Source organism: Hermetia illucens, chromosome 1 (assembly GCF_905115235.1).
Source record: "Hermetia illucens chromosome 1, iHerIll2.2.curated.20191125, whole genome shotgun sequence".
NCBI classification, from domain to species: domain Eukaryota; kingdom Metazoa; phylum Arthropoda; class Insecta; order Diptera; family Stratiomyidae; genus Hermetia; species Hermetia illucens.
Genome location: NC_051849.1, coordinates 162,387,729 through 162,591,674, shown reverse-complemented (window position 1 = coordinate 162,591,674; position 203,946 = coordinate 162,387,729). Strand labels below are relative to the sequence as shown.

Sequence of the window (203,946 nt, the reverse complement as noted above, 5' to 3'; positions counted from 1 at the left end):
TGAAATGTGCGCATTGGTATTGACAGCATTGTACGCTGCAAATATCTTCACTGTTAACTTTATGCATATGCACCGCTCGCGAATTTAAACTCCCAACATTCCTTGTGGGAGTGGTTTGAAAATCTAACCTGAATAAAAAGGTGAAATTACTCATAAGAAATACTTTCTGGAACTCAATGTACTAACGCTGATCCATCATTGCAGCGACTAAATAAGCCCGTAATATTTTGATAAAATACCACCCTAAAGTAATATCAAGAGTAGATGCTTAACTGCTCTCCCGGTTCTCTCTTCCAAGTGACGTAGACTGAGCCTCAGATTTAAAAAGTTCCCTTTTATTATTGAACTTACTTTCGCACCACTACAGGTGGCTTAAAGATTTTTTTTTTAAATTTCAAGTCCTAGAAGGGGCAAAAAGTTCGGATGGGTACCTATTAAGAGGCTCAATTCTATTATCCAAAATGACATTCATAATAGATGATACAAGGTACGCTTACCTTTTGAATATCCAACGTAAGCAATATAGAATATTAGCTAGTACGAAACCGTACCGTAGATAATCGTTCGTTATTCGGTTTATCTATATTGCAGCGATGTCTGCATTCCAAAATGGGTGGAGCACCGATGTTGCTTCTTATAGTCACCTGTGTACTCTTATTTGTCTTATTAACCGATGAATTTGTAGATTTTCTACCTTTAGGGGAATCGTCAACACATTTATAGGGAATTTCATTGGTAAAATAACGGAAAAACATCGTCCAAAACCCCGCCACACAACCCTGCGCTTAGAGTTCGGACAACAAATCACGGCGCACAAAAAGACCAGTGTAAACTTCTAAAAAAAATCCAAAATTTGAGTAAGAAGCAGGTTTTTCCATTGTAAAATCATTTCTACTTATTGACGTGATCTTCCGAGAGATGCACTATTTTTTCTTAAAAAGGAAACGTTTAATGTTAGTTCGGCAATGGCTTGGAAAGAGTTTAGCATTATGGTGCAGCCTCAGTAGTAAATTGTGTCATCTGATGTTTTAGATGTTTTAGTCCTCTGAAAGAGTCTGACGCCTTACGTTCGTTATTTTCCTAGAATTTACATTCGAAGAAGATAATGCTCTGTGATACGGGTCTCTGACTTGTTCAACGAATCGATTGTCATGTCCCGTTTGTTCCTCAGGTATAAACTTAATGGAGGACCTTTAGATAATCATCGTTCGCTGTATTTGCAACAATTAGCAGTATCATAACTTCAGTCAGCTTAAAACAGTACTCGTAGTGTGGAATACTACTGATACCTAAATTATACCAAATCTCGTTGGCAGTGAAGGGAACGATATTTACAAATTTATTTATCCTTGCAAAAAGTTCGCGGATTATTAGTAGTTATGGGATGGATAAATTTGTCGTTACTGAAACTGATCCTAGAGCCATGGAATGATCAAATTTCCGGTATTTACCATTTTCTTGGTATTTCATCAATAAGTTTCATATAACACACTTCAAGGCCCTGATCCAATATGGATTGTTGCGCCAACGATTATTATTATTATTAAATCGCAGCAAAAGGTTAAACCAACCATATCAGAAAAGGTTCTATGGTTATGTAAGTCATTATGCATTGGGTCTAATATATGGCCTGAATGTGAACTGTGCTTTTTTCCTGGGACAGTTTTTCAAAATTCGAACGAAGATTAACGGAAAATGAGCGAATGTTTTCATATTCTAAATATACACTATCGTATCGAAAAATTAATGCACATCCAGCGTTTGCTAGAAATTTCACTGGAAATATTTGGTCTACTTTAAATCGCAAAGATTTTAATCACTATAGAATTTAATCACCACTTTCTCCATATATATCTTAAATTTTCTATGATCGTCAAAGCAGCATTTATACAATTGCTTCTCTGAGAGCTTTCAATCGTTATTATCTTTATCATATTTTTGTGTCGTTACAGGGGTCTATAGTTTTTCTTCAAATCTGTTGTTCAGTGCGTAGATCCTTTTCCAATAAAGACGGCAGTCTAGAAATTGATTCATTGTCTAGTTTCCTTTTTTCTAGTGCATTTTATTCTCGAATGCGCATGAAATTTCAGTGGAATGGGTTTTGTAAGAATTGCAATATAAAGGTGCCAGCCTCTGTGTGATTACTTGATGTAACCTTTTGCTAGCTTGGAATCTAATCAACCATTGGTCCGTGCGACTATAAATTTCATGGATGGATGTCGTAAAGAATCAATTGAGCAAGTACTACCCATCTTGTTTCCGACGAAACACATTTTTTAAAGAAGAACCAGAAGATTTGGTTTGATTCTTATATGTTATAAGGAAAATGTATAGATGCCTATCGGCCAAAAAGGCAGACCACCAACAGGAATGCATACATTTATACATTTTCGGCATATATTCATACATCCACACTAATCGTTACTATTGTCCCAACAATAAAGTCTTCATGCCATTATTACGGTTGACCTCTTTCATATATGAATCGCATACTGTGTGAATTTATCGTTCTTCCCTCAGCATTGTCATATATTGGAATCAGCCCTAACGAAAATTGGATGGAAAGGGAGGTATTTCCCCCGGGTCTGGTGCTTTCTCGGGGGCCCGGAATAGAAATTTTAAAAAAAGGATTATAGGGGGCCCGAATAATTTTTACTACTGACCCAGGTCCCATTTTTACGCATAATTGTCACCCCGGGGCCGGATTTTCTCTCTACATTCCTGATTGGAATATTTAGAAACAAGGATGCAAAGAATTAAAACACTAAACAAGTCATTCCTAGTTTTGCAATTCATTACAAATGAATTAGATGCATCCGAATTCCTCTATTTCTGATTTTTACTTTTAAATACGATGATGATTTGTAGCAATTAGCCGAAAAACCAAATTCTGACGGCTCGAGATTAAATATTTTGCCTCGGAATAGTTGTTGCTTCTCGTACCATAAAGGCGTGCTGTTCGTGGTTGCACTTTTCAAAAACTCGTCGATCGCGTTCTTTATCTCGCAAATACCATTTGTGGTCTGCGTTCGAATAATTATTTTATCTCTCAACACACACAGTTTGGATACTGCAAGTTTGTAAGATTTTCTGGAATTTTTAAATGATGAAACCAATTCAAGGTATTTTTTTCTCGTTTTAAATGTTGGACTGTAAATGGGAGAAATAATCTGTGACAGCAAGATGAAAGTCTCAAAGGACCAATTCCTAACCGCCGTCATTTTCATTACTCATCTGAGCTAATTTCGTGGCCATGATTTGCGAGATATTTGAAGAATTCACACTCCTCTTATTTGCATTAATGCTTAGAACATGGAAAGAGTTAACTATTTGTATATTTAGGTGGCATTATTCTGACGACGGTGGAATCGAATTTGGTGGCGGTCAATTTATTAACGGCGCCAACTCCCTCCTCTTTGTTTCGTCCAAAATCTGGAAATTAAACTATTTCAAAACAACATCAAGTTGAGACTCTGTGTTGCTATATTCGAGTAGTACATGAAAAATTACCTCCACAATTTGTCTGCATCACATAATCGGGATATTCTGGTCTGAGACAATAATAAATGAAGAACTTCGTCGGGGAACATGTCAGATGTCCGTGGACGTGTAGATTAGAAAGCGGAGATGGCAGTGAATAGGTCATATATTCATAAATTGCGAGTTATGCTATGCAATGGAACTCATTATCCCAAGATGGTCAGCGAGTAGGTAATCCTAGAACTATGTGGCGTAGAGCTCCTTGGAAATTAGCCCGACTTGGCGTATAGTTCAACTACAGCTATGCTTCACATAGGGGTTTATGGCAACTATATATGTATTTACAACCGTTTTGACTCATCATAGCACCTACTTGATTGAAGTAGGTAGTTTGCTTCTTTAATCCATTGCGTTCACTTGGCGTACGTTACATGGATCATAAAATATTTCTAAATTCACTCCTTTCTTCATTATCTAAACAGGAGACGGTAACAAGATGGGTTTATGGCGTAGTTCCAAAACAATATAAGTAGAGAAATAGAATTATCTCACCTAACCAGTAATTTCAGGTGAAGGTAATTATTGTCATGATCGCAATTAAGTACTGAATCAAAAGTACATTGTACAAAATGGTACACTGACAATTGCAGACCATTGGATAATATACCATCTTTTTGCATTTTAAAGAAATGAACAATAAAAGTCCACTTTGGAATGATGTCTTTAGGCTAATAGTTGCCCTAAAATCAGCCTCGTTTATTTGAACCGGAACTAACAAGAAAGTATACAAATTCTTTTGAGTGGGGTCAAATATCGGTTTAAAGATAATAGTTTATCGAATTCCTCCTTGTAAATACAAAATTGTCATCGGATATTAGAAAGTCCAAATTGAAACATAAAAAGATTTTGGATTGACACTTCTCCATTGAAAGGTCTCTACTTCGTTGCAATCTTATAGAGAAAATTGATTTTTACTCGTTTGCGAAGTTTGCCTTTTTATTTTCTATGGTGAACATTTTAATTGTTGCACGTGTCAATGGACGCTGCGATATGTTATAAAAGAAAGCTTAAGAAGGAAAGCGGGGGTTCAGCATGGTGTCCTGTTCGACCGCATGCAGAAATCAATCTGATTTCAAGTTTGGGTTGTATCGACACCTACTAATTTAAGAAAAGATAAGGGTCGGACCCTAAAATCATTTCCCTATACATACACGCAATCAATCTTAGTCTAAAACAACGGAAAATTCCATGCCGTTTCTATAATTTCCATATATTCAAATAAGTCAAATAATAGCTTTTAAGCTAGTAAACAATTGGTGTTTTTGTAGATGAAACAATTAAATACCATGAAACAAAGAAAACAAGAAAAACTAAAAGTGAGCAAAACTCTATATATTGAAAAAAAAAAATAAAATATCTAAACGCAATGTAATTTATAGTTAAACAAAAAGAGAATATGAAAACGATAATAAAAAATAAACAAAAAAGTAGTAAACAATAATTTGTAAAATACAAAACCTATTATGAATAACATAAACAATATTTTAAAAATTATGAAGAAAGACAAAAACATTGAACAGAGAATGTGACTTGATAAAAGAAGTGATTTCATTAGAATAGTGTTGGATTGCGCTAAAAATTAAACTGCAAAAAAGAAAACATTTCAAAAATGGCGATTGACTTATTAATAAGGTTAATAAAACGCAAGAAATGCAAAAAAGAAAAACAATAAAAAAAGACAGCTGACAATTTTTCAAACAATAATATTCATCGGAACATTTTGGACTGCTTGATTTTGATTGCCTTCTGGTTGTTTCTTTTGGTAACACGCAATCTATTACCACTACTTAGTTCATTACATAAAAATGTTTTATGAGGATTGAACTTGACTTTTTTAGGAGCCATTGTTTAAAAATCAAAGTGAACAATCATGAATAAATGAGAAAAAATGTTAAAGATGGTCTTTTGTTGCCTTATTGTAAGGTTGGAAGAGCTCTTTATTTTCATATACAGGGGAACGGACGCATGTTCACTTGGTATCGATGGGTCTTGTCTGATGGCCTTTTTAAGTCTTTTTAATGAGAATGACTAAAGTGAACATAAGAGTTGATTATTGTGTACCACGAGGGCGAAACTTATCCATAAGTTGTTATTTTTCAAAAGTAGTGATTTATGACATTTTTAAATCCACGTGTGGATGCAAAACGGGGTAATGCGTGGGCTGGAAAGTGATAATTTCTTCCACAGACCCTTTCTCAAACACTACCCAAACCAAAAATCTGAAAAAAAACTAATGCAATTATATAGGCTATAATGTTGAGCACCATACTGCGATGGAAAAACTGTTGGAATATGGTCATCAGTTGCACCATTTTTTCATCGACTTCAAAGCCGCTTATGACAGCATAGCCAGGGTAAAACTGTACACGGCCATAAGAGAATTCAATATCCCAACGAAATTGATAAGACTGACTATTCTGACCCTGACCAATGTGCGAGGCCAAACAAAAGCAGCACATCACTCTTGAGACCATTTAATACTAACAACGGTCTAAGACAAGAAGATGCCCTATCATGCATCCTGTTTAACCTGACCCTGGAGAAAGTGATTCGCGATCCCGGTGTAAATGCGACAGGCACCATCCTCTTCAAGTTCACCCAACTACTGGCCTACACAGACGATATTGACATCATGAGAAGAACAACCCGAGATGTACAGTTTACCATCATCCAGATCGAGTAGGCGGCGCGAGCTCTCGGGCTGCACATTAATGAAGGCAAGATGAAGTACATGGTTGTAACGTCAGCCCCAAAACCGAAAGAGAGAACAACATCGAATCGCACTGGCCAAACGAAAACAATGAAGATAGGAGACTACAACTACAAGGGTCGAAAATCACAACCGATAACAGCTATGACGATGAAATCCGCGCACGGTTGTTGGCTGCTAACAGAGCCTTTTTCAGCTTACAAAAACTGTTTCGTTCGAAACGTCTCACCATAAGGTCAAACCTCTTACTGTACAAGACTATGATCTTGCTAGTTCTTATGTATTCCTCAGAGACTTGGGTTCTTAGCAAACAAAACTGCGAACTCTTAGACGCGTTCGAGAGAAGAATCCTCCGAAGAATTTTTGGCCCCCTATATGAGGATGAACTATTCCATAGCCTCCATAACGACGAAATCTACCACGACCGTCTGGTTGTGGATAAAATCCAGCTCAACAGGTTGCGATGGACGGGTTACTTAATCCGTATGGATGAGGATGATCCAGCCCGGAAAGTCTATAAGGGCCATATCTATGGTAGAAAAAGAAGACGCAGACGTAAGTCAGGACGCCAGACAGCTTTTAGGGATATCGAATTGTTGTATCTCGGCGCAAAACCGGAGTGTCTAGAGTTTCTTACTAAGGGAGGCCTAGACCGGATACCGATTGTTGCGCTGTTGATGATGATGATGATACTGCCAGGTTTAATGATAATAATATAATAGGTCCAAATTTTCGTTTTTTTTTTTGCAAATCTACTACAATCTAATATTTTGAATGATAGATCACACTAAGCTGAGTAGTCTGACATACTGAATACATAAACATTGCGATCTAGATACAAATGGCACAATATCCACTCAAACACATAAGAAATCCACAAAACCTTTCATACTTGTTTTATTTAAAGTAAAATGGTTAGCCACTATAACATGCAGATACAGATATCTCCTCCAAAAAAAAAGTGGAATCATCTCAACTGTCAATGCACTCAAACGGAGCAAGGACTGTGAGATTGTTCTTCACGCGGAACTGTTCATCGTAGCTTCTGCTGTCTCTGCCGAGCTGCTTCTCCCATTTATTTGTAACTCTGAAATCTTCTCTAGTGAGTGGAAAAGGGTATTTTCGTGAAGATGCCGTCTGATTCTGGTTTTCGACTTGTTTACAATTAAAGGTTATCCTTGCGATTCGGAGAGGGCTGTGTTGATTTTGCCTCCATAAGGGTAAAAAACTTACTTTCTCTGAGTTTCTTAAAAATCTACGGCTTTTAATGGTTTGTGTAAACATTCCCGTCATAAAATCGATTCCCTGTATGTCTGTTGGTTTGTCACATCCAGTTTGCTCGGAAACGGTTGAAGTTATTATTATGAAATTTGATAGGAATGTGCAATCTATGAAAGCACATGAAGCGAGTAGAGCCATTTTTTGAGTTCAAATTCCTCATGCCTATGGAAGTGGAGGACATTTTTTTTCAGAGAATATAGTTATGTGGGAAATCAAATGAAAGGGTGCAATTAATTCGCAAATAGAAGTGGAATAATCCTTGTCATGGATACACTCAAACGGAGTAAAGCCGCTGCTCCTGCTGATTCTGCAGAAATGCGATTTCAACTTATACGGAAAACGTACCGAAACCTATCTCAGAGAGTGGAAGAAGGGAGGTTCTTGGGGTTCCGAAAAAGGGACAGCTGGAAGAGTATTTGCATGCACCCTCTCCTGCCGTTGCAGAGATAACGACTAAAATAATCCTGGGACCCATTAAGTAACATCTCGAAAGTTGGATCGACAGAGAGCAACATGCGTCATCATTTTAGAGTAGGGTGCGGATCAGATCCCCACTTCACCTGCTCTTCATCGATTTCGAGAAGGCTTTCGACGTGTCAACAAAAAGTGTATATGGAGTGCTCTATCTGAGAAAGGAATTCCGAAGAAATTTATATCTGTTAGCATGGAGGAAAAGTTTCCGAGGAATTTCCAAAGTGGTGTCTGCCAGGTTGGCAGCCTGTCACCGATATTATTTCTTTCTGTCATCGGTAACGTTCTTCATACTGCCTTGTCTGGAGGACGTAGAGGGCTTCAATTGACCATGACGTTTTTCCCCAAACATCCTGATCTACTGGCTCTCTCGTCGAGATATGGAGCACGACCATAGATTTTCGTCGGTCTGAATATAAACACCATCAAAAGATCCTCAGGCTAACCGGTCATCGCACTCTTCTAGGCCTGACGAGAAGGAGGAGGAAAGGGGGTGATCCCTCCCCTCCCCCCCCCCCCTCTTCCAGCTCGGAATTTTTCGGGGGACTTGAATATAGACTTATATTTATATATCAAGTTATGTATTCCCAGATCAAGAAAGGAACCTTACAGGAATCTGCGAGAATCATGCATTAAACTGGTGGAGCTGTAATGTGCACGTTCGGTGGGCAATCCATCTCAGATTGCAAGACAGAACTATTAGCTATGTTAGGCTTATATGTGTATAGCTATAGGTTCCTCTAGGTTTTATTTTGACAGAATTCAAAGGATGCTTCGCCTGTCTGTTTTTCCATACCCTTAGTTATTGATGATCAGTAACACCCAAGGAAGAGCAGCTCATTTTTAAGTTTTGCGCAGTTGGCCATGGTGCTAGGCTGCGAAAGTGATATGTATACGTATCTGGTTCAGTTGTGGGAATGGCACTCGTGAGCGTTATGCAGATGCATAATATGTGCCAGGATATTACATTATCTAAATCGCGGTCAACAGGGAGTTTTGTTTAGCTAGAGAGAGAAATCTCACAGAGTACCTGCATGCTCAAAAATCTGAAGAGGCTGTCAAACTGGCTAGCGAAAGCGATGATTTAATAAACTTTTTTATAGGTAACAGAAAAAAAGTGAGTTAATGTTAAGGTGATGCACATCACCCACCAGAGAACTTAACATCTGGTTGAATAATCATTGCCTAATTTTCGCTCGGATCATCGTCGAACAACTGCTCAGGTCACGGTAGGTAAAACTGGTTAAGAACTGGTCTATAAAGGAGCATAAAGGAACTTCAAGTTGCAATACTTGTTTAGTGAAGCAAAGGAGAAGATTCTACCCACAGGCGAGTAAAAGTTGTTGGGGGTCTCTAGGGAATTGTGATAGCGTCATTCAAAGCCATAAAAGGGAACATATGAGCTCATTTCATCAGCATTTAAGGATAATCACCTCAACAAAGGAGAAATCGTGACTCGCATAGTAGACTTGGGAGATAATATTAATACCCGGAAATTTGCAATAGGATAGGATATGAGGAATCAAAGCTTTAAGAAAAGCTAATGAAGGCTTTAAGCTCGTCGTAAAAGGAAAACCGGACACGTTTGGAAAATTGTGCGGAGTACGCATAGCAGAGAATTTCCTAGAATTATGGGAGCGAAAGAAACCTAGAGCTCCATCCAGGTTATCGCAATTTTCATTATTTTAATGCATACGTGATCTTTATCCAACGCTCTTTAAACTCAGCAACTAGGCCATGCACATTAATAATAATAATAATCGTTGGCGCAATAATCCAATTGGATCAAGGACTTGAAGTGTCTTAGAGCACTTCGTTCAAGATCGTAACGGTACACTACAGGATAGCCTATAGGAGGCAATGTGGTTAGCATTACGCTTGCCGAGATTATTACCCCAATTTGACTCAGGTACCCATTCGTAGCTGAGCCGATTAGTATCCGACATCAAATCACGATACAAATACCACTGCCACCAGTGAGATTTGAACCGCGACTTTCCGTACGACAGCCTTAAGCTCTAACCACTCAGCTATCCGGGCCGGAGGTCATGCACATTGAACCTTTATCATTCCATAATTGCACTTTGAGTGTATAAATAGGTGTAAGGTTCTAACTGTAAACATACTTATTGCAATTAGCAGAAAAGGAAAATTTTGGGTCATATTCAGGACGATTCTGCTCTTTCGCGTCGAGCCAGGATTTAAGCATTTCTCACAAATCTCGCGTTTTGAGTTATTTCTATTAAAATGATTTTATTTTATATTTTCTGGCATACAGCACGTGTCCGGCAAGGACAACATAGTTGCTGACGGTTTGTCACGTGTCTCCGAGGTAAACATCCTCGCCTCACTCGACTTCTCGGCTATTACCAAGGCGCAGGAGGGTGACGCAGTGCTTCAAATCCAACCCCAAATACAAATTTCGGGAGTTGCCTATCTTCGGCTCGAATCTCTCTCTCTGCTGCGAATACTCGGAAAAGGGAGTCCGGCCACTTTTTGCAAGGAAGTGTTCCACGCAGTTCATGACTTAGCGCATCCAGGCATTAGGGCGACAAATCGGTTAGTCACCGAAAAATACTTCTGGTCCTCCGTAAATAAGGACGTAAGGAGATTGCATCGCATGCCAGAAGTGTAGCGTCACCAGGCATGTAAGAAAAGAAGTGAGCTCATTCCCACGCACTACCAACCAATTCCACACAATACACCTCGACATCGTAGGCCCTTTGCGAGACTCGCACGGTTTCAAATATTGCCTCACAATCATCATTTGAGTCCACCCTTTTTTCGGAGTTAGACAAACTCCTGAGATTCAAACGCCAGCGGACTACTTCACACCAACTGCAATCCAATGGGATGCTAGAGCGTTGTCACCGGGCGCTGAAATCCGCCATTATGGCTCGCGACGATTCGTCCTGGACTCAGGTAATGCCTCTCGTCCTACTTGGCCTTCGAACAACCCGCCGAGAGGAATTTGCTGCCAGCCCCCAAAGCTCCCAAGTGACCCGGTCTTCGACAAGAGATAGGGTTTCACAGATTTTGGATTGCTGCGTCTGCTGAGAGACAACGTCCACCTTCCACCCGACATCCCATCCGCACCTGCCTGCGTCCCCAAGGAACTGGACTCGTGCATGCATGTCCTGGTCAGGACGGATGCTGTCCGGAAACCGCTGCAGCCTCCATACGAAGGCCCGTACCGTGTTCCCGAGCGGGGAAAACATTTCTTCCAGCTCGAGATCAGGAGACACAAAAAGGCTGTCTCCTTGTCCAGGTTGAAGCCCGTTTACGCCCCAAATCAACGTCGCGTTATTTTTGTTGCTTGATAGGTCTCTTCGCCACGTTTAAAAACCAACAAAGACGACAAAACAACAGAGAAAATGTTCCGGTGGATTCATACCTAATGGCCAACCAAGACGTTCTGATACCCCACATGGCCACATTCTGTGAAAAAGAATGCCCTCTCCATACACATGTATGGAAAGCCCGCCTTAAAATTAACACAAAATGGTGTGTTATTGTGTGCAAAGGGAACAACAGACCACATGTTCTCACCAATTTTCGTAACGATCGGTTGAACCATTTCCGAATAAATCGGGTGTTACAGACAGACAGAAGGACAGACATTGACTCGATTCTCATAAGGTTTGGTTTTACACAAAACCTTTAAAAAGGAGAAAAAGTCATCATATCACTCGCTGCAACTCTATATAACTCTTTAAGGCAAAGCTTATCGAGTATAGTCCGGTGTTTTCTTTGTAAGAAAATTTCAGGTGCAAACCCATTATTTTTTTAAATTTTTCATTCGTATTTTTTCGACCCCACGATATGAAACGCTGAAGCTTAGTGAACATTACAAAATTCAGCGTGTAAAGTCTGGCAAAACAGAATCCTACAGTAGTCGTCGATGAGAAGACATTAACAGGCAGGAGCTGTTTCGCATATGAATTATTATTCCGAAGTAAGTTAACCGAAATTGTTATTCTTACCAAAAAATTAATTGGAGGATTACTCATCTATTTAAAGGGAAAACTGTATCTACCTATACATACATTTTGTGAATTAATTTACCATACATATGGATATGGGCTATTCCATCACAATGAATTTAGCATCGTTTCTCCCAAATGTGATATATTTTCGGAAAGTAGACAATGGACAGACAACACTCAACGTCTTGGTGCCATTTCGTAAGCAAGTCCTGACGCAGACTTTCGTTGCGGTTAATTTTCAAGTAAACCGCAGGCGCATGAGAAAAAACATACAATTTTGAAAAGGCAATACGACGCAGAAAAATTCTTTGCATGATTGAAATAAAACAGTTTTTTTTTCGATGGCCGTGAAAAAATTAAAATATTTATTGCAAAAATCGGGGCAAAGGAAACTTATTCGAATTTATCGCATATAAAAAATCATTAATTAATATCTTATGATTAAAAATTGGTTTGACTAAACAACTTGAAACATTTATATGTATTCCTTTACATTGTACGACGCAGACGAAAGAAACAGAAGAAATTACCCCTACTCCGTCGGTATAAGCTTATTATCAAAACCGTCAAAATACGGGTGTTCCAGCGCCTGTTTCGCTGAGATGCGGTGAACGGGGTCGTAAGTAAGCATCTTTTGTAGCAGATCTAAACCGGCTTCATTCAAATTCTCAACTTGATTGTGCAGCTGGTTTTGTGTCCAACAAGGGAAGGTTGCTTTATAGTCTTGTAACGATGTGACACCGGGCCAAATTTCTTCTGTAGGTGTTCTTAATATTCTGTAGGAAGACGTTATTTTATTTAAAATATTAGCCAATGTAATACCAGAGTGAAGTAGAGGCTTTAGAAGGTGTTATTAAAACAAGGTGCCGTGCAAACAAAGGATTATCGTAATAATAAATTGTTGTCGTAAACGTCACCTTTACACATCTAAAATAAAGTACATAATAATATTTTATACGCACCTGAACATCCTGAAGAGTTGATCGATTTCTGAATCACCTTGGAACAGTGGTTTCCTTGTTGCCATTTCAGCAAATATACATCCAATTGACCAAATATCGACAGGACATGAATACCGTTGTGTACCCAAAAGAACCTCTGGAGCTCGATACCAAAGTGTCACGATTTCATGTGTATACATGCGAACTGGAATACCGAATGAACGTCCTAGACCGAAATCTGCTACCTTTATAACACCTTCCTTATTGATAAGTAAATTCTGTGGTTTCAAATCACGATGTAAAACACGGCGTCGGTGGCAAAATAAAATAGCATTGGTGATTTGATATAAATAACTACGAACTAATTCAGGATCCATGACTTTCTCCGATGGCAGGGAATCCATGTACTTTTTGAGATCCATTGATAAAAATTCGAAAATCAAATAAAGTCTATTTTCTTCCATAAGAACGTCCTCGAGGCAAACGATATTCGGATGGCGTAGCTCTCTCAGTAATGAAATTTCTCTGCAATTTGAATATTATATAAAAACTGATAATATTAGGTGTACAAATAAGTTTTCGCGGTTTGTCAAAAGATTGCCCCACCAGAAGGTTATGGAGAAATTGTCAGATGTAAAACGTAATATCCCAAGTTTCGTCATCCGGCAACACCATAACCTTAAAGTACTAGTGATTCCGTATCAGCATCACGTAATTTTTTTCGTGCAAAAATGTCAAATTTTGTGCCGAATAAGCATCATTTGCGGGAACTTTTGATTTACTTCTTTAATTTGAAAAAATCTGCAGCTGAGGCGCATCGATTGCTTCTAGAAGCATATGGTGAAGCTGCTTTAAGTGAGAGAAGTTGTCAGGAATGGTTTCAAAAGTTTAAGAACGGTGAGTTTTACGTGAAGGACAAAGAACGCAGTGGAAGGCCGAAAGTGTACGAAGACATGGAATTAGAAGTACTATTGGAGGAAGATTCGTCCCAAACGCAAAAAGAACTTGCACTTACATTACAAGTGACTCAACAAGCAATTTCACATCGTTTAAAATCGTTAGGAATGATTCAAAAACAAGGAAATTGGGTTCCATATGAACTAAAGCCGAGAGACGTTGAACGCCGATTATGCATGAGTGAAATGCTGCTTGCCAGGAATAAAAAAAAGAGTTTTTTGCATCGTATAGTCACTGGTGACGAAAAATGGATTCACTACGATAATCCAAAGAAGAGAAAGTCATGGGTTAAGCCCGGCGAACCATCAACATCGACAGCTAAGCCGAATATTCATGGAAAAAAACTTATGCTGTGTATTTGGTGGGATCAGCTTGGTGTCGTGTATTATGAATTGCTGAAACCAAGCGAAACCATTACTGGAGCTCTCTACCGAACACAATTGATGAGATTGAGTCGGGCACTTAAGGAAAAACGCGCCCATTACTACTCCAGACACGACAAAATTATTCTTTTACACGATAATGCTCGTCCACATGTTGCGGCGCCGGTAAAAACATACTTGGAAACACTCAACTGGGAAGTTTTACCCCACCCGCCGTATTCACCAGACTTAGCCCCTTCCGATTATCACCTGTTCCGGTCGATGGCACATGGTCTGTCTGAGCAGCGCTTCACATCATATGAAGACACCAAAAATTGGGTAGATTTGTGGATAGCGTCAAAAGATGAAGAGTTTTTTCGACGGGGTATCCGAATGTTGCCAGAAAGATGGGGAAAAGTAGTGGCAAATGATGGAAAATACTTTAAATAAAACGTAATGTACTGTTCCTTCACAATAAATTCCTAATTTTTTATAAAAAACCGCGGAAACTTATTTGTACACCTAATAGTATTAAGACTTGCGTTGAAACTCCAATGGCTCAGAAGACGACGGAAGTCGGGGAAACTGCCGTTTCAAGTGCTGATTAAAGTTGATTTGCAAGCAGTTTGGGGAAGATGATAATTTGGATGTGTAGATATGTAACTACAAACAATGTAGGCACGTGTCTCAAACCCCGTTGGCGATAGAAGGATTTGTACCGTAGACCGAATGTCGGACATTAGTCGATTCTTTTGTGAATGAGTAGCACTTGAGTCAAATCTGGGCAATAATCCGGAACGAGTGCAATGCTCTATTGTCTGACTCCTAGTGTACCATCACGTGTAGAAGTGAAGTGATGTGCACTTCAAGACTTGGAGATTCCAATTTGACTGTTCCTCAAAACATTATTATAAAGAAAGAAATTCGAAATAAGGTGTGAACGACAGCAGAAGTTGGATCACCCGGTCAATTCAAATAGCACCCTGTATGCTTTTAATATGACTGACGTGGTAGTAGAGGATAAAATACAATAAGATGCAAACTATTGTCGCCTGGAAAACAGCATAGCACCTATCATTTTTTGCACCAATGTTGTCTTTGTACTGCTCTATGACAGCAGAAACTGAAAAATGATTGTTACTATCCTTCGAAAGCTTCATTAGAACATTATAGACATTTAAAAACTTATATGAAGTTACATGAGCTAGATATTCAGAAAGGGTACAACGCTATTATTGATTATGGCGGCGAGGAGGGTGCCAGTATTTCAGTAGTATCAACAATTGAATTATTCCGTAGTTAATAAGGGCAGAGCAATCAAAGAGTATAAACCTCCTGCGAAATTGGGGAGAAAGTGTATTTACATTGTCAGAAGTCGGTGATACAGATTTCGATAGCTATTTTTACTGACTAAATGATCAGAATACAGAAGGGACGACTCTTAATTATGTAGGTATTTGTGTTTTTGATAACAAAACATTCAATATCAAAAAGTAGCTACGGCGCTAAAATACATGGTTGTGATAAACTCTATTCTTGGCAATGTGCTTCAGCTCCTCCCAAAATTATTTAAGAAGCATACACTCTCCCTTCACTTTGCTCTAAAGCAAGTTTCAATCTGTGACCTATCAACAGTCAGTTGATATTAGTGCTGAGACAGCTGCATTTCCAGATTTTAGACAAAAGAACGAACGAGTTCGTTGGCAGAAACGCTTCCTAGATATACAAATTGATCAACGCCTTTGATGTTTTACCAATTAATGTGATGACCCGGCAGACTGATATGCAGTCATTTAAGATCCAGAGCCATTTGATCAAGGACTCTGACCCGGTGAGAGAGTAAACAGATGTCATCAGCGCAGTCGAGGTGTTTAAGTAAAGATTACATGGTTCATTGAACCCCATGTACTCCAGTGAAGGTAGCACAAAGGACATCATCGGTAACGGGGAAAAAGTATCTGTGACGAAATGCAACTCTGGCCGACTCCGCCTTAGACTTCAAATTCCTCTAAGGTTTTATCTCGGTGTAGTTTGTGACATTTTACGCCGACACATGCCGCTCCGATAATAGGTATTATTTTCTCTGGAATGCCCCTCCTATGCAGAGCATTCCAGATATACTCCCGATACTCCAGACCGTTTCTTCCGTTTGGATACGTTCATGGTAGTGATATGAAGAAGCAATCCGTATTCGCATGTTACGGTGGCCTGCCGTATCATGCACACGAAGTGGCACTTCTTTAACGGATATTGTACAATTTAGAGTTGTGGTGAAGTGCTTCTTCCTCCTCCTCAGCTGCTTATCATTGATGATAAGCAGTCTTCTCTTAACATCCCTAACGAGACCTTCGAAAGGCTGACGACCCTGATCAACCTTTCCGAAATGATATATATAATCAAGAGGAAAATTTTCGTGCATGTTCACAATTAATAGCTAATGGAATAAATCCTACAGGGAAATTCAAACTTGTTCGGATAATATTGAGCGGGAGAAGCTAGTTAAAGACGAGTTAGACTCACTCATGAAAAAAAAACAAGAGAGCTCGTACCTTACCACCAAAAGTAAAGCCTTTGAGCACTCTGACCCCTAATGGCCCTTTGTATTCGATTCTCTATCTAACGGAATATCCCGGATTGGTTTATTTATCGCAGGACTTCCGTTAGTGGATGTGATTCTAGCCGCCGCAGCTGGAGAACATAAGCACCAAACATCTGTCTGATGCGGCCCTAGAGAGGGGTACTCATATAGAAAATGTTCGCGGTTCCAGCTTCCTTGTTACAGGATTGTATCATATTGCAGAATCCCTATTCCAGCTAGTGAATTATTGTCAACCAGAATGCCCACAATACTAATTACCCTCTGCCTACCCGACAATGACCAGGTACCCAAAGCAATTCCACCGTACTGAATGCAATCGGTTTCTACATTCCTGAACGATTTTTGAAGTGATCAAAGGACTGACCCGCATTACAGCCTAAAAAACCCACTTCTGGTTTTCATTTGAAAGGTACACTCCTGAACCAGAACCCCGTTCTGTTTTCAAGCCATCGATGTAGAAGACCTCAATATATTCTACCACGCATTTCTGGTTCGTCCCAGTTTTCTCAACGTTTCAACATAACTTCACATCTTCTACCAAACAGATCGATGGGAATCATAGAAGCAGAAACTGGATTCAGTTTTGTCAATAGTTCTTCCAAAGCTTTGTGCCTCCACGTCCATTGTTTCCCTATAGATCTAATCGAATTAATCTATGAGCTGCTCCGGATGTCGTGTTTATGGCACCGATAATACCCAGGTAGACTGTTCTTTGCAGCGCGGCTAGTTTAAAGCATAGCTGCTCCCACTTTTTCATTGATAACCACCACTTTCGCAGTATCCTAATTTCCCTTGCAACACTTTCCCACTTCTGTCAGCTGCTCCAGAATGGTGAGAGTGTTTACAGACTCAACTCTGGAGTTCGTAAAAGTTCTATCCGGTTTTCTTGGCCGACTTATCCCCTTTAAGGGCTCTGCACAGGCTTTAAGTCTCTCTCTTTTACTTTGCGCTGCGAAAGTTTTATCAGTTTCTTATATTCATGCTATTAATTCCGGAATTTTAACCAGTCCTTATTCTTATTGCTTTGACAAGTACAATTTAGAAGTCATCTGGTTGATTTCCTGAGTCACTTCCGTGGTATTGGTTCCACCAGGGCACGGTTTTACCGCTTTGGCCTCCGGTAATAGGACAATCACCTTCAAAGCACTCTAAAAGTGTGTGATTCAGAGTTTCCTATTGATCTTTCATCTCCAAAAGAGTCATTAGTGGCCTAGGGAACTGCACTTTGTAGCCAGTAGTCAAACCAATCCGGCCCATTTTCCTAGAATTCCTTCTTTGTATTACATTCTGTTCACTTGCAATAGTCGGGCTAAATTCTAAGTAACGGTGGTCAGACAGTCAGACTTCGTAGCACCCCTCAGTCTCTAATCAACTCTAACAAGTTTGGAGTACAAATTGTTAGTCAATTGCTTCACTTCTTCTTGGTCACACGAGCATAGGGGCGCACCCTTTATTCGCGATCATCAAAGCAGCTGAAGTGATAAAATCAAACAGCTTTTATCCTCTAGGATTGCATTTCCTACTCCTCTAACAAATATGCTGAGCGTTCGCATCGTAGCCTTTTAAGAGTTCGAGGCAACTTCATTTTGCATACAGATCCCTTATTCTTTGCGTCGCGGAGGATACAAAGAACTATGACAACTAAACTGGTATAGTAAATTGACCGCAACTAGGCCTCTTAACAATTTTGACATGGGATGCAGGCTCTCCGTCTCGAAGAAGATTCTAGTCCCTTTCACTGACCTAATATCACCAACTTTGTTAAAGCGAACCCATGGGTCTTCCACCACAAATATGTAAGGGCAGTCCTGTAACTTTGCCAGCCTTGATGCAAGTAGATAGGAAAAGGCTTTAGCTTCCTGCAGGTTAATTCGGCTAGCCTTTGTGTTGCAGATCGATGCCAATATCGCCTTTCTAAATGGTTTTTTCCTTAAAGAATTTGTTGCCCATGAAAAATAAATTTAAAGATCAAACCGAGCATTGAATAGCTAGGTGCAGGTTTAAGCGTTTTGGTGCGAATATTTAAACACAATTGATCCGTGACTTCATCTGTAGACCTCAGCTTAGATAATCTGAACAAAACAGAGTTTTTGACAATGGACCCTAATGGAGCAGATACTATTACTGTTAGTGACAGCGACCTGGCGAGAACTGAGCTAGTCAAGCTTTAGGGGGTCCTTTGGAAATTGCTGTCCCTCTTCATATTTGCTAATAATATTAAACTCCGAGTGTAAAGCGTATGACGTCGACTAGTACTTTCCATCAAATTAAATAGGGAAACACAAAGCCTTTTATATCTGAAGCGTCGGACTTCGAGCTTCCCAACTTGTTTTTTAAGGCTAAAGCGATCCTAACGAAATTTGGTGGACATAGTGGAACTATGAAATCCCACACATACAGTGAATCACATAAATTTGGGTACAGTTTAAAATCCGAAAAAAAATCAGAGTGGTGAGCTTAGATGAAATTTAAGCCTCAAAATATGTCCCATTCCGATATCTGCTCACATAAACTTACTAATAGTATATTACCATCTTTTAGAAATTGACTGAAAAACTCCCTTTAATTTCAGTTTGTGTAAACACAAAACCTTATTAAAATTGGTTTACTGTCTGTCTGTCTCTCCGTCACACGATTTAATTTGGTGTAAAGGTGGGAACTGTGAACGCTCACGCATACAGTGAGTTACATCATTTTACTGAATTTAAGGGGGGAGGGGGGGTCCCCATTCATGCAAAAGGGGGGAATACCCTCCGTACCGATACCTGTTCAAATAAAGTTAATAATAGTACATTATTATAATTTTTAGTAATTGGCAGGAAAACGCCCCTTAAGTTCACACTAGAATAACGAAATTTTGAAACAATGTAGGTCCCAGGCTCTATGCATCTCCAGCAACTCCGGGAATTCTATCTTAAATTAATGATGAGATTGCATCTCGACTGTGTGCTGATCACAATCACTTGTGTATTGTGGTGCAATTGCGGCTAGCAAATTGCACGGTCAGAAGATTCGCTTTCGTGTTATTGGTTTGAGTGACCAGAGAGATCCACCATGGAAAATTCGTCTGGAACGTCGGCGGGACTCACTAAGGCAGGACATTGCTAGACTAATTCAGATCAGCACTGGCAATGCCAGCAGACGGGTGAGAAATAAAGTGCAGAGGATTTACCGGAACTAAGCCATCCCCAGTGAGACACCCGTAGTTGAAATTCTGGACACACTAAAGCAGAAACTTTCTGTCATATGCAGTCGGTTACAACGGTATGGCGAAAGTTATTCCAGACGTATCCTGAATGCAACATACGCGAGGAAACAGCGGACCTTTTTCAGATCTCTCAATGAAACCCAACAGAGCGTCCAGACAGTACAGTTTTCGGTGACGGAAGCGAAGAGCAAGTTCGACGAGCCATAAATAGCTCGAAGAACTGGAGGCGCCCAGGTCTGGATCGGGTGCAGAATTTCTGGTATAAGAAATTTACCAGCGTACACAGTCGGTTGGCACGCAGTATAAATGAGGTCATGAGTCGCCTGGAGGAATTTTCACCCTTCCTCACTGCGGGGATTACCTACCTTATCCTCCGAGGAGCAAAAGGGCTACCGAGTTGGGTCAATGGGTTGCAAAGAACAACTCATTATTCACTCGGTAGTTGTAGGACAAGCAACTAGAGGTCAGGGAAACCTCCTTAGTTGCTATATCGATTATGCCAAGGCTTTTGATAGCGTTCCGCACACCTGGCTAATCGATATCCTACATCCGTATCGTATTGATCCGAAACTAATAAAGCTTTTGGCGACAGTCATGAAAGGGTGGCATATCACCTTATCAGTGCGTACATCTGAGAGTGCTAATATCTCAGAGCCCATTCGTATATGGAGGGGTATCTTCCAGGGGGATCCATTGAGTCCCCTTTGGTTTTGTATGGCATTGAACCCCTTATCATGGCTACTGAATGATGTTAGAGGGCATGATTTTGCAATAAAGTATGGCCTATGTGCTAAGTGCAAACTGACACACTTGATGTACTTAGATAACATCAAGCTGTATGTTGGGTCGGACGACCATCTTAGAAGTCTGTTCCGAATGTTCAGCCGTGATATTCGGATGGAGTTTGGATTAGACAAGTGTCGAATTCAAGCCATCCGCAAAGGTCATCACGAGCCGCATGCTGGACATAGCATTGGCGACCTCCACATCGAAGCTATGACTGAGACAGACTTCTACAAGTACCTAGGAATTCTGCAAGGAACCCATGCTCGAGTTGGTGATCTGAAGGATGCTCTGCTGTCCGAATTCCTGCGACGTGTAAAGCTGGTGCTGAAATCGCATCTCTCGGAGAAGAATAAAATAAACGCGTTGAATGGCTTATGCATTCGGAATATTGCCGCGGACGAAGGCCGATCTGGAAAACGTCCAGCGGCGGATACGGACAACTATGTCCAAATTCCGAATGCATCATCCAAAGTCTGCCATGGGGTGGATGAACCTGCCTCGAGACATCGGAGGTAGGGGCGTGGTTGACGTGGCGGCACATCATCGCCAAGTCAACTCTCTGCGCGCTTATTTTTACAGCAAAGAGCAGGCGAGTCCCTTGCATGCGGCTGTCTGTAAGGTAGACTGTGGACTGACTCCACTTAACTTGAATCCTCTGAGGGGGTGAAGTCGGCCCAAGAGCGGATCGATGAATGGAAGTCGAAGGCAATGCACGGTAAACACGTCAATTGTCTTTGCCAGCCATTTGTCGATTTGCATTTGTCGAACAGATGGCTGTGTGCTGGGAAGCTTTTATGTGTGCCATTTAGGACGGCGTGGTCGCCACCCGAGCTTATAAAAAGGCTCATCATGAAAGAATGGGTGGAGAACAACCAGTGCAGAATGTCGGGTTCGGCGTTAGAGACGTTGGACCATCTCATTTCTGGCTGTGCTGTTATGGCACCGATGCAGTACATCACCAGGCATAATGCAGTATGTATGGTTATCCATAAAAACCTGTCCAGTTTACCGATATGAGCCACAAGCAGTATTTGATATTTCTGCTTGCAGCATGTATTGGGACCGGCAAGTTCTGACTGATCGCCATACTCCACACAACAAGCTTGACGTACTGTTGGTACGTCTCGAGCGGGTGGTTGTAGTTCCCATAATATTGTCAGCGACAGGTATTGTACCTAAATCCCTCACGGCTTCCCTTGATGTCTTGGGACTTTCGCACAGTCTGGTTCAAACCATGCAGAAGTACACCATTCTGCATACGTGCTCGATGTTGCTGGGAGTACTCGACGGATTCTTCTACTGACCTACCACCGACCACTACCACCAGCGCCTCTTTAGTTTTTAAGTTAGTAGGATCGTTCGAGCCTAAATGCTTGGCTCTTAGTGCTAGTATTAGGTAAAATTTGGCATCTGCCGAGATTGTGATAACTCGGGAAAAAATAATATTAAAACTTGGAGTGTGAAGCGTATGAGGTTGACTATTGTCAATACAGGGCTTTCCATCAAATGATTTATTTAAACCGCTTTCTAAAAAATAGAAGGCAATGGAATTTTTAACTATGTGACACATAACTGTTATGCACTCATCGCCCCCCCACATCTTTTTCTTTTTCTTCAGCCTTTCTCCCGTTCACAAGCAGGGCCGGTTCGTCGTGATCGGTTTCGCCATTTTATTTTATGAAATGCCTCATCTGGATGTAATCACGAGGCTTTTAAATCCTCATTCAGCGTATCAAGCCACCGTTGTTTCGACTGGCCTTTTAGTCGCTTGCCATTGGCTTCGATGTTCAGACCAATCTTGATAAGTGAATTCTCGTGAGCGTGAATTACGTGACCATAAGATCGAAGACGACTCTCTCGCATTTTTTCCACGATCGGTGCAACCTCATATCGATCGCGGATATCCTCATTTCGGATGTGATCAAAACGTATTACGCCACTAGTCCAACGCAACATCTTCGTCTCCATTACCGCAAGAGGCCGTTTATTGTCTTTTAGTCTTCCAATACTAGGAACTATAGAGAGCGACAGGACGAACGGCTTTGCGCTAACTTTTAGATTTGAGCCGATCGATACGTCGATCACAAAGAACACCAGTTGTGGAATGCCTCTTCATCCAGGTTGTGTTAATGCGTGAGGCAATTTCATTACGCATTTCTCCATTGACTGATAGCTTAGCCCAATTCGCTCAGTTCTGGGCAGGTTACTGAAGCTGACAGCACTGAGTGATTTAAATATCTCGAGTTAATGCTGTCAACCAATGGAGAACTATGTTATGATCCTCACATAGGGAAACACAAAACCTTTCATACCTGAAGCGTCAAGCTTCCGGTTTCCCGATTTGTTTTTTTTATGTTTTTGGGTGGTCGTCTTCAACCACTCCAGATGGTCGTTTGATCATCGCAACCCATTTTAGCTAGAGCAAATCCCTTCTAAATTTTTATAGGATTCACTCCCGCCTTGGCTAAAAATTTAGTAGTTTTTCGTTACACGAACACCGGTACATCATTCTCGCTCATGATTTCTTTCGATCCTAAGAGGTTCCGGGTGGTACCGGCTACCTGAACATCAATCTTTCCCAGGTGTTCTCTTCGGAATTTTAAAAATATCAATTTAATACACCCTCCTATCCGCATTAATGCATTTCAATATTCTCCCAAAAACGCTATCGGCATGCAATGATACGACGAAATGTGGCTAAACAGCACTATTCGTATTTTAACGTCCATCGTAGAAAGATATTTGTTGAATAGCCACCAATCGCGAACCACATGAACGAAGTACAGACCCCCATTCGACATGTCCGCCCCTGTGGGAAGGGAACCCTGACCTCGAGTTAAATCCAGCCTTGTCGAAGGCAGGTTAGTTATACTTGAGCGGCTTTGGCGATTGATAATCCCCGAATAATTATAGTTGGAAAACACGCATCGTCTTACTATGATGGTACATTACTGCGAATTTGGTCCTTAATTGTCTTTGTAGAGCACGTTAAGACCAAACCTAAGCAAGCAACGTCATTCCTTGGTTCGCATTAACCTTCCACAAGGTACTACCAAGATAGTACTCGTCAAAATGACGACTTGTTCATCTAAATCTGAATACAAAATATTCCCCAAAAGACTCGTAACCGCCCAAAAGGATTCACGTTCAACACTATCCACACTCACCTGATTGCTGTCGACGGAATGCCCTCATCTTCCGATTCTAATCGAATCTTCTTCATAGCAACTATTTGTCCTGTCTTTTTGTTTAGGCCCTTGTAAACAACGCCGTACGTGCCCTCGCCAATTTTCTCGATCTTCTGGAAGTCCTCCATTTTCGCCGCTCCTGCAAAGGACAGGTGTGGAAGGTTAGAAAGCTACAAATGTATTTGCACCTGCAGACCAAAAGCATGAAAGGAGTACATGATTCTTCAGATTTTCTGATAGTGTACACTCGACGTTATCCCTACACAATACTACTTACAGTTATTCACTGATAAATCGTGGTAAATTCGAAAAGCGATTTCGCGCGAAGGCCGTTAATCTTCGTTGCTGTTTATGAAAGTTTGCGCTTGCGCTATTTGTCAAGTGTACAACTGTCGTTTTAATACGGGGAACGAACGAGTGATGGCGCAAAATAACGAAAGAAATTTTTGCATGGAATTTTTATCTAAATTTGTGAGGCTCGGCTGTATATATTTATTATATTTTTCTAATTGATTAATCTTACATATTAAAAAGGCGTCGTGAATATTCATAAGCGTAAGTTCCTAAACTAGTAAGCTAAATTTAGATCAATGGGGCATAGGACCAACAAGAGGTTTTTGCCTCCGCTATAAATTTCCCACGATACAGATTACAACTTTCACCGCAATGGACAATACTGCCGTTAGTTAGGATATCACCCGGAAGTTCGTTTGTTCTGACAGTTACAAAATTAAAGTCATTCGTTACGGTTTTATGCAATCACGAACTATTGCTACAATTTACTCGTTTCAAGATGAAATGAATAGTTAACAGTTTGTAGTAAATTGTTCTTATATTTTGTATTATATTTCCCTTCTTTGTATAAAAAAACATATTCAGAAAAATGATTATGTCGAAATTATTTTCTCCTCTATCGAAACATTTGTTCTTTTCAACAATTCCCAGGATAAGTTTGCGTCGAGAATTTCGTTTTCGTGCTTTTGTTAGACGTTTCTGCGAGAAAAAGAATGAAACAGAGCGAACATATGCAGAGGCACAAAAGCAATCGTTAAAGGAAAGGGCAATGGGTCCTCCTGGACCAAATGGTAAATAGTTTCAAGTCTGCCTACATTAAACACGAAATTTAGAGTGCGTTACCGAAAATTGCAGCCTATGCCATGGGAAAAGGAGCTATGGCAGGTGGTGCTATCATAGGGCTTTTGGCGCTCTGCTATTATGGGATAGGTATGGGCCAGGAGAAAGGAAATGTCATGAACAAATCCAAGTAAGTGCAAAGTCTTCTTTGGTGTCTACGAAATCTGTTCACAAAATCAAAATTTTTACCGGAAAATGGTAGCTTAATAGCAGTTTAAATAACTATTCGCAACAATGAAGTTTTCATACTTTTGATAAAATGTGGATTTCGAGAGTAGAGCACATTTCTGGAATTCTGGGAACCACACAATATTTTTGGTAACATAATAAAAGGGAAGTGTTTCTAAATCAGCTTATCTGAAAAAACTATGTTGAAAGGATGCCGCAAATTGAGGTTCGGTAATCATATTCTTCTAACTTTTTTACAATTATATTTGATTTAATGGAGGGGGAGGGGTATGTCTAGGTTTTGGGAACGTTGTTCCATACTGTAGCATGTTTACAAAGTTTGTTTATATGACATGCCACGTCTTAGTCGATAAGCTGAAGAGATAATTCACATTTCGATCGCGATCATCACCACCAACGGCACAATAACCGGTATCCGGTCTGGGCCTGCCTTAATAAGGAACTCCAGACATCCCGGTTTAGTCCCGAGGTTCGCCAATTGGATATCCCTAAAAGCTGTCTCGCGTTCTGGCCTATGCTATCGCTCACCTCAGGCAGGGTCTGTTTCGTCTTCTTTTTCTACCATGGATATCACCCTGATGGACTTTCCGGATTGGATCATTCTCATCCATACGAATTAGGTGACCCACCCACCATCATGTAAGGGACCTAAAATTCTTCAGAGGATTCTTCTCTTGAACCCAACCAAGAGTTCCCCATTTTTTTTTTGTTAAAGAGCCAAGTTTCCGCGGAATACATGAGGACTGGCAAGCAACATAGGCCAATAGTTGGGTGGATTTAAAGAGGATGGTGCCACTCGCATTTACGTCAGCATTTTCAGATTTGGCAAGACAGAGGAGAACGACAAGGATGCTCCTCAATCGTGCTCTGAAGGGTGATTCAGGTGCTAGCTGGAATCTTATAAAGAGGCACAGAAGGCTCTAAAGAAGAGCATAAGATCGGCCAAACGATCATCATGGAGACGCTTTTACGAAGAAACTGACTCTCTTGAGGCAACCTCAAAGCTGAAGTGGATTCAGGGCAAAGAATGTAGCCAGAAACTGGGTTTTTTTCGTTTACAGAACGGGAGGTACACAAAAAGCGATGAAAAAACGGCAAACCATTTGCTTGAAGTGCACTTCCCAGGCAGCATCCAAAATCTAATCTCAGAGCCAACAGGTGCATACAACCCTCAACCGAGAGACTGGAATCTGGCATGCAAAGTAGTACCACTGGAGCGAGTAAAATGGGTATTTAACTCGTTCTATAGATACAAGTCTGCAGGTCCGGATGGCATCATTCCTGTGCTAGTAATAGAGGGAATGGATGCCCTGGGTCTATATATTCGGCATATATATCGCGCATGCCTAGCACACGCTTGTATTTCAATTAAATGGCGTGATGTGGAGGTGTTATACATTCTCAAATCAGAAAAACCCACCTACACAAACGCAAAAAGCTTTCGACCGATCAGTCTAACGTCCTTTCTGCTAAAAGGACTACACACATTCCTAAGTGGTCACTTCACCATAGGCAACACGCTTACCAGAAAGGCAAACGGAGACAGCACTCCATGAACTTACGGCATACGTTGTTCGAAAAAGAATACGCCTTAGGCACATTCATGGACATCGAAGGTGCCTTCAATTATGCCATGAGGCAGTCGCGAATGATCGCGACAATTTGTGATGCGGCAAGACAGCATGGAATCAAACCGCTGCTAATCAGTTGGATCCTTCACATGCTAGAGTGGAGAAAAATCCACATATCGGTCGGCCAGAAGTATATTGAAGCAGGATGTCCAGGTGCTGCTCACAGGGAAGGGTTCTCTCTCCACTGTTATGGCTCTTGGTAATGGATACCCTGCTGTCCTCCTCCTGGAGGACAAAAAAGTCTTCGCGCAAGCATTTGCGGACGACATGGCCGTAATAATTACTGGCAAGTTTGCGGACACAGTATGTGACCGCTTGAATGCAACTCTGCATGAAATCCACAGCTGGGTTCTCCGCCATGGACTCACGGTGAACGCTAGGAAGACTGGACTAGTTATGTTCACTAGGAACGTCAGGTGGGCAGCTATGCGCTACCCATCTTAGTAGGGGCGGAAATCTAGCTGGCACAAACAGTCAAGTACTTAGTATAATAGTACATTTCGACTCCAAGTTAACATGGAAGCATCATATCCAGGAACAATATCAGAAATGTTGCAGATTGCTCTGGTGCTATAGGAATGCGATAGGTAAGACCTGGGGACTTTTACCCAAACGGATATACTGGATGTATACATCCATAATAAAACCCATTTTGATATATACATGCATCGTCTGGTGGTCAAGACTTAACTTTACTAACAGCAGGAAGCTGCTAACGCAGATTCAGAGACTTTGTTGCCTAAGTATTACTGGGGCAATGAGTACTACGCCGACTGCGGCACTGGAAACTATTCTAAATTTACCCCCCATTCACTTGGAGGGGAAACGGAAAGCAGCCAAAGACGCATATAGGCTCGATACCATTGGGGCATGGAAAGGCGGCCAATCACACGGTCATGCGTCTATCTGGAAATTCCTTGAAAAACATCCGGTAGCCCTGACGCCGACCGATCATATGGTTTCCAGATTCGTCGTTGAAAAGACATACACTGTCGTAATCACCGAAAGAGAAGAATAGTCGATAAATGGCCATGCGTCTTTTCAGATTACAGACCTAATAATCTCGGATCAGGTGCAGGGGTGTTCTCAGAGAATCTGATTATAGAAATGGCCCGACCCTTCGGAAAAATGACAACCATATTCCAGGCGGAGATATATGCCATTTTATTGGCAGCAGAAGAATGTCTGCGACAAAAGTGGAGGGAGGGGTCGCACCATTCGAATCTGTTCCGACAGTCGGGCGGCATTATCAGCACTAAATGGCAACGACATATCAAGCCAGTTAGTGTGGAGTTGTCATCAGGTGCTGCTGAAACTTGGCCGACTGAACGAAACATTCCTGATGTGGGTGCCGGGGCACTCTAACATCGCCTGTAATGAGGAGGCTGACAGACTGGCTCGCCGAGGGTCTGGATCCACAATGGTGGGGCCAGAACCAGCTCTTGGAATCCGACCGTCTACTGTCAAGTCTATTCTGAAGGGTGAAATTGCAAGGATTCACGCAACTGAGTGGAGAAATGTGGACTCTTGATAGCAGGCGAAAATCCTTGTGAAAGAGCCTGGGACCACTAGAACGGCATTTTTGTTGTCCCTTAAGAAGTGGAACATGAAAACCCTAGTAGAGCTTTTAACGGGACACTGCTCCTTAAACTACCATATGGAAAAGATTGGAGTAGTGGTTTCGGCTATGTGCAGGCAATGTGAGGAGAAGGACGAGACGGCCCTGCACTTTTTATGCAGCTGCCCGGCATCCTCAGATCTCAGACGAAGACACCAAGGTTTTTTTCAATGAACAATCTGCACACTTTCTGCCTCTGGAGAATTTTCTCAGATTCACTAAAGTCTGCGAACACCGTAGGCGGGAAGCCATTGAGTAGGCAATTTACGGGGATAGTATAATGGGTCTACCAATGGCCTGAGTGCTCGGAGCTGCGGTTCCCCCCAGTAAACTAAACTACTTCAACATCACGGATCACGTTTTCCAGGGCCAGGTTGAAGAGGACGCATGATAGGGCATCCCCTTGTCTCAGACTGTTGTTCATGTCGAATTTTCTCGAGAGTGATCCTGTTGCTTTTATCTGGCCTCGTACAATGGTTAGGGTCAGTCTAGTCAGTTTTATCAATTTCGTCGGGATACCGAGTGTTCTCATGGCCGTATACAGTTTTACCCTGGTTATACTGTCATAGGCGGTCTTAAAGACGATGAAAAGATGGTGCATCTGATGGCCATATTCCAATAGTTTTTCCATCGCTTGCCGCGCAGAGAAAATCTGATCTGTTGTTGATTTGCTTGGAGTGAAGTCTCTATAATGGCTGCACTATGTGATATTACCCTTTCTATGTTTAGGACAGATAATGCCTCGTTGCCATTATTGATTTGGTGTCCTACACCTTGAGGATTAGTTGATGCTTGGTGTAGATGGTCCTCTATATTTAACCAATCTCATCTCTTTCGTGTTGAAAGGAGCGAGAGTGAGAGAGGGCCCGTCATTAAGGACGATCACGGAGGGAACAATCTTCTCACAATTCCAGCACGCCTACATCAAAGGCAAATCAACGGAAATCGCTCTTTACGAGGTAATTACCACGGTTGAGCGGTCGCTATACTACAGACAACATACTCTAGCTACTTTCCTGGATATAGATGAAGCATTCAATAAAGTTAGTACCAAAGCCATCAAGTAGGCCCTAACCAGAATAGGATTCAAGGTGTGTCTTATGCATTGGATAGCATCCGTGATAAGAAGCATCTGGAAGTGGTTTACGCCAGCAAGAGGACTTTTGCACAGAAATAGATGTACACAGCTGTAGTTCACCTCATCCTAACGTATGGTTCCATTATGTGATGGTCGGCGTCGAACAAGAAATACAAAAGAATCAAGCTTAATAAGATTCAAAGAACCACGTGTGCTGGTGTTACTGGGGCTCTGCGATCCTGCACCTCCTCCCTCTGGACCTCCGTATTAAATATACTATAGTGTGCGGCGGTTTTCTTGAATACGCACAATGCAACTGAGTCGTGCGGCCTTGATTTGCTTGTGTATTTCAAGCGGAGGTACTTGCGGTATTGAAAACTTGTCGATGGCTGGAACATGTTCCAAAACGTAAAATAGTCATTTTGATCGACAGCTTGCCGGCCATTATGGCTTTGTACTCAGTGACGATATCGTTAGGGTTTTTGGGGCAGTGCGCTGAACAGACGGGGCAGTGCGATTAAAGTCACCTTTCGCTGGGTTTTTGGTTATGGGAGTAAGAGGGGAATGTGCTAGCTGAATTATTCAAGCTGGAATCTACTCTTAACAGTTCCTCGGCGGGCGCAGTAAGCATCGCCTCCCGACTGTGAACTCGCACTACTTAATATTCGCTGACTTGAAAGAACACTACCTATAATATAATATATAATAATTTATATTATATTATATATTATTAATTTAGCCCCCCTATAGCAGAACCCGATTAAGAGGTCTTTTGGGCCAAACGCGCATAAACGCGTACAGGATTACGGTTGTTTGCAGGAGGCGCTGGCCAATAGGAAACCATTCGGCCAAACTTTGCATACCCTACAATTCGCACTGTCGAATTTGCAGAAGTGAGAAGAGGCTCTTACGCATTTGCTTTGCGATTATCCAGCTCTAGCCAGGGCCAGACGGCGAAAACTACGTCGATAAATAATGGTTTGGCGATCTCAAGTTGGTGTTGAAACAGTGCACCACAGCGCTAATAAATAAAAAAATAAATAAATAAATCTGATGCTGTTAGTCGGTATGCCGAATTCACCCTCCTGTCTGCAGCAATTCCGTTTGCTTCTCTGTTTAGCTTTCTTCAAAATCGAGAAAGATGGCTTGTTATCACTGTGCGTCTATCTAATGGTGATTGAACCTAACACTATCTTGCATGGTCGATGCACATGTAAAGTTTTCCTTGCATAACCCACATAGTGGGTTTCCACTGAACCGCTTATAAAGGTGACTTTCTTTCCCGTACATTCTGGACCTTCTTGACCTGTTGTGTTGGTTAGCGCATTTTGGTGCACAGTGACATTTGGACATTGGACATGGTGGACATTCGGAATATGTTTTAGGGATACTTGTTCCCTGAGTCTGCAAATGACCAGCTTTCTTTACTTTGTCCGCAGGATCTCCGCTAGTGGATGTGATGATATTCTCTGCAATTAGAATACATCAGGACTAAGAATTTGATACCTGATGCGACCATAGGTAGAACATTTGCGTAGGAAGTGCTCCGTGGATTCCGCTGCCTCATTACAGCACACGCTTAATCTTGTACTACTTCTATTCTGAACATATATCTAGCTAGAGAGTCATGGTGCCCGACTGCTTTTTGGCAGGATAAACTTTGCAGTGTGTTTAATTGACTCTGATAGGAAAAACTCGGCGTATCTAGCGGCATTAAGGCTCTGCCACTTGTCCTTATCGGAAGTATGTTCCTAGGTTGTAGTGCTGGCTCCGGTCTCGACGTGGGAAAAATTGAACCCTCTTTTGCTAAGGCTCAAACCCTCTAAGTTCATTGATATTAATATTAAAATATATTTTCAGATTATGGCCTAAGTATGTCCATGAGAGAATACGCAGTACCTATGCGTATTTGGGGGGATCAGTAATGATTTCAGCTATAAGTTCATTCCTTGTGTTCAACACACCTCCCCTTCTTTTTTTGGTTACCAGAACTGGAATATTGGTAAGTTCCTGTTTTCATTAATATAACAACGTTTTCATTAGTAGTTTTTTAACAGTCCGTTTTGGCGACAACTGCGGCAATAATTGCTAGTGGCTACGTGGCTCAAACCCTGCCCTATGAAGAAGGGCTCGGTTTGAAGCAGTTGGCTTGGATGGGACATTGTGTTATCATGGGCGCCGCCATCGCCCCAATGTGCTTTCTTGGAGGACCTGTAATGATACGTGCCGCTATGTATACTGGAGGAATTGTTGGTGGATTGTCTGCTGTTGCAATTTGCGCTCCCAGTGACAAATTCCTTTACATGGGCGGACCATTAGCTATTGGTTTAGGGCTTTTGATCGCAGCATCATTAGCTTCATTGTGGCTTCCACCAACGACAGCGATTGGGGCAGGTAAGTTAATTTGTGTGTTGAGTGGGTTTTTTGATGTAATTGAAATTTTAGTTTAGTTCTATTTTATGTTTATATAAGGAGGTGATAGATGGTTGAGTTCAGTTCAGATCTCCAGATTCCTTTCGGAAATCGATTTCGTCTTGGCAGGTTATATAAGCTGTGAAGTGAGCGGAGAAAAGTGGTAGAATTCTTATTACGGGTCTAAAAACTCGCCTTTCTATGCTTTACGGGTGCCATGGAGAGCAAACCCACACTTGCTAAGAAGGTCTTTTTGTAACCCCCTCCTTTTGCACCTCATAATAAAGAGAGAGGCGAGACTTGCAGCGTACAAACTTCAATTATTTGATGATGATACATGGGGAATAACAAATTCTGACTATAGGCTTGAACAGCTAAATCTAGATCCTGACGTTGCACAACTAGTCTGCAAGTATCCCATTCATACACTACCATAGTCAGGTCTAAGAACATGCAATGCATTTCGAAATTTTTTGAAGAATATTGAATGCGTCAAACTAAACCACGCAAATTATTTTGCATGCAGGGTTGTTCTTGCTTCTTTCATCGTCCACCTATCTAATCTTATCGTATTCTCGAGAAACTCAACCGAGCAGACAGGAACATCGATTTCACCGAGGAGATCGAAAAGGAAAGGGAGATTTTGAATTCGACATATACAGCAAGCCGACCCAGATACAACGAACCATCATATACACTTCAAACCACGGTGGTCACAACCCCGCTCAACGAGGAAAGAAGAAATAAAGAAATGAACTACATCCGGGAAATAGCCGAGAAAAACGGATACACCAGGGACCTCATTGAAAACCAGATCAAAATAACGCCGGGCCTCAAGACAGCAACTTTCAATACTCCTCCAGGAGGCTTATCGGTGTCTCATTGATTTCATGCCCTTCTGTGGGTTAGATGCATTAAAGACTGGTCTTCCTCTAAAAAGCCCTTTATTGCAAAAAGTTTTCCTCCATTGAGGAAGTTAGATGACGCCGACTAGTTTTGGATTTTCTATCTAATGCACCCAGATATGGAAAAGGGGGTTCATTCCATAATTGGGCTCGTAAAGAAGGTCTCAGCTGTTACTCTTGCAAAAAAAAAACAATACAACACAAACCATTTGCCTGCCCATTCCTTTAGCATCGAGTATCGACTGAATCAGATTTAAATTAGTAGCAGGTTTGGTGATGGAGCAAGAAGACCTTGACTAAATTCGTGGGAAAACAGCCGAGTCTTCTGAGTATTCCATTCCAGTGTGTACCACAAAGGCATTATTGGCGTCGACTGTTGGCATTGAACCTTTCTGAATGTTTCATGAGGGTTTAAAACTGTACTTTAACTGTTCTGCACAAAACCTACCTACCTAACTAGAATGGTAAGGGTACTTGTTAAGGATGAACTTTTCGGAAACGAATTTGTAAGCTATGCGCTTAAGATATGAAAGGTTTCGCATGTGGGTTCACAGATAGAGTTGGATCGAATTTTTCCTAGAAAGGCGATCATACTGCGTCTCAGACAATCGGTCGAAAATTTTCCTGCCAACCTGGCCAACGCTACAACTCTATATCAGTATGATAACCGTTGGATATGCAGATGATGATGATGGTGTTGGAAAACAAAGCAAATTGCAGGAAATCAGGAATGGAGCATCATCTAACTGCACTCCAGACGTACATCGAACAATATCAGGAAGCAGCCTACATTATTAACAGGAATGCTCTCTACACACATCCTGTGCCTAAAGGCAACGTTTCTACGACCAAATGTATGGTCACTACGATTCACCATTTTGCTGAAAGTGACCTAAGGGGGTGAAGAATGTGGGTTTCATTACCCCAGGGTTTACATCGTACCGAACTACGAACATAGAAGGGTAATTCATCCTGGAAACAAAGAACACTTGGTATCAGCAGGAGACAAGAGGAATTGCAACAAGTTCCAGTTATGGACTGGTTTCAAGATGCAATGCTTATGAGCAAGCTAGAGATAGAAGGAGATGCTTTTAGTAAGTAAGAGTTTCACATAACCATGCGTCAGGATTCAATGATAGGTGCGCCTTTCCACCTCCCAATGATGAAAAATGACAGGCAGGCAGACAGTAAACCTATTTTGAGACGACTTTGTTTTACATAAAACCATAAAAACGACAACACTTTCATATTAACCACAAGGGTATGAAGGCTGCCACAATAGTAGCTTCGATTGAGCTATTTTTAACCTGCCGAAAGTAGGTAATATTAATGAATTTCTCGAAATATCAGAAACAACTTGAAATTTGAATTGTTTAGGTGATTTATGTAAGTCGGGAAATTTTTTCTACTTAGGTTTCAAAACTCTTAGTTTTCCAATTTTTTGATGCGTTAACCTTCACCACCACATTATCAGAATATGGTATACCATATCTTTTTCAACTATACAATTCATTTCCAGGCATCTCATCGTTTACTTTATATGGCGGTTTATTAATATTCAGTGGATTCCTACTCTACGATACGCAACGTATCATCTATACAGCAGAGAACCATCCAATTGTATCGAACCATAAATTCGACCCCATTTCTGCGTAAGTATTTTTTAAGATTAAAAGGAACATGGGAAGTGCAGGCTAAGTTGAAAAAAGGCAGAATGCCAGTTTAGACTGCAAATTAGTAGGTGATGTAGGTAATATTATAAAAGTGATATCACCTTAAAGTATGATTCTACATTACCATCACTGAGTGGAATATTTAGACATTACAACATCACCTAACATCATCGCATCACCCAACATTACCACTTTACCAAGCATCATTGCATTACAAAAGTGATGCTCTAATATAACATCATCTAACATTAGCGCTCTTCATTGTACAAGTCGCGACGGCAGTTGCCGATGCTAATGGCTTCGGGCTGGCTTTTGGATTGGTTTCGGGTTGGGTTTCGGCTTGCTGTAGGTTGGCTTTTGGACTGGCTCTGGGCTGGCTTTGCGCGGACTTCGGGCTAGCTTTTGCATTGGTTTCGGTCTTGCTTTAGGTTGCTTCGAGCTGGCTTTGGACTAGCTTCGGGTTGATTTTTGGACTGGTTTCGGGTCTGCTTTAGGTTGACTTCGGGGTGGATTTTGGCTGACTTTGGGCTTGTTTTAGGTTGATTTCAGGCTGGCCTATGGACTAGTTTCGGGCAGGATTTGGGCTGGAAAATGATTTCGGGTGCATTTGAATATGGGAATGCAGATTAATAATAATAATCGTTGGCACAACTATCCATATTGGATCAGGGCCTTGAAGTGTGTTAGAGCACTACATTCAAGACCGTTACGGTACACTAGAGTAAATTGTAGGAGGCAATGTGGTCAGCATTGCGCTCGCCCCAGATTATTACCCTGATTTGACTCTGATATGAAAAGGTAATTTCGATTTTGGGTGTGATAGGTAAATTTTAATTATGCCAAGGAAAGATAATATCTAAGTAATGCTCGTTCGCAAAAATAATGACTCCCTGTTCTTTGCATGTGAAAATATTTTACTATCTGTTATCTTATATTTATGGGATCTTTAGTTTTTTTCTTCCCTTCCATGAAAGGTTCATTCCTTCTTCATTGTTACTTATTTAGCACTGTCGTATACTTTATGTTTTGAATTTAATAAATGCATGCCAAATTATTGTAGTAATAAGTAATATTTGGTTCTATGGGCTGCCGAACGTTAATACTCATGGAGAAACACCGTTAGAAACATCGCCCTCTTTACATTGCATTTCTGGATCTAGAGAAAGCTTTTGACAGTGTACCACACGAACTCATCTGTTATACTTTACGACAACACTTAGTGCCAGAAGAACTGGTGCGCTGGGTTCAATTGCTCTACCACGATCCGAAAAGTAAAGTTCGAAGTATGGCGGTTGTATCAAAACCGTTTCGTGTCTCTGTTGGTGTTCATCAAGGAAGCGCCCTCTCACCACTCCTCTTTGTTCTTGTTATGGGCACCGTCACACGGGATATCCAACGTCCAGCGCCCTATACACTGCGTTATGCAGATGATGTTTTTCTAGCATCTGATACCAAAAATGATCTCGAGTAACTTGTCCAAAAATGGAATGATCGCCTCATGCAACACGGTGTCAGATTGAAACTTAACAAAGTTGAATTTTTGACGACCGATTCCCATGAAACAGGCACAATCACTGTTATCGGCACAACTGCGTTATGAAATAGCTTCGCGCATTAACGCAACCTGGATGAAGTGGCGTTCCACAACTGATGTTCTAAGTGTTGGCCAACTATAAAAGACAATGAACGGCGTCTTGCGGTAATGGAGACGAAGGTGTTGCGTTGGACTAGTGGCGTGACACGTTTTGATCACATCCGAAATGAGGATATCCGCGATCATTATGGGGTTGCACCGATCGTGGAGAAATTGCGAGCGAGGCGTCTTCGATGCTATGGTCTCGCAATTCATGCTAACGAGAATTCACTGGCCAAGGTTAGTCTGAACATCGAAGTCGTTGGTAAACGACCAAAAGGCAGTCCGAAACAACGGTGGCTTGATGGGGATTTAAAAGCTTCGAGATTGCCTCGAGATCAGGCATTCGATAGAGCCAAATGGCGAAGCCGATCATGATAATGAAAGGTGATGTTGGTGATACTACTTTGTAAAATGTAATATACTTTGTAATATCACCTTTTCCAAAAGGTGATATGATATCACATTACCTACTAAGGTAATATTTTGTGCACCTCTAGTTTCAATTCCTTTTATAGATATCTGATTAGAATTGCAGTTATTACATTAAAAATATTTATTTTCAGAGCGATCTCTGTTTATATGGACATATTGAATATATTCATCCGAATGGCTGTAATTCTGTCTGGTGATCAAGGAAAACGTCGTTGAAATTTCTCATATGATGATTGGTTTATGTTAATTATTTTCCCAGAAAATTTAGTGTTTTCTCTTAATGAAAAATATCTAAATTCACTGGAATTTTGTTGTATTTGATTTGTTGGAACTCAAAAAGCCAAGATGATGGAAAAATTCTTGACAAGCGCTTAGTAAAAAGTTAAAAGCGAAATAGTCCCTCGCTTTAAGGAATAGATCACCAAACAAATTTCCTCCCGTCGTATTTAGATATTTAATTTATAAATTGATAAGAAAATTTTCAGAGAGGAGATGATGGATTGGATTGGGTCGGAGATGCAAGATTGGATTTATTGCCTTGAAAAAAAAGTAAAACATTTCTGGTCAATAAGTTGCATTTGGGAATGTTCCTGTATATAGGAGGCTCGTTGGGTTAACAACATAGGAGAAGTTCTTACTGACTGTAAGTTTCTGACCCATGTTGAGCAGCATCACAATTGCACAGTATTATGCACTAACGAAAATTTCCGATATAGTGTAGAAGGATGCTTTCAATAAGCATGCATTCAAGGGGAGGCTTATTAAAAGTGATATTGTGATCGTCATAAGTGATATGGATGCCAAGGTGGGTTCTAACACAACCTTGTTCAGACGTGTGATGGGGAAACACGCTCTTCGTAACCGTAACGATAATGGTGGGAGGTTTGTGAATTTTTGGAATTTCCACCACCTCGCCATTGATGCACGTTGTCAGTTGGGTTTCAACTGACCGACACTGAATTACGATTAACGATTAACTACCTTGCGATCAGCAGAAGATTTGGAAGCTGTCTCCTGGATCTGCGTAATAAGAGATGCCTTCACGTTGGCCTCGAAGGGGATCACCATTTGATGGTTGCTTACGTTCGCTTGCGTGTTGCGTCATTTTTTACAGGATTGGAAAGCCTTAACCCTCAAGTTCAACATCCAGCACTGGTTCGGCATTGGGATAGCTATCTTCCTGATCGAAAGGCAGAGGCACTGAGTAACCCGGTTGAGAATATTGACGAGGTCGAAGGGGCGGTATAAAATGGAATCTTGGAAGCGGATTAATCAATGGAATTATTCATCGCAGAACCGGCAGTTTATGCTGATCTACCTGTACGAAAATTTTGACAGTGAGTTGGAAAAGGGGGATTATCGTTAAGATTCCAAAGAAGGACACGCATTTGGAGTGTAAAAATTATGGTTCTAGAACCATCAAAGAACATCTCGAAAGCTTGATCGACAGAGAGCAAACTGGCTTCTGCGTCCGGTCCTCCTGTATTGACCACATCAACACTCTAAGAATCATTTTAGTACAATGCGCGAAGTTCAGAACTTTGCTTAATCAATTTCGAGAGGGATTTCGATAGTGTGAACAGGGAGTATATCTGGCGTGGTCAACACTGTCACTCGAAAGCTACAAGGCTTCGTCAATACCTGCCTGTAATGTATCATCGGAGTACGCCGCTTTGATACTGTTTCTAATGAAGAACTTGGTGGGCGCACTGGCCTGGCACGCGCGGTGTGACAAAAAATGGGAAGTGGCAATGGATAGGTTACACATTATGGAAGGGCGACAATTGCATTGGTGGCTATGCTGTGCAGTGAAATCCACTCCCCTAAGATGGTCGACGGGTGGGTTGCTCCAAAAATACTTGGTGCAGAACAGTAGAAAAAAAATGCGGGCATATCGGGAAGTCCTGCAGGGAGTTGAAGCGCATTACAGGTAATCACGAACGATGGCGCGTGGGTTTAATAGAGGGAGTATACCCCATGAACGGATATCAAGAAGTTTCGTACTACATCAAAAGGTTGATTTGGTGCGGATAAAGTAATTACTCTAGATTTTCTTTTACCTTCTTCTGATATGGACCTAATAAAAAATTTGTAGACCATATGGTTTAGGAGATATATGATGATTGCCACCATTTTGGTAACGATGAAAAACTCATAAAATCGAGGATGCTTGGGACAAAGTTGTCAATCTTGTTTCCAATATTGTTGACTTGATTATCAAGAGCTTTGGGAACACAATTCAATATTGAAATTATTTTTGTTGATTTTTTTGCATTTAGTGTTCAATAAGAATTGGCAAAGTTTAGTGGTTCAATCATTTGTGAAAGGTTGGAATGAGGGGACTCTTGATCTCAAAGGTGGGACTATGGGTTCTGGCAACGATGCGTCGACTCAAGCGAAGCTGAAATGTCAGAATCCAGGATGGTGCGGCTCTTGGTTCAAAGTTTCTACACAACCTGCCGAGGAGCAAAAAAGTTTCAGAGGTGAATTAACAATACCTGGGAAAATTACAGGGAGCCTCTTTCTGAAGATTATCGCGATACTAGAAAAGTGCTCTAAAAAAAGCTGACAAAAAAGACTGTGGAAAGGGTTTATATCTAAAGTGTAGAGATCTAAACCCTTCACTGGCTCTCAGTTAATGAGTAGTTGCTTGCACAAAGGAGTATTGTTTATATCCTCTGGAAATCAATGGGCTAAAGATGAGTTACAAGCCACGATTCCGCTCATGACCCTTTGTTACGATACCATTCTGTGGGTTGGTACGTACAAAGAGATGGTTAAAAAAAGGTGGGGGTAATAATAGACATTTTAGTTATTGACGGTCAAATAAAAACTGTTCGTTAAATTGAAGAATCAGAATATGGGTATCAGGTATGACAATGGTGTAATCCTTGTTCTACAAACCGGTGACGAAATTATGAAGACGCTTAAAGTAAGTAGTCAAAAGTTTGCCTTCGCATATTTTAATTAACCTTCAGAAACATAAGCAAGTAGTCAATAAATGCTCAAGGTAATCCAAGTAAACCTCCAACATAGTAAAGCTGCTCAACGACAGTCATCCGGCTAATCAAAGCTGAGAGTTTTATTCAGGAACCCTATCTAGTGAATGAGAGGATAGTGGGACTCGGAAACGAAGCATGTAACTTGATATAGGACATTCTCAATGGCAAGCGCAGGACATGTATATTCACCAAACCGGAAAGATGGTGAGTTGCCACTCATCTTGGGTACGTTGCTGTTCTTCACGAGCAACCACCCCTCTTGGGTCTTCTCCCACGCGCCTGTATATGACTTTATGCTTCTTAGCAAGAAGGGCAAGGGGGATCACTCTCGCGATCACCATCACGGCCGGTTCAAAGACAGTGCGGTATGCAGTCGCCACCCGCAAAGTCTCCGTACTTGCGCGGGACGCTGACAATATACCTACTTGCCAAGCGCGCCAGCCTCTGCACCATAGAGCAGAACAGACTGCGTTGAACTCATTAGGAGACGTAGGACCCCCAATATTTGCCATTAATATACTTAACTCCGAAACTCTAGCTGCAGCCTTGTTTGCTGTTGTTTTGATTTGCTCAAAAAAGCTCATCTTTGTATCAAGAGTTAGTCCAAGATATTTTACCGTTTGTTTTGATCCGATTATCGACTCGATATGGGATGCAGGGTCGGAATTCTCTTTTTAGACATCATCTGCATAACCGACCAGGTGCGACTCTTCCGGCGTGTCGAGTTTAAGCAGACTATAATAGGTAGCGTTCCAGAGGTCCGGCTCTACTCCCGACGTGACTTCCACCCTCCTCTGACTCTCTAGTGTTTCATAGATGGTCCCTCACTATCCGTGAGAGATAGTTCGGCACGTGGAGAGTATTGGCTAGTTTGCCTAGAATGTCTTTTCATCTTACGGAATTAAAGGCGTTTCTGACGTCAAGTGTTACGAGGAGCACCACCCGAACGACATCCACGACTTGCAGCCTCGCAGCCTAAGCGCCGAAACGTTGGGGTGGATCTGGTGTTTAAAACTACCTGTCCTGTTCTCGCCGCCATTTCGAGAATTCGTTTCCCTCTGGAGTCTGGGTGGAGCATGCCCCATTCAAGTGCCCTGGCATTGAAGTCACCCCTGATCAGGATCCGCCCATCCGTGCCCAAGATAGCGTCCTCCAAAGCATCAAGCCTGCGTCGAAAGTCTGGCAGCGTCTCATTCGGTGTTAGACAGACACTGAAAAACGTTACCTCTAAACACTGAATCTAGACAAAGTTGTTCCCTCGGCCTTGGGCAAGAACTCTAAGGTGTGTGCCGCCTCAAACCAAGATGGTAGCGGTACCTGTCATATCAGGATGCTATGAAGCTGGTTCCTTATTTCGGTACTGCTCACCGATGAGCACTAAATTAGCTTTGGTCCCCGCAGTGAACTACGCTAGCAACTCGTGCATATTGATTTGTAGGATGTCAATCATGTTGACCGCGGCCTATCTCTTTTCAATTTTGCTCTGTAGATTGGACGCCGCCCCGTGCCCGCAATATTCTCATCGGACGCACCACGGCCCCTGAATATGACGCAACTCTCCTTTTTGTTGCCGATATCCGCTTTATGGCCTGACCCCATTTGCGGCATATTTATGTCTTCTGTCAGGTTCTCGAAAGGTTGCAGAGGGGTGCCCAAATATCTGTAGCGTTTGGTTGGGGCCGCCCGGATTCGTATCCTGCACAGGAGCTCCCCCAGCTTCTTCAGCGCGTTTTTCACCAGTTTGCTAACGTTCTTCTGGAGGAACGTCGCAGATCGCATGCGCTTCACAATTGCCGCGCATTTCTTGATAAGCCTTTTCTGTTCAACTTTCGTCAGAGTAGTTGATAGCGCTCCCACTTGGCTTTTGTTTGAAACTATCTAGTTAGTTTGAGCAGTTGCCCTATGCCTCTTTTCGGAATATAGGACTCCGTGGTACTGTCTGGGTTTCCGTCTCCGTTACAGGTGCCGCATCACTTGGCGAGTTTTCTTTTTTGTTTGCGTATCCCGATGTCTCGTCGGGTATTTCGTTTTGCATTTTTGTTCTGCGTATAAACGCAGCCAATTCATTCTCCATTCCCACTATCTCCTCTTTCGTATTGTTTGTATCGCCATTTAAATTTTTACCAGAACATCTTGCGCAAGGGAATGGGCCACAATAGTCAGGAAAGAGGAAAACCCTCGGAGACGAAGCCCCTACCCCTCTCTGGGGCCTGGCCTACGATTAGATTATCCCGGAACTCACGGATGGATCAGCGCTCGATCGGGGCAACGCGGTCTACTAATACCGGTTCAATGCACACTACTGGGTTGGCTCCTGATACACGCCACAACTACCACCTTGGCAGAGCTAGGCTCACATCACCCCATCGGGGACTCCTAGTGTGTCCCGGCGTATACTGGTCATTAGCAGTTCGCTATTTACCGAGAAACTTTCTCGAAGCAAGTATTATGCCAGCTAGGGGTCAGAACTACTTGCTCGGGCACGTTACTCCCAGCATCGTAAGCGACCTGTTAAGGATCGTTGACGACAGCTGAGGGTATCCTATGGTTATTAACAAAGTTAAGGCAGGTCAAAATGGTCTGCTTCCTGTAAATTCACTATAACCCAGAACATGAAATGTTTATATCAGACTAAAGTGAATAGTGCGACAAACTGAATTCATACATATTACGGGCTATGTATTAATTGAACTTTAATTTTAAGTTGAATTTAAATTGATGGAATAGCTAAGAAAAAGAAAAGATTTAGTTTCCGAAAAAACAGCAGTAATAAAACGATTTTTCGATCACAACTAAAGTGACGTCAACAGAACCGGAAACAAAAATTTATCCAATCAGCTGTGCAGCGCCGCCATCTACGTCTCAGATTAAGACATGTTCGCCATTTGTTTAGTTCCTCCGTATTCCCGGCGTTCATCCCCTTTTGAACGATTGATTTGTTGGTTGTTCCTTTGTGGGGTACTCGACACTTTATATCGGTAGACCGAGCCGGCCTGTCAAATTTAATCCTCGTCATTCCTATACAACTTTGTGTAAGACCGGACAGGGAAGGAAAACAAGAGGGACACCGCAAATAAAGGTTGTAGGAAAATTTTATAAAGAATTCAGCAGTGATAGTTATTAATTGGGACTGTGTATTTTACCTACTGAATGTTGTGCCTGCGGATATGCTTGTAAATTGGAGGATGGACGTCACGGTTAGAAGGCGGTTTCGATGTTGACGGGAGAAGTTATTGTAAGTTCAATATATAATCCATATCATTGAGACGCCGGGGTTTGGTAATATGAAATATCTGCCTTCTCGGTGGTGGTTAAGTCAGAACTCATCTATTCTTAGAATGTCTACAAATCTGCCTAATAAAATAGTTGAACTGGTCCTCAATGCGGCAATGCACTTTTCAGAAAAGAAAACCTTTGTAATTTGTATTAAACCCACCCCTTTTGTTTTCAAGTTCACCAGGAATGCAGCCTTATTCATCGAGAAGGCAGTTATAAATACTATCATCGCTTGTTTACATATTCAAAAATTTGAAGCTAGAGAAGTCCTACTCCATAGGGGAGTACGGTTCGAAATGAAATAAGAAAGACTGCTCCTCTTGCAATTCCTCCCTATTTGAATTATAAGGAGGACAGATAGAGACAGCTTCCTAAATATTATATTGGCATCATATTTTATTACCTTTTTCATTTGTACATTTCCAGTCCATATAGTATTGCATTTTGTAATATATAACTAAATTTTTTATTTCTGGCTTGTAAGCTTCATTTGAAAAACCTTGTGTAAGAAGTTCAGGGTATATAGCAAGCTCAATTCCGAAACTGAACAATAATATAATAGAGCAATATAGATTCAGATTGATGTGCTATACCAACTAACATAATGTCTGGCTTGTTATAGTTATCCTGTTCTTCCGTTTAAATCGCTAATTCCAAAGCATGAAGCCTGTAAAATTATTATATATCATCTCCTTGCCATGACTGATGAAGTAGTGCATTACCATCATCGTGGTACAATAATTAATAAGATGGTCCAACAGTGACATTACAGAACCATACATTCATTATTATCCAGCTGATATCATTGGCAATCCCCAATCGTTAATCCCTTGTCTACGCGATTTTACTTTAAAGTGGACGCAGTGAATGACTACTTGATTGAAGCAACTAGATCTTTCACTTTGACTTTTGATTTTATTCTTTTTGCTTGACTGGATCGGTTAAGGGATGAGCCTAATCCATACACTACAACAAATTAATCAAACAAAAGTCGTGGTACCAACCGTTAGAATAAATGAATAAACTTTCAAATTGAAGAGAATCAGTTCTTCCAGTTGCTTCTTGTTGCAAAAGTAAGTACCAAGTAGTCGACTTGTCTGGGTTTTTTTCGAAAAATCAAATATTTTAAACATGGTTCAAAGTCAAGATTAAAATTGGATTGCTGAGTCGTCGGTTATTGCTGCTTAATGGCAGTGATGGGATAGAGTTTGCGCTGGGTACACATATTTCATTCTATAAGTAGTTCCAAATGTTTACTTACTAGCTTTCTTACTGAGAAAGGACAATGCCACCATTTTATTTATTAGGGTCCTATTTACGCCCTCTAAAGACATTGGCCAGGTTAGACGGATGTTGCAAATTGGGCGTAATCAATATACACACCAAATTTTTTTTTGTTCCTTATCTTTTCCCAGGAGCTGTAGTCCTGGAGTGATTTCTAGTTTTTCTAGGTATGTGTAGATCCTTTCACTAATAGTGGATGTTTTAGAAGCTAAGTCATCGGATTTATGTTTGGATTTCTACATCGTATCTCCTTTAGGTAGAGAATGAGTGAGTTCTGTACTGCGGATGTTTATGTTACACATCCATCGATGGTGTGCGCAAGTAAACTTCTTTTATCATTAATTCTGCACCAAGGTTTTTCCCATTCTTTTCTACGCCAAGAAGACTAAACACAAGAGATTCATCTCCCAGCGAATTGTTCGAAACTGTGTGGTGGGAAAAAATCATTGCGTATGTACAAACTTCTCCGGTAAATGCGGCATCAGCACACCGATGCACCGATACATGAACTACAAGGGAGAGGATCCCTACCGCATGAATACGCAATGATATTCCGTGCCCTCTATACACTCGATTTGCTCCTGCTCTATTTAGTATTCTTGCCCCGATCCTCCACTTATCTTGCTGCTAAAAAAGGCAAGGCGATAGGAAGGAAATAAAATTAAAAAAAAAAAACCAAGTCCCAGGTCAGAGATGAAGTCTGTTCCTCACATAGAAACAAACTGAAGGAAGTCATCTTTAGAACCCCACCACTAAGTTTTGAAATCAGTTGACTTATTCATCATGAACATTTTTGCAGTGTGTCAGCCAGAAAAAGGGAATACCTTTTTTTCAATTAAACAACATTGACGAGCTGGCCAAATTCTAACTTCATACTTGGGATGACCAAAAAATGGGCACGATTTGCCAAACTTATCGTTTTGTTTCAATTTATTGTTATGTAAGACATGTGACTTCTTCTTTCCCTGAAAAATCCTTTGCCTTTATTTTTACTCTTAGATTATCTATCTGGGGCCTTGTGTAGTAACTGGTAATACATTAACGGTATCGTGACCTTTCTTTGTGTGATGTGTTGAAACCATAATTTTTTCTAGTTAATTTAGATGGGTGAATGTTGGAGCCCACTGTACGAAGCCTACATCAGAGACACGTTAAGAGTTAGCCATATAACTTTGATATCCGCGGAAATGTTAATTTAAAGCATTGAAGGTTAAAATGCTTCCGTTTAGGAATTTAAATATTTATATACAAATATTTCGTAAGTGGCAATTGCTTATATGCAAGTACTGTGTGAGTCAATTGCCCAACCACTTGTTTGCTTCAAACACAGACATCTGTCTGCCTGTTGTCTCATGTCTGAAGCAAATTCAGACATTTGCCTCATATAGAAACAGACTTTGTCGAAATAGACATTTAGCTCAGGCAGACATTAGTCTGTCTAATGTCTGAGGCAAACTCAGACATTTGTCTGATACAGAAGCAGACTTTGTCTTAAGTAGACATCTATCTGAAACAAACATTTGTCTGCTGATGTATGATGTCCGACACAGAGATTTTCCTGACATAAGCGCAGAAATGAAGAAGTGCTACTTCTTTTTTTCCAGCCTTTGTCCTGTTCACCAGCGGGGTCGGCTCGTCGTTATTGGTTCTATCAAATGCCTGTATGCAGTCGCGTGGCTTTTAAATTCTCATCCAGTGTACCAAGCCACCGTTGTTTTGGCCGGCCTTTTGGTCGGTTACCATCGATTTCGATGTTTGATTCTCGTGAATTCTCGTTAGCGCGAATTGCCATACCTCTCGCAATTTTTGCATGATCGGTGAAACTCTACAAAACAATTCTTCAGCCTTGGAAATCTCTTTCGAGTTTATATGTGCATACTTTTTTGTCTACACGTGTCCGGATAACTGAGTAGTTAGAATACAAGACTATCGTATGGAAGGTCGCGATTCAAATCTCACTAGGGGCAACGGAATTTGTGTCGTGATTTAACGTAGAATACCAGTCGACTCAGCTGTGAATGAGTACCTGAGTCTAAATAAGGTAATAATCTCGGGCGAGCGCAATAGTGACCACATTTTCTTCTACAGTATATTGTAGGGTACCATTACGGTCTTGAATGAAGTGCACTAACACACTTCAAGGCCCTGATCCAATTAGATTATTGCGCCACCATTATTATTATTTTTTTCTACACCTGCAACGCCTTTTAAGTTACTTACTGTATATGAAGTCCGACTCCTCCATACCTGATCAAATCATTAAGGTGCTAATATTCGTTATTCAGGCGAATATTAACATTTCAACTCAAAAAAATCGTATTCGCACTTGGAAATATTAATCCGTATTCATATTTATGAATACAAATATGACCAACACTGATGGCAACCCCACTTGATTATGCCACGTGGCTCATCGTCCTGGGTTCATTGCATAACATAGTTACAATGGAGTTGCCTCTCTTTCCCAATGTATCCCCAATCCACTGTCATCTCCGCCTTCTTATTAACATGTCGAAATAGTTCTGCTAGCTGTTAACGAAGGTTTGGAGGTTTCGAGTAAGATTGGCGGTCACACTTTATGTGCTACTCCTATATATAGATATGTATGCAGTGGCACAGGGAGAATATTTGCGCGGTGTTAGTCTTGAAGTAGTTACATTTTCATTTTGGACAAAATAACGAAAATGTACTTAGCGACTTAATACCTTGAGCGATATCAAGTTCGATGTATCCGGATGGCTTAGGCGACGGAAGGTCGCCGTTCAAATCTCACTGATGGCAGAGGGCATTGTATCGTGACTGAATATCGGATACTAGTTGAGTTTGTTGTGGATGAAAATCTGAGTCAAATCAGGGTAATAATCCCGGACAAGCGCATTGCTAACTATATTGCATTCTTGTACTACAGTGCTCTAATACGTTTCAAGGTCTAGATCCAAAATAGTATTGTTTTTTCATGCAAAAATTCGGCACTAATAATGCTACCAACAAGTACAAATTTATCGAGAGTTCTAATGATCTGCCCATAATGCAGATCGGAAGAAGATCTTGGTTTTGTTGGTGTTTGTCTTCAGTTCAACCTTCATTATATCCAGTGCGATAGATCACTCTGGTAGTAGTTAGTACTGCAGATACAGCCCCTGTTGATACAACCATAAACTTTCTAAACTTCGAACACTGCTCCATAATAATTCGAAAGGTGTTGTTAATGGGAATGGTGTAGGGGGATTCAGAGCGGCAATCAGCCTGATTACTGTCGATCAAACTTTGTGTTGTTTCATACGGTCCAGGATAATTTCACCTATTGCCTTTACAACGACAGGGAGTATCTAAATAATCTTCCAATTGTTGTACTCAAGACGGGTGCTCTTCTTCAGAATCTTTACGATTATCCCTTTCTTCTACTCTTTGGGAAAGATTTCAGATTCATAGGATTAACTAATGAATGAAAGTAGAAACTCTGCAGAAATCCCAGGGGTAGTAAGGAACAGTTCCGCGAAGAGACTTTATTGATCGCAAAGGGGATTTTGCTTCTATTTGGAGGAGCAGTCCGGATTTGAATATTACTGTAGGTTGCAATATCATCCTCGAAAGGTGCAAAGAACGCATGGAATGGAAAATATTGTATGCAGTGTTGTTGAAAGAAAGGAACGTATTTTTAAAATTAAATTTTGGGTCGGCTATGATACATTTCAAGCATAGCGATTGAGCAAGCATTTAGATTGAGCGAAATTTCACATGGATTGAAAGAGGAGGATGGTAAAGCTTCTAAAGCAGTGCGTGCTTGCTGTATTAGATGAGACACATCAGAAGAAAAATATAACTCCCATTTACCTCCCATTACCCCATGGAGTAATGTGTAACTTATACTATTATTAGATTATAGAATAGTCCGCTAAAGTTCAAAGTATATAATGACAATTCCAGATATTGTACCGATGGAAAACTTCACCGGAAGCGAAGGTGAAATCTACCAGTGCTGTGATATTATCTACATTATTTGCTGTCGTGATCTATGATTCATTTCATTTTAATTTATTGATAACATGTATAACATCCTTGGTGGCATCGATATCAATGAGGTTTGGGTTAAAATAACGCTGAATTTTATTGATTGGTATTCTAAGCATTCTTCTAATTTGTGAAGCAGCATTCAATTAGAGTAGTTTTCGTCTATACCAAGGGGTCTTTCAAGGTGTGGATTATAGACTGCCATACTACTGTCAATAAAATGTTTTAATTCCCGGAGGTGTTTTTCACCTACCTGGATATCATGGTGGGTGAAAAATACCTCTGGGAATTTATTCGCTTATATAATCCGCAATGATAAGTATCCGTTAATTATAAAAGTCGAGTGCATACCATCTTTTGTGTAAATGAGGCCATAGTAACTCCACCTGGGGTAAATCCTGATACGTTTCTCTGGATATTGGATTCATTACGATGGCGTATGGATGAAGCTGATTCGCTATGCACTTTCAAAAAGCTCAGAATCCAACTTCAAGTCAATTATTATTGGTATTGTAGCGCAGTTGTTATTGCGATTTTTTGGAGTAACTTTCACGTTTAAAAATTAAATAAAGGATGGTAAGGGGATAATTTCAAGAGGGATTTTTTTTTTATATAGAGAAGGAAAGCACATTAAATGTTTTTTTCAGGTACAATGTAGGTGAAAATAATGAAAATTATCTCTTATCACCTCCTGGGCATTCGAGTCTAAGCCTAAATCCGATAATCGCTCGGTTCTACATTCGTAAAATCTAAAGCAATGTGAATTTCGCCTTGCAAATTTTGCTGCGCATTCTGGGATAGCTAAGCCAACGATCTATCCATAGATTCTGAAAATCTAATCTAATATGGTTTACCCCCTTAACATGATTTTCCATTTGGAGCTGGTGCATAGTCCGTGCAATTCATCGGCTTAAAAATTATAAGTCGCCAGGAGCCGATGGAATTACAGCCGAATTGGTTTAATATTGAGGCGACCAATTACACCAAGTGGTTAAATATTGAGGCGACCAATTACACCAAGTGGTTCATTAACTTGTGCTCAAGGTGTGGGACAGTGAATCAATGCCTGAAGACTGGCGAAGAGGCATTATTTGCCTCATACATAAAAAGGGAGATATCACACAGTGCAGCAATTATAGAGATATCGCGTTGCTGAGTACCATCTATAAGATATTCTCCGATATTTTGCTAGGCCGGATAGCCCCATAGGCCCAGAATATCATTGGCCCATACCAAAAAGGCTTCACTCCAGGCAAATCAATAACAGATCAGATTTTCTCGGTGTGGCAGCGATGGAAAAACTGTTGGAATATGGGCATCAGTTGCACCATCTTTTCATCGACTTCAAAGCCGCCTATGATAGCGTAGCCAGGGTAAAACTGTACGCAGCCATGAGAGAATTCGGTATCGCGACGAAATTGATAAGACTGACTAGGTTGATTCTGACCAATGTGCGAGGCCAGATAAAAGCAGCAGGGTGACCCTCAAGACCATTTAACCTGGTCCTGGAGAAAGTGATCCATGATGCTGAAGTAAATGCGAGGGGTGCGATCCTCTTTAATTCCAGCAGACTACTGGCCTATGCTGACGATGTCGACATCATAGGAAGAACGACCCGAGACGTACAAACTGCCTTTATCCAAATCGAGCAGGCGGCGCGAGATCTTGGGTTTGCAATCAATGAGGGGAAGACAAAATATATGGTGGCAACTTCAGCACCAAAAGCCAACCAATCAACAACATCAAACCGCACTGATCAAACGGGAAGAATAAAGATAGGAGACTACAATTTTGAGACCGTTGATAATATCTCCTATCTAGGTTCGAAAATCGCAACCGATAACAGCTACGACGATAAAATCCGTGCATAGTTGTTGGCAACTAACAGAGCCTATTTCAGCTTACAAAAACTGTTCCGCTCGAAACGTCTTACCATAGGGTCAAAGCTCTTACTGTACAAGACAATGATCTTGCTAGTCCTTATGTATTCCTGGGAGACTCGGGTTCTTAGCAAGAAAAGTTGGCAACTTTTGGTTGCGTTCAAGAGAAGAATCCTCTGGCTCACTTAATCCGTATGGATGAGGATGATCCAGCCCGGAAAGTCTGTAAGGGCAATATCTATGGTAGAAAAAGAAGACGAGGCAAAGCTTGCCTGAGATGGATTGATGGCGTAGGTCAGGATGCTAGACAGCTTTTAGGGATATCGAATTGGTGGATCTCGGCGCAAAACCGGGATGTCTGGAGTTCCTTATTAAGGCAGTATAGGCCTAGACCGGATACCGGTTGTTGCATTGTTGTTGATGGTGATTTGCATTTGAAGCTGACTTTTTCGAAAACTCAAAAAGCTAAGTACAAATGATTTGAATTAAACACTTGAATTTCTATGAAATTTCATTTTATTAACCTATTGAATTTTTCATACTTATTCTCATACATGGATCTCCTCAGCAAATATCTTTGGTAATAACGAAACGCCTAAATCTAATCAAACAACTTGCTCGGTAATAATTACAAAGAACAAAAGCATAATTTAACTTAACATAAAACAAACGAAACAAAACATTTAGGTTTACAATAAAGATTAGTTCATAGTATCGACCGTTTGTTTTCTATGTACTTTTTTCGTTTTTGTTGCTGTTTTCTTTTAATTTTTTTTTTTGGCAAACATTTTGGTTATTCGTCATTATCATGGAATCTGTACGTATAGTGATTTATTGACGACTTCACTAAGTCTTATTTATATATTTGTTTTTACATCAGAACAGGTTTATTGTTAGACAACTTAAAATCGACTACACAGAGAAATTATTAAAAATCAAAGGAAATCACGATAGTTGTGAAATATGTAAATTATATCACATAGAAACAATTATTCAACTTCCGTTTTCTTATCATTAAATAATTGCTGCCTTGTTCAGGGAATTCATATTTTTTTTGACTATTTTTTTTTTATTTTTTGTTTCGCTATATAAATTTCGACTAGAGTTCTTTTAATAATAATTTTATATATATTTTTTTTCATTTAATTTTTCATTAATATATTATCACTGTCAAAGGGTTTATCTCATTTCAAATTAGTTTTTAAGTTAAAATATTCACAATTTTACAAATTAGATCCTTATTCAGTATTTCATTTTTTTAAATATTTTTGTTTCTTTTTACTAAATATTTATGAATGTGTATATTTAATTTGTGTTGTCAATTTATTATTACGATTGAGTTTTTATTTACTTTCTTAAAATAGAAAATTATATTGAGTATCGAAAAGAAAACAAAGAAAGTACTGACGGTTTTTACTCCATTAGTTTTTTTAATTTGGATTTAATACTTGTTTGTTTTCTTATTGTTTTACCTAAAAATCGGAAGAATTCCATGAATTTATTAAACCCTGCACATAATTTACGTGTTAGAGTAGTGTGTTGTAAATGGTTCTCATAATGCTATTATTAAATTCCAATAACACTATTTGCGTGTGTATTTCTTTTCATTGATGGTCAGATATTTTTCGATTGAAGATCTTCGAGGTATTCAAAATGTGTACGTTGGTATATGCATTTATATAGCGTATCCACATGCATATATTTTGGTATAAATTGACTTGAAGCAAATATTCGTAATTTTTTAAAGGAATCAAATGTCAAATAGATAAATCATTGAAAATAACAAGCGATTATCGTAAATTGAAAGTTAGGAGAAACTAATTTTCAGGTGATTGGTCCAGATATAAAGCATTTTAGATGAAGAAAAAGAAAGAGTTTGAATTCGAACGAAATATTTGACCTCCAAAGTCGTCAACATATACCCTAACAATATAATTTTCTTGTTTTGAGCAATTGCGATTATTAAGTTTTTATTTAACAACACATCATTGTTTGATGTCTCTTCACATGCGTATGTATGTATATCAGAGGAATTGCATTATTGTGTTATTGATCTAGTATTTAAATCATTTCAATTTCGTATAACGTTTTCTTCTTGAAACCGAACCTTGTCAGGGAATTGAATGAAGAGAAATTTTGATAACAAAAATTTGATTTTACGTCATTTCTTCATTCCTTATTTTATTGAAATTTCTAATATTGCACAATACCGGCCCAATTTTGTGGTATCCATTCAAATGAATTTGATTAAAATTCAACGATTGAATTTTTTAGAGTAGTTACGTGCTCTGGAGACCGCTTTAGGGTTTCGTAGAAGCGGCAAAAACGTCTTTGAAAACTCGTCGCCGATGGCTTCCTCGCCCTATCATCTTTTCATTTGTTTTCTTATTTTTTTTTTTCTTTTGAATAACCATTCAATCTTAGCATCTAATATTTTCATATTCTTTTATACATATACATTAAGTTTTCATCCACTTTTTTAAATACTTTGTAGAAATGCTTTTATGGTAGACTCTGATTTTTAAATATATAATTCATTTCAAACATTATTTTCAATAATTTGTATAGGAAAAACAAATCCCTGTAAGTGTGTGTTGCATTTTGTTAAATGAATCAAATGAATCAAATTTAGTTAAGTTCTGAAACAAATGAAAACTGAAATGATGATCCAGTTCTTCTGCAACATTCGGTGTGGGTTTTATAAAATATTTGAAGACATGCTTAGTGTTTTTGTTTCCTTCTGGATTTCAAATGATAGGTATTCCAGGTCTTTATATAAACAAATAAAAGCTTGACTGTGTATATAACGTCTACTACCTTATGCCACAAGTATCTTCCGGATCACTTTGTTGTAGGGAAATTGATCTGAAATTATTCTCGGGGCTCCAATTGTATTAACATTGCACTCAATACAAAATCGTTTTACGTCTTAATCAATAAACATGCTTTAATTTTAGTTATAATTAGTAGTAAAAATGTAATCTACGGAATAATGATGTATATCCTCATAGGACGTTCCGTTAATTTCATTAGAAATATGAAGAATATATATAGAATTACTTGGAGGGTTCAAGTTAAATTTGCTTCAACGCTTTCGTTCATTCCATTGAAACAAATTCTCATAAATAAATAACTATTTAAAGTGTGATTGTATCACAAAAATACTGCTTGCTTGTGTAAAATTGAACATTTTTAAAGATAATTCTCTAAATTTTCGATGCAGAAAAATTGGGAAAACCTTCGGTGATGGAACATCTATGTATAAGTTCGGTTTCTTCAATCAAATGTAGATTTTTTTTTTAAATAATAAAGGTGAAAATATTTCACGTTGTATAGGCAAAACAGAAATCAGGGCTCTTGTGGCTCTCTTTTTTTGGCACATCTAAAATTTAGTTTGTTAAAATACGGTTTTTTCCCTCCCCCTAAGATTTAAATTGGACCAACATATTCGGGGGTTCTGAAAATTCCTGGTTTCCTACTTGAGTTTTGTCTAAACCACAACGCCGAGAATATAAACAATTCGTTTCCTGTTTCATTTTATCAACACGCTCCAAACGCGGTTCTCGTTTTGAAATTTGATAATGAAGAAAATTCATTCAATTCAGTCAGATTTGTTCCAGCCATGAACTGCCCAATGCATCTTTCTCTGCTTGCTTAAGAGTCGACTACTGAAGTTGGTTTTGCGGGTTTCCAACCCGGCTGGCGGGATTTAGATAGCCTTTGGTTCAAACATTAATATTGGATCACTTTGCATTTTTCATAAACTAATTCTTGTGGACAATGAGTCAATAGGTGAAAAATAGGAAAATGGGTAGCAAAAATCAAGCAACATAAAGTTGTGTCGGGTGTCGTTACCAGAAACAAATATCCGAAGAAAACATAGTATTTCACCCATACAAACTATGGTCCATAGAGTAAGGAATCGGATATAATACACATCTCAGAGTTCATGGAACAAAAGAACCCTTTGCGCCAAATGAAGCAGAATTACCTACTGAAGCGATGCATTTGTCCAATTTGCATATAAGGTCATTTTGATAAGCTTTTTCTTTCAAATTCCAGAACATGAATTGGATTCAAAGTGAGTCAAATAACGGACTGAATTCAGAATTTTTCGGGGATTCCGAAAAATTTTTTGATAGTTACCTAACATTACTAAGGTAAATTTTTAATTTTTAGGAGATACGGGGTCTATCAGGTCTATTCCAAAAATAATGATTTTCGGGTGCGCAAAGTAACACACGCTACTTAGTGTAGGCAGTGCACCTTCGAGCTATCGTGAGTAATACACCAGGAGAAGATTTTTATTTGAAGATAAGTAAAAAGATTGTGAAGCTAAAGTGAATCACTACCACCATCACTAGGGGCAGGGATATCCCTGTGACCTTTGAAGGAAGCATGTATATCTTATGCTTGAGTTGTTACAAGAAACTGCGAGTCTAAAAATATTTTTGGAATGACCTATGACCTGCTATGACGTAGCAATATTTATTCGTGTATTCGAAATCAGGGGGAGGGGGTTACTTTAATTAGCGAGGCTTTTATGATAAATGATTACATATATACGACTCGCTTTCGTTGTTTATAATATTGACTTCGAAAATATTTATTTTCTTGACATAATTGCCCGCGTTTGTTGACTTTACACCACCATCATATCTTACCAATCCCACAAAGTGTTTCATGTTTGATTATCAAAAACAAACAGTATTTTTATGATGTTCACTTCAAATATTCTTAATGAATGTAATGCGTAGTTTTTAAATTATGGACAATATTCGTATGTCATCTAATTTTCAAACTAGAGAAGAGGCAGCTTTTCAACTAATCTAACCTTTTCTTTAAAAGTTTCCGAAACAGTGAGTTAATCGAAAAATTCTACTCGCTCATGTATCAATCATATTCTACTTTACCCTAAACGCTTTTAAAAACTTCCCTTTGAAATCACATTTTATATTCTTTTATTAAATTTTATTTAATGAACATCATGAATATCTTGATTTTTCCAAACAACTTCTTTGTTGTAATCTCATTTACGTCCTTTGTTTTCGTTACATTTTCTTCTTCAAATACAATCTACATTCACGCTTCTATAACAGCTAAAAATAATATCATTTATGTATAATTTGGTTATTAGGTTTTCATCAATATTCCATCGTTTCAGTTTTCATCTCATTTGTATATTTTTTTGTTGCTTTTTTTTAACTTTGTTTCTTGTGGTTAGATTCAATAATTTATTTTTTAATAGTAATATTTGTCTTTTTCGCTTTTATTTTTTTGGTTTTCAATTTTTAAGATTAGTTTACGCTTTAGTTTATAACAAATACACAATTGGTTTCTTTAAAATGGTTACCGTATTAATTGAGCCGAATATTTATTCCTACTTCTGTACGGCGTATTCCCAATTTTTTTTGCTTTTAAGGATAAACAAAAAAAAGAATATCAATTTTGGGAATATGATTGGGATTTACAAAACAGAAACGAAAGTCATGCACCACATGTGGTTTGAGGATTTTATCTGATTTTTTTTTCTCAATGAGAAATGAGTTCTATATTACATTTAAAATTATAACAACTAAATCAAAAACAATATCATATTGCAAATTATTTACCATTTTTCGTGTTCATTTACAAAATATATTTCTTTATATTAATTTACCGTTTGGAATATAATTTTTTAAACAACACTGGTGAGTTCTTGCAGGGTAGTTTGATGTTGATATTTTTGTTGATGGCCTGCTATAGATAGTTTAACGACGACTTCGCGTGGATGTTTACGTCAAGCAGCTCCGCACGATACTGTATTCGAGGGCGTATTATTATTTGTGCTCATGCCGCAAGCTTTCAATTCAGTAAAAACTTCTGTGAAGAAGCCTGGCTCGGCATTTATTCGTAACATATTACCGCTAAGTCGATTAACAATTAATAGACACCTGAAATAAAAAGATAAATATATATAACACGTTTGTTTATCCATATCAGATATCTTCTGTTATTATCCTATCGATTTTATTTATTATTCTGTACTTGCTAGCATGAAAGTCACAAAAGATGATTCATTGTACTCACCTATCCCAAAATTTTTCTTTTGAGTCTTCAACGAGAAAAGGTTTTAGAGGATAACTGATTTCGTTGCCCATGTATGAGTAAGATAAATAAAGACACGTTAAAACGGCGGCTTGTAATTCTGATTCCTTTGTTTCATCACCATCGACTAGTTCACGAACAAGCATATAAACGAATACAACATTGGCTGGATTAATAAACGCTACATCCTGAAAGAGAAGTTTTAATTTTGATTAGTTGGGATATCGATTTTTGTTTATTGAAGCTAAGGGCCCTTCGTATTTAATGAATAAAAATATAAAATTTTTCATCGATAATTCGTAAAATTTGAAAAATTCTATATAATGTGACTTGCCTTCAATTTTGCTTTACGTAACTATGATAAAATTAGCTACAGGTTGCTTTCAGTAGCCTTAGATTCGTTCTAAGATCGAACGCATTAAGTTTGGCGTGCATATATTCGCAGCGATACATCTGAGGTTTCAAATACTAGAAATAATTTTTCCAGATTATTGTTCTGTTAAGAATGAGCCATCCAAAGACACTCCTTTTTGTCTCCCTTATTTCTTTTATTTTTTATATTGAAAAATATAAAAGTAAGACAAAGCAATAACACTCGGAAACATTTATGGCTTAGATCGAAAGAAACGGTCTGTGTTTGTTCATGATCAACAGGCTTACTTACATTATGTAACAACTTTCGATTAGCTTTTATTTAATTTACTTCGTGCCGAGCATCCAAACGTGCTATTCAAGCGACAATAAAAAGTAGGCTCCAAATATTAAAAAACAAACTGAACACCGCCTGATCTTTACAATTAACTAATTAATATAAATTGTTCGTTTAAATTTCTAGCACAACCATATTGTAGAATAACTGCTTCAGATGCAGGCGGATAATCCTCAGAATGTCAATGGAAATATACGCTGATAGGTGTGCCTATTATAGCCTCCAATGGGACTATAGGAGGGAGAACAGTGCCGCAGCCAGGTAGCTATAAATGCACTCAGATCCCACCATGTGAACTCCCAAATTCATATGGAATCCACTAAGAGAACTATACTGGTGGAAGTTGCCAAGAATGGTACAGTCCAGGGTGTTTATGGGGAAATATGAATCAAAGCGTTCGCAGGATTGTTTAAAGCTTACAAAGAAGAGCTTTACGATTATAATGTAAATATCGGTAGGTCCTGCGGAAGTCGGATATTTGTGAACGGTGTTTGCAGATTCTGTGGGAAGAACAATGAAATCTTCGCACATATTCTGGTATAGGAATAAAAACACACATCCTGAAGAATACCTAATATCTGATGCAAGGCTAAAACACGTATTAGGAAAAATTTCGCAACATGGAACCTCTTTGTAGGTTGTGGTATTTCTGTATGGTTCCAACCAAATTGTCCGAGTCTCAAAACGTCAAGGGAAACCGTGGATTATTTAGGTCCAATACCTGTACTGATAATATTATGGAAATTGCAACCACTCTCTCGAAACCATTTTTATTATTATTATTAATTGCGCCAAAAGGATGCGACAGTTTTATGTGTACACCTTCTATTTATGTGGTGAAGTAAGTAAGGCAAATTACGAAATTCTTTACGCTTCACAGAATGCTCTTTGTCTATATACTTGTTGAAAATGTAAATATGTTTGCCAAATGAGTAGCAGACAAAACTGTGATGCATACTATGCGTACACTTCAACGTAATTTGAAACTATTATAGAACAATTTCGATTCTCCCAGGGTGTTTGCACACTTAGAACTCATCTCATCATATACTTCTTCCCTCAACGCTTCCAACGATGTGGCGTCTACTTCTGTTTGAAAGAGCCAGACATAGATGGTGCTGGTGATCTAAGCAGCATTGTTATCTAACCTCGACTTGACAAGCACTGTCAAATTTTAGTTTTGTATATGTGGTTTGTTTACGACCGGTGTTAGGAACAACACTGGATCTCACTAAGTTTTGGGATGCTATAACGTTTCAGTTGTGGTCTATAAAGGTGAGATATTTCTTAGATATATTCATGGAAGCATCTCTCATTAGTAGTTAACACTAGGAATCCGCTGCTTTGCATCTTCTCATTAAGAGACGGATCCACTAAACGGTGTTTAGGGAAGAAATGTCCTTGGTCCTTTAAGGTACGTTCTACTAGGTTTTTAAATATTTTCTGAATTATTATATTTACTTTTCTTTGATTGGCGTTTCAGATTGCGTTTGAACTCGATTAAACTCTAGAAAGCGACACAGAACTTTTAGCATACTTAATTCTTTTATTTAATCTATATTTTGTGAGTTAAACTTTCTGAGTGTCCTTGTTGCATTCGTTGTAGCATGTTTTTATAAACGTCGTTTATATCCATTAGACTCTCATGTGAGTAAAGACTTCCGGTCCTTAATTAGTTAATATTGTATGTAATTATAATCCGTCCACATCACAGGCTTTCTCAGTTGCCAATTTTATAGGTTTGTATTTGTCAAAAACAGGATAAACCTTTCGAATAGCGACTTTTCAAAATCTGTCAAAATCGATGTACCTTAGTTAAAAAGTATATAGTTAGCCAGAGAAGTTGATTTCATTTGAAACTTCCTTTCTAATGAATAACGAAGTGACGGATCATGATAAGCTGATAGTACTTACCTTTTGGTAAAGTTACGGATACCATTCAATATCATTCAAGTAGAACCTTTTAATTTGAACCTAAGTTCGCATTATAGCATTTGTTGCCGCTACATCAAATAGAACCCAAAGGGGGATGAACATTATAATTGATTGCTCGTCGTCATATTCTTGATTCTATGAAAGGATAGTGGTCGGACAATTGTACAATTTTTGCAAGGAATGTAGAGGTAAAGGTTCGAGATGAGATCATACGGGTATATTAGGTTTCGAGTTTTTGATGAGCATGAGGTTTATTAATAATCCTGAAGACTCTCACAAGGACCAGGACTCGCTAATAATTGGCTTATTGTGGATTGAGTTGTCAAAGATGCATACAACATCCATTTTCATTAAAGACTTGCTCAGTTCACATTTATTATTTTATATGTCTTGTTCGAAAGATGATGTATTTTGTTGCAGAGCCTATCTGTGAGTACTGTAGATAAGACAACTGCTCTTGAAAATTGCATAAATTAACATTTAGCCATTTCTAATTGCTTAAAATACCCAACAAAAATACTCAGATTATAGCCTTAACGTTTCCAGTCATAGCTCGGGCTTAAGGAATGTTAGATCCTCAGTGAATGTTGTTTTTGATCTCTCGGCCCTACAATTCATTTCTACTTTTCTGGAGTTCACAACAGCTTTTCTTCTATTAAGAACAATACACTTTTGCATTTAATAAATAGCAAAAACTCAAGTGTTATTGCATCACAAGAACATATAATATATAAATATGCTGACCGAATTACAAAAAAAAAAACGCAACGAACGGTTCCCCTGCTGAAGAGTTCAACTCCTAAACTATTTGTTCAAGTTAATTTTTGAGGTCCAAAGAGGTGAGAATAGAGTATTTCCACGTCCTTTCGCTTGCAAAAAATATCACATTCATATTTTATTGCTTGGAGTTCAGAGTTTATTTGGTTTAAGGCCCTTTCAAATGAATGCCCTTTTTCCTTCTCCTTGATTTTCCTTCTATATGCATACTTATGTACATATTCTTTGCTTACGTCAATGTAATTCTGTCTTTATTGGTATTTTGTTTTCCAGGTAAAATTTCAAAGCTTAGTAAGTTTCGAGTGATAATACATTCGAGTGATATAATAGTAAAACAAAATGGAGCCTGATTTCAAGCAACGGACTTTGGAAGATTTGAAAGGAACGCTTTACTCCTTGAAATGTGATAGTTGTGATGATACATTTGATAATCTGAAGCGCTTTTATTTGCATCGGAAACTGCACAAAACGAACATAATAGGACCCTTTCGGACATATGAACACTGTCCGTTTGTACTTGATCCTGTAACACAACTTGAATTGCGTCGACTAGAAAGATGTAGTTTCTCTATGCGGATCTTCAGACGTGACCCGAAAAAGGGTGCCATAAACAATTTCCCCAAATTTCAATGTATGAAGTGTGATAAATCGTTTGCAATGAAAACCACCCTGAAAAATCATCTCATCTCAAAACATCAAGACATAAAAGTGTTCTCCTGTGAACTTTGTCCACGTAAATTTGCGCTTGCAACATATTTGAAATCGCACATGGCAGTTCATAAGAGGCAACGTATGAAAGCGTTCAAATGTGACCAATGCCCAAAGTCGTTCGTAACTCGTAATGCTGCTAAACATCATATGTTGGTTCATGTGCAGGACCCCAACGTATTTTTCCAGTGTGATCACTGCAGTAAAAAGTTTAGGTTCAAGCGTGGATTAAACCTTCATCTTCATCGAGCGCATGTTCCTAAGAATCCGCACATATGCCCTGTTTGCAAGAAAAGTTACAATGACAAAAAATATCTACAAGTTCATCTTAGAACTCATACTCAACCAGGCGGAGATTACACTTGCAATTATTGTGGAAAGCAGTATTTCAATTCTACGTATTTTCGGATACATGTCAGCGGTCATGAGATGAAGGAAAAATTCAAGTGTGATAAATGCCCGAAGGTGTATAAATATAAAAATGGACTGCTTACTCATAGAAAAGTAGCTCATGAAGAGAGAGAGAAACTATTATGCACCAAGTGTCCCAGAACTTTCAACAGTAAGCATAATCTAGCACGGCATCTTCAATCTCACGAGAATGATCGTCCTTGCCCGTATGAGAATTGTGGTTTGGAACTCAGAACAAAAGCTCTTTTAAGGGAGCATATTAATAGCCATGGGAAGGCGTTTAAGTGCCGCCAATGTGGCAAGCTGTTTGGTAATGAAGAAAATTTGAAAGCGCATTATTCAACGCATCCATACTTGGTTGTGTAAATTGAGCGGTTATTCTGCGCAACATTCCTCCATCGCTTCTACAAAGTATAGGAAAATTATTTTAAATTGTATTGAGCTCGTCCTAATGAATTTTATTTGATAATATTCAATTTAAGTGTTTGTAATTTACGACTTTGATTAAGACGAAATAAATGTTACCTTCATGCAAAAAAAATTCTATTTATTAATCGTCATTGTCAACAGCGCAACAACCGATATCCGGTCTAGGCCTGCCTTAATAAGGAACTCCAGACATCCCGGTTTTGCCCCGAGGTCCACCAATTCGATATCCCTAAAAGCTGTCTGGTGTCCTGGCCTACGCCATCGCTCCATCTTAGGCAGGGTCTGCCTCGTCTTCTTTTTCTACCGTAGATATTGCCCTTATAGACTTTCCGGGCTGTATCATCCTCATCCATACGGATTAAGTGACCCGCCCACCGTAACCTATTGAGTCGGATTTTATCCACAACCGGACGGTCATGGTATCGGTCATAGATTTCGTCATTATGTAGGCTACGGAATCGTCCATCCTCATGTAGGGGGCCAAAAATTCTTCGGAGGATTCTTCTCTCGAACGCGTTCTTCCCATGATGTCGATATCATCAGCATATGCCAATAGTTGGGTGGACTTAAAGAGGATCATACTTCTCGCATTTACCTCAGCATCACGGATCTCTTTCTCCAGGGCCAGGTTAAAGAGGACGCATGATAGAGCATTCCCTTGTCGTAGACCGTCGTTGATGTCGAATGGTTTTGAGAATGATCCTGCTGCTTTTATGGCCTCGTACATTAGTCAAGGTCGGCCTAGTCAGTCTTATCAATTTCGTTGTCGTCGAGTTCTCTCATGGCCGTGTACAGTTTTACCCTTTATAATAATAATAATCATTGGCGCAACAATCCATATTGGATCAGGGCCTTGAAGTGTGTTAGAGCACTTCATTCAAGACCGTAACGGTACACTAGGAGGCAATGTGGTCAGCATTGCGCTCGCCCGAGATTATTACCCCGATTTGACTCAGGTACTCATTCACAGCTGAGTCGACTGGTATCCGACGTCAAATCACGATGCAAATTCCACTGCCACCAGTGAGATTTGAACCGTGACCTTCCGTATGACAGCCTAGTGCTCTAACCACTGAGCTATCCGGACTTTTACCCTTTACCCGGCTTTAAAGTCGCCAAAAAGATGGTGCAACTGATGTTCATATTCCAACAGTTTTTCCATCGCTTGCCACAGAGAAAATCTGATCTGTTACTGATTTGCCTGGAGTGAAGCCTCTATGGTATGGACCAATGATGTTCTGAGCGAATGGGGCTATCCGTCCTAGCAAAATAGCGGAGAATATCTTATAAATGGTACTCAGTAACGTGATACCTTTATAATTACTGCACTGTGTGATATCTCCCTTTTTATGGATGAGACAGATAACGCCTCTTTGCCAGTCGCCAGGCATTAGGCATTAATTCGCTGCCCCACATCTTGAGCACAAGTTGATGAACCACTTGGTGTAATTGGTCGCCTCCATATTTAACCAATTCGGCTGTAATTCCATCGGCTCCTGGCGACTTATTATTTTTAAGCCGATGAATTGCACGGACTGTTTCTTTCCAACTCACTAATGTTCTAGTTGTTCAGTAGTTCATCAAAGTACTCAACCCATCGCCCCAATATGCCCATTCTGTCGGAAATCAGATTTCTCTCTTTGTTTCGGCTGGATGAACATCGAGGTGCGTAAGGCTTCATCCTGCTGACTTGCTGGTAAAACTTGCACGCCTGGTGCGGTTACTCCTTGTACTTTTCTAGTTCACAGACTTCTTGGTTCTGCCAGGGTTCCTTTTTCCGTCTGTGAATTCACTTCTCCGCTCACCGGAGTTCCTGATAAGTCTCCGCGTGTGCCCGCGTCCTTTGGGTATGCAGCATTCTTCAGTTCCGTAGTTAGCTAACATTCATCGTCAAACCAGCCGTTCCGACTCTTTTTGCGGCTGGGGCCAAGTATGTTTGTGGCCGTATTTATGGTAACGTTCTTTAATAAATTGTTTAAATATGCGAATATGGGCGCTGTATCTTTAGATGGTGAATACACCAAAGAAATTTGGACAAAGGCTTACTGTAGAACAAATGGAATTTTTTTTTGACCCAAGATTATGATGGGTGATATTTTGCACCTTGGTTTTCCTAATAGTATTGCCAGATTGGTGTTATATTTTTCCCAATTGGAAACGTAGCACATGCTGATAGAAATGCATGAAATTGTGTTACTTTTCTCCAAAAGTTTGAAAAACTTTGAAGTAAAACTATTTGAAAGATTTAAACATTTACTGTTTGTCATTGTTCAAATCCGAAAAGTCATAATATATCTCAAGTTTCTCGGACTCTAGGTCGTGCCATGATTTGTGTGTTATTTTTGCCATGTGGTCTTTGATGATACGCAAATGGAATGTTTGCACTACCAGGAATTAAATAGTCGCTTTCTACCACATATGAACACCTTCTATGTACATTGCATTCATGTAAGATGGGGGCTTTCAACGTGATGCAAAGCCGAAAAAATGGCTGCAAGCCTAAAACTGAACATATGGCTTGCAAGTTTACGGTACCTTAACCTCATTGTCGGCAGCAACCTGGGGTAATTGACGAGCGATTGATGGAGAGGCAGCGATAGTAAACCTGCATTAAGGGCATTTAAAAGTCCTTTGGTCACCTCAATCATTCAGGAATGAGACAAAAAACGATTGAACTCTATTTCTAGATTCAATATGGTGGAACTATTCTGAGCATCGTGTCATTGTGGCGTAGGGGAAAATGGAATCTTGGATGCCTTAGCAAAAGCAGGTTTAGAACAGGAACCAGCATGATAACTGTGAACAATCTAACAATGTTCCCATAAGGGCAAGTGCTAGGGCTTAAACGACGATTGACACACCAAACGTTTCCACCAAACCCAACAACATACTGCAAAGGCAGGAAGACTTGTAGAAGTATTGTGGGTATTCTGATTACCCGTAAGTTATAGCTGTACATATGTTCAGAATAGGAGCAATCGATGATAATTCCTGTACATTGTATAATGAAGCATCGGAACATTCTCTTTGTGAATACCTTGTCTATTGTTGCTGCTGTACTCCAGTTGCAGTGGGTAGCATTACATTTACTGACGAAATTTCGTAGCTCGTCCGCCAATGTGGGCTGTCACCTAGAGTATCCAGATCTTATTAAGGCAGCTGAGCATTTTCAGTTTGTCAAGGCATTCTCATATCAGTATGGAATAGACATGGTTGGATCTAAGTGCCTTAATGACCGCTTGGCTGTTTGCTATAATAGCAATGTTCTATCTCATATAGTTTTTTTTCGAGGTTGAAGGAGGTACATCTTTGTATGGTGTATATTTCTGACTGAAATATGCTAGTGTGCTTACCTATTGGTACAAAGCATGTTTTCCTTGTGCGGTTTGCCCTATTACTCGAGTAAGTTTCAAACTTTTTGTCTAAATGAAACCCCGTTGTTATACTATCTCTTGGTATCATTAGCTCGAGATACCGCCTAGAAAGATTATCAGTCTCCTTTTTTCACTCATACTCCCAGACGTTCTGAAGATCGCGTTCGTTGCCCGCGCGGGAGGTATGTGCACCCTTAGTGGCATTTAATTGTATTGATTTTCATAACATAAGATATGCAGGCAGGTCGATTGTCCCATGTTGCACATGCAACGCAAATAGTGCCTTCCGCACTTCTCAAAACGAATTCATTCAAATTAAATACATTCAACAATAACTGTCGAAAACGAAAAGCGCCGCCATATTGCAAATGACGTGTCAACAAACTATTATTTGTCGCGCATCGGAAAAGTTCAATTTTCCGTATAATGAACTTCATTTGTACACAGTCTTTGAAAAAGAGGGACTAACGGTTTCATCCAGGGCACAGGCAACTCATTAGATGCTGCCTCACATCTGCTCTGGGAGCAGGCTGATTGAAGGTGGAAAACGCTCCTTTTAATATATTCCCAAAAACAGGACTTGCGTGTGAATTATATCCAATTTAAACCATCAATAGTTTGTGCCTAAGCTAGGCTAACGCTAGATTAGCCTTTGAAGTTTATGTAACTCCTTGGCTGTTTTGTTGAGTTCAGTTCAGCCTGCCCAGATTGCCGCCCCAAAGGTAATCATTAACCTTAGTTTTGCAGTGTATATTGTAGTGTGTAGCATCATTGGGATGCACCCCTAGTTTTTCCTTGCTATGGTAATCAAAGCCCTTGTAGCTTTCTGACATTTATTACCACATGTGCCTTTCAGAGTAGTTTTTGGTCTTGTGTGATTTCTAAATATAGTATTTGACCTCTGCCACCCGTTTCATCACCATGCCATGTAATCTAATGTCTCGCAGCTGATCAAGCGTGGGCTTCTTAGTAAATGGTACTATATTGACCTTGGCTGGACTGATGCCTATTTCTGCATCAAGTACTAATGATTTGTAGAACAGTTTGGATTCTGTCACATAATGTATCTTATTTGTCCCTACAGGTTAAAGAAAAACAATATCCTCAGCGGACCTACATTCCAGTTTTTTGTTTCACACAAAACCTTGTTAGAATCGATTCGATGTCTGTCTGTCCGTCTGTCTGTTTGTCTGTCTGTCACACCCGATTTATTCAGAAACGGCTGGACCGATTGTCACGAAAATTTGTGAGAGCATATGCTCGGATGTTCCCTTTACATATAGCGCCGTTTTGTGTTAAGTTTAAGGGGGGGGGGGGGGGGTCTCCTCATACATGTGGGGTATCAAATGAAAGGGCTCAATTAGTAGTACTAGAAACACATATCGGGTGAAACGTAGGGGAGTGAGGTGTAACAGGTCTCGTTCTCAGAACCTATCCAACCGAAAAATCTGAAAAAATCACAAAGTTAATAATAGTATATTGGCATATTTTAGAAATTTAGCCGGAAGCCCCCTTAAGTTCATGCTAGAACTATACAAATTTTGTATTTGTATAAAGGACAACATAAGGCACAATTTGGTCAAGTTTGCAGAAAATCCAACAATTTTGAATTTCGCGATTCTAGAACGTGTATGACGTTATCATTCCATATCAATTCATCAATACCACAACAAAGTGAGCTCACATGAATGGGGGGTCACAAAGAAACATTTTATTTTAAGTTTTTGGGTCATTGATTGGATTGATATACAATATTAACTACGCCAGACAGACATATGTGTGTATGTAAATATATACACGTGCTAATGAAGTTTGCGGGTAGCTAATCCAGATAGATATATTGGTACAATAAACCTGCGCTATTCAATATACGTACTATATATGTACATATGTATACTTTTGTGCATGAAGTAAATCGGAAATATAAGTACGATCAATTTATATATGCATGGATATGTACACTATTCGGTAATAGGCAGTTTGTTTAGGGTTGAAATAATATCCAGTCTGTAATATATCTTGTAGTTTGGAAAAATATGAGGGAATATTTTAGATTTGTAAATTGAAGTAATAAAAACTTGTTGTTTCTTTTTCGTTGGTGTGTGTGGTGCTAACAAGCACTGATGAAAGGAACAAGTGGTTCCCGAAATATCGGTATTTGCAAGAATAAATACCCACACCAACGAAAAAGAAACAACAAGTTTTTATTACTTCATTTAATTAATCGTTGGAAACACCGCATAATTTCACTCTGATTAGATTTGTAGCTATATACGGATGGAAAAATGCCCATAGAAGCTTCTCCCATAAGATGAACACAAAACCGCGAGCTTCCGGTATTCCGACTTGTTTTATGTCTCCTATGAGTTTGTAAAGTACAATACTTCACATTAGCGTAAATTGTCCCCCTCCTGTGGACAACCTTCAGTAGTGTTCATGACAATGGACTTTGTTCCTGTTATCACTTCTCATATCGAGAAGGTCAGGGTGATTTTCATTTCCTTCCGGATTAGGGTATCTCGCATTATTATTAAATACGTAGTATATCCTTCAGCTGATACAAGGCAGTTTCGGTTGACCTTTCTGCCCAGTAGCCATGTTGACATGGATGTACTTTAATTCTAATATAATTTTCTATGACCTTCTCCGCCGTTTTGTATACAAATTATGTCAGGCAAATTGGTTAGAAAAATATAGAGTGAAAAGGATCCTTTTTACTCGCTTTCGGAATAAAGACCATGCCTTTGCTATATTTATATCTATATTTACTATATTTATATGCCTTTACCAAACTACTATTCTCTTAAAGAATATGAGAAGTGAAAACGGTAGGGTATTGAAGTGAAACAGGACTTATTTTTATATTTACTTTATTCTTATTTTATCCTAACAGTACGGACTCTCGCAACAATTCAAGCTATAGGATCCATTGCTAGAAAGTATGGTACAAATTCTACAGTTGTTTATAAAGTTGGAACAATAGAACTTACGTTTTACCACAAAATATGGTACTCACTAAAAAAATTAATCTAACATACTAAAGTCCTGTGTATGTTGGGACAGCATTCTTGCTAGCTGTGATCTAGTCAATCACTATAGAACGTCGCTAAATTCGATAAAAAAATGAATTTTAAAGAAAAGAAGTGGTTTTCGTCTCCCAAGGGTTCTTACATAAACAAATCACAAAACCTTTCATGCCTAAACCGCCAAGCTTTCGATATGCAATTTGCTTTCTGTTGATTTATTTAAATTGTGTAGTTCCATCGAAAGCGTTACGGTTCATTTTCTAGTTACATAATTTTTAATGCCAAGTATGAGAATCTTTTGCCCTGAAATATGTGATAGTCACATGGTGGATCCGGGCTTCAAGGAGGATTTTTGAGTGGTGTTTTGTAGTTTTTAATGAGTTGGTAGGACGTTGTCTCATCTTTCATGTTGTTCCAGATAAAATTCATTTCACAGATCAGAACGTTTTGTCCTTTTTGATGGCAATAATAGTCAGATTTAATGGTGAAGAAAGCCAATGAATAACGCATCTTTGGATCTTTAAAAAAAGATTATGAAGAGACCCATATGGATGAGAAGTTTCATTATTATTCTTAGCGTAACGAAGCATACTATTTTCCTGTCAGACATTATGTTAATGATCGAAAAGGTAGTTACGGGGAAGTATCTTCATTCATTTCTAGAAGGGCACATTTGCTGAGTGAGCTTTTTTAGGGCAAAATTCCCGTTTATATTTAATCCGTCTTTGTGATTATCTCTAAACATCCAGGCTTATCATTTCTTTCCATTTGAAAGATCCAATATAAGATCTTATTAGAACGTTGGTTTCTTTCATCTTTTTACACTTTATCTTGGTATAAATTTCAAATTTGAACTCTTCATCCTTTTCTCCAAAGCTACATTTCATCGTCTTCCTTCCAGTTCAAACTAAATACCCATTTTTAGGCAAAACACAATTTCTGCGGACTTGCTTGGTTTATCAATTTCCCAAAAAGGTATTCAGTAAATTAATTTTTTATCTGAGCGCATACAAAAAGAGAAACAACTACTCCTCCAACGAAGCAGACAAGATAACATCAGGTGCTACTAACAATTAATTTTCATGTTGATTAATATAATATTTCTGACAGGGCCTTGCCTTTCCTAAACACACATATTGTGGTGCTCCCAGTGAATTTGGGTAGCCGGAACCCGAAAAAGGACCAATAGAATGGAAGCAGAAATATAATTCATTCTAGCCATGGCTGCGAACACTTGAATTGCGAAGAAACAACAAACTAAAAGGGATTAAAGCTGCTGCTGGGTTTCGCAGGGCAAGATCATAAATAAACGGGACATTAGGATATGGGCTAAAAATATCCTTAGGGCATTTCCTAAATAATTATGCTTCCCGGACAAGTCATGCGTGTTGAAGGTAAATTAGTGCGTGACGTGCGATGAGAATAGTTTCATTTCTATTTTGTTTTTAGAAAAGTTTCAGAGGAAATGTAGGGACATTAATGAATGGTTGGAGGCTATACTTTGTGAGGTATATTAAAAAGTGGACAAGTATACTCCGAATGTTATGTGTGGGAGTGGTTGTATAATAGATGTGTTTATTGATGTTTGGGATAAGAGTAAATTGGATTGTATGAATGAATACTAAATGCCATTCTGGAATCAATAAACTTTGATTAAGTCGGAAAGGCAACGTAACTATAGCAAACTTTGTAATGCTTTTTTTAATTAGTTTATAAATTATTTCATTGAGTGCTATTTTTTCAATGAACATATGCATCGACTAATGAACTTTTGGAAGGAATGTAGTTGAAAATGCGCGACAATTATTATATGATACCAGTATCAAGTTCACAAATGTGCTTTTTATTTATTCGTTTGTAGTTCATAATTTAATAATAATAACCGTTGGCGCGACAATCCATTGGTTTAGGGCCTTGAAGTGTTTTGGAGCACTTTATTCAAGACCATAACGGCACACTACAAGATTACAGTACCCTGTAGGAGGCAATGTGGTCAGCATTACCCTCGCCCGTGGTTATTACCCTGATTTGACCCAGGTACTCATTCACAACTGAGTCGACTGGTATCCACTGTCAAGTTACGATACAAATCCCACTTCCACCAGTCAGATTTGAACCGCAACTTTCCGTACGACAGCCTTGTGCTCTTACTACTTAGCTATCCTGACAAGTTTTTATTACGTATTCATATATCATTTGAAACACCAGCTGTGAATTCAAGTCTTTCCAATATGATCTAATCAGGTATATGTTCTTTTTCGGGGCAATAAGGATGAAGCTTGGAGGATGAAACATGAAGAAGCAGCCTTAGCACATGATTTGTTTTAATTCTACATTTTTTATGTTTCATGATTTGCTCTTTTTCTTTTCGGAGCACTTTTAATGACGCTAGCGTAGGACTATTATTTGAACGGACTAGACGCGTTCAAATTTTTGGAGCAAAAAACGGTTTTGTCAGAAATTTATCGTTCAGTTTGTAAGCGAGCAACTTTGTTATTCTCATTTGAATCCCCTCATCATCATCAATTGGGCAACAACCGGTATCCGGTCCAGACTTGCCTTAATAAGGAACTCCAGACATCCCTGCCACCATATATTTTGTCTTGCCTTCATTGATGTGCAGTTCAAGATCTCGCGCCGCCTGCTGGATCTGGATGAAGGCAGTTTGTATGTCTCGGGTCGTTCTTACGATGATGTTGATATCGCCAGTATAAGCCAGTAGTTGGGTGGACTTAAAGAGGATCGTACCCCTCGCATTTACCTCAGCATCACGGATCACTTTCTCCAAGGCCAGGTTAAAGGGGAAGCATGATAGGGTACCCCATTGTCGTAGACCGTTGTTGATGTCGAATGGTCTTGAGAGTGATCCTGCTGCTTTTATCTGGCCTCGCACATTGGTTAGGTTCAGCCTAGTCAGTCTTACCAATTTGATCGGGATACCGAATTCTCTCATGGCCGTGTACAGTGGTGGTGAAAAGTAGAAAAAATGATCCGTGACCTTGATTTAGTTGTGATGTGACCTGACTCGAAGAATTTCATTGAAAGTATATTTTACTTATATACATATATTTATAAACTCCAATGGTTTGTTAATAAATCGTGAAACGATGCTGGGAAAAAGGTTACGAAAATTATTGGAAGGGTGAGGATTATATTTATGAAAATATTATCAATTATGTGTAGCTGGAAACCCCTTTCTCATAATTTTTTCCGTGCTTACTTTCTATCTGTTTCTTTAAAATTGACGATACGGCTAAACCGATCTGGCCAAAAGTTTTTTTTATTTTTATTTTGGTGCTACTTTTAGATGTAAAATTTTCTGTCAATGCCAACATTTGTTATATAGATACGCTTGTGTTTTTAATCGGCTAAAAGTAATTTTGGCTATTTTGACAATGCCGGATTTTGTCGAGCAAAGAAGTGTCGTTAAATTTTGTTGCGGAATCGTCCAGAATGTTGTTGGTTATTATTCAATGACGCGACAGGTGAAATCGGCCCTTGGCCTCTAGCATAGACTTCTTTCAACCATCTCGATCCTTCTATTGTGTTTTCCAGTTGGAAAATTTCAGCAGCTTTTTACTGGCCTCCTAGGTATACAAATGCGCTCTCCCAATAATTTTATTTTTCAGTTAACATTTTAAATATAGATTAAGTTAAGCGTTTGGGGAAGCCGGAGCGCCAAACTCCACTCAGGTCTTCCATTAGGCCTATTATTGTCTGCTGGGATTTTCAGGTCCTACTAGTGGATGGTCTAACACAAAATTCTGTCTTTGGTCTAACAATTGTGAAGTCGGACCCTTTGCGAGCCAATCCGCCAGCTTCCTCTTACATTACTAGGAGCCATAATAAAGGAGAGAGAAAACCTTCCTGCGGGTAACCCCTAAGACATAGCCCCCTATGGATCCTCCTATACTCGAGTGTACGAAAAATATTGGATCGATTTCGATTTGTCTTGAGACATCACAAATCGTCGCGAGGGGGATCTAGTTGAAGGCACCCTCGACCTCCGTAGAAGCGCCCAAGACATATCCTTTTCGGATATCAATTTTTACCGTAAGTTCCTGAAATGCTGTCCCAGTAGATTCGGCAGCATGTTGCCCACAGAGAAGCGACCACCATTGAACTTATTTAGTAGTCTTTCCAATCCTTTTAGTAAAAAGGAAGTAAGGCTGATCGGTTAGGTGTATCTGCGCCCATGTAGGTGGGTTTCCCTGATTTGGGAATAAATATCATCTTTATATTATGCCAAGTAATTCGAAAATAAGTATGTGCCAAGTAGGCGCGTTATGCATATTTCCGAATATGTCTATGTTTATTTCGAATATGTGGACCCGGGGTATTCCTTCCCTCTGTTAGTAGGGTATGCCCGATGTTATCTGGACCCGAAAATTTGTATCTATGAAGGGTAACTCCCTGGTCATTTAAATGAAACTATTTCCCATGCAAAAGTTCAGTCTCTTCATCGCTTTCCTTTCTGTAAGCGTGTGTTATTCAGCTGCTGGCTACGCTTTTTGACAAGCCTTGCTTCAATTTCGAGGTAGTTAGTCTTTTCGCAGTATCTCCATGACAATCGTTTAGTCGACCTTAAGCTTTTCTTGGAGGATTTCTAGGCCTATTCCAAGGATCGTAATTTGAGCGCATAATCTAGTTCCAGCGGATTTCAAAGTGTATCGTTTAAGGATGGATTCATGTTTATTGTAAAATTAGTGTGTCTGTGGTCTAGGAGCGTGATATCATTCTAGCCGCCATGCCTGGGTATGCCGCGTAGACTACTCTGATTTTTTAGAGTGATAAGTTTGATTTGTAAGATAGTGTCAGTGGAGGTGTTGAGCAAGTGCAGTTTGACTAGTATTTGTGTGGAATGTTTCTGATGGAGGCAAGTGATGCATTGACTTTGAGTTTAGAGCTTTGGTCATGATTAGCGAAAGAAATTTATTTTTTGAACGGACAGGTACATATATCATTACGATTGGTATCTTTGCCAAGCTGTAGATGTAAGGAGTATCTAGGGCATACACCCGGCACTGAAAAGGGAACAAGTTGTTCCCGAAATATCGATATATGCTGAATAAAAATTACTTCTAGCGACGGAGATGGTGCTGAGTATCCATTTCTAAAAACTAGAAATATCGCGAGCACCCTATATTTAGGGTATCTTCTCAGGGATTGCAATACCGAGATCGTCCATATTATTCTTTAGGAAGGATGAACATTCTGGTCGATGGTATTGTTTGATACTCTTGGGTTTTATGATGGTACGGGTTGGGATGGCATATACAGGGTGCGGCAGCATAACTTCCTTTTTTCAAAACTCAATAAAAACTATTGTATGCATCGGAAAATATTTATTTATTTTTTATAATGTAGGTACATGTCTAAAGTTTTTATTTACATTGTTTTGAAGATCAAATCTGTTAGGTGACCTCCCCCATTCTCCATACATTGCGTAAACCGATTTCTGGCGTTTGTCATGACTCTTGTTAGCATAGCAGGTGTTATGTTGGCAATTTCTTCTTGGATGTTGGTCTTCAAATCTTGTAGGGTTCTTGGACTGTTCACATAAACACGGGATTTCAAAAAACTGCATAGAAAAAAATCACAAGGGGACAGATCGGGAGAGCGTGCCGGCCATTCCAAATCGCCTCTAATTGAGATAAGGCGCCCTGGAAAGTGTTCCCTCAAAACAGCCATCGATGCTCTTGAAGTGTGTGCTGTTGCACCGTCTTGTTGGAACCAAGTGTCCCCCAAATCCAAATTTTCTAGCCGTGGGAAAAAAAAAATTCTGTAGCATGTTTACATACCGGTTCGAATTCACTGTCACTGTAACCTCATTTTCCTCAAAAAACCAGGGACCAATAATTCCAGCTGAGGAAATTGCACACCACACTGTGACTTTGGGTGAATGTAGTGACCCATGTAACAATTGATTTGCGGTCTGGGACGGGAGCCAACGGGGCTAAATTAAAGCGATTCCGAAATGCACGCTGTGTTGCAATAACCGAACATCCGCTTGAAAAGTAAACCTCAACGGCAAAGGCACGCTCCTCACTATTCCAACGCATGATGGCGATTGAACCGTGTCGGGACAAAACTTTACAGTATCCCCTCTTGAACGAGACCACTAGCGCTCCGCTATGACATCAACTAACTGAGTGGCGCGCATTTTAAAAAAGGAAGTTATGCTGCCGCACCCTGTATTTAGGGAATTGGTTTATAAGTCACCAGCGGTCGTTGATAAAAAGCTGTTAGAAGTGGTTTTTGGATGGTTCGATCAAAGAATCGTGTGTCTAGGATGATGATATGGTGGTTAGTGACCCTCAAAATTATTCCAAAAAATGGAAAGACGTTTGAATTGGGCCTTACGTTAATTCTGCTGCTTGTGAGGAAACGGTGGAGTAATGAGTGGCTGTTACTTACATTGAAAGTAGCGGTCGTCGAGCTAACATGAGAAGAGGTTCGCGTGTCGGGATATATCAGCCAGCATTATAATTATTGACTGTTATTGTAGACGTGTTTGGCGTTTACGTTGCCTCTAAGAACTACGATTTACCATCTGGCAATGCTACAACAATTCGTCAGATTGTTTGTGCAATGATTTAGAGTGTGATTGTGTATCATATTACGTTTTTATTGGAGAGTTTCAGAAGGTTACCCATTTTACTTAGTTATTATTAATTATTCCTTGCGACCTACAACTAGTTACGGTTTATAGTAAATCTGATTGTATTTGGTCCATACTCAGGAAAGGCTGTTATAATCTTTTAATGGTTTTTCTGCTGACCCAAAAAGTATATCTATCATTATTATCCAAGGATTCGCAATTGGCAGCGGTATCAAGGCTGATATCATGACAAATTTCTAGTATCATCCTTCAGTACTCGTTTAGAATCTTTGAAATATTCCTTAATACGAATTTTCCATTCAGCCAGGTGTTTTGCTGGAAAGTTTAAATATTCAAATCGTAACTTTAAATCTATTTTATGGAATCCTAAGAACTGTCCACTTTCAATATAGCTGCTTTTTGGGTGCAAGAATGCTTTGAAAAACTTAGAACTGTCCGTTGTACGTGGGAGTACGTAATCCTGTAAAAGCCGAATTTTATTCTTGCTGTCTTCTTGATTCTCCCCAAATCCGTAAAAGAGAAATGTTTGTTCGTTTCTATTTTTATCACAAATTGGATGTTTTTGTAAATTTGATTGAGTTTTTTAGTAGAAATCCAATTTCCTATTGACGGATAATAAGTATATCGTCTACACATACCACCCAGAAGGGTATTGTTATAAAGTTCACGTGTATTTTTTTCGGGCTTCATAATGAAAATATTGTTTAGTAAAGTCTATGGGGACATTCTCATTGTACGCTTGAAATTTCTTCATTTGAAATTGACGTTACTTTCTATTACAGCTGCCTCTGTGTATACTCGTGTTTATTTCCCTCTTTGGAGTGAATCGTCTTCTCCTTTCTTCAGGAGTTTTTCTTTCAGATGGTTTGACGCTTTTTAAAAAGATGCGTGAGAAAATATTTTAAGGTTCATCACGATTGGGTAGTTTGTGGATATAACGATATTTTCAACTTTATATTTGACATTCAAGTAATTCGCTTTTGTTCATAAAATAGTAGCTTCTGTGTGGAGATGACCGATAGTATAATAGCCCAATTTGAATCTATGCTGTGGGGCCATAACTAACACTTTATTTCAATACCTTAACAGCATGTTAGAAGGTAACGTGGTCAACATTTCTCTATTCCGGGAATATTATCCTGATATACTTTGATTTCATTCAGGTACTTATTTATAGTGTCTCCAACCTTCCGTTGCGAAAACTGAATGTTCTAATCACTAAGCATGCGTCTCCCCGAGACTTTCTAGTCGTTTTATCTTGAAATTATACATTTTTATTTTATTTTTGATTCTCGTCGCTAGAAGAGAAACCCGAAACGAAGCGCTGGCCGCTACGTTGAAAAGAAAAACCCTGAGAATGGATTTGGGTAAGTCTGCTCCTTCCTTTTCTTCGAAACGGCATGATAAGGAGTACAACTGCTCGGCTATTTGAAGGAGCATTTTCCCGAATATTCGCTCTGTAACGTATGGTTAGGTTATATAATTTGAGTTAAAAATCGAAGGGGGTGATTGTTGGAAGGGTAATTGCTCTAGTAGGATTTCACTTCCTTTACAACTAGTGTCAAAACTAAAAACTGCGTCATAAAGTAATAATCAAGACGTCTCATTTGATATTGCATGTTGCATTCGTTTACACATGCCTTTTGCAGCTCAATTTAACATAACATAAAAAGCTGTCATTCGTGCATATATTGCGGTTACTACTTTTACACTGAATCTTGTTTCGATAGGTACAATTGTTTTCGAATAAAGTGTGTGTGACCGACATCCCTAAGGGTGTGTTCTGTCTTGACGACCGTGTCAGGTAATGCAGCTTTGGCCCTTTCGGGAATCGTGTCGTTCGACATCCTGACAGATGAGCTGGCGAATATACATATATAATGTGAAATCTATGTTTCCTTTATCGTAAACGAAGGAGGAGGGAGATCAATAAATAGATGAGAATATCGCCAGTACCTCCACAGGTTTAAAATTAGATATTCCTTCTGATTGTATAGACCGTGGAGGAGCCCTCGAAATTAATTTTTGGATTACGACTTTATTCGGTGCAAACCAGGCGAGCTAAGCACGTAATACTACTTCACAAGGAGTTCAAAAACTAAATGTTGAAATTTAATTTTCAATTGACAAGGTAGCCTCATCTTTTCATTTGGGCTATAATGTCAAATAGATTTTTGTTTACTCTTAACATCTGGGAAGAAATTCATCCTATGATACCTAGAGTCGGCGGAACTACATGTTATATGAACAACATTACGCAAGTATTTGCGAGGTGCCGGGTTCGGCTTAAATTCATCGATATTAGCGTAATGGTTAGAACGTTGCTTGGGTTTATGGTGGAGTTAAGTAAGAAGAAATTTGCTATATTCTGTAAAGTGATTACGACAAAGGATTGTTGAGTGGTTAAAACTTGCTGGCATAGGAGATGAAAGGAGATGTATAGTGCTTTCCACTACACTTATACGTAGCTGAAGTTGCTTTAATATCAGCAACTAATTTTTTTTAACTAACAAATGCTCTGATATGAGAAACTTCCTAGACTTCTAGTAAGATCCCTATATAGATAGAGCCTAGAGAAATAATGTCAGGTATCCCAAGGTTTTACTTAGTTTAGTCTCAGAGCGATATGAATAGTGTGGTTTCGTATTTCGTCCTCCATGTAGTGCGTATTGGTCGGGTCTTTGTGTGTGATTGAATAGTCATTTTCTTAATGAATATTTTGAATGTTCTCCCATGAATGCATCTGTTATTTCGGGTACTTTTCGCCACATTTCCTTTATCCTGCTGGTTACGAAAAGCAACCTCAACTCACCCGTCTTGATAAAAATGCGTGTGGCAGACAGACAGACAGCCGAACAGACAGAGAGTAAACCGATTCTAATAACGTTTGTTTTACACAAAACTTTAAAATATCTAACAAAGTCAAAAATCAACATTATGATACCCTGGAAAGACTACGACGCATTGCCTTCGAATAACGTGGATTCACAAAAGGACATGAGTGTCCCCATATGGGATAAGCTTCAACCAGATAGACCATGTTCTCATCACCAAAAGATAGTTTTCCATTATCCTCAACGTGATCATATCTAGGAGCAAACTGAGACTTCGACCACTACATGGTAAAAAGCATTTATAGGTGCCAAATCTCAAAGTGGGCAATCATTGGCGTCTAAAGTGAAACCCGTAAAAGATGGTCTTCTTTTTTCATAGAACAACCCAACCTCTCGAATAAAACTCAATCACCAGAACCTACAAGAATAATGCTCGATCACAATGAGATAATTGGACCGCCATCAGACAATTGCAGAGTTTGAAAAGAGTACACATATCAAGCAAGTACGGCGTTGCTTTAGGGAGGGGAGATTGAGGGTGCGGAGTCGTGACGGATAATCAACCCGTGGCAGGTTCTTTTTGTAAAAGAGGGTCCGGGTGAATTTGCGTTGAACAACTTCAAGAGCGCGGCAGTCACGAATGCGGAAAGAGTATACAAATCGACAATAATTCCTGTACTAAGGATGGAAAATATGGACCTTAATACAAAAAACTTCCGAAAAAAAATGGTCAATACCTCTGAGAGGAGAGTCCTGAGGAGAATAACAGGAGCTAAACGAGAGGACGACTAATGGCAAATCAGGTTACAACCATGAGTTGCATCAAATATCTGACAACTCCACGAATGATGTCGTAAGATAGAGAGATGGGAAGGTGGTAACTGCAACGCTTTAGGTGAAATATAAGGAGGGGTCTCCATACATGTAAAAAGGGAGTGTACCTTTTTTTCACTGAGTATAATCATGTGGTGTATCAAATGAAAGGTGTCGATTAGTACTTTTCAGTTTTGACATTTAGTCCAAAAGGGTGGAGGATGAGGACTGGAAAGTGGTCACTTTCACGGGTCTATTCTCAGAACTTACTCAATGGAAAAATCTGAAAAAAAAATCACGAAACTGCCACTAGGCTCCGAAATACCCTTCATACCGATATCTATTCAAATAAAGTTGATAATAGTATATTACTATAAGTTTGAATAATTGATTGAAAGACTCCCCTTTAGTTCATCTGACAACCATGCAGTGTTATAAGTATAATATAAAGCATAATCCCACTAAGTTTGGTGGAAATCGTGCCATTACTAACATAGTTATAATAGGTCAAAATTGTCGCTCCAGTTCAAATTCTTTGAATGTTTGAATGCCAGTAGCCTACGAAGGTGAATATTCTGGCAATAATGCAATACATTACGTGCTACGTACTAATGTCTACTCAAATGTTTTTATATAGGAAATATATAAAACCGTCCAACTTCCGGTTTACCGACTTGTTTTTGCTTGCTATATGTTCACACATCAAATATTAAACAAGTGGGGAAACTGGAAGTTAAACGCTTCAGGTAGGAAAGGTTTTGTGTATTGCCTATATGAGCATATTTAAGTGGGCATTTCTCGACTTTGTACGTAGCTCGTAATTTTTATGCTTTTAGATTGTCAAACCACTATGACACTGACATTCAAAGTCTTAGGATGCAAGAAATTTAATTAATCTTAAACGTGCATATAATGGGATTCATAGGCCCCACTTCCCCAAATTTCGTTTCAATAGGAGTAACCTTTCTGAGATATAAGGTTTGGCTGACGGACAAACAGACATACAGTACACTGATTTTAATAAACAAAAGATTTAAAAATTTTGTTTGATGTAAACTGCGTAAAATCTTTCAAATATAGGTTTGAAGTCGACAGTACTTGCTTTAAAGTTCCTATCCAGCGACTTAAAAACTGAGGTTTGCCTGACATCTTCCCACTTTTGAAGATTGTGTGCGATCTCATGTGAGTTATATCGCAACCATTCCAGTTCGTTCCATGGACTGCTAGAACCTTGAGTTTGTATTTGGTAGCCTGCTGCTGATTTGTTTAGTGATCTAACATTCCAGATTTCAAGAGCGTAACTGTTCATTCGTCTGCGTAGTCATAATAGTATATTATCTAAAGAACGGAATTCAATTCAAACATATTTTGAAAGCCCATGCGCGGCCATTATTTGATTGATCAACACTTTTGGGATTCGCTTACATGCTGTGAAAGCTTGTCACGATGGCGCAAGCAGTAGGTATTTGATTTGAAGGTATCTGGTCAATTATCCTAACACTCTTTTGGCGATTAACTGACGGCCGCCAAACACCGCATTGTCTGTCCCCTTTTTCTGGGTCTCCTAACAGCTGCTATCATCTTTTACAGACGATAGAGCAAAGTCCTCCCCCATTATTCAGTAGTTTGCGCGGTCGTATGGCGTGGCACGCTTTTTGAGACCAATTTCATAAAATCAATGACACTAACGAAACAATTGTTTGGAACCAGATGAACTTTGGCGGTTTGAGAATCCAAGCGTTCGAATACAAACTTAGATGAAGCTTTTTGTTTGGGGTTTAATTGAAGACTTTTAACAATTTCTAGATGTTCTTAGGCCACTAGAGCTAAATAAGAGGTTGATGACGAATTAGATACAATAAAGAGTTAAACTACCTGTATATTTATATATGCTTGCCATAAATCCCTTTGTGGTGTATAGCGCGTCATCACACCTACACGCCATTGTTGTCGGTTCCTACATTTCTCCCTCTATGATTTTTCGAGAAGCTTCCACTCCTCCTCCACTGTTTTAAGACACGTACCATAAGGGCGCCCTTTTGCAGGCCACAAAAAGAGAAGTTTCTCAACGCCGAATCTATAATTGCACATTGAATGTGTACGATCAGCAAACTGATCACGGTGGTCTAGATTGATGTAAAAGATGCACGAAGAAAGTCCTTGATCTTAATCATATATTGTGGAATCTACTAAACGTAGGTCATAGCTGCCCGCCTAATTTATGTGTATAAAACTACTGGAAATTTTCTCCACTTGCAAAAAAGTGCATTCTGAAATTAGGATAACTTTGGTAACATTCATTCACTTAAGTGACTTTGGTTGCAAGAAAATGTTAACTTTTACGAAAAACGACAGCTAGGTTCGTTAGACTAGAGTAAGTGTACTGTGCACTTTCGCCTTTATTCCGTTGCGTACTCAATGTCTCGCCGGAAGTAGGTGGCAAGATGTAGTTTATTTTCAAAGAATTCTTGCCTTCATTAATGTTGGAACTTAATGATTGCTGAGTTTCACAGAAGGCTACCATACTATGGGAGATTTATCAAAGCTTTGAAAGCATAGTTGTGGATATTTACTTTACCCGGGAAATGCGGTCGCTCTCAAAGAAAGTTCCGTGATTCTTACTAAAAGGGTTTTCGTATTATGGCGGAGAAAATTGTGCATTGTTTTAATAAATTGACCTCATAATGCATGCATCCACAATGAAAAGTCCTAGCAAGAGTGGTAATTGCATCTTGCAAAAAATGCGGAAGGACTTCAACTCTGCTTTGTGTTAGAAGTTGTTGTTTATACTTGGCTGCAGCAGGTAAAAGTCCAGGTATTAGTTAGGGAATAAGAAACATTCACACTCTTCTACTAAAAATTTTTATTATGTGTGGATCTACTCCACAAAACACGTGCATGGTGAGTCATTCCTGAAGGCTCTCACCCCCACCGTAACGCATACGTAATTGTAAATGTCTTAAATTGTAAAATAAGTGCCACTTGTACCACTTGTAATCACATGTGATACGAAGTTAGTAGGAAAGAGGGTGAAACACCATCAAGACTGCCACCACCACCTAAAAATAGATGCTTTTGTTTATCGATTGCCATGTCTTTAATAGGCTCCGTGCTTTCAATATGGTAGTCGCCAATGGGCACATCTATCAATATAGAAAATTACTTACACGAGTGGATATTTTACACGTGGGAAATAACCCTTGTAAGTACTTACACAGTCATACACACACACGAGGCCGAAGAACAATGGAATTAAATCTTCGTTGAGCACACCCTCTGGGGAATGCTTTCGACGGTCTTTAAGGACAGACGAGAAATTCATTGTCTAATGACTCCTGCATAGCTTTAGATGGCGGAAAATACTTTTTCTGGATTTGTATTGATTTACTCTTTTAATTGAAATTTTATGTCATACATTTCAATATGGCAGGGAGTGGGAATAAATGTTCAGGGATACAGAAAACGAAATTCGATAAAAGGGGAAAGGTATACGAATCCTTTTTCAATTATTCTCTCCAAGGTGTTTGGTAAAATTATTTAAATGTATAATAATTTCAGAGGAAGGTAGAGTGGTGGCAGTGGCCTTTGGGAATCATTAGAAGTCACCACCCCTTCCCAAAATGAGCTAGATTTATTAGGTAAGACGGAAGACCGTCCCGTCTAAATTGTCTGGTTTTAGCTGCTAAAGAAATGTAGGAGGGTACCCATAAAGCGGAAGTGCGGGTTACATTACTAGTTTTCCATGTTTTCACCTACTCTTTATTGATTTCGAGAAGTTTTTCGACAGCATTAGCGGGAGTGGAGTGCTTTGTGTCGAGGGGGAATTCTGATAGTTATTATCAGAGCAGCATGTGACGGTGCAAAATACGAGATGTGGCATGGAGGCAAAGTCCCAGAGGAATTTGAAGCCCCAAATACCTTGACTACGTTGACGACATGACATCTGCTTGCTCTCTCATTGGGGAGGCAAGAAGCGTCGGGCTGAAGATAAACGCCAACAAAACCAAGGATCCCAATTTGGTTGGTTATCGCATTCTTCCTATCTATAATACATCAATGAACAGATCATTGAAGGCGTCGACCAACTTGTATTCCTCGTCCGTTGTATGCTTCTGTCCAATGTAGCACCCAAGTCAGTGCCACTCGACGAAGTCCTGGAGGGAGCTGAAGCACATTCTATGAAACCGAAAACTATGGCCCGCATTATACCCCGTTTAGGGAATTATTATCATTATCAAAGGCGCAACTGCCGATGTTCGCTCTAGGCCTGTCTTGAAAATGATCTCTCAATATCTCAGTTCTTTGTTAAGGTCTATCCATCCGATATTCCCAGTAGTTGCCTGGCGTTCTGGCATGCTCCATTACTTCAGTTAAGGCAGATTCTTCCGCATCTTTTTTCATCATTTCCACACATATGGATTGGATGACCTGCTCACCATAGCCTATACAGCCGGAATTTCTTCACAAACAAACGGTCGAGACATTGGTCATAGATTTATTGGCGCCCAAACGCTGCTACGAGCTCACAAGTTTGTTCCTAAGGACCCAATCTTCCGACGAGTACATGAAAGCTGGCAAGATGGGACAGTAAGAACTTTGTAAGTTAAAAGAGGCTCTGTTAGTTTCCAACAATCATGTGCTTATTTCGTCATCGCAATTGCTATCAGTTGCAATTTTCGACCCAAGGTATGAAAAATGTTAAAAGCCTTCAAAGTTGGACTCTTCATTTTTATTGTTTTCAAATGACCAGTGTTTCTTTTTCAGTTTTTGACATTTCGTCTTGCGTTCATTAATGGAAAGCGAAGATGATACAATTCTGCTCGGTTGTACAGCTCGAAATGTCTATCTCATCCTGTCAATATCGTCAGCATAGGTCAGCCGGAGGTGGATTTGAGAAGATAATGCCTTCAATAGGGACCTCAGAAACGAGCACTTTTTCTAGGTCGAATTGTGAAAAATGTATGATAGAGCATCCCCCTGTCTTACACCTTGAAAGATCTTTAGTATGATCCTATAGCCTTTATTTGACCTTACACAATTATAGGGTTAGCCTAGTCAGTCTTATTAACGTTGTTAGGGCTCCGAATTTTCTCATAGGTGCGAAGTTTTTCTTGGCTATACTATCACCGGCAGCTTTAAAGTCGATGTATGTATGATGTATGGTACAATAGAAGCCCATATTCCAACAGTTTTTCCATAAACTGCCTTGGAGAGAAAATCTGACCCATTCTTAAATTGCCTGAAGTGAAGACTCTTTCACTCTAGGCCTAGTAAGAAAGCGGATAATATCTTACAGATGGTACTCAGTAGCTCTATAATTACTGCACTAAGTGATGGTTCTCCAGGGGTTGCATCTTCGGATAGGGGATAGAGGCATGGCGCACCGGATAACCGGTAGGGAACATTTCTCGCAAACCATAATCTGGTTGACGGGAAATGGTTGTGGTCGCTCATATCAACTTATCCGGTAATCAGGAATATTGCAATTGATGAATTGAGCAAAGGGCAATAAACCTGGTAATGAAAAGTGGACTATGTCGTTAGAACTTGGATTATGCGATCTTTGCATAGATCTTGGAACTTTTTGAAGGAGCCTCTTAATGTAAAATTATTTCATCAAAACAAGAAATGAAGCGGTTAAGAATCAAAATCAATGATTATGCGTCGGTCGTATCATATACCAGATACATAACAATAGAGAACTTCGAATATTTTGGAAGGAGGACACTAAACCTCTATATATAATAAACGATGCTTTGTGGCTGACGGTACTCTTATGGAGTTTCAGAAAGCAAATAAAAGAGTTCTCTGCTTCGAATTCACTCAATAATTTGTAGATTTTGGATCGATGATCACGAAATCATTTATTTAATATTCAAGAAACAAGTAAATTTCGTTTCTGTTGTCAGAACTTCACAGGATTTTCTTAGTAGCGCCTGCCCTGAAAAGTTCTGACGAAAATTTGCTAAATGCATTTATGCTGACAATCATACACGGTAGCAAGGTATATGTGTTTTGTCACTAACAACATATTTTCGGCTGAGAAAATAACAGAATATTTAATTTGACAGTGAGGTGATTGAGTTAGTTGATTGTCAGCTTCTCGATCTGGTTGCCTTGAGTTCGAGTTCTGGTCATCAAGGATGTTTTTGTTTGTTTTTTGGGTTTGTCTCGCTGCTGTAAGCTTCTACTGCATCGCTCAAGTTTCGTGATCATGAACTGGAGCATATTCTCATTGAAAATAAAATCGGGGGACGAAGTATTATACGTAGGAAGAAGTTGCTTGTATGCCCTGTACTTTTCAATGGAGTAAAAATAAAATAAAGGAAAAGTACTGGCACAACAATCTTGATGTGCGTTAGCGTTTCCTAAGTGGGCAAGCAAATTCTCTTTGATTTGTGTCAAAAACCGACACTCGATCGGATTGCTGCAAGCGCTTATATGGTAAATCTACACAAACTAAACTACACTCTCCATTTGCAAAGGTTTGTTGAGGTTGAAAAAAGTAGATTATATAAGACCATGGAAGTGCAGAGCGCACACTGATGTAGGGAACAATTAGCCTAGAAATAATAGTATATGGTCATTTTCAATAATGCAGTTTTGGCAAAGGAAGGAAATACTTTTCAACTTGCTTGTTTTGAGGAGCTTGATTTTGTTGGTATTTATTTTCAATCCGGTTGTGCCTGTCATCTTCTCCAAATTCAGAGCCATCTGGTCAACCTCGTTGACTCAGTGAAAAAGCAAGCAGCTGTCATTAACGTCATCTCATCAGTGTTTGAGGAAAGATGACATCATCTATTGAATTCCTCCACGTCCTCTAATTAAGGCAGCATGAAGGACTTCATCGTTAACTAGAAGAAAAGGGATTTGATAATAAAATGCAACCCTAACAGACTCCACTCCGGACTCAAATTTTTTTATAAATTTTATCAAAATCATATGTGGTCTGTGTCCGGATAGCTGAGTGGTTAGAGCACAAGGCGTACGGAAGGTTGCGGTTCCAATCTCACTGGTGGCAGTGGGATTTGTATCGTGATTAATAATCTCGGACGACCCCAATACTGACCATAATGCCTTCTACAGGGTACTATACTCCTGTAGTGTATCGTTATGGTCTTGAATGAAGTGATCTAATACACTTCAAGGCCTTCATGCAATTGGATTGTTACGCTAACGATTATTATTATTATGTGGTCTGATAATAGCTAGTACCCTCCTGCATAGAGCACCATAGATATATGACGCGAGGATCGTAACTTCGGGCACTGTTTTAGAGTTATCCACAATGTGTTGACACGGTTGGTAGAGGAGAATCCAGAACGGAAGCCATCCAGCTCTCCACTTTCTAAGCTTTCGAACTGTATTTTAATGCGTTGCAGAATTGTTTTAGCTGCCACCTTTGGGACGCCATGGAGCAAGTAAATTGTCGCGTTCAAGAGGGGTGCTTTTCTTCGGAATCTTAATGGCCATCCCCTTCTTTCATTCACTCGAAAAGAACTCAAATTCTTAGAATTTACAAATGAGTGGAAATAGCAACTTTGCAGAGACTGCAGGGGTTATAAGGAACAGTGCCGCGTCGATCCCGTTAAGGCCGGTGGCTTCATTCAAAGACTACCATTAGCGATCCTCATAGTCACCAAAACCATGCGTTATTATCACATCCCTGAGCATGGTGCTTTGAGAGCCCATGTTGGTACTCGAAGCACTTATCAGGATCACAATTTCACCCTTAGGAAACCTGCTCTGAACTGCGTGTAGTCGCTTACAGAGGGATCCCTTCTTCTCTAGATCGGAAGCTTCCATGAACGCATAGCACTGCACCATTGTGATGCTCCTTGATCCGGACCGAAACTTCGCAATCAAGCTTCTTACAGAAAGCACCTATTGATAAGACCGTGCCTTGGGCATAGTCGTCCAACATCAGATTCACGTCTACTATCAGATTCACTTTCTAGAGTAAAGATGCACGGTGGCGCAAGAAGGAGAGGAGTACTTCTCGGAATCCCACCACTTAATTTTCCTTTTCGCAGAATATCCAGCTTACATTACCGGAATTGTCGCTCAAATCGGAGAATGTATAGATCGAAATTAAAGTTATCCTGTTTCCTATAGTCTACAGCAGCCATCTTTCGAGGTTTGCTGAAATGGACTTCAAATCCCCCCAGGGCCTCCCGAGATGTCCGCACTCCTCGTTTACTGCTCTGCGCTAAATGCTCTTGGAGCAACCCTCTCGTGGGCCATCTTGGAGGAGTGGGTTTCGCCGCATTTCATAGCCAGTTATGGAATTGACGCCCTTCATTAATGTGTGACCTATCCATTGTCATTTCCGTCTTCAGATCATATGACGTACGGTTATCAGACCTGTGCACCGACCAGGTTCTTCGTTTGAAATATTTTCAGGACAGCGTACTCCAATGATACGTCACAGACAATAAACGTAGCATATAATAAAGAATAATATTGGCGTGCTTTCTTTCTGTTTCTTGTTGTTCGACTCGCCTTTAATTTTACAACAACTCAAATTATGTTCCAGAATCTCCATCTTAGTTTGTTACTCTGTATTTTTGGGAGTTTTGGTTTGCTATTTCACTTTTTTAATTTTTTAATCTTTCATCTGTCAATGTATGAAGCTAAAGACCACGTATTTCTCCTAGAGGATTGCTTAGGGATGAATTTTGGAGTTGGAGTTTGTTGGGATCTCATAGGCTACATATACAAGCAATATTTCGTGATTTCTAAGTATCGCAATAGCGATATCCTTATCAGTTGCGTATTTTGGGTATTCAAAGAGTATCTAATTAAATAAATAAAGAAAATGTCATAATTTCTATTGCGAATTCCATCATCATCAACAAGAAAAAAAGATGAAATAAAAAAAATAGAAACCGGGATTTCCTTGCGCACTAATCATGAGAGCTTCACTTTCCCCTAAATAAAATAAGCACTGCAGATTAAACCAATAATGATTTTAATTCGTCATTAATCCTGAGGTACTAATCTTACTTGAGCAAGACCGGATTCATTATCTACCCGGGCCTCTAAGGATTTTCGTTACAGGGTACATCGAATTATGCAATATCAAGTGTTTACATTCTCTCCATTCATTAGATTTGAACGTAATGAGGAGAGTTTCATGTTGCCAACTGATTAGATAAAACAGTCTCATTTCAACTTTTAATTAAAAAAGTCTGAATTCCCAAATGGAAAACATTTAATTTTCCCCCAGTGCAAATTAGGTTACGGAAAAATTGATTGCTGAGATTTGTCATCCTGAACACTACTTTCACTTTACACCCTTGCCATCTCAGCTCCTTTTTCTTCTATGGATGCTTTCTGACCTCATCGACATAGATTAATGCGGCGGGCTTTAGAGCCTGAAGGGATAACACAATTTTCGTTTTTTATGCTGAAATCTTTCGTTCCAAGGACGTAGAAGGTGTCTGATGTTCGATGCTCCATATACATATTATTTTTCCAGTTCTTGTGCGCTTTGCCAAGAAATGGTAGCGGGGACATTCACACCCTTCATGGGAATGCGAAGGAATAAATAAGATGGACATACATATTTTGCCAGGAGAAAGGGTTGAAAATCAATTCCTTGCAAAAAAGTTATGGTGGAAATTTTTCCATGTTGGCGTTGGAGGCGTCTGCAGTTATGTTCAAGGATTCCATTTTAATGTATTTAAGTAGATGCTGCAAAAAGTCCTGTTTACTTCAATCGAGAGTCTACCAAATTGCCATCATGATTCGATATATTACAGGACATAACCAAACGGGTAAGTGTGTAGCAATCCAATAAAAAAAGATCCACAAGTCCGATAAATTTTTGATGAGGCTGCCTTCGTTGATTCGAGGCAATAGCGATTGCTATTTCCACCAGTGAAGATTTTTCAATGTAGTTTTTATCAGTTCTTATAAAGTGAGGAGGCCTTGTGAATGTGAATTTTTTGCTCATATGTAGTCTTGGGCTAGTTTTTTGGGTTACTTTTGTGCCACAATATAAAAAAGTTATTCTAGGATTGATGGCCTGGGTACAAACTAAAGTCAATAACCTTGAAAGAAGTAGAACTAACTTGCTAGATAAAAAGAGTTATAAATCGAAAGTATTGCAATAAAAATGGAAATGAACACAACTTTTGCTTTGTTGCCGTCCCTTAAGTTACTGCGATTAAAGAAATTTTATTTAGAAGCTATTTGATATGCTCCACTAGGTTGATTACATTCTCATATTAGTGGGTTCATTTATACTTGAAACTTCATAACTCCACTTCCAAATTACCCTTCATTAGGCATTGCATCTAGTATTTTTAGGATGGAAAAGTTCAAGGAACTATTAATAGTTCCGAGAGAAAAGGGCTCTTACCCGTATTGGACAAATGTAACGAATTGGAATTTTCTCCGTTTGTTGTCCGTTAATTAAATAAATAAATAAATAGATTAAAAAAATATCAATGAAATTATTGGTTGACCAGAATATGTTCCGTATTTCATGATAGCAAATATAATTATCAAAAAGGCACTTACATCGAAATCCAAAGGTCACAAACTAATCTAAACAAATCGAATAAAGAAACGTTGAAGTGATGACAGTCGAGGTTTAGATAGCATTCTAGCTAGTGTGAGGAGGCTGATTCTTTGAGTTTCGCGTACATTTTAGAGGCATTAGCGCCCGCTACACTACATACAAATGAGGGGGTTCTTCAGCAAATAGGGAATAAAGTCTTTGTTGTCGGAAGACTAGAAAGGAAAAAACGCACAACTTAACAGCCAACAATCGTTTAGGCATATTATAAGCTTGAATCAAAAAATTAACTTGAAATACGGATTTTTATTTTTCGGTTTGGGATGACTGGTTTTGTCTGTTGTGAAGGAAAAGAAAACTAACTTAATTTTGGGATGCTTCCTAATTCTAGATCAGAATATGTATGGAGGTTTTATCCAGCTCCCTACAGAACCTGCAAACATTGAACGCAGATATCGCTAGCTTCCTTAAGTGGTGATTTAGTCTACGGTGACTCGTCAGTATTCTCACTGTGATCCTAAGGCTCTCCTTGGTGAAGTATAAACAATCCTGCGAAATCTTGGGTTTGTATCCCTCCATTAGCAGCCTGGACTGTTCCATTTCTGCTAAGTTCGCCCGTGAATAAGAATAGAAACTTTAATCCTGGCAGCCGCTAGTATTGAATCTAATAAGCGTCCCTTAATCGAAATGAAGCATTTTGCAGAGTGATTTAAATTTACCTGAACTGCCGTCGCTTACATGGTATTGCATGCACTGTATGAGGGTAGTGTTCATTCAAGAGCCTTGGAGAGATATATAAAGGGTAATTAACTGATTACCACATTCTTATCAGCATACAGACGAGAGAGGATAAGAAGAAGGCATCTATAATGCCAAGGCGAATTCCGCATGTTTTCCTAGAACTTTAACGAAGTAAAGTAACCTAACTATGGTGTATATTGAAGACGAGTACCGCTGATAATAACCTCAGTATGTATAACTTGATAAACCTACTCCTTCGTAAAGTAAAAGCAAACCTGGTGGTGGATGGAGGAGCGCTCTTCAAAATCTGTGGAATAGTAAAGGCGACAGCGAAAGTAGTGGGTCTGCTATACTTTGAATTTAATACTAATTTCAAATTCGCAAATCGCGAGAGTAGAGTTACACACAAGGGTAGCAACAACAAGTCGAGAAATCGGAAGCTGGGCGCTTCAGGTATAAAAGGTTTTCTTCCGTGAGTATATTTGAGTGTAGAACCATCCCATTTGTAGGTAGCCCGTTATGTATATGCACCCACTTTAGTGTGATATTGATATTTAGTAAATTTACACGGTAAAGTCAACTTTGAGCTACTGTAACTTTGTTACTAATGGTATGATTTTCATCAAACCTGGAGATATAATGCTTCATACTATATTTTATACTACTACCAACTTGGATAAACTTAAGGGGGGTTTTACTCAATTTCCCCAAAAATATGGAAATATACTATTGCTAACTTAATTTGAGCAGATATCGATATGGAGACTATTTTGAGGTCTGCGCACAATATAGAGGCAACTTCATGAATTTTTTCAGATTTTTCGGGTGGGTAGTTTCTGAGAATGGGTCCGTTAAAGAAATCATCACTTTCCACCCCTCCTACACCCCGCCTTTCTAACAAATCTCAAAACTAAGACCGGCCTCGAAAAGCACTAATCATTTGATACCCCACATGGCAATATTCGGTGAAAAAATTTTTTGTAACCCCCTTTTATATGTATGGGGACCCCCCCTAAATCTCAACGTAGAAGGATATCACTCACTGCATGTCTGGACGTTCACAATTCCCACCTTCTCACTAAATTCCGTGTCAATCGGTGTAGCCGTTTCTGAGAAAAGTGCGTGTGACAGACAGACAAAGGACGTATATTACTCGAAGCTCTTTCTCATCCGAATCTTGAAGTTGCTAACACTGGATGCGTGAACACTTTCCGAAAGAGAGAAATAGGGTCCGTGATAGATGTCACTTTTGTTAGTGATGTTTTAGCGAAAGATCTCCAGTGGGATGTCAGTGAAGAATATACGCATAGCGACCACCAGGCCAACATTTTTGAAATCATTCATGGTACACGAATGAAATAGTCTCGGGAAAGAGCTGAAAGATGGGCAGCTAATAAGTTTGACGAGGAGATTTTCGAAGGAAGCGCAGAGGATAAAGCTTTGCAGATCGGCGGAAAGTTGCGGCGAGCATGTGACGCTTCCATACCAGGGTATGTTGTTTTCCAAAAGTGAGTTCCGAACTTTTGGCGGAACTCTAAAATCGGAGAATGTCGCAAGGCCTGCCTCAAGGCCAGAAGGTGCAGTCAGCGAAGTAGAAACCGATCTGGATACGAGCAGTTACATGGAGAGTACAAAAACGGAAGAAATTACATGTGGCCATAATAAAAAGTAAAAGCGAACATTTTAAGCGACTGTGTAAGGAAGCTGACACGAACCCTGGGGTGGCGCTTATAAAACAGTAATATCGAAAGTCAAAGGCAAACACTCCCCACCGATTTTTTGCCCTGCTCTGCTTAATGAAATAGTAACGGATCTTTTCCCACAGAATGTGAGTACCGATGTTCACATGGTAAGTGAAAAGGAGGTCCTTTCAGCTGCAGATAAAATTGTTGGAAATAAAGCCCATGACTTGGATAACATCCCCAATAAAGCTCTCAAGGCAGCAGTAAAAATAGCTCCAAATATGTTTGCCGAGGCGTTCACAACATGCCTTAAAGAAGGAGCATTTCCTACACAATGGAGGAAACAGAAATTAATACTAATCCCCAAGCCAAACAAACCTTTGGGGGAAGATTCGTCCTACAGGCCGATATGCCTTCTAAATAATAGTGGCAAACTATTCGAACGAGTAATCTATAACAGATTACTTCCAATTGCCGAAAAGGATAGCGATCTCTCCGAAAATCATTTCGGTTTTCGAAAGAGGAGGTCTACAACGGATGCAGTTGCCCTAGTAGCTAACACAGCTAAGACCGCGCTTGACGAGAGCAAATGTCGTGCAGTGATTACACTTAATGTGAAGAACGCCTTCAATTACGCAAGATGGAGCAAGATATTTGAGTTCCTAATCAACTTAGGCGTGGCGAAGTACCTGGTGCATATGGTTGCCGACTTCCTGGTCGATAGGATTTTGTGCTGCGAATCAGGTGAAGGAATGAAATCATACCAAACGACATGCGGAATTCCACAAGGGTCTGTCCTAGGGCCACTCTTGGGGATTATTATGTATAACGGAGTACTGACGCTAGACTTTCCTACGGGTGTGGCCTCCATTAGTTTCGCGGACGATATTGGTGTGACGGTTGTTGCACGCTTTCTCGAAGAAGTTGAGCTTTATGCAAATTAAGTAGTCTATGAAATTAAATCCTGGTTAGAGAATGCTGGTCTACAACTCGCAGAGCATAAGACGGAAGTAGTACTAATTACTAAGCCGAGAAAGTGCACTTCCATGAAGATCAAAGTTGGAACGCAAACAATTCATTGCAGGCCTGCGCTTAAGTACTTAGGCGTAATGATTGAGCAGGAGTTAAACTTCAGATTGCATGTGGAGGGTGTAGCAACGAAGGCATATAACATCGGAGCATTGGTTGAGAGAATGCTACCAAATATAGTTGGCCCAAGGCCGAGCCGTCGATTCCTTATTTCGAAGGTGGTCAGTTCGATCCTACTGTATGCAGCCCCAGTTTGGGCAGATGCACTGAAAAATATAGCAAATAAGAGAAAGATTGGAGCTGCGTATCGCATAAGTGTACCCCGAACATGTTGCGCTTACAGAATAATATCTAATAAAGCAGTTTGCATGATAGCAAGAATGGTCTCGATTGAAATTCTGGCGAAAGAAATACAACGACTTTACGATTGAGCGTATCTCCCCAGAGGATCCCCTGCCCGTCGGCGACAGTTCGCACGAATTGAAACTGTCGCGGAATGGCAAGAGAAGTGGGACGTATCAGAAAAAGGTTGCTGGACTCACAAAATCATATGGGATATCCGGAAATGGATCGACCGACCCCGCGGTGAAGTAGATTTCGACCTAACTCAATTCTTCAGCGGACACCTCCGTGTCCGCTGAGCATATCTGTATCGATTTGGGCGTGATGATTCACCATATTGCCCAAAGTGCCCAAATAGGAGGACGCAGAACACGTCTTTTTTCATTGCCCTAGATTCGATGCTTAATGGGCTACATTAGAAGCTACAACCGGGGAGCACATTACACCCGAAAATATAATGGAACTTATGGTGAAAGCAGAGGGGATATGGACGGAAGTCGAAAAGGTGATTGCAGCCATCAAAAAAAAGCTTAGGCAGGAAGAAGTTATCCGAATAAATGAACGCGAGAGAATCACGAATATTAACATGAGTGCAGAATAAATTTGGATCCAGCCCCGCGACGCAATCCTAAATGGGAGTCCCGTGGGGAGAATGAAAAGTAAGTGGTTTTAGTGGGTAAGAGTCCCACATAACCGTGTGGCAGGAGCGTGTGGTAGCTTTTGAAGCTTTCCACCTTCCATCGCCAAAAAAAAGACTTTTTGCAAACAAAACCTTAAAAATGTACTGGATATAATCCTGCTTTCAAACGATGAAAATTTTAAATTCGTCGTGGAGTTCATTGAAGGAGGCCCCGTCAGGGTTCAGTTATGTGTGATGGCCATAAACCCCTACGTGGATGTCGTTTTCTGGCAATGTACTTTTTCTCATCCTACATATTTCCCAGAAGTTTCCACATTTCTTTATTTCCTATTAAATAACATAATTCATAATGAAGTTGCCGCCCTTTCAATGTATCACCTATCCACTGCCATCGCCACATCTGGATCAGGATGTCCATGGACATCTGACTTGTAGGCCGACGAAGGTTTTAATTTATTTGCGTTTTAAGTCAGGGTAACTTGATAATAGGATGTGGACATGTGTTAAGGAAAAATTAGGGCTTTCGAGCAAAAATAAGGGCTATCAGTAGTTTTTCGTGAGTTGCCCCAATATGCCAGTAGTACCGAGACAAGGGGCGGAATAGCCGCAATTTCATGCTGATATTAACGTAACAGTAGTTGCAGTTTTTAAGCAAAAGAACGAAAATTTAACGGTATCAACATCTGTTCAGTGCCGCTGTGGTGAGAAACAGCGGTTCTTAGATATACAAAAAGTTCGATTCTCTCAATGTTCTGCCCATTAATGTAAATAGAAAAAGTGGGATGGTCAATCAGAGGAGGTTATTTGTTAGCAAGTTGAGGAGAGTATTACCTTTTATTGGCTAAAATTGTATTGTTGTGCTCTCTCTCTCTCTCATTCACATCAAAATGACCAGACTAGAATCACTAAAAACAAAAAAACAAGACGGGAAACCGGAAGCTAGACGTAGGTATAAAAGGTTCTGTGTTTCCCTATGTGAGAAATGATAACAACATGAAGGTTCCGTGTGATCATAGTTAAAAATGTTATTTGTGTTCTATTTTTTAGAAAGTCATTTACACAAATAATTTGATCTGGAAAGCACTGTATTGATAGTAATCAGCCTCATACGCGGAGTTCAACATTATTAACAAATGTGAAGATGAAGAACACAACCTACAACAAATACAAACAAGTCGGGATACCGGAAGCTCGCGCTTCGGGTATAAAGGTTTTGTGTTCATCTTATGTAAGAGACGCACATTTCTCTGTCCGTATATAACTACAAATCCAACATAATCCTTCATATTTTTCCAAACTACGAGACATACGTACATATTAGAGCCATAGATATCACGCTCACCCTAAACAAACAAACTGCATATTACCTGCTGTACACATATATGCACGTATCTAAATTTATCGTACCCAAAACAACAATTTTTTTTTTTTCGAGAAACAACAATTTTTATTCTAACCTATAAACATAAGTACTACCTTAACAGCCTAGCTTAATCTAAGGTAAAATCTATGGCTTAAACTAACTTATCGTTAAAGAATAATTGAAAAATATTTGAAAAGTTGTTTGGAGGAAAAGTCGAAAAAAACCTCCATTAGTTGACTTTTTTATAAAAGCGGGCGGGCGGGGAAGGAATTAGGATGTGGGTTGGGATGGGGGGCATGCGGGAGGGGTTTAGGAAAGGGAGCTAGGAGTGGCGCTAAGGATGGGTAGGTTTTATAAACTGGGATGAGGAGTAGCTACCGTTGTAGAAGATTACTCTACCGCCGGGGTCAAAAAGAAGGTTACGGGCTTGGAGAGATATGAGGATTTGTGGGAACAGATGAGTTCGTAGAAGATTCTCTTCGACGATCTCGATCTGCATGGCCTGGGAGATGAGTGGATTTGGGTGGGATCTGGACTTTTCCAGGAATTTGAGGGCATGACGGGCTAGGACGGCGTCAATGCGGGGTGTTTGAGAGGAGTCGTAGAGGATCTGGTTGGAGATGTATTTGGAGCGGTCTTCGTTCTTATAGATGTTTGTACAATGGCGGAGGATTCTGCGCTCTTTGAGGCGGATTCGTTCCATTTGGTGAGGGGAAGTGTCGGACCAGAAGATGAAGCCGAAAACGAGGAGGGGACGGATAAGCTGTTTATAGCAAAACAGCTTGACTTTCTGAGGAGTTGGACTGGTGTATTTTAAGATTGGGTAGAGGGATTTGAAGGCACCTGTTGCACGGTTCAGTGCCTTCGTGATATGTGGGATGTGGGATAGGCGGGAGTTAATTGTCACCCCAAGGTAGGTGACTTCCTTGACGGTTGGGATGGTGTCGTTGTGGATCTTCAGGGATAGGGTTGAGATGTCGTTCCTCATTTTCGGCGTCATTTTAGCGGTACCATGGAATACGATGGATTCGCATTTTTGCGGGTTCAGGGATAGTTTCCATCGGGTGAAGTACCGGTAGAGCTCGTCCAAATAGGAATTCAGGCGTGCTTCACCGGCAGGGATGTTTCTGGTGGAGGTGTAGAGGATGAGATCATCCGCGTATTGAAGGATTCGGATTGGATTTGGGTGTGGAGTTGGTTTGGGAAGGTCTGCGGTAAACAGGGAAAAGAGGGTGGCGGAGAGGACTGACCCCTGGGGGATGCCAGCCGGGCTAGAATATGGGGAGGAGAGGTGTTCTCGGAGTTGGACTTGGGATTTCCGCCCATCAAGAAAGCTAAGAATTAGCTTACAGAGGTGCGGATGGAACTGGAGGATTTCAGAAAGCTTGTATGCGAGACCGTATTGCCATACGGAGTCGAAAGCCTTCTTTATGTCGAGGAGACAGGCTATGGTCGGAGCGTTCCGGTTGAGACCGAGAAGGACGTCCGATTTGAGTACGAGCAGCGCATGCTCGACTGAATGTTTGGGACGGTTTGCGAATTGGAATTGTGGGATAGAATGATTGGAGTCACAGTGCTCGTCGATAGAGTCTTTGATGATCCGCTCGAAAATCTTGGCGGAGGAAGAGAGGATTGAGATAGGCCTGTAGCTATCGGGATTTAGTGGGTTTTGGTTTTTCTTTGGGATAGGAACAATTCGAGCACTCTTCCAATCTGTTGGGAAGTGGGCATTCATAAGGCAGTGATTGATGATGGAGGACATAATGGGGGCGATGCTTGGGGCACATTTCTTAAGGACGATGGAGGGGATTTTGTCAAGCCCGACTGACTTCTTGTTTTTGGAGGCGGCGATGGCCGCCTTGACCGAGTCTGGGCTGACAAAGTGCATGGGGAGGATATTCTCTCGCTGACCTGGGTCGGCGAGAGCATGGTTGAAGGGGTTTTGTGTGGGTTGGGGAATGAGGTAGGAAGGGTTGGTTAGGAGTTGCGAGATCTTTCCGTTTACCTCGTTGTCGAAACTTGGTTCACGGAAGTGGAGGGTGCAGTGGTGGGCTTGGAGGAAGTGGTCAGCAAGGACTTTGACTTTTTCTGTGGGTGGGATGTTTTGGGGAAGGATCGCGCTTTGTTGGACAGATTTGCCCAAACGCGGGCAGGTTTTTCTGAGTTCCCTGTATGTGCCAGGGTTTAGCTCAGTGTTGGAGAGGTGGTTGTGGAGATATTGGGTGTATAGGGTGAGGATTCGTTCGCGAATGGACTTGTCCAATTCGCGGATTTCGGTGAGGAGGTGAGAGGATTGCGGAGAGTATCTATTCCTAAATAATCTCCGCCTGAGGGTCTTTTTGTACTTGATGTCGGATAGGATATCGTCGGGAAGGGTGATTAGGTTGCGGTAATTTAAGGGACGTGAAGGGATCAGTTCGTCGCATACTTGCCGAACTGCTTCGGTGTATTGACGAACTGTCAGGTCAATGGATTCGTTAGGGACTGTACAGTTGGATGGGAGTAGGAGAGGTTGAAGTTTGGACTTGAGGGCAAGGTTGATGTGTTTCCAGTTTGCACGCTGGAAGTCGGGAACTGAAGATGGGGTGGACCGAATGACTCTGTCCGGGAGTTTTATGCTGAGGATTACGGCATCGTGATCGCTGATGCCGGGGACCGTTTCGAGGAAGGGGAAGGTGTTCGGGTTGGGAATGACCGTCAGGTTACTGCTGATCAGGAAGTGGTCTAGGTAAGAATGGTAGTGTGATTTGTTGAAGGTCGGGAGTGCCGGACTGAAATGGGCAAGGTTGATGTTTGGATTAGAGGTTGTGAGGAACAGGTGGAGCTGATCCCCGTTGTGGTTCGACCGTGCATCGAACCAGGACGGGTGTCTGGCGTTGAGGTCTCCACCTATGATAATGGCAAATTGTTTACCGGGAGAGCGGTGTAGGGACGCGCAGAAGGATTTGATGCGGAGAAAGTCTTGGGTGTCGAGGGATTGGTTGGGGCAGTACACAGAGGCAACGAAGACCGAGGTTGATTGGGATTCGAAGGAGACCAGAGAGATTTCCATGGATCTGAAGGTGTTGGGAGGTGGGTGAATTTGGGTGACGAGGAATTTGTCGGAAATGAGGACGGCCGTTCCGCCACAGGTGTCCCGGCCTTGAGGATTGGACTGAGGTCGGTCAGTCCGGAAGAGGTTGAAGTTGGGAAAGGAAGGATTGTATCTATAGTTCAACCTAGTTTCACATAGGAGAACTATATCGGGTTTGTGCTCGCCAAGGAACAGCTCGAACTCATGTCTGCGGGCACGGCCGATGATTGAGTTGATGTTCAACTCAATTATCTTAACGTCCATTAATGGATGTCAAGATACCGACCATTGAGTTGAACATTTGTAGGAATTCTTGCGATTTCCTGGCGAACTCGAGGAAGTCAGGGTTGGATATGGTGGTGGGTTGGACTACGTGGTTGGGAGTCCGGGGAGAGGTTCCGCTCCGTGCGGCGTCGGCGAAGGACACGGACGGACGGGTGAAGGCAGGGTTCGTGATAGGACGACCAGCGGGGCGGGAGGTAGTTGGGGGGAGAGGGCGGGAGGGAGGGGCACGTTTTTGTGCGTTCCTCCTTGCCACCACCTGGATGAACCGTGGGCACTTGCGGTAGTTGGCGGGGTGGTCGTTGCCCCCGCAGTTGACACACTTCGGTGCCTGCTCCACTGTTTTGGCGCATTCGCCAGGGCCGTGTAGTTGGTCACACTTGACACACCTGTAGGTGAGGTGGCAGTTGGTTGCCGCGTGCCCGATACGCTGGCAGTTCTTGCACTGCAGCACTTGCTTATTTTGAATTTGTTCGAATCGAACAATCATGTGCTGTACGGCTTTCACCTCGCGCAGCTGCTCCTCGTTGAAGGTTGCATCAAACGTGACCAACCACAAGTCGAGGTTCACGTTATTTGTCTTGGCCCAGGTGGTGGCAAAGGGTTTCGCGCTCAGGGTGCTTGATACTCCCTGAGCTTTTAATTCATCGACGATCTCCTGAGGGGAGAACGTCGAATCGAGGCCTCGTAGGATGAGGCTGGTCGTCTTATCCGATGGGAGGGTGTACGTGAAGAACTTATTGTTGTTCTCCACGAGCACCTTCTTGGCGGTAGCGTAATCCTCAGGTGTTTTCGTGAGGATCTGGTGAGAACCACCTGATTTCTTTATCAGGTAGTTGTTGGGGAGGGCGCGGGATATATTGGTTTTAATATTTTTAAAAGTAGCCGCGTCTTCGACTACTACTAATGGAGGAATCTTTCGACTTACCTCCTTTTTTCCGGGGGCTGCAGTGGCTGGCCTCGGTTGTTGTTGTTGCTGCGGTTTCGACGCTGGCGGGCTGCCGCTTCCTCGTTTCGCCGAGGGACGGGAACGCTGCCGGGCTTGACCCGGATGGTAGGGCGAGTGGTGCCGGTGCTGGTTCTTCGGTGGTGGTGTCCATCACCTCGGAAGTCGCTGTTGGCGCGGCAGGCGCTGTTGGCGCGGCAGGCGCGGGAGGGGCGCCGGAAGTCCCGAAGGTTCGGGCGATTGTGGCCTCCAGCGACTTGATGACGGTCGCCAGATGCCGGTTCTCAGCGCGAGCCTCTTTAAGCTGCTTCAGTAGCAGCTTGTTCTGCTTGCGCAGACCGACCGACTCGCGGATCTCAGTGACGGATACGGCACTTCGGACCGTCTCGTCTGAGCTAGCCTGCGAGTCGGACTCGCAGTCGCTCGATAGCGTAGTTTCCGACGCGTTCTCCGTTCCGTCGTCGGAGTCTGGTGGTTGGGTGTTAGTCGGGCTGTCCGTACCCTTTCTTCGCTTCTTCCGGGTCACCTTCGTGAACCCGGCCGCGTCAGTCTCACTCATTCAGTGTCTTTTCACTCTTTATAGTAGCTGAAGTTTTGCACTTTAATCGTCAGTTAAGATTGCTACACTTGAAACGTTCAAAAATTTTTACACTCGGAAAGTCGCGCACACTTATCGAAAAGTCGCGCACACTTGTCGCGGGTTTGCGTCCACTGACAAAATTCAGAATAAAATTCAGTACACTGGCGACACGACCGTCCCGGTCGAGTGATGGAACTGAACTGTCTTGTCTTGGCGGTCTTGAATTTATCGTACCCATATTTCCGATTTACGTCTTATATCTATCTGAATTAGGCACTAGCCGCAAAGTTCATTAGCACGCATATATTATATACCTACATACACACATGTCTGGTTGACAAATAACTAAAAAACAAACAAAATAATTGTCTGCGACCCAATTCATAAGAATTCATTTCGTTGTGGTATTGACGAATTGATATGTGATGATGACGTCATGCGGGTTGTAGAGTGCACGAAATTCACAAAAAATTGTAAAGTTTCACCCCCAATAACTTTGTTAATAATAATTGGATTTTCTTCAAACTTGACCAAACTGTGCATTATATTCTTCGTTACACTCATGCCAAATTTTGTATTTCTGGGATGAACATAGGGGGGGTGCCGGCAAAATTTTTAAAATGTGGAAATATACTATTATTAACTTTATTTGTGCAGATATCGGAACCGGATATATTTTGAGGCCTAGATTTCGTAGAGATGCACCACTGTGATTTTTTCCAGATTTTTCGGTTGGATAGGTTCTGAGAACGAGACCTGTTACACTTTTTGTGGGTCATATTTTCAACCCTTACTCCCCTATGTTTCATCTAATATCAAATATTGAACCAGATTCGAAAAGTACTAATTGAGACCTTTCATTTGATACCCTACTTGGCTATATTCTGTGAAAAAAAAATTTGCACCCTCCATTCACATGTACGGAGAGCCCCCCCTTAAACTTAACGCAAGATGGCGCCACTTACTGCATGTAAAGGGATCACCAGATTACATACTCTCACCAATTTTCGTGACAATCGGTCTAGCCGTTTCCGAATAAATCGGGTGTGACAGACAGACAGACAGACAGACAGACAGACAGACAGACAGACAGACAGACAGACGGACAGACGGACAGACAGACACCGTCACCATTCTAATAAGGTTTTGTTTCATACAAAACCTTAAAAATTGCTGGGAAGAAGTGGATTCTTCATGAATGGAATTTTAATATTTCACTCGAATGTCAATTATTCTCGTTAATTACGACGTCAGCATCTTATTCGCATGGCTTAGGGTGCAATGAATGCATACGAAATTGATAATTGTTATAACTTTGACGCGGTGCGAAATTTAGTGCTCCTAGGATGAAATTAAGGGCGGGGTTTTCAGTCAATTTCTAAAAGTTCATTATATACTATTAGTAAGTTTATTTGAACAGATAAGGGAGTGGGGCATATTTTGAAGCGTAAGTTCCACCTGGTTTTTTTCAGATTTTTGGGTTGGGTAGTTTTTGAAAATGAGTCCTGTCTCACTTTAAGTGTGCACATTTTGCTACTTTACGCATTTTGAAGTCTACGTCAAAACTATTATAATATCAGTTTCGGAAAGAATTAATCGAGGCCTTTTATTTATTTATTACATCCCTCCTTTGCTTGTAATGGGAGCTCCCTTTAAACTCATTATATGCGTGGAATATCATAGGCCCCATTTGTTCACCAAGTTTCGTTTGGGTCGCTGTAGCCGTTTTGGAAAAAAGTGCGTATGACAGACAGACAGTCAATCGGTTTTGTTTTACACAAAACTTTAAAAACAGGTCACCCTTCTAGAAGTACTTGGACAATGGAAAAGTTTAAAGGAGGATGATTGTAGTGGAATTACATCTCACATGCTAGTAGTGGGTCAATGCTTTCTCTCTTATAAAAAAATCTGGCAGATTTAATAGTTTTGGTGCGGAAAGTATATTGCGGGAATCTGTATCTGTTTCTAGGTCCTTTAATTTGTTGAATGCCATTGAATTATGCTTTAGTTCCTTAGTCAATTGAATTTGAATGCATGAAGACCTAACTAAGTTTTTGAGAATGAAATAAAAGTTCTAAAAGATAATTTGCGACTGAGTCCATTATCAGTAGTGAAACTCTCCTTGCAAGTCTACAAATGGGCTGAATGTCGGTGAACTGTTTATCTGATTCTGCACACTGCCTATAGCTGTACGGTTCGTTTCATGTTTTTTTATTCTCCCATCTTTTTCGTTTCCCACTACTTAAAATTTTATCCTTGCTCAAATTTTCCTTTTTAGTTTTGATTGCTTTATAACGAACGCCACACTTTCCTTCCGGTTTATAATTCACTTAAGTTCTCATTTAGTCTTTCGAAATGCCTCGAGTGTTTGCCCTATTTTGAAGATTACTTACCTGCCATCCTTGCAGGAGCAGACTTCTATCTACAGCTCTGAGCCACATAACAGCATCTCCAGCTTGGAAATCTCTTAGTTTTCGGCAACGATCGTGTAAAAACATTCCCAGGCACTTAAGTAATTCCGACGTTGATGCCTAAAAAAGATGAAAATGTCCTTGTTAGATGCCTCCTAAGCATTTAAAATCAAATATTTTTATTAGGCTTCGTATACTATGATATTATTCATCTACCAACCTATGCTCGCATACCCATATGTGTGCGTTGCTTCCAAAACAAAAACGCCCCCTCCTGGCATTGAATATTTCACAACTACAGACTGCAATAAAGCTCCAAAAATCTAATATTATGCAAATTTCCTAGAGTCATAAATTGTAAGGGAGAATTCGTTGGGGGTATAAAAGGGATAATAATAAACACAAGGGTCTGATGCATATGTATACGTAGTCAAAACAATGTAAAGTCATTTCAAGGGAAAGGTTGTAAGAGAAGGCTTTCACAGAATAGTGAAGCAATCCGGAAGCTTGTTGCCTCGTGGTATTGTTGAAAAATGTGCACCATTTTGTTATAAATTTGCATAAAAGATGCTCCTGCTAAATTTACAGTATGTACAAGAATTTTTCATGAAAAAAAACGTCTAGGGAGCGGAGAACGGAAAATTGAAATAAATAACTTAATTCAATTAGTAAATAGCCATTTTTTTCTGGAATTTTAGGCAAGATGTACTAAGAAGGAAGGATTTATGTGAATATGTGCTGATAGATGTAGGTTGAGAATGCCTCTTTATCGCGAATATAACTCAGACCAGACAAGACCATGATCTTAAGGGTGGTAGGAGGTCGAAAAGCTTGTTAGACGTGCTTGTGAATTTCGCTAGGATTTGATTGACTGAATTAAAGATTTACACGATTAAAATAGATTCCCGCTTGCAGCTCGGCCCATTTGCATCATAGACTGTAATAATGCATTTGAAATAGTTCAACCCCTACACGAAATGCCATGTAACATAAAAGCAAAGTCTAAAGCTCGTCAAGGTTAGTTCAGCGTATAAAAGGAGCAATTAACTTTCTGCTGACAGGGACACTAACTTGGCACCCCGTACCTTCTTCCTCTTTTACTTTCGTCCATTATGGGTACAATGAATGGGGTGGTTGTGTGGCGTAGCCGGTCGTTGATAATTTAAAAGGGTTTCACACACAGGATGCCTTGGCAAGTATATGAGCAAATAACACTCGATCCTGTCTGGCAGACCTCTTCAAACTGTTAGCAAACTGTTCAGATGGTTTGGATTAAAATGTGTATAACCTTCATAATAGAGAAATGCATTCTGGACGCCTGAGGCAGTGAATCAGAAGCACAACCACCACTCCTGCTAGACAGAATTCGTTCCAAAATAAAGAGGAAAAAGTCAAATAATATGGTAACAAAGACTAGCTGGTTTCTTTAAATATAGAATGCTCTTTAATTTCGACTGGCTTAGTGAGGCGGAAAGGGGTCTGTTTTGCAATTTTTTCCGTGCTGAAAGTTTAATTAAATGGAAGTCTGGAATGGAAAATAACTACAAAGAGTGTATGAAATTGGAACGGGTGCTATTTTTAAGAAAAATTAATTATTACGTAGGAGTCGCGCCTGGTAGCTGAGTAAAGAAATTGTAGCGGAATGGAATTGCTTTTTATTTATTCACGACCTTTTGAGTAGTCGTGAGGAGCAGGAGGGATCAATTGATATGAGTTCGGGTGAAAAATACCTTAAAAGTGGGGTATTTATTTCAGTGTGCTAGGGAAGCAAGAAGAACATAGTTCAATATCTTGACAACTTGGAGGAAGGGAACACATGAAATTATTAGGTTGTTGCATATGAAATGACCGTTTTAGCAATCAAGTGAAGTTAGTTGCGATTTTGGTGTACCAAAACTATACTCCTACATTTAATCAAGGAGTCATTTCAGTTTTGGCCATTTGGGATAACAGGGAATAGAAAGGAAAAAAAGTATGGAAAAGAGCCAAGAACCTATACTTTTTCTGTAAGAGTTCAAACTCGGTCATAAAACGGCGGAGGCGACCAAGAACATTAACAGCGCATTTGGAGCTGATACGGTAGCCGAACGAACCACACGGTGGTGGTTCGAAAAATTCGGATCAGGCGACGTAAACCTTCAAAGTGAGCCACGTGGACATCCAGGACCATCGACTGACGAGCTGCGTTTGCTAGTCGAATCCGACACACGTCAGTCTGTGAGGGACATTGCAGAGAAACTGGGCGTAGAATATTCGACAATTTCCCGGCACTTGCAACAGCTTGGAAAGGTGAAAAGTCTCGACAAATGGGTTCCGAGTGCTCTTACGGAGCAAATCATGGCGCTTTGAATGGAAATTTACAGTTCTCTACTCACCCGCAACGGAACCGATCCCTTTTTGCACAGAATAGTGACATATGATAAAAGGTGGATATTATACGACAATCGTCCCCAATCAGCACAATGGCTAGATGCTGATGAGCCACCGAAGCGCATGCCGAAACCGAGCCTCCATCCGAAGAAAGTAATGATGACTGTCTGGTGGTCTACAGTTGGAGTTATCCACTATTCTTTGTTGGCACCTGGAGAAACGATAAATAGACAGAAATACTGTGCCAAACTCGAGGAAATACACCAAAAATTGAGTATTCAGCGGCCGAGATTGGTCAACAGAGATGGTGTGATACTCCTTCACGACAATGCACGACCTCATGTATCCAGAACAACGGTTCAAAAGTTGAACGAATTGCAGTATGAGACTCTGCCTCATCCACCATATTCACGGGATCCTTCACTAATTGACTACCACTTTCTTAAGCATTTGGATCATTTTTTGGCGGAAAAACAACTTAGAAGAGGCTGTCAAAATTGCCTTCGACGAATTTATCAACACCCGACAGTTGGACTTCTACGAAACTGGCATACATGCTCTTGAATCTCGCTGGGAGAAGTGTTTTGAATGGACTGGCACCTATTTTCATTAAATAAATAAATTTTTGTAAGCTTTACAATCGCTTAAAATTTTAGTACAAAAACGGCGATTTCATTTGCAACAACCTAATAAATGTAAGATAAGCTTTTTTAATAGTTCTACTACAGTACAATTAAGTCGGTCCACTTTAATTAGGAGAAACTCAGAGCAGTTCAGAAAAATAAACATGCATACTATTTGAAAATCGGTCATAGTATCCACATAGCATCCAACCCAGTTAGTTTGATATCACTGCACTTAACAACTTAATGAGTTACAACCATAATCTATCTAATAGGCAGTTTTGTTTAAGGATTTGAACGAGTCTGGGCTAGCAATCAAATTTTCATAACAGTAGATACTTTTTGATTTCGTTCAGGGGGAGGCAACTCAGCAGACGCTGCTTCACCTCTACCTTAGCAGCGGCGTGACTGAAGTGGTTACTTGGTGTTGCTTGCCCAGTTTCCAAATTTCACTGTAGCTCAAAAGCTAATTGCGACTGGAGAAAGCTTATCTTACGAGGTTAGCACAGTTAGTAAATTCAAACAAGTCGGGAAACCGGAAGCCAGACGCTTCAGGTATGAAAGGTTTTGTTTGTTTCTTATGTAAGTATATTTGGATGCAGAACTGTCCCATTTGTACGTAGCGCGTAATGTATAAATATATTTAGCATTTCGAACTACTCACTTTAATGCCATATTGATATTTAGTATTTTGAGTTGCAGATATTATGTTTGACACTATAGTCTATATTACTGCAAACTGTAAGCGGATAAACTTCAGGGAGTTTTTTAGTAAATTTTCGCAAAAGCTCTGGACACCGCACTGAGGCAGCTTCATGATTTTTTCAGATTTTTCGGTTGGGTAGTTTTTAAGAATTGGTCCGTTAAAGAAACCGTCACTTTCGACCCCCCGCACTCCCAGCTTTTCCAACAAATGTCAAATGTCCTGTACTAATCGGAACCTTTCATTTGATGCCCAACACGACTATATTCGGTGAAAACAAAATGTTGTTAAACTCAACGTAGAAAGAGGTAACTGCATGAGTGGGCGTTCACAGTTTGCATATTGTTAGCAAATTTCGTATCAATTGATGTAGCCGTTTTAGAGAAAAGTGTGTATGACAGACAGATATTGGACCAATTTTAATACTACGTACTACCTTAGAAAGAAAATTTCGAACCTTGGCTTCCTTGCTGGCTATCCCTCAGAAGCAAAGAAGACCGCCAGAATAATTGTGATTCTTAACGGAAAATAAGAAATTTGGAAGGTTTCCTTTCTGATTTTGTAACTGGGAATGAAAAGCGGGTTCCTTACAAAATATATGTGGATATTCCTGAAACTATTCACTGGGGGCTGTTACTACACAACTAAACCCTAACAGTGGAAATATGTATATTGTACTCAACCAGAGCGTCGCAAGGCGGTGTTGATGGGAAAAGTTTATCCATCCCTGGTGAATGGAGGTAGCATAATATTTCATCAAGGCAACGTTAGGCGTTACACTGCTGTACTGACTCAGGGAGAAATTGCGGAGTTAGATTGGTAGCAGTTTCTGCAAACTCAGGTCGTGCCCCTTAGATTTTTACTTGTTTAGGTCTTTGGACAATCATTTGAATCGAAAGGGTTTTTTTTTAACAATAGATTCATTGTGACGTTTACGGTTAATAAGGCGAAATTTCCTACCTATTAATAATCGAATAACTAGGAGGTGAAATTTGACAACGAGAAAAGAGTTTGTTGAAAGCCCGTATTAACAATATGGTTGTAAAAGTTTTCAAAAGGATGGGAAGGCTTGCTTAAGAAGGTGGTTCGATTTTTAGCGGTAGTTATTTTCCTGCACATCAATGAAGGCAAAACAAAGTATATGGTGGCAACGTCAGCACCGGAAACCAACCAACCAACAACCTCAAACCGCACTGATCGAACGGGAAGAATAAAGATAGGAGACTACAACTTTGAGACCGTTGACAATTTCTCCTTATCTAAGGTCGAAAATCACAACCGATAACAACTACGATGATGAAATCCGCGCACGGTTGTTGTCAGCCAACAGAGCCTACTTCAGCTTACAAAGACTGTTCCGCTCGAAACGTCTCACCATAGGGTCAAAGCTCTTACTGTACAAGACTATGATCTTGCCAGTCCTCATGTATTCCTCGGAAACTTGGGTTCTTAGCAAGAAAAATTGCGAACTCTTGGCCGCGTTCGAGAGAAGAATCCTCCGAAGAATTTTTGGCCCCCTACATGAGGATGGACGATTCCGTAGCCTACACAATGACGAAATCTATGAGCGATACCATGACCGTCCGGTTGTGGATAAAATCCGGCTCAATAGGTTACGGTGGGCAGGTCACTTAATCCGTATGGATGAAGATGATCCCACCCGGAAAGAATATAAGGGCAATATCTATGGTAGGAAAAGAAGACGAGGCAGACCCTGCCTAAGATGGAGCGATGGCGTGGGCCAGGACGCCAGACAGCTTTTAGGGATATCGAATTGGTGGACCTCGGCGCAAAACCGGGATGTCTGGAGTTCCTTATTAAGGCAGGCCTAGACCGGATACCGGTTGTTGCGCCGTTGATGATGATGATGATGATGAGTTATTTTCCAACCAGCCTGCCTATGATATCAAAAAGTAATTTATTTGTACGGATTCGTCTGCAGTATTATCAACGTTTTATTTTTCGAAAATTATCTGATTTTCTAAAAGATATTTCCATTTAACTGGACTTCTGTTACTTCCAGAGGCAACTACTCAGGTTCTACCTTACCCTGTGGTCAACGTTATCCTAAGCGTTGGTATCTTCCTTTTTGCCGTTTCGCATCATGGCTTTGAAAATTGTTTGTAGGCTTGATTCGGGCCTAAGGGAGCAACAAAGACGTAACTATGTTTAACAAGTTGCCTCTGCTCTGGCCGAAACGTAGTCAATGTTTAAAAAGCTTGGACACTTTTTTTAAAGTAGTTCGTCTATGCACCAAAAATTAGTTGTGTTCCCATATTAATTGGATATGGGCATATAAATCCCTCTGTCATCATGGGGGAAGGTATTAAATCGTTTTTATATATTTGAGTTTGTTGGGTTGCTATGCTGGAAAGCAGAAGGCTGACTCCCGGGTAGTAGGTAGATCGGAATTTAAAGCGCTGGACATATTCTCAAGATAAGAAGTGGCATTTCAATTAGGTTGGTAACATAGATAATGGAATTGATACGTAATCATTTGCCGTCGAATAAAAGTGTTTTGACACTAGAATTCATAGCATTGCCATAATCGCAGTTGCAGAGATAAGGATTATCAAGACACTGGATAAAGAGAGAAAGCTCGTCAAGGTTGGAAATGATTTCGGAAACCAGTTTCGATTATGAACTTGCATTTTGGTGTTTGTCTGCCTCTCTGTCCTGCTTCCATTGACTTTTCACAGAAGCTGGGAAAACCTCTTTCTACTTCACCTTACCCTTCATCAAGAGGATTCGGACTAAGAAACCCCCGAATCCTAAAGAAAATGTTGTCAGTTTAGGCCAGAACAAGGCAGTTTTTGACTTGAACATAATTCGCACTACGAAATAAATTAGAGAACAAATAACGAGTCGAAACCGAGAAGAAATATTGCAGGTATGGATAGATCGAAGGTCATTAGGAATAGGTTTTTTTTCTATTATTTCTTTTTAATGAAGCGACCCTTCAGTTTGTTTATCACAGGATTAAAAGGGATACCTCCTTTGAAATTAGGTGCCGCTATCATTTTGCTGATGCTCATTCAGGAGTTATTATTTTACTAGGTATGGGGGAGGGGTGTCAAAAACTTGGCAGAATGGGAGGAATGTTGATTGATGAGCTCGCTTTTTTTTACTTGTACTAATGAGTCAGTCCCATTAAGAGTATAATTACGAAGTTATATTCAAATTGAACATTTTTTCAGCGAATGATCTGAATGTCTGATCGACGACAAGTCAATCCGGTGGAAAATCAAGTTCTTTACCAAATAATGAAAATTTGTTGAAAGCCTGCTTACGAGCATTTCTGCCCAGGGAAAATCATGGTTTACAAACGGCAGAGTCTTTCCAATCCAGGCAGATATTTGATCAAAGACAATCCTAATGGGACTATCCCGTGGAAGCTGCCAGTCCAGCAAATATTGGAAAAGCTGAAAACGTAATATTGGAAGATACCCTTTTGAAAAAAAGCAAGCTTACAGAAATTATTAGAATATCAACTACATTTATTTTGAAAAGCCTGCTTGACAATCTTGGCATGCCTGGCGTTTGCACACGATGGGTATTAGAAATGCTTGCACCGCATTAGAAACAGCGGCCAGTGTGTAGCGAGAAAAGAGAAGTTATTTTGGTCCGGTTGGTTACTGCAGGTGAAACTTGGGTTCATCATTATGAATCTGAATCTAAATAAAAAAAGTTCAATGTGTCCCAGCTAGCTGAAAAACTCATTGCTTCGGGCTTTGCAAGGAATTACATATATTGATCGACTACAAATAGCGAAAGGTTTAAATAACCACGAACTACTTTGTTGGGCTGCTCGACAAATCAAATTATGCTAATTATGATTGTGTGATACTTTGGTATAATAACGCGCTTGTGCATATGACGCATTTGCGATAGCTTTCATTGAAAAACCACGGTTTGGAATACTGGTTAACCCTCCATAGAATTCAGATTTAGCTCAGAGTGATTATTGTTTGCCCTCGAAAATGAAGAAAGAGCTTTAGGGCGCGGAGTTTTCAAATGATGAGGAGCGTCGGACGTAGGAGAGAGAACGAAAGGTGGTTTGGATTAGGGAATTAAAGAGGATACATCCCTTCCTCATCTGCTGTTTGCGATTATTCAGAATTTATTGTTTTAAAAGTAAGGAATGTGAAATTGGATGTGAGGGCTAACTAACACTTCCGCCGTAACTAAGTGGCAACCCCACGTTTGTGCCTCCGATATGGGCGCAACCACCATGAAACCACCATTAATCGGGACGAGAACATATCGCAAAAGAGTTCTCCTAGAACATATGCTCGGAGGGCCATCCCAGTTCCCATTGTTACCATATATCGTGCGGTGTGGCTTAGTGGGAAGAGTAACTTCAGATGAGTCCCATTGCACCCTTAGGTCTGATCGCCCTTCACGTGTTTGTGGAAACGGTACTCTCCAATGGGACTTAATAAGTACAATGCTTCTTGGGATTACATCCTAAGAATATAAACGGGATATGTTCAACTTTGCCTCAGTCTTGTAATGAGTGAGTTTTGCCTTGCGCGATGTGGATATAATGGTTTTGTGATTAGCGAATACAATTTCGAGCTGACCAGTCCGCCAAACTAAAGGCCACATTCATTAAGATCGGTAATAATCGTCATGAAATACGGCGTCGAATTACATAGAACATTTTATGCTGTTATTTTTATTATATAGTCAAGAAAGATTCCTATGTTACTATACTCGTATATTTGGAAAACCTGGACGTTATCACAAAGCTTATGGAAACTCGATCGACGCCTTTGAGCGGAAAATTCACCGAGGAGTTTGAGAACCATGGTTCGATGAACGACCAACAAACGGCGATTAAAGGTAACCAATTATAGGAGAAGCTACAGCAAATGCAGGACTCAATCGGTTTCCGGTATCGAGGCAGCTGGGGGAGATGTATGCGGGAGGGTAAGGCTCGATATAGCCAATAGCAGAAGTGCTGATAGAAATTATGCCAAAAATGAGAAGGAACTAAATAGTATGGGGTATTCTGTACTACCTTAGTAGCCATGTGGCTATACTGGCGACGTTTGGGAGTATAGTCGACAATTTGATTTGCATCGGGGTAAGTTTAAACTGATCAATATTCTCCTAAGAGCTTTTGCCTCCCGTAAAGCAAGCAGTTATCTTTATGTAGTTATAATGTTAAGAAATTTGGTCAAAATGTGTTCTTTTCAATGAGATGGGGTCGCAATAGTTAATGCGCAGTAAGGAAGAATCATAAACCTAGAAGCTTTCTATAATATTAGTGTTTTGACGGTTGCTAAAGGCCGCCCATTTAGATCACATGTCCTGATTTATCGTTTATTGAACTTGATGGTATTCAGCTTCTCACGGAATGAAGTGTTTTGGGAACCTCAGACACATATACAGCCGCTTCTAAACCTTTTGTTTCCTCGATTTATTCTGGCCGCTTCTGTCAAATAAGGTTAACGTTGTTATTGGCGGACTTCCGGAAGAGACTTCTAAAGTAGAGTTGCAGGAATTACATTAAGTATTGCACTACATTTGCGGAGTTTGTTAATGACGGTGTGATGGCCGAGTTTATTAAGTTTCACACTTTGGAATTCATACTTTGGTTATATTATACGTGTATCTTTGTGCTTGTCAAGCTGCTGTAGGATAACTGTATGAACCCCATTGAAAATGAAGCGATAATCAGAAAGAAGAGACTGTGCATGTCCTATCCTCCAAAACAGTGTATAGGAAACATACAAATATTTACATATCAATGAAATTGTCAACATATTAATTTTGTGCTCTTAGGTAGGGAAATATTGTGCAGTTGACCGAACCATTTTTCGCTAGCAGTGGAATTGCTCCTTTAGATTATTTTATTTATTGTTTTTACCTCCAGTGCTTACTACACAAATATTGATCGATTATAACCTGCATGGATATATCTATGTATGTGATTAAGGTACATCACCGACCATAAATGAATATTCAGGATAGAACCATCAGCTGGGGCTTGAAGGATTTTCAGAATTGCCTCGCGTGGTAGAAAATGTACAAAAGTAATGTATGACAGGTAAATACAACAAAAAAGGTTTCAAAAACAAGTTTGAACAGCACCTGCCTAATGTGCGTGTATAAATTGGTTTATTACTTTTTCTTGATGATATGCTGATCAAATCTAAGTTATATTTCGTCCTCGATGGTTGATTACACTCAGTAAAACTTCATACCGCTTACGTAAGCATTGTATTGATTAGTTACATATGGTATTCCAAACATTAGTACGCAATAAATTACATTCTATTAATACGTATCACCTTCATGGAGTCTAATTCAATGACGGTGTTATGAAGAGGCCAATGATTGATACGAATCTATTCAGCTATAAGAAAAGGTTGCGAGAATAGAACCTACATTTAGAATGTAGGTGTTCTGTATCTGTATGTATTCGTATAGATACTCATGTTTACTGAATTTATTTTAGTCCGTGGAAAATTCGTGAATTCGTTTCCATTACAACAAACGAAATTTGAATAATTGTCAATTTTCAAAGGAATTGGAAGGATGATGACGATTTTCAGGTATATTCAAGAAAAAGTAACCAGATTGACATAAATATGCAAATATGGTTTTACGAACATTACTTCCATATTGGAAATTGAGTTTCTTTCTGAATGGCATTTGGGAATAACCGGGAATGAACGCACCAACGTCAAGTTTGTTATTTATGGATGATATCAATAAGGAAGTTGACAAAATATGTTAACGGTGAATTAGAATAGCTCGCAACCAAGGAGGCACTATCGCTAATTTGAATTGAATTTTTATTATGTTATAAATATTGTATTTCGGAACCAGCATTTTCATCACATGTAATGTACTGAAGAAGGAAAAAGCTGGCTCCTGAAATACAGTTTTCGCAACACAATACAAATTCGTTTGTCCAAAAACGGTACAAGCAGTCGATCTTTTCAAATTGGATAGTAAACAGTACTACACACTTCAACTACGGTGTTTCCCTGTTTAACTTTTGGAAGGATTTTCCATAGCGTAACTCATATATGATTTGTCTAAAACCAAACCTTATTATCGGTTCATTGCCTGTCAGTCTATCACAATCACTTTCCTGAGAAACGGTTGTACCAATTGACGTCCACGCATGCAGTAAGTTACATTCAGTTCAAGGGAGTTCCCCATATATGCAAAAGGAAAGTGTCCTTTTTTTGTGGTCTAGTGTAAGAAAAATCGTAGAGTTTTATTATAGTTTTCTACCGTTTCGTACATTAAATGCAACTTGCGATTGCTTTTGAATTTTCACAAAGTCTAGCTTCCTGAAAATTTCAAAAGACGGTCACTATCTCTAAAAATGATGACGCTCCGTCACTAGTTTTCGGGAAGAACCGCCATTAAGGCTTGATTTTCTCTACGCAGATTCGGTTAGTTCGTAGACCGTCTTTCCGATTATTATTGTTGCAGTACTTGTTTTAGTCTTATAGCAGGAATGGCGATTTCGTCTAGTTGGTGGTTTGTTAAACTGTATTTCTGTTCAAGAGAAGCTTGCATTTCTTTCTACAACTTGAAAGATATATATATATATATAATGTATAGTTGCCATGGGCCTCCATGATGGACAGCACGTTAACTAACCCTATATACCATCCTTGTCGTTCCTCGCAACTTGTTTCATATTTGCCCACATTGCATGACAGATTTCGCAGTGGAATTGTAAGAGCTATCAGCTTCCGCTTATTGATCAACATTTCGCGATGCATAAATGAGTTGGTGAAAGTTTGAAACTTCCGAGTAATAGCGGTGGTCACTTTTCACGCCTTGCTCCTCCCATATAGTCATACAGGGGGAACGTTACGGTTGCTGCTGAATTATTTGTAATTTTCGTTTTTCGATACAACATGGAAAGAGGATCTAGTGCTGTTTATGCGTCAGGTAAAATTGAGATCAGTTCCACCATCAACAGTAACAACGCTAACAAGGCGACAAATTGATTAATGCCTTCAATGTTTTGGCCATTAGTGCAAACCTTGGTCTCTCGGTTTTTATCTTCAGTCCTACCTTACTTGTCGCCTTCTTCAAATCCAGAGCCTAATGGACAAAATTGATGAGGTCTTTAATTAAGCACCTCATACATTTTGTCCATTGACATGGGCCATTAAAGCTCCTCATGCTCTCCGAACAAAGCAGAATGTAGAACGTGATCAGTAAGTTGGAGACATAACATCGGTAGAATTTTGATTTCGACTTCAAATTCTTGTGAAATTTTACCACAATGCGGCACGCGACATTTTACTCCTCCTGCGTGGAGCATTTCAGATACACTCCCAGTTTACACTGCGGGAAGCCGTCTCGTGCTCAACTCTGTACACTTTTATTCGAAGGAAAGAAAGAATTTCTTATTACTCTGTTTCTCACCATCAAAACAGTGGAAGGTAAACGAGTAAGAGTAAATCAATGATGAGCAGGTGAAGGGAAAATCTATACTTCGAAGGCAAGAGAGAAATTGTGGTCACTCCCTTTGCTCAGCGGAAGGCAAACGGTGGTCCAGATCAGCGAGATAAGCTACCTGGAGAGTCATCATCGAGTTGTCTAAATGTCGCTTCTCACCCATCTTTCTGGTACCAGATGAATGAGAATCGGCATCATCATCAACGCGCAACAACCGGTATCCGGTCTAGGCGTGCCTTAATATGGAAATCGAGACATCCTGGTTTTGCGCCGGCGTCCACCAATTCGACATCCCGAAAAGCTGTCTGGCGTCCTGACCTACGTCATTGCTCCATTTCAGGTAGGGTCTGCCTCGTCTTCTTTTTCTACCATAGATATTGCCCTTATAGACTTTCCGGGCTGGATTATCCTCATCCATACGGATTAAGTGACCCGCCCATCGTAACCTATTGAGCCGGATGTTATCGACAACCTGACGGTCATGATATCGCTCATAGATTTCGTCGTGCTTATCTGTTGCCGATTTACCTGGAGTGAAATTTCTTTGGTATGGGCCAATGATGTTTTGGGCGTATATTATTCGGCCTAGCAAGCTAGAGGAGATTATCTTATAGATGGTACTCAGCAACGTAATACCTCTATATTTCCTGTACTGTGTGATATCTTCCTTTTTATGTATGAGACAGATAATGCCTCTTTGCCAGTGGCCAGATATTGATTCGCTGTCCTATACCTTGAGCACAAGTTGATGAACCACTTGGTGTAATTGGTCGCCTCCATATTTAACTATTTCCGCGGTAATTCCATCGGCTCATCCTGCTGACTCGTTGGTAAAACTTCCGCATCTGGTGCGGTTGCTCGCTGTACTTTTCTAGTTCACAGACTTGTTGGTGTTCTCAGGCGTCTGTGAAATCGCTTCTCCGCTCGATGGAGTTCGTGGTAAGTCTCCGTGTCTGCCCGCGTTATTTGAGAATGCAACATTACTTGGTATGCAGCATTCGTCCGTTCCGTAGCTAACTTATGTTCATCGTCAAACTAGCCGATCCGACTTCTCTTGCAGCTGGGGCTCATCTCCAGGATCTCTGGTGACTGCTGTTATTGCGGCATTTATTTCGTTCGCGGACATCCCCACTTGGCTGTTAAAATCCCCAAGTATGAATTTGATATCATATCTGGGGCAGGCTTGGAGAGTTCGTTCTACTGACTCGTACAAGGTATCCTTCTCCGACTCTGCAGTCTCCTCTGTAGGGGCATGAACGTTTATGAGGCTTATATTTCTAAACTTGCCCCGCAAACGCAGAGTGCATAGCCTTTCGCTTATGTTTTCTAAGCCGACAACAGCAGGATTCATTTTTTGGCTAACTAAGAAACCTACGCCGAGCACATGGCTTACTGGATGACCGCTATAATATATGGTGTAGTGACTCTTCTCCAGGAAACCGGTCCCTGTCCAACTCATCTCCTGTAACGTTGTTACATCAGCCTTATATTGGAACAGGGTATCTGCTAGCTGCTCAGCAGCATTCGGTCTGTACAGGGAGCGCACGTTCCATGAGAAAATGCGCAAATCGTTAATCCGTTGTCGTTGCCGGGTTCGTCGTTGTAAAATTCATCCTGTCCGAGGCTTCTTCCGTGGCTTTGTAACATCGGTTTTCCGGTATGGTTGTCAGCTCTAACCAGCCTCCAACCTGGAGTACCAGTCGGTGCATTTTGTCCCGTTTTTTGGCGCGGGAGACTCGCCTTCATCCTTCTCCGTCTGCAGTTTTTCATGAAGAAAGAACTCCCAGTGATCACCACGTGGAGGTGGAGATAGGGTTTGGTAGTAGAGCTGTTAGTGTTGGTTCAGCAGGCATTTCCCAGTTTTTATGCTCCATATTGGCTACCAATCTACGTTTCGCCCTGAAATTTGTACTCCCCTTTGACCCGCCACAGGGCTCGATACTGGGGTCATTGCTGTACATGTATAATGAAGTGCTTGTGATTCCCGTCTCAGAGGAGGATATGATTGTCGACTTTGTCGATAAACTAACTGTAGTTTTTCTGGTCAAACATCCAGAGAATGTGGAGATCTACGCGACGGATACAGCGAGTGCGGTGAAGATTTTGCTGGAAGAGGCTGGGCTATCTTTGGCGGATGAGAAAATGGAAGCTGTCTTAATAACGAACTGACTATGAAATATCCGGAGCAGATAAACTACGCCTTATCGAGCACGTTAAGTACCACCCTGGCATCTGAAAAATGTTTCCGAATGTTGGCGGGCCGAAACATCGTGGAAGATGGCTTTTAGCCGAAGTAGTGCGAACCATTCTGCTTAACTCGTAAACGCTTGCAAACTTGCAGAGAAGAAAACAGACTTCAGTTTATTAGCTGATAGCCCTTATATAGCGTTTTTATAATCACGTCAGATGATGCAGCTGATGGCGGGCTTTATCACAGTCTCTATTCTGGCGAAAAAATGGGTGTGATGTACCATGCAAGACGTATGGTGGGGCACACAGAATGCAAGAACGCGGTGAGGTGACAGTTGTATGACTTTTGGCAACGCAGATGGGACGAGTCTTCAGAGGGTCGCTGGACGCACGGACTCCCTCCCAATACTAGAGTGCCGCTTGAGCGGAAACATGGAGAGACCAACTGCCGCATTTCCCGGTTCCTCACTGGACTCGGTTATTGTTACAGGCAGTATCTGCATCCTTTTTGTTTTTTGTAATACTTAAATGGTGGTCCCGCGAGGATGGGGCTAGAGAGAGTGGTGGTGATTTTTAGTGGGCACAAATCACACACGCACGCGCGGTATTTCAGAGACTCTTTCTAAGATATTTACACCTTTGCGTACGCATAAAAAACATTGATCCGAAGGGTGCTGATGTGGGTACTGCAGGAGGGTCGAGAGCGGGAACTAGTCTGCTCTCTGTTGATCAAGGCCGCGAAGTGTTCTTTGAAGCGTTCCAGGAAAAATTTAGCTATTGTCTTTGCGATAGCAAAAAGCACGCATATACTGGAATGCCAGATGCACAAGGTAAAATCTAGCCAGACCTGCTTTTAGCTTGATTAGAGGCGGGAAGAAGAACATACATCCCTGATGAAAATATGTAGATATTTATCTGCTTTCTCCTATTTCAAATTTGTCTTTAAATTTACTTACTGCAAACATTTTTTATGTTTGCAAATATGTATGCTCCCTTTTTTAAGTGCTTAATTGAGCAGCCACCGACTTTGTCTCATCATAGGGTAACTATTCATATCCTCTCTGTATTCAGGGGACATCCTTGTTCGCCGTTCGTCTAGATACGCTCCTTAATACCTTGGACTGTCTACTAAAGAATTACATACACCTTTGTCTAGTGATTTCTGATGCGCAATGTGTCTGGTAATCACCCCGTTCTAATGAAGCGAGCTCAGAGAACTGGTCCTTGGCTAGCTTTCCTCGATTTGCCAACGTTCTAGAACTCAAGTATTGCCTTCGGTTGCATGGAAAGCACGAGTCTCGAGAACAGGTCACCTAGCAAAGCGTATACACGTTTACAACACGTCAGCATGTCGGCAATTCCTTATGCATATTTAGTAGATCGTTTGCAATGAGTCAGTCCTATTACCACCGTCAAAGTTCTTGACACTCATTGAAGCATTTATGTTTGCCACTTATAGATAAGGATCCTAACTTTGGGGAGGTGTCCTAGCTCCGCCTGCCATATACGACAGATTTAGTAATAAAGGGAAGTTGGGGATTTATACTAACTCATTTATATCCATTCCAACTGAATGTAACAATTTTAAAAGCCGCATGTATCTGACAGTTTCCATAGTTGGACAATCGTTCATTGCTGCAGCCTTCATATACATAAAGCCGATATCACCGAAGTTTTAGGTACTATCACATGGGGGAACACTTAACTGGGCAGTGAGACACTATATATTGGACAGACATTTCAAATAATATTTCCCGTTTAGCTAAAATGTGTGTCCAGAAGGTATCTTTACTCTTTTCAAATCTTTGTAGATTTATCGGTTTTCAGAATACAATGTTACCCAACATTTTTCCAGTAATGTTTGGACTTAATCCCGCTTTGCTGACCACCTATTTGAGTTTCCTTTTCGATTGCCTCTTTGCCATCTTAACATTTTATTTCAATCTCCCTTCCGAAGATACCACCATTTATCGTCAGTTGTACTTCTGCATAGTGTTTCTGATTTGGAAGTTCTCCTTGGTTTATTTTAATAATGATTTCTAGTGATTTAGTCTAATTTAAACTGTGAAGTGTTAGTTTGGCATTCCGCTTTCTTGTGATATTACGTTGATCAAACTGAACTACACGTTGACTGGTGAGTTAGCTGATATCCGACACCCAGCTTACAATACAAATATCTATTTCGCTAGTGAGATTCTTATCATCTAGACTATTCGGTTGCTACACTACAGTGAAAAAGATGAATTCCTGGGGTATTGATGATGATCCCGGAAATTGCTGATTATCGGACTTCCGGACCTAAACTGTCCAATATTTTCACAGTTGAGAGACTTTTGAATTGAATTGCAACTAGATCTGGAGTAAAATCCAATACAGGATCAATAAAGCCACCTTGTAGAATCACAGCCCTACGTGGTGGAGGGAAAGTTCTTTTAATTTCACATCTATCAACGTAAAACTTCAAGCCTTTACAAGGATTTTGCTGGAAATTCTTGGAAAAAAGGTCAATATTCGCCGGTTTTAATTCCGTCTAACTGAGTAATGAGAGGCTAATTGACTTTGTTGAGGCGGACATCTCACTCCCTCTATTTTTGTCCAAGGGTTCATCCTAAAAGACATAAAATTGGGTGCCTATATATGTAGGTAGCGTTGTTTTTGATTAAAGGACTCCTAGACCACTGTAATAAGCTGTCAACTTTTTTGAAGATTCGCAACGATAGCTTTTGGACTCGAATGCATCGGTGCTCGGATGAAACAGCTGGACCAGTGGATTAGTTGGCGCTTGTTGAAGTCAGGTAGGAAAAATTAGCAAGAAAAGCTAGCAAACGAGGAGTAGCTTAGGCAGGAATTATAAGAGAAGTGTAAACTTCCAGAAAATCCTCACCTTGTTTGGGTGTTCCAAATGGTTAAGCTTTTATGTATATCTTAGATAAACTGGAATAATGAAATGATTAAATCGAATCGTAGCGTAGAAAATATGAAATTAAACTGAAAATGCAGAAACTACCAAAACACTGCTATTTCCAATTCATGAGTATACCTTTTTCTCGCCATGTGTGCTTTTCTGAGACAATTACGAAGAAGGAAAACTGTGAATTAGTGTGAAGCTGTTCAGCTGTCGCCTCTATACAAATGCTTTCACGCTCACATTTCCATTTATTTTGAAATGATTTCCATGCGATGCTAACAGTGTAAACAAAGGTATCGGATCCCTGCTCAGCAATTGTTTTCCACACTATACAGTCCATGCAATTGATTGCAGAGTAAAAGTGCTTCACTTAAGTCCTCGAGACTTCCGCAAACACACTGAAATCGATCCTGCTACAAATACTCCAACCATCTGCATCGATTCCGATATCCTTTCCTGGAATTTTCAATCGTACTAGCTGAAACCTGCTGAGTTCCGATATGTGTATGAGTTAAGTGTTCGAGAAAGGTAAACGAGGTAAAAGCTTCCTGTAAGTAGGAAAAAGCCGTTTTGCAAACTACCTTACGATATCATAAATTTTTCAAATTGGAAGGACTAAAAGTATTTTTAAACCTGTGAAAGCAAAAACACTAAATCCTTTTTATAATGCAAATGAAACATTTTCATGCTCGGGTTTGGACCACGTGCAAAAGGAAATGTTGAAATATTTGCTCCTGAATATTTGCTGAAATTTGTGGAGTAAGTACGAGGATTGTAGTTTGAATAAGGAATGTGTACATAATTGGGTACGTTAGTATGCACGTGGATGTGAAATAATTAACAGAATTTGAGGTATCCTGATTTGCGCTCGGTTTTATACGGAACACCGTTTGTAAAATGGGGGACAATTAGCAGTTAATGGTAAATTGGAGACACGAGCTACGTGTTTAAGCTTTCTAAAACTCATTTAAAATGATTCAGTGTCTGCAGGATTGACCTCGTTTTGCGAGTTTCTGTAAAATGTTATTATTTGAGGAATATCTGAAGTCTTTGTCATGATGTAGGTGAGTGTGCAGTCGCTGGAGGATGAAATTACAATATTTTGCACTTTGCAGAATTTTTCGACAAAGTGATAAAGGGTATACATTTCTTGCTAGAGATTTTCGACGTCAGCATCGAAGGGGAGTGTTGTTCACTCTTGTGGGATGATTTCCTCCCTTTTCCAGGCAACATGCATGAAGTACGAACTTCGGGAACCAGTTCCATCCTTTTTTAGTGTGAGAATTTCTGCTTCTGATCTTCTAAGTCTGTTCTTCTCTTAACCCTATTTTTAAAAAATCTGTTTTCTTCTCTCTTGAACGCTGGCGAGATATTCCTTGTTGTTAAGCTTCAGTGTTTATACAACTTGCTGTCATGTCTGTTTTTAATTTATTGCTGGGAGTGACCTGGGTAAGTCTTATAGTGAGACTACCAGGATATCTTCTGGAGGTTGGGTAGGACTAACAATCTTACATGGAATACCGATGTTACGGAGCCACGGAAGGAGCTTCGGACAGGATGGATTTCACAACGACGAACAGACTGAATGCTGCTGAGCAGCTAGCCGATACCCTATCCCAATATAAGGCTGATGTAACAGCGTTGCAAGAGACGCGATGGAAAGGGACCGGTTTCCTGGATAAGAGCCGCTACACCATATATTATAACAATATATATATTATTATATTATAGCGGCCATCCAGTAAACCATGTGCTTGGAGTAGGTTTCTTAGTCAGCCAAAAAATGAAACCTGCTGTTATTGGCTTTGAAAATATGAGCGAAAGGCTATGCACTCTGCGTTTGCGAGACAAGTTTAGAGATATAAACCTCATTAACATTCACGCTTCTACAGAGGAGATTTCTATGAAGCAGTTGAGCGGACCCTCGAAGCATGTCCCAAGTATGATATCAAAATCACACTTGGATATTTCAACAGTCAAGTAGGGGCGGGGCCCGTATTATTTAGCTTACATAGGGGTACCAATGATAACGGACTCCGGATTATTCAATTAGCAGGGTCACACGAAATGGTTGTTGGAAGTACCTGGTTTGCGCGAAAAGTGGTCCACAAACATACGTGGGCCTCTGCTGCATTTTCAAAGAACGCGGGCACACGACTTATCACGAACTCCGTCGAGCGAAGAAGCGAATTCATAGACGGAAAAAGAAGCCTGGGAGAAACAACAAGTCTGTGAACTAGAAAAGTACAGGAAGCAACCGCATCAGGCGCGGAAATTTTACCAACGAGTCAGCAGGATGCAGCTCTATACACCTCGATGCTCATCCTGCCGAGACAAAGAGGGAAATCTGATTTCGGACAGAATGGGCATATTGGAGCGATAGGTTGAGTATTTAGATGAACTGCTCAGCAACCAAAACATTGGCGAGTTGGAGGTCCCGCCAACTGAAGACGACGGATAAATACTGCCACCACCAAGTTTAGGAGAAACAGTCCGTGCAATCCACTGGCTTAAAAACCATAAGTCGTCAGGAGCCGATCGAATTACAGACGAATTGGTTAAATATGGAGGCGACCAATTACACCAAGTAGCTCACCAGCTGATGCTCAAAGAATGGGGCAGCGAATTAATGCCAGGGATATCACGCAGTGCATCAACTTTAGAGGTATCACGTTGCTGAGTACCATCTATAAGATATTCTCCTCTATCTTGCTAGGGCGGATAGCCTCCAGGCAAATCAGCAACAGATCAGATTTTGTCTCTGCAGTAAGCGATGGAAAAACTGTTGGAATATGGCCATCATTGCACCATCTTTTCACCGGCTTTAAGGCCGCCTATGACAGCATAGCCAGGGTAAAACTGTATACGGCCATGAGAGAATTCGGTATCCCAACGAAATTGATAAGACTGACTACGCTGACCCTGACCAATGTGTGAGGTCAGATAAAAGCAGCAGGATCACTCTCAAAACCCTATCATGCGTCCTCTTCAACCTGGCCCTGGAGAAAGTGTTTCGCAATGCCGGTGTAAATGCGAGAGGCACCATTCTCTTCAAGTCCGCCCAACTACTGGCCTATGCTGACGATATCGACATCGTGGGAAGAACAACCCAGACTTAATAGGAATTTCGTTTTTTTTTCTAAAAAACAGTTAGTGCAAATAAGCCAGCTCCACCTAACATTCTATTGTCGTTTGCGTATGCTAGACTTGTGCAAAATTGTGATCCCCTGGCACAGTATGGCCTCCGACAAAAGCAAAATAAAGTAGATTTTTTGAAAACGGACCCCAATGAAAAAGGCACTATCACTGACAGTGACAACTTTCTGCCGGGAACTCACCAATGTGAGTATCTCGGAATAATGATATCAGTGAAGGTTGAATTGCGCTATGAAATTGCTTCACGTAACAGTGTAACCTGTAAAATAGATCTCCCCAACTGGCATCCTTCACGACTGACATATCAACGAAATGTTTCAATTCTAAATTCTATGTCGGTGTTATTGGTCCTTTGTTGGCCGATTAACAGAGACAATGCACGGGAGCTCGCGGTAATGGAAGCGAAGATGTTCAGTTGGTTCAGTGACGTAACGCGATATGAAATGAGGACAATGGCGATTGATATGGGGTTCTTCGATAGTAGGGACAAGTAGTTCGCGCTGAAAAGAACTGACTAGCTAAGATTGGTTGGAGCATTGAGATTGATCACGAGGAGGTCAACCGAAGCAATGGTCGTTTTCATTCCACAATTGAACGGGACAAAGGCTGTGAAACGAGAGATAAGGGTGGGGTATACGTCTGAATAAATTGTGTATTGGGTTGTTTGTCTGTTGTTAGCGTTTATTCGAGTGATTATCGTGCGTTGTTTGAACTATTTGCAAAGCATGATCTCTATTAAAACGTTCTACAGATCTTGTCACATTGCAGAAGGAAACTTTGGCCTGCAAAGCATAGTGACCACATTACAGCTTCTATGACTTTAGATAATGCACAGTAGCGGGTGTGATTTCGACGTAGTCTGTTCCATGGGGCACGGAATGTGATCCCATATATGCGGGTTATGTATAAGGTCGATGATGTCCCTTGTGTATGTCTCCTGATTCCATGCATTATATACACGACATCAATTCCATCAAAACGATACACTGAACAGTTCATACGCGAGCCACAAGAACGTCGAACATGTGCAATGCTTTTCTTTCACCATACAAACTTGCCAAGGATCTTACAGTACAAATATTGAGAAAGCGCATTATTATAGATCATCACCTCGTGGAAAAATCCTCATTAATTTGTTTTTGGTTATTCTTCTTCGGCAGGATTTGTGTATCTCTGTATTTTACTAAATTTAGTTTTCTTGCTTGGGTACGTGTGTATTTATGAGATAACTCAGAAATGGCTTTGAATTTAAGGAAACATAACAGTAATTCGGGCTTTTAATTCGATACTCCGCGTTGCTTTACTTGATAAAAAGCACCCTTTCTCCGTGTACAAGAAGTGGCCCTATAAGTTGGGGAAAAAATTTACCATTTTTTCCAAGCATGTGACATTATAGTACACATAGTCATCCCGAATTTCGTGGAAATAAGTTCAACAACTTTCGTACGAATATGGTCTACGAACAGACAGATAACTACAGGGAGAAAGAACGAGAGCGTGAGAATCAATCGATTTAAATTAGGTTTACAAAATTTGCAGCACCATGTCGTTAGATCGGAAATAAATACACATATTGGATATCGTCTGTATCAAGTAGAACGTTGCTCTATTGAGAGAGAATTTTTGATGCAACTTTTCCTTTTTGAAACTTCGTGGTGTTATTGGCCAAACAGGGGTCGATGCCATGAATCCAGTGCTCCATACAATTTGAGAACATTTTGCACACACTTCTACCTTCCACACTGTATCTAGTTTGACCTAGAACCTGCAACTTAAACAGTAAACATACTCATAAGGAGCTTAGTTGATTATATGCCTGATTTGCCCCATTAGTATAAAATCATCCTTTCTGGAAACAAAAATTACAATTCTCTGCGTGCTTGCTTGCTGTCTTTCCATGATATCCTCATATCAAATTACTGTATCCTTCTAGAGAGTTATGAGATTTAGTCCTATTGGATTTAATTTCGGTGGAAGCAGCATCATCCTTTTGCTAGCTTTAAAACAATTATCCTGGAAATTGTCTTCCCTCTTTTTTACATGTTATGCGCTTGTTTTGCTGTCATGGAGTAATGAATTTTCATTCTTGAGGGAGGTTCCTCGTCCATGGCACGTGTTCATCTTCGAGTGTTTTCTGCTATTATTCGTAATAATTTCAAGCCCTGCATTTTTCCAAGCAACCATTGGATCCATTACAGTAATTTGAAGTTGTCTTAAGGAACTAAAGTTAAAATGACGCATGTACAGCGTAAGAATATTGTAGAAAAAGCAACTGGGAATGAAGTTGAATTCGTCCTAATTTGTTAGATTGTAAGCTTATTTGCATGGGTGAGCAAATGGATGGGATGGGAAGTTTGAATAAGGTTCCTTCAAGGCTGATAGACAGTTTTTATAGTATGAAATGATATGCAGTGTTTTTCTTTCACGAATAAATAATATTGAATATTATCTGATCCAGTTGAAGCAACTCTAGGGTAGGCGCTAAATTTAGACTTTTGGGGTGAAGCTGATTGTCAAAGCAAGCAGCAGACCAAGTAAAGTATAAACAAATCTTCTGGCATCGAAGAGTTGTCCATTCACTCAAGTTTAAGGAAACATAATGTTCAAGGAATTGCTTAAATTTTTGATTTAGAAATTCGAATGGGTAACATGGTGGATTAGTGCAAGGGTATGCAGGCGGTTGAGTACCATCTATCATATCAACTCTTTTTCGGTAAGGACTCCATTACAGGCCATGGTCACAGCAACGGGGATCTTGTTTTTCGATAGCTTTCCATAAAGATTAGTAAATTTTCGTTAAGGCCATGGGTCTACCAAAACTTAATCGCGGTTCAGTACATGTTTGACTATTTTGAACAGGAGCACTGGAATATTTTTCGTATTTTAGTCGGTTGGGCCTTGTGCGAGTTAATTTGACATATCCAGTCTCAATTAGCCATGGGAAATCTAATGGACCCTTTGGTCATTTTCTGGGGTGCAGCTGACTTCGCGATTGGAGCAGTCCTCTAAAAATGGATTAACTGTAGCTGAAAGCCATTTTGTTTCCTCTGAAGGTCTAGCGGAACGTAAATACGAAACGGACGACTGTGAAATACTAGTTGAGGCGAGGTAGTTCAGTATTTTTACGGATCGCAAGACGCAAACCTTCGCCTTTCATTAAAAAACGAGTGTTCCACATGTCAATTTCGTCATTTAAAGTACTGTATACCGGACAGTTTACTAGCAAGTATCCGGATGTGAGAACGTTGTCGGGGAGCGTTATCGCGTGTTGAGTAGTTACAATTAATTATTGATTACGTAAAGCTCCCATTTCGCTGACGAAGAGTTCAAAATGCTGCAAAAGGGGAAACACAGGGATTTGAGTAAAGCAATTCCAGGTTCCGGGGTGGTGTGATGTGCCTACTGGTACCATCCGACCTTTTATCGCTCACCCATTCCGAAAAGCTGTTTTCAACAGCTTACACCTACCCCATCCTGAAACAAATGCCACCGTTACACTAGTAGCGCAGAGGGTATTTTTGGCCATCTACCAAAGCAAAAATTGTCAACGATCGTAAGTGACTCATGGTGTAACTGCCCCCATTATCTAGATTCAAGTACGTGTATCTGCATCTTATCGTTATGTCTTCTTGTAAGGGGTAACGCTACTCGGAAGGACGACTTCGGCCTAACCGGTCGACTCATAATCCAACAAGTAAATTCGGAGAGATTGAGCATAGAGAAAGATATGGGTGGTGGAAAGACAGAAATTGTGTAGTATATTAAGGTACTTACGAAGGGTTAATAAAAAGAAATCGATTAAAAAAAACCACTCGTAGTTTTGAATAATCATCTTTAGATTTGAGGTTTTTTTGACGTCTGAACAGCTGTATGTGAGGAAAATGAAAGGCTCATTGAATCCACAATTTTATGTATAAGGACTCTTTCAAAAACTCGACGTATCACCCCAAATTTCATATAGGTCAGTATAACTGTTTCCGAATAACGTATGAGGCAGATAGACGGTCAGGATGTTATTATATGCGAGCAATACAGAGGTTTCCACCATAGTATAGTTTGAATATCAAATAGATTATATGGACGGGCGGAGCTGTTGAATACACGAATAAAAGCTCCAAAGGATGATTCACAGGAGCTTATGTAGGTGGCATCCGCATATTCTTGCACTAGATGAATTTGCGTTGATGGTGAAAGGCTAGCTTCCCATCCAATAATAAGGAGGTCCAAGATAGGATACAATCTACAATTCTGTTTGGAGATAGAATGGTCCTGAGCTCGCCATCTACTTAATGGAAGGCCGCACTGATTTGAAGAGCAACTTATTCCTTTATTGTTGTGCACGGACCACTAATTTTCTTGGGCTTTCAAAAAATGTTTTTTGTTAGTTGATCGGTTTCGATCCCAGGACAGAGGCAATCTCATTAGACGCTGCCTCGTGTTTTAGTCCTGCGCAATAACGGCGCTGAAAGTGACTACGAATCCCGTTTGCTTTGTCTATAGCAAATTCAAAATCCGATAAGTGTAAGAATTATATTCATCGAAACTTTCAGTTTTTCAATCTTAGCTGATTCCAGCTTACCCACATACAATTTTGTTTGGGTACAGAATTGTCACAACTATTTTGTTTAAGCGTACTTTAGTGGCCAGGACAAATATAATTCTTCATACTCTCGTCAGGACGCCTCTATGACGCAACAAATGCAGTCAGCGAATTGCACATCTATCATCGTCAATAAGCGTGGTTTGACTCCATGAAAATATCACCAATAATGTTTTGAGGAACACTCCGGACAAAGATCATGAAAAACAAAATGAACCATTAGTAACTGATATTGCTCCGCAACATAATATATATCGCTATATCGTCGCCTATGGACTGTGTTTCCCTTCAATCTAACCTGGACACTCTGGTTCGTTGCTCGACTAATAGTTTAGCGCTAAAGCTCAAACTCTATGTGCTACTTCCTAAAATCCTCACCCACTTCTTTCTTCTATCCTCTTAACGGACATTCCTTATCCTGCTTAAATTCCAATCAAGACCTCGGAGTCACTTTCGACAATAAGCTCCGCGTTGACACCCATTGCCTCGATGTCATCAATCGAGCAGCAAAATTGTCAGGCTTTATACTTCGCCCCTCCTCTCATTTTAACTCCATCCAATCCCTCCTTAGCTCTCTTCAATTCTCTCGTGAGGAATACCCTCGAGTACTGCTCCGTGATCTGGTCATCCTCCCGTAACTGTGATTGTCTTGCCCTTGAAAATGTGCAACGTAAATTCACCCGTTCCCTCTTCTTTAAGAAAAGCTTCCCTCGTGTGGACTACCCCTCCCGCCTCCGCTTTCTGAACCTTCCCTTCCTACAACAGCGTCGATCCTATCTGGATCTATGCACATTTTTTAAACTTTCCTCGGGTCTGATGGACTGTTCCACCTGCCGTCCTGTGTCTTATGACACACGTAGCGCAGACATTTTCAACGTGCCCTTCGCAGAGCTCGAAGTCTACTTTGATTCCCTGATTCCTAGGCTTTGCCGGAATTATAACGCAGAACAGCTTTTTCCTTTTAACTTCCCTACTTTAAGTAGTTTTAAACGTAGGATAAGTTTTTTGCTTTCTCCTCCTCTTGAGGACAATAATTAATTGGAATTTACTCTGTTGTCCATTAAATTAAATAAATAAATGAATAAATAATGCTTGTTCTGTGGAATAAGTCAAGGAAGAAGATGGGGTTAGTTGACACTCTCTCACAAAATCATATATCAGGAGCCAGTGTAAGGTTTTGAACTTCCATCTTCCAGCGATTTAGAAAAAGACAGATAGACAGACTGATTGTTGATTTTAACATGCTTCAAACTCGGTATAATTCTTTAAGAGGTTTGGCAGTTTAAAAAAATCCATCTTTTGTTTTGTTGAATGAGTGTCCTAACAACTTAAGAGTGAATTACTCAAATTATTATTAATTAATTAATTTTGCATGCAGGATAAAATTAAGGGTAAGAGTGTAAGCTCTGGAGGTTTAAGGAAAAACTCGATCTCCCTGTCGGTTGTGTTTTCAGACAATTCAAGGAAAACTGGAATATATTTCCTAGTACAGTATATAGCAGATTTAATTCAAATTTGAAAACTAAGGTTTCTTCTTCAAGTCAATCAAATGGAAGGGAAAAAAAAAAACAAATTTCACGCAATAAGAGCCATGAAATTTTAATTTACATCACATTACATCGATCAGACATAATTCTGGTTCTTTTAGCTGTCTGTGTGTATGTGGTGGGGGAAAAGCTACAGCTTCTGAGCACTCAGGTCGTGTTGGCCCATTGTACTCGCCACTCGCATCTAACGGAATATTCCGCATTCGTTAACGTATCGTAGGATTTCCGTTAGTGGATGTGATGCTACCCGTCGCAACTGAAGAACATCGGCACCAAAGATCTGATGCCTGAGGTGTCCATAGGCGGGGCATTCACATAGCAAATACTCCGTGGATTCCGCTTCTTCATTACAGGAGAGACACGTATCATCTTGAGTAATTCCTATTCTGAACATATGCCCAGCTAGTGAATTATGACCTGTCAGAATGCCCACAATTCTCCTGCAAGTCCTCCTGCTTTTCGACAGGATAAACTTTCCTTGTTCCTAGTTTTTGAAGACAGACTTAGTTAATGCTACTGATACTCCAATTGCTGGTTCCGATTCCTGCATAGGGGAGATTGACCCCTATTTCGCTAAAGCACCCGAGATTACATTCCTCTCTATGCCATAGTGACCAGGTATCCAGAGTAGTTCTACCGTATTGAATCTAGAGATAGAGTTCAAACGGTTTCTGAATTCCTCAACGATTTTTAAGGTAATCAAAGGACTACTCAACGCCCTCAATGCAACTTGGCTATCACTGTAGATTGCGATACGCTTGTCCTCCAACCTCTCGTCAATCACCCAGTTTGCCGCTCTTAGGATCCCACAAACTTCGGCTTGAAAAACCGTTGCATACTGTCCCAAAGGAAAAACCCATTTCTCGTTTTTATTCGAGAGGTAGACTCCGGCCCCCGAACTCTGTTCTGTTTTTGAGCCATCGGTGTAGAAGACTTCCGTATATCCCGCCACGCATTCCTCTGGGATTTCCCAGTTCTTTTTACGCTTTAGGGTCACCTCACATCTTCTACCAAACAGATGTATAGGGGCATGAGAAGCGGAAGGCATTGTAAGAACTGGATTCAGTACTCCCAGTAACTCTTCCAATATTCTGTGCCCCCCATATTCGTTGTTTCCCCATAGATCGAATTAGTCTATCAGCTGCTCTCATTGCAGTGCTTTGAATAAATATGATATATCCAGGGGCTACAAATTGGGTAGTATTTAGATCTGCGCCGGATGTCGTGCTCATGGCACCAATGATACCTAGACACACAATTCTTTGCAGTTTACGGTGAAAACCTTTTTGTCTCACGTTAACCCACCACACTACGGATGCATGTACGAACATCGGCCTAATGATAGCAACATATATCCACATTACCATATGAGGCCTGAGTCTCCATGTCGAGGGAAAAGTCCGTCTGCACAGCCCATAGGTTGTGATAGCTCGTTTCATCCTTATCTCTGGATATTTGTTCCTAAGAAGTTTTTTTTTATCTAGATTGACTCTCAGATATTTCACTTCTTCAGAGAGTTGAAGGGTAGTGCCCCTTATCTCAGGGAGGCAGAGTCCATCCACTTTTCTCCTTTTTGTGAATAATCTCATTGTGGCTTTATTTGGATTAACTGAAAGGCCATGTCTGAGGCACCAACTGTCTATTAAATCAACGGCACGTTGTATATCTCTACACACCGTTCCAAGATCTCGATCAACAGCAAGCACAGCCACGTCATCAGCATAAGCTTGAGCGTGTATTGGCAAATTGTGCAGTTCGCATAGTAATGAGTCGATCAGCATACTCCACAGAAGCGGCGAAAGCGCACCTCCTTGGGGGCAGCCTTTCGTTGTTTCTGCAGTGAGATAGCGAGCGACACCCACTGGAGCGCACAGCAATCTCTGCGTTAGCATGGATCCACTTAATTAAAGCATCATCAACACCATGCTCTCTGGCGGCATCGCAAAATTTTTGAAAAGGCGCACAGTTAAAGGCCCCTTCAATGTCCACGAACACCCCCATCGCCTACTCACCATTTAAAGTTGCATCCTCTATCTTTGTATCCACAGAATGAACAGCAGACTCACAGGACTTTCCACGCTGGTAAGCATGTTGGTTTTCATTAAGTGGGTGCGATCTAAATGCGTTTCCACGAATGTGACGCTCCACCAGTCTCTCCAAAGCTTTCAGCAAGAATGAAGTCAAGCCGATCTGTCTGAAGTTATTTGGATTATAATAGTCATATTTCCCAGGTTTCGGTATGAAGACTACCTTAACCTATTGCCAAGAAGCAAGCACGTAGCCCAAAGCAAGACATCCTCGAAAAATATTTCTTAGAGGTTGCTCTAAGTGCTCGATACCCTCCTTTATCATTACCGGATAGATGCCATCCATGCCAGGTGCTTTGAAATGTTCAAAGCACAGTATAGCAGCTCTAATCTTTTCATGGGTAACAACTACTTTCGCAGTGTTCCAGTTTCCCTTGCAGCACTTGCGTGTTGAACGGGTTGCAAGAATCGTCAACTCTCCCCCTGCCACTTCTCCCACCCGTTCTCCCGGGTGGTGTACTTCCAGGAGGGTCTGTACTGAATCCAGTCTGGTGCTCGTGAAAGTACCGTCGGGTTTTCTAAGAGAGTCCCTTTTAAGGACTTCACAGCCTTGAAGTCTCTCCTTCGCCTTGCAGTTCCTCACCTAACGAGCTTCTTATATTTATGCAGTGAGTTCCTGAAATTTAACCAGTCTTCGTTCTTGTTACTTTTGCAAGCACGGTTCAGAAGTCGACTGGTTGCTTTCCTGAGATTTTGCAGTTTCCGGTTCCACCAAGGAATCATTTTACTGCTTTGGCCTCGGGAAATAGAAAAAGCCTCTTCACACTTCTCTCTCACTCTCACGTTGTACACATGGGATTTTAGGATGAGCTAGGGAATTGTTATCGACTTTGGTACCTTGTTTTATACCATCTATTTCAATTTCCTCATTTACTTCTGGGATGCATACCAGAGTCCAAAGGTAAACTGTCACATACAGGCAGCATCATATTCGACTCCAGAATTTTAAGCTATTGCGACTGGAGTTGTCGTTTAGAACAATGCAAGCAGATATAATGTTGAGAATTGGTATCGGGAAGTGATCACAGGTTTCAAGGTCCAATTATTCCCCATTATGACCTCTAAAAAATCCGTCTTTATTCGAGGATCAGCAATATAATTTCAAATTGAGCAGGTCGTTCATCAACGAATTGCCATCCCCCTTATTCAACTTAAAATATGAGATATAACACAAAATCCTTTGTCCATTAATAAAGTTCTTTTCAAGAATGCTCTTATAAAAGAACGAATTTATTTCATATTAAGCATTATAAATGAATTAGAAAGATTCCATAATCGTGCCTGGTCATTAAAAAGCAATTTAACTTTCCGGTGAGTGTCAGCAGTAAGGCTGTTGTTCAACCTTGCGAATAACCATGAAAGAGAAGCAAGAACGAAGCCCTTTTTCCAATGTTCCTCTGCACTTACGTACATTTTCTAAATACAATGAATCCACAATCAATAAAGCTTACTCTTTTCGATCCCAACCTACACATGCTCATTAATCACAATAAAACTAAATGAAATGTGTTTAAATACGTAACACACATACATTCTATGGATCCCAGGAACAACCAAAGTCAAAAAGCAGAACAAGGACATGACAATGCAGACATGTAAATTGATGTGAAGTGAATCTGCTGACGGAGTTTTATTTGAATTAATGCGAACTTTTTCGCTGAAGGTGCTTAGAATTCAGCCTCGTCATGTTCCCTAAGACATTTATTCACATACATATTTCGAATTGATTTTTGTGATGAAGCGGGACTGAAATGAAAAAGCACTTACGTAATTAATTATAGGTGTCGCGGGTTAATGATGTCGTGGAAGCAACACAGTGACTACACACTTGTAAATTGAAAAGGAAATGGAATCCTAAAAGGAGGACATATGATAGATGCACCAGATCTACATAGATATATGCACCTATTTTTTCATACCTGTTAGCTTCCAAGTTGCTGTTGGTTGGGTCTGCAAATGGGAAGTATTTGAAAGACATGTGTGTACTGAGAATGAATCAGGTGATGAGAACTCTGTTGATGTGTGAGGCGAAAAATGCAATTGACCTTTGTACATTTTGAGAAGATACTTGCATCCCCCTATGCACACGTGCTAGACATTGTGAAGAGACGCTTTCTCCAAATTATGGAAACATCGGTAGCTGTGGTTTGTTTGCATCCACAAGTACCTGTGTATGCAAATTCGTGGGAGCTTTGTCTACTTCGATTTCCTGCTCATGATTTCGCAGTGAAGAAACTGCTGCTGTCTGTCGACCATACTCAATTTAAGTAGTGAACAGGAATAAGGTTTCTTGCAAATAGTATAAAGAGTAGACACAAGATAGGAATGGATAAGGCACTATTTTACTTTAAGTTTTTTGTGTGTATATACATGCTCTATGCAGACGACCTTAAGTTGTTTTCCGCTATATCGTCGCCTATGGACTGTGTTTCCCTTCAATCTAACCTGGACACTCTGGTTCGTTGGTGCGCGACTAATGGTTTAGCGCTAAACGTCAGAAAGTGTCACACTATGTGCTGATCCCTAAAATTCTCACCTTCTTTCTCCTACTCTCTGAACGGACATTCCTTATCCCGCTTAAATTCAAGACCTCGGAGTCACTTTCGACAATAAGCTCCGCTTTGACACCCATTGCCTCGATATCATCAATCGAGGACAAAATTGTCAGGCTTTATACTTCGCTCCTTCTCTGATTTTGACTCCATCTTCAATTCCATCGTGAGGAATACCTTCGAGTATTGCTCTGTGATCTGGTCACCCTCCCGTAACTGCGATTGTCTTGCCCTTGAAAATGTGTTCTCTCTGTTCCCTCTTCTTTAAGAAAAGCGTCCCTCGTGTGGACTACCCCTCCCGCCTCCGCTTTCTGAACCTTCCCTCCCTACAACAACGTAGATCCTATCTGGATCTATGCACATTTTTTAAACTTGGACTGCTCCGCCGCTGACGACATCACCTGCCGTCCTGCGTCTTATAACACACGTAGCGCAGATCTTTTTAACGTGCCCTTCGCAGAGCTCGAAGTCTACTTTCATTTCCCGATTCCTAGGCTTTGCCGAAATTACAACGCAAAACAACTTGGTTCTTTTAACTTTTAGTAGTCGTAAACGTAGGAGAAGATTTTTGCTTTCTCCTCCTCCTGAGGACAATAATTAATTGGAATTTACTCTGTTTGTTGTCCGTCAAATTAAATAAAATAAAATAAATTAAATAAACAAATTAAATATGATTCCTGTTTTTCTCCTTCTTCCCCTTCTTCCCATCCGCACAGTCTCAGCTTCTAATTAAGGTTTTGTGTAAACATAATCATTCTACGTAGAATTTAAGGGTGCGAAAGGAGGGCGTATCATTTTTCTTCAACGAATATTGTCATGTGCAGTATCAAATGACTTTTCAAAGCTGGTCTCACCGAGGACTCAAAAGTGGTAATTTTCACGGATTCATTCTCAGCACCTAAACAACCGAAAAAACTGGAAAAAATCCTGAAGTTGCCACTATACGGTGCCTATGCTCGGAACTACTCTCCATACCGAAATTTGTTCAAATAATTTTTAGGTGTTGACTGTAAAAACCCCCCTTAGGTTCATCTTAGAATCATAAGATCTTGTAGCAATATAGGCTATAGTATAAAGCATGGTCCTACCATAGACTATTACTAACAAAGTTATAATATGTCAAAATTGTCGCTTCAGTGCAAATTCTAAGACTTTGAATGTCAGTAGCAAGCGAAAGTGAATATTCTGACATAAGATATGCATATACATTACGTGCTAGGTTTATATATAAGGAATACATGAAACGTTTCGTACCTGAAGTGTCCAGTTTCCCGACTTGTTGAGAGTGCGCTTGAATTTCTTTGTCATTTAGTGTCGTGTAAGGGATACCAGGTGGACTGAAAAGTTCGTAAGCAAACACACAGACGGGACACATCACACAGATGGTAAGCCCCCAGCAGCGGAATTATCTAGGAATGGTAAATCAGTGGAAACGTTGCAAAAAGACAATGCCTGATTTCAGTTACAAAACTTGATCAAAAGACCTGTTTATGTAGTAATTGGTTTTCCAAGAGGGCCGTTGTCACTCGAAAGAGTGACGCAATGACTGGAGTTGAATGCTTTCCCGACAAGCTCGAGCAACTACAAGGAATAGCTCATAGGTCGTAATGAGTGAGGCATTTTAAAACAAAGTCCTTGAAGACCTCCATAAGAGCAAAGCATATAATGATAAGAAGAAAAGTTCAGTTCAAAATTACAAAAGTATCTAAGTACAGCGCAAGTGTTGGTACTAATACGAAATAAATAAATAATAAAGATAGGAGACTACTACTTTGAGACCGTTGATAATTTCTCCTATCTATCACAATCGATAACAGCTACGATGATGAAATCTGTGCACGGTTGTTGTCAGCTAACAGAGCCTATTTCACCTTACAAAAACTGTTCCGTTCGAAACGTCTTATCATAGAGTCACAACTTTTACTGTATGCTCTTGCCAGTTCTTATGTATTCCTCGGAGACTTGGGTTCCTAGCAAAAAAAATTGTGAACTCTTGGCCGCATTCAAGAGAAGAATCCTCCGAAGAATTTTTGGCCCCCTACATGAGGATGGACGATTCCGTACCCTACATAACGACGAAATCTATGAACGATACCATGACCGTCAAGTTGTGGATAAAATCCGGCTCAATAGGTTACCGTGGGCGGGTCACTTAATCCGTATGTATGAGGATGATCCAGCCCGGAAAGTCTATAGTAGGAAAAGAAGACGAGGCAGACCCTGCCTGAGATGGAGCAATGGCGTAGGTCAGGACGCTAGACAGCTTTTAGGGATATCGAATTGGTGGACCTCGGTAAAAACACCGGGATGTCTGGAGTTCCTTATTAAGGCGGGCCTAGACCGGATACCGGTTGTTGCGCCGTTGATGATGTTGAAATCATGAAGTACTTGAAGAATTCTACCAGAAGCAAATTGAATCAGAACAGCGCAGATTTCGGAAGCTAGGTTGTCCGAGGTGAGAACTAGAATGAATTCTTGCGGTATTCTCGAGCTTGATGGCAATAAAAAATTGTCATGACGAAATATTCCCAATTTTTGAAGAAGCTTGCAGACCTGCCTGAGATGGAGCGGTGGCGTAGGTCAGGACCCCAGACACCTTTTAGCGATATCGAATTGGTGGACCTCGGTGCAAAACCGGGATGTCTGGAGTTCCTTTTTAAGGTAGACCTAGAAGGGATACCGATGATAATGTTAGGAGGTGGGATATGACGGGTAGTAGAAAAACGTTTGCGATACCAGCTATCTAGGCTATTTCCTGGGTAAAGACTATTTTAAATGTAGATTATGTTGATTGGATAATTGAAGATGCCAAAGCAAATCTGTGGTAAAGATAGCAAGAAAAATTCGCTTGGCTGAACTACAGTAAATGCCGTAGCCCAATGACTGTTATTATTGGCAAATGCAATCTGTGGTGGTAAATAAATCATTCACGCGGACGCTTCAGGTATGCAAGGTTTTGTGTATTTCTTATATAAAGACATTTTATTGTGCATTTGCACCATTAGTATGTAGCACCTAATATATGCATATACTATGTGAGAGTATCCACTTTCGGGTGATAGTGCGATTCATAGTCTTCAATTTGGAAAGAAATGACAACTTTGACCTATTATAACTTTGCTAGTAGTGCGATTTCGATATTACTGATGAAATTTGGCGGTGCTAGGATGAACTTAAGGCGGGTTTTGCAGCCAATTTCTAAAAATTATAGTAATATACTATTATTAACTTTATTTGAAAGAATATCGGTATGGGGGTATTTCGGAGCCTAGGCACCGTATGGTGGCACCCTCTTCATTTTCTTCATATTTTTCGGCTTTGTATTTTCTGAGAATAGGTTTGTTAAAGAAATGAACATTTTCGACCCCCCGCACTCTCCAGCTTTCCTAATATTTCCAACAAATGTCAAAACAAAGACCGGGTTCGATACAAACCGAGACCTTTCATTTGATGATAACCATATTTGTAGAAAACAAAATTTACATCTCCTTTTTGCATGTATGGGAAACCCCTCCTTCCCCTTTCCCCTTTCGACGTAAAGGGATGTGACTCGCTGTATGCATGTGTGTTCACAGTTTCGACCTCTTCATCAAATTTGATGTCAATCGTTGCAACCATCTCCAAGAAAAATGCATGTGACGGACAGACAGACCAACAGTAAACCGATTTTAATTAGGTTTTGTTTTACACAAAAACCTTAAAAATGAGGTTGTGTGTGAAAAATGAGACAATGAAGTCTTTATTTTTCATTTTAAATATTATGTATGCGTCCAAAGTTGAAAGATGCTGGAAATTATACAGCGACAAAGGTTAATATTGAAAAAAATGGGCTCAAGGACGGATTTCTCGGGGCTTGATGTGCGATAATCTGCATCCTATTCATAAGAGTTTACATCTACTAAAATTTGGTGGGTGTATCATTATTATTATTATTCTGTTAAGGGAAAGTCGCACCGCGTCCTTGAAGAACTATTGTGCCCCTTTTACTGGTTATAGTGTACCTGTTGATCATAGTATCTCAAGCAGGCCAGTAACCGTTGGGTGTATCATAACATTGCCTTTAGCTGAACCAGGAGTGCATCATACATACAAAAAGGGTTCTTCTTTCTCCAAATATCATATAACAACGAAGGCAGTTTCGTCGAGAGGAGGTGGAGGTGACTTCCTGGAACCCGTAGACCCAAAGTAAACCATTTAGGCTTTGAAATATCTCATCAACTTTCGTTATTATGACGAAAAAAATAAAAACTTGTCAAGCAGTCCTGAGTCTTTTTGAAATGGCCATGGTCTACGACCAAAATACATTTGCGGTAAACAACTGAGTTTATTTTGATGCTACGGTTTAAAAATACGAACATTGAGTGGCCATCTTCATCATGGGCGGCGTCGGCTATCTGGTGACCTTTCAAAGGTGTCCATTTTCGTTTGATTGCACTGGCAAAGTGGTCAGTAACAAATGTAACAACTTGTCACTTTAGTGCAAGTGAAGTGGCTCCTTGACTCTTACCATTTGAATTTTTTTCTTCTTCAAGGGCTTGAGTCTGAACTCACTTTGTATATTCCGTGCTGCCACTTCGGTGGGAATTTCGTTCAGTTTCGAATAATTTCTGGAGTTGATGCTGTTTTTCCCAATCAGTCGCTTTGTGTCATGCAATGTGGTTAATATCGGTGGCCCATTTTTGCCTCACAGTGTGAGACCCGCAGTGTCTCCACTTCATATTGTGACCTTTGGTTTTTGATACGTAGTAGTGACTCCAAGTTTAACCATCGGGGACTGTTCGGCCTAAAAATGAGTCACGTTCTCTGTTAAAAGATAAGATACATACATTCGTGCCTATGGGCAGGAAGCTTAACCGGAATTGAATATTTTGTATATGGTTTGATACGCTGAATTATGATTGATGTTCAAAGAAGACGTTAATATATCGATCGCATCCATAAAAACAATCCCTTGAGTTTGCTCAATCTCCTGGATCGTGTAGGTGTTTTCTGAGATCTTGTTCTTTGTTCATGTGTCGTCTTGTTCAGGCACTTTAAAATTTTTCGATCCACAAAAAAAAATTGTTTACGTGATGCTACTTTATTTGCCTGTATTTAATGTAAATCTGAGATCCTGTCGCCCCTTTCGACCAAAAAATTGGATTCCTACGTGCAGATCTTCCTTAATGCAAATTAGTAGTTGACAAAATATCTTTAGGTTGTCACTAGTATAATGCAACTGAGCTAGTCGAAGTTAACCGAGGAGAATAAACTTTAACGTCTTTTTTCTCTTTTTACTCTTTTTTTGAAGTTTTCGCGAATCCCCTCGAGGTCGCTGACCTTCAGAAATAAAGATCATAATGATGGCGCGAATAAGAAAACAGAACAAATTTCTACCCAAGTCATTGTTGAGCTACTGGATGAACTTCTACTCAGAAACCGTGACAAGGAGGTTCTACAGAAAGATCAAATTAGATCGAAGTGGGTGGTTCGAAAATTAAGCTCTCTAAAACTTAGGAGACGGCAAAGAATTGTTCTAGCACTTTGTGGTGTGGTTGTTTCCCTCAAGGATGCCCGCGTTTTGCTAAAGCTTTTGATCTTGGTTTCACAATGGGTTTCTTGCTTGGCATTATTCCTCAAGAGGAAGGTGTGTGGCATGTTATGTATGAATGTCAACAGCATTCGCAGGTGGTGTATTGTATAGTTTACAGTTGGTCATTGTGAAGTTTATGTCAAGGACCAATTTTCGATAAAATAGTAAAGAAAGGCGAGCAAGCCGTGTGTGAGTTAGGGGCTTCTAATGGAAAAGCTGCAATACGGAAGATGGGCACAAAATCGGTGCCATGAACGCTGATCAAAGATGATAAAATGGTGAATTGTTCCTTGGGAGTATCTTCACCGCTATGCAGACGGTGTGAGAGTCGATTAGATTGAGTCTCAGCCTCTTGATTTCGTTATCCCGGGCTCGAATTCCGATTTGTCATGGATGCTTGTGTTTGTCCTTGTAATGTCCCGCTGCTATAAGCTTACCACTTGCTTAGCATTGAGTGCGATGATAATGAAGCTAAAGCAGTCTTTTTGGAAATTAAATTAGAAAAAAACGTGTAAGACTATGTGGATGCGCTATACACCACAAACGAGTGAGCAGGGCGCATATATGCAGACAAAACAGGAAACTCTTTGGACCTCCGATGTGGGAACTTGCACGCACCACTTCACACCCGATTTCAAACAACTGTTATTGCTTAAGACCTGTTTCTATCTTTTGACAATTTTTTTTTTTTCCGTTCCGGAGTATAGCGAATGTTGATGAATCTCCCATTCAAGCTCTTGGATTGCGGTGTTGAGAGGCAATTTGAATGTGGGTTTCTTTGAGGTCCGTTGAGCGCGTGGTATACCTCTCCCTCCAATTGTTGGTAAATCCCATTGAATGATGTAGGTTTGGCATTGTCTAATGACCGCAAATCACGACTTTTTTGGCGACCATCTTCTTTTAAAAGTGTTTTGAAGGTGCTCCGACATGAGATGTGTCGTTGTGGAGAAAGTCGTTTTTTTGAGTTTTGTGAACCATTTTCATGCTGTTGACCGGCCTATGACGTTCTCCCCGTAGATTAGCAACTGCGGTAACATTTTGGTCTCGAAGTAAAGCAAAAACAGAAGATTTCGAAAATGGTAATTTTTGCCTCTTGCATTCTCCATTTGTTAGTCTAAGAAACAACGAAAGAAAACAAACTCGAAAAAAAAAAACAATTACTGAGTTTTGTAAAACGCTGCGAACATATTAACCATTTTCCGGTCGTGTCCTTGCTAGTCGAGCTGGAAATAGCTGCCAAATGTCGTGTCCTAGTCAGCAGCACTTTTATGTTGCCGATTCAAACTGTCTTACAAGTAATTGAATATATGTTATGATGTGCTGATGTACAGCTTTCTATTTCTATTTGTCAACATTGCTAATCTTTTGCCCCCTAAGGTTCATCATTTCAAGACCAATGACAATTTACATCATCTATTGCCAATTTCATAAACCTAGGCACGGATATTCCTTCAATTTGGGAGAATATTAATCCTGAATATACCAAAATTTAATGTTCCTTATCCATATTTTCTTTTTAACTATTTGCAGTTATGATAAAAGCCTTTAATCCCACCAACTTTTCATCCCTGCTGAGTACTAACCACAAAAGATTTCAATTGACCTCTATCCGATTCTCTCGCTTCTTCTCATCATGACCGCAATCTAATTCGTCCATTGTTTATCACAAACGAGATTAGAACAAAAACGATATTACGATAAAAAATTATCATGGAATCCTAACGAAGGCGAACGAGAGCTGAATGAAAAAGTAGAATACGCCACAAACAATGGCCCAACAACCGGAGCAGCAACAAATAATAGCAACTTGAAAGACTTTCCAAAAACGTTACAATGCCTATAAAAAAGGAAAATAGGATATAATTCCGAGGATAGAAGTGGGCTGATAAGGGAAGCAGCCTTTCAAAAAATGCCTTCATCACTCCAACGGAACGCTTGAGTTGTATGACTACAGTTTCGAATTTATTGGATCAAAACAATTTTCGCAGTTATTAAACTTTCGCATTAAAGTTGGTGAATTTGTCCAAGTTTGATGTGGGAATTTAGCGGCAATCAGAGTGATTTTCAAGGTGAATAGAAAGTTATGGGCTATTTTTAGGGATTATTTATCCGCGTTTTTTGTCATAAAAAGCATTATATTGTCGAAATAAAATGCCAGGCGGCTAAACTGAACTCAAATCCGGAGGAAGGAAGGAAGGAAGAGTTACAGAGAAAAGTAATCATGTTATAAAATTAAAAATGGAAACTCATTACTTGGAGTGTATTTCATATTCAATAGTCTAATTGAAGTTGATGTAGATAGAATAGCTTAGTCAAAAATTTCCAGCAAAGTGTCATAGGGATGTTACCGTTTTGTTTTGGAGGGTAGTCTTATTTTTGGGTCGTCAGAGCGCATGACTTTGTGTGAAACAAAACCTTATTAGAATCGATTAAATGTTTGTCTGCTCGTCTGGCTATCTGTCGGTCTGTCTGTCACCCCCGATCTATTAGGAACCAGCTGAAGCTATTTTGATGAGATCATCTGATCTATGAATCCCTTTATATCCAACGAGTGGCATCATTTTGCGTTGCGTTTTAGTGGGGCGCGGAACGTTTTCCCTACATGCGAAAGGGGGTTTAATTTTTTTTCACAGAATATGGCCTTATGGGGTATCAGACGAAAAGACTACTACTACTCTTCGAAACTGACATTATTTCTGATAATGGGTGAAAGATAGTGGAGTGAGGGTCTAAAGTGGGTGCTTTAAAAAGTGTACCCTATCCAGCCGAAAAATTTGAAAAAAAATTTCAATGGTGTATTTGTATAAAGTTCGGGCGTCAGAATATATTCCACCTCGATATCCGCTCAAATAAAGTTAATAAAAGCATATTGCGGTATTTTAGAAGTTTACTCGAAATTCACCTTCACGAATTATGTTAATGTACTTTGAACACTCGTTGACAACACAACAAAATAATTAAAAATTAAAATAATAATAACGCATAATTTATCATTTGTTGAAAAAACTTTGATTGGTATACCTGGTATGCACCTGAGAAACTTTTTAACCAAGGATACTCTGTAGGCGTATTTGAATAACGAATATAATGAGAAATATAACTGATCAACGAACAACACGCATTCGTTACAAAAGCGAGTATCATAACTTACATTCTCAATCCTCATCAAATTATTCAGATCGAATCGGTTTGGCTTAGTGGAATGATTAAGGAAGGATTGGGGTAGAAGGATTCCCAGACACGTCATGAAAGGCAAAGCTCAAGGTAATCAATCAGTGGAGAAACCGGAGAAGCGCCGAAAGCACTCACTTATCGTAGATAGCATGTCACTAGAGAGACATTTAAATTCGAAGTGGCAGTGGCTGGTTCGAAGGAATTGAGGGAGATATATGTTACTCTCTCGCAATCAACGGTGGTGATATAAATAAAATATTTCTGCTTTAATGACTCGACAGATCAAATTGGAATTTCTTCACTAATCTTCTTGACCAATTGACGGCATTTTTCTAGGACGTATCCTTTCTTTTTTCATTTTATAGTTTTCGTAGCTTCAGATGCAGAGTTTCTGTCGTTCAGATTCTACCACCATTTTTGAATTTTCTAAAAACGTTTATATTTCACACCCATATTTATTTTGTATGTGCGACAATATTTTTCCTATACATTGCTCTTGATATTATTGTCGGCAAGACTGAATAATAGCTTTTATTTGCCGGGACAACTCAAAGTTGAATCCAATTATCTTCATTCCTGTCTTCACCAAGGTTAATCCCTAAGCAACTAAAATCATCGACATTTTTCAGATCGTAATCTTCTGGAATCATAGTCAATTGGTCGGGTTTGGGCGATCTATGGACCTCCAACTATATTCCATTGGATGCCGAATACAATCATTGCGCCTGCTCGATCTGCTTCGGTACGTGGGCGAGGAAAATTCCGCTCATTGACTCTAATGTTAGTGTCGTGAATGTGCCGCAGTGCATTGGTGTACGGCCACGTGGTTGCGGGTACATCTGTTTGTAGCTTACCGCATGGGATGAGGAAACACTCATAAGAAAATCATCTAGTTGCTATCGGAAAATCAATACATAAACCAAAAGGGCCACTGGCAGTTAGCTACCTTATCCCTACCCCCTGAATATACAATAACATTCAATAACAATTCAATAACGTCTTCCAAAATCGAATATGATTTCCTATAGAGCGTATCTATCACATAGATCTCATATATATGTTAATACTACCATATGCTTGTTAGAAGTCAACTAAAATCTACCACAGTGCAAAAAAACATTATCCTTCCTCCTCCCCCTTCCCCCCTTGGACACCAACTTGTTGTGGTGGGGGAGCCTGTAGTAGTTTCCTACTACACTAAGGGTGTCCAAAATATGAGTATGGAAACGAAGGATATAAACTCTCCAAGTGGTAAGAAGTCACAGACTTCGAATCCACCCGCGACCATGAGCAATCATGTCGCGGCCGAGGCGCGGATTTTAGCGGCCTCACCATATTCATACCCGTCTATAGATTAGTCTGTAGGAGGCATGCTTTACGACTCAGTGGAAAGCTTTCATTTACTGCCTACGGCAAAGTTAGCCAGAAAAGCTACGGCTGGCCCGTCCGGGGTACTACAGCCCAAATCTACACCCAAACGGAAGAGGAAGGCTCGGTAGAAGGGAACTTCGGCCACTAAGGAGGGGGGACTACAGGCTGAATCCTGCCTGTCAGAGCTTTCTCCTCCACCCTTACCGGGAAGAGCGGAAGAACGGGAAGCTGGTGACGTGGACGCTACTGGTTTAACGCCAGTATGTAGAAATGGATCCAAGCGGCCCAGACACCGTGAACCTGGAAAGGTCCCAAGCCGGCGGCAGAAGAGAGCACTGCGAAGGAAGATGAAGCACTTTGGGAATGAGGACATGGACGTGGCTGTACCACTAAGCGTCCAGAGAAATCGCACGCAAGGCAGCGGAATCTCCGGTGGAAGATGAGGATAAACTGGAAACCCCGGTAAGATCCACACTGGGCGAACCAGACTCTGCTGTCAGCGGTAATGCGCACAAGAAGCGTAAGACCAACACATCTGATGTGGCCAACGCTTTATTATGCTCCGCACCAGGTTTTACATCCACGCGTCTCGCGGGGATTGGGGCCGGTGTGCCGGGAGGTGATCAAATCAGCGAGAGAGATCTCAATGAAGCTGGTCCCTCCCGTAAGAATACGAACACGAAGATGGGAAGGAAGAGGACGTATGTGCAAACTGCAGCCTCTGTTCTGACTGCTGTCGTGGGAGTTTCCTCCAAGGATGGCAAAATGTCAGAGGAACAATGTACCATCATCCGGGAATGCCTGCGCAAAAAAATGTTGGAACTTGGAATGTTCGAATGATCGAATCTATGCACCGCAAACCAATTAATTAATAATGAATGCTCTCTGGGATGAGATGAGATTTTTCATGGATGAGAACATGGGAACTGCGGTACCTCCAAGTGCGGCTTTTATCAGAGAAATCAAACACGGGGGGATCGAGTCTCTGGCGGTACGATATGGGGGAAACCCCATCACACGCGGACTGTCATATACGCTTCTAACTGTTTTCCATAACACTTAGTCTATTATGTCGAAAAACATAAAGATTGGTCAAATTAACCTGCAGCATGCCAAAGCTCCCTCCTACCTGTTGGCAGCGAGAATGACAAAGCTGCAGGATCTCTTCTACATCTTTCTGGTGCAAGAGCCGTGGGTTCGATTTAACAGAATCTGTGGCATTGGATCAGTAAAGGGGGCTAGGATCTTCTACGATGAAAGATTCATAAGACCGAGAGCTTGCGTCCTGATGTCAAGACGGTTAGAGGCAACCATGCTGAGACAGTACTGTTCCCAGGACTTAGCTACGGTCATCATACAATACCAGATAAAAGGCGAGAGGAAAAACATCATAGTGCCTTCGCTTATTTACCCTATGCTTCTTTGTATCCTCCACCGACGCTAGACGAGGTCTCACTGTTAGATCACTGATGCCTAGAATTCAATCTGACTATTGCGGGCGAACAGTCTGCATTACAAAGACGGGACCCTAGGAAAACGGATTGGGCAAAGTTCAATGAACTTCTTGGCAACAAAGTACAGTTCCCTAGCCGACTAAGGACTCCTTTGGCGCTGGAAGGTGAATTGAAAACTCTGAACTGTATACTTTTAGAGTGCTATGAAGAGGCTTGTCTTATTTCCAGAGGCCAAAGCGGTAAAACGGCTCCTTGCTGGAACCGGGAACAGCAAAAACTCAGGAAATCAACCAGGCGACTTCTAACCGTGCTTGCAACAAAAACGAAGACTGGTTAAATTTCAGGATCACACAGCGTGAATATAAGAGGCTCGTTAGGTGTTCAAAACGAGACTCCTTTAGAGCGTACTGTGAGGAACTGGAAGCCGAAAGAGAGACTTCATGGCTGTACAGAGTGCTCAAAAGGGGTGAGTCGGCCAAGTTGGATTCTCTTAGAAAGCCCGAGGGTACTTTCACGAGCTGCAGACTGGATTCACTATAGACCCTCCTGGAAGTACACCACCCGGGAGAACGGGTGAGAGAAGTGGCAGGGAGAGAGTTGATGAGACTTGCAACCCCTTCAACACGCAAGTGCTGCAAGGGGAACTGGACCACTGCGCGTAGCGGTTGCTACCCATGGAAGATGGGAGCTGCCATACTGTCCTTTGAACATTTCAAAGCACCTGGCATGCATGGATCAATCTGGCAATGCTAAAGGATGGTATCGAGCATTTAGAGCAACCTCTAGGAAATATTTTTCGAGAATGTCTTGCTCTAGGCTACGTGCCTTCCTCTTGGCAAAAGGTTAAGGTCATCTTCATACCGAAGCCTGGGGAATATGACTATTTTAATCCAAAGAACTTCGGACAGATCAGCTTGACTTCATTCTTACTGAAAGGTTTGGAGAGACTGGTGGAGCATTATATTCGTGGAAACGCACTTAGATCACACCCACTTAATGAAAACCAACATGCTTACCAACGTGGAAAGTCCTGTGAGTCTGTTCTTCATTCTTTGGACACAAAGATGGAGGATGCAATTTTGAATGGTGAATACGCGATGCGGGTGTTCGTGGACATTGAAGGGGCTTTTGAAAAACTTTGTGATGCCGCCAGAGCGTAACTAACTAGTCGGACTGCAAAGAACTGTGTGTCTGGGTATCACTGGGTGAACATGAGCACGACATCCGGCGCAGCTCTGAATGCACTACTCAATTTGCATTGAGGGGTATTCATTCTTGACTGATGTTTATGGAAAAAATATATATAAAGTTGAACTGCTGACGGTATTATATTTTGGGAATTTACTGTAAGCCCCCCTTAAGTGCATGCATGAAGTACAAAATTTTGTAGTATTAGGTGGGTAGGTAAGCCGCTCCGACGAGCCCAATTAGCGCTGCAGTGCGCCCTGGTGATGCCACAAACTCCTAAGACCGTGACTGCAGTTATGAGAGCAAGAAGGCAGAGTCCAGCCGGCTCAGATCGTCAGATCCAGCTTGTAGCATTCAGAAAGGAGCAGCTGGAAATCCCTCTGAGATCCCCAAAGAATGGTTTGCTCAGTGTCCGTAGCCTGACTTTAGCTAAAGGAAGTGCCTCTTCTTTGCAGCTTCGACAATGCGAATTGCAGGGTGTGCCGAGTTTGGCGGCATGATCCTGAACTCGGATACGCTGTGTGTATCCGAGAAAAACCTCCGCATCGACTCCACAGACCATTTTTGATCCGTAGATGAAGAAGACAACACGCCGCCGGGCTTCCACTCTGCCCTGCTTGGAAAGTCCACAGCATAGCTTCTCGTAAAGTTCAGATTGTGTGTGGCAGGTCTATAGGGAGGAGAGTAGTAGTACATTGAGAGCATTTGCCGGGCAGGACTGCAGAGCCCCGGGAGTATCTGCACTCGCAGTTCTTTGAATCCTCTTAAGCTTCGTTCTATTGTACTTTTAGCCCAAAGTCATACAATAGAACCGCACGTTAGGGTGAGACCCACCACAACTGTGTGCATCCAGAGAATCATCCTCGGCGGGAGACCCCATTTTTTACAGTACCAGTAATATAAATTATGCTGGAAAGTTTGGTGGAAATCATACTATTACAATATAAATTAAAATAGTTAAAAGTTGTCTGTTTTGCATGAATTTACTGCACTGTGAGATATTATATATATGTGTAGAATGTTGGTGTACAAATTTAAGCATCGAGCATCCAAACATTTTACAATAAAAAGCCACAAAACCTGAAGTGCCGAACTTTTGGTTTCCGACTTGTTTTCAATTAGACACCCCTAAAAAATCTCTTAAGGCGAGAATAGTCCCACTCTAATGCATATAATTTCAGTATGATAATCATGACAGAACGATCCATAAATCCGTCCATCGTTTTCCATAGCTCTCCCAGCTCATGATACAGTTCACATACCATAAGGACATATATTCTTCGTTCTTCATATACAAATCTGCTTTATCCCCACGAAAAATTAGGCAAGCACTCAAATCGTTAAATCTCTTTCATTGCTATTTTATCTTGGAAATAAAATGAAATTTCATGACAATTAATATCATTATGTTCACCCTCAATCTCATTTGTATACATAAAAGGAACCAACACATTGTTTCAGATAGCAGAACTGTAGCGTTTGCATGTGGAAAATCTTCATGTGTTCCATGTAGCTTAGTATAATGTAACACAATTGCCATGCTTCAGAAAAACAATAAACCAAGCAAATTTTCTCTAAAAGTCCCTCATTATCTGAAGTTTCTTGCCTTTTCCAGCAAATTTCAATGCGGTGTAGTCTCGTCTTCATGGGAGATCCGTTTTCCCCCCACACGTGGGAGTAGATGCAAAGCATAATAGAGCGGGGAATAGGTATATTCATGCATATGTACAAACACATGTGCAGAAACATTTATGCAAGGATTGAAATTATGTGGATCGATATAGTGTAGCAGACATTGTTACTCTCTTCCTGGAAGTTGGGCTCACCCTTCGCAAACATCTTATCCCATCAACATATTATCCTGCATACGTAGCTTTCGTTATTATTACGATATTTTCAAGCGGAATGCTATTAGCTTTGTAAGGAACATGGAACTAATGGAGAAAGTTACTAGCCGAACTGCGACGAGAAGCAAAGTTCAGGACACGTTTGTAGTTTCCCTGAAGATTCCTGAAGATGGATTTGCTTATAACTTCACAAAAGTATTCATATGTAGGTTTATATGTATGTGCATTCAGGGAAAATTCAGAGTTATTCATATGGGCTCTTATTAATATTTGGGGAGAGAGGGTGAAAGTTGGGTTTTGGGATCCGTTTCAGCTTTATAACCTTTTCGGCAATGCGCTCCCCGTTAATAGGAGTAGGATCTAGTTTCACTCAGATGCTACCATGGTTACACTTCATAATCTGCTCATGTGGCACAGCCGTCTAATCACTTTATTATTCATTTGAGGATACTTCAAAACTGTCAGCTCTTAGATTTCAGAACCGTAGTAAAGTTACAGGCAGTAAATGAGTGGGAAAGTGTTTCACTAGTTCACGCGAAGTTTAAATAAAAGTATTTCACTTGAATAGGATCCATTGAGTATTCATGAAAAGAAATGGTTCCTAATTTTCAGGGTAGAAATGAAGGCAGTATTTATTTTAAAATAGAAGCAATATGCGACAAACCATGTTTTAGAAAGGATGAACTTTGTCATCACTCGGGGAGAAGGCTCACGGAACGTCGAAAAATGCTGAATTATTAAATTGAAAATCCAGTTGAAATGGAGCCGAAATTCACGTCTTGAATCAATCAATTTCTAAGTTTTCTATGTTTGGAATTTCATACACATACATATGCCATATAATATATGGGGATTACATCAGGCGCGTTGATATCAAGCATGTTACGACTTCCAAGCATGATATAGCAGTTTGGAAATGGTAAGGATTTTCTGCCGTTTGTCTTGCTTTCTCAGGAAACAATAATAGAACTGATTTCATCAATCAATCAGCATATGGCTGAGGGTACTCATAGCTTAGACGACTCTTAGATCTGTTTTTCTTGTATCAATCAAATTCTTAGCAACAGATGGCAATGTAGAGATTACGTCTTATTCTCCTCTAACTTTGTCGATTTAAGAAAAAAGTTTTCTATCAATAAATCAAGCTGCAAAATGTGTAATGAGGTAGGGGCATGTTCGCTTTCGTTGTCGCTCTTGGCATGGAGGTAGAGTCTGCTATTAATTGCTTCCTCGGTTTTCTGCTTTTTACTGTATCTAAAATAATTAACTCTATCTCAACTATTTTCAAGATTTATTGATCCAATACTGTATATAAATGGTCAACACTTTATAGCTGACTCTATCCTTACAGTGGTGGAAATTACGACGGTCAGCTCAATCGAAACTATTGATAGTGCAATTTTAGCTTACTCAGGGGCCCAAAGAGAACCCAGCCCATCGGTTTACTTCGCTTAGGGCATTGATGCCGAAATGATTTCTCTTCTGGTTGGAGGAACAGTCCGTATCCGCTACGGTAACTAGCCATTTCACCCAGAAGAGGTTGAACCTCACCGGATATGATACGGTTAAGAATCGTGGTGAAGTGTTCCTTCCATCTCTTCAGTTGCTCGTCATCGTGGATCAGAACTCGACCGTTGACGCACTTCACAGGGGCAATCGCAAGATTTGCGACCACATGCAAGATCTTTCGTGATGCGATATACATTTCTGAAACCGTTGCGTTCTGACACACAATACAATAGCAAATTCCTTAATACGACGTACACTATGCTGAACATCACAACTTTAATTCCTTCCGTTCATCGATCCGCTGCCACGATTCCACTGTCGAGTGACAGATGGACCATACAAGTGGTCGATATTGAACTTAGGGGGTCGTAGTTCCCCAACCCTGCGAGAAGTTGCGGACGCGATACGCTGGCGAACGTAGGGAACCATCAGATGGTGATCTCTTTCGAGGCTAATGTAAGCACTTTTTTTATTACGCACATCTAAGAGACAACTCCTATATCTACTGCTGATCGCAAAGTGGTCGATCTTATTGCTCGTACGGTGTTGGCTATTGTAAACCCTGTAAACCTTGTGGCAGGCTCTCTATTCGAACAATGTGCTACCAATGACGAGGCGGTGGAAGTTGCAGAAGTTCACAAACCTCCCACTGTTATCGTTACGGTCGCTAAGAACGTGCTTCCCTCACATGTTCGAGAAAGGTGTTATCAAAGCTAACATTCGCATTTAGATTATCCACTATGATCACAATATAACCTTTAGGAAGCCTTCCTTGAAATTCATTCAAAAGACATCCTTCTTTACCATATCGGAAGTCCATGTTCGTGCATAAAGTTGTATAATTGTGATGCTCCTTAACCTGGGCCGCAATCTTGCATTTAGAAGTCTATCACAAACTGGCTCCCAGTCAAGAGACAGTCATAATCTGCCCGACATCGGATTCGCGTCTGCTTCAACTTAGCTTTTCAGAGTATATAAGCACATTGTCATAAGGGTGGCAAGAGGAGAGGGGTACTCCCCAGAATGCCACTACCTTACTTCGCTTATATCATTGGAATTCCCGCTCAATTTAGAGAAAGCCATCATTTTGAGGACATTCGCTACCATTGTGGAATACCGTGCAAACATTCCAGAAACCAATATTAGTCCACTTTCGATAGCCAAAGGTGTACGACATGAGGTCAATCCTTATCCGAGGTGTTGTTGACATTTTGGTAGTAGTAAAATCTGAAAATTTACAGGTTGCTAGCTCAAAAATTTCTAATCCTTTTAGTCGCCTCTTACGACAAGTAGCGAAAACTTTGAGTGTATTCTTAAGACCCAAGTTGCAGGGCGTAAAGTAAGGAATTACTATTGAAGGCGGACATGTTCAAATATACCGTCAGATTTGGAGGAGCTTATCTATTCTAGCGTAATAATAATAATAATCTCTCTGGTCCCAATTAGTCAGTCTAGAAGAATTCTTAGACTTCCATTTAATAAGTTCAGTATTTTCCTAACGTTCCATCTTACGGCCCATTTCATTCAATGCCTGAAGTACCTGCTGATTAACTTGTTTTGAAACTAAATCAAAGAAGTTGGGAAGTCGGAAGATGGACACTCCAGCTATGAAGGGCTTTGTGTGTTTCTTAAGTAAAAATATTTGAGTGGGCATTTGTTCCATTTGTACATAGTTCGCAATGTTTAATGTTTATGCATTTAGTATGCTACACTATTCACTTTAGTGACTTTAGTGACTTTCAAAATGTTACTTTGCAGTAAATTTGCACAAAAGCGACAGCTTCGCCTTACTATTACTTAGTAATAGGACGATTTATAGCTTATTATTACCTATATTACTGCAAAGCGTGATGATTCTAGGATAGACTTTCAGACAATTTCTGAAAACTATAATAATATGCTATTATTAATTTTATTTGAGTAGATATCGTATTATTGGGCATTTTGAGATACCATTTGTCTAGACCATCATTTTTCCGCATTTTTTGGTTGAGTTGTTTCAGAGAACCGGTCCCTTTCGGACCTTCGCACTCTTCCTCTTTGGAACCAATGTCAAAATTAATATATGATCCAAAAAGCACTAATCGAGACCTTTCATTAGTTAACCCACATGATTATATACGGTGAAAAAAAAATTAAATCCCCCTCACATATTAAGGAGAGGCGATGATTGCATGTTGGCTACGCCATTCAGTGGAATCCACTCTCACAAGATGGCCGACGAGTGTGCCCCGTCAAGGGTACTTCGCGCAGAACAGTGGAGAAGGCATGCGGGCGCCTCGGGAAGTGGTAGGAGGAACTGAAGCACATTTCAGGTAACCGCGAGTGATGCCGCGTGGGTATGGTTGACGTCCTATACCGCACCAAGGAGTAAGTGGCAACCACATATTTATTTTGCATGTATGGGGACGCGATGACACCGACAATTGGGTTTAAATTAAAGAGAGCAAAGGAATAGCCAATAAATGCCTTCATGTTGCTTTATAAAAAGAAATCTTCTCCATTGTCTTTGTCCCGTTTATAAGCTGAGTCAGCTCGTCTTGATCGGTGGCATCATTTTGTTCTAGCCAATGCCTGATCTGGATGTAGTCGTGAGGTTTTCAAATCACCATTCAGCGTGTCAAGCCACCGTTGTTTCGGCCGGTCTTTTGATTATTTACCAAAATATGATGTTCAGACCAATCTTGGCAAGTGAATTCTCGTTAGCGCGAATTACATGACCATACCATCGAAGACGCCTCCCTCGCAATTTTTCCACGTTCGGCGCAACCCCATATCGATCGCGGATATCCTCATTTCGGATGTGATCAAGACGTGTCACGTCACTCCATTACCGCAAGATGTTCTTCACTACCTTTTATAGACAAATAGGAAAAAACTGTACTGTCTATATCCAAAACGTCTGAAATTTTATCTATAGAAGCATCCAGCTCGAACCGCATGTAACTTCCAATAGTTGTTTGAAACCTTTGCTTCCGCCTCTATCACCAGAGCAAAAACAGTTTGTTACTATAAGCCTATCGTTCAACTTCGGGTCTCTTGCTTTATACGCACAATGTGCTACTGTCCAAGTGTTGATCTGGTCTCTGAAAGGATCTTTCTAAATATTCGAAACGACATCAAAACAGGCACTCTCTTTTTGGTTAAAATCTATTATATTAGGGGAAGAGGACGCCAGAAAGGTCCTATGATCAATCTACATTGTTTAAGATAAATTCAGGGCTAACATAGGCTAAACTGCAAAAACCGAAAACAGATGAGATCATTAACATGGTTACAAAGCAGATCAGATAAGTCACATATATATATATATCAGATTATATATGTACATGTAAAGGGAGATATCACATAGTGCAGCAATTATAGAGCGATCACGATATATTCCGCTATCTTGCTAGGCCGGTTAGCCCCAACGCCCAGAACATCATCAAATCAGCAACAGATCAGATTTTCTCGGTACGGCAAGCGATGGAAAAACTGTTGGAATATGGACATCAGTTGCATCACCTCTTCATCGACTTTAAAGCCCCCTATGATAGCATAGCCATGGTAAAATTGTACACGCCCATGGGAGAATTCGGTATCCTAACGAAATTGATAAGACTGACTAGGCTGACCCTGACCAATGCGCGAGACCAGATAAAAGCAGCAGGATCACTCTCAAGACCATTCGACATCAACAACGGTCTAAGACAAGGGGATGCTCTATCATGCGTCCTCTTTAACCTGGCCCTCTAAAAAGTGATCGTGATGCTGAAGTAAATGCAAGAGTTACGATCCTCTTTAAGTCCACCCAACTACTGGCCTATATTCCTTGTGTAATGTTTATTATATAAGTATATATATTTATATTAATAAGTTAACTGAAAAAAATTATTATACTTAACCACCCATTTGAGTTCCAGTTTAGACGTTTAACGGAGCACGTTCTGGCTCGCCTAGATGGCATTGTGATCCCCAGGCTTAACGTTGACAATAAAGGGAAGATAGCATGACTAGTGGATATATACATATATATATATATTTGACAAAAGTCTGGACCTTAAGACTCATTTATAAATAATACAACATGAATTCCCTTATACAATGATCAAGCGTGCAGCAAGCTTCTTCAAAAATTGGCAATTTTTCGTCACGACAATTTTTCATTGTCATCAAACTCGAGAATACTGCAGGAATTCATTCTAGTTCCCACCTTGGACAAACTAGGTTCCGAAATTTGTGCTTATCTGATTCAATTTGCTTCTGGTAGAATTCTTCAAGTACTTCAAGATTTCATCATCATGGCCTAACAACCGGTATCCGGTCTAGGCCTGCCTTAATAAAAAACTCCAGACATCTCGGTTTTTTGCCGAGGTCCACCAATTCGTTATCCCTAAAAGCTGTCTGGCGTCCTGACTTACGCCATCGCTCCATCTCAGGCAGGGTCTCCCTCGTCTTCTTTTTTTCTGTCAAAGATATTGCCCTTATAGACTTTCCGGGCTGGATCATCCTCATCCATTAGGTGACCTGTCCACCGCAACTTGTTGAGCCGGATTTAATCCACGACCAGACGGTCATGGAATCACTCGTTGATTTCGTCGTTATGTAGGCAACGGAATCGTCCATCCTTATGTAGGGGGCCAAGAAGCCGGCCAAGAGTTTGCACTTTTTTTTGCTAAGAACCCAAGTTTCCAAGGAATACATGAGGACTGGCAAGATTATAGTCTTGTACAGTAAGAGCTTTGATCCTATGGTGAGATGTTTCGAGCGAAACGGTTTTAGTAAGTTGAAATACTCTGTTGGGTGCCAATAACCGTGCGTGGATTTCATCGAGTTAGCTGTTATTGGTTATGATTTTCGACCCTAGATAGGAAAAATTTTCAACGTCTTCAAAGTTGTAGTCTCCTATTCATTGTTTTCATGATTTGGGACGTAAAAATAGAGCAAATGCCCAATTGTAACCCTTTTGAAAAAATCTCGATATTTACATTACATATTTACATTACAAAGTGGAGACAATGTAGCGAGCAGAAGATGCACCGTCAAATATTAACGCATTCGTCAAATTTAACACTCATTCGGTTTCAATCAGCAAAGAGCAGGTCCGCATAGTCGAATTTTGCCTCTTTTTCCCAAGCGTACCACCAAAGTTAAAATATAAAGTTTTTATATGGCCCTTTGTTTTCTATGAAGCTCACATGTGGGTCTACAATAGACACGACCACTATGTAGAGGGGGTCAAAACGTACGTGCGAGTATTACTAGCTGGGAAGAATGAACGAAGAATTTGCACACTCCCTGCCTTCAGGAGACGTCCTTAGATTTGTAAATGGATGTGTCCGAAAACTGTATCTAAAGGAGGCACAGAACGCACGATGATCAAAAACAACCATCAAAAAGTCATCAAGAAGTGCCTGAAGTAAAAACAAGAGGTTAATTTAATTCAGTTTATTAACGATTTCAATTACACATTAGGTGGGGGAATTTGCCCATAGTTGCCATGAGAAAAAGCAAAATATCCGGGTGTCGAATCCTTTTACATTATACACTGTTTAAAGTGTCGAAGGAATTGCAGAAGATACAATTTGTAAGTATTCCAAGTTAGAGGCGAAATTAGTTTGAAAATTTTAAACGTTCAACGATTCTTTGAGGAAGCAAAGGATTGTCTATCCCCCAACATTTGTCAATAGTAGAAAATGCCTGTTAGCGACCTCTGTTTAAACTAGTTACGACAGGCGATAGGATTTCTGCTGGGTTGTTCTATTGTCCCGATGGCCTTCGAAAATTGCTGTCCGGTAGTGAGGCTGCTTTGGAATTGCTATAATTTGAGATTTAACGGAACCAAATCGTTAAGTTAATTTCTTTAAAATTGTTCCTCGATACGCCAATTGCTAGCATACATAAAATCCAGAACAGGTTGATTGCACTTTCTGTTGACACTACTGAACAATTTTTCAGTATCGGTTAAAAGATAGTGAAGTAGCATATCAAAGTCCAAGCAACGTTCTCAGTATAGTAGGAATGGAAACGAAGATCAACTACTCTTTTGTGGATCAATTACTTGCTTTATTTTAGTTATCATTATGACATTGTGGGTGGTCAAAGGGTAGTATAGGTCCCAGCGCGAAACGTGAATTGGTATCCACCATGGAGCATAAAACCTGGGAAACACCTGCTGAACCAACACCAACAGGTTGGGGGTTGCGTAGGGCTGACAATATTTGTGTATTTTCTCATGAAACGTGCGCTTCCTGTACAGAGATGGAACTACCAAGCGGCTAATCGATACCCCGTCTCAATATAGGGCTGATGTAACAGCGTTGTAGGAAATGCGTTGGATTGGGACCGGGCGGCCATCCAGTAAACCATGTGCTCGGAGTAGGTTCCTCAGTCAGCCAAAAAATGAAGCCTGCTGTTATCGAAAGGCTATGCACTCTGCGTTTGTGAAGCAAATTTAGAAATATAAGCCTCATAAACGTTCACGCCCCTACAGAGGAGAGTGCAGAGTCGGAGAAGGATGCCTTCTACGAGTCAGCTGAGCGGACCCTCGAAGCCTGTCTCAGGTATGATATTAAAATCATACTTGGAGATTTCAACAGTCAAGTAGGGACGGACCCCGTATTCAGGTGATACGTCGGCTCCCATAGCTTACATAGGGATGGATACCAATGATAAAGGACTGCGGATTATTCAGTTAGCAATATCGCACGAAATGGTTGTTGGAAGTACCTGCCATGAGCAGAGAGTGGTCAATAAACATATGTAAACCTCTTCAGACGGGGCCAATTTCAATCAAATTGACCACGTGCTGATTGATCGTCTGGGGTTCCTTATTAAGGCAGGCCTAGACTGGATACCGGTTGTTGCGCCGTTGATGATGATTGTAACTTTGGAACTTAACAAATATGTGAATCAAACTTGCTTTCAACTCCTTGCAATTATAAACTGTATTCGGTGTCTCGAAAGCTTATATGAATATATCTTGGTTATTCAAGTAATAGTAACTATTCCATTTTCAATGCTTTATTCTAAATATACATATATAAATAAATCTAATTCTCTGGGAAAAGCAGCCCTGATTCCATTGTCCCGTCTATTCGATTTGCAATTTTCCTCCTAATTAGTCTGGACATGTTTGTTTCTTCTAAACAGTATTTTGCTTGTTGTAATCAGTAATTACTTTTTTTCTATTTCAGCTAATTACTCGTGACTAACGTAAGTAACAATAATTATTGTACATTAAATGGTTCATAAGGGAGTCACCGTGAACTTGAACTTAGGGGGGAACTCGAATCTAAGGGTTGTCGCGTGTTATTGCGATTCACACAAATAGTACCGCAAAGAAAGTATCCACGGTCAAAAAAAAACATCTTTAAAGCGGAATTTCTACTTTGGGAAATCATATTTGTAGTCAGATATCCAAAATTCATCAACTTAGAATGAACTTCTTTGGAAGATAAAAGCAAAAATTAAGCAGCTGATCAATACTTTTCAAAAATTGTGTAAGACAGAAGTATGTTAAACATCCTGAGCTACTTTCGGCTAATGCAAATTAACGATTCACATCATGTTTGGATCTATGACCAATAACATTTCCCTTCTCTAACAAATTAGACAATATCATCTTCTATTAAGTTTAGTGTCCTTATAAAAAAGTATCTAGCAAACGACAAATGTTTATTACAATTGGCCTTCCGTCGTATCTTTTTCCATGTCCGGTCATGATATCCAACAGCTATTTAGAATTGAAGCTATTTATATCCTTCTTTATATTCTCAGGTCGTAGGAAAAGCATAATTGTAATGCTATTCAAGACGGCAATGAGGGTCATTGCTTAGCTTTTTTGCTGTGAATGTAGACATCTGGAAAATATCGTGAATAAAACATTTCGATTTGGCGTTGTTGTTTTGACAAAATATGCTCTCAAACTGTAATATGAATGTATTTTGTCCATTGGAAATACTGCGCTTATTTTAAGTGTTCCTGAATAATATCTAATCTGTAGAGATGATGATATTATACATAGTATACCTAATAATACTGACATCTCAAAATCGAGGGCTGTTCGATGTATTGTTGGAGGATGATCTTTTTAGATTTTTTAAAAATTCTCTCCTGGTTCTAGAAAGTTCTCTCCTATTAAAGATAGACTTCGATCAAGAAGCTATCTTTGAATGTCAATAAATGCCTTAGAAAATCTAAGATGCTTGGCAAAAGAGGCTTGGAGGGTGTGGCTACTTAAGGAGATATAATTCAGATATTGAATCTAGTTTAAATTTATTCCAATCAATGTGTAATAGTTATCTGTTCTAGTTATCTGTTATCTGAATTGCTATACGGACGCTAGTGTGCCTTGTAAATTGGGGCTTAAGAACACACTCAAAGTTTTCTCTGCTTATAGTAAGAGGTGACTAAAAGGCATAGACATTTGTGGGCCAGCAACCTGCAAATTTTGAAACTTCATTGGGATTTATAGGGATGGCTATCGAAAACGGACTATGATAGTTTTCTGCAGCGCGCGCACGCTTCTTGGCGGTAGCGAGGGCCCTCAGAATGCTTGACTTCTCCAACTTGAACGGAAATTCGAACGGTATAAGCTGGACATTTTAGACCTAAGCAAAGTGAGAGGGTAGGGTCTTCCCCCTCTTGCGGCAATGGGGTTTTGTACTCTGGAAAGCTAAGAGGTAATAGAGGCGATCGGTGTTGATAGCTTTTGACGGCTCTTGACCTTCTGACAGACTTCTTACTGCAATATTCCGGTCTAGGTTAAGGAACATCACTATTTACAATGCTACGCCCCAACGGAGACTTCTTTTATAGTGGGGAAGGATAAATTTACTTAAAAGTTTACATTTGCAATTCAATCTTTCTTAATTGAATATACCCTAGCGCTATTGCTACCCATTTTAAAATGGAATAAAGGGTCCAAATTAAAATAAACTTTTCATTTTGGCCATTGCTCCTTAAGGGGGAAAAGGATCTGAGATCCAAAAAAAAGGTTTCTTTGTAAGATTTCTTGCCAGTATGTTGTTTATTCATGTTTTTTGGAATTATTAAGCATTGTTTTCAGAATATTTTGTAAAATTTTTGGTAAAAAAATATTTGTGTGAACAACTCATGCTGGCTCCATCGGAAATTGAAAAACCAAAAAGATTTCTTTGGTACATAAGTTTGTCTTGGATTTGAACTAAGGAATTAACAAAATATTCATTTTTGGTGAAGGTGCAAACAAAAAACTCTGATTTTGCCAAAAAATTCTCTTTTATTCTCTTTTATTGGAAGGATTTTTTTTCTAATTGCAACTTCATGCAATTAGAAAAAAAAATCTTTCATTCAAAAACGAGTATTTATTATGTAAAATAAGTGTGTAAAGTGTAAGCGAAATCGGTTCAGAGATTTTCCAGAAATTTTGACTAGGGAGTTAAAAAAAGTTCAGAGAAAGACGCGATTAAAATGCGATTCATGAATAAAAAGAAGAATCGATTTTTTTTTCAAATTACATAAAACAGTCGATTCTAGCTCCATGAAACAATCTAACTCGTCTGTTGGATTTCATTGGGTTTGCCACTGCAGGTTGTTGAACAAGGATTGAAGTCCGGAAATATTGGAACGCAGTTTACCGCGGTCGCGGTGCCTGTCGTGTTGCTTGTCCTCGGCATTCTCGTTGTTACTGCTATTCTGTTTACCTTGAACCCGGAAATTCGACTTTTGAACCCGGGGTCATCACTTTGGGAAATACCAGGTGACATTGATAGTGACACCAGCCATTCAATTAAAGTCATGTTTATATATTTGATTTGTTTGTTTAAATGCAACAACGATCTTGCTTCTGATTGTGGTATTCGCAATATGAGAGCTGTGTGTAGATTGTCAATTCTACCGGGGGGGAGTAGGGCGTAAATCACTTCGGTAGATACGGAAGATACTTAGAAGTACCAACTCCAGGCAAATGTCTGGAAGTAATTAGCACCGCGACAACTTCATCCTACGACGAATTCTCTCTTCTTGAGTAGCAGCTTGAGTTCTCTCATATACATATGTGATTCTCGTGTTCTTAATGATGTGCGAGGAGATTCAATTGTCTATAATTCGAAAAGTTTTGTTCCTAATGGCGTCAAATTTTTTCACAATATTTCTTCGAGTTGTAAATTAAAAAAAAACGATTTCTCGGCCCTTTCCCTGCTCCAAAACAAGTCGTAAACTGGAATCTGCACTTCAAGTTTGAAAGGTTTCTGATTTTCTTATATAGGATTTTTCGGGTGTTTGTGCGACTTCCCTTTTAACATGTTATTTATCATATGCATATATCTAACTTATTGGGATGTTTTTACATAAAACCTAAGTAAGCTTGTCGGATATATGTGGAATTTCCTCTCTTGAACTCAATATAAAATCATTCCATGCTACATGCTAAGTGTTTTATAAGAACATGTGGTTGCCGTGTAAATTACGTGGGACAGACAGACGGGAAGTGGTTTTAATGAGCTTTACAAAAATATACAAAATTCATTTTGATTTCGATTTTCTGAAGCAAAATTTTGGTTTGAGTTTAGTATCATGGAAGCAAGGGATTTTCAGCCTGCAGTCTGTTTCAGAAGGCGAATTTCCCCATTACGTAAATTTATTTCGCCAGGAAGGGGTGAATATTCACAAACTTAAACGATTTCTCTTCCATTATACAAATTAACTTGATTTCTTCTAACTTTATACTATATCGATACTTTTTACCTCTAAAAAAAGTAATCGGAGTAATCCATTTTAAAATCCTAACGACAATTTTCATTCATTCATTCAAAATTGGAGAAGAGGACCTGCACCATTCACTGCATGCATAATGAATGCACCATCTTGAACCGCACTTCCTCCGGGAAAAAGATTATGTGTAAATATACATTACACATTTACATCCTCTAAAAGTATCTTGTTGACATCTTTCCATATATATTCATCCCTTACTTTTCATCCATGTAAAATAAAATGGTTTAACATCTTTTAGTGCATCGAGACACATTCTGCAGTGTTGAATTGTAAATAGGTCACTTTTTGCTGTCGAAACGTTTTCCTAAAATGAACGTTTATTTTTTTTTTAAATTGTATGTATATACGTAGGAGTCCTTTCACTAACGAGAGGAAGCAATACGAGTATCATGTCGCTTTTTAGCTTCTGTGAACATGGATAATATCTTTATCTTGCAGATTTTCTCTTTTCCGAGAAGGAAATTTTTTTGCTGAAAAAGCGACTGTGCATGATTGCCTCGTGCTTTGAGATTGGATGGTAGTTTGCCAAGTTTGTTCACGACTATTATGAATTTGACATAAATCATCTGCAAAAAGTTGTAAAATAACCCCCACCCTGAGTGCACTGAGCATAATTTCGAATGCGAATGATGAACTAGGAAAATTCCATAGTTGCTGCTGGAGCTGTTTTAAATTAAACTGGAAGCAAAGTGAGGAGTGCGGACTTTTATTATTGGATAAGTTGTGAACTTTCTTTAGCATATTTCAATTTAAACCTTCCATGAAAGAAAGTCACTTCGTAAAGTACTCGTAAGAGAAATTGATTTCGCATTCGCGAGGGTACAAAACAACGAGGAAACAAAATGTGTATTGCAGTTTTACGATACTAATTGTTAGTTCAATTTAAGTGGTGTATTTCACTTCGAATGGAATAATTTTGGATGAAATGGGGGTCCTTTTACCTCCGTTTTGTTTACATTTGAATGGAAAAATGAATGCCACAACCTAGGGCTATAGAGAAAACATTTCAAGATTGTTGAAACCAATCACCATGAAATTCGGCAGCAGTGGGAAATCTAACAATATGGAACTGCCAAGGGTGGCTTCAATAACCCCAATAAAGAAAGATTTAAGAGTAGCCTATATAATCTGAAGTGCCTCAAAAAATAGGTTACAGAAAGCGATAGCGACTAAAAAATTCGAATATGATATTAATATTTTTATTGTCTCCGTTCAGACAGAACTTTTTAATTACGCCTTTAGTTTATCAAAACAGAAGGAATATTGCTTTTAGAATATGAGGACCTTGCGTATTCCAGGCGGAAGTACTGGCGATATTGGAAGTCTGTCGATGGCTGGAGCGAGATTCGAGCTCCAAGCGTAACATAGCCATTCTGACCGACAGCCAAGCGGCCATCAAGGCCTTGTACTCAGCGACGACATCTTCCAGGCTGGTGAGGCAGTGCAGAGACGCGCTGAACAGGTCACTCTCCTGTGGGTTCCCGGGCATACGAACATAGAGGAAAATGAGGGCTGACGGATTGGCTAGGCGAGGCTCTGCTCTTGGCAGCCCTTCGGCGAATACAGTTGGTGTTCCGCTGTCAGGGGCCTAGTCTACTCACAGTGCCTAGCAGTCGAGGGCCTAAGATGGCGAAAGCTTACGAGCTGCGCCAAGTCAAGGAGAATTTGGCCCGCTTATAACATAGCCCGATCACGATAGCTCCTGTGCCAGACGCGTGCAAACGCATTCAATATTACGGCGGTCTGCACGGGGCACTAGTCCATAGGGGACATTGCCGTTAGGCTCGGCATTCCCTACAATTCGCATTGCCGAAGCTGTGGAGAAGGAAGGGAAACCTCATGCACTTTCTCTGAGATTGCCCAACTCTGGCTAGAGTTCGGCTGCGGATACTGGGTAAACCATTCTTTGGGGACCTCAGAGAGATGTCTAGCTGCAGGGTGGGAGAGCGGCTTTCTTTCGTGAATGCTACGGGCTGGTTCTGGAGATCCAAGCCGGCTCTGCCTCCCTACTCCCAAAACAACAGTCAGGGTCTTAGGAGTTTGTGGCATCAAAACGGCGCACCGAAGCGCTAATTGGGCTCCTCGGAGCGACTACTCATACCTACCCAGCCCCTCTACATATATTTGCCAAATTTGCTTTATTTTTCTTCTTTCTCTAATTGGGTAATTTCTAATCAATGATTAATGATACTAATGTCAAAAAGTTAGCAGTTTAAAGAACTGTCGTCGGGTAATCAGGTGTTATGCTGTCTGCATTAACTTATCCTAGTAATACCGGGAAAAATCGTATTACCGTATTCATATAATACATTTATAAAAGGCAGAAAGTTTGAGTTCTTTCGAAAGAAGTATATGTATCGGTCGGTAATTGGACAAAAGAATGCGACCAAATTCTCGTTGTAGATAACAGTTTGGAGTTAAATTGCATTTCTGTTAATCTAGGGACTTGTTTGTTTTTATTTCGCCAACTAGTACTTGACTTTGTCGTCGGAGTTTTCTTAGTTTCATGGAGTGCTTGCCCCATCAAAACAACAACAACGACTAAAATAGTAGCGGTTAGGTTTCATTGGCTTAATAAATTTCTAACTTGAACTTTGAGCCTTGAAGTGCAGAAATTATTTGATAACCACCAAATGGATTCAAAAGATTCGAGCCGATTTATCCCTTGTTTTTTTACTCGTTTCTTTACTTTTACTTTAAAACGTGGATTCAAGTTACCACCAAAATTATGAATATTTAACTTTGCTAAGGATAGTAAAAGTTGGAAAAACAGAATAATTAATGGTTAGAGTGGATTCTGAAATGAATCAACAGAATGTGGCATACTTAGAAACAACAGAAAGTTGGACGGAAGTAACCTGGCAATTCGTTGTTTTGCTGAATAATGTGCAGGAATTTAGCTGATTTTTCTTGGAAGCAGGAAGTAAGTTGCGAAACGAAAATTAAGGTTTATCTGTATAAAAGAAAAGTCTAACAAAAGTAATGCTCCAAATTTGTGGCAAATTTTTTATAAAACAATTTTCGTCTTATATTATACATATTATCGCGGTATGATGTGTTTATGGATTTTAGATGCTGAGAATAAATCTCCGCAGCGTTGCTCGTGAATTGCTCCGCACTCTACAATTAGAGTGTTAGAGTTGTCACATGTGGTCATTATCCTCGCAATTTCGATAACATTGCACAGCGAACTCAACAAAAATTCGTTCTATTACAATACTAGCAATTTGAGTCAGTTTTCGTGATCCTTCATGGTTTAGGGTAAGAACAGTGTATTTTATAATATTAATGGCGAAAAAATGTGTACATATATTATATTTTAGAAGCTTAAATTAAGAAGGACCGATAAATTTCTGAGGTAGCATTTTAGGCTAGATATACTTGAGCGGTGAATAGGCTATAGAAATGACTAATATCCCATTTGTCTTCCCAATGGGGTGGGTAATTATTTCTGAACAGCTATTTCTAAGTTCTGCTAGGATTGTAAATTCGCCTTTCAACTTCTCAATTGTCAATTTGATCCATCAGTTACTGAAGCAAAGCAGCTGCCAGTGTCTAAAACTTTCTCTTCAGTGACTGGTCTCCCGCATTCCATTATGTTATGAGAAACGAAAAAATGCATATATGGCCATGAACAGTGTCTCGCCATCTTCGGAATCGATTCGCTAGCCAAAATGCAATTAATTGCACGCTAGGATGGCAAGGTAAATAGCATTATGATACTCACTATTGAAAAAAGTGGCCAATAATCGTTTCTAATTTTGAGGGTGGGAAGGTTTTCAGTAGGAATTTCTAAGCACAGTTAATCTGGTAATTGAAAATGATTCTTTTAGATATGTTTTATAATAATATAGAGTTAGAATGGAATGTAAGAATTTGAAGACAGGATAATGGCAAATGCTACATAGGAGAAAAAGGAAAGGTCACATACAACTAAGTGGATTTATCTACCAGCTCCACACTAGAAAACGAAAAAAAAGAATATGCACACTGTGAAACCGGGGTATCCAAACCACAGTTGGGTAACCAAGGAAAGACAGCTGAGAGCCTAGAAGATGATTTAGGCGTTTGAGTGTTTTGCGTAAACCACGCCCAAATTACGTCCTTCCATGTCCTACAATTTGTATTGAACCGTCGTACTGAACCTTTGCTTTAACGAGTTTCCGATCCAATTTAGGACTGTACTGTCTCACTGCACTTGCACTAGATTAAATTGCCGCTTATATGCGATATCCCAGCCTGAAATTTGTGAGCTGTGAATTGAAAGTAGTAGCCCTTCTTCTGTGTGTTTCCTGTTTGCATGGTACGCCTTTGGACTTCTGTACTGATAATAGCAAATTTATCCTGAGGACAGATCTCTAGGTTCGTATGGTATAAAACGCTCAAGATTCGTGGACAATCATACTTTGCCCAACGGTGACACGATAGGGCGCACTTTGCTTAGTGAAAAGCTCAACTTGGTATTCCAATCTCTTTGATCAGGAGCGATATATGCGCATACAGTGAGCTGTTCAGTATAAATCGATGTAAATAATGAAAAGATAGTTGAAAGCTACTGACTGAAATTGTACTCCAGGGATTCCAAACACGGTAAATCATTTCGTTTCTATGAATGGAGACTGCGAAAGAGAATCAAGAACAACTATTGTACCAAGATTTCCAGCGCGTGACTTGAGACATTTGCCGATCAAATTATAACTGTGCGCCGGAAAACCCTACCGGAGATGGGTGCTCTTCCCATTGAAGGCCGAAGCGTTTGGTTGGAAGTTTTTGATGATTTGCACGTTTCACAATTATGGATGCAGTCCATGATTTGTAAATCCATTTGGTCTAAAATCGCTGTCTACCCAACGCTTCACCAACCCTCCCATATGCACCTAAAGCATATTTATGGTCGTTGCTTCTCTGATAGCGAATGGTTCCAAGTCTGTTATTCGTGCAATTCATCTCCTGAAGCATGATTGGTTCGCTTATATACCCACGCAGAGTTTTTAAAGTTCAGTGGAATTATCCCTAAAGTGTTCAATTAATTGGAAACATTCCACATATTGAAAGCATAGAGGATTATAATCCACATCTGTTGTGTCCTCTTTCTTCTCCAAAACATCCACCCCATTCCTATGTACTAAAATAAATGAAAATCCTCGAAACCTCAATGTCGATCTAGCCGGTCCATGGAGGCTACTTGTGCAAAGGGCAGCCAGTTGCCACTTCAAATGCTATGCATTCAATATAGGCTAGAAATTTGCATACTGATTTCACTGTTGCCAGTGTAGTTTTGGTGAGCCTGAGTGAGCGCCTTAGGCATGTACGCTATAGAAACTTCACCTTCCTTCTCTGTCTTTTGCACCAGAACCGCTCCTGTGCTATGTAGATTTACGTTACAACAAATAGCGAAAAGATTAGAGCAGTGTGGACTGTGCAGGCCCAGGGGCGAAGCAACACTCTCCAAACCAGCAGAACTGAAGCTCCTTCTGAAGCATGTCCCTCAACCGGGAAGTCAGAACTGTAGTTAGTCACAATTCGCTGTTACTAGTCAGATGTTTCAAGGAAAAACCACAATTTTAGTCGGTTTTCGGACGCGGAAAATTTGAAATGGCACATACTTTATTAGGATTTGTAAATCGCCCCATTACTGATGATAAGCACTGAGTATCGTGCCTCCTTAATTACAAATCTGCTCCTTTGGATTTCCAATTTTAGTCCAGTATATTTCATACAGAGAGCATCTTCATTTAAGATCAGCAAGCAGGAAGTCATTCATAGATACGAATACTAGAAGATGTGTATACAAAGATGATTTTGTTCATCAGCAAGAGTATGGCGCATTGCAGAGCCCAAACGGTATGACCAAGAACTGATAGACAGAACGCCAGGTTATTCTTCATCATCATAATTTAAGTTTATTGCGTGAAAGGTGTTTGGAGTTATAATCTGATTCTGTGCGCTATATTGAGCCATGCCATCTCCGTTCAATGTTTTGCCAATGCTGGCTAGTAAGGCTGATAAATTGGCTCCCACGGAGCTGCACTTTCTCCCGCTTCGTCCAAAGTACAAAAATTGCCTGCAATATCTTAGGCAGAATCAAAGTGTTCGATCAAAAATTGATGATAATTCGTCATGTTTCCTCCACCTATGCTCCGTCACAGCAACCACATATATGTACTTGCATCCATAGTGTATCTGGGGGTGCACTAGCAGGCTGGAAAAACACTAACCACGGCATTTGTTTGATAGGAAAAGTAGAAATTTATTTAAAGTCCTCCTTTCAGTTCTGTTGCTGTAAAAAAACTCACCCTTCAGTAAACACTAGTCAAATACTCCCTGCGAGATTAAAGTATATATTTTAGTGAAACGTTTTCACACTACTTCTCAATTAGAGAATTTTTTCAAGTGCAAATGTTTGCTTTTCCATTCTTAATGTGGTCGAAAACAGGTCAAGTGTGTTGTTTTTCTACTTTCACTGTGTTGAAAAAAATTCTCGCTCCTGTTTTTTATATAAATTTGATTGCGGTGCGCTTCGTCCAGATTCATAACTCCACTCCAGTTGCATAACTATCCATTCATAGTGAATTTCTAAATTTTTTCCTCCGAGCATCCAATATGGTTCGTGTATAGTCAAGTTGTTTATGAATGCTATCGATGCAGCTTCTGGCAAGTTTCCATGAAGAATCCTTGCCAAAAAAAAAAGAAGTTGGGAATTTTTAGTCCACCTCCTTAGAGTATTTCATGTTTTTCCTAGGCATAGGGGGAGAGAGGGATTATTTGCTGGTTTGTATATTATACCTTCAATTTCTTTATATGCATACTCTTGAGGAATTGCAGACATGTGAGTGCTTCACAAACTTACAATTTTAGGTTGAATCTGGAATTCGGTTGAAACCTAGAGTTCACAACAACGATTATGTTTTTTCCTTTTATTCTATTAGGTTGGGAGAGTATGCAAGACCTTAGATTAAGTCATTCGTTAAAGTTTCTTGCATGAAGTGGATGGAGCTATTGATATCTTTCACTTACTTACACTTACATGACTACGAGGATATTCAGGATAATATTTTAGAAAACGTTTTTTGGTTCATGTTTTTAGTTCACACAACCGAATACCAGCAAATTTGCTGCGACTTATTGAGCATACAATTCCATTATTATCAAAAATGCAAAGGGAAAATCATCGGCACTCTTTCATTCTATGATAAGAAGGAAAAGGCCGTGTACTTTTGATATTTGTATCGGTGGATCTGTGTGATGTATGTATGTATAATTTCTATCCCTTTGATTCTACTACAGAAACAAACTGACGGACCTTGAGAATCAGAGCACCTGCTGGAGTTACATGCAAAATGGTACAACTGGTCAAGAAGTACACTTGTGGACTCTAAGACTACAAGCCATAGTGGTAAGATAACATATAGAGATGAAGTATTGTCGAATCGTTTTAGATTAAAATTTACTTTATGTAACTTAAGTCAGTAATAGGTGTAAAGGCACCCTTGTGTTGGTATTACTGGGGCCACGAGAGCACGCTCGGCAACATGATTAGGAGCCTTTTTAGAATTGGTCTCTCTTCACAACCGCGAAGAGGTCAATCTTGATAATTTTTGGTGGTAATATATGGTTGAAATATTACGTAAGTCGAAAGAAGTGCGACATTCTTTATAAGAAATATCTTTTATAGAAATATCTATATCGGAGTTTCAATTCTAAAAAAGTCTGAGATTCGAATGAGCAATAAGAACGGGTATGGCTAAAACCCATGATTTAAACCAGCAAATGGTAGCCTGGTATACAGAATAGGCCCTGGCAGAGTAGGGAGGAGGTGTAGGTGTTTTCGGCCGAGGGAAACATACTTTGTTTCCATGAGTGAAAATAGCATTGCAGGTGGAAATACACGGCGTATGAAACTGTATTTACTTTAACTATGGAGCTGAAAAACTAGTTTATTGACCAAAACACTTCTGTGCGATTTGGAAAGGCTTCATAGACTTACTAAAATAAGTCGACTGGGTGAGCTTACTGCGAATGGAATAAGCTAAGGCGCTCTACATATGTTAAGCCCCAGGTTCAGTTCGGCCTGTCGCACAAAAACAGTCCGCTATGCACCCGCCTGCCAGTTGTACTGAATGCATTTTTGTGCGTGAGCATTTATCAAAAATGTTCAGCGGCGATAAAGATGCTCAAAATTCTCGCTCACAGCCTAAATAAACATAAAATCCTCGCTCACACTCTTAGCAAACATGTCTGGCCAGTTGACCGAATCATTTTTCATTCAATCGCCGGCTGCCTGAACTGTCAAAACTGACAGACTAGCTGCATCCCATCCACGAATCTTATCCTCATGCGTGGTCAAGTGCGTGTACTATCGAAAAAATAGTGCTAGTTGGTGGGAGAGAGTTTCAAAGGGAGGGGGGGGGGGGGGCTGGTGGTTCCCAGCTAAGGGTGGGAATGGTGTTTTTCTGCCATAATCGCTGAGGGAACTCTGCGTTGTACAACTGGAAAATGGCTTGTCGTGTCTCCACGACCAATTCAGCCTTTTTAGAGTTTTGTATAAAATAAATCGGTTTACTGCTTGCCTGTCTATCATACAGACTTTTCTCAGAAACGGTTGCACTGATTAACACCAAATTTGGTGGGAAAGTGAGGACTGTGAACGCTCATGCATGCAATGAGTTACATCTTTTTCTTGATTAGTAGTTTTCAATGGTGGTCTCATTTCTGATTTTTAGTGCAACAGAATGGATGGCGGGCGCTGGAAAAAATCACAGCTGGCACTATACGGTGCCTAGGCTCCGAAATACCCTCCATACTGATATCTTTTCAAGTAAAGTTTATAATAGTATATATTACTATAACTGTTAGTAATTGACTGTAAAAACCCCCTTAAGTCAATTATGCGGTACCATAGGATATAATATCAGGCATAATCCTACCAAGTTTGGTGGAAATCACACTATTAATAACAAAGTTACAGTAGGTCAAAGTTGTCGCATCGATGCAAATTCCAAGACCTTGAATGTCAGTATCACGCTAAAGTGAATATTCTGACATAATACATATCCATGTATATTACGTGCTAGGTACAAGTGGACCCAACGTCCGCTCAGATATTTTTATATAAGAAATACAAAAAACTTTTCATAGTGTTCAGCTTCCGATTTCGTGACTTGTTTTAAAGAGCGCATGGCTCAATTTGGCGAATTGCTGCCGGCAGCAGCCGTAAACGTATGACCATGTTTTATCAGCTCCTAGTATACCATTCCCCGCTGTTTTATTACATGTACAACATCGTCTTCTGGACGAAGCGATTAGGTCTGATATGGAGGGCTTGCTAGATAAAACCCTTGATTTCTTCTCGTTTAGGACCTTAAAGTGGAGCTATATCTCGTCCCCGGTCGATGCAAAATCGCCTTTATCCCGAAGCAAAGAAAAAACAACTCAGCAAACATTCAAATAGATATGGCGCTAGGAAAGCGACAGTTACAGTTGTGCACTGACATATTAGTTAGAGCTGTCAACCACTTTAATCTTCGGCCGCTATAAAAAAAACTTAACCGCACACTGAATCGTTTAAATCTAATTAAGAAGTGTTTTGGCGTCATAGTGAAGGAATAGGATCAGGAATATTCACATTTGATTGTAAATACTCACATGTGACTGCTAATTAAAATACCACTTATCAAAAGAAGCAGCATTCGTAAAATATCTGGAGAAGTCATTCAGATTTCACGTACTGTACAAAATAGATAAGACTTAAACTTTCAGACACAAGACAGACTAGAAACATAACTGAGAGAGGAAAAGTAGTTTAGAATGTATCTGATGAAAAAGTTTATGTGAGAAATGAAAATGAGGAGCAAATGAGCATATTAGTTTCTAAAAATTTAGGCTTCGAAGCATTACAGTGCCAATCTGGATATATGGTATCTATCTGTAGCATACAACCTGAATACCCTATCCCGAATTATTTGGTTGCAATAAAATTAAATGTAGGGCCTAGTACGTCAGCTACACCTACGCAGGACCTCTTTTGATTCCTAGCAACGTGCTTCTACTCCCACCACGATTTTCCAAGAAGCTTGCACTCCTCGTTCACTGTTCTGGCATTGTGGAATCCATGCAATGGTATCGTCGCTCATCATTGTGGATAAAAAGCTCACGGTTGTCATTCCTCGCAAGACCACCCTCACATACCCAAACAAGGTACAGTGGAATCCCGGTAATTCATGCATCGATCATTTGTATTTTCGGCTAACTTATACTTGCCATAATTGGCAATCCCCATATTTCGTACGAAATCGTCAGTCCTTATACCGTACGGATTATCGAAGTGCTACTGTCTTCTTTGGCATTCTGTTCACCCGTCGTGCTCTGATCTATGTCCAGTTGAGCGTAGAAAGCCTCCTTCTCTACTACATCGGTTAACTGCGTTGGCTTTTATTGCCATTTATGACAGACCTTAACTCAATGGACATTATCAACGATTCGCCTGAAATATTCTGAGGGTATAGTGGTTAGAGCACTAAGCTTTCCGCAGTGGATGCTCGGATTCCTAGCTCTGGCCTCACCATTGTTGATAGAGATCCTTGACGAGCCAATCTGTCACCATTCTCATTATAAGCGATATTTGAGTGTCCTGGCATGCACATCAAGAATGTTTCATTCAGTCTGCATTATTTTAGCAGCAACTGGTGGCAACTATTTACTAACTGGCTTAATACGTCGTTGCTGTTTAGTGCTGATAAGGCTGCCTAATTGTCGGAACAAATTCAAATGGTGCGACCAGTTCTGTCGCAAACATAATTCTGCTGTCAACGAAATGGCAAATATCTCGGCCTGTGATGTGATCATCATTTTTCCGAGGAATCGGCCCAGTTCTATAACCGGATTTCCCGAGAACTCTTCTGCGCCCGATTCATCTTCCGTGACCGACCAGTCGTTGAAGATTATTAAGTCTGTAACTCCAAAAGACCCATGGCCACTTATAGAACATTTCTTCTCTTTTTCTCTTTTGTTGATTACGACAGGATATGTTTTTTTAAAGACGAAAAAATTTCCAGATGGACTGTGTAATTGGCTGCTCTTCTGCGTCAGTGGTCTTATCTCCATATAAATGGGGATAAGTTTAGGACAGTTTTGAGTGCTGTGGTCGGCGTGGTAATCATTACTCCGGTAATACTGAGGCAACCAAGCCTTTGAATCTGCACTAGCAGCTTCCAGATATTAGCAAAGCTCAGTCTCAGTCCCCAGACGATGCATGCATACATCAAAATGGATTTTATTATGGGAGTATACATTCAAAATCCCTGGGTCGTACCTATTGCAGTCCTACAGCACCAGAGGAGTCTGTTGGATCTCTGATATTGTTCCTGGATATGATGCTTCGAAGTTAGATTGGAGTCGAGATGTACTCTTAAATGCTTGACTGTTTGTATCAGATTGATTTCCGCCCCTGATGAGGTGGGTAGGGTTTAGCTGCCCCACCCAACGTTCCTAGTGAACATAACTAGTCTAGTCTTCCTGATGTTTACCGTGAATTCGTTACACCAAATACGGATTATATACAGAGTTGCATTCAAGCGGGCACGTATTGCGTCCGCAAATTTGGCGATAATTATTACGGCTAGATCGTCCCCAAATGCTTCTGTGAAGACTACGAAGCTATCGATTATTATTACTATTAATATCTAACCTCAGGTTCCAGCTTACTCCTGGAACGACTAGAAAAGTATTTTATTAGAGCCTCATCAAAGAATGGCCACCAAGCTGACTCCATATAGTAAAATAACCTTACATAATCAAATATCGTTAATGTGGTTATTAACAAATATCCACATATCGCAAAAATCAATATTTACCATATTGGATAACAGAAAATCTTAATCAAAAGTACGATAACAAACAATTTTTGAATTTTTTGAAATTTACTTGTTCATAAATCTCAACATACATATTTATTTTAGTAGCTTCTTAAAATCGGCAGCAATGCTCCTCTGAGCCTATGTGCTCGTAGCCCCTATCTTTTCTGAAAGGTGAGATTACTGTCTGTGTGGAATGAGAGTTTTATTGAAATACAGTTAACGAAATCACCAATTCAGCTAAATCAGGGTTTTTCTCTACTAAGGCGTCTAATGGTTTTATCCAATCAGTCTATCTTTTTTTCTTGTTTCATAATCGAGCTTGTAGCCATCTTGAGTCAACTTAACATTCTTATTTCCATTATTTTTTCAAGGGATCCAATGTGGTTGCGGTTGAGCAAAAAGTCGAAGGTCCTATTTAATGTAGCATTAAATCACCTCTGGGATGACTCCATATTTAGATAATAGACGGTCAGAACGGTATATTATCCTTTCAGCTTTTCATTTCGAGCAAAGCTTTTGAGGACAAATTGTGGTTACAATTTGATTACTTTATGTCTTCTGTGGTTTAGAATTAAAATGAGAATTAAGATTTGCTTATTTAAGTTAATTCTAGTGTATTTGCTCCAAAAATTATGTATAATTTGTTGAAGAAAATATATTCGAGAACGAGGTAGAATAAGAATGCTACAGTGCAGAATACTTATTCTTCCTCGTTCTTGAATATATTTTCGATTATGTACTATAAATTCCAATCAAAAAGATATGTAGTTCAATAAATAAAAGATACTTATCCCAGTATTAAAATTATAATTTAAAATCCTAAATCAATAGGTTTGTGAGGTTCAATTTAAGTGACCATCAGCACAAATCTATGGGGAAGTCAACCCTAATTGGTATATATCTCCTTGCATAATTCAGATAATAATAATTTAGATTGGAGTGTTCTTGCTTGAGCAAGTTGCGTAAGAGCAGCGACCAGGATTTTCCCGTTCATATTTCCATTAAATTTAAATGTTATTCAAAGCTATCATGAGCATCAATACCAATTGAAACTCTGTTGGATTGGATTATTCTTTGCAACCAATTAATTTTCAAGTGTGCTTCCATTCAATGGGAGTACTATCTATCGTTGGACGCCAATTAATTGAAGAAGATAGAAGGGTCATTTATAGATTTATAGACGGTGCTGCTCCCTCTATCTCATAAAGGAGTTGTCCTGCTTTTCGGACATTTATGGACCAGTTATTGTGAACGAAGGCAATGAGTTAATTTTAAATGGGGAAACAAGTTTTAATATTTCAGATACCATTTCTGGGGCAAACCATAAAACTGTGAACGAAATCGAATTCCCATTTAGGGATACTTTAAATAATTAAAGATTTCAGGACAAGTGGCCCTTGTGATAAAGTATATACAGTCATAAAGTACAAAAATAGCACAAATCACAAAAGAAATCATATCAGCGCCGCTATTAACCATTATTATGTTTCCCCAACGATACCAAATAGAGCCCAGCATCCCACAGTACCCGCAGACGTAGCCAGGAGCAAAAGTTGCCACTACACCACTACTAGTGCTCGCGTCGAATAATAAAGGACGAATTGAGTTATATGTACGTGTACACCAGGCAGTAGTATCCTGATCTGTGGTTGTGTGTTCCGGCTCGCAGATCCACACAGCTAAATAATTCATAATGAACTCAACATGCGGCTGTCCTAGTTTCCGAGCTGCCCCTTGGCTCTGGAATGCTACGGTTTGCAGAGGATATGTAGGCATTTATAGGGCAGCCTGGAAATATATACTCGTATGATATTCCTCTCAGGTGAAATTATATTTTGGTACTTTTACCAGACAATTGGGGTAATCGTGGGTGCGGGAGCTTATGTATGCGTGGAGTATCTTATAAAAGTGAATATGCGCGTAAGCTTTACAGCAAACATCGGACACTAATACACCCTCGAACACCAAAAAAGTGCATCAGTCCCTTCTCATGATAATCTCCCAGTTTCACGGCAGAAAAAGAGAATAGAATACAAGCGAGAAAAAATTAAATTTTCAACACAGAACTTGAAAAGAAATTTCTGTATTCGCTAAATGTATAATGCAGAATAATGGGTGGAAGGATAGTGACGAGTGGGGGTTGGGGTGAGCTGGGAAAAACATGGCGACGATGTTACCGCGGCGACGGAGATGATATCTATAAATATACAGACGGAGAAGTGCTGGCGGAGAACACAAACAAAGGATTTCAAGAGTTCCTACCGGAAGGCCTCTTAGTTCAGTGAAGAACAGATAGTTCCGAAGGAACTGATGAGAGTAAATCTTCCCCAATTATGACGGAGTAACAAAGCTCCCTAACTATCTGCCAGACATCAGATTTAATGGAGTCTTTCCAGAGTAAAGGAATTCCTCAGCATTGGACTGCTGGTAGAATTTATTGTACTATATAGTTTGATTGATACTTGCTTGCCCGCATCATGTTGTATCCGATTTCCGAATAACCAGGATTGAAACTTATCAGTGAAAGGCGAAGTATCCAATTGGTCTTGATTTCATTAGTTTCGTATCTCGCTAAATTCATTTTGAACGAGAATATTGGGGTCATTGTCGAATACAATCAATTTGTAGTATGATTGATGCCACTTAGAGAAATCAGCAGTAATGGCAATTGGCATGAGAGTTATGATGAAAAGAGGTTGGAACAAATATTTTGGCTTCCTTATTGGTGAGAGATATTCTGAGGTTAATGGAAAACTTAATCGAATCTAGTGTGTATCAATGTTCGAATTAGATGGCGATTTAGATAGAATTGGTACAGGTGATTGTGCTTAGAAGGTGTATACATGGTCTTGGATTAGATATTTCTTATTTTGGATAGAAAGTAGGATATTATTGTGCCTTACAATATCTTTAGTCACGTCGATTCATTTCCCGATGAATTATTACTGGGAAAAAGCTGAGATATTCTTCCAACACGGCTTCTAATGACTCAGCTCTTGCTTATAAAGAACAGTGTGTATAAAATGCCACTTATAAGAGGTGTCGCTTTCAATTGACATAAACGAGCAGCATTTTCGTAAAAAGTAATAATATAACTTATTATATTATATATTAATTTTACAGAAGGGGACGTGTGTGCACTTGGAAGGGTGCAGTCTAGCGTTTTTTGTACGGTTAGTTTAGTAATAACCATGCAGTGGACAAAAGAAGAGTGTGCATTCCCCGTGGCGGCTTACTTTTCTAACAATCGTTCGATTATTGCAAATCAGCGCGCATTTAGAAAAAAAATTTGAAATCACGCCGCAGGTTCTGTTCCTGATCGGAAATTGATTGTTCATTGTGGATATTGGCAGAGTGTTTTAAAAAAAAAACCAGGACCCTCAAAAACCACCAGGACCAAAGAGAACGTCGAGAAGGTACGGAAGGCGATTTTGAACTCCCCCAAGCGATCTGCACGCAAATATTCAGTTGCTCTGATTTCTGATCGCACGGTAAGACGAATTCTTTATGAACACTTAAAATATCATCCATATAAACTGGCAGTGATGCAAAAAGTTAATACACGCGATTTTTATTCACGAAAAAGGGTTTGTAAAGCCTTTGTCGAAAACCTGCCTTATGACGTGTTTGTGTTCTTCAACGACGAGGCACATTTTCATCTGACAGGATGCGTTAATAAACAAAACAAGCGACATGAGACCTTGAGTTTTTTGAAGAAAACGACAAGGCAATTGCAGTTTCTTCTGACCGTTATATCCAGATGATTGAAGAATTTTTGTTTCTTTAACTTGAAGAAATTAATTTGAGGGATTTGTGGTTCCAACAAGACACGGTACGAACATCAATGCCAGACCATTTTCCTGAACGCCTTATCTCTTTGGGGAGTGATCTTGAATGGCCACCACGCTCGCCAGGCTCGAGGGGAGGATATCTCAAATCCTTGGTGTATACTAATCGTCCAAAGATCTTGGGTATGCTGAAGACTAATATTCGGGCCGGTATTGCTAACATCGATACCGGCAGATTGCACAAAGTGGAATAAAACGTTCGATTTCGATTTTCTCAATGTATTGACCAGCACAAGGGCTGTATAGATCCCAGAGCGAAACGTGGATTGGTACCCACGCTGGAGCATAAAAGATGGGAAACGCCTGTTGAACCAACACTAACAGCTCTCCTACCAAATCCTATCTCCACCTCCACGTGGTAACCGCTGGGAGCTCTTTCTTAACGAAAAGCTGCAGACGGAGAAGGATGAAGGCAAGTCTTCCGCGCATGAAAACGGGACAAATTGTACCAACTGGTCCTGCAAGTTGGGGGTTGGGTAGGGCTAGCAGCCCTACATGATAAAAAAGTTATTAAGAAGCCACAACAGGAGCCTCGGACTGGACGGATAACACAACGACGGACCCAGCAACGACAAAAAAAATAACGTTTTGCGCATTTTCCATTTTGGAACGTCCCTGTACAGAGATGCAGTTACCAAGCAGCTAGCCGATACCCTGTTCCAATATCGGGCTAATGTTTCAGCGTTACAGGAGATGCGTCGGATAGGGACCGGTTTCCTGGAGAAGAGCCACTACAGCATAGATTTTAGTGGCCACATTATCGGCTTTCGAGGCAAATTTAGAAATATAAACCTCATTAGCGTTCACGTCCCTACAGAGGATACGGCAGAGTCGGAGAACAATACCTTCTACGAGGCAGTAGAACGAACCCTCGAAGCCTGTCCCAGTAGGGAAGGAGCCCGTATTCAGGTGATACGTTGGCTCCCATAACTCACATAAAAATACAAATGATAACGGACTGCGGATTATTCAATTAGCAGTGTCACACGAAATAGTTGTTAGAAGTACCTCGTTTGCGCGGAAAGTGGTCCACAAACATACGTGGGCCTCTCCAGAGGGGACCACTTTCAACCGAATTGACCACATGCTGATCGAATGCCGTCACCTCTCAGCCTTGATGACTGTCAGAACATATAGGGGGGGGGGGGGTTTCAATATAGGCTCGGACCACTGTCTCATAGCATGGTGCTCCGAGTTCGAATTACGACACCACCTATAATCCCTTCTGACAATCAGGTGAGAGTGAATACAGAAGCCGATGAACGTAAGTTAGCAACGGAACGGAAGAATGCTACATACCGAATAATGTTGCACTCTCAAAGAACGCGGGCGCGCGCGGAGACTTATCACAAACTCGCAGACGGGAAAAGGAAGCCTGGGAGAACCAACAGATCTGTGAACTCGCAAAGTACAGGGAGCAACCGCACCAACCGCGGGAGTTTTACAAACAAGTCAGCGGGATAAAGTCTTACAGACCTCGATGTTCGTCCTGCCGAGACAAAGAGGGAAACCGATTTCCGACAGAATGGGCATATTGGAGCGATGAGTTGAGTACTTTGAAGACGACGGACAAATACTGCCACCATCAAGCATAGGAGAAACAGTCCGTGCAATTCATCGGCTTAAAAATCATAAGTCGCCAGGAGCCGATTGAATTACGGTCGAATTCTTTAAATATGGAGGCGACCAATTACACCATGGTTCATCAACTTGTGCTCTAGGTGTGGGGACAGCGAATCAATGTCTGACGACTGGCATTATCTGTCTCATACATAAAAAGGGAGAAATCTCGCAGTGCGGCAATTATAGAAGCATCACGTTGCTGAGTACCATCTATAAGATATTCTCCACTATCTTGCTAGTCCGGATAGCCCCATACGCCCAGAACATTATTGGCACATACCAAAGAAGATTCACTCCAGGCAAATAAAAAAAAATCTGTTGGAATATGGACATCAGTTGCAACATTTTTTCATCAACTTTAAAGACACCTAGGATAGAATAGCCAGGGTAAAACTTTACACAGCCATGAGAGAATTCGGTATCCCGACGAAATTGATAAGACCGATCAGGCTGACCCTGTGCGACATAAAAGCAGCAGAATCATCATTCGACATCAACAACGGTCTACGACAATGGGATTTCCTATCATACGTCCTTTTTAACCTGGCCCTAGAAAAAGTGATCCGTGATGCCGAAGTAAATGCGAGGGTCCTCTTTAAGTCCACCCAACTACTGGCCTATTCTGATGAGATCGACATGATTGAAGGAACGACTCGAGACGTACAAACTGCCTTCATCCAGATCGAGCAGGCGGCAATTTGCGCGAGATCTTGAACTGCACATCAAAGAAAGCAAGACAAAATATATGGCGGCAATGTCAGCACCAAAAACCAACCAACCAACAACATCAAACCGCACTGGTCAAACAGGAAGAATAGGGATAGGAGAATACAACTTTGAGACCGTTGACAATTTCTCCTATCTAGGGTTGAAAATCACAACCGATAACAGTTACGATGATGAAATCCGCGCACGGTTGTTGTCAGCCAACAGAGCCTATTTCTGCTTGCAAAAACTGTTCCGCTTGAAACGTGTCACCATAGGGTCAAAGCTCTTACTGTACAAGACAATGATCTTGTCAGTCCCCATGTATTCCTCGAAGACTTGAGTTCTTGGCAAGAAAAATTGCGAATTCTTGGCCGCGTTCGAGAGAAGAATCCTCCAAAGAATTTTTGGCCCTCTACGTGAGGATGGACGATTCCGTGGCCTACATAACGACGAAATTTATGAGCGATACCATGACCGTCAGGTTGTGGAAAAAATCCGGGCCAATAGGTTACGGTGGGCGGGTCACTTAATCTGTATGGATGAGAATGATCCAGCCCGGAAAATCTATAAGGGCAATATCTATGGTAAAAAAAGAAGACGAGGCAGACCCTGCCTAAGATAGAGCGATGGCGTAGGTCAGGACGCCAGACAGCTTTTAGGGATATCGAATTGGTGGACCTCGGTGCAAAACCGGGATGTCTGGAGTTCCTTATTAAGGCAGGCCTAGACCGGATACCGGTTGTTGCACCGTTGATGACGATGATGAAATATATAAATCAAATCAATCGACAGTTTCCTTATCTTTTACCGAAAATCTACTGAATTCTCGACATTAAATTTCAAGTCTTCAACTAGCTGATTGAAAGTGCATGTCATGCGCTTCGAAATCCCATTGGCAGATTTTTCTGTGTTTGATATAACTGGCCTTATCGGATAATCGAGTTTATGGACAACACTATAGTGGAATACAGTTCGCACCGGATGTGTAGAAAAAACGATTGGTTCTTTAACCTACATTTAGCTCTCATTTCTCGGCTCAGTTTTTTAACTACCCTAAGCAACAAAATATTTGAATATATTGTACATAAAATAACTTACAATAAAACATAATATCGGATTAAAATAAATCTTAATATATATCGGATTATATTCTATACAAACAACCGTGTATGGAAATATATGCAGTTTATTATTCCAAGGTTTCACGTGGAAAGTAAGTGCTTAGACTGGGATAATCCATAAATTAAATGTTCAGCAAATCAGACTTGAGTTTCCGTTCACAATACTGAAAAGTAGTAGATGTGTAACTTTAGCGAATACTGTTCCTTCCAGTGTATAATCAATAAACGCGACAACAAACACTTTTCAAGTTCATTGTGAATGGAAATGCCTGCCTTAATTTCATATTCGTAGAAACAACGCAAATAGACATTTTAGAAAGTTAACGTTACGTAAATATCAGCGAAATTCATGACGTGGAAAGAAGTTGTTTCCATTCAAGCTTCTAATATATTGTACATAAAGGTCCTTGCGTATTTCAGTAGAAGGTCGTTGTTTCGTATATGTACGTGCGAATTTTAGTCATTGCATTTTCCACAGTTCAATTCGTTGGCGGAAATGTGATTCATTGGAAATCAAACTTTTGAATTTGTTAGGTTTTGTGGATTAATTAAGATTCTTGGCAGGAGTGCAAGATGTAACTTTGCTGTATAGAACGCAACTTTTAGACTCCATTACGAAAGGATAATACCTCGGACAGTTGGCTGGATAATAGGTGTAACTTTTTTGATTACGTTGGCGTGTACGTGGTCTACTAAAATAAAAGGCTTGTCGATCAAGCAAATGTACGTGACCCTTCAATGAGAAGTTCTTTCTAATTGAGATTTTCCTGAAGTCATCTAAAGTTTCGGAGTATGTTGAATTTTCTTTAATCAAATGATATACCCACTTCAGAGCCAAATTATAGGATGAACTATTTTTTCGAGGAATTAAGTAGTTCCTAAAAAGAACTGTAAATGTTTCTTCAAAGCGTTGCTGTGCAACATCATTCGCATTTAAATGCCTGGTGCTATTTATAAACAAATTTCTTATTATTCGTGGCGCTTCATGTCTCCTAGAAAAGATCATTTAGTAAGTCTGTCAAAACCTTGAATAATAAAAAAATATAATTAGGGTATCCAGAAGTCTTACTCGGAAATCTAAATACGAGTTCTTACCGTAGAGCTCCTCATTAAATCCAAAGCTAATAATTTCCACGAAAAATCAAGCATTCAAACAGAACTCGAATTCGTGCAACACATCCCAGTTTAATACAATTTTGAAATGAATCAGGCAAACCAAGGTTATTCACAGTGCCACACAGGAGATGAGCTATATTCCAAAGTACCGAAAATTAAGGACTTTTAAATTATCTTAAGAAACTTTCTATTATTTTATATTAAAGGTTTGCCTAACAATACGAGCAAATTAAAATCTCTTTAAGTCGAATTCTCAAGAAAAATTGTTCGAGTTATAGGGATTTTAACTTAGGGGCTTTTCTGATGTTACAAATTTTTTCCTCTAATTTTTGTCTTTTAAGAATAAGAAAAATAAATATTTTCGTTTTAATTCTATTAACGCATATTTTGAAACGTGCAGACAATGGTATAAGATTTTTTTTCAAAACATGTCAAAAATCGAATGAACTGATTTAATCCAATTTTTTTTACATACTTATGGCATAATTAACTACACGTAAATAAAATTAGACAAACCACAGCAGCATTTCCCAATAAGAAAAACGACAAAAATCGATAACTCTATGTTCAAAAGTTAGCCAATCTGCTAAAATTCAAAATCTATCTCCAAATTGAGGTGTGTGCAGTCGATTTACATCAAAATTAAAAAAAATATTTATATTTATTGATTACAATTCATTTGGAAAGCCTGGGTACTACCCCTCGAGTTTCGATGGCTTTGTGTTCTCATGATGTAATATCTCGATACGTCCGATGCAATTTAATTTTTTTTAGCATAGAATTCTCATCTTAAGGATTCAAGTTTTTATAGTTTCTTTCATACAATATTTTTAAAATGACACCGTGTTTTACGCGTTTAAATAAAAATCACAGCCATGTATAAATTTTCTTGGGGGAAAAAAAATGTCGTATTTGTGATCGAAATTTGACGGTCTATTTAACATACTTAGAATTACCTTTAATTTAAGTCAAATATGCGCCATTTTGTTCGTAAACTTATTGCCATTTAGAAGGCAACTTCATTATCCCCCCCCCCCCTCCTTTTTTGCAAAAAACTCAGACAGCCAGTTTCCACAAGCCTCTTTTAAGGCCAACTTGGTGCCAGGTCCGGACTATACCGAGCTTGCGCAGCTTCTGAAGGGTCATCAAAGATATGTGAGGCCGGGGGTTGTCCTTGTGGAACACAACACCATTCCTATCGATCAATTATGGTCGCTTCTGCTCAATCGTCTGCTTCAAACGGTCGAGTTGCTCACAGTAGAGGACCGAATTGAGGGTCTGGCCATAGTTGAGCAGCTCATAGTGGATGATTCCCCCCCAATCCCACCAGACACACACCAAAACCTTCCTGGCTGTTAATCCGGGTTTGACGATGGTTTGGGCCGGCTCGCTTCGACCACGATCTTTTTCGCTTGAGGTTATCGTACATGATTCACTTTTCATCACCAGTCACCATCCGCTTCAAAAATGGGTCTAATTCTTTTCGTTTCAGCGATGCATCGCAGGCATTGATTCGGTCAAAGAGATTTTTTCACGTCAACTCGTGTGGCACCCAAACATCCAGCATTTTTTGGAATCCAATCTTCGGCAAATGGTTCCAAACGGTTTTATGGTCTATACCCAGTTCCTGGCGGCTAATCGAGCGAATGCTCACATGGCGGTCTAGTTGGATGATTTCGACGATTTTATCGGTTTCTACGACGATTGGCCTCCCAGAACGGGGTGTAACTTGGACATCTACTACACCAGAACGAAATCGATCGAACCAACACTGTGCTGTGTGAATCGTTACAGTATCGGGCCCATAAACTTGACAAATTTTTTCGGCCGCCTTCGTTGCATTTTTACCTCTCAGGTAGTAAAAAAGTAAAATATGACGAATTTCTTGCTTGGTGGACTCCATCTTTGACGCGCTATAACTTGAGACTGAAACGTACGATCACAACACTGTCAAAGAGACACTTGTAGCACAGATTGAACCCAATATAATCTCTGTTCTTTTTGTCTGAGCAGCTTCTTTCTGTCTTTTGTCAAACATTGTTTTTTTCGCTGTCAAGGTTATTGTCCTTCATTCCGCATATTATATATGGTTACCATTTACCCCTTGCGAGCGTATAGCGCGTGAATCACACCTATCCGCTATCGTTCGTAGTTACCTGAAATGGCTTTGCCTCCTCCTTCCCTCCCACGATTTTAAGAGATCTCTGCAATCCTCCTGTACTGTTCTGCGCCAAGTGCCCTTGGGGCGACCATTCGTCGGCCATCTTGGAAGGGTAGATTCCACTGCATGGCATAGCCCGCAATGCAATTGTCGTCTCCCCTTAAAATGTAGTCTATCCACTGCCATTTCCGTCTTTCCACCACAGTGCGTACGACTGGCAGGCCTAAGCGCCGACCAAGTCTTACCCGACACATTAGGCTTTGACGAAATTATTTGCAAATTAGAGAATGATTGGTTGATTTTTTCCCCATCGGGCATTTTTATTGTGGCGTCATTATCGTTGTTATTATCATTCTCACAATCGCTCTCGTTTTTCGCAATTCGAGGTTCATCGGCTCATATCGGCTATCAGGGGTCGTCTTCAATCCGACACAGTACACTTCCGTTGGAAATCATCCCACTCAGATTTCTCAAAAACTTCTCAACAATTTGTAATTATGATATGCATGGCATCTTAAGTCTGGACTGATTTTTTTTTTATTTTACAAAAGTATCAGAACTTTTTCTGATAATGCATTCTATTCTGCTGATTCCCATGACTCTTTGAATTTTACCCATCATATTCTTGCCCTCACTGATCAACCAACTTGCAGAAATATCCCCTGTCATTCATCTTTTATTTAGCCTTTATCGCGTTCACAAGCAGGGTCGACTTGTCGTGATCGGTTGCGCCACTTTGTTCTATCAAAACCCTGATTTGGATGCAATCACAAAGCTTTCAACTCACCATCCATCATATTAAGTCACCTTTTGGCTGGCTGGCATTTTGGTCGGTTAAGATTCGATTTCGATGTTCAGATGAATCTTGACAAATAAATTCTCATTAGCGCGAATTACGTGACCATACCATCGAAGACGCCTCTTTTCCAAGTTTTGCACGATCAGTGCAACCCCACACCGACCACCGATACCCTAATTTGGGATATAATAAAAGCGTGTCACACCACTACTCCAGCGCAACGTCTTAGTCTTGCCACAAGACGCCGTCCATTGTCTTTTATAGTCGGCCAGCACTCAGAACTATACAGGGGTACAAGACGGGCGACATCGCCGTTGAGATTTGAAACGTTCGTTGATACGTTGACCACAAAGACCACCTGTTGTGGAAGGTCATTTCATCTAGGTTACGCTAATGCGTGAAGTAATTTCATAATGCAGTTCTCCATTATTGGCTAATAACGTTGACCTGAGATATTTAATCGATCAATTCTGCCACTGACAGTGATTATGCTTGTTTTATGGGGATCGGTCGTCAAAAATCCAGTTTTATTCAGATTCAATTTGAGAGCGATCATTTCATGTTTGAATAAGTTGCTCGAGATCATTTTTGCTATGAGACGCTAGGAAAATATCATCTGCATAAAGCCGGAAATAGGGCGCTGGTCGGTGGATGCGAAATACTACCTGATCTCTCTTGATGGCAGATCCCGTAAGAGGCCAGCCAGGGAAATGCATCCAATGTTGTTAAAAACAAGGTGATCGGATCTCCTATCATTCATGACTGCTTGTTTGTCCCGTGTGTCCGATCCGCGGAATCGATCTTTTTTTGGCATCAATTGTATCTAGATATAGTGTAGAATATATGGGCAAAGTGATTTTTTGATATACGGAGTCGTTTGGAAATTACAGTGTTAAACACGTAATATGTCACATCCCAGATTTATATCGATCGTCGTAATAAAACGCGTATTTATCGGTCCGAATGACCTTCGAATGACTTCGCTAAAAGGGCAAGAATTGAAGCCAAGGCTGTACACGTGTTTCTTGAAGAAACCTAATGTTCATGGATTAGGTATAGCAGATTAATGGGCAGTTAAAATTTTATGGCTAAAAATCGCATCCTATTTTTGCGTTTTTCTCGAAACTATATTGAACATCTGCTGCTACCATAGCCCATAATCTATCCAACGAAATTCTTTGAAATTTTCACGATTTATTCAGCACATATTTCTACAGTCCGCAAACTAGGATAATTGCGATTCATTCAGTGGTTTTTTTATTCATTGAAGAAGCTGTAAAAAAATACCAAAATTAAAAAAAAAAGTTTAACACGGCACCAAAGATTTTAGTTTTTAATATTTTTGAATAATTCTAGTTTGCGGACTGTAGTTAAGTCCGCACGTTAAAATGCCTTTTACGTTTTTCTTTAAGATGGTCGCAGCGCCCTCTAGCGTAGCAGCAGAAAAATACCTTTTTTTGGAAATGGGTGTATAAATTGCTCTGCATTTCACTAACAAACTATGTTATCGGGCTGAACATTACTATGCACGCTCAAGATATTAATAAATCTATGGTCAAAAATTCGTGTTTGTATCTTTCTCCAGTTCTTCATAAAAAATTTCTAAAAAAAGCCAAAAAACCGCCTTCACACGGGATGACCCCTTTAAGAAAAAATACTTTGACTAACATGACTTTTCGACTTAGAGGTTGACTTAGTGTTAGAGAATAATTCAGCTTAGAGGAATTTCTGCTTAGAGAGATTCGACTGTATTTAGATTATATTGTTATTAAATGAAGGAGAGGTCATTATTCATAAACAAACGCAATAAGACCAGAAGGGGTGAATTCGTCAATTTGTACCTGCCGAAATAAGGACATGCATATTACATATTATTGTCATATGAAAGTAAATTAAATTTGTTTCTGTTAAGTAAAGGACAACTTTGTATTTTTACCAGATTAATATATATTAATCACGGCGTAGCCCCAGGGTTATCTGTCATCTCTGAGTCTGAGTTAATTTTTATTTAATCAACCGAATAATGAATATCATTCTTTTAAAAATTCAATATACACATATGACAGTGACGAAATGAGTTCAGTAAAGGAAGTATAAAGAATGAGTTCATAGTCACCGCATTGCGGCATAGTTCAATTGATATTGTATTGATATTGTAAATGAGGTCAGTCGAAATTGAAGTTATAGTAGACTCAGTGTATATGTATTTGATAAATAAATTGTATAACCATAGGATAAATAGCTAGTTCCAAAATTTCTTAGGGGCTTGATATCATTTCCCCATTAAAGTAGTTTCTATCAACGTTATTCCCGCAGGTACATAAATGTTGTAGGAAGACAATAAAGTAAATATCACAAGTAAGGTAGGTAACTTTCTACAAATTAATATATAATTAGTTCATATTGAAGACGGTCTCCAAAAAGTCGGCACCACTATCTACTATTTCCCATTTCTCGTTTGTAGAAATCAGGCAGACGTTGTAGGTAAAACAATAATTCCTTAACATTATCTGGAATAACTTATGATGCACGATGGCAAATAGACCATTCGAGTTGGACATGATCATCTAAGAGGACAGAGCTTCACCAAAAATCTAAACAAGTCGGGAAACCGAAAGCTGGGCCCTTCAGGTATGAAAGGTTTTGTGTATTTCTTTAATAAAGACATTTGAGTATCCATTTGTTATGTGAGAATATCCACATTCAGTCTTGAATTTGAAGCGACAAATTTGACCTATTATAACTTTGGTAGTAATAATGCGTTGTACCCTACCTTGTTGCAAAATTTCAAATTTATCGGTTGAGGAGTTTCTGAGAATAGGTGCCTTAAGGAAATGATCATTTTGGATCCCCCGTACTCCCCACCTTTCCAACAAATGTCAAAACTAAGACCGGTTTCATAAAGTACTGAACAACACCTTTCATTTGATACCCCTCATGACTATATTTGATGTAAAAAAATGTACACCCCCTTTTTGCATGTATCGAGACCCCCCCCCCCTTCCTTAAATTTTGATGTAGATGTATGTGTGAGCGTTCACAGTCCCCACCTTTTCACCAAATTTGATGTGAATTGTTACAACAGTCTCCGAGAAAAATGCGTGTGACGGACAGACAGAAGTGAATCGAACTTACCCACTATACAGATAGATTCCGGTGAAATTCCCGAGGTAACCACTGAAGAAATCCTGGAAGCCGCGAAGAAGATTGATGAAAATAAAACCCGAGGTTTAGACGGCATTCCGAATAAAGAACTGACAGTGATCATCGAGACAGTTCCAATGTAGTTCACTGAGATATTTACGACGTGCCTTATAGATGGGATTTTCTCGGAAGAGTGGAGGAAAAAGAAGCTTGTGCTAATCCCGAAGCCAAATAAACCTTTGGGGGATCCTTCGTCTTATAGATCTATATGCCTGCCAAACAGCATCGACAAACTTTTCGAACGGGTCATCTTCAATAGGCTTGTATCAATCACAGAAAAGGAGGGTAATCTTACAGACAGGCAGTTCGGATTCCCGTATTAAAGAATGCCTTCAATACGGTAAAATGGAGTAAAATAATTGCGGCTTTAGTCAAGTTGGGCGCTCCTAAATACCTAGTGCACATAGTCCTGGAATTTCTCCGGAAGAAGATATTGTGTTACGATTTGGACAATGTATCTAAGACGTATACAACAACCTGCGGGGTTCCACAAGGATTATTCCAGATGTCTCCAAATGGATCCAACAAAGGCACGGTGGGATTAGTTACGACCTAACTAACGAAGGGTATCGTGAATACCTTTATCGTTTCGGGCGTGACGACTCCCCGACATCCGTAATGATGATGATGCGGAGCATGTTGTTTTTAACTGCCAGCCAGGTTTAGAAATGTGGGGGAAGACGGTCCTTCGAATTCTTCAGTACGTCATTAACAAAATTTCCCGTCTCCTTGATCCGCTACTCTGGGACCGTATCAAACTCTGAAATTATCGACAAAGATTTTTTTTGTTTTCCCCCCTCAACAAGAGTTTTATTTTATTCTCTTTTCTTTTTGTTGATTCTTTTTGCATTGTATCCAACAGACTGTACGTAACGCTCTTGTAGAAAAACAGAACACATAGAACTGCTTTTACCCCTTTCTTGAGCCCTTATGAATTTCACTTTTACTCACTGTTTTACTCACTTGTTTTTCCGTTCTAATTCTAATTCAGGAAGTGAAATCAAAGTTCAAGTTTCCTAAGAAAATATTTTTGATTAGATAACTTCAGCAGGTTCCTGGAAAAACAGTTTTCAGTTTTTAAAATTGATAGCCAAATAGGGAGGCGTGTAGGCCAGCAAATATGTACCTTTTTTGATTTGTTGCAGGGCTACGACTTCATGACATTAAATTAAAGCCGACAAAACTGCAATGATGAACTGAAACATAGACAACACATTGAAATTCGTCCCCACGCACAAGCTAATTTTCTCTCTCCACATTTACCCACAAAACCATTGAAGAAACAACTTTTCAAAACTACCATTGGAAAATTCTATTCATGACCCTAATGCACAAACTGGGTTCAGATTCAATCTATTTGCATAATTCCTGTCTTCGAGAAGATTTGAAAGGATATTGTAGAAAACGCTGTTTGTGGATGCCAAACTAACATTTCCTAAAAATAGAAGATACTTTGTGTGAAGTCGTATAACCTTATGCTAGATATAATAGTATTTTCGGAGAGGGGATTAACCTTAGCAGGAAAACTTTGATTGGATATCGACAACTATTTGAATCTGTATACCATGGAAGGATTAACGAATTTAAGCTCCAGTTCTTTGCATTCCTAAAATTTAGTATTTCATCGAATCTATCTGGACTAATAACTAATTCCCAGAGGAAGTTGAAAGCATGTATGACCTTCAAGTTCTCTATAGTTCCCTTCAGAGTTTCTTGTTGGTCCTGAATTTTGAAAACTTAATTTAATGTGTGAAACTGAATAATTGAAAAAGATCTATTGATACATACGTATGTGCATCCATCTATATTTCCAAAGCTGCCTATTTGCTCAGCTTATTCAATATTCACATTGAAAATTACTGTTCTGAATTAAGATTGGTGTCCCACTTTCTTCTCTGAGTAAAAATGTTCAAACTGTCATTCCGCGCCATTGTCATTTGCGAAAAGATCTAAATCTTCTTTGATGAGATAAATGTATTGATTTATGAAGTGCGAGTATGAAAGTATATGTAGGTTCCGTGCAGGCGAAAAAAGTGATTGGTGGTAGGTTCAAAATTGCTTCATTTTCCTTTATTGTCTGTTGTCTGTATGCTTGCCTGGCACATGCAATTTATTTGAAAACGGTGACACTTAATGACACGAAATTCAAAAAAAAAGCTTCAAATTGTGGACTCTAAGCCAGGTAGTAAATGGCATCATTTTATGTTGAGTTCAAGGGGGTGGATTTTTTTCGAAAAAAAGGCATGTGGGCTATCAAATGATTACAAAAGTTCATATTTATTTCAAAGAGAGACAGTGCCAAAAAAGCTTAATATACGATACTATTTCTCGCAAAATTGACAGAAAAAGTACAGTTTAAAAAAAGTGTGTCAATATAGCCGACAAAATAGAGAGTTCGGTGGAAACTCAACTATTATTAACAAATTTAATATTTACTGCGCTCACCATCATACTGTCAACATTTTTTTAAAGTGAGTAGCACCATGTACAATTGCGACCGTCTTGCACTCATTATAACGTTTTTACATAAAAAATTCATAAAATTACATCAAAGGAAATAATAATATTGATCAAAGGGTTACCCAAGCTTGCAAACTTCAAACAACCATATCAGACGTTTCAATTTATACAACTCTACTGGATGCCACCGTTACTTTATTTTACTTTGATTTACCAATAATGCGTCACCGTGCGAAGTATCCTTGTGAAAGCAAATATTGGTTATTGGTTTATTCTTCTTGATGTATCCGAGTGAGATAATCAGGTGTGGATGTGAGGTATCTGTGTAAAGTCCCAAGAGTCCATTTATGAAAGTATTTCAATTTGAATCCAAAAGATGTTTTCCTTTATTTTTTTTTGCTATGTAACTCGCCATTCACATTAAATTCCACCCTCATCAATCCTCTAAGATATTGACTGGCATTGATAGCATAGGAACCACATGCTTTAGGTAGTCCTCTGGCTAATGAATTTCGTGAAGGTCTCCTTCAGGTTTAGTGATTTGTAGTTGAATCTCTTGTTGATCTCAGAGGGAAATTGGGGACGGTTGGGGTTGGTTTGGTTGGTTGGGGGCATGCTCTTTACTTGTATTGCTAGACACTGGTGAATGACAGTTTTTTGTCCTATTTTTGGCCCTTTTGAATGCTGGTCCTTTAAGTGGAAAAAAGTTCCTAACTGGAAAATAAAGTTTTTTAAGTGGTAATAGAGCGAAATCTGTTTTCAGCTTTTTCACATGGTTGAAGCGGAAAGCTACATATACCTGCGCTTACTTCAAATAAGGTTTTTCACCTTGCCAATCCCCCAGACACGTATGACGAGAGAGGAGTGGAAACATCCTCTTTTAGGTATATGGGGTTCAACGGTGGGCAATGTAATCCATCGCATTAGTGGGGTGCTCAGTACCAAACTTTCTACAGAATTTCGTGTCAATAGGTATAACCATTTATGAGAAAAGTGCGTGTGATAGACAGACGATAAAATGATTATAATAAAGTTTTACTTTCAGTAATTTTTGCCCCCGACCCGGGTTTTCTCTCTACTGCCCTGGCCACACATGCAACTGCTGGGTCTGCCCATTTAACGCTGAATGTTACTTTAGAGTTAAATAAATTTCAGAACTAATTTCACCCATGGTATCATCTCCAATTTCCAATTAAACCCCACTAAAGACATTGATATTTGATTCTAAGCAACAATGCACGTACATTAATTAAACGCAGCATGAAACTGCAGAATGCGAATATACAGGGTGCCCGTCATACCATCATAAGTACAAATTTTAATGGTGGATAGTACCACTTGTTCGAAGAAAATTGATCCATGGAACGGGCATTCTATCTTTAACCTTTAAGTTTTTTTCGCGAAGAGCCTCAGAAAGTTTGACCTTCCCAAAAAATTACAATTTCCCATTCCCTCAAACATTTTATCCCAGATAACATTTTCGGAAATAACATAAAATTTATTATTAATGGATTTTTTTTCAATTTTCTTCGAACTGACTATGACCTTTAAAATGAGCCTATGTTCGCAAAGGCGATTTATTACGTGAGCTCAGACCCGTCCAAAGTAAGTCCCATGATCTCTATAAGATGATCCAATAACACCTAGATGAACTAGCATCGGTAAAGATGAACCAGGACTCAATGGTGGTTGAATGAAAGGAGATGGATGAAATCGTCACAGAAACGGAGATTTGCGAGGCCTTAAATGCCTGGCAGACTCGCACAATAACCCTCGCAACTCTAAAGGAGGAATTCACTACATTTGACAATGTTCGCGTTCGCAAATTCGAGATCAGATATTACCTAAGGAGTTTTTCACATAGTTGGAATTTTGATACTTCGCGTGAACCTATTTAAGTAGGTATAACACATCTAAGTTGTGTCAGAAAGAAACAGGTTGCATTGCCAAAGTCTGCCATGGGAATCCCAAAGTCTGTCGTGTAGAGAAGTATAGGGCAGTGACATCGACATTATGATAGGTAGCAGCAAATGCCCGCCGTTCAAGAAGGGAATTTCTCCTATCTTGAAATAAACCATATTCAGTCAGCTTACGATCTACTTTCTCAAAGACTGTTCGCAAATAGAATTGCTGTTGCCATAATATATGAGCAATACACAGAACTCCATAGTAATGTTTGAGGACCAAATAAACACGGGCAAGCGGCAATATGGACCTGCGAAAACTATCCATCGAAAACACGGAAGCAACAGGACCTGACTTCATGGCAGTTGAACTCTGGAATGCCAAAAGCTTGACACTTCCGGTATAAAAGGTTTTGTGTTTCCCTATGTGAGGAGCATAACGGCTGACAGCATTAACTCGAGATATTTGTAAAACCCAATGCTGTCAGCTTCAGTAACCTGTCCAAAACTGAGCGATTTAAATATCTCGGGTCAATGGTATCTGCGAATGGAGAACTGCTTAATGACCTTGCTTCACGCATTAACGCAACCTGGATGAAGTGGCATTCCACAACTGGTGTTCCTTGTGATCGGCCTATCAACGAACGTCTCAAATCTAAAATTTACCCCAATGTCGTTCGTCCTGTCACTCTCTATGGTTCTGAGTATTGGCCAACTATAAAAGACAGTGAACGGCGCCTTGCAGAAATGGAAGTGTGACACGTTTTGATCACATCCGAAATGAGGATATCCGCGATCGATATGGGGTTGCATCGATCATGGAGAAACTGCGACAGTGGCGTCTAATTCGCTGGGGAGAATTAGATTTTTCTTGAATGGAATTTTAATATTTGGCTCGAATGTCAATTATTCTCGGTAATTATGACGTCAGCATCTTATTTCTATGGCTTAGGATGCTGTTAATTCGCTCGAAATTGTTAAGTTTGAATTGCTATAACTTTGACATTAATAGTTGGATTTTTATGAAACTTGGCATGTGTATGCACGAGGCTGTCCTATGAACTTAAGGGGAGTTTTTCAGTCTATTTCGCGTAGATTTCATCTAAGCGCAACACCCTGATTTTTTTCGGATTTTTAAGTTGGGTGGTTTCCGAAAATGAGTCCTGTCTCGCTTTAAGTGCGTGGATTTTGACTCCTCACTCACGCACTTTGCAATTCACCACTAAGCTAATATCAGTTGCGGAAAGTACTAATCAAGATTTTTCATTGGATACCCTACACGACTATACCCGGTGAAAAAAATTTTTGAATCCCCCCTTTGCATGTATGGGTAGCCCCTCCTAAACTCCACCTAAATTTATGCTACTCGCTGTATATGTGGAATTTCATAGTTCCCACCTGTCCACCAAATTACACAAAACCTTAAAAAGCCAAGAAAAGAACTGTTGGTAACCATCTCAAGACGTAAAATTGTACATTTCAGGAGATTATGCAAAGAAGCGGCTTCCTACCCATTGAGGGAGGGGGTGTTGCAAACCGGTCATGCTGTCAATCACTAACTCTGATTTGATGCAGATTTAGAATGCAAAAAGCCTTTGAGAGACTCTTTTCCCATAGTCCTATAGGCCTTATAAAATATATCGGCAGATTACTAGAACGGATTATTTACTATAGACTCATACCGATCGCCGTAAATATAGCCATTTTGGATTTTGAAAGCGAGATCTAATATTAAAAAAGTCAGTGCGGTAGCGAAAATTAAGGAGACAGCGGTGGAGGCCAATAAATATTGTGCAATGATGGCTCTCGATGTGAGGAATGCCTCTACTTTTGGGTGATGAAGCAAAATAATTGAAGTTTTTGCCTTTGGAAATGTGTGGATAATAATATATAACGGTATTTTGTAGATGCAGCTCTTTAAAGAGGTGATCGTCACTGGCTTTGCAGTCGACATAAGAGTAACTATCATTGCACAACATATTAAGGATATCCTGGCTTGAATACGATGGTATCACGCTCGTAGAGAGTAAAAGTGAAATTGAACTAGTCACGCAAGAAAGAACGGAAATCTTCTCAAAGTTAAGATTGGAGTGGAAACCATACATTCGCAACCAATGCCTAAATACCTAGGGGGATGATTGGCAGAAATTAAACTTGAAGTTACATTTTGAGAGTATCAACAAAGGCATGTGGGGTGAGTCCATTGCTTAGGAGAATGTTGTTAATTGTAGCTGGCTAAAAGTAAAGCCTTCGACTTCTTATCTCGAAAGTTGTTAGCTCGGTTTTAATTTATACCGTTCTTGTTTGGACCTTGTTTTTACAGGAAACCCCATATTGGAAAAAATCGGAGTTCCATACCGACTAAGTGCTTTGCAAACATCGTCTGCTTACGAAACAATGTGCTAGTGAACAGTATGTGCGATGGCCAATCCTGCCGAGAGGAGGATAGAAGGGGTTCAGAGTTTTCTCGGCGGCCTGGAAAAGAAATTTCAGTTGGAAAAAGGAAAATGAGAGCCTACATAAATTCAACTCAAATAGTGGCAGTCATTGGCATCCAGGATAAACCGATCCACCTACAAAAATGACAATGTTGTCAATAAGATCACAAGTCAGAATAAATAACCAGTTGGTTATAGCTTTAGGCAGAAAGGTCGGGGCTAGGCTAGCTCTACTGCTGTTGCTTATCATTGCTCACGAGTACGTAATACGGAAGATACTAAATGGTATTTTGGTGTTTGCTTCGAAAAAAGTTTACTCTGACAACAAAGATCTTTTGTCAGACCTGATCGTATCTGCTAAAGAGGACTTGCCAAGTCTCAGCCAGGAAGCAAAGCAGATTGGGCTATAAATCAACGATATCAAAGCGAAAAAACACAAATAAGGGAAAGGCCCTGAATAGGCAAAGTGTGACACATAACATATATAGTCCAGAAAGAAATGGAGGCATCTGTATCCTTAGGCGCAAAATTGGTAAATGATGGCAACAAATTCGTCGAAGTAAGGACAAGGATACAGTTGCTTCTTCATCTTTTTACCAGTTCCGACTATCCTGAAGATCAGTAGCATATGCAGGAAAACAAAGCGGAAAGTACCAAGGAGACAGCACATCGTTATATCTTAAACGTCAAGATATAATGACGGAATATATGAACTATTCAACGAGTTGGAAACCTCTACAATTATACAACTGCGGAAACTGCAAAGGGCAGGCCATGTACAACGATTTAACGCAAATGGTATACCTAAAAAGGTAGGGAAATCACTGGGGTGTTTCTATTGATAAAGGTAGATATTGGAAGACACAGTCGATGAATCGGGGCAACTGGAAGCGTTGGGGAGGTATTAAGAATGTTTCCATCAGTATATGTGGAATCATAAACATCCTCTTGTTTCCGAAGTTCAGTACCACATCTATATAGTAGTAACTTTTAAGTCTAATTCAGGAGACAACAGAAGGAAAGTGTGGTCCATAAAAGTGGGTGAATTGGTTTTATATTTTCATTCAATAAGTCTAGAATCTGTCTTAATCTATGTATTTGCTATACTGCCAGGGTTCAAAGGTTCAAAGCTGACAAAATTATCTGCTGGTTTTGCAAAGTATGGAGGCATTTTCCACATACTATATGTATAATCGAAGCCAAATCAAAGTAATCCACCACACTTACCTGAATGACAGTCTTTCTGGGTCCATGGCTGTGTTGCTGAGGTTGTGAAATTGAAGTCTGTAATGGCAACGGCAATGGTAAGGACAATGGTAATTTTGCTGCAAGTTTATCCGGCTGCTGGGTTGGATTAGTGTTATTAGCCCTCACCAGATCCAAAGCTAGCAAAGCGCTCTTCGGGGCCCCTGGCGTATAGTATACTTGTGTTTGTTGTTGTGCTTGCTGCTGCTGTAATTGCTGTGCTTGTTGTTGAATGTTCTTGTTTTTGTCTACGACCAGGGGGTGAGTTGCATCAACCAAAGGTGCCCGATAGTTCGCTGTGGGAAGATTAGCCGCTTTGTTCTTGTTATTATCCATTTTCTTCTTGCCATGAGATGCTGCTAATCTCTTCCAGGACAGGGCGTTAATGAAGAGGGAATGTTTCTTGAGATTCTTTTCTAGTGCATTTTTTTCTGAGAGAATTCGCGCACTATCGCTACTACGATCCGATGTAGAGTTACCGTTATTATTATTATTATTAATTGTATTTGCATGATTGTTGTGTGTTTGTCCCAGAAGCACCATATTACCGTTATTGTTGTTAGGCAACTGTTGACAAATGGGTTTCGTATTTTCTCGATTTTTGGCATTGTTCAATTGTTCGTAGGAGAAATTGTTCAAAGGGAAGTCTGCTGAGTTTGATGAACTCAGACTCCCTGTACCACCACTGCCTCCGCCACTTCCGATGCCGTTGTGGTGATGGTGATGATGATGATGATGGCTGTGATGATGCGTTGAATAGACAGGACGTCGTTCCCGCGGACTAAAGCTCAAAACGGTACCCATTGTTGTTTTGCCACTCGCTCGATAGTTGTCTGCCCTTCTATGAATTTTGCGTCTCGATTATCTCCAAGCCGTGAAATTAGCGCTGCTAGTTTTCCACCTCACTATCCAGTTTTCCCTGTTTTATCTACTTGCCATAGAGTATAACAAGTGATCCAGCACTGCTAGTACTATTTTACGCCACACAATAGAGGCCAATTATAGAAACAATTCACATATGCATGCACTTCTTCTGATACTTAATTTGACTTTTTCAACTGCTTTCTGCTTTCCGCATTAAGTAAGGAACGAAATAAGATCGGTTTTCATATGCCAGACAATATCACACGCGTACCGGAAAAATAATGGACACACCATGAAAGTGACCTGGACACCCTGCAAAATTAGACGTACGAGTACAAACGAGCACAACGCGACATATATAAAACAACCCCAATTTCACTAGCAGCAGAACAAACCCATTTGCGAGACGAAGCGAACAAAAAATATCAAAATTGAGTATATAATTATCAAAGCTCTAAAAAGTTAGCCATTATAATGGGCTCCAGTCCATTCCGGATGACAATTTCTCTAACAAAGCCCAGCCATTGAATATTTCCACTCTTCCTCTGCTCTGTGCCTTTGAAGGAATTTTTCCTGGGACAGAGTTCCGAACCGACTTCCGACTAGATACACAAGAAACGCAACGCTTTTAAATAGTCACCAGCGAATTTCGGAAAATTGCTCTTTAAAATCAAAAGACAGTAGAAAGTATCCTTTTTTCTCTATCGAAAATGGAAAATACGAAAGTTTTTAACCAATATTTTTTCGCGAAAAAAATACCGTTTCGTACTATTCCGTTGAGAACAGCCACGGGTTCGAAACAATCTTAGAAATCCCTGATGCCATCAGGAGATCGATTGAACAGAATGCGCAGAATCTGACAATATTAGCTCTAGAATGTATGCATGTGTATGCCCTCCGTCTACCTAGAAAACATGGTAGGTGACGACCTATACATTGAAAATCTTCATTCAGAAGGAATTTCATGGAAAAGTCGATGAAGACCAAAAGTCTTCTTTGAATGATGTCTTGGAAAGTGTAAAGTTTAAAAGCGCGCATGTCCTTGTCGTGCTGCAACCCACTATTAGTGCCACCCCATCCCGGGACAAAAGAGAAAACCGTTCACCCTTCTGACTGACGAACAATCTCTGAATATAACAGAAGTCAACCCCGGTGTCGTTATGGAACATAATTATGAGACCTGCTACAACCCCATCAAACCTGAGTTGTGAGTGTTGAGCAGAATGAAGGGGAATCTGATGCATTGAACGAACACGAGGGTGACACTGGCTGATAAATACAGGAATTCCTTCAGATGTTTGAAGTTGCCGCCAAATGGGTTGCTATTATTTTTGCGTATGAATTTGAGGTTCAAAGAATGCATGCCTTTAGAAATTTAACCTTCATTTTATGAGAATATGTGTATCCCCAGAAAGGCATCCAGGCGTATCCAGAGAAGATAGAATACAAAGTATGTTGACATAATTTTTGTACCAACAGAATCAAAGAACTCAATTCACAAATGTTTGAATAAGTGGGTTGAATCACAAGAATTTTTAATAATTTCCAAAGAGTCATGTTATTGGCATACTTAAATATCTGAAGTCTTAACCACAAGCATACGCACAATCAGGAAATACTCAGGAAGAACTTTTTTTCCAAGAGCTGGATAATTGTTTACTTATGGGGTAAGATCAATTTTATTCGGAGTTAATGCAATTTATAAGCAAGGAGGCATCTAGATAGTAGTAAGTGGAATGGAGGTAATTACTAGTTTGTTGGTAATTATAGGATTCCTCCGATAAGTCACTTGCTTTACTTGTTGCTCTGTGGTCAACACTATGTTTGCACATTCTAACGTCGGTAAAAGAAGGGTGATTGAAAAAATAGTTCACTCAAATAAAAGGTTTAAAACTAGTACACAGTTTCTTACCGTATACGTATACGAAGGCAAATCATTGAAGCAAGGACGAATTTAACTAAAATTCAAAGATTTTTATTTTAGGTGCGAACCAATTAAAAACTCAGGGTAGTTCCGGTTAGCAAGAAATATTATAAAAGTCGAAAATTTATTCTTGTATTCATAAGCTTATAGTTTACTAATTGCTATTGGGTACCGAAGTAAATACTCATCCTAATCGAAGCCACAAACGCAATTAAAATGTGGCATACCTACCTGGCCAAGCGAAGGTCTCCTCCCTTTACCACCAGCTAACAGGATATGTAGATATGCAACATTTGTATACTATTTCCCGAGATGTCCGTAGTCGAGTTGTTGATGCAGCACACATTTTGTGCCATCATATGTTGCTCTGATAATAGCTATTAGTTTCTCCAAAATGCCCCTTCTGCGTAGAGCACTTGATATGTGCTCCCTGTTCACACTGTTGAAAGTTTTCTAGAAATCGAAGAACAGCAAGTGAAGCGAAAATCGAAACTTCGCGCATTGCTCGAAAAAAATCTGCAGGGCATTGATGTGGTAAATGTAGGAGGATCCGAAGCGGAAACCAACCTGCTCTCTGTCAGTTAAGCTTTCGAGATATTCCTTGATGCGATCCAGGATTAGTTTAGTTGCAAGGGCGGGTAGCAAGCAGATATCCCTCCAATTATCACACTCTAGAGGGGTGCGCTTCTTTGGAATCTTAACAATTATCTTCTTCTACCACTTTCTGGGAAAGGTCTGGGATTCTCAGAATTTCCGTACAAGTGAAAGTAGTAGATCTGTAGAAACTGCAGTAGCAGTGGTGAATAATGCTGCGAGGAGACCGTCAAGCCCGGCGACTTCACTCCGTTTGAATCCAGTGACGACCAAGATGATTTCACTTTTGCTTGAAGGGACAGTCCGTATCCGCTTGTTCCGCTGCTCTTCAACTGTTCGTCGTCATGGATGAGGAGTCGACCGTCAACGTCCGTCACTGGACCAACGAAAGATTTTCCACCAGATGCAAACCGTTTCGTGATGCGAAATACTCTTCTATTATAAAATCATTACAAACTGCAGCAGCTTCCGGTTTCCTAACCAGTGCGTATACTACGTTGAATTTCTTGGGTCAAACACGGTGTCGGGGATCGAGCGCGCCACGCTCTCCATCGCCCACAGCGGTCAATAAAGCCTTTGATCCCTTCCGTTCATCGATCCGCTTACACGATTCCGCAGTCAGCCAGATTTTGTAACACCTGCTTTCAAAAGTGACCAACGCCCTGCGTGGCACTCGAGAAAAAGCATTTTTGATGACGATATTCAATATTCTCAGGCGGGTTACTCAGAGTATCTGTCGTCCGATCAGAAAAATGGCTCTCTCAATCCAGCAACAGCTGGATCATATACGCGGTCATTGTTGAACTTGGGAGAGGGGGAAGGCATTTCTTAAACTCTGTGAGAAATGGCATACACAACACGCAGGCGAACGTAAGCAACTATCGAATGTGGGCGTCGCTTTTCTTACGCACATTCTGAAGAAAACTCTTAAATCAGCGATTGATCGCAAAATGGTCAATCTGACTATTCGTACGGTGTCGGCCATTGTAAACCCTGTAGACTTTGTGGCAGGCTCTGTACTCGAACAATATGTCACCAACGACGAAGCGGTGGAAGTTGCAGAAATCCACAAACGATAATTGCGGGGGCATTATCGTTACGGTCGCGAAGATCATGTTTTCCAATCAGGAAGGAAGTCTCCTCTGAGCTGTATGTAGTTGCTAGTAGAAAGCATCCTTCTCCACTGTATCGGAAGTTTCCGTTAGTGATACAATTTTGATGCTACTTAATATGGAACGGAATCTTATACTCTGAACGAACCTGAACATAATGTGCAAAGCGGCATCATCTGTCAGCGCTCCTCAACATCTCTCTGACAAGGTTATGCGGAGAGGTTCTCCCCTGCATATAATTCCTGTCTGGATTTGAGAAGCGTCGTGCCCTCCATTAGAAAATGTTTGAAAAAAATAGTAAATCTAAACCTATTTTCGGTTCAACCGCGGACCTACATTCTCGCACAAGTCTATCAGACTCTTCACTCGTTTTTTCAACGCAATTGCCACTCGTTCAGTATACGTTGTCGTCCTCACAAGCTGCTGTGACGGAGCGAGTAATTTTGTTGGCGAAGGCCAGCAATTGTCAACGCTCTGGAAAGAGTCAACCACAATTTTGAAAAAAATTCTTTGACAGTCGCTGAAAAATGTCTTTCAATGAAGAAAAATGAATGAGTGGGCAACAAATGCCACGACATCATCTGCATAATCGGGCAGTGGCGAGTATTCTTTAAAGCTCAGTAGATTATCATAGCTAGCGCTCCAGAGAAGCACCCCTAGAATATATTACCCCTGACGTGATTTACACCTTTTTCTGGCACTCTAGGGTCTCATGGATTATCACTCAATATCCGCCAGAGGTAGGTAGGTGGAAACAATTTTCAAGTGTGCCTAGAATATCTGCCCTTTTTATCGGATTGAAGACATTTCTAATATCCATCCATCGATGCCGACGACTGTACACCTCAGCTCGGTGAACTGCATTCACGACCTCCATGACAGCATCTACCGTGGATCTCCCTGTTCTAAAATCGACCATTATTTTCCAGATTAGCTTTTTAAGTACCTCCTCGCAAGCATACAGACTGATCAGTATGCAGACGGCAGGTCAGGGCCTCTTTGCTGATCAGCGTGAGCCTCGCGTCCTTCCAATGACAAAGAAAAATGTTCTCTTTAGGCAAGCGTTGAGTGTGTCGGCAATAGATCTTGCCGATAAGGGAACAGCACTTTGCCTTCCTCTGTCGGGATACCGTTCGGTTCGGGCACCTTCATATCTTACGTAGAGAAGATTGTCTCTTCCAGCGCTAGTATACATCGAGAAATAGCATCGAACACACCAGCAATTCCGACGAAAATGTTACGTAGAGAGCGCAATCTGAACGCCGGAACTCACCGCCATTTCCAGGATCCGTTTCTTTTTGGAGTCTAGAGAAGACATAAGCTATTCAAGTACCCTGCACAAAATAGTGTTCTCTAGAGCACCAAGTCTAGGTTGTCGGTGTTAGCCAAGCTCTAAAAACGTAATCCCTAGACACTGAATCCAGACAAAACCATCCTCCTCAAATCCGAAATTGGGTGCCATCGCGAATTTAGAAAACAACGATACTTGACAAGCCAAGAGGCCATGAAGTTGAAAGTTGGGGGAGTAGATAGATGGTTCGAAACTTCCGAAGTACAAACAATTTCACACTTAGCATGTGACATGGAGATTATATTTATTTCCAAACCTGGGAATCCATTAACATATGCAGACACAATTTTATAGTGACGATTAGTCTAGCTTCCTTTCTACTAAAAGAATTAGCAGGGCTGGTATATCGGTTTATAGGGAATACGTATATTCCCTAGTAGCCATTTCATTACAGACAGGAAGCGTACAAAAATGGCAAATGCATGGAAAATGCCCTTCACAAAGCACTAGAAGGCGAAGGAAATGCATTTTAGGCGTATTCATGGATATCAAAAGTGGCTTTAACTATTACTCGTTCGCATAGATTTCTGATTCATTTCGGAAAATCCACATTTTTTACGGAGCCCTGGTTGAGCTGTTAAGCATCAGCGTCGTGATCTCCTTACTCCGAATTTAGAACCCAATACGTCATGCATGCTTGTGTTTGGCATTGTGCATTCATTACGATGATAATGAAATTGAAGCACATTCTCACTGATATTTAGCTAGGAAGAAAATTGATACGCAGAAGGAACTGTGTGAATACCAACACTACACAAAGGAATGAACAGGAGTCATAATATATAAAGGTGTGGTCGGACAGAAATCTACCGCGGCAAGATGCCTTAGTTGTCTAAAAGAGTATGTCCTATCTCTTTTATGACAAATCCTGGTCATCCCCTACTATTGTTTGTAAAGGTTCAAGGTGTTCAAACACGTTCAGCAATCTAGCCATGGTAAGTGCACCTTGACTGTAAATTATCACACGTAATATCAGAAATTCTACAGATTGCTTTGGTTCTGCAGAACTACGATTGGTAAGACCTGAGAATTTTCATCGCAATTGGATTACCGGGTCCATAATAAAGCCTATTTTGATGTAAGGATACATCATCTGGTGACTGAGGCTGGATTTTGCTAACAGCAGGAAGTCACTAGTGCACCTCAGAGGGCTCGGTTGCCTGAGCATTGCTGGAAATGAAAAGGAAAGTCGCTACCTACGCGCATAAAATTGGTACCATTGGCGCATGAATAGGCGACTAATTTTTGGTCAATCACAACTCCTAGGTATTTGAGTGTTTATTACGAAATCATGGTTTGTTCGCTAATCCTGATCTTTATGGATGTTTTCTTTCTTGGTTTTGTGATTAGGACTACCTAAGTTTTATGTCTGTTATCACAAGACTAGCGCTCTCAAGCCAGGATCTTCCAAACTGGCTTGATTATAAGAAACTCACATCCCCTAATAGATAGTTACTTCGATCTCATCTGCAAAGCCAATGACGGTCACTCTTCTAGCGAGATGCAACATCATTGCATCATCGTTATACATTATTATCCACAAAATATGATCAAGGAACGATTATTATGAAACCTTGCAGATTGCGCGATACATTTTATGTCCGTCCATAGCACAACGGCCTCTCCAAGAAGAATTGTATAATGATAGGCACCAAATATTTGGGCGCACCCAACTTGCTTAAAGCTTCATTTATTTTTCTCGACCTCGCAGGATTAAAGCATTCCTCACATTATTGTAAATAACCGTAGGATTCACAGCAGTGGAGGCCATTACTGTCTTCGCCATCTTCGCTACCGTACTAATTGCATTAACAGTAGATCCTTTCGAAATTCAAACTGTCTGTTTGAGAGACCATTTATCTTTTCTACGATCTGCATATAAACTGCACAAAATCCTATTGTTCGAATAGTTTACTAATGCTGCTTCATAGACATATAGGTCTATTTCGCTCTGGACTAATAGATTCTGCTACTTCCGCTTTTCGGGAAAAACCTTTTCTTTGAAGCATACGGCAAATATTACAACGAACAAATTTGGTATTGTCTGCTTGACTAAGCTTTATTCGGGATACCGTCTAACCCTAGGGCTTTCTTTCACTAATCTCCTTCGAGATCACGAGAACTTCCCCCGGGGTTATGTCATAAACTTCATCGGGATTTACCTGATCAGTAGGTGAGTTTGCCTGTCTTGGAGCTTCTGGGAAAGGGTGGCAAAAAATCGAGGTTGATGGTGGGCGGTGAGTCGTTATCCTTGATTAATTACGGGACGACCTTAAATGCATCTCGGGTCGGAGTACATTAGCCACTTTCCCCTGCTTTTCTGTCTATCAGTCTGCGGCTCTGAGGCGGCGGCAAGGAAGACGGCACAGCAACCTTGACGTTCGCACCAAAACCAAGTAGTCGAGGAAAACCTCCATGTAATGGCACCGAGATACGCTGTACTCGCTATGGTTTGCTGGCGATGATGCAGTAGACGAGTGCTCCAAAAGCCAAATTAGGGCGGTCAGACCCAAGTCTGCACGGGGACTCATCTAAAGTGGCAATAGGTCATCATGAGAACAGGGATAGCCCCTGAATTCACATGTCTCGCGAGAATTCCTCTCTCATGTGCGTTAGGCTCGGTTATAACGGTTGGCCTACAAATCGGAGTTTCTTGGGGTTGTGGTTACGTTCAAGCGAACGGAGACCTTCGGGCCTTGGCCTCGACTTCGGCTTCTAAATGCTCCTCAGTTGCAGCTTTCAATTCGGCCTTTTCAATTGAGTACCTTGGACATTGAAATGAAACATGTTCTGGGTCCTCTACATTGTTGGGGCATTTTTGCCAATATGAATAGTTAGCTTCACTCGGTAAAGGTGTACTCAATGACATCCGTGTCGACTTACAAGCTGCATTAAATCGAAATCTACTTCCATGTAGCATGGCTTAATCCATTTTGGAATATCCCATCTACCATATCTTCTGCCACTTAACGATGGCTTCACAGCCGCGAACGGACAGACGATTCTCCGGCATCATCGATCATAAAGACTAGAATCATCCCTGCTATTGGATACTATTCGGTAAGACAGTATGTTCGCAGTGCACTTAGACGGTATGAGACAAGAATTTCAGATATTTTTGTGTGTGAGCATTTTTCAAAAATGTTCACTAGCGATAAGGATGTCCATAAAATACTCACTCATAGCCTAAACAAACATACCTGGCCGGTTGGCCGATTCACGACCGCTAGGAAAGCCAAAACTGACAAAAAATTCCACCCCATTTACGTTACAGCCGCCGGTCAAATGTTGATTATTTAGACGTAACTAACAGACAAAGCTATACGTGGATGAAGCTTTAGATGCTACACATTCCACGTGGAGCTCAGTTTCTGGTGGGACATTATGCTACAGTACTTAAGCACAGATAGCGAATGGATGAGTTATGTTCCAACTTTAATCTTACGGGTGATTAACAGTTTACAAACCAGAACTTAATATAACAAACTGTTTCAACTGCGTAAATCTTGACCTTTCTGAGTCTAATGTAGTCCGCGAAATCAATGGTAGCCACGTCAGTATGAAAATCTAATATCAATGCTCCGCTATATATCATTATCCATAAGAGTGGAATGCCACATGTTGTTCGATATGATTTCGGCATATCTAAATAGCGGCATACAAACCTATCGATTAAGAAGTCAATGATACGCAACGGATTCTTCGGTGCGCCTAATTTGGCAGGATCTTCTAGTGCGTCTTTAGATAAATTAGCCCCCGGGTTGACTAAAGCCGTAGATCTCTTCTTTCGAAATCCCAACTAATTTTCAAGTTCACCCAAAGGTTTGTTTTACTTAGGTATGAGTACTCGACTCTGCTTCTTCCCCTGCATGGAAAACGTTCTAGGGTAAATATCTATAAATAAATTTATAAATCTATATTTGGGGCTATTTTAAATGTAGCAATAAGAGCTTTCTTGCGGGTGCCATTCAATCCAGGTCTTTTATTTGCTACTTTTTCGCAGCTTTTGGTGCCTCCTTGTCCCTTCCTGGACATTGGGAAGATTCCCAGAAAGCCA

At 40.2% G+C, this 203,946-nt stretch overlaps 4 protein-coding genes across 11 annotated transcripts; 2 read left to right on the top strand and 2 right to left on the bottom strand.

Moving 5' to 3' along the window:
- Positions 1-12,318: 12,318 nt before the first annotated feature.
- Positions 12,319-24,424, bottom strand: LOC119646620 (cyclin-dependent kinase 1). Of its 2 annotated transcripts, none has more exons than XM_038047128.1 (4): positions 24,307-24,424; positions 24,009-24,168; positions 12,951-13,454; positions 12,319-12,764 (listed from the first exon to the last, which is right to left on the bottom strand). In XM_038047128.1, the coding sequence occupies exons 2-4, from the start codon at positions 24,155-24,157 to the stop codon at positions 12,521-12,523; spliced, it is 897 nt and encodes a 298-aa protein (XP_037903056.1). In that variant the 5' UTR covers positions 24,158-24,168; positions 24,307-24,424; the 3' UTR covers positions 12,319-12,520. The 2 variants fall into 2 exon arrangements, with proteins under 2 accessions (XP_037903056.1, XP_037903055.1); XM_038047127.1 differs by having other exon boundaries at positions 24,226-24,357.
- A 302-nt stretch (positions 24,425-24,726) lies between these two features.
- On the top strand, positions 24,727-37,167 carry LOC119646619 (growth hormone-inducible transmembrane protein-like). The gene is made up of 6 exons (XM_038047126.1): positions 24,727-25,114; positions 25,179-25,293; positions 31,540-31,681; positions 31,737-32,073; positions 34,516-34,648; positions 36,869-37,167. Exons 1-6 carry the CDS (start codon positions 24,913-24,915, stop codon positions 36,951-36,953), a joined length of 1,014 nt encoding a protein of 337 aa, XP_037903054.1. The 5' UTR covers positions 24,727-24,912; the 3' UTR covers positions 36,954-37,167.
- A 5,569-nt stretch (positions 37,168-42,736) lies between these two features.
- Positions 42,737-61,363, top strand: LOC119656147 (zinc finger protein 888-like). 6 transcript variants are annotated; one of them, XM_038062484.1, is made up of 4 exons: positions 42,756-42,974; positions 58,002-58,261; positions 58,319-58,400; positions 59,972-61,363. In XM_038062484.1, the coding sequence occupies exon 4, from the start codon at positions 60,038-60,040 to the stop codon at positions 61,181-61,183; it is 1,146 nt and encodes a 381-aa protein (XP_037918412.1). In that variant the 5' UTR covers positions 42,756-42,974; positions 58,002-58,261; positions 58,319-58,400; positions 59,972-60,037; the 3' UTR covers positions 61,184-61,363. The 6 variants fall into 6 exon arrangements, with proteins under 6 accessions (XP_037918437.1, XP_037918424.1, XP_037918419.1 ...); XM_038062509.1 differs by lacking the exons at positions 58,002-58,261; positions 58,319-58,400 and having other exon boundaries at positions 42,737-42,818; positions 42,924-42,974; XM_038062496.1 differs by lacking the exon at positions 58,319-58,400 and having other exon boundaries at positions 42,755-42,974.
- LOC119656135 (cyclin-dependent kinase 5 activator 1) lies at positions 55,135-195,718 on the bottom strand. 2 transcript variants are annotated; one of them, XR_005250005.1, is made up of 5 exons: positions 194,027-195,718; positions 101,512-101,649; positions 56,260-56,465; positions 55,850-56,123; positions 55,135-55,604 (listed from the first exon to the last, which is right to left on the bottom strand). XR_005250005.1 is itself a non-coding variant. In XM_038062469.1 (4 exons), the coding sequence occupies exons 1-4, from the start codon at positions 194,846-194,848 to the stop codon at positions 55,970-55,972; spliced, it is 1,320 nt and encodes a 439-aa protein (XP_037918397.1). In that variant the 5' UTR covers positions 194,849-195,718; the 3' UTR covers positions 55,135-55,969. The 2 variants fall into 2 exon arrangements, 1 of the variants encoding a protein (XP_037918397.1); XM_038062469.1 differs by having other exon boundaries at positions 55,135-56,123.
- Between the last annotated feature and the right edge of the window lie 8,228 nt (positions 195,719-203,946).

What these genes read in the sequence shown, in the direction of transcription:
- LOC119646620 (XM_038047127.1), bottom strand. Translation starts at nt 24,247, where the DNA reads ATGTACTCCTTTCATGCTTTTG. An exon ending in GTACTCCTTTCATGCTTTTG is followed by an intron (nt 24,169 to 24,225) that starts GTCTGCAGGTGC and finishes TGTCCTTTGCAG; the next exon opens with GAGCGGCGAAAATGGAGGAC. An exon ending in ATTCCGTCGACAGCAATCAG is followed by an intron (nt 13,455 to 24,008) that starts GTGAGTGTGGAT and finishes TTCAAATTGCAG; the next exon opens with AGAAATTTCATTACTGAGAG.
- LOC119646619 (XM_038047126.1), top strand. Translation starts at nt 24,913, where the DNA reads ATGATTATGTCGAAATTATTTTCTCCTCTATCGAAACATTTGTTCTTT. An exon ending in GGGTCCTCCTGGACCAAATG is followed by an intron (nt 25,115 to 25,178) that starts GTAAATAGTTTC and finishes CGAAAATTGCAG; the next exon opens with CCTATGCCATGGGAAAAGGA. An exon ending in AAATTCGACCCCATTTCTGC is followed by an intron (nt 34,649 to 36,868) that starts GTAAGTATTTTT and finishes ATTTATTTTCAG; the next exon opens with AGCGATCTCTGTTTATATGG.
- LOC119656147 (XM_038062509.1), top strand. Translation starts at nt 60,038, where the DNA reads ATGGAGCCTGATTTCAAGCAACGGACTTTGGAAGATTTGAAAGGAACG.
- LOC119656135 (XM_038062469.1), bottom strand. Translation starts at nt 194,848, where the DNA reads ATGGGTACCGTTTTGAGCTTTAGTCCGCGGGAACGACGTCCTGTCTAT. An exon ending in CCAGAAAGACTGTCATTCAG is followed by an intron (nt 101,650 to 194,026) that starts GTAAGTGTGGTG and finishes CATCTTTTTTAG; the next exon opens with GCATCAACGTCGGAATTACT. An exon ending in AAAGAAAAATTTTGGGATAG is followed by an intron (nt 56,124 to 56,259) that starts GTGAGTACAATG and finishes TTTTTATTTCAG; the next exon opens with GTGTCTATTAATTGTTAATC.